Source organism: Thunnus maccoyii, chromosome 3 (assembly GCF_910596095.1).
Source record: "Thunnus maccoyii chromosome 3, fThuMac1.1, whole genome shotgun sequence".
Taxonomy (NCBI): Eukaryota; Metazoa; Chordata; class Actinopteri; order Scombriformes; family Scombridae; genus Thunnus; species Thunnus maccoyii.
Window position 1 is genome coordinate 32728301 of NC_056535.1, and position 288358 is coordinate 33016658.

Consider the following 288358-nt stretch of genomic DNA (forward strand, 5'->3'; position numbering starts at 1 on the left):
TCATTTGGAGTTACTGAATTTTTTTAAGCAAAGGTAGAAAAAATCTGAAAAAATCTACAACAAGTTTTCTTTCTCTAGCAACACAAGACATAAACACACAAAAAAGACAAAATCCCTCCGTTTCCTCTCTGGGTTACAAAATGACCTGAACTACAGATGCTAAAGTCAGCAGTGGAAGAAGTACTTAGATACTTTACTGAAGTAAAAGTACTAATACATCAATGTAAAAATACTCCATTACAACTAAAGTCCTGCATGAAAAATCCTACAACGGTGAAACTACAGTAGTATTAGCAGTGAAATGTAGTTAAAGTATTGCAGTAAACTGACTTATATATTATTATATATGACATCATTAGATTATTAATAGTGAAGCATCAGTGTTAGAGCAGCATGTTACTGTTGTAGCTGCTGGAGGTGGAGCTAGTTTACACTACTTTATACACAGTTAGCTAGTTTAGTCCACTGGTTCCCAATCTAGGGGTCGGGGCCCCTCCAAAGGGTCAGCAGATAAATCTGAGGGGTTGTGAGATGATTAATGGGAGAGGAAAGAAGAAAAAACAAAGTTCTGATACACAAATCTGTTTTCAGTTTTTGGATTTTTTCTCTAATTTTTGCTGAAATATTGGATCATTTGAACATTTATTGAAATGAAAGCATATGAGAAGTTTAGAGGGAAAAATCACTATTTGGTGGAGCTGTTAACAACTCATAGACATGTGAAATTCGACCCCGACTACACACTGCTTTTTGTAAGACGTCAAAAGCCAAAAAGGTTGGAAACCACTGGTTTCATCTTTAACAATGTGTTGTATTTTAAAAGCTTGTTATATTATCCATTGTGTCAAATTTGCATCTGAAAAGTAACTAAAGCTGTTAAATAAATGTAGTGGAGTAGAAAGTACAATATTTCCCTCTGAAATGTAGTGGAGTGGAAGTATAAAGTAGCATCACATGGAAATACTCAAGTACAGTAGAAGTACCTCACACTTGTACTTAAGTACAGTACTTGCACATCTGCACACACTTGAGGCTGCAACTAACAATTATTGATTGAACTTTGGGCACTATGTGTTTAAAGAGTTATATCTCCTTCACAGTTCTTTCTATATTGATGTAAAACTACTCAAATTAAAGCTGAGACTTTAATGGTTGGTTGATTTAATGGTTCTTTCTCCTCTTTCTTCTCCTTTCACTTGTCTTTCGTCCTTTTCCGTCCTTCCTCCTGTACTCTGATCTTCTTCTCGTCTCTCCATTTCTCTCTGACCTCGACCTTAATTATTCAAATTTTTCTTTTGTTCTCCTCTATTTTTTAAACATATATTCACTCAGTAGCAACTTTTATGTTTCCCCTTTAACAAAAAAATGTCTTGTTTGTGATCCTCAGATGTCCTCACTTGTCCTTCTGCATCTTTTATTTATTTTTCCCTCCTGATTAACGGTCTGTCTCTCCTCTCATTCTCTCTCTTTTTTTATTTATATCTCTCTGCTCATTACTTTCAGCTCAACAAGCTCATTATTTCTCCTGCAGACAGGTGACAAACAACCATCTCCAGTTCTCTTTATTTCACACATCTTCTTCCGTCACATCTTTCATGTTCTTCTTGCAAAAAAGCTTATGTATAATGGATAAAGTGGGGGCTGGTAACGGTGACTAGTTTACAAATAGGAAATGTTTGTCCCTTTCAGTGGCAACATGGCGAGGATGCACATGCTCCTCAAAGATCCACACTGTTCATTTAGTCTTATCTCTTTCTCCTCTCTGAGCTTCATTATTTAGTCTCATTAGAATTCAGACGTCGTGATATTCTGCTCTCAGCTATTCTTCTTAAACCCGCAGACTAAAATATTAATCTGATTGTGTTTAACTTGTGTCTCTTTGCCTCCAACAAGCCACTGACACTTAAAAACTCATAAAAATGTCAAGGTTGAACTCAGCTGTCTCTCTTTTTTTTTAATTAGTAACCTTTTTTTTATTCCAAGACATTGTAAAACACAAGACAATTTAATTTTATATAACCATAGAAACAGTCTCTGCAGGTTTCTGGTGAATGAAGCTCTTTTCTCATGTGTTTGGGAGGTAAATGAGAGGTGGAAGATGAAGTGAGGTCACAACTCACAGCTCAGTGACACTCACCTGACATGCTTCTTGTTAAATTTAATTAGAGGCTCTGACAGAGGCATGCGTACCTGACAGCGTGCCTGTTGGGGTTGATAAGAAACCATATTTTACCAACTTTTCAGCAGGTGGTTTGCAACCAATTTGGCTCCTCGGGTAGAAACTGAAGTGAGGATGTCATATTCTCTGGTGGAAAACGTTATTCTGCGACAGTCGTGAGTAATCCTGACTGTGGATTTCTCTGACAGCAAGCCGGCGGGGGGGTGGGGGGGGGGGGGGGGGAAATGAAAAGACTCGGAAAGGAAGGAGACAAAAAGAGACAAAGAGCGACATGCGGGCTGTTGTTTCGAATCAAAATCTTCCAAAAGGACACAGTGTTTATGATGAGAGATGGAAACAGAGAGGAAGAGAAAATCTAAAAATAAATGACGGCCGACACAGCAGGGACAATCAGACATGTTGAAGGGCAGCAGCTCAATATAAAGAAACACTACATCGTATTTAAATAAGGTTTTAATGGGTCATATGTAAGGCTTTGCTGGGTGGTTGCTATGTGGTTGCTAGGTAGTTTTTGGTTAATGCTGTCTTGGTTAGAATATAAGACATTACATTTGAAAAGTGAGGGTTGTATTATATTAAAGGACTACACATCCACAACAGCAGGTATTATTTTTGAATGGAGGGTAACACCGGCTCCTATAAAACATGTTGCATCATGGGATGTTTTTAGCTTTAATGTTGCTATGCTAGTCCGTTCATAGTGTGTCTTTAAGAGGTTATTAGCACTAAAAGTGTTTCGTTAGCCAAGTTTAAACTACGGGTTTCTTACGGTTTTGTGTAACGTGTTTTCCTGCCACGAGGGAAATAAATTCCACATGAGTCAAAACAAGTTAAAAGTGTCTCCTGATATTTTTACTGCAGAAACAACCCAGGGGATCGAATAATCTGATCTGTGCGGCAGATGAGTGTGTAGAGTATGACTGTGTTTCCATCCACATGTAGCACAAATTTTAACTGAAATTTCTGAAAATACATCAAAGAAAATGCGAATTGACGTGCGTTTCCATCCGCTACTGTTTTATGAATATTAAAAGTCAAAGCTGAAGTGATGGAAAACATCCTGGTGATGAAGAGCATGATGGACAAACAGCTGACATCACAGCTTCCTGGTTTTGGAAGCGTTTTGATAACAGCTCTATGTGTCAGTTATACAGACACGTATTGAACGTTGCTCAGAGGCGAAGAAGAGAGCTGACAGTGAAACACGTCTGCCGCCATGTTTCATCTCTCCAGCAGGGCAGACGCCTTCAGGGACATTTCAGTCACATGTTTCCTGTACATCATCATTTATTTGCTAAATCTGTTTCCATTGTCGCATTTTACTTTTATCGATACGTCAACTTTTCCACTCCATCCAAGCATAAAAACTCTTTTGTGTTATTTCAACTTTTTTCTAATTTCCACTCACGTTTTTTTTATGCACAAATTGAAAAAGTGCATAAAAGTCAATGGTAGATGCAAATTTGCCCCGGTTGGCGCGAAACAAAAGCAAACACACATCCGCGAGAGTTGAAAATGTTTCAACTTGAGCGAAAACTAGCACATATCCCGGAGCTTTATAATGTGCTCTGAAGACACTGAGGTGTTGCTAGGTGGTTATGACGGTGTTTCAAATAGTTAATCAGGTGTTAGAAATGGTTGCTAGGATGTTTAGGGTGGTTGCTAGGGTATTACTAGGTTTTAACTAAAGTGTTCAGGGCTGTTGCTAAGGTGTTTCTAAGTACCTGTGATTGTAGCGTTGAACGGTATAGCACGCTACAATCACTTACTAACTGCCAGCATAGCAACCTCTTGGCATCACCATAGCAACCATAATGTAGCTACTGCTTTGTAATCCCCACCAAGAGGACTTTAGCGACCACTTAGAAACACCTTAGCAAGTATGTAGCATTCTTGATTCCTTTACATACCAAGTGGAAGTTTGGAGTCTGTATTTCAACATGTTTACGTGCTGCATGTCCTAATACCATTCCCTATTAAAGTTTATTACGTTCCACTGCTTATCTGGGTTGTTCTATCAGTTAATGACTGCAGTAACTGAGCCTTCAGCTCCGGGGGACCAAAACAACAACAACAATAACAACAAAAAATAAAGAAAAAATGAAACAGAGTTAGCAGAGAAGAGAGGAGGACAACCAAAACAGAGTGACGGAGAGGCAGAGCTGGACAGAAATCAAAACAAAAAGAGAAAAGGGAACAAAAGAAAGACTGACAGATGGACGGACAGATGGATGGAGGGCACCTGTATTATCCTGCAGCTGTGTGAATGTGTGTGTGTGTGTGTTATGCTCAGCTGGATTACTGTTAACCTCAAACACACTCTGATGTTGTCATGGATTAGCTCCACAAACTAACTTCACACACACACACACGCTTTAACACACATGAACAAAAACACACACACAAAAAAGTAACACACGGAGTCATGTGGTCATTAAGGTGAGTATTAAAAGTCCTTTTAAAGTCACACACACACACACACACACACACACACACACACACACACACACACACACAGCTAGACTGCAGCAGGTCTCAGATGGAGGTAATAAATCTCTTGCTGTCTCTCTGGAGAGTTGCTCACCATAGGAGTCTCGTCTGCTCTGCGGCCGTCACACAGAGAGGAGGGAGGAAGGTTTTTGGGGGTCAGGTTTGGAGGACAATCAGAGGAAGTCTAGACGATGACATCACTCAACCCTAGCACTTCTCAGAGTGGGATTAAAGTCCACTCGGTGTTAAATTTACACTAATGCTGACCTCCAGTGGCACATGAGGAAGGATTGGGAATCATGTGAGATCACCAAAGTCTATGGATCATTAGAAATAGTAAAGGTTTAAGATGTCCTGCACTAACTTACCCCTTTTCAACCAAGACAGTTCAAGGGCCAGTTTGGAGCTGGTGTCTAATCTCAAACCAGTTCTTCACGTTTCGACAGCCAAAGAACTGGCTCTCGTTTTCGGAGATGTGAGAGAGAGACGGTCTTGCTTGAGTATACTTCAGTGTGATCATTCTGCCAGTAATGGCATACTTAACTGTTCATTTAGTGGGCAGTATGCAGTACATACAATAGAAACTCTTTCAGTGTTCATTTGGGCTCCTGACTGTTGTTTTAAGACACACTTGAAGAATTGTGAACCTTTCCTTTAACCTTTGTTTATGTCCTTGTATCTCTTCTTCTCTGCTGCTGGTATTACTTCACCATGAAGTTATAAAACAAGAATATAAACAAACAATATTTCCTGAATGAGAGGTTGTGAACGTCTCGCCCAGTTCCACATACAGTAGACATGAAAGGGAATTTCAGTCTGACTGCACCACAGTTTCATTCACTGGGTTTGTCTTTAGTGCCATAATGGAGGACAAAATGTATAATAAATATATTATGTTCCCAAATATCAGGATGACTTACAAGCAATAAGGAGGTAAAGATTGCCGGAGGCAGTGTCCATAATGTCCTCCCAAGAAAAACAACACAACGGGTCGTAACGTCAATCACCCCAAAAACAACCTGTAGTTACGTTTGAGTGACCGATCTATCATCGGCAGTATTTATGACCCGGAGCAGTGGAGCAGTTCAGATGACGTATATATTACAGTATGTGGACATTCAGTGGAGGAGCGGTGGATGGAGGCATCAACCCAACAGCAGAGACTGTTGATTGTTTCCTGTTTCCAACCACGAGTCGTTTTTTAAAAAGCGTAACTACGATCGTCCACTAACTTATATTTTATATGGTGTGTTCTGTGTGTTTTTTTTTTTTTTTGGGGGGGGGGGGGGGGGGGGGTGTTTGTTTTGTTTTGTTTTGTTTTTTTGCTTTGTACTGGTTGTTGTTGTGCTGTTGTATGTTTTTTATTGGGGACTACAGATGCAAACTAGCTTCAAGCTAACTCTGGTGCAGAGCATCTTCAATGTTTCAAACTGCACACTGTCCCTGTCAATAAATCAATCAATTACAACTTTAATCCCCTATGGTTATTATTGTTGCCATGACGATGAAGGTGGTCTAACTTTAAGGAAGTAGTAACTTAGACACCACATGTTTCTATAACCTTAACAAAGTGATCATTTTAACCCAAAACCATGATCTTTTCCTAAACCTAACCAGACCTTCATCACAGTGTTGTCACATCATAAAACATCATTATTTTTAAACAGTGACGTGTAACAGTTTTGGAAAATACAGACAAATGTTGTCCTGCTGATTACTGCCGACAGGGACACCAGATTATAAAACACTCCTGTGTGTCCATCTGGAGTCACATGTTCAAACAACCTAGTTGATTGTATTATTGGGAGGACTTGTTGTAGGTCCTGAACCTGCAGCCTCTCTCTGACCGGACGGATACACCAAACACCAGGTTGTCGCCACGGTGCCTGACCACAGCTGCAGATCAAGATGTCTTCCTCACCTTTGAACCTGCTCACATGCAAATCAGGTCGAGCTGAAGTTTTAGAAGAGAGAAAAGAAGCGACACGTGAGCACGCTGCATTAGAAACAACAGCAAAAACAGAAATTTTTATTGGTCACGTAAACAAAATCATACTTAAAAATCAGCATCATCGTTACACATAGAGCTCCTCGGTACAGGAACAAGGCGTCGGACCTTTACAGCGTCACACACTAATAACATGCAGATTCTTCGGCCTCCTGAAGCACACAAAGCAGCGTCTTTTAATCTATGAGTGGGGACCAAAACATAGGAGATGGGCCTGTTTCTCCAAATGATGACACACACACACACACACATATATATATATATAGGCTATATATCAATCTCTAAAGTGAGAATATGTATCTTCAATTCAGTTACAGAACATTTAAAACTTCCTAACATTCAACCTTATTTGATTTCAAATTAAATGCTTTTTAAGGGGACTGTTCATGTCGGTAATTCAGTTTATCCAAGCTCCTGAATTTTAAGGATTTGTATAAATTAATAAGCGTCACAAAGAAACACTGATGAGAATATGATATGGTGTGTTTTTAACAATATTTTGCAGTTATACATTGTACACATGTAACTGTGCTCTTTACAAAATACACCGTTGGTCGTTTCAGTCAGACTGTGATTGTTCTGTTATCCAGCAGGGAAACAGTGAAACATAACAAATAAAAATGAAAACACATAAATTAACCCATAAGTTGATCTGTACTCCTTGTGGCGCTGTCTGTTAAGATGTCAATGAGAGAAAATCGGTGCCACAGAGTTAAAAAACAACAACACACATTCAGCCATTTTTAAAACATGGCTACAACAAAAGTACAATCTCATCAGAGGATTCAGTCTGTGCTTCAAAATCTACATTTTGTTCTTATGATTTGATCGCAGAGGAAGTACAGAGAGGGCTTCTGAATCAAGCAATATTTAAGGCTCATTGTTTTACCAATCTTTACCCAAAAAAAAGCCTAATTTTTGCAAAAAGTGGATGATTTTTCCCCAGATTTCATGTCCACAGGTGACACATGAAGAGAAAAATGGGGAGAAATGGTGAATAAGCTGCTTGAGTTTACATTAAAGAAATAAATTGTAAAATATTCTGGACAGACGTGTTTTAAAATGAAAAAAAAAGAAAATAATAAGCCCAATATGTTACAATCCCATCTGCTTTCTAACAGTCTAGAGACCCTGGTTTTCACTTACATTAAAGGGATAAGTCACTTTTCTCAAGTAATATTACAATAGTTGTTATACTTTATATCAAATATCTGCAGATACACTGAGACCTGCACAAGCTTTCTTTGCTCATACTGTGTTTCCTCATAACAACTCTAATCTATTAACTATTTCCTGCAGCTGATAGTGTAACTACTGCACTTTAAAATAAAAGTGATGTATCCCTTAAATCCTCCTTAAACTTTCTTCTGTGCTAAATGTTACCTTCATTGTCATATATCGATTAAAAACGATTCACATCTTTGATTCACAAACAGACACACGACGTCTTTCTCAGGCCACGTAATATATATGTATATGTGTATATATATATATATATATATGTTTTTTTCATTCTTTTCATACATTTCATAGACTTTAATATTCAGTGTTTCATTCTGGTTTCTTAGAGCGATATTTCACCTGGACAGAGTCGTTTACTTTTTAACATTTTACATTTAAATTCATGCTGCTTCATGAACACGGAGGCATCTGTCACATTCTGGTTCCTGTTTTTTATTTATAAGGCTGAAAATGTTACAGTACTGCTAACAAACAGAGCACTCGGAGGCCTCGGTCCTGACAGAAATCCTCCTTAAATCCCTCCATCATCACTCTTCTAAAAGGTACTGTAGGTTCACTTTGTGTTATTGACCTTCATCATGACACAGGAGCTGCTGAGACCACACTGACACCCTGGATCATCAGTGAACGTTGGTTTAAATCAGAAATGCCAGATTTGTGATGATTTACTGCCAAATGTGTGTTTTAAAGTTTCATTTATTGCGAGGAATGACAGGAATTCTGCAGAAAGAGTGAAATAATCCTGGGAAGTATTAATTTTACAATCATGAGAAATGCATAAACCCTAATCCGGCTGTAATTTAGGGCTTTAATTAACAGTAATTGGTTGTGTCTGGGCGTGTTGTTGCAGTCCTCCTGGTCAATAAAGGTCATGAATCACTTGTGGTTCTTTAAAACGATGATGACGACAGTGTGTTTTAGCCTAAATCACCATTCCACCTGTGTGAAATATCGCTTTAACTATACATCTATTAACTCTGTACGTTGAAGACAGGATTAAAAAAAACAAACAAAAAAAACAGAGCAGGAATGTTTATACAATATTGTTTCCAAGGCGACTGCGCTGAAATCACGTGACCGTTTTCATGTGTGAACAGACAGATATTGTGATATTTGCGTGACACTGCTGCGATGGCGCGTCACCGCCTGCAGAACGGCATTGATTTTTTGTACATTCATTGAGTCTGAGTAAAATGCTACTGCTGTGTGTTACATTTGTGCATATTGTTTACTGTACATAAAGGGAAGCATCCAGCTCAGTCTGGGTGTTTTTCAGTGGGCGGTTTTGTTGAAGCTGAGTAAAAACAGGAGCGTGTTAAAGTGTTATTTTTCCTCTATTTTCCTTTTTTAGTGGCTGATAAAAAAAATCTGCTTATGTTAAGGTTACATTTTCACCAGCAGCTTGTTTTCACAGCGCTGGCAACCTTCTCTGTATATTTTCTGAAGCAGCAGGATGTGTAGTGATTAATGAGACCGAGCTCAGGGTCAAAACCCTGAACATTGCTGAAGTGTCCTTGAGTAAAGTACTGAATTCTAAGCAGCTGCGGGAACGCTGTGTTGTAACTGACCTCTGACCTTTAACCTGCATGTAGCATGAAGAAGCCAAAGGCAGAAGGAGACTTTTTTTTTTTTTCTCATTATTTGTTTTCAACTTGTGGAAAATAGAAATATACTGTAGATTGAATTGTGAGTTATAGCGCTGATGTATTCGCTTTTAACGTCATGTTCAGATGCAATTTGCCCATCCTGCATTCTTCGGAGCATGTATCAAATGTCAGTGTGTAATGTGTCGGTCGTGGCTCGTATTGATCAACCTACAGAGAACTATCAGCGACTCTGCAGATCTCCTTGGCTTTATGGAGGTTTACAGTGAGTTTCAGCTCATCGTTTTTGCTGTTTTCAGAGAAAAAGCTCTAAAAAGACTAGCTGGTGAACATAGTGGAGCATTTAGCAGCTAAAGAGACAGATATTTCCCTCAGGAGTTGATAGAGAGCAAAAACAGAAGCTAAAAGAGAGTGAATATTGGATTTACATTCACCAGGTGGACAGAAACACGACTCCAAATGTTGCTCCGTAACTGCTGGATGTGGAAATAAACAACTGTTTTCCTAACAAGTTCAACATTGAAAAAGTGATGAAATGTTGTCAGTGTTGTGTTCACTGCTTGTTTCTGCTGAAAACTAATGGACAGAACATCTGTTAATGCAGGTTAAATTAAAAAATATGCAAATGTGAGATGCAATTATGAGCTCATGAGAAGTGGAGGTTTTATATCAGGATGTGAAATCAGATCTGCAGCAGACTTTAAACAAATGACAACTATGGCAGAAAGTTTTGTGGTCTGCATCAGCACCTTTCCCTCCCAGATCTTAACATTAACAATATAATAATGCCTTCAAGTGACGTTATGTTTATGTTGGACAAAATCTGAAATATTCTGGTGTTGTAAAGGCAGATTCAGCCCTTATTTGCACTTGTAAAGTGGTTCCCAACAAGTTGTGAGATGAATCTGAGAGGTTGTTTTTAAAAACATACTGTATTCTTGCTACACAAATTATCTTTATTGCTCTGATTTTTCTCAAATTGCTACATTTTTTAGTGAAATAATGAATAGTTTTACCTCTTCAGGCCTCTAAACACAACTCAAATAAAACAATCTGAGAAGGGAACATTATTTTTTGCTTACAAATTATAAACATAAACTATCTGGGATGAAGGAGAACGAATAAACGCTGCTTTACCTTAAAAGGTAACAAACTATAAAAGGCTGGAAACCACTGCAGTAGCGGACGTACTTCTTAATTATACATGTGAACACAAAGTACAAAGCCTAAGTATGTGAACAATGACGTCTACGTCCTTTCTTACAAAGCCAGAATATCATGAACCTTTGCTCTCTTATTTAGGGATTCTTTGTATAAATGTTGGTCGCTCATAAATGAAACTAAATTACTAAAATCCCTTGTAGATGATGCTTTTTAGAGATGATGAACTTCAGGTGAACCTTTTTTTTATTCCAAAATCCGCTCAAACTACATTATTAACCTGCTTTGGGATTAAACAAATAAACAAAAATCTAAATCAGATGCTTAAGTTTTAATCATTAGCATAGCGAGGTTATTTCTTTGTCTTCGTGACTTCCTGCAGCCTCCGTTAAAGTTCTGACTACGCAGCAGCATTTTTATCTCCGGCCTGGTGTGAATTAAACTTCCACCTGCAGATGATTTGAGCTAAAAATGTATAATTTATTCCCATAAAGTCTCCTCAGGTCTTTACTTTTTCCCTCGTCGGGGATACATTCGGAGGTTTTTAAGAGTTATGACATTGTCTCCTCTGTCTTCTCCTCACAAGGACTTTCCATGACATCCGAGAGCTGCTCCACCAACGGTCCGTGATATAAATAGACTATTTCTATGGTAACAGAGTCATCTTGCTGCCGACAGAATAAAGATTGATTTTCTCGGTGTCTTTGGTCAAGGTGCTCATGTTCGGTCTTGACATTCAGACGCGTCACAGAAGAACAGAAACATGGTTTTGCTTTTTTTCAGGTGGTCGTATGTCCCTCCTCTGATCCATTCCTGTATTTATTTATTCTTTGTTGTTGATCCTGTCTGCTTTAGAAACTCTCTGCAAAAACTTTCTCCCACTCGCTTTCCTTTCTTTTCCCTCTCACCTTTTTCTCTCGCTGCTGTCTTTCTATACTGATACCAGTTACATATTCATAAGGTGAACAGTTCACCTTCACACTGACGCAGGAAATAAATGCAAGCACATCACATCATCAGTAACACACGACGCAGACCTTCAGGAGGAGATGTGTGTGTGTGATGGCTCAGAACAATCTCAACAAGCTCTTAAACTCATTAAAAGTTTAACATTTAGTTTAAATGGTCAGTTCATGCACAGTAATTTATTGCTGTAAGATTTCTGCCTCTTCCGCAATATAATGAAACATGTCTCTCTCTGTTTCTTTCATCCACAGACGTCGCTGTGAACAGTTTTAACTTTCTACTAATGATGAGCTGGATGAAAATATCACAATTAACAGTATTATCATGATAATCATCCAACTCTTCTGACATGCTGCTATATAGTAAATTCAGTTACTACATTACTACACCATGATCACCTTGGATTTAATCAAACCGAACAAACTGAACAGTGAAACGTGTATTTCTGTATCCTGCAAAAACACTACAAAACAAAAGCAGGTTATTTAAGGAGACGGTGAATTTAAAGCAGATTTCAGTCAACTCTCTCTTGTTCTTATTTATAACGGCTGTTAATAGAAGTGAAAGAAGCAAAAAATCCTGCACATTGTTGAGGACTTGTACTCATAAAGTAGCTGCACTTCAGCTGGTCGACCAGCTGATGTTAACATCACAAGTCATGACCCGAGTAGCTCAGCTTGATGGAGGAGGAGCAGCAGTCTGGTTCTCTGGTGCTGCTGTGTCTCTTTTTGACCAATAAAAAGATGTTTTCTCTTGTGGTGTGTGTGTGTGTGTGTGTGTGTGTGTGTGTGTGTGTGTGCTCACTGTGTTCATGGTGCCCTCTGAAAATGGTGATAATCACGGTAATGGCAGTAACGGAAACATTTCATTTTAACGGGCACATTTCTACTTTCTAATTTGGAAAGTGTCTCTTTAAAAACTGCTGACAGTTGATTATGGGGAGATTGTTTCTGGAAAGACAAGTTTTTATCTTTTAAAATGTTGTTTTTTATTGTTTTGAGCACCAGAAATAAAATTGTATTCACCTTCATTGTACTGGGCTACCAGAGGCAGATATCTCAACACCTTGGCAAATAAAACCAAAACTATCTGTAGGCTACATTATAACTCTAATAGCTGAAAATGTTTTTGTGTATTTTGTTTGAACCAACTCTTAAATCTTTACTTTATAAAGTCTTCTTTTTTCCACCTTTTCCTTTCACAATTGGTTTTGAAGATTTTTTTTTAATAGGATTTGTTCTTTAGCATGTTGCTAACATGCATAAATCACTGACATTAAATAATAGAGATGATGTTCTGATGCGTTTTTTTGTCGTATTTAGAGCATATAAAGTTGCCTCTGTGTTTGAAATGTGCAGTTTTTCTAGATTACATTTTCCAGACCCATTAGGGGAAAACAAGAAATAATTTAAAAAGTATAAATTGGGTCTATATGATCCAATGTTTAACAGAGAATATTCTGTGATGCTTGAACCCAGATATTGTATCTTACTTGACTCTCGTCAAACATTTACAGAGGTGCAGAGTTTTTCCACAAAAGCAATCTACAGTCTTTCTGCTTCTTCCTGACCTGATTCTATCCAAGAAGAACAATCATTCCCTCCTGTGTTGTTTCCCCCCACTAATGAGGACCTGCAGCCCTAATCTCTCAACACTCAACGACTCTCGACAAGAATCAGCGTTAGAGGACTTTTTCAAGCTCATTAAAACCTTTTAAGCTGAGTTGTGTCTGTTTATTCTTGTCTTTTAACTCCGGCCTCCTACAGGCGAGTGGGAAACCTGAATGTGTCATTCAAAGTATTTAACTTCATGCAGAGTCACTCCCCGTCTTCCCCCGCGAGCTGAAAATCCATCTCTTCAACAATCACCTCACGTCATCCAGGGACTCCGCTGCATCCTATCGACTCCCTCGCATCTTCTCTTCTCTTTAACTCACTTTACTTCACTCGCAGACAGAAACTCGTCTGCCTGATAACCTCTGATTTCTGTTCCTTTTCCCAAACATGTCTCTCCTAAATCACAGAGGGTTTGATCTTTCTACTCTTTACTTTTTGTTGTATGCCGTTGATCTACAAGTTGATTGATAGGAGTAGTGCTGCAACAATTAGTTGATTAATTGATTAGTTGATCGACAAAAATATAATCAGCAACTATTTTGATGATTGATAAGTCGTTTTGAGTTATTTTTCAAGAAAAAATGCCAAAATTCTCTGATTCTTCTGAAATGTGAATATTTTCTGGTTTCTTTTGTCCTCTATGACAGTAAACTGAATATCTTCGGGATGTGGACTGTTGATTGAGACAAAACAACTAATTGATTAATTGAGAAAATAGTCAATATTTAGTTGTTAGTTAGTTTCAGTCCTGATTATCTTAAAACTATCTTAAAACTTAATATCTGATAAAATCATGTCTCTCCATATAGGAATCTCTGAATGTGTCTGAATGGTTTTATTGTACTATTAAATGACAGATCTGGTTCTATATTTTACTACTGAAAACAAATCCCATTAAAAGACCAAAACCAACAATTAATTAATCCAACTAACAATTATTGTCTGTATATCTTATTCCTCTGTGCTGTAGAGCTCCGTTGTTGTCTATTGTCTATCTAAACTATTAAAAACACATCAAGGAGCCACACCGCCGCACTGGGTGACATGACATGTACGTCAAGTTCAATTTTTATTAACTTTGATCCACAAATTTGTGCCGTTGACCGATAGCAAGCTGTTTTGACATTGCTGACCTTTGAGAGGAGCCAGAGAGTCCAAAATAGAGGAAGTTATCGTGGCTTATTAGCTGTGTGTTGTCATTCAATGTTATTTAACCTCCTCTATCAGAGAAAAAACGGTTTCTGAAAAGACCAGACAGTCATGAGACAGGCATCAATGGCACAAATAAGTGCTAAGCTAACATACTTGCTAACTGACCATTAGCAAGTTGGTTAGTTAGTTTTCCCGCTTCAATAACTTTTTACTGAACAAAATGGAGTGTAATGGTGAACTAAACGCCAAGGGAAGTAAACATGACAGTTTAGAGAAAATACAGAGCTATTGTGACTAACTAGGCTAGCAAGTTAGCGGTTAGCTCACGAGCTACAGCAGTTCACCAACCAGCCCTGCAATAAATCACTATGTAGTGTGACCACAGCTTTACACATTCAAACATAAAGCTGATGTAGCGTTTAAGATCCATTATCTTTGATTAACAGTTTGACTCCTTCAGTCACACTCGAATTCATATTAATGTTTTTTTTTTTATTTCCTTTGTGATAAGGATATCTTGACACATACAAATACGATTAAATGATTATGTAACTGCTCGTTTTGCTATATACATCCCTCCTGTGGATATTTGACTGAGGAAAACCTGCAGTTGATTGAAACATTGCTAATAAAATTAAATGGAGCTTTGTTTCTCGTATGCAGGAACTCCTTGTATTGTAATTTAATTGATTTTTGTATCCAGCACCAATCCCACTGAAACCCTCTCACATGAATGCATGTGTTCCACTAAAAGCAGCCAGAGACGAGTGTTTTGCTCAAGGACACGTCAGCAGAGACTGTAGCAGGGATTGAACCTGTGACTGTGTCTAAAATCACCAGTTTAACCTGCTGCAACAGAGATTATAAAACAGTTCTGATCAATAAGAAGCACTTTTGTTCCTTAGTATGTTTTTAGTACTTTTAAAGGACAGAACTATCGTCAGTTGTTTTTATACATGATCACCAAGTAAATTAATTAATGATGAAATTGAATTATTTCATAATATCCAGCAGAACATTTTGGGAAGCTTTGTGCGCTAGTTTTCTTTTTAAAAATCAGTTTTCATTAACATCATTAACAGTTAGCATTTTATCTGTTGTATGTATGCTAGAGCTGCAGCGGTTAGTAGATTGATTAGTCAATAGACAGAAAATGTGTATTAATTGTCAACTCACTGGATAGTTCATTTATTGTTTTCGTCATTTATCAAGCAAAAATGTTAAATATTTGCCAGCTTCTTGTATGGGAGGTTTTCTTTGTTATATTGGATAGTATTTTTTGACTGTTCTTGAACACAACAAGCACTTTGAATACATCACCTTGGGATGTTTGAAATTATAATTGTTTAGTTTCACAATTTTCTAACACTTTGACAAAATGATTAATTGAGAAAATCATCTGCAGATTAATTGTACATCATTGTTAGCTGCAGCGCTAATATCTACTAACCATTAAACGCTAATGTTTTTCTATCAGCTGTTATTTGATTAGTATGAATGTTCAGTATTGAAGCTAAATTCTTCAGCTGCTCATATTGCTCAACTTCTTATGACCAAGTTGTGTTTTGTTTGTTTTGATCAAGCTGTTGTTAAATTGCTGCTGAGGTTACTAAGCTGCTAACAGAAAGAAATCCGGCCAACTGTGACGAGGTTTTCCAATTTTTCATACCTGCGTTACGTTTTTGGTTTCTGAGCATTAGCTTTGCTGGTCCTCTACATCCGACATGTCTACATGTAATATTTACAGTTTATTTGTACTGTGAATTAAAAACGTGGTACATATTTTCATACACAACTTTTGATTTGTGTGCCAGTTTATGTGTATAAAGTAAGACTTTAGATGTCCTCACAAGTACTGTACATAGCCACAGACTTGTGGGGACGATTGACTTATGGGGACATTTTTAATATGCCAGTGTATTAAACTAGACTCGAGGTGTCCTCACAAGTATGTAGCCCCAAACTGACTTGTAAGGATGACATTAGTTTAGTAAGTCAGTGTATGTGTATAAAGTTAGACTTGAGATGTCCTCACAAGTACTGTACATAGCCACAGACTTGTGAGGACAAGTGACTTATGGGGACTTTTTTTTAATATGCCAGTGTATTAAACTAAACTCAAGGTGTCCTCACAAGTATGTAGCCCCAAACTGACTTGCGAGGAGGACATTAGTTTAGTAAGTCAGTGTATGTGTATAAAGTTAGACTCTAAATGTCCAAGTACTGTATATAGCCACAGACTTGTGAGGACGAGTGACTTATAGGGAAATTTTTTTAGTATGCCAGTACTGTATGTTTATTAAACTAGGCTCAAGATGTCCTGACAAGCTACAACCTGGGTCTGGTTTCACAAAGATAGATTTTGACTAGATTTAGACTAAACTAATAGACTTCAGATAGTAATTCATCCGTTGCACAAAGCCTTGAGTTCTTGGTAAATTGAGACTAAAGAAACTTTAGCTAACCGAGCAACCATGTCGATCGGTTCAGCTTTGTTCACAGCAGCAGGAAATGTTTCCCATCTAGAAGAATTAAACTTAAAAAAATTAAGTCAGGCTTTAAAAAAAAAAGTACAGACCAGTCTGAAATATCTTTGTGAAACCAGCCCCTGACTTATGAGGACAATGTGAATTATGGGGACATTTGTGTGTGTGTGTAGCTACATTTCCCTTGGCTAATTGGCTCACTATACAGACCTTAATACATTAGTATAATAATATTTACGTATACACAATTTACAGTGTTTGTGTTTACTCATTAAGGCATATTGTATCCTTACATGACATAAATAATATCTGTTTACATATAATACAAATAAGTAGGCGCTGTGTCATTAAAGGTTCATTCCAGTCAAAACCAGCTTCTTCTCCAGACTTAAGAGCTGCAGTCGGATAGAAAAAAAGACTCAGAAGACACCTTGATGTTTGTTATTTTATGCCCAGTTCTGAATTAGTTTTTTATGGATTTTAGGGAATATCTGGTTATAATAATTGCTCAGGCTGTAAAGGTTAATTTCATCTTTCAATTAAATAAAACCAGGAAGTCACTGAAGCTTTTAACACCAGCAACTAGCATGTAGCATGGGCTACATGTGTTATGATCCACTAAACACTCAGAAGCTTTAAATGTTGTATAAATATCATCATTCATATGTATTTTCAAGTTTGGGAGCAGGAGCTGCTGATAGTGGATATTTACTTGCATCATGATACAAAGATCCACTCTCTTATACTGTGGAAAGTGATGCAAGCAGAAAATGCTGATTAATAATCATGACGCAACAGTTTTAGGGTGATGCAGCATGAGACACTGGATATGTGACGTGTTAAAGCAACATTTCGTGATGGTATTTATAGACCTTCAGCCACCAGCAGTGAAAACGTTAATTAACTCTGTTGGGAGAGAAACTGTTTGATGAGTTGACTTTCACGCCTTCACTTCACAGATTTTCTTTTCAAGTTTTGTCCCTTGCAGAATCACACGTCTGTTCCAGCTGTCTGAGATCACCTTCAAACACGTGTAATTCCAAATAAATTACTCTGTTCTGATGCTCGAAAATCAATTTACCCCGGTAGAGACATTCCAGTGATGGAAACACAGTCACTTTTTACTTTCTAGTTTCCACTGTGATAAAATTGATTTGCGACGAAGACGCAGTGACAAAATTGTTCTCATCCCTTATGGCGGTCGGTGAGGGATAAAACACAAAGGCTTACAAAACAACGTCAAGTAGAGGACAAAAATTATTACTGAGTAACAACATCAAATCAGGTAAGAGAGTAGAAGGGCTCTTGGACAGCTGATGCAATGCTTTCTGGGTAATGTGTGTCACGCTCTCAACAGTGACTCATTTCACTTCTGTACCTCTCCGTCTCCCTCCTCTTATCATTCCCTCCTACCTCTCTCGACTACATATCTTATTGCACTGTCTTAGAAATGGTGTCTATTATCATATCGCCTTTGTCCTTGTTACTGAATTAAAGCTGATTCTGCTTTTGTATTCACAGCAGGTCATTTCAGAGAAGACAACCAGTGTTTTTAAATGTCAAATATTAAAGCTGCATTAAGCAAATTTTTCACCTTAAGGGGACATAAAGACTCCAAAAACAACTTAGCAACTTTCCCGCTAGATTTAGTGACTTTTTAGGCCACTTCTGCAGCTTTATTTGCAAAAAAAAAACAGAGCCTATTGACAAATCTAGCAATTTCATGGTCATAAATTTGTTACTTTCTCTTTAAAGGGACTTGTCAGTACTGCTCGGTGAATGTGAAGAGGAATATTGCTCACTGTGACAGTGCAGTATGTTCAGTCGACCACACAGTGAACATCTGTATTTGTTTTTATACAGTGTATTTATAGTTACATAGACCAACTGATTCTGGGTTTTTGAGGCTGATATGAATATCAATATTTAACTACTTAAATATATTGGGTGATATGTTCTTGTTTCTTTACATTAACACATAATGTTTTGTACCAGCCGATTCATCCATCTTTCTCTGGTTACTAGTCACGCATTTGCTTCAGGTGATTATTAGGGCCACTGTTAGGAGACAAAAAAGGGAGATTTCAAGATTAAAGTGAGAATATTATGAGAAAAACTTAAATTAAGTCATAATTTTACAAGAAAAAGTCAGAACATTTTGAAAAGAAAGTAATAATTTCTCAAGATTGTCATATTATTGCGAGAACAAGTTTTAATATCTCAAGAAAGAAAAGTAATAAAACTTCAAGATTAAAGTCATAATATTAGGGGGAAAAGTCATGATATAATGAAAACATATCCAGCTTTAATCAACACCTCTAGATGGTTTCATACGGAGAAGTTGATTAGAGCTGTGAGCCGTACAGTCTGTGTGCAGCTAAAGAACCAAAACAAGATACTAAAAGCAACTAAAGTAGTAGAGCTGCAGAGTTTCATGTTGTTTTTTTACATTACACACAGTCATTGTACTAAATCAAAAAAATACAGCTTAATGCAGGTTTAAATTGAACGTCCTTTGTTTCCTGCTGGTTGCTGAAGGCGGCTGGTGAATGGTTTTAAGGTTGTTTCATGCTGTATCTTCTACACTGTTGCGTCTGCTTATTGCTGATGCTGGTGGTGAAAGTCAATGTCACACCAGAGTGAAATATTACTCTCAAAAAAAAAAAAAAGTTGCCTCTGTTTATGTGTGTGAGAGCTAACATCACACTTTCCATCACACTTTATCTAGACAGTCCAATAATGACACTCCGTTTTCTATCCAATGACTGCAATATCAACTAGATTTCCAATGATACTCGCAGCAGCATGAAAAGTCAGATATTTAACGTCTGTGTTAAGGTTAATCTTGTGATTATGGTTTGTAATATGGCTAGGTTTAAAAGTTGAACACCTTTTGTTCACCTGATAGTTGAGTATCAACACTGGACTTCATAAATTAAGTGTTAATCTTTGCTTTCTGCGGTGCAATCCACCTCCAGAGCTGGAGGACACAATGTGCTTTTCATTGTAAAACTCAGTCTCTGATTAACGTACTACGATTGAATACTGGAACTCTAATCTTTGATATACAACTATTCATCTCCAAATGTGCTCTTATCCACACTGCCATAGGCTTACCTCACATCTTCTACCGGATCAAGCCCTCTTTTGTTAAGTCACACATCCTTTGTGATTGGTCAGAATAAATATGGTTTACCTTCATCCCAAAATTCTGGGTTAAATCTTGGTCGCTCCAGCGGAGAGCCTTGTGCTCAAGATGTGCTTCTCCTGTCAGCACAAATGGTGACCTGCACCATTCTGCATCCCCATTTGTATTCAGCTCACCTCAGAGGAAGGCAAAACAGTTGCAGAGTGAAAGTAAAGGACAGCTAGTTGACTCCATGTGCAGCAGCTGAGGAAGAAGAAGATGACGAAGCAGCAGGAGGATGCCTGCTTGGTCCTGGTTCTGATTTGGAGTCCCGCCTAGACCCTGGCTGTACGTTATTCCGCGTGTCTGCACGTTCTACCAAAAACTCCTCACCCCCGTCCCCGCCCTCACCTCCCACTGCCTCTCCAGTCGCCAGCTGCTTCATCCTCAAGTTGATGGAGCCGTAAGTCCTCTTGGGACGTACAAACGCCGCCCTGCGCCGATACATTTCTCCCCGACAGATGGACACCATGAGCAGCACAGACAGAAACATCCCACCCAGAGTCAGCAAGCCCAGGCCTGCGATGATGCACTTGTCCAGGTGGGAGCCCAGCTGGGCGTAGTACATCTCCAGCTTCTCCATCTGGCGGGCCGACACGGAGTCCGGGTCAACTTTGGCCTCTCTGGGGATGGTGTAGGCGATGACCACCAGGACGATCCCGCTCACCAGGAACACCAGAGCGAAGATGAAGCCATAATCTGCCGAGTGGTCGTCAGCAGGGTTGAACTCGGTGAAGTCCTGGCCGTCCTCCTGGCCTCCTCCTCCTCCTCCTCCTCCTCCTTCCTCCTCATCGTACGACCGCGGGGAGAGCTCCTGATGCTGCTGCTGGGAAGAAAGTAAAAGAAAGAAAGAAAGAAAGAAAGAAAGCAGCAGTAGACAAAGAGCAAAAAGTAAAAGAAGGCAAAGAGGAAGATAAAACAGAATGAAAAGAGAGCAACACATGAGCCAGAATAAAAACAATATTCATGGAGAATTTAAAGAGAAAAACAAAATAAGAACAAACACAAAAAGATGAAGAAAACGTGAAACCTGCAGTCTTTCATTGTCAACATCTGAGTCACGTTTTAAATAATGTAAGTAAGTAAACATCAGGCCGGCACTCTGGCTGCCACGAACACATAAAAAAACATGCAATTCAACCTCTTTTGAAAAAGATTTCTTTGTTAACAGTATTTTTGGGATCATTTATGACAAAAAACAACTTCAATTTATAAGTTAAACATGACAATTTGAGAAGGAAAAGGCGTACCAGAGGTTCATTTAATATCTGGCATCATTTTGATAACCTAACATTAAAGACTAATGTCTTTATATTATGTATATTATGTTGTTACGCTGCTAATGTTTTTGTCACAGGTATTGCCTTTTTTCAGAGCAGTTAATCTCTCATTGTGTAACCACACTCTTCAACGGCCTCTTTTGACACGTACTGACATCACTGTGTAACCTGTCATGTGTCCTCTTTGGTTGTAAAGTCTTCAATCGATGGGGTTTGAGAGCTCGGGAGCAGTCCGGCTCTGTCCTGTTTATCCTGCCCAGCAGGCTTTGTTTAACTTTGGATTCAGTGTAAACTAATGTTTAGGATTTTGGACTGAGAGATGTGTTTGTTTTTTTTTAATTTGCAGCCAAGTTTTCTTAGTTTGTGATTATGGTAACTCTTGTAATGATGGTTTTTGTTATGTTAGTGTATGAAGAGGTAAAGCAGCCTCTGTAAGTGTTGACAGCAGCAGAAAATATCTCTCGCAATTATTAAAAAAATCTCTTTGCAGCGAAGCAGTACGAGCTGCTTTTGTTTGTTCTGTTATTTTGATAATGTAGAAACCCTGAATAGATATGTGGATACATCTCGTCTGTGTTTCTGATTCATGAGTCTAAATTTTTTGTATTATATTCATGCCCTGTAGCCTCACCAAACCAAATAATATGGGAAAAAGCAATAAAAAGTTGGTCACAATAAAAAAATGTGACATTTCTGTAATGTACTGCGGCCAAGCATAAATTACCATTAGCCCCGTCCATTAAACGTGTTATTATGGCTCAACGCAATAATAATGTAGGTAATAATTAATTATGAAGCACTCAGGAGGCATTTAGTGTTGCGTCTCTTGTTTTCTGTTTGGACACCCACAGGCAATGAACTGAATGTTGACTGGAGCTATTTTCCATATAAAAAAATTAATGCAATGATATTTAATTATTCCGGGAAGATAGCAGACATCTGTTGGATCACAAAAATACCTCTGAAGACACAACTCGCTGCTGGATAACAGGTAAAAATAAGAACATTAGCTTTAGCAAATAGCGTTATGTGACCAAATCACAGAGTAACATACGGGCTGCTGAGGGCCGCCCTACTCTGCCTCTGATTGGCTGGTGTTAATTGCCTTCATTGGTTAGGTTACTATCAGGGTCAGAGCCAATCGGAGGCAGATTCGGGATTAGATTAGTCTTCGCAGAATACAGGTGGGGAAAAAAAAACTTGCGCTGAGGTCACAAATAAATGGCGCTGACGGACAACTTTGCGATCAAATGACCAAACAGACTACCAGAGTGAAACTAACTTCTGCCACCGACCTTGCTGTTGCCTGAAGTTGAAGGAGGACAGCTCGTCACTCCTGCTTGCTGCTGCTGCTGGTTTTGCTCCTCGTCCTGCTGGTAGGAGGCGTTCTCAAAGCCCCGGGCGGCGCTCCCCGCTGTGGCCGCTGTCCAGGGCGCTGTGACCGGCGTCGGAGAAACGCCTCTACCGCCCCGCAGCTCCCGGAGCTCTACGGCGTTGAAAGAGGACTCCATCGAAATCTGTTGGATGTGCTCATGTCTTCACAACCCCTCCACTCGGCATTATTCTCACTAAAAAAAGAATTTATTTAAAATTTATTATTAAAAAATATGGATATATGATCAGTCAATCAGAGGCCCTCCGGCAAGAAAGCTGAACTTTTCACTTTCATAGTTTACATAAACATGTTTGTTGTTTTTCACAAATCAAATATCAGTAGGGGAGACCAGGGACAGTTGTAACACTTTTTACAATTTTCCCAGTAAATCAAAATCCATTTACACTGGAATAGTCCATTTGATATGTTATAAACTTCAAACGTGTCAGCTACTGAAATAATGTATTTAAATGGTTTTATGAAATATGTACAGCTTGCAAAATTGATTTAAATACAGTTGGTACACCAAGGACCAAGGACAGTTGTAACACATGGCAGGGACGGTTGTAACATGTCTAAAATATATAAAATGAATCAATCAAATACTCAAAATGAAAAAGTTATTAATATAAAAGTTAAAAATTGGTTGAATACTTAATAAATCTACATATAGCCTAGGCTTTCTCTAGCTTTATATGTAGCTTACCACCTTTGGGCTCAACCCATAATACAAATCAGCTGCCTCTGTCAGGTAGTTTCTCAGACGGATTTCATGCTCTGTGGAGAAAACCTTCTTGGGGGTCCAGTACCCTAATCTGGGAAGTGATTTGGATCCCTGGCACTCCAGGCTCTGCCTCTTCTTGTGAAAACGGTACAGGGTCACATGGCAAATGCCATATGATTTGGCCACTGCTGTGACTGATTTGCCCTGTTTTATTTCATCTGAAGCCGTCCCCAGCAAAGGAAGTGGGACTCCCCTGTCTGTCTTCCTCTTGATATTCGGCACGCTGTAAGCAAACAATGTTTCCACGGACTATTATGCAACTGATTATCATTATCATAGATTATTTATCTAGCTAGCTAACTAGCTAGCTAGTTAGTTAGTTTATGTAGGCCTTGAGGTTTTTAAAATATTTGAAATTTGGTTCAGGGACAGTTGTAACAAGGTGTTACAACCGTCCCAGTATCACCAGTTATGTTTTCACCTCAACTGAATTATCTTGACTGCTAGTTTGACACATGTTAGCCAATTCTACTTTTAGCTTACAAAACAGTGTTTCTAATAATACATGTTTGGATTACTAGACATTTGATCTCAGGACAGTATCCAAAAAATAAATTTGATAGAAAAGTTAAATTTTTACCTCAAAAAACACACTTTTGCTGGTAACTTTTTCTGTGAGTTTCATATGTGGCTCCTTTTTTGTAAGCAGGAAGACAATCTGAGCATGTGCAGAGTGAGTGTAATCACTGTAGCTTGTTTCTGGAGATATTCAAGGTGTTACAACCGTCCCTGGTCTCCCCTAGATATTAAATCTATTACATCTGTAGTCTTGTAGTGCGAAACATTTTCATTTATGAGTAATTTTAGCCAAATTTGTATTAATATAAGTTGCTCTAATTCTGTTGTTCCTCACTTACTAATGAGAAAAATAACCGTTGCTGTTGGATACAGTCCTAAAAGAAACAGTTTCATCTGCCAATTATCTTCTTAAATTAATTAATAGAAATAAAAAACTAAATATTGGAAAAATACAAGCCTGTGTTTTCACCACGCCTGTGAAATGGTGGCCCTGCAGTAAAAAACTGAACACTTAGTTGAATCTAATTGCTGAACGCTGGCTTTTAACAATTTAAAACGAAAATCTAGCTCACAGTAATCCTGTAGGGACATATAGGCAGATCAATAGTGGGTAATTTCATGGTATATTTAGAGTATCATTCTTACATTATTCATATTCTGGGCATTAAATCTACACATTAGTGACCTGTAGCCTTATTTTATAGTTAAATACCCTTATATGGTCTATTACTTATGGGGGACGTTCCATCCTTTTATTATAGGATTTTCTATCCCGACAAAATAACCTCCTAAATTGTCCAAAATCAAGCAATTCTGCAGCAGAAAAGCCTGTTTCCCCAGAGAACCGGCCAGACCAGCAGGCTATTAATCCATCACACACACACACACACACACACACACACACACACACACACTGACAAATCATCTGAATCACAGTCATCTCACCTTGGTAGTTATTTATTTCCATTTTTTTCCTCCTCTCAGCGCTATTGTCTCCGTCACTCCCTGTTGAGCCCAAATGGAGAGTTAAAATCAGATCCTAAATAGTCTGTAACACCACCTCACCTCCCCTCACGCGCGCGCGCACACACACACACACACACACACACACGTTTACTTAGGTCACTTTTGGTGACATTACATAGACTTCATTTCCTGCAGACTTACCCTTACCTTATAACTACTGACCCAAAAATCAGCTTTTTCCCAACTGGGGACACGTCTTTTGTCCCCATTTGGACAAACCATCTTCATTTAACTCTTATTTAGCCTTTAGTCTGCAATTTGTCTGCAAAAGTAGCCTATGACACACACACACACACTACACACTGGACAGGTGTAGAAAGGGCAAGGTGCGTAAAAACGAAGATAACAGTGAGACAACTGTGACATATCGGTTCCACCTGGTATAAAAACCTGCATTCATTTATTTATTTTTTAATGTCCCCAGTTATTCTACAGAGAATAAACTCACAGTCTGTGTGGTTTAAGCTAGATAGATAGATAGATAGATAGATAGATAGATAGATAGATAGATAGATAGATGTCACAGCACCAACAAACAACAACAGAGCACCTCCACATGATTACAGACCTATACACATCATGCCACCAATGTTAGCTGTAGTCTACATTACAAGGCCATATATACTATCCTCTTTACACAAATTGTCTTTCACATATCATTTCCCAAGCCTGAGGTACAATTCCCCCCTTTAAAATCTGCCTTTTCCCCTTTAAATTCTGCATTTCTACTCCCCATAAAACACCACAATTTACTGTTTCCACAGCCGGTTGCTCCAGGCTAAAGTAGCCCACTGACACAGTTACCATTTATCATCACATCCACAGCCCTGGTGGCCCCGCTGGGAGCCTGAGTGCCCATGAGCAAGGTGTCATTCACACTCTGATGTGCACAGCGCTGTGCATCACCGTGACCTTAGGATGCGCCAAACTGCCAAAACCTGGACCACTACACTCCTTCTGTGTGTGTGTGTGTGTGTGTGTGTGTGTGTGTGTGTGTGTAGGAGAGAGATAATATCAGGATGAGCCGGAGCAGATAAGCGCCACACCGACAGACACGTTATTCATTATCCCGACCTGACTGCAGATAACGCGGGATAAAAGAGGAGGCAGAGTCCGAGTCAAAGATGATCTTATTCAGATGGGGGGAAGAAAAAATATGCAACCCAGCGACATAAGTGCCGATTCCTCCGGAGGGAAAACACCGGGGATGGATTCAGTGATTCCGTATCCAAGCAGGCAGCATCCACCCCGCGCTGAATCCCGAATAAACACCGCCGATAGCATCGATCATCTGCGGGGACACCGATGAAGGGACGCGGAGAGTCGGCCGGGGAGAAGCGATCGGGATGACAGCGGGGGTCTTACCTGCTGCTGATGCCGCGACCAGGCGGTGATCAGACGGCTGTGGACATCCGGAGAGATGGATGCTGCTGGATGATGTGAGAGGAGGAGGCAGAGAGAGAGAGAGAGAGAGAGAGAGAGAGAGGGAGAGAGAGAGGAGAGGGGAGAGAGGGACCGGGGTGAAACTGACCATGCGCAAAACCTGCCCGTGGTTTCCTCTGCTGGTGTCTGTGGAGCTGGTGGCGTTTTGTTTTTTTTTTGTTTTTTTTTACAGTCACAGAAACGATGAGACGTGGACAGAGCTGAGGTCACGTCTATAAATAAATAAATAAACTCTGCAGAGCAAAGTGTGCATAATAACCAATAATGGAATTAATCGATGAGAGGACTGAGAGTTGGGGGTAAAATGGGGGGAAGATGCCTTCAGGAGTCATTTTGATCTGAGGTATCTACAGATTTTGTAATTTACATAATCAAAAACATTTGTTTGTATTGATTTATATTTTACACTGAGTCAAATAGTATTTATTTGAAAGACCAAGTTCATTTAAAATGTCAATTTTAGGCTCTAAACAAGGAAAATAACAAATAGGTTTTCAATTTTGTTAACATTTCTACGTTTTGAAGACAGTCCTCTGGATAAATGATTGTAGATTGTAGTTATATTCTTCACTAATCATGTTTTTATCTGGATGCAAATTGTAGTTTACTTAGTAGTTAGCTTAGGTTTTGCTAAAAGCAAATAGGCCTAAGCTTTCATTAAAACATGATGTCATGTCTGAGTTTTTACAGAGATCTTGATAATTGTGTCTTTTATTCATTTTTACACATCAACAAAAAACAAACATAATATATATAATAGAGTAAAATATAAAAATATAACTGTACAGAATGCAGCAGCCAGAATACAAAACAAAAACCTCTTAATGTCTCTACGTCAGCTGCCAGTTTACTACAGATTCTACTTTAAAAACTCTTCATGGCTCTGGACTTTATTTCTGAATTACTGTTTTTTTACCAACCTGAACACAGTCTGACGTCCTCAGACAGGAACAAGACTAAAGCCTGAACTCAGACTTGCAGAATCAGCATCTTCTTTTAAGTCGCTCCTGAAAACACATTTCTTTAAAAAGGCTTTTTGAATAACCTCTTTTAAATATTTAATTTTATTTATTTATATATTTATTGCTTCTGAAAATGTATTTTTACCTTATTCGCTTATTGAGTTTGGGTAAATCTGTCTGTATGTGGTTGTGTTTGTTTTTTCTGTTGCTTTTTATTGTTATTATTAGATGTAAATAGAAACAACATCTGTCCAAAAATGTAAAAGGAAAATCCTGTGAACAGACACAGAGAGACAAAATGTCTCATTAGAATAAACACAACATCAACATTTGCTCTAAATTCCACATAGAAAATGGATTTAATGTCTTAATCTCCTCGCTGCAAAGATTGTCTCTGTTTCGGAGGATGATTTACTCCGTGGCGTTGTTCAAAGATTATAATCTCCACAGAGAAACCATACCTGTTACCATAGCAACCCATATCTAGTGCAGACTTGACTGTTTTTCAAATCAGTAATAATAAAAACATCAAATCTATCATTTACAATCTTTTTTTTTTTTTTTTTTTACACAAGTAAATGTCAGTTCTGTTTCTGTTGCTGATTTCTGCGACTGTTTCATCTGCTTGATCACAGCTTGTACATCTGCTGCTCTGAACACTCTGGTGGGTTTTTCTGAGGGGAAACATCCTCTGCTGCACAGCGGGTGATGAGCTCTGTGTTTACAGCAACATAAACAGCGGTTTGCCTGTAATAAATACAACAAGAGTAGTTTTTCAACGGTGCTTAACAATCAGTGTGATGGTCACAGCCGACAGTCTAAGTTAATTAAAGAGGAACATCATGAACATTTCCAGCTCTGTGTTTTTAATCTGAGGCTCTACTGGAATATTTTTGCATGATTTACAGTTTAAAACCTGTTTTAGCTCCTGTTTCTTTAAGGCCCGCCTCCTGATGAGCCTACTCTGTTCTGATTGGTCAGCTTCAGGAAGCTGTGTCGACAAACCCAGAAACAAACTATAGTGGCAGGAATTCACTACTTTTTCTTGTTCTTTACTCGAAATGTCAACTTCTCAAATACATCCGTACATGTTGGAGCCGATATATGAGAGCGGACAACATGAACAACACATGGAAAAACCTTAGCAACAACCTTAGCAACCAAGGCTACTGAACGGATGGCCGTTTATGAACGCGTGTGATGAGCTGACGTCACAATCGAATCGTTCAGAGCAGGTTAAAGTCATGGATGTATGAAGAGAACTCGATAAAGCGTCGGAGGGCCTCATTCATTCCTATGAAAGTTGCTCAGTAGCGCATGAAGCCAAAAAAGTTCAACAACTTCCGCATTGTGCGGCCCACAGAGCGAGCGCAGTAGTGACTTTCTCCGGTCGAGTCGGCTACTTCCGGTTTAGCTCTCCGGCTAACTTGAATGGAGATAAAACAATTCAATCATGCGGCTCTTCAAGGCTTTTGAAATGTGATCGGACCAAGTGGATCAAATTCTGATAGTGAGACAAGTCATTTCGCGGGGGTTGTGACGCTCAGAAAACGTCTCTTTCACAATGTAAGTCTATGGGAAAAAGTCTTTTTGGACCAGTGTGCATCACGTGACGTTGTAATTACACGGTTTGGCCGCTATGTTAAATTGGCTTCAAAGCCTGGTGCTCTTCCTGTATCCAGTTATCTTTATACATCCATGGTTGAAGTCCTGACTTTTGACTTGCAACATAAGAGTATATAAATAAATTAATATGTTAACAAACCTTTTACAACTTTTACAATACATAAACATACTGTATATATATATATATCAGTTATCACAACAGAATAGTCTTTGTATCTGGACGTTATTTAAAAACATTATATCAGTTTTTATGTTTGTGTTTTTTAGCCACTTTAGCGACGTTGCTTTGATGAATCATCGTGACATTTGACACCCAGAAGACGAATCCACTGACTTTTCTTGTAGCGCCACCAGCAGGTCAAAGTCTTCACTTATTTTTGTGAGAAAAAAGAAATCATGTTTTATCTTCTACTACAATGACTCAGGACAGTTTCCCAGATACTCTCATTGTAGTAAATTACAGATATGTTTATTAATGTGTAGTTATTTTGGGTTTTTTGTGGTCTGTTATGGTTGGAAGTTGTTTTGGCGTTGCACCGTATGACCCACATTAATATCTGTTTGAATGTATATCTCGATATAGTTCTGTAAATTTATTAATTCCTTAACTCCTTTAGTTGGATGTTGTGAGCAGAATGACGTATGTTCAGAGTTTGTTTTCACCTTCATCTGCTGAAGGAGGAAAGTTTCTCTGAGCTCATTGAAAATCTCAGTTAAGGGTTGGACCTACAAGCAGGATTTGTGACATCACAACCAATTTGGAGCCAATCCTGGTCCAATGTGCAACTTATACAAGAATGATGTGGAAACTTGAAGCCTCCTCCAGTGCACAAACACTGAGAATGGACTTTACAGTGAGGCAGGAGACAGTTAAACTTCTTAAATGAAATATATTTGCATATTCATAGATTCGGGATTTTTAATGAAGGAGAAGAGAAGAGGAGATGTAATTTTAAGGATTTTAATGTGGTAATTATACTTTTTTTTATGGAAAAACCACATCAGACACACATTATTGGTCAAAGCAGAGTATTTTTATCTGTCTTGATTCATGTATGAAGGGGAACTTTAATGTTGGGAAGTGTCCCTATGTGGTTTTCAGTCAGGCAGACTGAGGACTGACTACAGGGAGCCACTCGGTGCATCTGTTGGTAATAAACTGATTGATACTCATGTTTGGTGTAAAGTTAAAAGAACCAAACCATCAAAACTGAAGGACGATTGCACATCAACATAAAAGCCGAAACATCAGTGCACTTTCTACAATTTTTTTATGCTTTTGAACTGAGTAAAAAGAAAAGAAAGAACACAGCAACATGAGGTTTGGAAAAGTGCGTTTGAAAGGGGCCTTTAACAAAAATTTACAGTTTACAGGGGAAAAAAAGTGTACAGAGACTCGTAAAAGAAACTAAACAAAACAGCTGAAACATCACAGACTGACAGTGTATCTACAAGCAGACTTTCTCCGTAACAGACTAACAGATATTGAACTCGCTGCTCCGTCTCCTGGTGAAGGAAGCACCCGCTGTCGGTGAGAAGTCATCCATGTAAAAAAAAGCAGCAGCCTGTGAAATGTAGAATAATCTCATGTCACGGCGGCTTGGATCAGTTTCTTTTCCAGCCTCGGGCAGATTATCACCGCTCACCTTGTAGGAAACGTAAGGTCAGAGGAAGTGTTGCGTGTCAGAGTCGCTGCACGGAGAAAAGAAACCACTGAGAGGCTTTTTTTCCTTCCAGAGGTGGCCTCAATACTTCGCTGCTAATTTTAGATCCGGCCATTGTATTCAGTCTTACAGGAAAGGATATTGTATTCATGAGGATATGAAGCATTGTGGGTTTCTTTTATTTCCCAAAGTGTTCAATTTCTAAGAGCCTGCTGCAATATTCTCTGGATCTTTCTCTCTTTTTTTTTTTTTACTTCTACACTTCTACACATTTTTATTCATCTCATGCACGTCACAGGATATACAGTGAAATGTAAAGTGACGATTCTATCGCAAGAGTCTGAAAATTTGCAATTTAAACGGCAAAAAAACAGAACGTGCAGAATATAAAGAAGTCGTTTTCTCAATAAAATCAGAATATATGCAGTCATTTGTTTTGGTGCAGGTGTCAGAACTGCTAAATGAAGAAATACGATGGCAATAAAGTAGAAAAACAAGATGAGATACCTGAAGAAGAGATAGAGACATGATCATATATACAAATATATATATATATAAAAACAACTAAGTTTATGGAGGATCTGTGTGATGTCCAGTGCAAGCAGCAAACTGACCAGAACCATAAATAAATAAAACCTGAGAACTAGTTTTTAGGTAAGAAAAAAAAAAAATTAGAGGATATGAATGGAAACTGACGGGATTGCCATGGTAACCGGGCGATAAAGGCTCAAGAGGATGCATTATTAATGGGACCTCTCTCTCTTTCCTGAACACCTTTCCCCCTGAGCGCACACAGGTCAGTCTGTGTTTATAAGTGACGAGCTTTCACTCATTTATTGCTATAATCAATATTTTTATATAAACAATGGACAAAGACAGACTTATCACCGGACTCTGCAGCTCCAGGAAGCGTTTTAGCGTCTTCCAGCTCATCGTTTTGGTGTTTTTTTTTTTTTTTTTTTTTTTTTTACAGCCATCATCTTCACTGCTCTGATTCACTCTCATCAGTTCAGTTTCCAACATCACAGAAAAAAAAAAAAAACTCTCTGATGAACCAAACAGCTGACAAATCTCTCGCCAGGTGGCCAGAAACACGACTTTAAAATGCTAATGCTGCTCTGCATCTGCTGGATGTGTAAATTGAAATTTGCTAACATGTTCAGCATAACAACATTTTTATGAGGTGATAATGTGTCAGTGTGTGTGTTTACAGCTTGCTGCAATGCGCACAAGAGGCAAAAACAGATAAATCTGTGAATGCAGGATTAAACCACCAAAACTGCTCATGATTTAAAGAAATATTAACATGTAGGCTTTGTATGGTGTAAAGTATTTAAACGTGTCAGAGAGCCGAGAATTAAACAAACTATTAAGTAAATAAGTGAGTGAAATACTTTTCATTTTAGACATTTTAGGTCCACTTTCCTGTGAAAGAAACGAAAAATCCTGCATGATGTCGATCACTTGAACTCACCTTAATAAGCACTGAATGTAAAGTCAGTTCTGAGCTCTTCCGGTTGAAAACACATAAACAAAAGGTACAATAATATCCCTCAGAAAGCTCTTTCGTGCAAAAATATAATAGAAAAATACTGTATCAAAAGATTAATCTAACTGGTTCCTGAATTTTTGTGTTTTAGCACAACAAGAAAATAACTCATAAATAATTAGTTTGTATGTAAAATTGAAATTTTTCACATTTTTTTAAAGAAATTTTCATCCACTTTGGCTTAAAAGCTGATGGTTTGTTTTCAAAGTTTATTTTTGATCTAGGAAACAGCTGCTGAGACAATAATCTCATCATAAAGGTCCATTGAGTAGCCGCTCTGGAGCTTTCAATCATGTCACATGTCTCCAAAGTCAAGACTGACGTTTGAACCTCAAATATAAAAATAATTTTTTCGATTTCTACACTTAAATTTGAATCCTGGCTCTGAAACAGCATTTAGACTTTCAAACATAATATTAAATGAGTACATTTTAAGAAAATTGTGCCTGCGTGAGGAAGAATGTACTGAATAGTAATAGGTGGAGGCGAGAGTCTCCCTGTTAATTGGTTTAACTGGTTAATTGAGCAACAGCCAATCCAATAGAGTAGTAGTTATTTTCACACTTTTTAGATTTTTTATGTGTTCTTTGGAAGTTTAACAGATTTAGTTTCAGTGTAAAGTGTGTGTGCAGCTAACGAATGAGCTAAATCCAGTGTTGTTTTTATTATTTAAAGGATTTTTGTGGGTTAATTGTATATAAAATAGATGCAGATTTGACATATTGTGGATTACATGTGAGCTGTTTTAATAATAGTACATTTTCTTTGGTTCAGTGTTTTTATTTTTCAGTAGTGAAATGCTGTTTACCTTTTAAAGATCATTATGTTATTAGTAGAAATGTGTTTCTTATACACTGTAAAAAAAAAACTGTTGTTTTTACAGGAAAACGCTGGCAGCTGTGGTTACCAGAGAATTCCTGTAAAAAATACAGCAGCACAGTAGACAACTTTACAGACGAAATATGTAAATTGATTTACAGTGAATGAAATCACGGCTGAATCACATTAAAAAACTGTTAAGTCTACAATTTTTTTTTTGTTAATTTCACATAACGGTGTTGTATATAAATAGACCATTTCCTGTATTTTTTACATGTAATAACTGCTAATTGTGCATCAATAAATGATAAAATTAACAGGGAAATATCAAACAAAAACTAATTTAAACCGGTAGAACAACAGTAAAACTCTGCATTTTAAATGGAATGGTTCTGTATATTATATATAAAATCTCTTCAAAATATGCTGTGTTTTTATGTTTTAATAATCAAGTTATAATGTAAAATTTACGTATAAACCTGCAAAAATACATCTTGAGAAAAGACGAGAGAAAAATATCACTTTTGGGAAATTTATTTAACAGCAATAATAGTTGTAAACAACTGGATGCATTTTTTTCAACAGATACAACATGCAAAGAAGCTACATATAATGGTTCTTGAACTATGACTGAATCCAAGTTGAGATACTCCAGAAGATTAGCCTCTTTAAATCTGGACATTTTTAACAAACTTTAACAAACAAAGTTTAAGTGTCAGGCACACAACAACAACCCAATTCAATCAAAATTTTGTTTACATTCTGAATGTTCCACAGTATGGCATAAAACTTATCTATCTCCATGGAGACAATCACGTGATGCCAACAGGCCAAGTTACAGGTCAGATCTGTGGAGAGGCGTACCCCCTCAAAATAAGAATGCACGTTTGTTAAGGTATTTTTGCAAAATAACAAAAATTACGTTGTGCCTTAATTACCATAATACACATTGTGGATTGAACAAAGCGAAAAGTAACAGTACCTCTTCTCAAACAAACAGTCAGAGTGCACAGAAGGAGTCCATATTTAGGCTTAACGCCACTCGTGATCGGAGAGGTCCTGGATCAGGGTGAGGACTCGAGGGTTCAGATTGAGACGACGCTTCGAGTTTTTATTCTCCACCTTAGTTCCTTTTTCTGGGTTTATCGAGAAAAAACACCTGTAGAATAAAAGCATATTAAGCATTTTAATTGATCAGTTAAAAAAAAAAACTTCATGTGTTCTTAACTTATTTACTTCGTGGATGTTTTTAAAGCCAAAACGTGGCTTGTTCCCATGAACTGCTATAAAAATAGTATATTTTGATATTTTTTTCTACTTTAAACATGTCACTCTTTTAGAGTCTGAAATATACATATCAAATATTAATTATATTTTTAGCTTTTTAACCCTTTCAATGCCAGTATGTTTACATAACTCTACATAATGCTGTTTTTATACAAAAAAAACTAAATAATTTCCATTAAATGCATTTAGTGAGTACACATACACAACATTATCCGACATCAATAGCACACACACTTTTCTTCCAGAAAACAATAAAAAGTGTGAAACTTTGCGGCATGCTTTGAATGGGTAAAAGTGGTGCCACCTGATGGACAAATATAAAAACTACAAATTGAAAGCCTGTGGTCCAAACCGAAATCTTAACATAAAGGAATGCATTAGTTTTTGTCAAGATAAACGTGGGATCAAAAATAGTGGTTTTAATGGGTTTCAATGGGGCAGTTTTTGGCCCTAGGAACTATTAAGGCAGTTTTTGTGTAGCTTAGCCATTTTAGGCTTAATTAAAGTACAGGTCTGAGAAATGCCATGCCATGTTTACTCACCTTTGAAGAAACTCCAGAGTTGAAGCCAGCTCAGATGGATAATGGATGTTGAAACAGAAGTAGCTCCCGAACATGAGGCACAATGCAGAAATGAAGGAGGAGATGTTTGTGTTGATGAGGTTCCGATCCAGACTCAGCATGTACCTTGTTGAGGAATAGCAGGACTGTCCTATGAACAAATTATTTAACAGGTTATATTAATAAGCGCTGCACTCACATGACAGATTCTATAAACAGTGCAATTAAAAAAAAGAGATATGAAACAGACTTACCACAGACAATAACAGCAGGTGTCAGAGGCACTTGCTCCAGTTGGACCTCTTCTGCCAGACAGGTATCTTCTACATGGAAGAACATGGACTCCTCCTTCTCATCAAAGTAGCTGAGCAGAAGCAGGACCATCTCTTTCACATCATCTGAGCAGCCACTCTGCTGTCCCCGCATCCTCTGAAGCCTTGCATAAGTCTGAAGGAACTTATTACTCTTGGTGACATAAACTGTGGTCATGTAGTTGAGAAGCCTTTTTCCCTTCAAATCCAAATTTCGCGTGAATGTCTCTTTGAGGTCAATCCCAGTGAGTTCCTTGAAGTGGACCGACATGCCAAGTTCGTCAAACCAAAATGGCCACTCCTCTCGAAGGCTTTTGATACTTTTTCCCTGGTTGACATGTTGACGCTGTGTGTAAAAAGTGGACTTCATTAGACATTTTACCTCCTCTGGATTGGCATCAGATTGTTGGAACATCTCCTTGAGTTTTTCCTTCTTTTGGTGCTGGCTCTCTTGAGTTTCTTCACGGGGCAGAAATTTCACATTCCATTTAATGCATCCGTAAGTGTCCTGCATTGCTGCTCTCTCTTCTAATGGGATCTCATCTGTGTGGTCTGAGTCATCAGCCTGATGTTTTCTTTTTCTTATTTTGGGTGTTGAAGTGCGCCTCACATTTTCGATTCTGTTTTGCAGCTGTTTTACAAGGGAATGGTAGCCTGTTCCAACAATATCGCCCTCTATTACATCTTGCAGAGAATTGGGATATTTTGCCACCATTTGCTTTGCAACATCAGTTGAATGCTTTTTACCTACATGGGGGCATTTTTCCATCATCTCAGTCACAACAATCCGGACCATTTGCCTCCTCAGTTTTGGGCCTGGCCTTTTTCCCCTCTCCAAAGAATCCATCACTTCCTCAGGAAATTTACTCCATGGAATTTCAAAGTTGTCTTCCCACTGTGTGTCAAGTCCTAGGCTGCTGGAGGAGGTTGACGATGAACTTTGGGGTGAAACAGAGAGCGATGACAGCAGTTGGGTAGGTGAGGCTTCCACAGATGATAGTGAGCTGTTCTCGGGAGTTTGGTCTTTAAATGACAAAAAAATAAGATTATGATTCACATTGTACAATATTACACAATGTCCATGTCTGCTTTTGCTGTTGAATAGCTGTGTGTTGTGGTGTTTTTACTTACATTTCTGTTTCCAAACAGAAAGAAGCTTTCTGGCTTGTACAGGTCTTAATACTGTCATCAAATCAGCCTCCGTTACGAAGCGTAGATCATCATACGTCTCGACTCCAATGGACTGCAAGTGCTCTTCCAGGATGTTTTTGTTTACTACTTGAAGTTCTGGTAGGGCTTCCATGATGGCGACATCTAGGAAGGTTCGCCCTGAGTCACTCATATTTACACTGAAGAAGAAATGCAGAACAGAAAAAATATACAGTACATACACTTAACAGAACAGGGACATGCATCAGGTAACACTTATATTAATGTCAAACTAACAGTCCAATTAACAGCTTTAATTGGACTTTATTTTGCCACAATACTGTGTTTTAGTGGAATGACTTGGAATCCATTAAGAATATATGATACCAAAGGATAGAAATCAGGCAGGTCATTAATGTTGATACATTGTAACCCAAGACTGTCCTTTGTCACAGAATACAGATGGTATTCTGAGAGGAAGATGCCTTTGTGGATATCCATCAAAACATACACAGATGTGTCATTTTGAATCAAGATGAGTAGAAGTTCACCAAACTCCATATACTCATCATTTCTGTACACAAGAAACTGTCCTTTTTTATATGCAGTGCCCTTGTACTGAATATCTGTGGCAACTGTGGTATTGCTTTCTGAAAAGGCTAACTCCCTGACTGCATGTTTAATAGCGTCACTGTAGAGGTTGGGATAAAACGCACAGCTGTCCTTCACTTGCAGTAGTTTACTGCATTCTTGCCCAGCTAAAAGATATGCCTGATACATCTGATGACGCTCTGACAATGTTTGACAAATATTTTTGAAGTTTTTCAAGTGTCTGGCACATCTTTTAAAATAACTGTGTTTACTTTCAAACCTAAGCGTCCATAATCTCCTCAATGGACCAAATTTCAACGACAGTGCTGAATAATGGCGCAAATAGTGGTGCTTGGGTTTGAGTTGAATTTCAGGAAACATCATCTTTCTCAACTCCAAATATTCTTGGATCAAAATGTCAAGATATGCTATCTGGGACAAGGAAATGTTCTGAGCACAAATAAGATCCACAATGTCTTTTAGCTGGAGAGCTAACTGCCATACTTCATCCTCATGATTTTGCACTTTGTCACCAATCAAAACTGGTAGCAATCTCAGAAGGTTCCAGTTTTGAATGGCTTGCCCTGATAACTTGGCTCCGTCAGGTTTGACAGCACATGGCTTTGTGAGTGCTTCAGATCCTTTGTACTTAAACTGTTTGATGCGCCTGTTTAAGAGTGAGTATGTGAACCATTTTTTCATTTTTATAATGTTCTTCAAGTACAGTGCTAGATCATATGACAAGACTCCTTCAAAGAGGTCATGACCTAAACAAGGCGGGAGACCAGGTTGGGATACGTGAAAAGACTCAAGGGTATTAAAGATAGAGTTTACCTTTATTCCTCTGACGTCTTGGATGTTTTCAGCCTGGAGATCAGCAACAGCTGTGTCATACGTCTCTGGGGTGCGTGGAGGACCACAGGCATTTGGATCAGCCTCAAACTCACTTCTCGTGATGTCACAGTACCTGCAAAAATATTGAGAGCGGCTGAAGTTCTCTGTAAACCCACCTATGCAATGAGAACCAAGGTTATCCCCAGCAATGCAGTAGAGACCCCCTTTTACTGTTTTTCCATCTACATTTATTCCATCTGTCTCCAAGGATTTCAGATCTGCCAACAACTCTGAGAAAACTTTGGCTATTCCAAAACGCTTTAAGTCATTCTCAACACACAACAAGACTAAAAACATATTATCAGTATTTGAACGCAAATGAATGGGTAAATTTGCTAATGAAAGATAAACTGCAAGAACTTTGTGTGTCTTTTTAGCAGAACCCAGGGGATTCACAATTTCAAATGAATCTTGATACAAAATCAGTTTGAGGCTTTCAGGGTTTTCATTAAAGAACTGGTGACATTTGAAAATTTTTCCATCATATAAATCCGTAAAAACCTCTACATCAGGATCTCCAAACTGTTGTGGCTGTGCATTCCTCCATAACTGGGAGTGCAAAAAGCTCTTCAGAGTTTCTGCCACTGGTATGTAGTACGCAAATTTTTGTGTCATGTTTTCATCCATTCCCAATAGCACTTTTTGGGGTTCCGTGTACTTAAACATTTTTGTGAATGTCTGATTTCTGGTGTATGTTGTTCTTAATTGTCCCTGATGACAGGCAGAGAACAAATCTGACTCTTTAATGCAGTCACATATTTTAGTGACTGCTTCATCTGATAGGCTCATATCATTTTTTAATAAAGAACTTACTTTAGTTATTGTGTAGGCTTGACCTAACTCGTGCACATTTTGCATCTCCTCAACAATAGTCTGTATAGTAGAGGCAGGAATAAGCAGCTGTCCTTGCAGTTTAAGGTAAAAGAGACACATGTTTCTGAGATAAGACTGACTATCATTCTCTGGCATATCACTGGCTGCACTAGCTGTTGGCATGGCTTCATGTGTGCTTTCTGAATCATCTGTACTGGCAATGACATTTGGGGGCTGAAGGCGAGTTTCCTTGTACATGTCATCAATACCATCAGGGGAGCATGCTTTATGCTTCCTACACATGTGAGAAGTAAATGATGACTTTTTTGTAAACACATGCTTACAACCACTTACTGGACATGACACAGACCTGCCCTCTCCAAAATGATCATTTAAGTGAGACACTAGCTCTTTCACCGTGTGTAAATTGCGGGCACATAATGAAACTGCGCATTTTAAATCCGCAACAACAGCTTTAGGAGCAGCTTGCGGTGCAGGTGCATTGTGCACACGATAAAAATGGCCCTTGAAAGCTGAGTAAGTGGTAAATGTTTGACTACAGTTGGCGCCAGCACATTTGAAAAGACAATGAGGCTCATTCCTATGTACTCTGCAATGCAGTACATAGCCTCTTAATGTAACAAATTTGCTTTTACAAAAGACGCAGGTGATCATTTTTAGGATTTCAAATGTTTGCCTGTGCTTTTCAGCTGAATTAAGTTATCACACATTGAGCTAACGTTACTGGTCTTAAATATGGACTGGTGCTAGCTAGCTAGCTTTCAGCACACATTTTCGTCTGGTCTCGAAAAAAGAGTAGCCTAAATATGAAGCTTACCTTCCAATTGAACAGCCACAGACCCTCCAAAAAACTTGTAGATTTGTCCTAAAATCTTTTAAAATGAAGTGGTCCGAAGATTTCTGCTCCGTTCTCTGCTCTGCAGACTGCACACTGGCTCCTTAGTGACGCTAACGGCTAATGGTTCGCGCTTCTCCCGCCCTCACGTCATTATCCAATCAGAGACGAACTTCAGCTGCGCACTTTTAAATTTCAAAATTAGGAGGACTCAGTGCACAATGAGAGAGTAAAAGTACAAGTGGTTAGAGGTGGCACTGTTAGGTTGTTTAGCCTGTGAAAATGATAATGATAAAGACTAAAAGAAACATAAAGCATACAAGGATTAGGACTGAACAGTGTTACTTTGCATATATCAATAATTTGAATGTCTTATACACACACTCTACAATATGCTACAAATAGCCTAAATTATAAATGCAATGTTATTAAAATTGTATATTTTTTATATTTAAATAGATAGGTAACCTCTCAGGTTCACAATAAAACTTTTTTGTGAAAACATTTTAAATAGGCCTACGTCAATTTGCATCATTTTATCAATCATGTTAAAATTACAGCATAAACTTGTAAAGTGACTTACATATATTTGTATTTTTTAAAACAACTGACTAAAACTATAGTTTTTACAATATTTGCATGTGAAATTAACTAAATTGTTTTGTTATGAGTATTACAGTATTTCTCTGTTTTTGTTACCAATATTTGTAGTTTTAACAAATAAATTTGATTGTAATCACATATTGTTGTTGTAAATATAACAAAAACATTCTGTTTAATAGTTTCCAAAAATTCACTGTACTTTAAACAAAAAATATATGTTTTTGAGTTTACAATACTTTTCTGTAGGGATTTTACATAGTTTTTATGTAAATTTCACAGTCATTTTTTACAGTGTAGTAATTCACCTGGTTTGTACATTATATTCGATGCAGTGTACAGGAAGTGATTTGTTTCTATTTATATTCTCATTTAGGACACAAACAGACTCAAGTGGACCCAGAACAAGATTCATCTGTGCAGTTAAAACCAGGTCCATGAGTAACCAGCCGTCACAAACTGCATAAAATAAACTGAAACATTAACGAGTCAAATGAATAAAGTTGAAAAGCTGTTTTATTGTACAAAACCTTTGACTGTTTGTAGAAAATACAAATGTCCTTGAGGTTAAAGAGTGTTCAGTAAACGCATCACAGTGATACAAACCTGTGTCCTGCTTACACATCTCCATCCATTATTATACTTTTAGCAAAATCTGCACTTTAAAGTTGTATTTTTTTTTTTTTTACAATAAGCAGTTAGTTTCTGAATGTCTCCTTTTTTTCCCAACTTTGCTTTTAGCAAAACAAAAACAGTAGATATTAAATGTTAAAACCTGTAAAGTTAGATTTCTAACATCAGTACTGTTGAGTGAATGAAGACACAGAATCAATAAAGTGTAGATACTACACACACACACACACACACACACACACACACACACACACACACACACACACACACACGTACAAAAATGCTGCTTCAAACGAGCACTCTTGTTGTTCGCGTTACAGAATTATACATTAAATGGTTTATAACCATAAAAGGGAAACATTAAGAGAAACGGTAAAACTAATTAGTAAAAGATTAAAATTAAACAATTTCCCCTCCGCGATAAAATCTCTACAGGAAGTAGAAAACTCAGCAGATTTGTTTAATACTGAAGAATGTACAACGCAGCCTGATTTGTCATGAAGGAAACTATTTACACACAAATCTCACTAAACTGTCACGTCGGGTAAAAATAAGTCCGATATCAGTTCTTCCTCAGACTGTAATTTACTTTAGACGGTGAAAGCTTTAAGAGGATTAAAGGAAAACGCCACGGTTGTCATGGCAACTGAACAATATCTTACTTGAAAATGCTTCATTAGGGTCATCTGACTGAAAACATAAAAAGCTTATAACGAATTGGCCGATAGACTCGAGTGTTTACTTCTTCTTTGTGTGATGATTCATCTGCGCCGCCGTTTAATATCTGCGTTTCATATCAGATTTTTGTATGAAAATGTGTATTTTGGACTTTTTAATGCAATCGGCAGATGAAAAACCATTTCGGCGCCACCTGCAGAGGACGTAACGGAGCGGATTCGAAAGAGTTTAACTGGCAGTGATGTCACAGCGTACACTGGAGTACACTGTGACATCACTGCTGCGCTGAAAGATGAATTTTAACAGCAAAGAATTTCAACCAATTAAGTCAAACGGCTGAAGAAAACCGAGAATCAGTTAACAGACGTAAAGCATCTCAGTAGCTCAAATATCTAATTTTAGATATTATAACTGGTATCAAAACCTGAATTTTGTGGTTTCTGGAAACACTGGAGGAGGAATTAGACGCTGCTTTGGATAAAACAAAATGGCATAAATCCTGCCATCATATGCTACACAGACTCTATGACTATCAGGTCATAATATATAAAGATAAACTGGCATCAGTGATGAGAAAAGTTTCCTGAAAAACACAAACATTTCTCCACAAGTAACTGGTTGTTTTCTCGCTGAGGTACGAAAGGGTCACGTTCGTCTTCTCAGCTTCTTCAGATGCTTTCTTTCAGTTCTGTAATGAAAAACGTTTTCATTACTTTCATGTTCATGTTGGGGTTTTTTTTGTCCGTCAGTGACTTTGCCGTTCTGACACGACGTCCTGCAGGCGTTTCAGCAACACGTCCGGACTGCTGCCGTTTTCTGGACACGCCCTCTTGCTGGGGGAGTCGCACGCTGATGACATCATCATGTCTCCCTCCATGGTGAAGGCCCTCTTCCTGCTCACGCTGCCCTGCCGGATCATCCGGTTGATGTCCGATAACTCCTGGAAGGAGCGACGGAGACGAGACAGAAGAGGAAGAAGCAGCGAGAGAGAAAACTTTTAGTATCACGTATGCTGATGATGTTATTGTGTATGTTCACATATAATAATACAGTAAAGGTGCTGTAAACTACAAACAGCCCCTCATTCACTTCAATGAAACATTTGACACAGCAAAGGTGGCGTCTAACAACAGAATAAATAGAGCTGCAACGATTAGTCAATAGAAATTAACCAGCAACTATTTTAACTCTTTCATGCATGGTGTTTGAACCATTTAAGTTGTAATACCATGTCCCAACTACCAGGTGTTGAACCCCGAAAGTGTTGTCTACAGTTCCATCTGAATATCATTTCTGACTCTCTGTGATTTCGTGATGTTAAATCATAAATTCAACATGGCGGAGTGTGGAGGAAATGCACCGAGTAGCTCAGGAATATCTGTTCAATACTTTTATTCTCAGAGAAAAAAAAACAGGTAAAAAGTATATTTTTCAACTAAATAAGATGTTTGAAATGCTTTTATCAAGTTTTTAATAATATTTTTCTTGTACATTATTTTCATCTGTCCGCTCCAGTGGACGTCATGCAACAAAGGTACATTCTGTCTACAGGGCCTCGGTCTGGTTTTTCAAATATCTTCTCTATTGTTGTTGTTATCTAATGTTCCTATGTGTATTCATACCATTTGCTCTTAGTAATAAAATAATTTATATATAAACATATATATAAATATATATTTTGCCTATATCAATTTCCGTAAATCACTGTTTACTCCGTTGATGCATGGTGTCAACTACAGTGGACACATTTCAAAATTCAATATATTAAAAAAAAAAGTTACTGACATGATTTTTCACTTATTTAGGAGTAAAAATAAACAATTTATTTCATTTAAGTAAACAGTTTTTACTCTGTGATTTAATTCATGCATGAAAGGGTTAATTATTTGTTTTAGACATTTTTAAAGCAAAATATGCCAAAAAAATATCTGTTTCTAGGTTCTCAAATGCCAAAACTTTCTCCATTATTTCTGTTTTATATCATTTTAAACTCAATATGGCGTCTTCTGAGGAGACTTAAAGTAAGTTGGTCAATCAGAAATTGTTTACAAAAAAACCCTGATTGTTTTAACATCTGAACCTGAACCGCAGGCTGAGGAGTGAACTGGTTTGAATATTTGGTGTTACCAGTAAAATAACTGGGAGGCTGCAGATGAAGCTGAGTGAACTGAGTGTTTTATGATCTACTGTTTTGTTCTTTTTTTGCTTTATATTTATGCTTCTTTGTTTAGATGTTGTCTTGTTGTCACATTTGTTTCTTTTCTATTCAGAGAGAATTTATAAACCTTAAACTCTCTTTGAGGAGCTGAGTGATTCTGGTTTAAATGTTTTTTAATTTGTAAAACGTCCTGAGAAAAAAAAGCATTCATGAATCTTCTGGGACTTTCTGCTTCGTGCTGCACAAAATGTAAATGATACTGAATTAATCAAGACAACAGGTAATCACAGAGGAAGTGTTGAGTCTGCAGTAACCGGGGGAAACACGGGAAATTAGAAATGAAAGCCTGGTTCTCTGCTGAGGTAAATACATGTAAGGAATCTTTAATTTATCACAACAGCAGCTCGACTTACTGTATAAAATGCTACTGAATTTATTGCCTTTAGACGACAGAACTTCAGACTTTTGCAGGACTTGTCGACACTTTGTATTAATTAGAGCTGTATTTAAAAATACGCTTAATCTTAACATCCTGAGATCGATCTTTGCACTTTGCATTTGTAGCTGTATGAGAAAGCATTTATTTTTTAAAATATGCTTAATGATGGCTCCCTCGCAGCTCTATTATCTTTCCTGCTCTCCTGTGTCATGTTTGAGTCTTTCTGCATTTGCCCAAGAAAAAAAATCCTTCTTTTATAGCCATGAAATGTGTTTAAAGCCTCGAATCTTAAAGGAATCAAAAGTGTTTCTCACTTGTTGAACGTAGAAGAAAATGTTCAAGATGTTTCAGGATAACTTGAGCAGTGCTTTTTGTTATATCCGTATTTATCTGAATCAAGAACTGAATCTAAATGAATCGATTCTGCTCTAGTTTTAATGTCAGGAGGAGTCAGCTGTGAGTCTGAAATGTCAGCTGATTAAATGTCAGGAACAAAATCTTTCCAATTAAAAAACGAAGCAGCTTGTAATAAAACCCTCTCCCCTCTACATGTGAAGGTGTGTGTGTGTGTGTGTGTGTGTGTGTGTGTGTGTGTGTGTTCTTGCCTTCGACGGGCTGCTGTTGATCCTGTACGTGTAGGAGTTCGGCGTGAGGCAGCCTGCGGAGTTCTTGTGCGGGGAGACGTACAGCGAGTGTCTCTGAGAGACTCGACGAGGAGAGAGAGGCTGAGCCCGAACCGACGGGAACGGAGAGAGAGGAGGAGCGTCCGCCTGCAGGGACGACACACACACACACACACACACACACACACACACACACACACACACACACACACACACACACACACACAGAGTCATGTTATATAACCATTCGTTAACTGTGAGGTACTAATTTCATTGTACTGAACTTAATTTTTGTGCTGTGGGGTCTCGTTTCACAGCATGACGTCTGCTGCTGCGTGTGAGTGTCGTACCCGGTTATCGTGGGTGGCGTATCGCAGCGCGAAGCTTTTCATCTTCAGGACGAAGACGCTGTTGTAGAACTGGATGAGGTCACCGCGCTCCTCCTCCCCTGATTGGTCGGAGTTCGCTTCTGCTGAGACCTGATTGGTTTTCTCCGCAGCTGAAGGGACACACGGATCGATTGTTTCAAGTCATTCATCAAATAAAAACAACAAACATTTGTAGGTTCCAGCTGCTGCAAAGTGAAATTATTCTCCATCTCATAACATGGTAAACTGAACCTGGTCGAGTTTTTCTGATATTTTATACACTAGACAGTTTATTGATCAAAACAAACTTTCCAGAGATGAATTGATAATTGAAATAATCATTAAAGTGTTCAGTGGTCACATGGATTTAACTAAATTACTGCTGCAAGCTCAATTCAACTTGATGTTCATCAGGTACTCAAACGCATCGGCACATATTTCAGTTTTAATAAATTACATCAAACCTAATCTGGTATTTCTGTTTCTGCAACTTCTTGTTACTTATCGACAAACACGTCTGTAATAATTTAATATCAGCTGATATACAGCATGTACATGTGATCTTACATTCGCCGCCCGATGCAGGATCCACCTCCATGTTCTCATCAGCCACCTGCTCTCTGGGAGTGTGACGCAATAGGACGCTGCGGTAGACCTACACACACACATAAAAATTTTGGGTTGTAAGTTGTATTTTCTCATTCTAGTCAAAGTTCTAACTTCTTACTATAGTAAAACAATCAGACATCATAAATGTTGTTGTACGTTGTTCAATAACATTTATATTTCTAAACCAAATTAAAATTATTGTAATTTATCTCAGTTTTACTTTAATAATTCATTGTTTTATCTTATCGTCTCAGAACTTTGTAAAACAAATGATTATTATATTATTATAACTGTTAGTCTGGTAGTTGTGTGATGTATTGGAGTGTTTGCTATAGTATGTTGTATAATATCATATCATAGCATATAGTGCTGTGTCCCTGTGTGTGTGTGTGTGTTTCTCACATGGCTGCTGGCTTGTGGTTGGCTGCGATAACACTTCATGATGTCCTGGAAGGTGTGAGTCTCTTTGGTGATCTACAAGAAGGAGGGAAGGAATCACATTAACGGTGAGTTTCACTGTTGTTGAAACATTTGTTTCTCCTGCTGACAGATTTAAAAACTTGCTGCCTGGTAAAGAAAAGTACTATTTATGTTTAGAGAGTCAAAAAAATCCTCCACACCCGGATCTCACTGTAGACACCACATATACAGGTATTAAATGATGTGTTTCAAGTATAAATACATGTTTACCGTCAGTTTTCTCTTATAATGTGCTGTTTTTACTGGATATTAACAGTGTATGTTGTAATATAGGTGGAAACAGCATCTTATTCTGTTAGTAATTAAAAATGTGTAAGAGTGTTCAGGATTTTCTTTATTTTATGAATAAAATAAAATTTAAACTACTACTGCTAAAGATTTTGTGAATAAAATAAGATTAAATAAGAAAGATACTTAGTATGAAGGATGTTGTACATAAAATGACAGATGACAGCAGCAGCAGCATTTAAGGCAGCTGCTAGAAACATATTTCTCTCCAAGTAAAAAAAAAAGGATTTAGGAATTAAAAACCTTTTAAGCTGCCAGAAACATTTCCTCCTGTGAGGCGACATTTCCTCCTCTTGCAGTCAACTGTCTTAATTAAACGTGAAGCACTTGAAACACAAAACGAGTTTTCTTACTTTGCATATGATGTAAACGCTGCACAGCAGCAGCTGGTCGAGATGTCTGTCTCGCATCAGATCGGTCGAGTGAACCAGAGAATGTTCGAAACACGTCCAGATCTTCCCTCGAAGCTCCGAGGAGACGTCCAGCTTCACGCACAGATCCCGCAGACGCACGCTGGCCAGGTGATACACCTGCAAACACAGACGGAGAGGACAACAACCGTCAGTCTGCTCACTGGTCTCCGTCTACCGTCATCTATAAACACCGTTCAGCAGGAAGTCATAAACACTGATGAGACGCATCAACAGGAAATAAATCAGCAACTATTTTGATAAATGAATCATCGTTTAAGGCATTTTTCACCGTTTTCTGACAATTTAAAGACAAAATAATTCATATAATATAATATTCTCTCCTCTAATATGTAACTGTCACATGACCACCTCTCATATCAGTCATGTGACTGCTTTGCTGTAGAAAGATGTTTTTTCAAACTTATAGTCGGTTCATTTTGGTCTGAATCAGTTTCTTTTCACACAGCGAAAAATCCGAGCAAATCAAAATGCATCACTATGAGCCGCATGACAACGTTCAGTCTGCTTATTGGTCAGATGTGTCTGAGGCAGAAACACAGGAAGAAGCTCCTCTGGCCAAATACAACACTCACCGCTGCGCTAGTCAAGCTAGACCGGCTAGTTCTTAGCAACTGTTAAATAAATTCACTCATCCACGTCCCAGAATGCAAAGCACAAACATTTGGATCACATTCCCAACACGAACCATTTAACACCATTTTGTTTGGGACCAAAACCACATCGTCAGGATCCTGCTATGGTTGTTTTGGTCCACACCTGAGAACGATGACTGTGTTCAGATCTGCTCAAACGGACTGAGGAGGAAAACAAACATTATTCCTACATTTTTAATGGCGTTAATTATGCTAATGATCAAATCTCTGTGACTCCTCATGAACAGGTGACGTTCATCAGGCTGAAATGTGAGATTTAATAAAAGGTTTGTGCAGTTCAGAGAGTTTGAATCTAACTTGGAACAACGTAAAGCAAACATCACGGAAATCACAGATCACAGATTCCTGCATGAGGCCAAATGTTTGTAGTTCACTCTTTGGGCTGTACAACAGTGCTGGAAATACACGTCTAATAAAATCATAATTACTGCCTGTTAATGTTTCTCATATTGGAAGAACAGATTTTTTCTTACATTTTTCCAGCTTTATTACACCTCTATGAATAAAACAACCGATTAACAAGCTTGTATGATGTTTATTTGATGGCTGGTAAGATATTTAATAAAGTTTTCTGGACAAATCTTTCATGCATCATGATGATCAGCAGTATAATCAACAGCAAATCAAAACTGCCTGAATTTCATAATAAAACATCATCTAACAAACGATCGTCCACACCAGCAGAGAGCTCTGAAACCACATTTAAAATCATTAATGATAGTGAATCTACCTTCCTGAAGAACAGAGCCAGTGATCCGGTGCGTCGCGGCCTGCCGCTTCCCGTCTGGGGGTCAGAGGTCACGGGTGCAGGAGCGGGCGCAGCGCGGCTGGGGGAGGCGGTCAGCAGGAACTGAGCGGTGACGGGACCCGATGATTCACACGGCGGCACCGGGATCAGTGTGATTGTGCGTTCGTTACTCATTCCTGCAGATATTCACAGACATTCGCTCAAAGAAAAGCACCAACACAGGAAGTCTGTATTTATCTATCTTTATCTCTTTATTTGTATTTTATTGTGCAACATCTGATCTAGAAACTTCACTTGTGTGTCTCTACCTTGCAGGGGGATACTCAGGACGGTGGTCTGGGTACCCGGAGCTCCGATCTTCAGGGTGCTGCTGGAGCCGAACGTCAGCCTTTTAGCCGGAGACGATATCGGGCTCAAACCCGCGATCACTCCCGATGTCACGGTCGGAGGGTCGTCGCCGAAGAGACGGCGTTTGGCGCTGCCGGCTGCCGGGGAGCTGTACCTGTCGTGGACCGACAGCGGAGAAGGAGGCACGTCTGGAGGGGAAGATGATGAAGATGATGAAGATGATTTTACACAAAATTAAAAAACACACATGTGTAACGTTCATGCACTTAAACCGGAGTGAACACCCACCTTTGCGTGCGCTGCCCAGACCGGATCTGAACTCCCTGATGCGAGGGTGGATGATGGGCGAGAGGGCGACCAGAGGCAGGTGGGACTGACCTCCCATGGCAGAACCAGAACCAGAACCAGAACCAGTGTCTAAACTGGAGGAAAAATTCACCTGAGGATGAAAAGATGGAGAAAGAAGAGTTGATGAGGAGGATGACAGGAAGTACGACAGAGAGAAAGTGAAGTAGAGACAAAGAGGACGCAGCAGGAAGAAGAAGAAGAAGAAGAAGAAGAAGAAGAAGAAGAAGAAGAAGAGATAGTAAACTGAGTAGTTTTGGATTTTGGACTCATCAGACATTTAAAGACGTCAGCTTGTGTTCTAAGAGACTAAAATGGACATTTTTCACTATTTTCTGAGATCAGACAAACAAAATGATGATAATTATGATGAAAAGAGCTGCTACGATTAATCAATTTGTTACCAACTATTCTTATAATCAATCATTTTGAGTCATTTTTCAAAGAGGAAATATTCCAAATTCTCTGATTGTTAATGTTAATTATTTATTGGTTTCTTCTTCTTCTTCTATTGTGACAGTAAACTGAATATCTTTGAGTTGTGGACTGTTAGTTGGGACAAAACTCATCTTCAGCTTTGGGAAACAGTGATTTTCACCATTTTCTGACATTTTAGGGATTAAACAACTAATTGATTAATTGAAAAATAATCAACAGATTAATTGATAATGAAAATAATTGTTGCTGCAGTCAAAGCGAGAACTTTTTAATGTTTGTTCTCTTCTTGTTCTTTAAGGTTTGAAGCGATTCACCTTTTTGTTTAGAAAAAGATCTGACAACGAGGTTTGAGAATTCATTTGCTCTCAGTGTATTTTTCCTTGTATTGACAGTTATCTTGAAACGAGACTGAGAAAAGTAGATCGATGAACTAGAATCAACCAAACTCATTTGTAACGGAAACAGAAGCAGAAATCTTGTTCTGTTGGCAGAAATCTCATTATTGTCTTGTTGTACTTAAGGTTCAATAAATAGACTGACAGACTCCCAGCTAACAGACATTTGCAGTTGAGAGAGATTGTGATGTTAAGTATGTTTACATGTTGTTGTTGTTGGTACAAACAGGTGTGTGTTTATCTCAACGTCTTCACAGCTGCAGGTATAATAAAGTAAGTAGGTAAAGTGATGTAGGGAGCATGATATGCGTGTTAACATGCTGCTGACCTCCTCCACTGTGGGGACTTTGTTCCCGGCGGCCTGCAGGGCGCTCCACAGGGCCGAGTCTGCAGTCCACGCTCTGCTCTCCAGAACCTGCTCTTCAATCAAGTTCAGATGCTTCACCATGTCTCTGGACAGGCCTTCCTCTGAGCGGATGAACACCTCGATCACCTGCACGCACACACGCACACACACACACACGATATATAAAGTTTTATCAGACATTTCTGGAGCAACTGATAATAACTGTTAATTGTCTTCTTGCAGCACAACAGCACCAAACATGTCAACTGAAATCTGATCAGTGAAATGTCTCTTTATTAAACAGACTGGCTGGTGATGTTTAAGGATGTAAATGTGTGTGTGTGTGTGTGTGTGTGTGTGTGTGTGTGTGTGTGTTTTACCTTAAAGAAGTAGAACGAGGGCAGTTTGAAGACGTTGATGATCCAGGGGAAGGTTCTCTGGGAGCTGTAGGAGAACAACACCACCTCCAGACAACACGCCATCAGAGAACAGTGGAAGATATCCTGCTCTAACAAAACCTACAAACACAACGCAGATTTTCATTTAGTTAAAAGAAAAAAACAACAACGACATGCCAACAAAATGATCACTGAGACATCTGGAGACAACGTGATGAAATGAAGGAAGGAAAGAAACAGAAAGAAAAAACAAGAAAAAGAGTTTTGGGGCAGTTTTAAAGAACACTGACATAATATAGTTCCTGTAGATAAAGTGAATAAAGATGCATGGAAGTTAAATAACACTCATCCTAGTTTTTGTGAATCTAAGGTAACATCTTCAAATGTCACATTTTGTCTGATTAACAGTCCGAAACTTAAATATATTTAATTTATTATCATATCTGACGAAGAAAAGCAGCAAATTCTCACATTTAAGAAGCTGGAAACAACATTTCTGGCATTTTGCATGAAAAATTACTGAAATGATTGATCAGTTTTCTTTCAATCCAATAACTGATTCATCATTTCAGCTCTATTCTTAACTTAATAACAAGACTTTTGGTCAAATCTGATTGAAATAATAGAATCAAATGTGCTAGAAAGCTTATAAAAATCTGCACCTTTGAGTTCAGACTGTTTTATCAGATTTAAATATTACAAATATTTGTTTTCAGCTCTTCCCAGAACATCAAGCAGCTGGTTTGACATTTTCTGTTCCCAGTTAGTCCTTCCTGCAACCGTCAGCCACTAAAGATAAAAGCTGTTTAATTTGTAGTTTTTGCTTGTGAATTTTTTTAAGATTTCACACTGACGACACTTTAAGATTCGGCAGCTCAGTGGAAACACATGAACACAGCGTTGCAGCGTCTTACACTCATGTCTTTGCCGTGCAGCCGTCTGGTCTCCTGAACCATGACGTTCTCCAGGATCTTGTAGTAAAGGATCTCAGCCAGCTTCAGTCGGTTCTCTGCAAAATCTGAAACAAGACAAAAGAAAAAATTATTCTTCTGTATCTAAATGTCGAGGATCTCTGTTTATACGAAGCTGAGGACTGATTATCCCAACGATCATTAGAGCAGCAGAGATTAGTCCATCGTTACCGATATGAGAGCCAGATGATTCCTCCGAGTCGTTGGTGTAATGTTCTTTGAAGGTTTGTCCCAGTGTCTTTACTCTGGCCAGTATGGACTCAGTTGGGTCTCTGGAGCAGGATCTTTAACAGCAGCGCAGGAAACACCGTTAGCAGGAAGAAGCGATTTTAAACACAAGATATAAAGAAAGAGGCCGAAAGAGACGGAACTGACTTGAAAATCTGCATCAGCTGGTCGCTGGGGGCGGTCCTTAACCCGGCCACCATGCTCTGCAGCCGGCTGACGCTCTGCGTCGCCGAGGAGACGGGCGTGACGAGCAGGTCCTTCTCCTTCAGGTAGACTCGTCCCGTCAGGGGGGTGGAGGGAGCGAGAGAGCCCGACTGCAGACAGAGAGAGAGAGAGTTTATTTCTACTCCACATGTGTGTTTATCTTCTTCATATGATGTTGACTGTGTCTCTACTTTATATAATGTTGCATATTTAAGTCATTGTTACAATACACATACTTTATAGTATCATTATCTTGGCTAAAACTTGTTATACACAATTCTCTACTTAAAAAATTAAATACATGGAAATATTTACATCATCAGAGCACATTTTAATAGGTTAAATTACTTTTGATTTGATTACTTTTAATTTTTAGACATTTTTACTATAGAAAAAACAAATATTTATGGAAAGTAGGGAGTTCTGAGTTTTCAGTCCTTTATTTCCTCCTTTTATTTTATTAACAGACTTATGCAACAGAAAATACAAACAACAACAGGACGACTCTGTGTTGTTGTTTGCTTATGTGTTGAAACAGATTTTCACACTCCACCGTCATTTTCTAATTCATCATTGATCATATTTGCATGATGAAACACAAACAGGAACGCACAACAGCGTCTTTTAGTTCCTAGTTTAGTTCCTTTGGTTCCTGGAACTTTTTGGTCAAAAAGAAGCAAAAGTGTGTTTCTTTTTCTGCTTGTTGTTATTTAAGGATGAGTCTGGTGATTTTTGTTATTATCAAGTAATCCCATGAAAAGAACCAAATGAATTGATCTAACAAGCGTTGTGTGTGTATCTAAAGCCTGATATATCTGATTCCTCTGAGCCGCAGACCTCCGATGTCGTCCAAAAGCTATTAATTCATGATATGTTAAAAAAAAATCAATTTACTGTCATACATGACAAAGAAATACAGCAAATCGTCTCATTTGAGAAGCTAAAACCGAAGCATGTTTGGCATTTTTGCTTGAAAAATAACTGAAACAATTATCAAAATAGTTGCTCGTAGATTAATTTTCTTTCAATCAACTAACTCTGCACGCTGCTGCACTGGGTGACATTTTCCTTCATTAGCATGAACACACACACACCGTCCTGCTGCCAGAAATACTCACTAAAGCACCAAATGTGGATTCATCCACTGCTGAAAATAGTCCCCAACAAACACACTCTGTCCTCCTGTTTGTCTGCTTTAAAACTACAACGACAAGCTGATCTGGGAAATAACTGAGCCTTTTTTTTTAAAAATTAAATTACACTTGTGATTTACATCTTCATTGCTAGTTTAGGTCTTTTGAGGTTTGAATATACATTTACAGTGTTTGTACCTTCTCTACATGTTGCTGCAGCTGGTTCTGAGCGCTCGTCTGGCTGGCTGAAGGTTCCTGAACGATTTTCCTCGGAGTTCCGATTTCCTCATCGGCGTCGGCTCCAAGAAACACCCGCTCATCAAAATCTCCCACCGTCAACACGTACTCCTCATACTCCCTGTTTATGGCTTTACTGTAGACACAAAACACACAGACACACACACACACACACACACACACACACACACACACACACACACACACACACACACAGAAATACAGTTAAACAGTTAAACACAACAACATCTCATATGAAGCACGTTCAGAACTTTAATTCAGTAAAACAGAGTTAAAGAGAGACAGTGTAGGACAACAAATCTTCCCTCAGAGTGATGCTTGACATTTGTTCTCTTATTGATTGATCAGCTTACTTGTTATCAATGAAGTTCTGAGGATCCAACAGTTCTGTCAAAAGCTCCTCGTTTCCTTTCAGGATCTGATTGGAAAAAGAAGCCTGATTACAACCCTCACAACATGTAGAAGAGTAGTTTGTCTGTATTTATAACAGAGTTTGTGAAGGTACCTGTTTCTGGAACAGTTTCTGTATATAAGGTTTGAAGTAATGCTGTTTGATGCCTTTCGCCTCCACAACCAGCCCGTCATGCAGCTCACACAACTTCTCCAACACACACGGAGGCGGCTCGTCTGGTGAGACGTGGCCGTCAGCGCGGTAGAGAGCAGGCAGACCTAAACACACACACACACACACACACACACACACACACACACACACACACACACACACACACACACACACACACACACACACACACACACACACACGCGTGAGCAAACATGCTTACAGAGGAATTCTACTTTCATACTTTTTCTCTCTCTCTCTCTTCTTTTAGGACCCATTTACATCTGGTATTAATATGCACACACGTTATTTTGACTGATTCTGCCCACATTGTGATCACATTTTTACACACAAACACACACACACACACACACACACACACACACAGTAAGTCTGACCTCTAAATGTCGGGTTGATGAGGTCCTTCCTGTTTGCACAGAGCAGAGCGTTGCCAAACACAAGGTCCAGACAGCAGAGCAGCAGGTGGTACGAGTTCACCAGGTCATCACCAATCATACGGAAGTTACCTTCACAAACACACACACACACACACGTCAGATAACACACACACATAATCTGCATCCCAACTAAACAACATTATTTGGAAATGTAAGCAGGTCCAATAAGTCTGTTACACAAAGCTCTTATTTTGACTTTCACATCACTTTTAACCTGCACTGACAGATGTTTTGTCCAGCAGTTTTCAGCAGAAATAAGTAAAAAAAACAACTCTGACATTTCATCACCTTTCAAGTTAACGAACAGTTGCTTATTTCCACATCCAGCAGTTACGCAGCAACATTATTATTCATCTGGAGTCGTGTTTCTGTCCACCTGGTGACTGTAAGTCCAGTGTTCACTCTCTTTTAGCTGTTTCTGCTCTCTACCGACTCCTGAGGGGAATATCTGGCTCTTTAGCTGCTTTTTAGAGCTTTTTCTCTGCCTGCTGCAGCCGAAAAACGACGCTATGAGAGCGCTGAGAGTGAAGCAAAACAGTAAAGTTGCAGCCGGACAGATAAACAATGAGCTGAAACTCACTATAAAGCTCCATAAAGCCAAGAGGAGCTGCAGAGTCTCTGATAATTCTCTGTATGTTCATCACTACAAGCCACAACCAACACATTACACAGTGTCATTTCATACATTGTTTTATGAATAAATATGGATAATAGCTGCTTTAAACAACCACACCGATGCCGGCATGAACGCTACAGAGTTTCTAGCTGCTCAGCGGTTTGGGTTTGTTTCTTGGTACCTTTGGTGTAGACAAACAGAGTCCAGCAGAACTTGAACACATCGCTGATGTGACAGGGCAGCCGCCTGCAGAGCCAGAGAGAGGACACACACTCGGTTAGACTGGGCTGACGGGGCTGACGGGGCTGGGGTGAATGTGTGTGTGTGTGTGTGTGTGTGTGTGTGTCTCCATAAGCGGTGCTTCCAGAAACAATGACTAAATGTGACAGAGAGAATAAAATCTTTGTGCTTGTGTTTCCAGCTTCAGGGCTGGCAGCGTGTCTGTGTGTGTGTGTGTGTGTGTGTGTGTGTGTGTGTGTCATGCCTGTGTTTCCTGCTGCGTGGCTGGCGTGGCGGTTCGCCTCCCTGCGGGTTCTGAAACATGTCCATGAAGATGGGCTCGAACTTGCGGAATATCACCGTGGAAACCTCAAAGTTGCGCTCCAGCCGCTCCATACGCAGCCGGAAGTCCTGCGAGAGGTTGGACATGTCGGCCCACTTCCTCATCTTAGAGAAGAACTGGATCAAACTGGGAGCGCAGAGGGGGAACGGACACACGTGTTATGAGCGACATACAAAAATCCACAAACTCTCCAGTGTAACGGATATGAACATGGTGTCTGCATATTTCACAAAAGACTCTTTAATGCTGGAAAAGCAATAAAGAAACAAAGCTGGATGTTTACAGGTTCAGGAGTCAAATAAGTTTAGAATGAAATCATGCAGCTGAATCCAGCGTGACCAAGCAGGAAAAGACTGAAATTGTTTATATATGTTATGAATCCCAAATCCCAGATATGCTGTAATTACTCATATTTAAATAAAATGTTATATTTAGAGCTGCAACTATTAGTCAACTGAGACAAAACTATGTTGTTGATCATTTCAGTCATTTTTTAAGCAGGTTCCAGTTTCTCAAAGGTGTTTTTCTTTCTCATATATGTGAGTAAAGTGAATATCTTCAGGCTTTAGACTGTTAGTCAGATGAAACAAACATACTGGAGACATTACACTGGGCTCTGAGATATTGTGAATGCTATTTATTCACTATTTTTTAGAATTTTATTGACTAAACGAATAATCGATAAAATAGAAAACAGTTACTGATTCATTTTCTGTCACCTGATTAAACGTTTCATCTCTAGTATTATACAGTATTCATTCTGACTTCCTGTTGAACATGAACGTGTGAAACACGCTGTAGTGCATTTCCTGAATCAATATTTCCGTTATCACTGTGGTACTTTAATACAGCTTCCGGTGGCAAACATTTTATACTTTTAACCCAGTTCTTCAGAAGATTTAACAACTTTTGTTTCACTTTCGTACAGAAGACGTTTACCTCCTCAGTTTTCAGTCACTTCACAAGTCTTATCTTCAAGTTTTATCTACACAATCAGTTGTTTTAAAAATCTACCAACTCTCAACGAGGTTCATACGGCACGTGTTCTGATTTGTCAAACGTGCTGTGAGTGCCGTAGAGCCGACAGCGACTGACCTGAGTTTGGAGGAGCGAAGGATCCTTGTGAGGGAGACGCAGTTTCCTTCCATCAGCCCTTTACCCACCGTGGGAGTGGATCCTTTCCTGCAGGCTGCGTACAGCGAACAGGCCAACCAGTGGACCACCTCTCCCTGCAGAGACACAGCCATGCATCATTTAAACAAGACACCACAATAAGGACATTCATATATAGTTAAACTGTGCAACAAAACCCCAAAGACACACAAACTGAGCAAAACAGACAACAATAATAACTATTCTTCATTAACAGAAAGCTCAACAACCACTGCTTCACTTCAAGCACACAAACACAAACTTATAGACGTCAACAGCAACAGCTAAACATACGACAGCATGAATATGTTTAAAAAGAGGAAAAAAATGACGTGTAGTTAAAATAACTGCACAAAAATACTTTCTTTGGTCTTAATTTTTAGATTTTATTTACCTGCAGAAAATTAACTGGATATTTTTAATGAGGCTGATGAAGGCCACATAATTACCCAGAGAGTCATGACTTGACTGACGGCTTGAATACCAACACTTAAAATATTATTATAAATGAAAATCTTAATAAAAACATTATAAAAAGACCGATCTGACTGCAAAACATCAGCTCTAATCTGTATTTGTCTGACACCTTTTTAAAAAGATGATACTAAATCAGATCAACATTCATTTATAGACAATATTAGAGTTTTTCAGAAGTTGCTTGATTTGAGCTGAAAAGATTAAACAATTAATCGACTGGTCAATTGACAGACAATTAATGGGCAATTATTTTTAGAATATATTAATAGTTTGAGAAACATTTGCGTGATGTGAGTAAATGTGAGTATTTTCTTCATTTCTCTGTTTAATATAAGTATAAACTGAACATCTTTTGGGTTTTATACTGTTAGTCTGACAAAATAAACTATTTCAATACATCACTTTAGCCTCTCAGAAATTATGATTGGTATTTTCACAATTTCTGACATATAGATAAAACAATTCATCAGTTCATGATAAAATATCTGCAGATTAATTTAAATAATCATTAACTGCAGCCCTACACTACACAAGCTACATAATAAAGTGTCATTGTCTTTAAAACCACGTCATTACCATACAATGGACATATCTCTAGTACTGTATCTGTGCTAACCGCTAACATCATCAGTATCGGCTACTACAACAGAAAATATTAGCTATTGGTTTCAGCAACAATAAAAAACACATTAACATTAATGTTTTTATTAAAGGTTATTTTTTCATTCTGCCACCGCAGAGACTAATGAATAGTTCTGAGTATTTTAACAGGTAAATTTCACTTTGTAGAGTGACACAAGAGCAAAGCAGCTGTTAACTGAGTGGATAATTTAAGTGGCTGCGAGTGCCATTTAAGCTGCATGTGGCTGCTGCTGTTGCTGCTACTTCCTCCTCTTACCTGCCGCCATCCAACAAAGTCCTAATTAATGTTGTGGCTGTAAACTCACTTTGATCCCTGCGTTTGATGATGATGATGATGTAATCATTAGCCCAGGGTTGGGTAAGTACCCGTCTCATAGAGGGAAGTGCAGACAGACAGCATGTCAGTTAACCGAGAAGAAAATCTGAATCTGATAAACAATATTTAACCCTGATGGGAGAGCCAGTGAGACGTTACGTCAACCTCAAACTAAGTTAATATCACTTACATGTGCAACTGAGTAAAGCTTAGCGTATTGTACCTTATATTTTCATTTGTAGTAGATGCTCATACTGTAAATAATGTATATATTATTCCTTTGCTGCTGTGAGACTTCTATTTCCTTGTGTGGGATCAATAAAATATGTGATATATCAAATATTATAAGCTGAACAAGAGCAAATTTATAAAAATCTCTATTTTAGTTTTATTTTTCCAGCTTTACTAGGTCTCATCTGTTATTTCACTCTGTATTATGTTATTTTACTGCAGTGTATTTTATTTTACTTCATATTTTTGTCCTTTTAATCTTCTGCCATCATTTGATTTTAGTCTTGAATTGCTTTAATTTTGATTTTAGAGCTGCAATGATTCATCTAAGTCGTTTTCTAAGAAAAAGTGGCATAAATTCTTCCAAATGTTCCAAACATTTTCTAGTTTTCTTACTAAATACTTTGGGTTTTGAACTGTTAGTCAGACAAAACAAGACATTTGAAAGCACCACAGTACAAACAATTAATCAAGAAAAGAATCAGTATTTAACTGATGATAAGATAATAAATACTTGCAGCCCTAATTACTTTATTTTCCCATGTAAATCACCTTGAAGCATTTGAAAGATGGTGTGTAAATAAAGTTTATTATTATTATTACTACTAGGGCTGCAGCTAATGATTTCTTTCATTATCGAGTAGTCTGCTGATTAATGTCTGTTTAAGAAATGCCCGCTCTAATTACCTACAATCCAAAGTGACATCTTCAAATATCTTTCTTTGTTTGATCAACAGTCCAAAACCCCAAAATATTCAGTTTACCATCATTTATTACAAAGAATAGCATCAAATCCTCACATTTGAGAAGTTGATATCAGATACTGTTTTGGCATTTTTGCTTTAAATTTTCAGAATAGTTGCAGATTAATTTTCTGTCCATCGACTGATTGTTGCAGGTCTAATTATTGGTCATCATGACTGTTGAGCTTGTTGTTCTCGCATGTTTAATGTGTGGGAAGTAAATATTTTGGGATTTTTGGCTTTTAGCCAGAAGTAAACAATCTCAAGTCATCATTTAGGGCTCTGGGAACCTGTGATTGTAAGTGATATACTTTATAGTAATGTTACCTAAATGTTTTAAAGTAAACAAGTAGATAACATCAAGACAACAGCCCTTTAACTCGCTGTTTGTGTCCCTCGCTGCTGCAGTTTACAGACCGATCAAAGTTACAGAGACTTGAGTAAATGTTATAGTTGGAAGTTTACCAGCAGGCTGAGTCAGTGAACAGTTGGTGAGAACATTATTTACCTCTAGTGTGTAAGTATCCCAGATGGCAGTGAAGTTGTCCATGGCTTCAGTGGCCGTCTGCTCGTCCATGTTCAGCTCCTGACACAACGTCTCCAAACTCCTCCGGACTGAGCTCTCCTCCATCCTCCCCGACTCAGAATCCGACGACTCTTCTCCCCGCATTCGTACAAACTCAACAGTTTACAGTTTCGGTCAAGTTTTGCACCCCGCAAAGTTAAATCCGAAACACCAAAACACAGCCGCAGCTCCCAGTTTCTCCACGACCAGCGGACTTCCGCTAACCCATCCCCACAATGCAGCGCGTTGGCGCGAAAACTGCAGGGCAGCGACCAATCAGAGCCGAGGGGAGCGTCGAGTCCCGGGTGCCGAGAGCTGTTCGCCCGACCCCCTTTCTCCTGCGCTCGTGCTCCTTACAGCAAACCGTTACCATGCAACCGTTACCATGCAACCGTTACATCCACGCTCTCACTGCGATACGACCGTTAGGACGCACGAAACTTTCTTTTCTTCACTGTTCATAATGTACGGCGAATTCCGAACACATAAAATGAAATAGACAGGAAGACAACCCAACTTATCCACTTCCTTAATGATATTAAACCCAATTTATCCACTTCCTTAATGATATTCAACCCAACTTATCCACTTCCTTAATGATATTCAACCCAATTTATCCACTTCCTTAATGATCAACCCAATTTATCCACTTCCTTAATGATATTCAACCCAATTTATCCACTTCCTTAATGATATTCAACCCAACCTATCCACTTCCTTAATGATATTCAACCCAATTTATCCACTTTATTAATGATATTCAGCAAGACTATATTCCAACTCTTAGTAATGTTTTTATTAGCCATCATGCTAGCGGCATGGTAGCAACAGACATTATTCAGATAATTAACCGTCATCACGGTTAGGGGGGAAAGTTAAAGGAAACATTAATAATGACATTTAGTGGCTAATTCTTCATTTTTGCACCATTTACACTTATGAAAGAGTGTTAGACATCATAGTAAAAGCCTTACCATTGTTTACCCACTTTCAGATTTGTGAAACTTTTATTCTATTCGTGAAAACACAAAAAGCCAGATATTTCACCATCCAGATCACATTAGAACAGGTCTAGATCAAAAACCACTAGGTTTTGTCAAATAGTAATAATCCAGATTGGACAAGTCTAAATATAGTAGTTTTTGATCCAGACCTGGTCTGATGTGTTCTGGATGGGGAAACAAGTAGTGAAATCGCACTTTTTTCAGTTTTCACAAATAGAGTAAAGGTTTCACAAATCTGAAACTGTGTTTTAATGAGTCTCTGGAGTCTCCTTGTTAATCTAGTCCAGATTGGACAAGTCTAAGTATAGTGGTTTTTGATCTGAATCTGGTCTAATGTGATCTGGATATGGGGAAAGAAGTGAAATCACCCTTTTTTATGTTTTTGTAAGCAAAATAAAGGTTTCACAGATCTGAAAGTGAAAGTTTAAACTGAAAGTTTAAACAGCGTTAAGACTTTTGCTACAATATCTAACACTTTTTCAAAACCTGGGTTTTTCAAACATTTACTAACTGTTAACTGTTACTAATCTTTCACAGAGACCGACGGTTACCTTTGTGACCTGCATGTCTGCTGATAGGCCTACATGAGAGGCACAAACTGGGGCACAATGCCGGCTGGATATTGGTTCACCATTTGGTCCAGACCAAAGTTTTTCAATAATGACGGATTATCATTAAATTTTGTACATACATTCATGGTCCCCAGAGAATAAATCCCACTAAAGCAGCTGAACACTCATTTATTCAAACTGGCCTTTGTCTCGCCTCATGCTGTCTATTGTCTGTTTTGTGCGTTTTTAAGGTCTTTTGTTTGTTTCTTTCTTTTTTCTTCTTCTTCTTCTTTTTTTTTTTTTTTTTTACTGTTTTTATAGTCTTATTTTTAACAATTTTACTCTTGTGAAGTACTTTGTGACTTTGCACTGTGAAAGGTTTTATACTAAAAAAAACTTTACTTACTGACTGACCTTTCCAGTAGCACCAATAGCAGGTCAAAGTTGTCACTTAACCTGTGAAATATCTCAACACGTACTCGATGGACTATATATCTTATACAAATATTCTTGGTCCCCAGAGGATGCAGCTCACTGACTTTGGATGTCCCCTGACTTTTGTTATAGCGCCATTGATTTTAGTTAAATGTTTCAACTATTGATGGATTTCCATGAAATTTGGCACATATTCATGTTCCCCTCAGGATGAACTGTAAGGTGATCTTCAGCACCATCATCAGTTTAAACTTTTAATTGGTCCAATAATTGGTTAATGACTAGCCTCAGCTTGTGTTCAGTGCTAATTATGTTAGCATGCTACCATGCTAAATTAATATAGTGAACATGGTAAACATTATATCTGTTTAACATCAGTCTCAGGGCCTCAGTCTTAGATTAAATCACCATTTTTTGTTTCTCAAGTGATCATATTTGTAAAAAGACCCTTTCCATTATTTTATTTATGAGAATAACTATTACTAACAAAGCAGGCACTTAGAGATGTAGATTGTCCTTAAAGTGCTAAGATTATTTTTGCAATATTGGCTTGGCAGTGGAGATAGGTTTCTGGAACTAGAACTAGCCAAAATCTCCTGGTGTGGTTAGTGGTTTGGTTTACATAAGGAGAACTTGCTTGTATTTGAGGTACATGTACAAGCACGCAAGTACTATATTCCTCCACTGTGCACTACATAAAGTAACCACTAGAGGACAGTGCTCAGCCATAACAACACAGGTAAGATGTTACCGTAGAACAGCTGTGCAGTAGGATGCAGCTGTGAGGTGGACAAAGTATAAAAAACACATATAAAGCCCAATATAATCCAGTAGTCCTGCAACAAATGCACATAAATTAAACTGTCAGGAGAGCCAGCCTTTGTTTTCAGAGGCATCGAGTCCTCTAAGTTAAGACAATACCTCATACAACTACCACGAAAATGACTCGGTGGAGTTAAGAGGCACTGTCAAAATATTCATTCATTTAGGCTTCGGTATAGCAACAATATGCCAAATTTAAATTTTGTATAATAGGATTAAATTCCTCCAATCTCACTATTCAATCATTCAAAAGCATAGTTTTGTTTTTTTAGCAAATGCTGATCAAAGCTAATATATACAGAGGAAGGAGGATATAAAAATAGGAGTAGCATTTTTGGTGATAGGCCCCATATTGAATCTATATAACTTGCAAAAATAGATATAATGATTTTGCCTTATGTGTTAATTATAAACAGGGTGGTAAAAAGCACAAATGACAAAACACTCCAGAGTCTGTTTGTTTGTTTTTATTGTGTTTGTGGAAGAAACAGCAGAAAAGTGATAAAGAAACTTAAATTTAACGACTACATCTGTAGATGAAGATTACTAGTTTATCTGATAACAGCATCAAGACCTTCAATGTAAAAATACAAACAACCAAATTCTTAATTTCAGAGACAAGAATCTGTGTTGGATACAAAATTCATAACTATAAATCACAACTACATCTCAACTAGAATATGCCCAAAATGATTTACAAGACTACAATATTTTTGGATTCTTATAATCTCACCACAGATTACATGAGCATAGAAAATAAAACAGTAGTCGATTACAGAATTACACTTACGGTGTTTAGTTTTTACTTATAACAATTCCCAGAACTATTTCCATTTAATTTTCCTTGTTTAGATGCATAATTAAACTTAATTTTTCCATTTATTCTAAGTAAAGGTTAGTAATTAAAGGCCTGCACCCTCAAACATTTAGAGATACCTGTTAGAAAATCAAAACGAAACTGTAGACGTGTGTGAATATGTGTTTGTGTGTTTATGTGTGTGTGAAGCATGGTGGTACATGCATGTTGTGTGTGTGTGCGTCCTCTCAGTGAGAGCTGTATCTGCTGTTATCTCTGGTCTCGGTCGTCTTTATCAGCAGTTTTGGAGCAGGAGAGCTGCTGTTAATGTGGTTGTAGCCATTAGTACTTTTAGTGCCTAGGGAGAGAGAGAGAGAGAGAGAGAGAGAGAGAGAGAGAGAGAGAGAGAGAGAGAGAGAGAGAGAGGGGCCAAACAAACACTTAAGTGAGTGAGAGGAGCAGATAGAAAGGTTAATCATTTAGTCTATAAATTGTTAAAAAAAAATTGAGAAAATGGCATTCACAGTTTCTCACAGCCTGCAGTGAAGTCATCAGTTTGCTTGTTTTGTCCGACCAATAATTCAAAACCTACAGAGTTTTTAATTCAGTCACATGACAAAGAAAGCAAAGAAAGCATTTTGAGAAGCTAAAACAACACAATATTTGGCCTTTTTGCTTGAAAGAGACAACAATTATTCAATTATCAAAACAGTTACTGATTAATTTTGTCTTTGATTGTTGCCGTTCTAGTGTCAGCCGAGTATTTGACATCACTGAAAACAGTGCAGGACATACAGTACAAAGGCAAACGGCTACTGAAATGTGTTTAAAAAATAGTCAAATGATCAAAATGGAGATCTGCAAAAATGATCTTTATGCTCCACTGAAGTATGGACAGTCTGCAGCTGCGCAAGCAACGTTCTTATCAGGACAGAACATACTTTACATCTTAAAGACGAACAGAAGAACTGTGAGGCCAAAACGCATGTATTAGGCTTCATTTGAGAGATAATATCTTGTAGTTTCTGGAAATGTGCTTGTTTAGCATGTGGCTAAAACACAAAAAAGTGTTTTTGGTCCTCGTCTATAATGAGTCATATTTGAATAACAATAACTAGGACATGCTCTATGCAAGAACTATGCAAATCACCACATACCCTCTAAATCTTGTCAACGACACCTGTATAAAATTCCAGACTTCTAGGCCTAACCTAATGGGAACTAGGGAGTTTTTAGTTTATGGTGTCACTGGTGTCCCCAGACCTCTCCAAAAAGCCTCCAAGTAGCCAAATTGTGCCGGTTGCTTTTACTCTTTACTGTGTGATGCTAAGCCGCTTACAACTGGCTTAAGTGGGTCTCTGGTGACCCTGTGGATGTTAAGAGGTTGAAAACATGTAACACGTAAGCTGCCAACTTGTCAAAGATGAATAAGATGTGCTGGTTGTGTGCTGCATCATTTAATTGTCCTGGTCACTATTAATGTTGTTTGCCTCGGCTTACAAAAACAAAAAAGTACAAAAGGCTTGTTTTAGATCATCTTTTTATCATTTTTGTTGTTGAAAGTAGAGAAGCAGACAGGAAATGATGATAAAGATGACATGCAATGGAGGTCGAAAGCCAGATTTGAGCCTGAAACATCCCAGTGTGTGTCCTATAGACCAGTAGGCCACTGTGGCTCTCAAAGAAAAGAAATATCAAACACTGGAATAAAAAATACAGTTTAAAAGAAATTCTCCACCTTTGCTATTTGTAATTTAAGCTCAATAGCAACATGTGCTTCTAGTGCAAGAGTGATGTTTATATGACTGAGTGTGAAGCCAGGATGTGGTTCAAGCATCTACACCTGGTTCAGGTTTGTCCTCCATGGTGTCTTCTAGCCGAGTTTAATACTTACTGTAGTTGGAGACGGCCTGGATGTTGAGGATCGACTGCTGTCCAAGTCTGCAGGAGAAGAGATACGAGGTTAGTTGGTATCATTTAATGGAGAGACATACAAGACATCATCACACCTTCCTCTTCCTTCCTCTCACCTGTCCTCCTCTCCTTCCAGCAGCTTCCTGTAGGTGGCGATCTCAATGTCCAGAGCCAGTTTCAGGTTCATCAGGTCCTACAGGCGAACAGGGAAATGCCAGAAAGGAGTTTTAGATAAGTTTGACTCCACATTACTGCACATTGAGAATATTATGCTGTATTCTCCCTGTTTCTGCCCGCCTCATCCCCTTCCCCACTGATGCCTGTTTCTCCCTCCAGGTCTCACCTGATACTCTCGGAGCTGTCTGGCCATGTCCTGTTTGGCTCTCTGCAGAGCGTCCTCCAGGTCTCTGGTCCGGGCTTTGGCTTCTTTCACAGCCAGCTCTCCACGCTCCTCCGCCTCAGCCAGCTGGTTCTCCAGACTGCCGCGCTGAGGGGGGACAGGGACAAGAAATCATCCATTCTGTATTGGACTAGTCTATATTTAATCATGTTTTTTATGTTTAGGATTTTATTTACTTTGTATTATTTTGTTTTTACTATAAAGCACTTGTTTTGAGTGATAGTAACTGAAGAAAATTGTATTGCTTTGGGTATAACACACCTGAAATAACTAGAAATAGACAAATATCTATATATGATCATCAGAATTGCAGCTTTGACACAAATAACTATAAACTTGTTAAAACTCCTGCCTTGTCTACAATATTTGAAGTTACCAATGAACAGAAATTGGAAATCAGAATTATGTACGTGATAGTTTTGCTCCTTTTTATGTTTTTCTTTTTTATGTTAAAGCAAAAAAATATATATAAATATTATAACCTGCAGAAATAATGCAATTTAAACAACCATAAATTAGTGGTCTCTTGCAATAAAGTATATTTTAAAAAAAGGAATGGTCTAAAAAAATAGTTTTTCATACTATTACTTTGTTTTGACTTTGGACTTTGGATCGCTTTACAGCACAAAACAGAAAGCGGACGCTGTTCATCTGGAGCAAACTGAAGCAAAAGTTTTAGTAAAAGAAAATAAACTCTATTGTCTCTTGTCGTTACCAGGATGTTAAGGGAGATGCAGGTATCTCCTAACATGATCTGTGTGTATTTCTGTACCTGCGCTTTGACGGCCTCTATCTCGCTCTGCAGGCGGCTGATAAGTCGGTTGACCTCGGCCACTTCTGCCTTCACAATGCGGAGCTCGTCTCCATACTGGCTGGCCTGCACCGACATTTGGTCGAACTACAGACAGAAGAATATCAAGCATTATCTGTCATACTGCTTGTAATCAGATACACCAGCTGCTGTATTTCTGACAAACTAGCTGAACTTGCTGTAACTTTAACACAAGCTGTCACCACCAGTAACCACAGGTGTCACCAAATCAACCAGTACTGCAATTTTATGGATTAAAACTTAAGTCTTCACCTTGCTCTTGTACCAGGCCTCCGCCTCCTCTCGGCTGCGGGCAGCGATCTCCTCGTACTGAGCTTTGACCTCAGCTACGATCTGCTCCATGTTCAGGCTGCGACTGTTGTCCATCTGAACCACCACTGAGGTATCTTTGATGCTGGCCTGCAGCTCACGCAACTCCTGGTCAGCAAATAAAATACAAGTGACAGTTAACAGCAGCAGACGCACGATATACCATCATGTGTGAGAGACAATTATAAATGATATTTTCAGACTCTACAGGACTAATTATTGGCTGGAAAACGTCAATTTTTGATCTTGTTTTGTGTCTCTCTTTTTTTCTCTCTTTCTTGAGCAGTTAAAAATATTTGTTGAAGACAACATGTGAATATGTGACTTTAAAATACAAAATTACACTTTCAGTTTAGTTGTAGTTGTTTGACTATTCATAAGCATTGCAACATTATAATTTTGAACAAAAAGGAGCAACAAAAATAATCTCATCCAGGTTGTGCAACATTAAACTGTCCACTACAGTAATGTTATAGAACTGAAAACATTTTGTGACTCTTTCAAGAGAAAAATCCTTTTAACATTATGAAATATATAAAATTGTGGCTGCATGAGTTCATGCTTCAAGCTATTCTACTGTTGGGGAGAACAATCCTGACATAAGAATATTATATTTGGAATATAATTTTCCATTTTCCTAATGGTCAGCACCAGCAGTGCTGTCACCTGCATTTATTTTGCTAACATAAATCTAGAAAATACATAATTAAACTGTCAGAAGCATGTTTAACAAAAGTAGGGCAATGGTGTGGTGGTCAGGTGCACTGCAACTTAAGAAAACATATGCAAATAAAAAAAACAAATGCCAATAAGGAAAAGTTCTTCCCCACTTTGACAACACATATGTTGCATTTTGAAAACATTTCAAACAAATAAAACACAAGAAAATTAAACATAAAGAAACACACTGCAAATAAAGAAATGTTGAAAGTTGAACACAAAAGTTGAACATAACTGAACTCAGTAACAACACAAATGTTTCTAGGCGACTCTAAAAACACTAGTAATTAGTAAAATGTTATGTGTATGGCCAACAATGTCAGAATCATGCAATCACAATATTACTGACTAAAATAAACTGTTAGCTCATTTTCCAGCATGTCCAGACATGTTTCTGTGAAGCTGCAGCGCCTTTAGCTCTTTAGGGGATAACATGAACAATGTTTAAGTGTTATTTTAAGGTTTTTCTGTAATACTGAAGGCTTCAAAGACGCCTGACAATAGACAACAACAACAACGACCAAAAAATGATTTCCGTTGGCTGATATAAATAACCTTTCAGAGGCCGCTGATGTTTGAAGTCGACTCTCCACTGAGTCTCGTCAGCGACAACAATGAACCGAAGGTCAGTCCGACTTTAACAGTTTCACAAGGAAATAACTGGATACCAAATGGGGAAAATGAATCAAGTGTGCAAATAAAGACATACAGGAAGATGACTGTTTTAATAAATCGTAAAAACTGTTTTCAGCGCCTCTGTGGTTCAAAGCATGAAGACGTTTCATTACCTCTTCGTAGACATTACGCAGGAAGTTGATTTCATCAGTCAGAGCTCCCACTTTATCCTCCAGATCTGCTTTCACCAGGTAGGCTGAGTCTACATCCTGAACACACAAGAGACACACAAAGAGACAAACCTGCATGTGTGAATGAAAATCTTTAATCTCACTGTTGCAGCCTCATTGTGTCGTGCTGAAGCAAAAGTTAAGACACAATAGAGAAGAGACAGAAACCTCTTTCATACATGCAACATGTTGGGGTTCAGTTATCTGGGAAAGGTTGTAATTTCTATCATTCACACACATCAGGTAAATTGTGGTAAGTTTTTCCCACATTTAGTCATTTAGTCTAACATTATCAGCATATTGTTTTGTAATTTGATGTATTTAGTGTGTTTTTTTCAATGAAATGTAAAGTGTCAAGTCAGATATGTCGACCATATTCCATATTACCTCTTTTACACTTCAATCTGAACGGCTTAGATATTAGCAAACTAACGTTAGCTTTCTCAGTTGGTTCATTCAGCTAGCTAACGCATCAGTTCCTCTCTGTAGCATGACATGCAACCAAAACCATCTGCTCAGCCAAGGTGAGTTTAAATGACCATCATCATATCATAACTCCTCATCTAAAACCTTGTCATTAAGAAATGTCTTTATTTTTAATCGCTGGCTAGCAATTTTAAGACCTAAAATTGGAATCTCGAGACAATAAAGGGTGGGGACCAACCTCTGTACTACAGTCAAGAAGTCAGATTTCTGAAAATCTTACAAGTTTCTGAGTTGGTAAATTGTCAGAGCATCTTATGTGGAAAAAAGACTCCAGCTCCTGTTCCCATGTGACACTGACAGGGAAAGTTACCAAAGCATTTATAGGTTTTTCATGCATGTGATTATGTAGAAAAGAGATAGAGAAGACGAGAAAGACAGGAGACAAGGGAAAAGGACAATGAAGTGGTTCATCTTACTCACCACACCTGTAACGTATGAATGAATATGACTGAATGTGTCTGTGTGTCTACTGACCTTCTTTAGGATAACAAAGTCATTCTCCAGGTTGTTTCTCTTGTTAATCTCCTCCTCGTATCTGGAGCAGAGACAAGACAGTGAGATGGAGGCCGTGTGTTTCAGTACACAATAATACTTATTAAGATGTCGGCTCACTGCCACAGTGACATTATTTACTTGTGTTTATAGTCCTCCACCAGGCCTTGCATGTTCCTCAGCTCCCCGTCCAGTTTGGTCTTGTCGTTGTTGACCAGGTCCATCTGGCGCCTCAGACCCGCCATGTAGGCCTCGAACAGGGGCTCCACGTTGGATCGGCCCACCCCCTGAACCTGCAGCAGCTCCAGTTTAGTCTCAAGCATCTTATTCTGCTGCTCCAGGAAACGCACCTGTGGAGGGAGGTGGGAAAGAATAAGAAAGACACTGCAGTTAGAGGGTTTTCATATACTATAACGCATCCTGTAGCAGCCATATTAGAGGTTTTGACACTATACATATGATCAATTTTGTGTTTAATGTTAGCTTGTTAACCATGGTTTCTGACCAAATAACCATTTTTGTCTCGTTAAAACTTAAATTAGCATAATTTGAACACTGGGTTTCAGAAAGAGTCCAGCAGGAACTGAAAGAAATGACATATGAAGCTTCCATCAGCGTGGTTAGCTTAGCAAAGACTACAAACAGAGGCAAACAGCTAGCCTGGCTCTGTCCAAGGGTAACAAAATCCACTTACCAGCACCTGTAATGCTTAATAACTAACATTTTATATCTTGTTTGTTTAATCTGTAAAAAAAAAAACTGAAGTGTAAATAACATGCTGTGGTTTTACGGGGGGAATATGCCAGACTTTTTGTTGGCTCAGCTTCTTATTTAGCATAAAAATATTGCTAAATTAATCTTATAACACAGTTATCTTATTTGCAAAACAACTAAAATATACAGTAGCTGCTAGTGTTGAAAACTTGGCTAATGGACACCAGTAAACATTGACATTGGTTGGTTTATTATTATCCAGCTGAGTGTTTGCCTAACCAACATGTGACAACATAACAAAACACAAAATAAATCTTAACAGAAGTTGTATCTTGATGCCGTTTCACTGGAATTTTGGTTTAGAGGTTTTAAAAAGACTTTTTCAAAACAAACTCAATTTGAAAACCAGAACTGTTCAATTGAATAACTGCTACACCATTGTTTCAATATGAAACATTCATTACTATGTTTATTAGTAATATTTGTCTCTGGATATCTGTCTTTATATTATCTAAAATATAACTGAACTAAAACAGGCCCCTGGCCAGTCTATACGTCATAACTCGATGTGTTAACCATACTTCATTTTTTAATTGTAAAATTTTATTCATATATTTATATCACCTGTCTTTTGTGGTAGCTGTATTTTCTCTTCCCTATTATTTTTTCATTGTTATGCACCATAACATCAGGGCAAATTTCTTGTATGTGCAAACTTACTTGGCAATAAACCTGTTTCTGATTCTGATGCTATTATCACGTGTTATTTACTCAGTAAACAGAACATGAAACGGTATTCTCTGAAGACAAAATCTGATGTTGAGAGTGAATACAAGTTGTGCTGTCATGTGACAACATTGCTCATTAGGTCTTTTTTGTTCTTATCAGTGAATAATGTCTTCCTTGGATAAAACAAAGAGAAGAAGCTGAACCATTCCAGCAGATAAGCAGCACAACATCAACACCTGACTGGGCTCCAGGTTTGTATCTGCACAGCTCGTGTTTCCTGCCTGCGGCCGGGTTTATCCACCATCCATTATACCTCCCGACACAAAGCCTGTGTTCTGTTCAGAGCAGAATAATCTCCCTCTGAGACACAACCACACCGTGTCTGACCTGATTTATCAGGTTACAACCCAACTCTATTGGGCGGAAATGGGACAGATAGCTGAGATATCCAGTGTCCCAATACCACTGATACAGAGTTTAAATGGCTGTTTAAATCCCAGATGCATTCAGTGCCGCGTTGGCTCTTTTTTTTTTAAGGTTTTAAGTCTCTTGTTTTTATCAATAGTTCAGGTCTAAGTGTGGGTTATCTGCAACAACCAGTATCAATAAATGCTATTACATTCCCAGTAATCTTGGGTCATTGACCTTCATTCAGATTTAAACTGGTTTATCATCCTACACCATATAAAACCTGCCCGCCTGTTGCATTGGACTAATTATTTCTCTGCATGAGGGAACAAGCTCGTTAATGTTTCAGTGCTGTTGGGGCCAGGTGGGGTTGGATTACACTGGTAGCTGCAGGGTCGGTTTATTAATCAGTTGACTTGACTTTGGCTTTTATCGGTTTTCGCATGTCATTATGCATAGCTGCAGTAGGAGAGGTGGTCACACTGCCACAAAAGCCAAAGATCAAATAAATTTATCAGCCAGGAAAATCCAGATAGTGTGTATGAATGAAGAACAAACTCCCTTCTTGTGTTTGATCCTTGCACCAAACAGATTATATCATTGAATAAGCAAACCTCACTTAGATTTTAAAAAAAGATCTCAGGTTGTCCTACCTTTCCTGCAGCTAAGAGCTCCTGTGACCCTGACAAGAGCAAACAAGGACTCTTTTGTGTGTCACCTATTAGCTGGGAAATTACGTCAACCATCTCTTTTACAGATGGACAAGCTTTCAAATGTTTGCTGGCAGGTTTCACAATATTTTGTCTTGTGGAACTGAAACTGATTTGGTGAGTGCGTTTTTCAGCAAAATATTTCAACACTTTGAAAATCTGATATAGATAATGAAACCCATGAGAGCATGTTTAATAAATAAAATCCAGATCAATTAATCGTTTTGTGACCAATCTTTGGGTGCTAAATCAGAATTTAACCCCATTTTTGCACTTTGACTGTAATTGAAGGATTTCCAGATGCTCAAAAGCAAAGTCTCTACAGGCAGTACAGATGGAAGGCAGTGAAATATACGGTAAAAATATGTTTGCCAAGTCATTTCGTCATTAAAACTTCTGCAAACCTCTTCTGCAATTTGCCACAACACTGCCAAAGTGGTGTAATCTTGCATAAATATACTGTAATAATCACTGCAGATTACATCAGTATAAATGTTTGACTTCTTTGTGATTTTATTTTATTTAAATCAGCACCCAGAAAGCTAAAAAGAAAAAAAGTTAATTTTGTACATTTGGACAAACGTATCTCCGTCTCTCTGCGCCTGAAGAGTGTCTCTGCTGATGTGAGAAGCCAACAATGCCTCTATTGTGAGAGTGTGTTACCTACTCCGTGAGAAAGCGGAGATGTTCCCTAAGTAGGGTATCAATGTCCTACATTATCACTGAGCCGGTCACTTCTTCTGTGGGAAATATGTGCCGCCTGTGTTCTTCAAGAGCCTCAACATGACTGTTATTAACGGCTCTTATTTTACTATTAGCCAGAAATCTTCCCCACACCTTTAAAATCTGTTTTAAATATCTAAACACAATGTAAAGTTGTAAGATTGTGCTATGATTGTGAGCTTGTGCAGGTCTCCATTAAGGTTAGCTTGTGTTCTTAACTCTGACTAATGTTCAATTCAGTTTAGTTAAGCCAGGTTAGCGTTTGCTAATGTAACAGCAACATTAGCAATGATGATTCATTTACAACCTGTCAAAGAAATTTTTTGTTGTTGCAGTTTTTATCTGGGTCTGATGGTTTCTGACAGAGCGTCCTGTTTCAGCTGGTAACATTCATTCATTCCATGTCTTTGACAGAGGATTCAAGGTCATAAAATTACCAAACCAAACCAAATGTAAAGGTAACATTTCAAGTTTGGTTTTCTCTCACAAAAAGTGAAGGTAACTAGACTCACTAAACCTCGGCTTAATGGCGATGACTAAATTTGGTGTAATGGCTCCCACAACGAAAGGACAATGTTGTCAGTAAATGTTCGTTTGGTAAATGAGGAAAGGTAAACAAATTACCAACCCACAACGTAACAACAATCTCGTAAGATGTGAAACTTACCAAAAAATTAGGGTATTTTGCTGGTTATTCATGTGTTGGATGGGAAGCCAGTGCTTTCAGGCTGATTTATAAATCGTACAAATGTTTTCTACAGACTTAAAGATGTTTAATTTCTGTAGAATATGTGTTTTGATGTTGAACATGTTTTATAAACCACATCAAAATTGTATCCTTAATTTTTTCAATTCAAATAAGTGGCAGATGTTGAAAGGTCATTCATGCCTTTTTTTAAAAATCCAGTGAATACAACTTTATACAATGACTGAAAATAGAGTGAAACTGGAATTTTTATAATAAAAATTTCCCAAATACAAATGTGACATCTTCAAATTGCTTCTTTTGTCTGACCAACACTTGAAGGTAATCAACGATATAAAACAGAGAAAAGCAGCAAATTCACATATCTTATAGTCTGGAACCACAGAATATGAAAAATTCAAAGATTTATTTCTATCAAATTATCAAAATAGCTGCAGATAATTTTTTGTAATTGATTCATCTTCATCTCTAGTCCCTTTACCTTATCTATGAAGGATGCAAAGCGGTTGTTGAGACTCTTGATCTGCTCCTTTTCATGGGCTCGGCTCATGGACAGGCTGGGGTCGATCTCCAGGTTGAGGGGGGCCAGCAGGCTCTTGTTGACCGACAGGGACGCCAGCGGGGTGCCGAGGCCATGGTGATGCCCGTTGGTGCCCGCGTACAGAGAGCTGCTGCTCAGGGAGATGCCGCTGAAACCCCCCTGAACTGGACCGAAACCACTCAGCCTCCTCGACCCACTGCTGCTCCGGACAGAGTTACTGGAGCTGATTCGCTTGGTACGACTCAGACTCATGATGGAGAGAGAAGAAGAGGTGCAGAGATGAAGGGAGAGGATGTAGAAGAAGAAGCAGAGGAGAAGGTAGTGGAAGGACTGAGATATAGCTAGAAGAAGGAGAGATTAGGGAAACAAGAGGAAGAAAAAAGCAGTTTACAATGAAATGCAGATTATTAAATAAATGAATAAAATAATAAAACTTTATAAAAAACAGAAAACTTGCAAAAAAACAAGCTGGGCTGAGCAGAGAATCAACGACAGAGAAGGAAAGTGAACAGGTGAGTGCGGGATGTCCGAGCACAGTGAGGCGTCTCAGGTGTTTTTTAAACCTCCCGAAGGTGGGAGTCAGAAGAGGAGGAGAGAAGCTGTGGTGTCAAATATCTTGTTATGTGTTTCAGGTTTTTAGGGGAAATTGTGGCAGAAATAAGTTAGTTGAAAGGTGCTGGTGGACAAAAATTCACCTTTTGCTCCCTAAAATGTAACTTCTAATTTATAACCAGTAAAACAGTTGTAACTTTATTTGAGACCTGACAACAAACTGGATACTGTGGAGCAGTGGTGGGAAATTACATTAAGTACTGTACTTAAGTACAATTTTGAGGTACTTTTTTTTTTTTTTTACAGATAACATCAAGATATGTTTTAAGACATATGAAAATACACTTTGAGTAATAATGTGTGTAATTTTTTTCCCCCTACAAAAGAGGGGAACAGCTTATGTCAAGTCTCCATATTTAGCATTTATAAGCAGTATATAAACATTTAATACATGTTTATAACACACTATAATGTAGTTGTAAGCAGATATAAATGTTTATTAATGTATTTGTCAACAATTATATCTCACCCATAACTGGAAGCTGCTGTATAAACAGATAATAAATGATGATATAGTAAAACACAGTTGTGATAATATAAAATATATTTTCATACAAGAGGTTGAATGATTGTGGACAGGTACTGTACATTAATAAACATTTAAAATGTCTTTATATCTGCTTAAAACTACATTATAGTGTTATAAACCATTAAATGTCTCTATGCTGCTCTAAAATGTTGAATAGGTGGACTTACAGTAAACTGTTTTTGGTGGACAAAACATTTCAGACAAATTTTTATTAAAAGAATAATCAAAGTATTTTTGATCATCCTGAAGATACGATATGTGAATGCACTCATTTACTATATATTTAGATTTTTAAAAAATCCTAACTTAAAGACTCTGAAATCTTATTTTCTCAATCAACTTCAATTACCTCATTAAAAATTCCTAAAATTAGTGTATGAAAATGGGAATATTTTAAATTTCGAAAGTTTAACTTCTGGACACAAGATGTCTCCATCTTCACTGTAAGGTTCATTATCAGTGTTTGTTCACTGGAGGCTTCAAGTTTCAACATCACACTTGTGTAAGTTGCATACTAGACGTTGATTGGATCCAAACTAGTTTTGATGTCACAACTCATGCTTGTTGGTACACAAGTTAAACTCAAACTGCGGATGAATGTGAAAACAAACTCTGCACAGAGAAAAGAACAACATCCGTCTGAAGGAACAAGAGTAAAAACATGTTTTTGAGTGGAAGGAGACTTTAACTACAATGTTTAAAATAAAAGTCTGCTTTATTTATTAAAACTGTTACACATAGGCAAAGCTTTAGCAGTTTCTAAATCTTTTCAACTTTACATTCAGTCATGAAATACAATAGAAATGTTTTTGTTTTTCATACATAAAGATATAAAAAATATCATGACTGTCATTGACTACTGAAGAAAGATTTATGATATACAATAAACATCCTTTATCTTTTAATCTTTAGCTGTATTCTGACTGATATTTCCATTTAATACTGGTGTCTGTAAACTACATTTGTTTTGTTTTTTTCTTTTATTAAAATCTCGTTGCTACATACATTCATCTGGATTATCGATTATTATAAAAAATAGACTTGTCACAAGCACTGACCACCTTAAAAGTGACAATAAAGTCACAATTTACACAATTTTTACATCTTTAAGTATATAGAATAGTTACAGTCACCTATGAAGACGGAGGCAGTGTGTGGAAAGATTTCAGCTTTAAGAAGCCAAATCATTTTAAGCAGTGCGAGTTAAAACTCTAGTAATGCGACTTTTAGATGATTTATTGATGCAAGATCTTGAAATTCAATCTGCTCAACTGATATCAAGATATCGAGATATCATTTGCAGAGACGTTGTCTCTTGGCTGGCGTGTTTTTTGACTGTGTTGACTTCTTTTTGGTTGTCGTACTCCTCTTCTTCCTTCCTGCTGGCTCAGCCTTCTTCTTCTTTGGTTCTGTAAGAGAAGGAGCTGCCCTCTTTTGTCTCGGTGCTTTGTGTTTCTGATCCATCTTCAGCTCCACCTCCACGGGGTAGTGATCGCTGATACTGAGAGTCTTAGAAAAGCAGATTAATTTGAGTAATGACACCAGTGTTCTTCCTTTAAAATACATTAAATTGTCAGTCATTTCTATTTTCTATTAAGAAGTTTGAAGCTGTACTTATTAACACAAACATGTCTTACTGTTTCATCAGTCAGGTTGAACTCTTGCTGGTAGTTGAAAGACTTGGCTGATCCGGGGATGATGGCGTCCAGCATGGTCTGTCCGTACACCACGATCCTGTTTGCAAGAAAATACATCACTATCTTTTAAAAACTACAAAGTACTTAAACAACACAAAAATCTACTCGGATGATAATGCTAATATCAATCAGCTCAAGATCCTAACAATTTTTAACATAAACAAATACCAAACTTGTGTTTTTATTTTTAAAATTTTGTATCAGCCTGCTTCACTTCCCTTGTAAAGCCACGACTAATAATACAAGACATGCCAAATGTTTACACCTCCCAATATTCTATACTGGGCACTGTCAATTCTCTATTAGATACAGGGGGGCTCAGCTGTGGAACAGTTATATTCAAATTGCATTTCAGTCTACTTCTCTCAAGAATTTCAAAACAAGCTCAGGACCTGTCTGATGAACCAAACTTAACCATTCGAACTGATCATATCTGATTATAATTGGCCTTTTTCTCACACATTACACCAAAACACACACACACACCCTCATTACATTATTTTATCTGTTTTGTGTCTTTGCTTGGTTTTTTGCTGCCTACTTTATGTTTGCTTTTGATTCTGTGGTTGCTTGTTTTTTTTGTTTTTTTTTTTGTGGATCACATGACTTTTGTATTTGCTTATAATGTGTAATGAGGTGAGATTACTACCATAAGCCTCTAGGGGTTTTTTTTTTTCTAAATCTCACCTGCACAATTTGGTTCTTTTCTTTCATTGTTGTGTTTATGCTGCTTTGTTTTTACTGTGCAAATTAAAACATTTTAATAAAAAAAAAAGAGAAAAATGTGTGTTTTACCTGTCGTAGGTGTTGTCATTATAGTTACTACTCGTGGTGTCGACGTCATCAGCTATCAGCCAATGATAAGGAGCAGGGCGGATGCGGATCGTTTCCAACTTCCTCTTGGAGAGATAGCGTCCATCTGCATTAAAGTCCCCCAAAATCATAATATTCTGGAAAAGAAATAAAATTAATATCATTAGCAGTTATGACAAAGAAAAACCTATATGTACATATCTGTTTAGGCACTTTTTACTTTAATTATAAAGTAATCAAAGATGTAAACATGAAATTATTCTATAAATTACTAAAGTCGGCTTACATCCCAGTAACAACATAATCAATTTAAATACATAGTAAATAATAATAATAATAAATAAGTAGTGTGTGTCAAAGAATACATCATGTCAGTTCCCTTATTTGATTGTTCCTCCTCCTTCAGTCCCAAAGTGGGGAGAGAAGTGAGGAATGAAAATGAAACTAACCAGAGACCAATAAAGTTCACAGTCTTGGTCTTTTTTTATCACACTCACAGCAACATTTACATACTGTGCACCTAATCATGGAAATGTAAAACAGCCACAAACTGTCAGAGAGCAGAACAGTTTGCAATGTTGAAGTGAAAGTTCAAAGGAAACACGAGCTGTAGTCGGCTGTATTGATTGAAACAGAAACCACATCGCGTGCGGGACGGACGACTGAAAAACGCAGCTGAGACACTTCTCGTGCAGACAAACTGTTAAAGGTGCCACTATTTTTGACAGAGCTTGGCACGGGGTTTCCCCCTGTCTCCAGTCTCTGTGCTGAGCTTTCTTCTCATCTGATGCTCCACCAGAAAGCTAATAAGCATATTTCCCAAAATGTTGAACTTTTTCTTTTAAACAGTGTTTGTTGTGTTGTCGTACCTGCAACACTTTATGACACCAGGAGTTCAAAATCTTTCTCTTATCAGCTAAAACTGGTTTCCAAACTGCTTTAGATTTGTTTTACATGCTATAAAACTGTAAGGCTGGTTACTCTTAGCATTAACTGTTAACTTGATAGTTACTGCATCAAAAGTACTGTTACGGTGTATCATCCCACTAATCTAAACAATTACTAACACTACAGGAAAGATGTACACTGTTATGTAGTTCCCAAAAATAAAGATTGCTGTTGATTAAATCCCAACAAACATAACTCGCCAAACCAAATCGTCGTAAAAATAAACATTCAGTGTAACAGCTGGAAAAGCATCTCCTCAGCTTCAGGCAGTAAATTCTGAGTCAGACATGCAACAAATCCAATTATTAATTTATATGACACAAACTATCCAACCTACATCAGTTTTCCACTTCTCCCTGATGACGTTGACCACGTCGTGCAACTCGTCGAGCTCCTTCATCGAGTCGTCTGGCTTGGTGTGGACTGGGATCAGAACCAGGTCTTTCACAACTGGAACGATACACAGCTACAGAACACTGATACACCCTAAAAACCACAGCTAAATAAACACATTGAAACACACGCGTACCTGTAGTTGGACAGCTGAGGCGCAGGATAAACGGCTCTCTGGCGAAGGCATCTTCATCTCCAAGTTGATTATCTTCATACTGGTAAGTGGCCGTCAGCGTCACCTCATCCTCTCTGAGACACACATACAAACACACACAGATGTGATAAGACATTGATGTGTTTGTATGGACGACTGTATGTGAAATCTATAAGAACTTACAGAAACATGTTTGATAAACAACACTTGGATTTTTCTCAGACTTAAAACCCTGTATCAGGACTAACATAATGATTCCATGATGGGTTTTAATTTCTGAGTGAGCTACTGTCTGGACCTCGACTCTCCCACCTGTAGAAACAAACAAACTGCTCCTTGTAGGTGTCTCTTCCCAGCTGGGAGCTGGCGGTCATGGTGTAGAGACTCTTTTTCTTTTTGTCACTGCTGACAGAAACAGAAACAACATTACAGGAAACCAGAACTGTTGCACTGTAACACTCACTTACACACTTAAATGCATTTTCTGTGTAGTTAATTATAATTGACTACACAGAAAATGCATTTCTGTGTAGACATATTCTGCACATTTCCATATATTTATATTCGGGGGTTCCACTGGAATATCTTTGCATGATTTACAGTTAAAAAAACTCACTCCTTATTTATCTTATACTGGCTCTTTATTCAGCCCCTCAGTTCAGCCTCTGTCTGAAACAGGCAGTTTTAGCTCCTGTCTCTTTAAGGCCCTGCTCCCGATGAGCCCACTCTGCTCTGATTGGTCAGCTTCAGGAAGCTTCCTCCAGCTCCAGAGGCTACGTCAACAAACCATGAAACAAACTATAGTTGTAATATATATCAGGTCGTAGGCAGGGCCAGCCCTGAATATGTTGGTGCCTTAAGCGAGATTTTAGACTGAAGCCTCAAAATATTTAGATCAGAGCCCCCAAAAAGGCGCATCCTCCAGTTCAAGAACTTCAGATATGAATTCACACTAAAATCAACCACAATGGTACTTCAAGCACAGACAAAGTCCTCCCAGTCCAGGCCAGCTGTTAGGAATTATGGACTGGGGTGGACAAAGTTTTGGGCCCCTCATCCACACCCACCTACCCTTAGCTTTAATACCAACATGGGCAATTGGGTATTAGCCTTGTAGTGACACAGACGGAGTCTCTAACAACCATTTCCAAATCCAGTGTTATAGACCTAATCCAGGTCATGCTCTGTGTTGCATACATATACTCAATATGATTATAAAGAACAAAAGGTCAAGTCAGTTATTTCAAAAGACAGAGAAAATTTTTCTTTCAAATTAGACTGTGACAAAAAGGAAAGTGGGGGTCAAGGTGTCATTCAGTGAGTGTTTGGTGGTCGTTGTGCAAAAACTGACTGAACAGTAAGGCTTTGGAAAATTAAACCAGATGAAAACTCATGTAAGTTAAAGGGGAAAAAAGACATGAAAAACATTAAGAAAGGAGAAAATGTATGTATTTCCAAAAGAGGTATAAAAGTACACCTGTTGGTAAGAAAAAAACACAAAAATCCCACTTCTCACTCATTTGGCGCCTCTTCCCTCAATTGGTGCCCTAGGCAACTGCCTATGTGGCCTACGCCACGGGCCAGTCACGCTCGTAGGCAGGGTAGTTCCTGCCAGTGTGTTTATAGTGAGTCTGTTAGAGTCACTACAAGTGTTTCGTTAGCTCAGTTTAACCTGCAGGAGTTTCCGAAGGCTCTTGTAACACGTTTCTCTGCCACAGAGGAAAGAAATTATGCACAAATGTGGGGTTTATGTTGTGCTTTAAGAAAGGAAAGGCCTCCAGGATGAGGACTGTCTTCCTCTTGGATTAATAGTATCTAAGGGAAACTTCCCCAACAGGATGAGTGTGAAAGTGTGTTGTATCTTCAAAAAGTCTTTTTTCAATAAGAGGTGTTGGAAAGGGGTCGTCGTCTCATAATCACAGTTCTTACATTCAGGCCATTTACGTAATTGTCATTTAACATACATTTTTCATTTAATTATGACAAAGTAACTGCATACATATACAAATAACAATGCAAATAACCATTTATATTAAATTTAACTTTATTTCATAGCTTAGGCATTTTAAAACTTCCATATCTGATAGACTTCCACACTCCTGTAGTAAGTAAACACTTGACTACTTGCAAATACTACAAGTGTGAGGAGTGTACAGATAACTGTAAGTTCAGATGCTGTTAAAAATCATATTGTGGAAAATAGAAAATGAGATCAAGTTTGACATTTTTTTTCAAATGTGTCTTTAAAACACACTTTGCAGCGCAGAAAACTCACCCGGTGTTGTTGAGTTCTTGAAGTAACTTCTCCATGGCCTCACCGCTCTTATCCATCACCTCCAGTATCACCACCACACTGTACTGGGACATGATCTGGAACATGTTGTTTATGAACATACGGTATTAGTAAAGGCAACAAACCAGGAGGGCATTTAGATGATAAAATTTAGCTGTGGGAGATTAATTTAGACAGGACACATCACATATTGATAAAATGATTATCAAGGCGTTACCTTGGTGAGATAGTGGACGACAGTCTTGTCTGTGACCTTCTTCGTCCCCAGGTTCTTGCAATTGAAGGCTGCTATCTTCATTTTGACTTTTTTTTTTTTTTTTAAAAAAGATGATGAAAGATGTTTTAGATAAGTATTTCCCAACCTTTTTGGCCTGTGACAGAATTTTGTAACAACAATTTTGTATGGGTTTTTTTTCTGTATCCTATCCTGTCCCGTCATCTCACAACCCCTCTGAATATCCAGCCAACCCCCAGGTTGTGAACCACTGTTTTAGAGGATGAATATGAAGGACATGCAGCTCATACTGTGGATAAAAACAAAGCCGATAGAGGAAGAAAAGGGAGAGCTGCAGCAGAAAAAGAAGAAACTGAGGTTGATGAAGTGTGACAAGTTAAAATAAAGGAAACACTGTGGTTGATCATTTTGTTGGAAACAAACATGTCAGCTGGCGGTCAGCTGTCTTGCTCCACTTGAGCAGTTACAGTTTATTTTTATGGACTTGCGATATCAGATACAGCAAACAGCACAGAGGTAATAGAGGAGATAATAGGGAGGGGAGGTAATAAACTTAACAGTTAGTTTGATATCTGATGAATAATTAACACAAATCAAATTGAGAAGTTATATGAATGATGTGACTTTTCTCTGTATTTTCTTTCACTGTCACTGTCACTGTCTATAAAGAGTTTTTGAAACCTTTATGATGCTTTAGAAACATCACTTTGCACTTTGGAATATGTTGCTTACAATACTTTTTCAAATCAAACCTTTGAGTTTTTCACTTTTTTACACACTATAATGATGATGATAATACAGCAGGCTGAACTGTTATGACTCCCAAAACCTTAATGCTTCATATATCACACTTAAAATGGTCAGCGCCTGCTTCTGTCACTAACAATGTACATTTAAAAGCAACATTACGTTATAAAATTGAGTTTTGGAAGTTTGCTTCACATCATTCTGCATCCACAATAATGCTGCTGCAGTGTCACACAAACATTCATTTCATTTTGCAGCCGTTATCATGAAAATGTATATGTTTGCCAAAGTATTCAGTTTTCTGCAAGAGGGATTTACTTGAATACTGTCACAGTTAGTAGATGTTTCCTTTAATCAGGTGTCATAAAGTGTAAAATTGCACAAAAAAAAGAGCAAAAAAGCAATTAATTAGTTTCAGTGCTGGAGAGAAGTTTGCAGTTAATAAATGTAGGAAAGTAAAGCAAACAAAAGAATGACTCACCGGTCTGGTTGACTTAAGCAGAATGATAGAGTTAAACAGTAAGTGGCTGCTTTATCTATCTAACCTCCAAGAAACAGGAAGTGTCTGTCGGCCACAAACCTAGTGCAGGCACATACACAGACACAGACACACATACTCACATGACAAGTATATTCTGTCGATGCATGCAAACCATTACAGATCCCACACTCACTATCTTTTATCTGAGCCAGTAAGCACTTCCTTTCTGTAAGTATGTTCTGCTTTCATCACACACACCACGCTGCTCTGTCACCTGTCTGCTAAAAGAAAAGATATTATTTGACAAGTATCATCAAAATAAAAAATGTAATCCTTCATGAAAAATAAAGACATTTCCCAACATTTTGTAAAATATACTAATTTGCTTTCTTTCTGGGAGTGAGCTGAGAAGATCGATATCAGACTCATGAGCTGCAGTCAGAATGTTTTTAGCCTAGCGTAGCATGAAGACTGGAAGCAGAAGTTAACAGCTAGCCTGGCTCTGTCCAAAGATTAAAAATACCTCCAAACTTTGTTACTACCATTGATTGTATATAAATATGGATATATAATATGAATGATATGGACGTCATGACGGCTCCCCAAAAGTGAAGCCAAAACATCTTCATCGCCCCCTGGTGGCTAGCTGCAGTATAGGTCATAAATCCTCCTCAATGTTAGCAGACATCAGCTAAACTAAAACACCAAAGTACACGTCAAGTAAATATTTCCCAAAGATGGTTTCTGTCATTTTAGGTCATTCTCATCACGCTGATGCTTGTTCAGGTGCTAATTTTTCTGATAAGTTTGTTTTTGATGATATAAAAAGGGGGTGTGATGTCATGATCAACAGCTGTTACAGATAGTATACGGAAGTGGGTGACTGCAATGATGTGGCACTGCTGGCCTTCTTCTGACCCGGACAAAATGGATGTGAGCCTGAAATTAAAGGAATTTAAAATAGCAAATATGGCACAAATATCCCAAATAAAATGTGGGCCTTTTTTAGTAAAGATATGGTGATTTTAGGTATGTGTATTCTGGATGTGGGCCAGTTCTGGTTTATCTAGTTTGTTCTTGGTTGATATACGGCTTGTTTGTGGCCCAGATCTGGGGAACAGGAGTGGACCACCCAAGTGCCGTCATTCCACATGGTATGAGAGCCGGATGAAAGTCCCGAAAGTATTAGGTATGGGTTGGATCTGGGCCACAGCAATTTTGCGATCTGGGCTGGGACTCTGGCTCCCAATGATGTAACACAAGCAAGATGGCAGCTCCCAGAAAAGAGATATTTTGGCTTCACTTTTGAATAGCGGTAGGAAGTGGAGACACAATATCCATATTTATATACAGTAAATGGTTCCTACCTAGTACCAAGTCCCTACAATTACTTCTAAAGCTCACTAATTAACACATTAAATCTCATTAGCTCAGCCCATACATATATAGAAACAGTCTACAGCCTTGCTATTGGCTCTGTGAGACTGTTCTTCACTTCTTCAGACAACTTCCTACTTGAAAAAGTCTGATGGGGCGGCTCTCGAAGTCGGAGCTCCGGCTGGGAAACTCGGACCAAGAGGAGCAGGTTTCGAACGGTGTTGAATGAATAAAACAAATGAATAAAATGCTCAAAATGAAGACATGTTATCAAGAGCTCTCGGGCAGAGGGTGAATATTAATGGACTTTGTAGTAAATAGGGAGTGATTTTGGACACAGCCTAAGATGGTGAACATACCTGTTAGTGTAATGCTGGTGTAAGTTAGCAGTCATGAGTAAGTTAAAGCACAGGGACAACGTCATCAGAGGAACGTGTGAACTTTAATGTCCGTCCAAAAACAGCACAGGACCCTAGAACACCAACAACAAACTTGATACATCACTTAACTAAACTATCATAAAAACCACAGACAAGATGCATAATGTAGATAAAGGATATATGTAACTGACAAATCTTGAACCACCAATCAAATCATGGAAACCATCTCAACAACAACACCAAAATACGATAATCTACAAAAGAAACCCTCAGAAAAAAAAATCTCATCTTACATTAGCATTGTCACTGTGAGCATGTTAGTATGCTGATGCTAGCGGTGTTTTTACTTTTTACATAAAACTGTTTTCAGTTTAATCTGAGAATAATATCTAATACATTGCTATGTTAAAAATTTGTAATACTAAAGCAAATGGTGAGTAAACTGATCTACAATTTTCATCAAACAATCATCACTGTTAGCAAAAGATTATAATTTTTGCATGGACATATTTATTTAAACTTGTTTTCGTAACATATCCTAACATAGGGTAGACTGTGACTGTCATATACAGTTCTTCAGTAATTTGAAGACTACTCCCCTTAACGTGTTACTTACTTATTCGTTATATACCTTGTTATTTGTCTCATGTTGCTTTGAAACTTTACATTTCATTCTCTTTCAATCTCTTTTCTACTTGATGAAATATGTTATTTAGCATTCAACTGAATGTGTTTTGATGTTGATGTATGAATTTGATATATTGTCTCTCATCACTTGAGCATCATGTCAGGTAAAAACAATTTGAATGACAAAGAGAGCACAAAATCATGTTTTCATGATTGGTTCATTTCAGAAAAGCCTAAGCAACAAGCATGATGAGTAACTGTGCACTCACACCCAAAGATTAATAAGTGACAAGAGCAGTCGTTCATTTTAAATTAAAGTTAGCGATGAAGGGCTTGAGCAGACGGATGCCAGTGCCAAGAATTGAAGTTGAGCAGAGTTTAACTTTATGCAAATTAGCAGCAACGCCACTGAAGCAGCAACCAATTTCAGATCAGAGTTTGATTTTCTTCCCACAGAAACCACTGTACTAAAGTTCCTATCAAACATCTGTTCCCCTCCATATTGACAATGGAAGAGAAATTGATCATTGTGGTCTCTGGTTTCCCAGAGCTGTGCGATTCATCGTCATTTGTTTACCGTGACATAAACAAAACTAGCTTATAATGCTTTATTCCATAAACTACTCAGCCGACAACGTGGTTTTGAAAGTAAAACAGCATTTTTATTTTTTAAATGATAGAAATTAGACTAAGTACATTTTTCTTACTAAATAATACACAGTGAAACATGAAAAATTGTATATTTTATCATCCTTGTCAAGTTCATTCATGGCCGGCTTGCCAACTAGCTCTACTACAAACTTGATATTGGCTACAACTGAGTGTGATGTCTGCGACACTGCCGTCAACTGCTAGAGGCAGTGAGCAGCCAGCGACCAGAGCTGTTGCTCATCAGTCTTTTAGTGTGAATGCCCAATAAGAAAGCAGTGAGATAATATGAGATGCGTTCTGCCATGCGTCTGCATCAGTGGGGGTAGGTCCATAGAGGCAGAGGAGGTTGTTCCTCCTCTATTTTTGAGAGGCAAGAGGGAGATCAAAATATAAAAAAGAATATTTGGTTGAAATAAACCATTACCAAATCTCAGTATTATTTATAAAATATTTTTTCTCTCCTCTTTGGAAAAAATCCATTATTGAAATTCTGGTTAAAATGCTTCAACAGCGAGAAAGAGCAGTCTGTGTGAAGTGGTGGTGGGGGACAGAGGAGGACGGGCACCTGCTGTCCTCCTCAGAGCGGGATCTCTTACATTAATTCAATGTACTTCATTTTTTTTTCATGCTAATCTATGATTGGCCAAGACACGTAAAATGACGCTCCAAGGGAGGACATCCTCCCTAACCAATCAACATCCAGAATGCAATATTGACGTCAAGTTGGTCCAAAGATAGTCTCCAAATTTCATCTTCAATTCTCTCCACTTTACGGTAGACTAGCAGCAGTAGATAGCTGCTTGTGTTAGCCAACACAACAGTTAGTTTGTTGTAGCAGCCCTGAAGGACTCTTTATACATCCATGGAAGGACTGTTAGTTAAGCTAACGGGAGAATGGATGTGGACTGTGCGGCGCAGCAGCGGCAGGGCGCCACCGGGGAGGCTGGAGAGAGAAGCAACCAGAGAAACAACCAGGAGAGTTAGCTTGCTTGGCTTTGTTGCCAATGATATTAGACTGGTTAATCAGCAAAAACTTTGTTAACCACAAAGTTATGTTAACTAACAAACACGATGATCAATAGCCACAAATGGATGTTTTGACATGAATACTTCATCTCCATGAAAGAAAGAAGAAGACATAAGATAACGTGAGTCAGATACGGCTTCTCTCTCTGTCTCTTTGGTCGCTATTTTCATCTCTGATGGTTAAATGTCTCTGTGGCTGTTGTGTGAATTTATCTCCTTAACAAGAATGCAGCAGAGATCATATAATATGCCGTAGGTAGTTTGCTTGTTGAAGTTACAGTGAGCTGTCTGGACTCACTCATTCATTTGGAATTGATCCCATTTTAAATTGAGTGGTTGTTCAGTCACCTGTTGATGTTGTGTGTTTGTGAATGAGTGTGCAGGAGGTCTAGCTGCTTGCTGGTGACATTTTCTTTAGTTGGTTTTTAAGCTGATCTGTATATTGAGTAATAAGCTTAAAGTAACTAGAATAACAAGTGTTAACATGTCAGCTTTGTAGACTATATTTTGTATGCCGTGCATATAGATAATAGTGTGTAAGTCATGTATTTGATACATGCATTAGTACTTTTTGTGAACCTACACTTTTAGATCTGTGAATGTTTTAAGTGTTCAGTCTTTCTGGTATTCAGCACTGATCTGTACCTGTATCAGATTATAAACTTTGTGATACTTCATATATTTCTGTATACTAAGAAAATACATAGGAAACACGTGTAAATCATGTGATATGTTGTCTGTTTTTGATGAGAACATAAATCTGTTGTCACAATAGAACAATACTATAAATTTGAATTTCACTTTGTTGGTAAAATGACACATTCTGAACCACTCCACGGCTAAAATGAGCACTTCTTTGTTTAGAAACAATATGTATATGCTAAATGTCTTTAAATAAGCAACCTTTTCACTACTCAGGGAGAGAAAGTAGTTTTATTGGCATATAAAACTGCCCCCCACCCCTCCAATTTCGTCAGGTCAGAGTCACCAGCTGTTGCTCTCTGGTCCTGTTAGAGGTCATTTTACTGAAAGACACAAACATCATCGGCATTAACTTCAGATATCAGCATCCATCATTAGAGCTCCTATTGTAATGATTTAAAGGTTTCTGAAATGCTAATGCCCCAACAAATGTGACCACAGAAAACTAAGGATGAAAGGGTTAGGGCAATACATAGCAAACTTGTTTGCTAGAATCTATGTTTACATAATACCAATAATTTCTAATTACTTTGTGACAGGAAATGTAATTGTTGCCTGGATTACGTTCACAGGCAGTCGTAGAATGTAATTAAGTACAATTAAGCACATGAATAAATAAAAATATGCAATAGCTAACTTGAGTATTTACATTTCATGCCACTTAGTACTAATAGTATCAACTATTTCGTTCTGAGGGGTCGTGAGATTATTAATGGGAGAGGAAGAAGAAAAAAACAAAGTTCTGATACACAAATCTGTTTTCAGTTTGTGTTTTTTTGTCTCTAATCTTTGACATGTGAAATGTGACCCTGACCACACTCTGCTTTTTGTAAGATGTCAAAAGCCAAAAAGGTTGGAAACCACTGGTTTCATCTTTAACATTCTGTTGTAATTTAAAAGCTTGTTATATTATCCATTGTGTCAGATCTTCATCTGAAAAGTAACTAAAACTGTCAAAGAAATGTAGTGGAGTAGAAAGTACAATATTTCCCTCTGAAACGTAGTGGAGTGGAAGTATAAAGTAGCATCACATGGAAATACTCATGTAAAGTACAAGTACCTCATTTTTTAAAAATATATATACAATATATACAAAATAAATCATATCAAAATATCATAGTCATGATACGTATTCAGTTCTTTTTGTTCATCCCATATAGTGCAAGTGAAAGATTCCTATAAATTACTGATACAGTGCCAGTAAAACAAGATGTTTACCTTTCCTATTCTACCTCCACTACATACCTTCTCTATGAGCTCTACCTCCACTGGATAGTGGTCACTGATGGCTCTGGTCTGGAAGAAAACAATTCATAAAGATTTTTGAAGCATGGAGGAGAAATGCATTTGTAAACTTTATTGTATGAAAGTTTTCTAGCTGAACTTAGTCCAACATTTCCATGTAAAATACCAAACAGTCTTACAGTGGCAGTAGACAGGCGGTAGGCTTTCTGGAAGTTGAAAGGCTGAGCTGAACCGGGCACAATGGCCTCATACAGGTCATCTCCAGTCACCACGATCCTGTCGGCAGAAAGTGCAGACTCAGTCAGAGATTTATTTGGCTATGACAATTCACCCAAAAGAGACATACTTTTAGTGTACTGCTTTCTACCAAAGAAACAGTCCCCATAAAAACAGTTCACTAGAGTTGTTCAGTACATGTCTGAACAAATCCTTATCAACAAATCTTCGAAGTGATCTGATTAGACTGGATCACCATTGTCAGTGACTGAAGCAGTAGCTTTTAGCAGTGGAGCTCCTCACTGGTGACAGAAGGTGCGTTTCCATCCACCTGTTTTTATCTGCATTTTTAATTTGCACATAAATATAACCTGAGCGGAAACTTAAAAAACATGGAAACTTTTGAAAAAGTCTTGAAATATCTCCAAAAGATTTTACACTTGGCTGAGGTGGAAAAGTTGGCGTATGAATAAGAGCAAAATGCGAGAAAGTGAAATAGAAATAGCGAATAAATCATGATGTACATCAAACAAGCGACTTAGACGTCCGCTTACGCTTCCACTCCACTGAAAAGATGAAAAATAACAATAGATGAAAACATCTTATCTGTGCAGAGAAATGAAGAGACTGTAACATTCCTCAAATTAATACATGAAACAAACAGAAATGTCATATTTCCATCTAGCTCCAACTGCTGTTTATCTTGACGAATCAACTCCAAATATTCAAAAAATGGCAGTGGATGGAAATTAGCATTAATTTGAATTCTTTCACAGATATTTTGGAAATTAAAATTTGTGCTAAATTTGGATGGAAACATGACTTGAGAGCAACATTGTCAGCTCAGTCGGAATTCACAGTACGTTATCTTCTCGTTAAAGCACATTGAAAGACTGTGAAACAATTAACCATAATCTAGCGACTTTGTCATACATAACAGGCTGCTGAACTATTAAACGTGTGTGTAGTGTTTGTAGAAGGATAGTTTTGTACTAAACTGGATGTGACATCTTGGACTAGCAACAGTCAGAATCAGTGTTGGATGTTGGATCAAATGAGCAGTGATGTGTTCATTAACTACATACTGAAGTACATTTGAACTGTGATGTTTAGCTTAGGAAAAAAGTAAATAAAGTACAAATTCAATGCTAAAAATCTTTGAACTGAACTGAATAAAGAGATTTGAATCAGAGAAGTGATTCCTGATTTCCACTTCAACTGGTCACAGTGTGATCTGTGGGTAACCTGAATAAGTTTCTGAAACAAGACTAAGGTGTTTTCAAAAAATATCAAGAATACAATGTTCTTTGTTGTTAGTCCAGGTCGGACCTCAATAAGTTAACTCAGTAAATTTGCTCATCCACATCCCAGCATGCAACGCTCTCCTGGCTACAGGAGCAATTCAGCTCAAACTTGCAGAGCACACCTTGTAGTCGGTTAGATGGAGGTTTGGATTACACTCCCACCACATACAAACTGCTCCAGAGTTTGTTTGGGACTGGACCGAGACCACTTCCTCTAAAAGATATCAAGGTACCAAGGAGGAAAACCAACCAGCATCCCATTCAACTGGACTGAGCAGTGCTGGTATAAACCACCCTAAGAGTCTACAGCCATACTAACAGCTCTGTGAGGCTGGACTTATACCCAGTTGTGTGTGTTTAAGATAAATGTTAACATCCTCATAATGACAATTTTAACATTCTAATGTTTAGCAGGTATAATAATAACCATGTACACCATCTTCAACATTTCTTAATACAAACAATTTTGGTCTACATTGTATGCAATTTGGCTTTAGAGCAAATCATCAAAACCAAGACTTGACAAATGAGGAGTAGTTGGTGCTGTATTTTTAGATCTGCATAAAGCATTCGACACAGTCAATCATGATGTTTTAATATCGAAACTTTCTAAATTTAACTTCTCATCTAGAGCACTGGCATGTATGTCTTCATATTGATCTAATAGGATAAAATGTGTTGAAGTTGGTGACACACTGTCCAGGAACATGAAGTGCACAATGGGTGTTCAACAAGGGTCCGTGTTAGGTCCCCTATTATTTAGCCTATATATTAATGATCTCCCTCAACAGTGTCATGATGTAGAACTACAAACGTATGCAGATGACACTGTTGTGTACACACATGTAAAAACAGCTGAGTCAGCTGCTGCTAAGCTAACAATTGCATTGGAAATGATCACACATTGGCTTGATCAATCATGTCTGAGTCTAAATGTAAAAAAGACAAAAGATATGTTTTTCTCTAAAAAAAATGGTACAACTTCCTAACGCTAATATTCTTATCAAAAGTGAAAGGATTGACATAGTCACTGAATATCTTAGTAATTTGAACTTTAAGAAATATTTTTAAAAAAACGTTTAAAAACATAAAGTACAACGTAGCAAATTTTAGACATATTAGAAACTGTCATTCTTTGGACGCAGCCAAGATATTTATGCACGCTATGATTCTTTCCCATATGTCTTATTGCATCACATGTTGGGGGCAGGCTGAAAAAACAGCCATAAAGCCTCTTGAGTCCTTATACAAACAAACTCTAAAAACTCTGGACAAAAAGCAATGCGTTTCCATCACTGTAGGGTACTGGAGAAATACAATTTACTGAGCTTTGAGAATTTTAGATTATTCTCAAATTTGTGCCTAGTTTATAAATATTAAATGGTTTGATGGTGTGACTTTGTGTACACTCGCTCAGTAAGTTCTATTAGATCCTCCAGGATATCCTCTATACAAGATTGTACCATACCATTTCATCCCACTGCATTTGGACAGTCAGCTTTCTCTTTGAAAGCTGCAATTCAGTGGAAAGCCCTACCTTTCTTCAGTTAACGTAAAACTACACAACAAGATGTAAAGATAAACCTGTCATAGGTGTGGTCATTTGAGTCACTAGTCGTTGTGTCTGCATCTTCGTCTATCAGCCATTTGTAGCGATAACAGCTGATGCGAATTCCTTTCTTCTTTTTACTTGAGAGGTAACGTCCATCTGCATTGAAGTCTCCCAATAACATAATGTTCTGCAGAAAAATATATATATAAACATAATTTATCATCACAGACATCATCATTAGTAACAACCCACCAAATATAACAACCAAGAAAAACTGTAGTCAATATAAACATATATCTAGTGGTATAATTGGTGTTCTCTTTTCAGCAAGAATGAATGAACAACTCTTTTGTACTGTTTCATTGAGGAGCTCTTTCCCCTGTTTACCCATAGCCTCAATACACTGCCAATGATCATAATGGAAGCAAGAATTCATTCTATACCATATAAGATAAGCTTTTGTGGTGACTCAGGATTTCTAGACAACAATAAATATTAATAAAATGTACACAAAATGTAAAATTCATTAAATAAAGAACTTCATTTAATATATATATATATATATATATATATATATATATATATATATATATATATCAATGATGTCTTACCCCCTCTACTAAAGAGTATATGCGCACAAGGTGATAATCATCTTGAGATTGTTTTGGCTTCATGTCGTCTATATTTATATACAGTGAATAGTTTCCTAACTCAATTAAAGGCAAAAAAGACCAAAAACAATCAACTTAAAGGAAAAATAACATCCCAACAGTATTTGCGGAATCATTTAATATTAATTTGTAAATCTGTTATTTTATATTCCATATTGCTGTACAATAAAAAAATGTTATTGTTAACTGTGCACTTGGCCGCCTCTTGCACATTGCCTCTGTGAAATGCTTTAAGGGATGTGAGCGTAAAACATCTGTAAGGGCAAGTAGATTTTTAGTTAGGAAAGCAACCATTTCATAAATATTTTTTATCAAATAATAATATTCTTTTGATTATTTTTTTACTGTTCTTTATATCTATTTGATTCATATCAAACCCACATCAGCGCTCCATCTTCTCCTCACATCTTTGACCACATCATCCAGAGCGTTCAGCTCTCTCACCACATCCATTGGTGTGGTGTGGACTGGGATCAGTACCAGGTCCTCCACAACTAGAAACACAAACACACCCAGTTAAGATATGGTAGATGTGCTCGAACACACACACACACAAACAGACACACACGCACGCACGCACACACAAGTACCTGTGTTTAGACACTTGAGCTGCAGGATGAAAGGCTCTCTGGCGAAAGCGTCCTCATCCCCTTCTTGATCGTCTTTGTACTGGTAGGTGTCAACCACCTCCACCTCATCTTCTCTGAGAGACACACACACACACACACACACACAGAGGATGAGATGTTGAAAATGACAAATACTCTCTGAACGAGTTATTCACTGGAAAAATAAGAGAGTATCTCCCACCTGTAGAAGAAGACAAACTGCTCCTTGTAGGAGCTTCGTCCCAGTTGTACACTCTTCATCATGGCAAACGGATTATTTCTGTTCTCCCTGTCAGGAACAGAAACAGAAATAACTGTTACACTATTATTACTGTTTTATTTTATTTGTTAGGGACGGTGTAATTTAATATAATTCAAATACAGAGCATGAAACTGATGTGCTGCACAGAGTTTATAGCTGTTGCTAATTTTCAACTCTTGTCGCTAGTTTGGCTTTACATAATAAAAATATACACACACTGTTACACCGTTGTAACTACCAGCAAAGTAATTATGGGCTTTTTGTTTCAGTGTAGAGGTATTTGATTTTTTGTTTTGTTTTCAGTTTTCTGAGTTTGCTTTTACGGGCCTGTCCAAAGACGTCCTCGGGGAAACTGTGTATTTGTCCATGTGCAAAGAGCTCACCTGGTGTTGTTGAGTTCTCTGAGCAACAGCTTCATGGCCTTGCCTGTGGAATCCACCACCTCCAGTATCACCACCACGCTGTACCGAGACATAATCTGCAAGATACACAGCCAACACATGACAGTAGGTCAGTGATATAATGAAAATAAAGCAGAACATTATAGAATAGAATACAATCTAATATATTGGGATAGAGAACAGCAACAAACCAGCAACACAATTGACCTTTTTCACAGCCGATATTCTGACACGATAATTATTACAGTAAGAAAAAAGTAGACAAAATATTGTGTTTACTGTCATAGAGGACTAAAGAAACCAGAAAATATTCACATTTAAGAAGCTGGAATCCTTTTTCCCTTAAAAAATGTCTAAATGATTAATCAATTATCAAAATAGTTGGCAATTAATTTAAAAGTTGGAAACTGATCGATTAATCAACTAATCATTGCAGCTTCTAGACTTTCTAAATGTTATCGGACCGAATTGAATCATTTCACAGAGGTTGTGTGACCATTTTAGATCTGCAACAGTAGCAACGGAGTAGTCTACTGTATGGTGACAGTGTTTTTGTGATTATTGTCACTACCAGAAGGGGGAGACAAAAGTCCCAAACTCCAGCTTTAAGTGGAAAACAAAAACACACTTTGAAAACGAATGTGGTTAAAAAAATAAAAAAAATAAATGAAATAAAACTAAAACATTATAGTGAAAATTTGAAAATGCAAACATAATGAATGTACTCTGGTCCAGCATAGTAAGTTACCCTGATGAGATTTGTCTGCACATCCTCTTTGTTGACCTTTGTCCATCCCAGTTTCTTGACATTGAAGGCTGCAATCTTCATTTTTACTACAAGAACAAAGTTCACATAAGTTCAGAGTTTGAAAAAAACATTATATGAGCAGGAGAACGTGGGATAGAAGAAAGAAGAAGAGGGATTAAAAAGAAGGAAGAGAAAGCAGAAAAGCTCCAGCTAATCACCTAATAATTTTGTCTGCACCAGAAAACATGAGACAAGAGTTTTTAGCTTACTGTCATTTTATTGATTGTTACTTGCGGATTCATGTAATGCATATAGCAGAGAAGTGAGTTCATTTATACCTCGTCTCAGGATACCAGACATCGGAGATCTCTGCCTACCAAAGTCTGGGTATTTCTAAATGCTCAGAAGTTGCTAGAACATTGGAAAATGGCTACTAACAAACCTATGCCCCTTACATTCTGTCAAGGTCACGCTTTACTGGAAATGATACTCCCCCCCCCCATCTCCTCTCTCACCGCCCTGGTATGAAGGGCTGCCCTAAAGACTTTGAATTGGTTCTGTTTGTTTCCACCCAGAAACAAAAGCTGGGAGATTGTCCTCAGTGTCTATGAGCGAAGCATTTAGACCTGATTGACCTAATTTAATTTAAGCTGTTAAAAGACAAAACAGGAATCAAGTGGACAATGTTATGTTTGCACCGTGTTATCATATCAGGAAATATTCAGTGGAAAGGAAACAGCCACTCATGATGTGGAATTACTTCTAGTTCCAAACCGTGACTTAATTTCCTCATTAATCATCTTTAGAGAGAGATTTGCAACGTCTTAAACATTTTTCAGGTAAAGGATTTTCTAATTTCTCATAAATACACACTAAAAATCACTGAGTTAAAATACATCTCTGAGTTACTGACACTGACCTGCTCACAGTCTGAGTTCATCATGCAGGAAACTGTTGTGTAAGACTTTAAGACACCACGACTCCGGAGCAACTAACTGGAGAACTCAGATTTGCAAAATCAGTATCCTCTTTTAAATTGCCTCTGAAAGCATATTTTTATCACAAAGCTTCATTGAAAATTGTCTACATGTGCATATTTAATATGTGTGTCTGTAATACATACAGTAACATGTTCGTGTGTATGAATTGATATAAATTCTTATGGTTTACATTACTTCTATAAGTGGATTTTCTGTTTTATCACATCGACACCTGAACGCTTGAAGAAAAAAAGAAGCAAGAGAGAAAATAAATACATATTATATACAAGAAGAAGAAGAAGAAGAAAAGAGAAGCGGTGCCCTGGTTCAAATATAAAGAAATTATTTAAAAGAGATATTTAACAAATAAATATGAAACCTGAACATGATGTTTTCATTATTGCAGCCCACAAAAATATTTTTTTCAGTTTGGCAGCTTTATAAAAATCCAGCAGGTTTCCCACTAAAATAAAATAATAAAGTGCTGCTAAATTAACAATTAAATTGCTGCACGTGTTTTAGCACCGAAATATAGGAAACTAGTTGTAATAGACACAAAACTAAATAAACTAAAAAAAATAACAACTCACCAATCTGCCTGAGATGAGCGAAAAACAGCAAACAGCAGAGGTTGATACTCTGTCAGCAGACAAAATGTGTCTGAGAGTTTCTACAGAGAGGAGTCAGTTTAAAATTAGAGAGACAGGAAGTCTATCTGCCAACCCAAAAATTTGGCGCGCAAATACACAGTCTGGTGATAAACGGTACATTAAAGAAAAAAGCTGCCCAAAAGCTGCTGTTGGTGAGGCAACACATGATTATTGTACTTTTTACTCTGCATTTACCTGACAGTTACATCTCAAGTTTAATATTTTACATTAAAAACATATGATAAGTTTATAAAATACCAACCTTTTTGGCTTTTGAGTCACAGAAAAAGCAGTTTACCGCAGCTAAGGGGGATTCCATCATACTGAAACAGTGTGTGTCAGCCCTCGGGGGCCCTACAATCTGATTGGCTACCCCAGATGCCACCCCAAAACTTCTGCCACCTTATTGGCTTCCACCTTGCTGTGGGGCGGGTGTTTGGCCAGCATATTTGTTCATACCGAGATGCTGCACCTGTATGGTTGACAGAAGCCCTGAGGGCTGACTCATGCTGTCTCAGCATGTGTGTATGTAGCATCCTGCCATGAAACCCCTGTCCCACATGACTAATAATTAATGTTTATTCATTAATAAATCATTTGTTGTATGTTTTATATCTTATGTTACTCTTACCTACCTTCCATAGCCCCTCTTTTTCTCGATGTCCATGCTTTGATTGAATTGAAAGAAAAAAAAGTGGGACTCCCCCTTAAATGTGGTACCAATGCAGGGACAACCAGGACGAGGAAACCCCCCCCTAAGGGGCCCCATCTCATTAGTGTCTCTGCTACCACGGCAACTAATGTTTATAGTAACTGTTTAACTTATTAACGTTTAAGCAAAATAGAAAGTTATCTGTACGGGAGAAACGAAAGAGAAAGAAAGAAGAGGAAGAGAAAAGAAAGCAGGACAGTGGTAAGAGGAGCAGATAATGATGAATGATGATAAATGATGATTGATAGCTATTCACTTTGAAGTTATATGAATGTAAACTAAATAAATTGTTTGGTAAGGTTGGTGAAACCAGCCTGTGAAACTGATTAAAGTTAAGTAAATCAAGTGGAATAAATTTTTAAAAAAGCAAATGATAGAATAATATAAATCATTTTCTTGGGAACATAATGGCAATGAAAGCTGTTCAGAGGGGCCCCGTCAGACTCTAGAGCTGCTTCAGGCCCACATCCCTCCTCTCACTGTCTGTAACTTCTGGATTATGATTATTAGAGGTTATTAGAGGTGTTTAATCCAGATAATCAGATGCCTGTTATTTCCACATAGAAGTGCTGATTGTGCTGTTGTTGACACTGCACTGTTCTCTCGTCTATGTTTCTGTTATTTCTGACTGCACATCAACAAGGTATCGTTTGCTTACTGCGTCAGTCATCGGCCTTCATATCATCCCTAAATTTCTTGTTGACATTGTGGGTGTATGTCATGTGCTGTCGTGTGCAGCTTTGTATTACGTGTCCTGTGTGTTTTTTGCTTTGTCCTGTTAGTAATTGTGCTGTTATATGTTTTAATTGTAAGAGACTGCAGATGAAAATTAGCTTTAAAGCTAACTCTGGTGCAGTACATCAAATGTTAACATTTATCCCAATAAATACATACATAAATAAAACCATAACATACATTGGCTTATCAAAATAATCATAAAATGATGATAAAACACATTGTTACTTTGTCCAAAAATCATATTCACACTAACTCTGTAATGATGCATGTTACGTATCCAGTCACTTCATGTTAGTCTCCTCAGATTAAAACAAGCCTGTAAACTGGTGTTATGTTGTTGCACCAACATAACAGTTTGACAGCTTTATAAATATCCATCAGGTTTTCTGCTAAAACTGACCTCACATCACATGCTGGGAAATAACACATTGCTGCTAAATTAACACTTAAATTGCTGCAAGTATTTTAGCACTGAAATACAGGGAACTAGTTGTAATAGACACAAAACTAAACTAAACTGAAAAAATAACAACTCACCAATCTGGCTGAGAAGAGCAAAGTTAAATATTCAGCAGAGAGCAGCAGAGGTTGATACTCTGTCAGCAGACAAACTGTGTCTGAGAGTTTCTGCAGAAAACAGTCCGTTTAAAATCAGAGAGACAGGTAGTCTGTCTGCCAACCAAAACATTTGGTGCTCGAGGTGATAAACGGTAAATTAAAGAAGTGTTGGTGAAGCAACACATGATTATTGTACTTTTTACTTTTAATATTTACAATAAAAACAAATGATAAGTTTATAAAACACAATGTTAGAGATTAAACCAGTTTTTTTGGCTTTTGTCTCCCTTTACTTACCCACCCTTACTTACCTACCCTTGTAGGTTTGGCTAGTGCCATCCCTACAATCTGATTGGCCACCTCATTGGCCTCCACCTTGCTGTGGGGCGGGTGTTTGGCAGCACATTTGTTTGTACCAAAACGCTGCACCTGTATGATTGACAGAGGCGTGAGGGGGCATGTAATAAGAAAGATTATTACATTTGTTTTTCTGCTGTCAATAAAATTGACAGTTAATTGGTGTTATGTTGGTAACCATGGCAACGATCTGCAGTTTGTTCTGCAGAACAAAGTCCGTGACTTTAACGGCCTTTAATATGGTCAGAATCTGTTTTTTATTCAAATTCAAATTCAAATAAGCTTTATTGGCAGATCAGAAATCCACATTGCCAAAGCAGTACAGAAAATTATAAACATTGACAGATGATTGATAATTATACAATAACATGTAAATATAAACAATAATATTAAATACAATATAATAAAAGGCATTTTTACAGACGTAATCACACAGAAACATTTACTACAGATCTTATTTCCCTCAGATTATGACAAGACTTAATATATTTTGCAGCTATTACTGCACATTGACTTTTCTCCCCACATAGATAGGACAGTTTCTGAAGATCAGGGAGGTGGATAAATTCATTTATTTTTTCAAAGAAAACTTCTCTCAATTTTTTTTATTCTTTATCCAAAAGCATCCAGGTTAATTGTCTTATTATATTAGTATACGCTATAATGTATGATACACTGTATAATTCAGATTAGTCATTTTGAGTTAATTTACAGGAAGATAGAACCGAGGGTTTACATAATGTATTTAGTTTGGTGGTTTGTTTAGAGCATTTGACTACTTAATAGCTTTATTTTTTTGTAAATGAGCTGTTTATTTGTCATTGTTAATGTTATATTACTTGACTATAAAGGTTCTGCAAAACAGAAGAGTGACCATCAACGGTTATGTGTACGCATGTAGCCTATTAATTTATGTTTAAGCCTATTATTAGTAGAATATTAATGCTTAAAAAAAAATATCCGCCCACTGTGTGCACACATTAACAACATATTAATGTCCAAAAAGTTAATTTATATTCTGTGTAGCAGAACTTTTCTTCCCTACCCCATTAATCACCTCATGACCCCTCAGATTTATCTGGTGACCCTTTGGAGGGGCCCGACCCCTATGTTGGCACTTTTACTTAAGTAACATATGAATTCAGGAGATTTTTTTAAAGTCTTATCAGTGTCGGTAATGTTTACTTTCAACAAACACTGAATCTTTACTCTCAAAAACATAATTAACAACTCATAGATATCTAAAATGTAACAAGGGACCCCAACTGGACACTGTTTTTATATAAGAGCTCACAAGACAAAAAGGTTTAATCTTTGACAATCAGTTTTATAAGCTTATCATTTGTTTTGTGTGTAAAATCTAAATATCTTGAGTAACTAACAACTTTGGCTACTAAATGTAGTGGAGTAAAAAATAATATAAAGTAGCAGGAAATGGAAAAACTCAATAGAAGCACTTCAAATTTGCACTTAAGTACAGTAAATGAGACTTTTCACCACTGAGAAAGACATATCACCTTCATCCTATAACTTTAAATAAACTATCTTTAAATTAGAAAAACAAAGGCTCCCGATTGTTTCTAAACTTAAAATTTGGACGTTGAATCAACTGAATGTGAGAACATTTACAGTCTGTTAATGATAAAACATGAGCTGATTGAATTAAATCGATCAGGAGATTTTACAGCCTGGAAACATAACTGGACGTCTTAATCATGAACGACTCATTGTCAGATTAAAAGTGACTCATACGAAAAAAGGCGGGAAGAAAGTGGCGGGAAGAAAGTGGCGGGTGGAAAGTGTCCAGCATGGTCAGCATTTCACACACACATGCGCATTTATTATGTTTATTTTTCCATGATTGCAGGAAGAAAGGAAGCTCCTCCCCAGATGTGAGAAACAATTGAAAGTTTCCGTCTCTCTTTTTTCACAGATTGAACTTCAGGAATCCTCAATTTTATATTATTTTTAAATTAATTACCAGACATTATTCTGCACATTCAGATCACTCAGACTGTGACCGGCTGAATATCAAACAGGAGGAATCTGAATTATGCTCTTAAATAATCACATACATTGTTTTAACTTCTGTCTCCTCCTCTAATAGAAGAGCTCACAACACTCACAGCGTATAATTAACATAGACAGATGACAGGTAGATAACGTGGAGTTTAAACTAAACATTTGATCTAAATAGAGTTCATATCAAATATCTTTCTGATTCACTTCCTCTAAAGTTCAGCCTCTTGTTTCATCTCCTCCCACAAATGTTCCCGCTTCGCTCTCTTATCCAATCACTTCAAAATTCAAGATGTCACTTTCCTTTTTTTTTTTTTTTTGGCATCATCCAATAACAATAAAGGCCAAAACATTTTTTTCTCTTTTCACAGATCTATGAAGGAGCCGATCACTAATCTGTGTGCTCTTTGATTACCAATAGTGAACAGTAACTGAGTACATTTACTTGAGCTGTACATGAGCTCAGTTATGAAGTACTCGCTACTTTATACTTTTACTCCACCACATTTCTGAGGAGTTTAATGTACTTTCTGCTCTGCTGTATTTATCAGAAAGCTGTAGTTGATTTTACATACAAAACATACGCAAAGACATAAAAAACAAGGCCTTGCAACACTGTTGTCTTAACTTATTGTGACTGATTGTACCTTCTCAAATTGGAGTTTTACTAAAATTCATGTACTAATAATAAAGTTGTAACTTGTCTCTGAACAAAACAGAGTCCTGAAACGTTTATCAGGAAAAACAAGTTAAAGAAATACTTTTGGAGATATGTTTATTCCCTGTCTGAACAGGTTCGATGAGGACATCGCTCTCATGTCTGGATGTAAATATGAAGCTACAGCCAGCAGAAAATCCACCTGCCATCACCTCTAAAGCTCAATAATTACATATTGTTTGTTTAATCTGTACAAAAAGGAGTAAAAATGAAGAATAATCAGAAATAGTCCAACACATAAAACCTTGTACAACAGCTAGTTGTCAGATAAAGTCAGGCTAGGTGAGAGTTAGATCCATGACGACAGACTGATAGCTGCTGCAGCACCTGATGAGGAGTCAATGAATCATTTAACATGAACTTTGACCTTCCAGAAGAACAATCACACAACTTTAGGCACATTCCACCGTGTGATCCATTAATTGTACGTTACGACTGCAGGAGTGAAAAAAGAAAAACAGGACATTTCTTTTTCAATATTATAGTTTTTTTTTTTAATTACATCAAATATGAAAAACACATCCATGGTTTCTGATTTTACAACTGGAAGAACACAATCAAAGACTGTTTACATTTGAGCTCCGTTCATGGTTGTCTTGGCAACATATTGATTCAATAGTAATGTACAGGTTGATCTGAAGTTACTGTTGACTTTTAAACCTCCTGTATGTGTACTTGTTAATAGTTTACTAAATAAATTCATTCATTCAATTTACTATCTGAAGCAGAGAGGGAGCATTTCACACCAGGGAATCAGGCGGTCGAGTCATGTTTTGCTGATTTGTCTCACTGTGACAACGTGAGGATTTACAGCCTGAGCAGGGAAGAGAAAAAAAGTGTTTTATACTTTATAGGAGCTTTTCTGCCCAAAACAAAGCTTGTTCAGCAATTTCAGGTTAAACAGCGAAGACAAAATGTGTTGAAAGTCGAATGCCGGGGGAGGGGGGGTTCAGAGGACGCTGGGATCGTCCTGGGCGACGATGGTTTGGTTCTCCGGTGATGGAGGTGGAATGTTTCAGGAGAAGAGCATCATGGGCCGGCGTATAGTTGGGTCGTGTTTAGATGAGCATTAATGTACATGTGACAATTAAACTGGAAATAAATTACAAGAAACAGGAGTGGAGTGCGTCTGACAAAAAAAAAATGAAGGTAACTGTCAATCAATGTTTGTATTTCTGAATGTTATCAGAAAAGGAAAATAACCCAAACATTGTGTGGAGTTTCTCTATTTCCCTTTGTGATAAAATTTAGGAATAATCTACGCCGGATAAACTGCACAGAAGACCAAACAAACTCTCGCTTAACTCATGATGTCATTATCAAACAGCCGAGTTGAAGTTCAAATGAAAACATTACAAAAGTAGCTCAATCGGTGCGGACAGCGTTTTGTCGTCAGCTGAAATGTTCGGCATGTTTATTAACGCTTCATTCAACTTTTAAGATTAAGGTCATTGTTGTGTGTGTGTGTTGATGTGTGTGTGTCACTGCTCGGTCTGCTGTGTGTCTGTAATGGTGGAGACGGCTCCCTGGCCCTTGCTGACATCACTGATACACGACCACTGACCGTCCATCGACTCCTTCCACAGCGTCACCTGCAGAGGAAACACACACATATGAAGAGGAGCGTTCGAGAGGCTCGTTTATAGCAGTCAGACATCACAGACACAATCACTACAGTCTGTTTATAACGTGACATCTGCCTGAAAACCAAATGATGAACAACAAGTAAAAATTCAAAGTTTTACAAAATCAGAATTCGCCCACAAAATGATGCCTTTTAAAGGACCAGTTTGTAAGATTTAGCAGCATCTAGTGGTGGAGCTGCAAATTGCAACCTACTGAATACCTCCCCCCCCCCTTCCAAGCAAAAGTATTGAGCTCATTGTCACCAAACAAGCAAACATCATCAATTTTGATTTGCTTATGATAAGTAACATTGATGCTAACGCTAGAGACTTTAAAATGTTTTTAGTCTGGTTCGTTAGCTAACATTAGTGTTAGCAAGAAGGCTAGATAACATTAATGTTACAGCCTACAGTGCTGTTGACTAACGTTAGGTTTGGGCCACGCAGCGTACCTCAACCTGAGCAGCGTGTGTGTCGCTGAACTGCTGCCCGCTCTATCTTTCTATATAGAGTTTGATAACGGCCGTCAATAATAGAATGTTTCATATAATTACATTATAAATTTCATTTATATTTAGTTTAGGCAGAAAAAGGTTAAGAAGCGTGTGCTCAATTGTGAAAAATAAATAATATGTGAGGTGAAGGCGGCTTTCTGTCAGTGGGGTCTGGTTGGGGCTACTTCTGTGTACATCCTCACACAGGAAGTTTTTTTTAAAAGAATTGATTATATTGATTATTTGCCAGTTAAGCCCCTGCTGTCACCCCTCCGAGAGAAGAAAATCCCTCCAGACGACACCAAGTTCCCCAAACGAGCCAAACTCTGACAAACAAACAAACCTCCAAATCTCAGGAGGGAAACTGACAACAAATAAGGAAAATAACACCAGATCTCCGTCTGGAAGCAGGTGGAACAACAGGCAGGAGCCCCGCTTTGAATTAATATCACAGAAAGCAACAGGAGTCGAGAAAAGAAGCTCTGTGTGTCACCGACTCCAGACGATGGAGTTTCCCGTCAGACAGGCTTCCTGCCCCGGCTGCACCGCGCAGGCTGATCACAGTGGTGACACTTCATGTCTGTGGCATATTCTACAGATATAGACATTGAAACTGCAGTGAAAGGTGTAGTGTTGCTGGTATGACGTCAATATGAGTATCAACTGATCATTTTCACTGTTTATCTTTGCTGAGAACTGCACGTGTCAAGCAGTAAAAATAGATGCTGTGCGGCTGCTCTAACCTGTAAACATGGCCGCCGAAATGAAAAGCAAGAGGTTCCACGATGCACACACACGCTGCTGACAGGCTGTGTGTCCTGACCATTACTGAGCTTAATGCACCAAGTAAAATAAGCTTTTTAGTCCCAAATCTAGAGGATATGTTTTCAGTCTACTAAATGATGCAGTGCTGGATAGTTGAGTCTATAATATTATTTCATTTATGCTCTAAACCTCAGCTCAGATAAATTTGGAGATGAAATAAAACTTCAGCTGAAGTTTGTTCCAGAGCTGCATCAATAAAGAAGAAATATTAACCTCATTTAGGCTTGTTGGACAATACTTGTAGATACTAGTCTGTAATTATGTGAAACACCTGAGGCTGTGACATTCAACCCATCAGACCTACACTGATGAATCATTAAAGTTTGACTGGTTTTAACTTGTAGGAGATTTGAATATGACATTATCCTCCAAGCAGAACTTTTGCTAAATCTAATTATATCAAACCCATGATTATGATCTCATAATCACTATCTTATGCTGCCATCTAGTGGTTTATACTGAAGGCCCCTCCTAAATAAAGTCTTAGTTGTTTTATTATTATTGTAGTTAGAAAATGTAAATAATTATTACAGATGACAGTGTTTACTGAGGTGCTGATTACTGTATTTATTTTGATCTCGGCTCATTTTACATTAAAAACTGCCCCAAAATTGTGTAAAAGCCCCAATTTTTTAGACAGTGGGGGCAAAAGTTGCCCCCCAGATATACTTTAAATTTCCTTCTCTGCCTTGCCTTACAATTACTTAGAATTTCTATTTCATATTGCATAATATTTGACCACTTTCTGCTTCGTTACATTTTCTCTTCTTCGTTGTTATTTGCTCCGTTGCAGGAAACACAAACACAGGTTCATCCCAAAGAGGAAAAAAAATCATCATCATGTTTCCTGGCAATAAATCAAATAAGCAATTTGGACTCATACTTACATTTCGGGGGAAAAAACAACAGTTTAATATATTATTTTATATACACTTTACCTTGTTGTCTCCTCCAGAAACAGCCAGTATATTTCCAGTGATGGACCAGCTGACGTGCCAAACAACGTCGTTGAACTTATGGAGCAGTTTGGCCGTCCAGGTGTTGCCTGCAGGGTCGTCACACGTCCAGATAAACACGCGTCCGTCCTGGAAGAACATGGAGAAGAAACTCGTTACTATATTTTGATTTTGTTGACATTCATCATCAGGGAAAAAAAATAAAAATCATATGACAGTAGACAAAACCTCCTCTACAGAAGCTCAATTTAACATAATTACTTCAGGGTACTTAAGAGATTACCAGACTAATCAAGACTTCATTCAGTTATTTAAAAAAAACAACAACTGCTGACAAAGAGGAGAGGAGTCTGGCATGTTAAGGAGCTAAAAAAAAGTGTCTCAGTGTAAAAGTCACATTTCTCATCCCTTCAGTTCCATTAAATCTCACCTGAGAGCAGCTGGCGATGGTGCTGGTGGGAAGACCGATCGAAGGAGCCCAGCCGACGTCTCTCACCCAATCACTGTGAGCCTCCAGCTTCTGATCCTCCTTCCACTGACCGTCTTCCTCTCTGGAGATGGGAAGTGATAATCAGTGACAGTTAAACCATAAACAAATAGACTTTCCTGAATGACAAACTCAGTCAGTGTCAGTCCACCTTAGTAGTTTTCCCAGTGTGTTAAGAAATACTCATATAATGCCTGTAAATGTACTTCTAAAACCCCCCTATTTTCCTTCAGGTTTATAATTTCATCAAAGTAACATCTTTAGATTTGTTCCTTACACTCATCATGTAAGTAATGCAACCTTTTCTAAAAACTGTAAATGTTTTGGAAGGCTGTATGATGTAAAAGGACACACGGTTTTCCCCATCTTACACTAGTAAAATACTCCACAGGAAGTCTACTGAACAATAACTTACTTCCAGAGTTTGACCAGGTTGTCGCAGCCTCCGGAGACGAAGCGCTTGACGTAGTTTGGTTTCTGTCCTGACGGCTGGTCGATCAGGCTGCCTGGAACCACAGCAGGAGCCCAACTCACTGCATTACAGCCAATCTGCAGGAAATTTACAACTGGATGAATAAACACGATCTGAGAAGAACAGCATGAGTCCAGCTCACTGTATCTGATCCTCATTATGCTCTCAAAGCAAATGTAGACAAACTGCATGACAGAGTAAAGAATGCTGATAGACAGTGTAGCAGACATCTCAAACATTCAAGACAGCATTTCATCTCACACAGTGATAGAAATGAAATAGAAAAATTAAATTATTTCATGTCTTTGAGTGACTAAATTACACAGAACCCTTTGAGAAACTCACAGTATGTGCGTTGCTGATCTTCTTGACGTCCCACTGCTGATCCCCAGTAAACGTGAGAAGGGAAATGGCTCCGTCTGAGCTGCCGCAGGCCAGGATCAGACCAAAGTCATAGGGACCCCAGCAGACTGAGTTCACTGCAGACACACAAAAGTAGAGTTAAGAACCAAAGACCAAAGTCTCAAGAGACTCCAACAAGTTCAAAAAAACAGCTACCGTTACAATACAGTAGCTAATGGGGATCGAAATAAACAACACTGGTTTTACTGAGGGATGAAGTCACAAATGCACATGTGGAGAACCAAATGTGAGGAACCAAGAAAAGAATTTTGAGTACAACGTTACTACAGCCGTATGCAGCCAGAGAACCACCGACCTGACGACTCGTGTCCCGTGTATTCATACATCTTGTCCCAGGCTCCGTTCTCCTCCTTCCAGATGATGACTTTACGGTCGTAGGAACAGGAAGCCAGGATGTTGCCAAACATCGGGTGAGCCCACGCTACCTGCCACACGGGACCCTCATGCCTGCACAAAACAAGAGAGCCAAATTTAGTTCAAAATCCTCGACGTGAATCAAATTATGTAACACAAATATGCCAATAATGGAATGGTGTTGGGTTTTTTTTTACGTATTACTGCAATTTTAGGTTGTTTTATAGTTGTTTTTTTTACTGATTTCCAAAAAGAATTTAAAACGATTTATTTATTTGTCGATGTGAAGTGACTGACCCCATTTTTTCAGCTTTAGCTCCCTGGTTTGGTTGAGGAAACCTTATTTTCTTACCCTCTGAGGTCTGCTACCAGTATCTGCCCTCCGTTTCTGACATCAAAGATCTTCACAGTGCGGTCAGAGGAGCAGGTGGCCAGTCGAGTCCCGTAGTAGTCCATCTGAGCATCGTGCTGAAACAAGACACAACAAAACATCAAGACCTGAAGTGACAAAACAATCTCCACTTCCTCTACCTTTCCTCATCTTTATGTTTTCAGTAACACTGACAAAACTAGGATCAAACTTCTAACACAATAATCTGTTGAATGGTTCCAATACACAATTTTTACGTAATTTAAAAAATGCCACTAATGAACAGTGTTGCAATGCAGGTTTGAAAGACAGTTTTCTAAATCTATATCCATGCGTCTGTAAATCACAACGACACTCGAAGAACAATGTGTGATTGTACAAATGTTTCTGGTGAGGTTTCCCACAAACATGAAGGACTTACAGAATAAACAGTGAGTTACCCTGAATTCACATATGACCTCTGATGATGTATTAACCAGAGAAATGAAGCCATGAGAGAAGATTAGAGGGAAAAATCACTATTTGGTGGAGCTGTTAACAACTCATAGACATCTGAAATGTGACCCCGACTACACACTGCTTTTTGTAAGACGTTAAAAGCCAAAAAAAGATGGAAACCGCTGGTTTCATTTTTAACAATGTGTTGTATTTTAAAAGCTTGTTATATTATCCATTGTGTCAAATCTTCATCTGAAAAGTAATTTCAGCTGTCAAATAAATGTAGTGGAGTAGAAAGTACAATATTCCCTCTGAAATGTAGTGGAGTGGAATATAAAGTAACATTAAATTGAAATACTACAATACAAATACCTCAAAATTATACTTATGTACAGTGCTTGAGTAAATGTAACAACACTGACTGACAAACATGAGACATGAAACTAGAAAATCCAGATTAACGCTCAGTTGTAAAGATACTTGTGTATTTTGTGTTTAGCTGCAACAACAAACTAACCTTTATATTCTAAGTTAATAACTGTCTCTGTAATGAATGCTAACTGTAGCTTCAAACAAACAGCTGATGCTAAACGTCAAAAAACAACTTACGATCATGTCCTCATGAGAGGTGTCCACCGTGTTGATAACGGAAACCTGAAGTTCACAAACACATAAATTAGCGTTAAAATGACACAGAAACAAACATATTGCTCTGTTAGCTCTCGGCCGTTAGCCACTCTGCTAACAGCTAACACGTCATCAGCTGCCGGTAACCGTTAAACAACAAACGTTAACCGGCAGTTTCACCTGCAGCTTAAAATTGACGTTATCAGACTTACCATGACTGCGGCGGATCCACAAAACTATCCCTGATTTTATATTTAGTTTAATGAATTAACCGGGTTCAAAAACTGATCCGACGTGGCAACAAGTCCAGAAGCCGCTTCCCACTAAATCCGCCGACACTTTCCACCGGCGGAAACAACAAGTGCGAAGCAAAGGTTCCACATACAAAACTATACTTTGCATCTGATAACTACCGTTAGCTAAATGTTAAAGATCCACTCCAGACATGTTTTAAGGTGTATATAAAATACTCTGGTTTGAATAATAATTTGTGTCTGATACGGTTCCTTCACAAAAAGTTCAAATATCTCATTAAAATCCTTAAAATGACATATCCTCCTTCTCCCTCATTAAAAGTCTAGAACCTATGAATATGTAAATAACAGCCATCATGATTTCAATAAATGTCATTGAATATGAAGAATGCATCAACATTTATTTTTTCATTTTTTAATAAATACGTTTCAAATTTAACACAGAACACCCTCTATGTATAAAATGTGCATATGTTGAACAAACATATAAAAAAGCTGAAATATTAACATTTTGTTGCATATTCTGGGTCAATTTCAGCCTAAAAGAAAGATTTTTAGGGTGTTTTTACTGCTCTTGAATGTTAAAATGGGTCAAATTTGAACAGTAGAATTAAGAGATATTTAGCAGAATTTTTCAAGAAATCACTGTTGTCTATTTTTGTTTAATTACTTTAAGAGAAGGAATTTGATTGAGAGATGTATGTATTTATTTAGTTTAGATTCCCTCTCCACCCTCCCTACCAGCGGACGTGTCTAGATGCATAAATCTCGCGAGATTTGTATGCGTTGTTTCTTCATTGTACGAGTTGTTTTTCATTGTACAAAATAGTTATGTTTGCAAATGTAGTAAGGTTTACGAGCAAAAACACTTGGTAAGGGTTAAAAGATCATAGTTTGGGTTAAAATGATCACTTGAAATAAATCTCGCGAGAGTTTCGCAAATATAAGGTTACCTTCTAGACACGATCCTAGACGGTGGCGGTCATGCACAGCGGCAGGACTCCACATGTCCACACGGTGTCGCTATAAAGCAGAAAAACTTTCACCTGACATCTATTTTTATCTGAACCCTCCAAGTGTCAAGTTCCCCCCCGGGCAGCGCTCTCTCTCTGTGCCCTCCTGCCTCGCCATGTTGCTGGGTTAAAGCTCTTGGCCCAGTCTTCAGATTTTACCGTTTCTGTTAAGTTTCAGAGTGACAACTGCCAAAGAAACCAAGATGTCGAGCGTTTCTTACCACATCTCCAACCTGCTGGAGAAAATGACTTCCACTGACAAAGACTTCAGGTAAACAGCAGCTGGTGTGTCTGACAGTGAGATGACACTTTTTGATCCTGACTGTGTGTGTTTGTCATGTCACCACACAAGCGAATATCTTTCATTTTTTAGATATTTAACTTGATTTTAGACGTTTTTTTTCTAAGAGATACAAGTACAATCAAGTCAACTTTTAAGTGTCACTATGTGGTGAGATCTGAGATAAGAGTGTCTGTAAGTCAACAACAAGTTTATTTAACATCAAATATGTTTGTTTAATGCAAAACAAAGAATTGGACAGTGGTGGAAGAAGTACTCAGATCCTTTACTGCGATAAAAGTACCAATACAGCAATGTAAAAATACTCCATTACAAGTAAAAGTCCTGCATGAACAATCCTACTACAGTAAAAGTACATAAGTATTATGAGCTTGATGTAGTTAAAGTATTGCAGTAAAAGTAGTGGTTTGGTCCCTCTGACTGATATATTATGATATATGACATCATTAGATTATTAATACTGAAGCATCAGTGTTAGAGCAGCATGTTACTGTTGTAGCTGCTGGAGGTGGAGCTAGTTTCAACTACTTTATATACAGTTAGCTAGTTTAGTCCAGTGGTTCCCAACCTAGGGGTCAGGCCCCTTCAAAGGGTCACCAGGTGTGTGTGTGTGTGAATGGGGAGTTCATTTTTATACCTTTGCTTCTTCTCTTTCTATTAACTCATCCCACTTTGTCCCTCTCTGTGTCTCCTTCGGTGTTCGGTGTGTTTATGTTCAGGTTCATGGCCACTAATGACCTGATGTTGGAGCTCCAGAAGGACAGTATTAAGCTGGACGAGGACAGCGAGAGGAAAGTGGTGACCATGCTGCTCAAACTGCTGGAGGACAAGAACGGAGAGGTGCAGAACCTGGCTGTGAAATGGTAAACATACAAACACCAGACACAGGTTAGGGTCTACAGATGGAAACTGGTCCCACTATTTTTTTCATACAGGGACGAGCTGTACAGTCCTTTTAAAAGTGGAAATCATCCCTGGATATTCAGGGGACTACTGTGATGCTCACAGGTACCTTTAGGGGACATCCAACGATGTCTAGGAAGATTCATAGTCACTGATTATGTAGTACGTTCACTTTTTCCCCTAAACTGAGCGGTCACATCGATGTTCAAATGTACTTCAGTACATGCGCCACGCTAGTAAGTGAACATATGAACAGTTATTGTGACAATATTGTAGGGATGACTATATAATAACGATTATATAATGACTGTATAATGACTAAGTGGGTAAAGGCCAATAATAGAACTGCTAGAACAGGTAAGTTCAGAAAATGACATAATTTTACTGTAATTCTGCAGCTTTTAAAACCAGGAAAAGACACTTATGCCATATCACAATACTATACAAAAAAAATACTAAATCTAAGACGATATCTAGTCTCTAAGCTGTAACTTTCTATCTTTTTTTCAGTCTTTTAATGAGATTTTAATGAGTACATAATGTATTATAGCTGATGAGCTCCTCTGCTAAAAGTTGTCTGTATTTAATAAACTGCTAAAAGTAAAATTTTGGACTTCACATAATTACTCCTGGAGATTTAAAGATTTCATAAAAACAGAATGAACGTATTGAATATTTAATCCATAAGAACCCATGGTGACACAGGTGTCACCAACCCTTTCAATGTTCTGGAAAATTCCTTATACAGCTTTGTCCTTGATTTTAACTCATGAAGTCCCTGAGTGACATCTACTGAACATCCTGGTGCAGTCATGTGACAATGTGTGAATCTGTGTACCCATGACATCACTTCCAAAATGGCAGTGTGCCTGGTCAGCAAATGTGACAGAGCTAGCTAATTTTAAAAAGCTTGTTTTTTGTTACTGAAGGTAGGTTTCAACCAATTTAACAATTCTGATGCTTTAATAAGATGTCCTGTATTACATTTAACCTGTTCTGACCACATTTCTTGAACAAATTGATATAAAACAAGTTAGGGAAATATCGTTATGACATGTATGTTACATTACAGATCTTTTACACTGAAGGTAGAATTACAAAAAAAAAGTTCAGAAATGTGTTCCTTGTGGTCCATTTGGTCTGTTTTATATTCCCCCTAATTTTCCTTTAAGGAGAACTGGGTCCAGGTTCGTATGGGTTAAATATGTATACAGACATTTTTATATATTGTTTTCAGAAGCATCTGTCATAGATGAAACATTTTACCAAGAAGGTAAACCGACAGCTGCTTCACTGTTCTCTGTGTGTTAAATGTTATATGTGTGTGAGTGAGTGTAATGTCTTTCATTGCCCTGATGAAGAGTAACTGATGGTAACTGATGATGATTGTACTGTTTACTGTGGGTATGTTTGATTTTTAGTTTGGCCCCTCTGGTCAGCAAGGTGAAGGAGCCTCAAGTGGAGACAATGGTGGATACGCTGTGCTCAAACATGATGTCAGACAAGGAGCAGCTGAGAGACATTTCCAGTATGGGACTGAAGACTGTGATCGCTGAGCTGCCTCCGTCTTCATCAGGTAACGGCTGACTATTAACTCCGCTTTTCCTCTTAGTCTAAACTTGCAGCTTTTGATGTCAGATTTCCATGTGAGATTGAATCTGCTGCTTCAGTCAAAAATTTAAAAAATGTTCACTCTTCTTTCAAAGAATTTTGTCTTTAAAGAAAAAACAACATTCAGCAACACGAATTACATTCACAGAATAACATATTTCTAAAATCTTTCACTTTTATCATGAACATCTGCATGGCTTCAGCACCATTTTTGAACAAAAGTATTCAGACAAAAATGATCTAATCTACATTTTTGTTTTGAGTTGCTAGTTGATTCCCCTCTGGGTTGTTACAGTATATTTATGTGGGTTTCCAGGTTTGACCCTGACAGCCAGTGTGTGTAAGAAGATTACCTCCCAGCTGATTGGTGCCATGGGGAAACAGGAAGATGTGTCAGTTCAGTTAGAGGCTCTCGACATCCTGTCTGACATGTTGGGAAGGTAAAAGCATTATGAAACATTTTTACCATCTAAAGGCAGGGAGCAAGGATGGTGAGATCAGTCTGTAGCTCAATATGTCTGACAACTTTGGTCCGAAGTATCTCAGCCAGGTACTTTGGTTTGCATAGTTCGTTAGTTTCAGAGTCAACACATTCATGATCTCTATAGAAAGAATTCTTCTAATTTTAGAAAACTTCATGTGATTTCTGTCGCGTCATTGTCAGGCAAAGATACTTAGAAAAATTATTTGCCATCATGCACTTTGACTTTTTCAAGCTGTTTTTTAGCCGTGTGTTTGGCGTTCCTCTTTGGATGATGTTGTTGGCCAGTCAGTCCACCACTTTGGTTCAAACTGAAATATCTCAATAACTATTGAATGTGTGGCCATAAAATTCTGTACAGATATTCATGATTCACAGAGGACAACTTCTTCTGACTCGAGTGAGCTATGAACTTTTCCCTTAGTGCCACCAGCAAGGTCACATCTGTGGTTTTGATTGAAATATTTAGACAACTACTGGATGGATTGGTGTGAAATTTGCTACTGATATTAAAGGTCTCTAGAGGAGAAATCCTAATGACTTTAGTGACGGTCTGATTTTTTATGTATGAACCAAAATTATAATTTGTCCAGTACTTTGGTTTATGACCAAATACCTGCAATACAAATGACAAAGCCTCTGCTGTGCTTTGTGTTCAATGCTAATTAGCAAATGTTAACATGCTAAGCTAATGGTGATGAACATAGAAAACATCAGCACTTAGTCACTCCATCGGAACCAAAACACAAACCAAACAGCCCATTTTAGGTTGTTTCAGGAGTTTTAACTTTGCATTTCTTGTGAACAAAAGTCAAAGACATGAGTTTCTTTTTAAAATCTGATATGTGCACAATCAAGAACTACGCTCCAAACTGACCAAAACTGAAACTACAATTACAGACTAATTCACTTATTATTTGAAAGTTTTAATACAACATAGAAGTACTTAGTGCTAATCAGTAAATGTTAGCATGTTAACAAACCAAGCTAATATGGTGAACGTGGCCAACATTATACTCAGGATGTTGATGTTAGCATTTAGCTCAAGCTACTAGCATTGCTGTGGACTCTTGTTACAAGAATTAAGACAATGACTCAACAAAAAAAATCCACCAAAAAAGCAAAAATTAAACACAAAATATTTGATTCCTCAAGCGTTCAGCCACTGAATAGCGTGATGGGACCTCAGATGTTTGTGATGTTTTTATTTTTCCTGCAGGCTCAGTGGTGCACTGGTCAGTTTCCACAGCTCTCTGCTGTCCAGTCTGCTGCCTCAGGTAAGAAGTTATTAGTTTAGTAATATTACAGTGACAAACCTTATTAACCTCCATCGTATTTATAAATATTGTTTATAATCTTAAGACAGTATTTTTTGTTCTTACGATAAAGTCATCCTCAAGCATTTTGGCTTATCGTGCTTAGACGTTTAGAGCTGCAACAATTAGTCAATTAATCGATTAGTTGCCAAATATTAATATAACAATTGATAATTGATTCATCACTTTGAGTAATTTTTTAAGAAAAAAAAGTAAAAATTCTCTGATTCCAGCATCTTAAATGTGAATATTTTCTGGTTTCTTTAGTAGTTGATGACAGTGGTTCCCAACATTTTTGGTGTTAAGGACTCTTAAACTGATCAACACATCAGGCTGCAGACCCGTATTTGATAAGATGTAATTTCACAGATCCCATCTGATAAGATTTAATTATTCCATAACTGTTTGTACTGTAGATTGGCAGATTAACAGTGTGATAGAGTGTGTAAGAGTGAGAAACCTATGAACAGAACAGTAATTCTTATCCATTCTCTCATTAGGCTAATTTCTAGCCAATAAAATAATAGTGAAAGTAAAATATTCTCCATTTTTCTGGGGACCCCTGCGTGTCCCTGTACCTATGACAGTAAACTGAATATCGTTGGCTTGTGGACAAAACAAAACATTTGAGGATGTCACCTTAGGCTTTGGGAAACGGACATTTTTCACCATTTTCTGATATTTTATGGACAAAACAACTAATCGATTAATCGAGAAAATTATCAACAGATTAAGTGATGATATATAAATAATCCTTAGTTACAGCCGTAGTTTATTTTTTGTTGTATTTGACTTTTTTCATTCATTCATTCTTTCCTCACCCATCTGCTGCATCAGTTAACCAGCTCCAGAATGGCAGTCAGGAAACGCTCCATCTTGGCTCTTGGTCACCTGGTGCCCTGCTGTAGCCCCGCCCTCTTCTCCCAGCTGACTGAACACCTGTTGACGGAGCTGGCGAAGGGTCCGCCCACTTCAATGACGAGGACGTACATCCAGTGCCTGGCAACCATCAGCCGTCAGGGCGGCCATCGAGTCGGTGAGATCTGTTGCTTCTTTTTATGCTGCGTTCATGTCGAACAAGAAAAACCAAACAAGCTTTTAGAGATACTGGAGGCTCTTTATACCATGACTGAATTTTTATATAGTTCTTGTTTGCATCAAGAAGCAGTTTTTACAACTTTTTAGTCATGCTAGTGACATGCTAAAATCACTTTTGTCAAGACTGAAATATCTCAACTATTGGATGGATTGCCTTTAAATTCATGTTCCCCTCAGAGTGATTATAATCACTTTAATTTGTCCAAAACTTAAGTTTATGACAAAATACCTGCAAAACTAATGACATTCCCATCAGCCTCGGCTGCTTTTTGTGTTTAGTGCCAATAAGTAAATGCTAGTGTGTTAGAAAACCTTTACTTAATCCAATAATACTTTGATGATGAATAAAGAAATAACTCCACAGGCTTGAGTTGATTCTTACTTGAATATATTTAAGTTTTTAATACGTAAGACATATATCTGATATCAGAGAAGCTCCTGGTACATTCATGCATGCATGGACACAGTCAGAAACTTAACACAGTTCAGTTTAAAAGTATTCTTACAGGGCAGCTTAGTTTACGCCACCTGGGAGGGAAGAAATGTGGGCATCTCTCGGTCAAAGTGAACTAACTAAAACATGCAGTGGATGAGGGACCATGAAGACTAGAGGCCCTCTGATCAACTATCATGTCTGTGTTAATTAAAACATTCCTTTATGACTATCACTTTTCCCACAGCTAGCACTCTAATTTAAGATTGTAAACATTATACCTTCTAATCATCAGCATGTTGTCATTGTGAGCATGTTAGCATACCGATGATACCATTTAGCTCAAAGCAGCACTGTTACTAAATACAGCCTCACAGAGCCACCAGCACGGCTGTAGACTCTGAGTCAAATCAGACAAATGATGAGTTTTTTCAGTATTAACCCAAACAGGATGGTGCAGGTTTAGATAAAGACGTGTAAACTGTTCATTTGTTTGTCTTTAATGTGTGTGTTTGTTGTGTAGGTGAGCATTTAGAGAAGCTGATTCCCATGGTGGTCAAGTTCACCAGTGTGGAGGATGACGAGCTGAGAGAGTATTGTTTCCAGACCTTTGAAGCTTTTATACGCAGGTACACACACACACACACACACACACACACACACACACACACACACACACACACACACACTCCCTCTTCTCTATTACTTACTGTTGTGTCCATTTTGATCGGCAGGTGTCCAAAGGAGATGTCACCCCATGTTGCCACGGTGACTCAGCTTTGTCTTAAGTTTATGACCTTTGACCCGAACTACAATTATGATGATGCTGAGGAGGAGGAAGAGGATAGCATGGACATAGACGGGTTTGATGAAGGTTTGTGCGCATGTGAGACATTTCTACCATCCATCCATCTCACTCAACCAACAGTAAGCAGAGTCAGACCAACATCTTTGAGGTTGTTATCGATATTTTAGGTCTGATAACGATATATGGGCCAATATTACATTCATTCTTTCAATAACTGAGACCGAGATGTGCACTGAGTGAGACATTTTACTGCTAAACAAGACTAAAAGTCTACAGCTATGCTAACAGCTCAGTGAGGCTATGTTCACAATCCCAAATCACAGCTAAGGCTGATGGGAACGACATTAGATTTGCAGGTATTTAGTCATAAATCTAAGAATTCAATATATTAAAAATCTGACTTGATTATGGTGCTAGATGAAAAGAGATCACCAAAGTTATTAGATTTCATCCTGAGGGGAACGTGAATATCTGTACCCAATTTAATGGCAATCCATCCGATAGATATTTCACTCAAGGGATCACAAGTCAACAAGATTCTTTGCTTTTCACAGATAAATCTATGAAAAGCACATATTGGGTGATTTAATGGTCCAGATTTACCTGCTCAAGAGTTAAAGGTAGCCTGTGGAGTTTCTGACATTCCTGTCAATGGTTTCACACAAATCTACTGTGATCTACAGGTGACTAAAATGTGCCAAGAAATGCAGCAAATAATAGTAATGCAATAGAAGACATGGATGTAAACAATGTAAACATGTAAACAATGCAGGATTTAAGACACTTCGGTGTTGCAGATGTTTTATAACGAAGGAAATGCATTCAACACTTTTTACTTTTGTTTGTTTACTATAATAATTTCACAAGGTTCCTCTTATATGTGCTGAAACTTTATCCCTGTTCATCTTTGACAAGCGCTTCTTTGTTGTAGTAAAACTTTCATTAATAAGTGAGTTAGTTTGTAGTTGTCAGTTTGAGGTGTAGTTCTTAACCGTGCACATCAGATTTTAAAAAGAAACTCTTTAAAGTCTTTAACTTTTGTTTACAAGCAAAGTTAAAATTACTGCGAAGAATCTGCTTTTTCGCTGTTATAAAAACTCCACAAATATAAATAATCATTTGAAATAATTATTTTTAGTAATTTTAACATAATTACATTGAAGATCTGTGTGCTCCCATCTTCTTCTTCTTGTCTCATGACTCCATCCAGAATCCGACGACGAGTACAGTGATGATGATGATATGAGCTGGAAGGTGCGACGCTCCTCCATCAAGTGTCTTGAGGCGTTGATCGACACGCGCCGGGACCTCCTCCTCTCCTTCTACTCCTCCATCTGCCCCGCCCTGCTCGCCAGATTCAAGGAGCGCGAGGAGAACGTGCGGGCAGACGTCTTTGCGGCTTTTTCGACGCTGCTGAGACAAACGCGAGTGGGATCGAGTCACCACGGCCTCATCGTGGCCGGTTCGGACACGGGAGCGAGCAAGGAGGAGGAGCCGGCGGTCGCCATGCTGAAGAAACAGGTAGAGAATGATGTCACGAGTTTGTTTACAGTCTGTCAAAGATTTAAAATAAATCCTTTTTCAGTGTGGAAGAGGATGATGTGGTGAGTCAGGGTTCGTTACACAAACATTTCCTGAAGACAGACGGGCGCATGGGGCAGAAATAATTGGCCGCCTTAAGCATCAATGGCAGAATGATGAATGATAACAGCTGAGGTGACGTGATACCGAAGTGTGACATTTTGTTCCTGGTCTGGATTAAATTGTTATTTGGACTAAAGCATCAACACAAACAAAAGCTCTGTTGGTTGATATATTTTAACCAGTGAAACAAATATATCCTAATATATTTCTTGGGAATCTGTTAAGAGAATCTTTGTTTTTGAAAAGCCCATAAAAACCTTGCTGAGGGATCACGGACAATGATTCAATGTGGATCTAACAACTGGATTGTTGGTATAATGTGTAGTTTATGAAGAGGCTGGAAGTGAAGATCTAGCCTCCATTTGGCACCAATCTGTCTCTGGGTAACCTATAAATGTATTGTAATATAATAAACATGTTTTACTCTTAATGACACAGTAGACAGGTAAAGTGTGTGTGTGTGTGTGTTTGTGTGTGTGTGTGTGTGTGTTGTCGGTGCAGGTGCCGGTGATAGTGAAGGCTCTCCACAGACAGCTGAAGGAGAAGAGCTTAAAATCTCGACAGGGCTGCTTCTGTCTCCTCACTGAGCTGGCTCACACTGTACCTGGAGCCCTGGAACAGCACATACCTGCTCTAATACCTGGTACACACACACACACTCACACACACACACACACACACACACACACACACACACTCACATTTCGACTTCACACCTCCCTCATTTCACAGCTCCCTTTTTATTCCTCGCCCATTTGCACTAAAAAACCTCCCAACATCTATTTCTCTCGTCCTTCTGCTCTCTCCTTTCCCCTCTTCCTCTTCCTCCCTCCTTCCTCCAGGCATCGTCTTCTCCCTGACTGACAAGTCCACCTCCTCCACCATGAGGATCGATGCTCTCTCCTTCTTCCATGTCCTCCTCCTCTCCCATCCTCCTCAAGCCTTTCAGCCCCATATGCAGGTCCTTTAAACCTCTTTTAATGCTTCGCTTCTTGATCTTTGCAGTAGAACTGCAACGATTAGTCAATTAGTTGATCATCAGAAAATTAATTGCCAACTATTTTGATAATCAATTAATTGTCTGGAGTCATTTTTTAAGAAAAAAAAAAGAAAAACACTGCAGTAAATGACATCAGAAAAAAGGGGGCAGAACAAAAATAAATAAAAATAAAATAAAATAACAGAAGCATCAACAACAATAGTTGATTGAGGTTAATTACCGTCATTATCACAACCTGTGATTATTGGAGAAGCAGCTCATTTTCAGTGAAAGATGATAACTGAAGGCTCTACACAGGAATGTAGATATTTCATCATATGTTGACCATTTATCAGAGTTACATACACCAAAAAGATTATATTATTACATTGAGGTACTGGTGAAATTAACAGCATGTAGCTTGACTGTTGAACACTCCAGCTGTTCAAAACAATTAAAATAGATGTAAAAACACCCTCTGGATGTGATACATGAGACACATATCAACACATGGCTTTGTCATTTTGACCAAATAATTAAGAAATGAGCTTTTGTGACGTGAAGGAAGGGCTCATGTGGAGAATTTTCTCTCTGTCACCCCTGCTGTGGTTCCTTCAGGTGCTGCTGCCGCCGGTGGTGGCATGTATAGACGACACTTTCTATAAGATCACCTCGGAGGCTCTGCTGGTCACCCAGCAGCTGGTCAGAGTGATGAGGCCGCCGGAACAGAAGGGAGGATTCGACCCCAAACCGTTTGTTAAAGAGGTACGATGGGTCGGGTTTGGCAGGTCTGTTTTCTTCTGGACTGTCTTGTTTAATCTCCTTTTCTAGTTTTTCCTGTTTGTTATTTTCAGCTAAAATAAAACCATCAAGTTATGATAGTCTGTCAGTTTTAACACCTGGACGGCCAGTAAATGTCAACAATCCATCTATTGGAATCTATTTAGTGTTTAAGTGTTTCATTAACTTTTGTTTCTTCAAGGTGTTTTCTGCAACTTTGAAGAGGCTGAAAGCAACAGACATCGACCAGGAAGTGAAAGAAAGGGCTATTTCCTGTATGGGTCACATGGTGTGTCACCTTGGTGATCACCTGGGGGCGGAGCTGAAGGGTGTGTTGGCGATTTTCCTGGAGAGGCTGAAGAATGAGATTACGAGACTGACAGCAGTGAGGACCATCACGCTCATCGCTGCCTCTCAGTTAAAGGTTCAGTATGAATGAAAGACACATTTATTAAACTGTGTAATATAAAAAAAATACTAACAAATGAAGAACTGACTAAAAAACAATAAAACTCTCCCTTCTCTTCCCTCCCTCTCCTTCAGATTGACTTGTCGTCCATCCTGCCAGAAGCTTTGTCCGTGTTGGGATCTTTCCTGAGGAAGAACCAGCGGGCTCTGAAGCTCGGCACGCTGGCGTGTCTGACCGCACTGGTCACGCATCACGCTGCCAGCATCAAACCGGCAGCACTGGAGCCCGTGTTGAACGAACTTCCTGCTCTGGTGGATGAGAGCGATATGCACGTATCACAGGTAGAGAGGAAAGAGCTCTGGTCTGGGATAACTGGGAGAGTGATGTTTAAAACTGGTAATTAATAGATGTGTATATACCAATTTCTGGAAGCTTAGAAGGTTTCACTAAATACAAACTAGAAAGCTCTCAGAGTGAACATATTTCTAGACAGTATCTTCAGGCACTGAATGGATCTTCTGGTTTTAATGACATATGGAAGTTTCTTGTTATAACAACTTACCAACTTAACATGTTTTAATTAGAAAAATTTCTCGTTATAACAAGAAACTGAGGACGTTTTTTTGTCATGGTGGCAACAATATGTTGTGTAAAGTTATTAAAGAGGACATATGCACATTTCCATATATATTGTATATATGTCTATATTTATATTGTTGGGCTCTACTGGAATATCTTTGCATGATTTACAGTAAAAAAACCCTCCTTATTTATCTTATACTGGCCCTTTAAACAGGCCGTTTTAGCTCCCCCCCCCCCCGATGAGCCCACTCTGTTCTGATTGGTCAGCTTCAGGAAGCTTCCTCCAGCTCTGGAGGCTACGTAAACAAACCATGAAACGAACTATAGTAGCAGGATTTCTATTATTTTTTCATTCTTTACTTGTCAAAATGTCAACAAATACATCCGTACATGTCTGATCCGATCAAAAATATGCGAGTGGACAATGCAAACAATGCATGGAAAAACCTTAGCAACCACCTTAGCAACAACTTTAGCAACCACGGCTATGAAATCCACGACGAGCCGACGTCAGCTCGTCAGCAAGGAAGAAAAAAAACGCGGCAAAGTTAGCCTTCAGAGCAGGTTGAAGCCCTGACTTTTTGATGTGCAGGCAGCATTTCTACATATGTTCACCTCAAGTTAACCTCATGTTTAATCATTTTATCATAACAGTATATAAATAACAGAAAATCACTAAAAGCAGAAAATGTCCCCTTTAAACCAAGATGTAAAATGCTTCATAAATAACCACATGGTGGCGCTGTGTACATAAGAATCTGTTCAGTAGTTTTTTGAGATATCCTTCTAACTAACAAACCCTTAATCCTGAACCCTAAACTTAACCCCTTTGAGCTGTGAGTAAACGTTTCAATTTATAAAGTTCTTTATATTGATATTATTATAATATACATGTAATATATGCTGTTTCTGTGTTCAGGTGTCTGTCACCTTGTTGACCTGCATGGCCAAAGCCTGCCCCTCCTCTCTGGCTAAGATCAGCTCCTCTGTGCTGCCGGGGGTCTTCAGACTCGTCCATTCTCCACTGCTGCAGGGCGGTGCGCTCGCAGCCATAGTGGCCTTCCTACAGGCACTGGTATCATCCAAAACCAGCAACCTGAGCTACAGGTAAGACCAGGTGTGTGTAGGTGAATTATGTGTTGGATTTATTTAGGCCTTAATGTTTTGGGTTGAGGATAGTTGTTAATAGTTTGTTTATAATGTTTTTGTCGACCCACGTGGGTTTTAGTGCTGATTCTGATATTTTTGGATGTAAGCTGCAGTTCTTTTTGCCAATATTGAAGACGTAAGATGTAAAAAAAAAAAAAAGAAGCAAGAATTCAAAAATAATCCCGTTCCCCTCGAGCTTGTAAACAGAACTCATCTCATCAAGTGAGATGGAAACCTTCCAGAAACCACAGAGGAAACACCTTTAAGCCCATCATGAGACAATACAGACATACAACAACATGTTGAACCAGTCCAAGTCATGTTTCAAGTGTGTAAAGGAGTAAAGAAACTGATATTCATCTGATTACAAAGAGCCAGAAGAGGAACTCTAACAATCAATAACACATAACAATCAATTAACACGTTTAATTTGAAGAATATCATGCTAGTGCGCTTGTGCTCCATCATTTTAAAGTAATATCCTCCACCTCTGTCATCCCTCCTCTCTCCTCCTCTCTTCTCCTCTCTCCTCCTCTCCTCTCCTCTGCAGTCAGTTGCTGAAGTCTCTCACAGAGCCGTTCCACAGCTCTCCGTCCTCTGCAGACAGCTCTGTCATCCACAGACAGTCCTACCACTCCGTCGCTCGCTGTGTAGCTGCTCTGTCCTCCGCCTGCCCCAAAGAGACACCAGGCACAGTAACCAGCCTCATACAGGAGGTTTGTGTTGAACATTGTTACTGTACATCAGCTAGGAGTCCTCCTTTAATAGCACTAAATGTTCCTATCTGAGAGTTTACTTCTGAAAGCTATATACAAATCATGAATGAACCTTCTTTTTATGTCTATGTGATTGGTGGACAGGTGACCAGTCTGTGTCAGTGAATGTGAAACAAAATATTTATCAATACAATACATGGATAGACTGATAAATAGAAATATACACTTTTTTTATTTGCTTTGTCACAGATTTTATACATGAAACAAAGTAAAATTGACTTGTCAAGCAGATTACCAGATGTTTGTTGATTGTTGTTTTTCAGTTGATCAAACAAAATAGTATTTAATAGCATAATTACTGTAATATTTATTGCAGTTGGTCATTATTTAATCAACACTTAACAGATGGTCTCACAGACTGTGGTGTGAAGAGTGCACTATCGGTTTGAGGACTAATTCACAACTGATGTATCTCAAATTCATCACATCTGTGAAGTGCATTTTTTTCAGTGTGCTATTAGAAGAGAGATGTGCAAACTGTCATCTTCTGTGTTATTGGATTGTTTGTCGTTTGTTCAAAATATGCTTTCGTTATTGTTATTGTATTTTTTTAAAGCACGGATGCAATGAGGCTCATTACCTGCAGCATTTGACTTAGTTTAAAATGTAAAAAATAAAAAAGTAAAATGTTTTGTAAATTACTCTTATTCTTAGAAGTTTCTTCTAACTCGGCCAGTTAGGAGCCACTTTTAGCCTGAATACGGCTCCTGGTCTTCTGTATTCTGTACTCTGTGTTGCTGTATCTGCTGTCTCTGCTCTTCTCAGGTGAAGAATCCTGGTTCTCCAGAGTCCGCTCGTGTCCTGGCTTTATTATGTCTGGGGGAGGTGGGGAGGAACGGCAGTCTGGGAGGGAGTAAAGAGGTTCAGGGAGTCATCCTGGAGGCCTTTTCCTCCACCAGCGAAGAGGTAAGACTTACATGGTTCCAGGGATACAAATAGTATCAGTTATTTTGAAAACAGTCCAAATCACAAGAGTATCCATAGTCTGACCAATAAGTTTATATTTGAGTTTTAAAAATCTGCTAATGATATATCGGCCCATTTATCAAGCCATTCCTTCCAGCTTTCCACCTGATTAATTTTCTGTTCACACAGTATTAGTTAGTATGTTGAAACCAGAAAAAATGTATTTATACTTTCTTTTTCCTTCATGTCAAAGTTTAATTTTTATTTTCTTGTTCCAAAGTCTTGTTTTTTCTTTTGCCTTTATTGATAGTTGATAATAGAGACCAAACAGAAACATGTTGAGTGAGTTGGTTGAGAGATGAGAGGAAGATTAGAGGTCAGACAGTCCTGTAATGGTTTATTTGTTATAGGCATGGTGAAAATGAACAGAAAAGGTCAAAAATTGACAATAACATTATTGTTTTTTCTGTAGTATTCATGTGGATGGTACAGTGAGTGAAGACGGGGTTGTAACCAAATGAGCTATGAATAAATTTGTAGGAAAACAAAATGTTCAGCTGAACGTTTTCCTGGATGAACGGAGGAGGGAAAAAAAAGAACAAGACTTCACACAAGTTCCTATTTTTTATAGTCTCTAGTGTCTTGTGGTTTCAGGTGAAGACGGCGGCGTCCTGCGCTTTAGGCAGCATGGCAGTCGGCAGCCTAAACGACTTCCTGCCCTTCATGCTGAAAGAGATCACCTCCCAGCCAAGAAGACAGTACCTGCTTCTACACTCCCTCAAAGAAGTCATCAGGTATGTGTGTTCATAGGTTTGTGTGTCTGTTATCACTACACAGCTATTATAATATGAGATGCAGCCGTTATTTATATACAGGCTTTATTATGAGAATTTACAGTATTACGTCATAAAACCAGAATCTCTTTAAACAATGACTTCTCTTCCTCTCTCTCTGTTCTTCTTGCTGAATACTTTCTCTCTCTTTCTGTCCAGTGCTTGTCCAGCCTCGAGTCTCTCGGCCCACGTGGAGTCTATCTGGGCTTTGCTGTTTCAGAACTGCGAGTGTCAGGAGGAGGGGACCAGGAACCTGGTGGCTGAATGTTTGGGAAAACTGACCTTAGTCAACCCGTCGCAACTATTACCCAGACTTAAACAGCAACTTAAAGCTGGTATGATGTGTGAGGTGGGAAAGTGCTTATATTTGTCTGACCAATGGATGGAGATTTTGAATCTGACCATCCATCCGATGCTTTGGTCCTGAGCAAAATATCTCTAGAAATATTGCTCAGATTGTTGTGAAATTTAGTATCAATGTGGCATCAGCAGCTTTCAGAGGGACTCTATCCTCAGTAGAAAGTGATTCCTTTAAAGAAAGACGCATTACTGTGTCTTTCTTTAATGACAGTCGGTTGGTTCACCACTTTGACCCAGACTGAAATATCTTGACAACTGTTTGGTGAATCGCCATGAAATTTGGTACAAACGTTCATGTTTTCCAGAAGATGAATCCTACTGATGTTAATGATCCTCTGAGCTTTCCTCTAGCGCCACCATGAGGTTGACTTTTATGGGTCAGAGTGAAATATCTCAACAACAATTTGATGGATTGCCATGACATTTATGACAGATATTCCTTGGAGAATACATTTTAAGGGTTTTTATGATCTTCTTTTCTTCTAGCAACAAAAGCAAGTGTTTGACTTATACTTTGATTTATCTTAACATCTACTTGATGGATTGGCATAATATTTGGCACAGACTTTTCCTCTAACGCCACCATGACGTTGACTCTTTGTTCACATTCACAGTCCTTAGAGGATGAATTGTAGTAACTTTGCTGACTTGACCTGCAAAACTAATAATATTCCCATCAACCTCAGCTGTACTTGTGTTAGTCCCAATTAGCAAATATTTGCATGCTAACACGCTAAACCAATAAGCGTGAACATGGTAAACATTATACCTGCTAAACATCACCATGTTATCATTGAGAGCTTGTTAGTATGCTGATGTGAGCATTTAGGTCAAGTACAGCCTCACAGAGCTGCTGGTGTGGCTGTAGAGTCTTACTATTGTTTATAGTTAATATTAAAAGCTGTCTGCACAACACACATTTCATTCACCTCATTTGTATTTGAGTGGAGGAAGAAATCTCAGACAGATATCACAAAACCTGGGTAAATAAAACCAAAACTGTATCCCCATGAGTAGAAACCACCAGTGAGTGTTATTTAGGTCAACCAACCCATTAACTAAAGAATCTCATCCAGGACTCTACCTGCCCCCTCACAGGTTCTCCTCTGGCTCGCAGCACAGTGGTGACGGCTATCAAGTTCACTATTGTTGACCAACCTGCTCCTATTGACACACTGCTGAAGGAATGCATAGGTAAGACACACAAGCACAAAAACACACTTGTTTTACTTTCCTTGTGAGGACAAAGCCAGTCTTAATTTTAAAGGATAGTTTCACATTTTATAAAAAATTCTGTATTAACCCTTTCATGCATAGCGGTCACTACAGTGGACAGCTATTCAATAGCCGTTTTCTTATATATGCATGGGTTTTAATGGTATAGTTGCATATCAGCCAACACAGTGGACTCTAGTGTGTCATCCCAGACACTGCCATTCATTGGTCAGCCTTTGTAAGTGCAATACAAATTTCTCAAAACCAAGATGGCCGCCTGCTCGCCGGAAATGCTCACCAGCTCAGGAATATCTTGCCAACCCTTCTATAGTAATAGACCCTTGCAGGTAAATAAAATTTTGTAACATCAAGTAACAACTAAGGAGTAATACATTTTTTAAAATTTCCAAGTGAGAAAATGACAATTAATCATCTGTCCACTAAGTTGGACAAACTCCTTGAAAAATGCGTGTTTAAAAAAAATGAAGTTCAAATATTTTTTTTCATGCCTAAAGAGGAATAAAAACACTTAAGAAAAAAATCCTGACTGAGGTTATCATAATTCATGCATGAAAGGCTTAAAACAGTAGTTACATGCACATACTCTATGTACATTGAAAGAGTTTTCATCACTGTAATTGTTCTTCCTGTCTATACTGGCTGTGAATCACTTTCTAAAGCAGTTCCAACAATCCTCATTCTGTGTAAACTGCATCCTAATTTTCAGCTGAAGCGAATATCAAGTAATTATCTTCAAAAATAATCTTTTTAATAAGAAATTTCCTCCTTCAATGTGCATATTGCTGATATACACAATGTGTTTTAACCCTCTGGAGTCCAGGACCATTTTGTTTAATTTTTGCAGAACTTCTATGCATTCATTTTTCTCTTTGATTAGCTGCTTTAAAATTGTCTTTACTCCACATGCAGCTTTAATTATAACCTACCAGTTTGTCAATTTTACTAACCAGGTTACCATTACAAGAAAAATGACACAGGCACTGAGATAAAATGTACAATTTTTTTTTTAGTGATCATTTTAAATTTTATTTTTGTATTTTATTGGTTTATTGGACAGTGCACATTAAACACTGTTGTAAATGTGATGTTACAAAGTCACCAGAGCTGTGACTGTACCTCTGCTGATTATTATAGAATATATTAATAATTCACTGTTTTATTTTTGCACAGTTCAAAAGATGTTACATGATCTACAGACATAAATGAGATATAAGTAAATGACATAATTATATAATGATATTAATGATATATAAAGTTATGTCACTATAAGTAAAACATGCTCAGTGCTCAGATTTCTCAACCCAAGTCCCAATCCTGAACTAACACCTTAAATTTGACAGAATCAGTTAATCATTTCTCACTTAAAACATATCAAATTTAAAGTCTTCTTACCAAAACAGAAGTACACACACATATCCCTGTCTCTCTATATCTGTGATGGTATCTGTGTGTCGGCAGGTGACTTCTTGAAGACCCTGCAGGACGAGGACATCAACGTGCGCCGCGTCGCCTTGGTGATGTTCAACTCGGCAGCTCATAACAAACCATCCCTGATCCGTGGTCGTCTAGCAACGGTGCTGCCTCACCTCTACAAGGAGACCCAGATCAGGAAGGACCTCATCAGAGAGGTGGGTTGACTGGTTGGGAAGCTAAACTTTTTCACAATATGTTTATCAAAGCTTTGTGCAAGTGTTTATATTTTTGTGTGAATTGCAGGTGGAGATGGGTCCATTCAAACACACTGTGGATGATGGTTTGGATGTGCGTAAAGCAGCATTTGAGTGTATGTACACTCTGCTGGACAGCTGTCTGGAGGGGCTGGACGTCCTGCAGTTTCTAGATCATGTGGAGGAAGGACTCAAAGACCACTATGATATAAGGGTGGGTAGAAAACATCAACATCAGAGTTTCGAGTTTAGTCTTCTTCTCTGGGTAGAAAGTGTTAACGTCCCCAAGTCAGAACACATCTTACGTACGCTCAGTTGTTGCTACGAACTTTAAAGTTCAGCTGAAATTCAGTTGCATTATTTTGTCTCCTACAGCGTAAATATCTGCTCTGTGTTCTCCTTTGTAAAAAAAATCTGAAATCAAAAGGGAGAAATGTATATTTAACATTTTTTGGTTTTGATTTTATTCGATACAGCCAAATAAATCTTGAAGCAATAACATGTCATTCTATCATCGGCAGAGCAGACAGTCACACTGAGCCTGATTGCATCCTGCTACTCAACACAAGAGCCACAGACTCTGAATAGCAACCCACATCAGCTTCCCTGCTAAAGTCTCCTTCTTATCTAAGATACAAACATAAACACACATCTTGTCCTGCACTTTAGCTTGATGAACGAGCCAAACAAACATCCACCGGGAAAAAGTGCACCGCTTACATCAGTTAGCAGGCTAAATAGCTAATCAGCTGCTCAGCTGCAGCACATTAATGTCAATGTGCCTGCAAATGTCACTTCAGATCTGTTAGATGCTGGTTTGGTTGTTGCTCTGTGGATAACTTTGGTCGCACCTACAGACACAAGTGTCTCATTCATCTTCTTGCCTCCGCTTCTCCATGTGTTTCCCGTGTGTTTGTACTTCTGTTTGTGTAGATGCTGACCTTCCTGATGCTTGCCAGACTGGCCTCTCTGTGTCCTGCTGCTGTTTTGCAAAGACTGGACAGACTGGTGGAGCCACTTAAAGCTACCTGCACTACCAAGGTACCAGAAACACATTCACACAGACACATTTAGGAGTCTTAGAGGTCATAACTCATAATATAATACATATAAACACTAAAATATGTATTGTGTTGTTTGTGGTGACTGAAACTGAAGTCTACAGAGTATTGCAAACAAGACTTTTTAAGCTAGATATTTACACCACTTAGAGGTTAAAAGAAAGGTGAACATAAAATTTATATGAATGTTGGTCAAAACTACAAAAATAAGATCCAGGCTGGAAAAAGCTCATTTTTTCGGGAAATACGCTTAGTTGCTTTCTCGCAGAGAGTTAGATGAGATTAATACCACTCCCATATCTCTCTGCTCAGTACAAATACTGGAAACAGGGTGAAACAGCTGACCTGGCTTTGTCAAAATCTACCTACCAGCATCTCTAAAGCTCACTAATTAAAGATATATTGTTTGTTCAATCTGTTCATAAACTGAAATGTAAAGATGACACATTTTAGTGTCATTATAAATATTTATAGACTGTGTTAATTAGTTAGCTTTAGAGATGTTGGTAGGCAGGTTTTTTGAAATTTGTTCAGAGCCAGGCTAACTGTTTCCTCCTGTTTCCAGTAATTGTGCTAAGCTAAGCTAAGCTAACTGTCTCTTGGCTGTAGCATCATATTTAATGGACATGAGACTTGAGTTTTTTTTCTGAAATGCTAAACTACTCCTTTAATAGAACCTATAAATTCTTCAAACCTGCGTTAACTAATTTTATGTTCCCTAATTTTCAGCAGAAACAAGTAGTGAACAGAACACTGACATCATATCATCAACTTTTAAGTTGATATAATGAACTTGTTAGCAAATAAGTTGCTTATTTCCCTATCTAGCAGTTAAGGAGCAACATTATCATTCATTTGGAGTCGTGTTTCTGTCCACCTGGTAAATGTAAGTCCAATATTCACTCTCTTTTAGCTCTGTTTCTTCTCTCTATCAACTCCTGAGGGAAATATCTGGCTCTTTAGCTGCTAAATGCTCCACTATGTTCACCAGCTAGTCTACAGCTAACTGTGTCTGTTTGCTGTTTGGTGCTGAGCAGGTAGTGTGCAGTGGCTTTTTAGGGCTTTTTCTCTGAAAACAGCTGCCTGCTGCGGCCCAAAATGAGTCTATGAGAGCGCTGAGAGTGAACCACAGTAAAGTTGCAGCCGGACAGATAAACAACGAGCTGAAACTCACAATAAAGCTCCATAAAGTCGAGAGGAGCTGCAGAGTCTCTGATAATTTTCTGTAGGTTCATCACTATGAGCCACGACCAACACATTACACTCTGACAGCTCTTATGTTGTTATTACAGAAAATATCAATTATAGCCACTCTAAAGTCTCGTTTTCTTTTGTAAAATATATATCACACATTGTATCGAGGAGTACAGTCATAATGAGCTTGTGATGATGGTTCCCACTACACTGAAATTAACCCCACCGCCTGCAGGTGAAGGCCGGTTCTGTGAAGCAGGAGTTTGAGAAACAGGAGGAGCTGCGGCGCTCGGCCATGCGCGCTGTCGCTGCCCTGCTGGCTGTGCCCGAGGTGGAGAGGAGCCCCAGCATGGCTGACTTCGCCAACCAGATCAGAACCAACGCAGACATGGCGTCCATCTTCCAGAGTGTGCAGGGAGGGGAGGGAGGGGGCTTAGGACCTGCAGAGAGCATGGACATGAGCTAGACTCGGATGATGGAAGAGATGTTTTATTATGATGTTTTTTTATAGAGACAGTTCATAAAGCCGCTCAGTGTTTTATAGAAGCTCGATGCTGTTCAAATTTGTTATACAATCACAGCTTTATTTAAAAAACAAAATATTTTCCAACTCAACATTTGGCTTTTTTAATATGAATTTACTCTGGGAAAAATACATTTTATGATAGACGTGATTTAAATGGATTTTGCAGTTTCTTTTTGTCCATTTTGTGTCCTTTGCAGTAAAAACTGGGTTTCATTTAGTTGACATAAAAATAAAGTGTAAGCAACACTCAGTTTGTGTCTGACCTTCTGCTTATGTGACGGATTAGAGACGTAGCAGCAGAAATGTTGTGTCACTAGGTTTAAATGTTCATGTAAAATCTGATAAATTTGTCTTTTCTTTCCATCCAGTAACACTACAAATATCTCTATATTTTACTGTGTAATGAGTTGTGTCTGTCAGCTGCACACAATACCACATGATGAATGTCTTTGAATGAGATGTTTCATAAGTAATATTAGACTGACACTGTTCTCTTTTACAGGATAAGGCTTTTAAAATATGGCTTTGAATAAACCAAAGTTTTCCATTTGGACACTGAAGTTTTTAAAAAAAATCCCAACGTCAGTGAAATTTAGCATAATTGTTCATGAAAGAGTGAAGAGGATCATAAGTTGTGGTATTTAGATCAAGAAATCAGTGAGTAACGGTAGTCTTTTATTTTTGCTAGCTTGACTAAGATGTTAGCTAACTGCTAACAGTAACCATGAGTCCTAAAATGAGATTTTTCCAGCAAAGATGACTGACTGTCTTGGATCATTCCATAACAAGGTTTAGTAGGAATGGACCCAAATGCAGAGACCAGAATGCAGAGTTGACAGAAATCATCTTTTAATAATGCCGATATTTCCAACTCATTGTCGCTGATTGCCGATACCGATATATGCACATATTTTTTTCCAGCTGGCTGAGGAGACTATTACACATGCAAGCATAGATTATACTAAGTATGATCAAGAAAGACAATATATGAAGGAAGAATTTAGGAAGACACCAGCTAATACGCTGGTTGCCAACTGCCGTTATAAACCAAAAAGAAGTTGTTTTTTTCGCCCCCAAACAGTGTGATACATCCTGTCAGCCAAAGTGTTTCCTATCTGTGCAGCCGAACATAGCAGCTCCCCCTGGGCTGTTTCGCCCTGACGGTCCCGGTGCTTCCGCCGCAAGCTCCGCTTCACTCAAGCTGCCCGTCAGATCAGCTGCTTCTTCCCACTTTACCCTGAATAACAAACCGGGGCTCGGTGCTCCGGTTGGATCCACACGGAGAGCCGGGGTTAACGTTAGCTGAGAGGCCAGCAGAGCGTTAGCAGCAGCATGGCCGGAGGGAAGCACAGCCAGCTAGCCTCCGCTAGAAGAAGCAGCGGGTCTGACGGGCAGCTGAGTGAAGTGGAGCCTGCGGAGGAAGCACCGGGACCGTCAGAGAGAAACAGTCCGTGGAGGGAAGCACAGTTATGCGGCGGAGGAGAAGGCGGCAAATCGGCCTCTCATAATCGGCAGAAAATGTTAATTTCGGCCGATGCCGATATTTCATTTTAGAGCTCATATCGGCCGATACCGATGACGTGCCGATAATACCGTGCATCCCTAGTCAGGACAGCACAGGGTGAAACAGAACAAGTATAACAAATGATCCAACAAGGATTCAACAGAAAAACAGGACTTTAAAAGAAACTGAACCAACGGGGAGATGGGTAGAGAACTCAGGAGAGGGGAATAAACAGACAGGGAGCCAATTGGCTGAGGAAACACAGGACGCAGGGCAGGGCTGACGAGGTTAACACAGGACAGGTGTGGAGGAGTACAGAACACACAAGGGAAACAGAGCAACAGAAAACCCAAAACCCAGAAAATACTAACTCTCAACGTAACCTACACTAACCCATCCAAGAATACCCACGAACACAAACCCAAGTACACAACAAGCAAAACATATGACCAGAAGGACTCAACAGAAATGCAAAACAAGGGACCCCAAAGAACAAAAAGACACAAGTCCAAAAAACACTAAAAGGCCAGACAGGATGTGACAAAGTTACTTTCTATCTGACACATCATGTTTGCATCAGAGGATTTCTTCTTTTCTTCTTTCTTTCTTTTTATCTTTCTCACCACTTATTTGGTGTTTACTGTCCACATCAAGTAGCAATAATCAGGGAGAAGTTGTGGTTAAGACTAAAAAAAAAAGGGGAAGGATAGACAGAAAGGTGGGGTGTGATGTTTTTAGGCAACATATATAAATTCATGAAAACAACACTTGAGACAAACCAACTGCAGAGTCAAGACGAGGAAATAACCAACTAGAGTTCATACTTTAGGACGAAGGATCTCAGCATCGAAGGCCAACATAATGAAGAGCGTTCTTCTCCTCATCCTCTCACTAACAGCAGGTAAAAAGATTAATACCTGATTAAGGATATTACAGACTTATGAATGTTATGTTTATATACTGTTTATGCCATATATGTGCATATGAACCCATGTTTTATTTAATACTAACCAGGACTGTTGAAAAAATGAAAAGAAATATTTGATGTGAATAATTCCATTCAAGATTTATGATGAATTATAAATATCACAAATATCACAAAATGCATTTTTGACAGTGTCAACTATATATTTTTTTAATATTTAAAACTGTTTAATACAACTGATGAGTGAAATCTGTAAAGTTTTTAGTGAAACTGACAGCAACATTAAGCTTTTAACAGCTTCATAATTAATAAACGACATAGGCGAAAACTGACAAAGAAAAAAAAACATTTACGGTTCTCAAATTATATTTTACTCCACTTTTACTCAGGTCAAATTATGCCACTGACCTTTTTGATTTTACAAAGCTCAAGGGTGAACACCTAGAATGTAAACAGTTAGCTAAATGATCATAAACAATAATTAACAAAAGCAACTATTCAATGAACTATTTATAGCCTATTTCCCCATTTAAAAGAGAAACATCCGTACTTTGATGGGCATAACTATTTACAAGAAAGGGTTAAAACTAATTGTAATGGCTCATTTTGCTTGTTAGGTCCAGGGCTATTGATCGACATATTGATATTTGATAGATGTGTGTGCAGAGTTTGTTTTAACAATCATCTGCTGAATGAGGAAAGTTTTTCTGAGATCACCTTAAAACTCAGTTTAACATGTTTACGTTTTACGATTTCACAACTAGTTTGTAACTTCCACGAGCGTGATGTGGAAACTTGAAGCCTCCAGAGCACAAACACTGAGAATGAACTTTACAGTGAAGGAGCAGACATCTTGTGTCCAGCAGTTGACTTTTGAAATGAACAATATTTACATATTCAGAGATTCTGGATTTTTAATGAGTGAAAAGGAGTAGATGCAATTTAAAAAAAAAGCATTAAAAAGTAATTTAACGTTTTGTGGAAAAAGTATTTTTATGTCTTAAAACATGTCTGGAGGGGATTTTTCTTTTAAACAGTGGACGGGTCGCTGGTACTGGTAGGGTTAGAAAGACACCTGTTTTACTCTCAGTATTAATCATTTATAACACAGTAGTTAAAGAAAAGATAATGAGTGCATAAAACTCCTCTGGTGAACAGGCACTAACACATACATTTTTGACATTTAAAAAAATGTAAAATTCAAAATTCAAAAATTCCTAATATTTGTCAAGGATGAAATACAAAGTCAAACTTATTTCGATGTTTTATTTTATTAATTTGTACTAAGATTTTATGAGTAGAGGCCTTTCAGAATCTCTACAGAAATTACCACAAAACACTGTGTGTTACTAAAATTACACATTCAACAAGATTAATTGAACAACTCTGTGATCTATTGATTAATCCAGAAAGTCTGTTTACCAGCATGATGAGACAGTGGATGTTTTGTTGATACGGTTCTTATTCAGACTGTTCTGGGATTGTTTTAGTGTCTGACATGATGGAAACTTTTCTCTTTGTCTGATCAACAGGCTGTGAGGCCTCGTCTGAAGTGAAGGGATGTGAAGGAGGATGGGTTGAACTCACCTGCAAATACCCAAGAGAAGATCAGGAATATCAAAAGATAGAGGTTATTAATCCCAGAGAATCAAGCATACAAACCACTACAAAGGATGTGTGGGATGGGGATGACAGATTTTCCCTGTACCATGATACAAGAAATAAAAATCTCAGGATGGCCATTAAACAACTTGAACATGATGACTTTGGGGAGTACGACTGTAAATTTTACCAAAGACTTAAGTCATCTCCTGAAACCCAGAAACTGGAACTGGAACTGGAAGTTGGTAAGAGATGCTGCATCTGTATCAAAGAAGTTTAACGAAACACCTGTGTCCACTGAACTTTAATATGAAACATAACTTTAAACTAAAAGGTCTTGATGAAGGTCACGTCTGACAAACAGAAAAAAGTAGAGAAAAGTGTGTGAAAGTACGCAGTGAACTAGAAAAGTGAACTACATTAATTTGGAGTATATTAGTGTTCTTCGGTATAATAATAATGAAATGACAGTGTCATTTACTTACCAACATCACTGGTTTAATGTATTTGTAAAAACAGAAGTTGGTTGAAACGCTCCGCTGTGTTGTTAACGTTCTGTCTTCAGTTCGCACTGCGGCCGATTTTCTTCACTTCTCCAGTTGGTTGAAGTTTTGTAAAGTGCTGCAGTGTGGTCAGTTTCATGGTGCGGTTGGGTGCTCTGCTAACATTAGTCTCTGGGTGATAGGGTACAAAGTATTCAGAAAATAATTCACCTTTTCCTGAAGACTGAATTATTAAGTCAATACATTTAAAAAGCTTGTCTATTTTGAAGATGAGCAACAAAGTAACTATAGTATGAACATGTTTCACATTCAGTGAGGTCTGCTTCTCTTCCAACTTTCTACTGTACAGAGCTAAACAAGTTAGCAAAAACTGAAATCAATTTGATATGAAGCAAACATTACAGGACAGGAGAGGCAGATATAATGAATAGATAAATGCACATGATGCACCCTTTACTGTATATAAGCGTGATGACACATTTCCAACATGTGTTAGCAAAGTATTACAATGTTCAGTTTTGCATGTTTTACTTTTCTTTTTTCTTTGCAGTGAAAGATGGCTGCCAGACACCATTTACTCAAAATGCGTATGAAACAGCTAAAACCACCATCACATGTGATTTCCCTAAAAAGTACAACTCCTATGTCAAGTTTATCTGCAAAGACAACAATGAAATCTGTGAGGAGATTTTATCAACACAATCTTCTGTAAAGTCAAACGGGACTTTCACTCTCACAGACACCAACAGCTTCAACATGTCCATCAGTAATGTGAGCTCACAGCATGCTGGTGTCTACTGGTGTGGAGTCAAATCAAATGAAGGAAGTTACAGAGTTTCACTCAGAAAAATACAACTGCAGGTTAAAAGTAAGTAATACAGATTCAGCTCTCCTCTACTGGTTAGAGGCTTTTTCTGACTTTCATTTTCTGTTTATCAGTGAAACATGACTCAACACAACAGGTGATTTAAAAGATGTTAACACAAATTTATACACATTCAGATGTTGTATTGGCAGTTTGGCTGTCATTTAATATTTAGTAAAAGGCAACTATCATAAAAAAACAAACACTGGGAAGTTTTCAGTGGAGGATGACAGAGAGAGGAGAAATATCACCATAACTGTGAGAAACGTAACAACAGACGACACCGGGACATACTGGTGTGGAGCAGAAAACACTGACAATAGACACAGTAAAACATTCTTCAACAAACTGGAGATGACTGTAGGTGAGTGGACGTGTTATTTTATTGCTACGAAATTATTCAATTCACTTCAAATCTTGTCACATGCACAGAGAACAGTCAACTCCGCTTTACAATGAAATTTTTTGCGCTTCTTTGCGCTCACCTCTGACCACCATGGATAATAAACAGTAAATTGAGAATAAAATTATGAAAATTATAAAAATTCAAACTATAAGCACAATATATAAAACCTTTACAAGATAAAATTACAAAAGTAGATACAAAGGAAAAAGAGACATGTAAACACAATTTGTAGTGGTTTAGTCTGATTGTACATTAATGTGCATTGTACTGTATGTGCAAATATCCCTGCATGTGTAAGAGGGTCCGTGCATGTGCAAGGTATGCAGAGAAGTAGTGACTGAAGACTTCAATTCAAGTATAACCAAAATCTGGCTCTGGTTCAGATTGTAGGAGGCTAAATGATTGTTAGCATTAAAGGAAAGCCACAGTTTTGATTACTGTTTGATTTACAGTAAAGGGCGAGTTTGTTTTTGCACAATGTGTAAAATGTCTAGTTATTACAATACGCACAAGAATGTTATTTTTAGTCAAAGAGTAATGTAGATGATACATGAGCTGTTTTGAGTCATGACAGTCCCGTAAACTGTGACATGTTTAGTTACACTTCATGTTCACCAGCTGCAGTTTACAGGACTGTCGTGACTCCAGAAGGCGAGTTCATTGATGGGCTAGCTGGTTCTGTCTTGTAGTGAATTTAACAGTCTCATCTACAACAAGGACAAACTGAAAATGACTCAACTGTGAACTTGATTTCTATTTGTTGATGAAGTATCATCTCTAGTTACAAGACTTGAAGTGCTGGGAGTCGACTGAACAGTTCAGACATGCAACATTACAGCCATTTGCTTTGTGTGATCAGCCACTCTGTAGCGTTTGGCTTTCTATTCAAACAACAGTCAACTGTGATATCCTGACTGACAGAGTGAGAACATCTGCAGTCGTTGTTATTTGTACTCTTGATTTCATTTCCTGCACGTCCCTTTCACCAGACTTCAGATGAGCATGCTGCAGTGACAGCAGGACTTGATCAGCAACATGTTCAATCAAAGCTCTTAACAACTGATCAGTTTCAAAGTTTCTGTTCATTTTATCTACACATGAAGTGTCTTAATTTTAAAATGATAAGTTCCTCAATATTTATCCTTCACCTATATACACACTGGAGGTGTCATTGATCATGTAATTGTGATCTGTGGTGAAGAAATCCATTCCTAAAGCAGATTTTTAAGAGAAGAGGGACAAAATCCATTCTCCTCATGCTGTGTAATAATACAAATGTAAGTTCAGCTGAAGCTAATATGAGGCTACAAGCTGAACTGTTTCTTGGCTCTGAGCAGTTGCCAGGCAACCAGCAGATCTAGCACATAACCTCATTTAAAACAGGATCTGTGAATCATGGTGAGAAAGCACATTTGATATCTTCAACCTTAAATGTTACGTTTGAAATTTTTTTTGATGATTTAACTTTTGTAAATTCCTGTTAAATTTCTTGACACAGACAGCTTTGAGTGATAATTCCATGCGTTCACTGTGTTTTAAATGATGCTTTTTTAAATATTCTTTGGTTTTGTCTGTGTGTTAATTATGAACTTTAGCTCGTAAGCAGATTCTGTTACCTTTTAAGTAGAGCCAGGCTAGCTGTTTCCCCTAGTTTCCAGTCTTTCTGCTAAGCTAAATCGAAGCTAACTGGCTGCTGGCTGTAACTTCATATTTAACAGACAGATATGAGAGTAGTATCTATCTTTTCATTAAACTCTCTGGCAGAAAGTGAATAAGTGTATTTCCCAAGATGTCAAACTAATCCTTTAAAAGGCTTTTTTATTAACCTCATGCATTTCAGTAACAAGGAAGTGCTCCTACTCTGTAATTTTGCCTTTCAACTTCCTGTCTACACTAGAAGTGGGGACTGTATATATTGACATTTGCTGCTTGTAGGCACCTTGTGCCTACATTTTAACAAATATTTGACCTGTTTTATAAAATAACGTACAGCCTGAAGGACTGGCAGAGCTGAGAGAGAACAAGAAATGTTATTTTACAACAGTCTGAAAAACATCGAGCACTATTTTCATAGATGCACTAATTAGATCATTTCTCCCACACAGCTGCTCATGTTACTGTTACAACAGGTTGGTATTTGTGTTTTACTGTGTTTATAACAGTCGTTGGCTGAGTGTGGCAGTTCAAAATGTGTTAATATAATAATTTTTCCACCCTCAACACAAAGTGGATACTCATTACTGTTAAACTTCACAGTCCAGTTTTCCATGGCATGGGCTTCTTATTGTGTAACAAGCTAATATTATCAATAAAATATATGTTATATTGCATAGTTGGGTGAAAAGATTGATTTATTTTATTTTGATAAATCAGATTCTAGACCAAACAAAGTAATAAAACCATCCGATTTAGTGATTGTGAAGAATTCAAATAAGTTTTTCATCAGGAATTGTTGGGTCTCTGTAAATTAAAGAGTACGGTCTAGAGCTGCTCTATGTGAAGAGATAACTTTTGTTATGATTTGGTGCTATATAAATAAAATTGAATTGAATCATAGAAACAGCTACAACAACATAAAGTAAGCCAGTTAACAGCAAACATAACTTTGCAACTTTGTTCCCAGCTTTGAGAAATGTATAGTGCTGTGTGAACCGATCAGGACTCTCTAATTGTATTTACTGTAGCCAGCAATAGCAACAGGAAGTTAAGAGTCAAAACAGGAAATGGAACAAACTGAAAAAGTAGGGGCCGCATTAAGTTAGTGGCAAATATTTTGACATAGTAGGAAAGTACAGTTGTCACTAATAACATTAACAATGGCTCTGCTCTATTCAAGTGTCCCCGTAAACCATGACTGTGCCAGCATGTGCAATACCAGGACCCTGAATCATTCATTTTATTATTTACTCCTGTGGTTTTCATGCTGTGTCATGTCAAAAAGCCATTTGTTCAACAAAGTTTTTTCCACAAATTCACTCATCTTACTTTCTTTCTTTCATGTATTCATTGTTTTGTTGTTTAGTTAATTAAAAAACATTTAATTAGATATTTTGTGTGTTTTTGGCTGAAGTTGATATATTAATAAATGTTGGCAAAGGGGAGGAAACGAGAAAAAAAAAAGATTAAAAAATACTGAATAAATAAACAGTTTTATCTGTCAGGCTTAGAACAATTGTATTTTTCCTTTTCTATCCTTGTTAATTTATAAATGCACACGTACAACCTGAATGCATTTTTTTTTGCTTTCAGCAGCATCACCAACATCACCACTAACACCATCACCAACACCATCACTAACACCACCACCAACACCACCTGGATCTGTGAATCATGGTGAGAAAGCACATTTGATATCTTCAAACTTAAATGTTATGTGTTTGAAAAACATTTTGATGATTTAACTTCTGTAAATTCCTGTTAAATTTCTTGACACAGACAGCTTTGAGTGATGATTCCATGTGTTCACTGTGTTTTAAATGATGCTGGACATTTTATGCGTTGTGTGGTTTATCTTGCAGGAGACTTTCAGTTGGTAATGATGATCATCTTTCGACCTGTGCTGCTCCTGCTGCTGCTGCTGCTGCTTGTGATAATTGTGATCCTCGTCAACAAACGTAAGGGAGTTCATTACCAGACTGCAGAACATGAAACACACACATGCATACTGTACACACAAAACCACATTCATGTACTCCTCTATCCTGTGAAGATGTGATGTCTAAAAAAAACAAAGCAGACAAACTGTAAGACGTAAGAAGTTAATAGACATGACTTTTATCATGTCTGTAAGTTGAAATTTTGCCGACATATTATCTTTGCTCATTTTGGGGGATGCACACTTAAATCCTATTCAGTGAAACCAAACTACATAGAAAGTTAGAGATAGATTCTAAGCTACATAGATAAGCAACTGTATAGATAACTTGATGAAAAATGCTGAAATTAATCCACCTCCATCATTCTGCTCCTTTCTTCTTTTGTTCTCTTTTCTTGCTTTCTCTCTTTTTCTGTCAGGATTTTCATCTCCAAAAACACAGAGCAGCAACACAGCACATTAAAGAGGTTAGTATAAATGTGTCTGTGTGTGGTAGTACTTTATAATAGCTGGCTGTGCTTCCCTCCGGTCATGCTGTGACTAACGCTCCGTTAGCATCTCAGCTAACGTTAGCCCCGGCTCTCTGTTTGGATCCAACCGGAGCACCGAGCCCCGGTTTGTTATTCAGGTTAAAGTGGGAAGAAGCAGTAGGTCAGATGGGCAGCTGAGTGAAGTGGAGCCTGCGGAGGAAACACCGGGATGGTCAGGGTGAAACAGTCTGTCGAGGAACTGCTATGTGCGGCTGCACAGATAGGAAACATTTTGGCTGACAGGATGTACCACTCTGTTGGGGGGGAAGAAAATTTCTTTTTGGTTTATAACGGCAGTTGGCAACCTGTGTATTAGGTGCATTACCGCCACCTTCTGCTCCGGAGTGTGGACCAGAGATTAAATCCTACACATTAATCCTGTCTGTCTAATAAACTCTAAGAAAACTCTACTGCTCCACCCACTTGGCAGGTTCATTAAAGTTTTAACACTGAGATCCTGAACTCCAGTCTTCCTAAGTTCTTCCTTCATATATTGTCTTTCTTGATCATACTTAGTACAATCTATGCTTGCATGCATGATAGTCTCCTCAGCCAGCTGGGAAAAAAAAAAATATATATGTGCATATATCGGTATCTGCAATCGGCCACAATGAGTTGGAAATATCGCCAAAAAATCCAATATCATGCATCTCTAATTATAACAGTGTATAAATAGCAAAAAATCACAAGAAGCATGTTAGGTGTCCTTTAAAAAAAAATCTGTGATATTTCGGGATTTGTTCGACTTTTCTGTTTCCACTCAGAAGAAAATGTAATTAAAAAACGCTGGATGGAAATTATTCGATTATCAATATGTATGACTAAATAAGACATATAGCTGTAAAGTATTACAGACTTTTTTGTCAGTGAATAAATTCTACTGAGGGAGCACAGTGAGCCGTCCATCACACTGATGCTGTGTCCAACTACCAACCTGTTTGTAATTTCTTTCTATCTACAATGTAAAGTACACTTTGTATGGATAGTTCTTATTATTTGTTTGAATATCAACTACTCACTCAATTTTTTGTTCTTCCCTGGAAGGATAACGTCTATGAGGAGGTACAGGAGCGCCTCCAGGAGACAGGCTCAGGAAATGCAGTGGAGACGATTTATGCCACTGCCAACTTTCCCACAAACCCCCCTGCCTCGATGCATTACTCCACCATCATCTTTCAAAGCAGCACTGATAAAGTTAATGGTGAGGTGCTGATCCCCAGACCCAGCTCCTCTGCCTGTGAATATTCTACTGTGAGGAACAGTCAAGGTCCAAACTCTACTGTCTATAAACCATCAAAGACTTCAGAGGATCCTCTCTTACTGACAGTCAACAAGACACAACAGCAATGAGGAAGACCCAGGCAAGAATTTATTAAATTTGCAAAATATATGATCAAGATTTCAGGTCATTCATTTTTGATGGGTTGTGGTTGTTTACAATGAAGCCCAGCTCAGACTGTAGTAATTAACACCCCAAGATATTCAGTTTCTGGGCCCAGTCAACTTAAAACAGGATTCACTTCAACATTGTTTGAGTCACCAAAGTTTGGTGACAGGTCTGATTTGTAGAGACTAGATGAGTCCTTATGCTCAACTGTGAGACAGTTTAAATCAACAACAGAGTTCATTCAAGACTTATTGTTGTATATTGTTGTTGTATATATTGTTGTATATAGTGGCTGATAAGTAACAAGGAACTGCAGTACAGAAGTGTCAAATATAATATATATGTCTGAGGTAATTCAGTTTGTCCACCAAAGAGCACTGACAACTAGAGCTGCAACAATTAGTTGATTAATCAATTCGTTGATTGGAAGAAAATTAAACTGCAACTTTTTTGATAATCGATTAATCATTTTAGTCATTATTCAATCAAAAGTGCCAAATTTTTGGTTCCAGCTCCTCAAATGTGACAATTCACTGTTTTTCTTTGTCATATATGACAGTAAATTGAATATTTAACATTTTAGACAAAACAAGCAAATTGAAGACATCACTGTTGGCTCTGAGAAATTGTGAATGCCATTTTCTCACTTTTTTTTTTTTACTTTCCATTGACTAAGTTATTAATCGATTAATACAGAAAATAATCTGCAGATTAATTGATAATGAAAATAGTTGTTTGTTGCAGCCCAGTGACAACTGTAAAATGTTCCACTTATTACAAAGCTTGTTAATAGTGATTTTCTCTTTATGATTTTTTTATGTTATGTGTTTATGTTTAAGAACAAATATTATATGATAAATCATTTTCACAGCTCTAAAATATTAGTATTAGCTTCAGAACTCCAGTTTTGTTTTGGCATCCTTTGTATTCCTGCTGCACTGGTGCCATTTTTGACTAATTGTTTTCCAGCTCCATCGATTAGGAATAAAATACAAGAGCCTGTCCTAGCTCAGCTACAGTAGCCTGAAGTGTAGATTTGGGTTTGTGTTGAATAATAAATCAAAAGGTTGAAGGAGTAGCTGCTACCACTGACTCAACAATTACTTGTTTGTAGTTTATGTGTGTAGTTTAGTTGATTGATAAATTTTGCTCCAAATACCAAATAAAAATGTGTTAAAGCCAAATGAATCTGTTCTTCTCATTACCACTTCTTTCAATGACTATGTGAGTTCTTCATATTGATGAATCCACAAAGACTGATTATCCAGCTCTGCTGCTTTATGGAACTTTTCTTCCCTCATGGCAGGGTTGTACAGCGTTACGGGTTGCGTTTCTCCAAAAGTTGATTCTGGTTCAATTTTCTTGCTGCGGCGCCACTGCGGCCCCCCCCACCCCCACAGCCTAAACACACAACTCGTCAGCCTGCCAGCTGGTTACCTGAGGCTGGTGATGCTTGCACATTGAAATCATGACGGGAAAAAGAAAAGGAAAAAGTCATCTTCTCTCAATGAAAAACGTAGTCTCCTTGTAGCTTATGACAAGCTGCCAAAAACGAGCCAACAAGATGCAGCAGCGAAACAAAAAGCGTTTGAAACAGCTGTTCTGTATTTTGAAACAGTCAATAAAATTCAGTAAATAGCGAAGCTGCTCGTTTCATTACTTTATATGCATGTAATAAATATACAAATGTCAATTAGATGGTAATCTGCAAGAGAAATTAGGAAAAAGAAAACAAATGTAATGTAATCTTTGATTCAGACTTGAATTTTTCAAAACATTTCACCAAAATCACCAAATCAGCTATCACTCAAATCAGGAACATTGCAAAGATTAGATCTTTTCTTTCTTTCAGTGGTGCTGAAATACTCATTCATGCTTTTGTCTCTAGTTATTTAGATTACTGCAGCTCCTTATTTGCTGGACCGCACCATGGACCGCCTACAGCTTGTACAGAATACTGCAGCAGGGTTCTTACAAGGGCTATAAAATATGATCACATTTCCCCTGTTCTTGCCTCATTGCACTGGTCACCTGTGGTTTTTAGAATTGATTTTAAAATTTTACTGCTTGTTTTTAAATCTCTGAAGGGCCTAGCCCCATCTTATATCACTGACCTTCTCATCCCTTACACCCCAGCTCGTTCTCTAAGATCTGTGGACCAGCTGTTGCTCTCAGTCCCGAGGTTCATGTCTGTGAAGCACTTTGTAAACTTGTTTTATTTTTTTAATTTTATTATTATTATTATTATTATTATAATCATCCGCTTATAATGATCAATTTGACTCAGACGGCTCTGATCACTATAAGCAGTTTCCACTGTATAATTATATCCTCTGGAAGTGTGAGCCACCTTCAACTCTTCTACAACCCCCTGAGGAGGCTTCTGTCTTACAGACCATATCCTGTCCCCCTGATATTTGTTCCCTTGCTTGCCTGTACATAATAGTGATATATTTAATTATCTTTGTTCAGCCTTTACCTTGTGTCTTTTTTGTAAATCATGTATAGCAAAATGTAAATGGTTATTTTTGTTTGTTTGTTTGTGGTATTTCAGTCTGGTTTCAGAGCACCTCATATTAAAGAGTCAGTTGTTGATTTTGAGAATTGTTTTGGTTCTTCAGGACTTCAGTGCTGCTGTTGACACAATCAACCATCATCTACACTCTAAGTAAAGGCATTAGGCAACATCAGTCAGGCTTGTACGCTAAAATAGAACATCAAAGTAAAAATGAGTTTAGTTTAACATCTCTTGCAGCTTTCAATAGAAGTGATATTATAAATAAGTGTGAATATCACATTTATGGCTTCTGTCATCTCTTTCCATCTTAAAGTGCAGAGTGAAATTAGCAAATGTCTGTACAAATTGTGCAATTTTCTATCATTATTTTTCTCACGGCCATGCACTTGTCTTGTTGATGATGATGTTGTGTTGCGGTGGAACAAACAGCTCATGCTTCCTGTCAAAACCACAACAGTTTTATCACACTGAGTTCACTGGTATTTTGTCAGTGGAATCGATGCCTTTTTTTTTTTTTTAGCCACGTCCTTCCTTATATACAGAGTAACGCAGGTCAACAACATGACAGGCTGTAAACTTTTAAAGATTCTTGTTTTGTGTTGATGGAAACAGAGAGAGATGATGGAAATAGAGGACAGCAGGACGCATAGCGACTGTATTTCCTGCTTCCAGCTCTGACACTTTCAGCACCTGTGTTGTATGCAGTGAAGGTGGCTAAACTACTGACAAAAAACACAAGTCTTACAGGGAAAGACTCTCCACCCTTCTGAGTCGATGCATCGGTCTGAAGTGCAGACTCTGCCGGCTCTGTGAATTACATTCATATACCAAACTGGAAAAAAATGTATCATCTTCCCTTTTTCTTGCTACTACTACTTGGGCAGCTCAACTAATTATTGACCCTTGTTTGTATCCTCTTCAGTGACATTATCCTAAAGAAATGTTAAATATTAATTCATTTCAGTCAAGTCAGTAAGGTTTAGTTTAGTTAACCATGTAGATCTAGTTCAATTAGGGGCCCCTTACAGATTTTTAAAGCTTATCTGAAATCCAAGTGAAGAATGCAGCATCAAATCCTGGGACGGCTCCTTGGCTTCTCCTCATACAGCAGCAGTGGTCCTCTTGCCTTCTGCTCACTGGAGTTTGAGTTTGACCATCAAGAAAACAACCTGAACAATGAAGCATAACTGCAGTTAATATCCAGTTCTGTTGTATGCAGATTAAATGAAAGGTTTGGCACTTATAAGGACCTATAATTCTCCCTTCTAACTGAAATGTATGAGATATATCGATATAATAATACAGGAGCTGTGGTGGTGTGGATGAAGTAAAAATTATTAACATTAAACAAACATAAATCTTGTGCTGGAAAAAATCTCATTCCAGGACTTGTTTGTTTTTTTCATATCTGTCATGACAACTGACCTAACAGTTAGCGTTAGTGGTTAGCTAACATCTTGGTCCATCTAGCGAAAAGAAAAGACTTACGTTACTCACCACTGACTTCACCAAAATACAACAAATTATGATCCTCTTCACTCTTTCATGAAGCAAAGTATCCCTGATCAAAGCAAACGTGTACCTTAGTTAGCTAACTCCAAATAATATATCAACTTTTACTCTTAATTCTTTTAGCTTTTAGCTTGTTGTCTCCTCTATTTTCTTCCCTCTGCTCCTCCTCTGCAGGCGGTTGGCGCCCTTTGTTGGTCATTTAGGAAATTACAATATCTTCATGTTTTAGTTGTGGAAGAAGTACTCAGATCCTTTACTTCAGGAAAAGTACCAATACAGCAATGTTAAAATACTCCAATACAAGTAAAAGTCCTGTATGAAAAACTAATATAGTAAAAGTACATGTATAAGTACAAGTACAAGTACAAGTATTATCAGCTTGATGCAGTTAAAGTATTGCAGTAGAAGTAGTGGTTTGGTCCCTCTGACTGATATATTATGATCTGGTTGGCGAAGTCGGCCATGCTGGGGCTCTTCTCCACCTCGGGCGCAGCCAGCAGGGCAGCAACAGCCATCATCACAAGCTCATTATGACTGTACCCCTTGATACAATGTGTGATATATATTTCACAAGAGAAAACAAGACTTTAAAGTGGCTATAGCTGATATTTTCTGTATTAACAATGTATGAGCTGTCAGTGTGTAATGTGTTGGTTGTGGCTCGTAGTGATGAACCAAAGAGAATTATCAGCGACTCTGCAGCTCCTCTTGGCTTTACGGCGCTTCATATCAAGTTTCAGCTCATTGTTTATCTGTCCGGCTGCAACTTTACTGTTTTGGTTCACTCTCAGCGCTCTCATAGCATCGTTTTCGGCCGCTGCAGGCAGCTGTTTTCAGAGAAAAAGCTCTAAGAAGTCACTGTACACTACCTGCTCAGCACCAAACAGCAAACAGACACAGCAGCTAAAGAGCCAGATATTTCCCTCAGGAGTTGGTAGAGAGCAAAAACAGCTAAAAGAGAGTGAATATTGGACTTTCATTCACCAGGTGGACAGAAAAAGGACTCTGAATGACTAACTAGCTCGCCATACCAACTTAAAAAGTGGTATGTCAGAGTTGTGTTCACTATTTGTTTCTGCTGAAAACAAGAGGTCAAAAAAATCAATTAATGCAGGTTCAAAGAATTTATAGGAGTTGTTTTAGTTTGAGTCTCATGTCCATTAAATATGACGCTACAGCCAAGAGACAGTTAGCTTAGTTTAGCACAAATACTCAATGAAATTTTGTAGGCTGATGTATCATGTCCACACTTACAAAAAAGCCTCCTGGAGCCATACCCTAAGTCCAACAGGAAGTCAACCATTTTGAATTTACCTTGCAATTTTTAGGCAGTTTTTGCCATTTGCAGGCATTGTATTTTAACAAACTCCTCCTAAAGATCAATCAACTTCAAATTTTGTCAGTGTCATCTTAAGACCTTTGTGATGAAAAGTTATCAAAATCTTGATTTTTCACAGAATGTTCTTGTCATAATGTACTGGTAAATTTGCATGTTTCACCATGAAACAGAAAGGTGTGGTAACTCCACTGGACTTTGTCCAGTCTGCCCCAAATTTCACAGGCTTGACTGGAGTCCAGGCCAGAACACATTTACATGCCAATATTCGGTCATAGTCATAGCGCCTCCTACTGACAACAGCAAGTCAGCCTTAAATGACAAACATCATCCGGTTTACATGGAATGTACATGGTGTGGTCTACACATGACATACAGCAACATGACGTATAATTAGTGGATGTTCTCTAGCACCACATAGTGAATACAGGAAGCTGTATTTAACACCTTAGTGTTACATCCGATATTCATGACAATGCAAATGCATGTGAGACAATGTCGACTTAATATACTGCTGCATTAATGACCCACTTGTGTAGCCCAGCCTAGTGGCAACAAGAAGCAAGCCTTACGTTACAAACTTCCTGTGATTTACATGAAATTTTAAGTGTGTGATCTAAATTTGATATGCAGCAACAAAATGTACATTTAATGCGTGTTTTCTAGCACTACATATTGGACACAGGATGTGATAAAGGTGGTAAAGGTATTGCTGCATCATGTTGCTCCGCAATAACAGTACTTTGACTGCAGCACGGCCCGACATGCACAAGGGTGCAAAGGCTCGATCATCGCTGCTTGCAGCTTTTATTTGCCTCTGTATTCCCTCTGTCACTTGTTTTGCATCGAGGAACTGTGCAGATACACAATTTCTGATGTAGATATACTTTATTTTATCATTTCCTCATACTGTAAGTTACTTTCTATCTGACACATCATGTTTGCATCAGCGGTTTCCTATGAATCTAGTGTATTTTTCTTTCTCTTTCTTTCTGACCACTTATTTGGTGTTTACTGTCAAAATCAAGTAGCAATGAATAATCAGGGAGGAGTTGTGGTTGAGACAAAAAAAAGTAGGAAGGATAGACAGAAAGGTGGGGCGTGATATTTTTAGGCAACATCTAAAAATTCATGAAACACAACACTTGAGACAAACCAACTGTAGCAACAAGACAAGAGGAAATAACCAACTAGAGTTCATACTTGAGGACGAAGGATCTCAGCATCGAAGGCCAACATAATGAAGAGCGTTCTTCTCCTCATCCTCTCACTAATGGCAGGTAAAAAGATTACTAATACCCGATTACAGATATTACAGACTAATGAATGTTATGTTTATATCCTGTTTATGCCATATATGTGCATATGAACCCATTTTTATTTCATGTCAACCAGGACTGTTTGAAAATGAAAGAAATATTTGATGTGAATAATTCCATTCAAGATTTATGATGAATTATAAATATCACAAAATGCATTTTTGACGGTGTCCGCCATATATTTTATTTTAATTTGAAACAGTTTAATACAACTGATGAGTGAAATCTGTAAAGTTTTTAGTGAAACTGACAGCAACATTAAGCTTTTAACAGCTTCATAATTAATAAACGACACAGGTGAAAACTGACAAAGAAAAACAAACATTTATGGTTCTCAAATGATATTTTACTCCACTTTTACTCAGGTCAAACTATGCCACTGACCTTTTTGATTTTATAGAGGTCAAGGGTGAACACCTAGAATGTAAACAGTTTGCTAAATGATCATAAACAATAATTAACAAAAGCAACTATTCAATGAGAAACATCCAAACTTTGATGGACATGTTTGAATGGGCATAACATACAAGAAAGGGTTAACACTAATTGTGATGGCTTATTTTGCTTGTTAGGTCCAGGGCTATTGATTGACATATTGATATTTGATTGATGTGTGTGCAGAGTTTGTTTTCACGTTCATCTGGTGAATAAGAAAAGTTTTTCTGAGCTCACCTTAAAACTCAGTTTAATGTGTTTACGTAAGAGCATGATTTGTGATTTCACAACTAGTTTGTAACTTCCACAAGTGTGATGTGGAAACTTGAAGCCTCCAGTGCACAAACACTGAGAGTGAACTTTACAGTGAAGGAGGAAACATCTTGTGTCCAGCAGCTGACTTTTGAAATGAACAATATTTACATATTCAGAGATTCTGGATTTTTAATGAGAGAAAAGGAGTAGATGCAATTAAAAAAAAACATTAAAAAGTATTTTAATGTTTTGTGAAAAAAAAGGATTTTTATGTCTTAAAACATGTCTGGAGGGGATTTTTCTTTTAAACAGTGGACGGGTCGCTGGGACTGGTAGGGTTAGAAAGACACCTGTTTTACTCTCAGTATTAATCATTTATAACACAGTAGTTAAAGAAAAGATAATGAGTGCATAAAACTCCTCTGGTGAACAGACACTAATGTATGTAAAAAACGTAAAATAAAAATTCCTAATATTTATCAAGGATGAAATACAAAGTCAAACTTATTTCAATTCTTATCTTGAATCATGAAGCCACTGGGAAAACTTGACTTTGGCGACTCCTGGTGGTAGAACCAAAAAATACACCATGGCAGGCTGCAGAGTTGCTGTTACACTGAAAAATTAAAAACAACAAGAAATGTATTTTATATATTTATACTAAGATTTTATGAGTAGAGGCCTTTCAGAATCTCTGCAGAAATTACCACAATACACTATATGTGTGAATAAAATTACACATTCAACAAGATTAATTGAACAACTCTGTGATCTATTGATTAATCCAGAAAGTCTGTTTACCAGTATGATGAGACAGTGGATGTTTTGTTGATACGGTTCTTAATCAGACTGTTCTGGGATTGTTTCAGTGTCTGACATGATGGGAACTTTTCTCTTTGTCTGATCAACAGGCTGTGAGGCCTCGTCTGAAGTGAAGGGATGTGAAGGAGGATGGGTTGAACTCACCTGCAAATACCCAAGAGCAGATCAGGAATATCAAAATATAGAGGTTATTAATCCCAGAGGATCAAGCATACAAACCACTAAAAAGGATGTGTGGGATGGGGATGACAGATTTCCCCTGTACCATGATACAAGAAATAAAAATCTCAGGATGGCCATTAAACAACTTGAACATGATGACTCTGGGAAGTACAACTGTAAATTTTACCAAGAAGATTGGTCATCCCATGGATCTGGGGAACAGGAACTGGAACTGAAAGTTGGTAAGAGATGCTGCATCTGTATAAAAGACAGAATGACGTTTAACAAAACATGAAGAAAACTAATAAAAATGTAACAACACAACACACAGGCATCAGGCATTGAGAGACATTTAAGAAATGTATCTGTATTTTGTTTGCACGTTATAATTACAGTATATCTATCCCATTGGGGTGGAAATTTTTGGGAATCTCACAATTTGATTCTGATTCTTTGTGTCACGATTCAATTCAGAATTGATTATTGATTCAAAGCCAATTCTTGATTCAATGAATAGAAAGAGAGGGAATATTTTTAGCTCTTCTGATGCTTCTTTCAACACACTGTGTGCCATTCACTGGTCGCCTGTGTCCACTGAAGTTTAATATGAAACATAACTGACATTTAGACTAAATGGTCTTAATGAAGGTCACATCTGACAAGCAGAAAAAAGTAGAGAAAAGTCTGTGAAAATTTGCAGCTTTTTGATTTTTTTTGATTTTGATTTAGAAATGTGAACTGCATTCATTTGGAAGCATCTTAGTCTTCTTCAGTAAAATAATAATGAAATGAAAGTATCATTTACTTACCAACATCACTGGTTCAATGTTTTTTGTAAAATCATAAGTTGGTCTGTGTGTTTTGGAGTCAGTTTGCACAGCAGCCGACTTTCTTCACTTCTCCAGTTGGTTGAAGTTTTGTAAAGTGCTGCAGTGTGGTCAGTTTCATGGTGCGGTTGGGTGCTTTGCTAACATTAGTCTCTGGGTGATAGGGTACAAAGTATTCAGAAAATAATTCACCTTTTCCTGAAGACTGAATAATTAAGTCAATACATTTAAAAAGCTTGTCTATTTTGAAGATGAACAACAAAGTAGCTAAACAAGTTAGCAAAAATGGAAATCAATTTGCTATGAAGCAAACATTACAAGACAGGAGAGGCAGATATAATGAATAGATAAATGCACATGATGCACCCTTTACTGTATATGAGCGTAATGATACATTTCCAACATGTTTTACTTTTCTTTTTTCTTTGCAGTGAAAGATGGCTGCCAGACACCATTTAATCAAACTGCGTACAGAACAGCTAAAACCACCATCAAATGTGATTACCCTAAAAAATACAACTCCAGTGTCAAGTTTATCTGCAAAGACAACAATGAAATCTGTGAGGAGATTTTATCAACACAATCTTCTGTAAAGTCAAACGGGACATTCACTCTCACAGACACCAACAGTGGCTTCAAGATGTCCATCAGTAATGTGAGATCACAGCATGCTGGTGTCTACTGGTGTGGAGTCAAATCAAATGAGGGAAGTTACAGAGCTTCACGCAGAAAAATACAACTGGAGGTTAAAAGTGAGTAACACAGATCTAGCTCTCTTCTACTGGTTACGTCAACACAAATTTATACACATTCAGATGTTGTATTGGCAGTTTGGCTGACATTTGATATTTAGTTAAAGGGAACTATCATAAAAAATATGTAAATATGCGTGCAGATAAAAGTGAAAGTTAAAGTGAAATAAAGAAAGTGAGATTCCAGAAATGCCAAAGAGTTTGAATTCGAATGTCTTTGTCTTTCTATCCACAGATATTACAATCTTCAAAAGATCCCCAACTAGTGGACAAAATTTCACATACTGGTGTGTTTATCCACAAAGTGCTCCCATTAAGAAATTCATCTGTAAGGGAGAAGATCCATCTATATGTCAACGTCTATGGAGCACCTCAAAGAAAAAGACTGTAAAGTTCTCAATGGAGGATGACACAAAGAGGAGAAATATCACCATAACTGTGAGAAACGTAACAACAGATGACACCGGGACATACTGGTGTGGAGCAGAAAACACTGACAATAAACGCAATAAAACATTCTTCAACAAACTGGAGATGACTGTAGGTGAGTGGACGTGTTATTTTATTGCTATGAAGTTATTCAATTCACTTCAAATCTTGTCACATGCACAGAGAACAGTCAACTCCGCTGTACAATGAAATTCTTACTTTGCGCTCACCTCTGACCACCATGGATAATAAACAGTAAATTGAGAATAAAATATAAAATTATGAACATTATAAAAATTCAAACTATAAGCACAATATATAAAACCTTTACAAGATAAAATTACAAAAGTAGATACAAAGGAAAAAGAGACATGAAAACACAATTTGTAGTGGTTAAGTCTGATTGTACATTAATGTGCATTGTACTGTATGTGCAAATATCCCTGCATGTGTAAGAGGGTCTGTGCATGTCCAAGGTATGCAGAGAAGTAGTGACTGAAGACTTCAATTCAATTATAGCCAAAATCTGACTCTGGTTCAGATTGTAGGAGGCTAATTGATTGTTAGCATTAAAAGAAAGCCACAGCTTTGATTACTGTTTGATTTACAGTAAAGGGCGAGTTTGTTTAAGCACAATATATAAAATGTCTAGTTATTACAATACGCACAAGAATGTTATTTTTAGTCAAAGAGTAACGGAGATGATACATGAGCTGTTTTGAGTCACGACAGTCCCGTGAACTGTATCATGATTAGTTACACTTCATGTTCACCAGCTGAAGTTTGCAGGACTGTCGTGACTCCAGAAGGCGAGTTCGTTGATGGGCTAGCTGGTTCTGTCTTGTAGTGAATTTAACAGTCTCATCTACAACAAGGACAAACTGAAAATGACTCAACTGTGATCTTGATTTCTATTTGTTGATGAAGTATCATCTCTAGTTACAAGAGTTGAAGTGCTGGGAGTCAACAGAACAGTTCAGACATGCAACATTACAGCCATTTGCTTTGTGTGATCAGCCACTCTGTAGCGTTTGGCTTTCTATTCAAACCACAGTCAACTGTGATATCCTGACTGACAGAGTGAGAACACTTGCAGTCGTTGTTATTTGTACTCTTGATTTCATTTCCTGCACGTCCCTTTCACCAGACTTCAGATGAGCATGCTGCAGTGACAGCAGGACTTGATCAGCAACATGTTCAATCAAAGCTCTTAACAACTGATCAGTTTTGAAGTTTCTGTTCATTTTATCTACATATGAAGTGTCTTAATTTTAAAATTATAAGTTCCTCAATATTTATCCTTCACCTATATACACACTGGAGGTGTCATTGATCATGTAATTGTGATCTGTGGTGAAGAAATCCATTCCTAAAGCAGATTTTTAAGAGAAGAGGGACAAAATCCATTCTCCTCATGCTGTGTAATAATACAAATGTAAGTTCAGCTGAAGCTAATATGAGGCTACAAGCTGAACTGTTTCTTGGCTCTGAGCAGTTGCCAGGCAACCAGCAGATCTAGCACATAACCTCATTTAAAACAGGAAATTGTTTTTTTTTATATTCTTTGGTTTTGTCTGTGTGTTAATTATGAACTTTAGCTCATAAACAGATTCTGTTACCTTTTAAGTAGAGCCAGGCTAGCTGTTTCCCCTTGTTTCCAGTCTTTATGTTAAGCTAAATCGAAGCTAACTGGCTGCTGGCTGTAACTTCATATTTAACAGACAGATATGAGAGTAGTATCCATCTTTTCATTAAACTCTCCGGCAGAAAGTGAATAAGTGTATTTCCCAAGATGTCAAACTAATCCTTTAAAAGGCTTTTTTATTAACCTCATGCATTTCAGTAACAAGGAAGTGCTCCTACTCTGTAATTTTGTCTTTCAACTTCCTGTCTACACTAGAAGTGGGGACTGTATGTATTGACATTTGCTGCTTGTGATCACCTTGTGCCTACATTTTAACAAATATTTGACCTGTTTTATAAAATAACGTACAGCCTGAAGGACTGACAGAGCTGAGAGAGCACAAGAAATGTTATTTTACAACAGTCTGACAAACATTGAGCACTATTTTCATAGATGCACTAATTAGATCATTTCTCCCACACAGCTGCTCATGTTACTGTTACAACAGGTTGGTATTTGTGTTTTATTGTGTTTATAACAGTCGTTGGCTAAGTGTGGCAGTTCAAAATGTGTTAATATAATAATTTTTCCACCCACAACACAAAGTGGATACTCATTACTGTTAAACTTCACAGTCCAGTTTTCCATGGCATGGGCTTCTTATTGTGTAACAAGCTAATATTATCAATAAAATATATGTTATATTGCATAGTTGGGTGAAAAGATTGATTGATTTATTTTATTTTGATAAATCAGATTCCAGACCAAACAAAGTAATAAAACCATCCGGTTTAGTGATTGTTTGTGAAGAATTCAAATAAGTTTTTCATCAGGAATTGTTGGGTCTCTGTAAATTAAAGAGTATGGTCTAGAGCTGCTCTATGTGAAGAGATAACTTTTGTTATGATTTGGTGCTATATAAATAAAGTTGAATTAAATCATAGAAACAGCTACAACAACATAAAGTAAGCTAGTTAACAGCAAACATAACTTTGCAACTTTGTTCCCAGCTTTGAGAAATGTATAGTGCTGTGTGAACCGATCAGGACTCTCTAATTGTATTTACTGTAGCCAGCAATAGCAACAGGAAGTTAAGAGTCAAAACAGGAAATGGAACAAACTGAAAAAGTAGGGGCCGCATTAAGTTAGTGGCAAATATTTTGACATAGTAGGAAAGTACAGTTGTCACTAATAACATTAACAATGGCTCTGCTCTATTCAAGTATCCCCGTAAACCATGACAGTGTGACACTGAGCCAGCATGTGCAATACCAGGACCCTGAATCATTCATTTTATTATTTACTCCTGTGGTTTTCATGCTGTGTCATGTCAAAAAGCCATTTATTCAACAAAGTTTTTTTCCACAAATTCACTCATCTTACTTTCTTTCTTTCATGTATTCATTGTTTTGTTGTTTAGTTAATTAAAAAACATTTAATTCGATATTTTGTGTGTTTTTGGCTGAGGTTGATATATTAGTAAGCAATGGCAAAGGGGAGGAAACGAGAAAAAAAGATTAAAAAATACTGAATAAATAAACAGTTTTATCTGTCAGGCTTAGAACAATTGTATTTTTCCTTTTCTGTCCTTTTATAATTTATAAATGCACACGTACAACCTGAATGCATTTTTTTTTTGCTTTCAGCACCATCTCCAACACCACCACTACCACTAACACCATCACCAACACCACCTGGATCTGTGAATCATGGTGAGAAAGCACATTTGATATCTTCAAACTTAAATGTTACGTGTTTGAAAAACATTTTGATGATTTAACTTCTGTAAATTCCTGTTAAATTTCTTGACACAGACAGCTTTGAGTGATGATTCCATGTGTTCACTGTGTTTTAAATGATGCTGGACATTTTATGTGTTGTGTGGTTTATTTTGCAGGAGACTTTCAGTCAATAATGATCATCTGTGGAGCTGTGCTGCTGCTGCTGCTGCTGCTTGTGATAATTGTGATCCTCGTCAACAAACGTAAGGGAGTTCATTACCAGACTGCAGAACATGAAACACACACATGCATACTGTACACACAAAACCACATTCATGTACTCCTCTATCCTGTGAAGATGTGATGTCTAAAAAAAACAAAGCAGACAAACTGTAAGACATAAGAAGTTAATAGACATGACTTTTATCATGTCTGTAAGTTGAAATTTTGTCGACCTATTATCTTTGCTCATTTTGGGGGATGCACACTTAAATCCTATTCAGTGAAACCAAACTACATAGATAATTAGATAGATAGAGATAGATTCTAAGCTACATAGATAAGCAACTGTATAGATAACAACTTGACGAAAAGTGGTGAAATTAATCCACTTCCATCCTTCTGCTCATTTCCTTTTTTCTTCTCTTTCTTTTCTTGCTTTCTCTCTTTTTCTGTCAGGATTTTCATGTTCAAAACCCACAAGGAATGGAGCAGCAGCACAGCACATCAAAGAGGTTAGTATAAATGTCTCTCTGTGTGTGGTAGTACTTTATAGGTGGTATTCATATTGTCAGTAAAACAAGAGCAGTACATGAATGATGCCAGACTTTTAAGTATTTCGGTTGTAAATATAAGAGAGAGCTCCCAGGACTCTTGTTTCATAGAGATAAACTGTCAGTTGGCCACAACGATGCAGTGTTATGTTTTCACTGCAGTGCAATGACAGACTCTCTTTAGCTACGTGTGGCAGATTTGTTATGAATATTCCACTTACAGTGTTCTGATTCAGTTAGTGTATTACCACCTCTGACAGCTAACAAACCAACAAATCTCTTACCTGTTATCTGGAGAGCCTCTGACATGAGACTGAAGCACACATTTTAACCGACTTTCCAGAAAATCAGCAGCAACAGAAAAATTTGTTTTAGTGTTCATTTCTATCCACTGCTGTTATGAGAATATTAGGAGTTGGGTCATCAAGATAAACTGTTGTTGGCACTAATTCTCCAGTTGGTGCCATTAAACCGTTGCAGAAGAAGAGAACACAATGAGATGATGTAATTAAAAGAGCAACAGTCAAACCTCAAACAGTGAAAGACGACATGATGGAAACATGACATTTCTGTTTGTCAGAGTTTACGCTAGACTTTTCTTTGATGGCCAATATGGCCGTTAATATTCCAGAAACATTTTTATACTATGGAGCTCCGGGCTGATCCGTTTGCTTTACTGTGTCAATGCTGGATGTAACGGTACCTGAGAGAAAACAGTCAGACTTTTCAGAGTCGTGTTAACTGCTGTCGAGCCAAAGCGCAGGGCTGCTGCTGGAGTGTACAGCTTTTGAATCTTGTGCCGCACTTAATCACATGACCAAACTCAGTGAGTTTATCAGTGTCTATACAGCAGAGGCAAAACCAAACTTTTGTATAAGTTTATATTTAAGATGTCTTGGCAACATATCTTGTTATTAATTCATTTATTAGGCAATCGGCATATTTCCCACCAGATATTTTGGCCGTTGATATTTTCATCTGCCAGACAACTACGCGTGATACCAGCAAAAAGCCGACATGCTGGTTAATGTAAACCCTGTTTCATGTATTAATTTGAGGAACGTTACAGTCTCCTCATCAAAGTTTTTGTCTCTTCAGTGGAAGCTTGAGTGACATTTAATTTGCATGTCTCATGTACATCATCATTTATTCACTACGTCTGTTTACATGGCACTTTGTCGCATTTTGCTTTTATTGTAAATCAACTTTTTAAAGAAGACATATCCTGCACATTTCCAGGTTTATATTTTTATTCTGTGGCTCTATTGGAATATCTTTAAATGATTTCCAGTTAAAAACTCCTTATCTATCTTGTATTGGCCCTTTATGCAGCCCCTCAGTTCAGCCTCTGTCTGAAACAGGTTGTTTTAGCTCCTGTCTCTTTCAAGCCTCCTGATGAGCCCTCAAGCTGCCCCTCAGCAGACTACAGAGGCTACATAAACAAACAGTAGAAGTAGGATTTCGCTTCTTTTTCCCCATTCTTTACTCAAAATATAAACTCAAATACAACCATTCATATTCGAGCCTGAATCTGATCTGAAATATGAGTGGACAACGTGAACAATCCATGAACAACCTTAGCAACAAAGACTACAGAACAGATGGCTGTTTGTGGGAATGACGTCAATTTGATGGGGAAGTAGAGGTAACTCTGCAATAGAAGTGTTCAGCCTGCTCTGTACACTTTGACCATGTTTAACATAGACAGCCAGCATTATAACAGTATATAAATAAATGGCAGAAAATCACTAGAAACATGTTTTTCTTAAAAAAAAAAGGGATTTGTTTGAATTTTCTGTTGCTGTGGATGGAAATGCACCTGGTGTTTAGTCTTCCATTATCAATATGCATGACTAAATAAGACATATAGCTGTAAAGTATAACAGAGTTTTTGTCAGTGAGTAAATTCTACTGAGGGAGTGCAATGAGTCGTCCATCACACTGACACCATGTCCATCTACCAAATACTTATTGTTTGTTTGAATATCAACTACTCACTCAATTTTTTGTTCTTCCCTGGAAGTATAACGTCTATGAGGAGGTACAGGAGCTCCCCCTGGAGACAGGCTCAGGAAATGCAGTGGAGACAATTTATGCCACTGCCAACTGTCCCACAAACCCCCCTGCCTCAATGCATTACTCCACCATCATCTCTCAAAGCAGCACTGACAAAGCTAATGGTGAGGTGCTGATCCCCAGACCCAGTTCCTCTGCCTGTGAATATTCTACTGTGAGGAACAGCCAAAGTCCAATCTACTCTACTGTCTATAAACCATCAAAGACTTCAGAGGATCCTCTCTTACTGACAGTCAACAAGACACAACAGCAATGAGGATGACCCAGGCAGGAATTTATTAAATTTGCAAAATAAATGATAAAGATTAATTTTTGATGGTTTGTGATTGAAGATATTCAGTTTCTGGGCCCAGTCAACTTAAAACAGGATTCACTTCCACATTGTTTGAGTCGCCAAAGTTTGGTGACAGGACTGATTTGTAGAGACTAGATGAGTCCTTATGCTCAACTGTGAGACAGTTTAAATCAACAATAGAGTATATTGTTGTATATATTGTTGTATATAGTGGCCGATAAGTAACGAGGAACTGCAGTACAGAAGTGTCAAATATAATATATATGTCTGAGGTAATTCAGTTTGTTCACCAAAGAGCACTGACAACTAGAGCTGCAACAATTAATTGATTAATCAATTTGTTGATCGAAAGAAAATTAGTCTGCAACTTTTTTGATAATCAATTAATCCATTTAGTCATTATTCAATCAAAAGTGCCAAATTTTTGGTTCCAGCTCCTCAAATGTGACAATTTGCTGTTTTTCTTTGTCATACATGACAGTAAATTGAATATTTAACATTTTAGACAAAACAATCAAATTGAAAACATCACTGTGGGCTCTGAGAATTTTTGAATGCTCTTTTTTCACATTTCTTTTGGATTCTATTGACTAAATTCTTAATCAATTAATCCAGAAAATAATCTGCAGATTAATCAATAATGAAAATAGCTGTTAGTTGCAGCCCAGTGACAACTGTAAAATATTCCACTTAGTACAAGGCTTGGTAACAATTATCTACTCTTTATGATGTTTTTATGTTATGTGTTTAAGAACAAATTTTGTATAATAAATCATTTTCACAGCTCTAAAATATTAGTATTAGCCTCAGAACTCCAGTTTTGTTTTGGCATCCTTTGTATTCCTGCTGCACTGGTGCCATTTTCGACTAATTTTTTGTCCAGTTCCATGGATTAGGAATAAAATACAAGAGCCTGTCCTAGCTCAGCTACAGGAGCCTGAAGTGTAGATTTGGGTTTGTGTTGAATAATAAATCAAAAGGTTGAAGGAGTAGCTGCTACCACTGACTCAACAATTACTTGTTTGTAGTTTATGTGTGTAGTTTAGTTGATTGATAAATTTTGCTCCAAATACCAAATAAAAATGTGTTAAAGCCAAATGAATCTGTTCTTCTATGGTACCACTTCATTAAATAATTATGTGAAAGAAGTTCTTCATATTGATGAATCCACAAAGACTGATTATCCAGCTCTGCTGCTTTATGGAACTTTTCAGCCTCTTTTAGCTTGCTGTGTGTCTGCTGCTGTGCAGGTTTTTGTGCTGTTAAGATAACACCTTTATAAAGTCACAGGTACGAGTGTAAGACATTGTTCAATATTCACTATATGTGTTTGTAGTGTTGTTCAAAAGTCTAGTAAGAATTATTAGAACCTATATTGTGGACTGAAAATATGCTGAAAAGTGGTGTATAATCACTAACTAACAGCTATCTACAACCATGCACTGCAAAAACAGAGAATGAATGAATTAGTGTCTGAAATAGTTTTTTGACATCTGACACTAAATAATCTTTTACATAGAATCATTCAATAGTGAATTATTTCAGTCACAGTCCATGTCCCTGCAGTTTTTCTGACTTGTGTGATATTAAAAAGCACCAAACATTGCTGGTTGTTGTGACTCTTTATTTCTAAACCACTGAAAAAACAAACCCACATTGCTGTTGAAGAGAAATGTTTATTTATCACATGTTGCTTGTGGTAGTGATTTTAAATAAGTCAAACTATGGCAGGCATTATATTATTGTTTGTCATTTTAAATTACTGTTACTGTTAATTACTGTTTAATTACACATCAATAGTAAACTGAATAATGTCATTAGAAAAAGATGTTGGGTTATTAGAACAATATTATAAATTATTAGAACACTAATAGAAATATGATAATTAAAGTAAAAGTTCTTAAAGTTTCTTACAATCGGTATTACAATCCACTATCTAGTGAAAACTTTTCAAAACCAAAGCAAAAGTCTCATCCTGTCAGATCAACGTGTCACTTTAATATTACTTAAGACATTTGGAGACATGTTGCTTAGAGCTCATGTTTCCTTCCTTCCTGTAAGAGGTGTTTGTGGTGTTTCTCTTTGCCTTGGCAAGCAAACTAGCAGATTTTAAAAGATAATTTAAAGCTGTTGCTGTGACGTTTTATCAAACCAATCTTTCAGATAAGCAGCAGGTCTGCCACAAACTGCACTGAGACGTTCAACTGTTGCTTCCAGGTAAAGATGTATTCTGCACATTTACACGTCTATATTTTTTAATATGGGGCTTTACTGGAATATCTTTGCATGAATCACAGTACAAAAAACTCTTTATTTAACTCATACTGATGCTTTATGTAGTCCCTCAATTCAGTCTGTCTGAAACAGGCCGATTTATCTCCTGTCTCTTTAAGACCCCCTCCTGATGAGCCCACTCTGTTCTGATTGGCCAACTCATGAAAGCTTTGGGCTTCGGCTAGGTCTTTACTCGAAATGTCAACTTCTCAAATGCATCCGAAATATGAGCGTGGACAACGCAAACAACACATGGAAAAACCTTAGCAACAACCTTAGCAACCAAAGCCGTTTATGGGCATGCGTGATGAGCCGACATCAGCTCATCGGCAAGGTAGAAAAGAAAATGCAAATGAAGCGTTCAGAGCTCTACAGAGGTTCAGAAAATAACGTTTTATTCCTCTTAATCACCGGCTTTCTTGCTACCATCGCTCGCTCTCCTCATCCACTCTCTAGCTCATTCGACCACTGCTTCTCTCTCTCTCTTGTCTTTTTTAAAATGCGTTGGGAAGCCGTCAGCTAAGCCTCACTTTTACTTTTAACCTTATCAAACAAAGAGAAACGTCCTCCCCTCTTCCTAATAATGTTTTTGTCTTCCCTCATGGTAGGGTTGTACAGCGTTACGGGTTGTGTTTCTCCAAAAGTTGATTCTGGTTCAACTTTCTTGCTGCGGCGCCACTGCGGCCCTCCCACCCCCACAGCCTAAACACACAACTCGTCAGCCTGCCAGCTGGTTACCTGAGGCTGGTGATGCGTGCACATTGAAATCATGACGGGAAAAAGAAAAGGAAAAAGTCATCTTCTCTCAATGAAAAACGTAGTCTCCTTGAAGCTTGTGACAAGCTGCCAAAAACGAACCAACAAGATGCAGCTACAAGGGCTAGAAAATATGATCACATTTCCCCTGTTCTCGCCTCATTGCACTGGTCACCTGTGGTTTTTAGAATTGATTTTAAAATTTTACTGCTTGTTTTTAAATCTCTGAAGGGCCTAGCCCCATCTTATATCACTGACCTTCTCATCCCTTACACCCCAGCTCATTCTCTAAGATCTGTGGACCAGCTGTTGCTCTCAGTCCCGAGGTTCATGTCTGTGAAGCACTTTGTAAACTTGTTTTATTTTTCATATTTTATTATTATTATTATTTATTATTATTATTATTATAATCATCTGCTTATAATGATCAATTTGACTCGGACGGCTCTGATCACTTTAAGCGGTTTCCACTGTATAATTATATCCTCTGGAAGTGTGAGCCACCTTCAACTCTTCTACAACCCCCTGGGGAGGCTTTTGTCTTACAGACCATGTCCTGTCCCCCTGATATTTCTTCCCTTGCTTGCCTGTACGTAATAGTGATATATTTAATTATCTTTGTTCAGCCTTTACCTTGTGTCTTTTTTGTAAATCATGTATAGCAAAATGTAAATGGTTATTTTTGTTTGTTTGTTTGTGGTATTTCAGTCTGGTTTCAGAGCACCTCATATTAAAGAGTCAGTTGTTGATTTTGAGAATTGTTTTGGTTCTTCAGGACTTCAGTGCTGCTGTTGACACAATCAACCATCATCTACACTCTAAGTAAAGGCATTAGGCAACATCAGTGTCAGGTTTGTACGCTAAAATAGAACATCAAAGTAAAAATGAGCTTAGTTTAACATCTCTTGCAGCTTTCGATAGAAGTGATATTATAAATAGGTGTTTATATCACATTTATGGCTTCTGTCATCTTGTTCCATCTTAAAGTGCAGAGTGAAATTAGCAAATGTCTGTACAAATTGTGCAATTTTCTATCATTACTTTTCTAATGGCCACGCACTTGTCTTGTTGATGATGATGTTGTATTTAGATGGAGCAAACAGCTCATGCTTCCTGTCGAAACCACAGCTGTTTTATCACACTGAGTTCACTGGTATTTTGTCAGTGGAATCGATGCCTTTTTTTTTTTTTTTAGCCATTTCCTTCCTTATATACAGAGTAACGCAGGTCAACAACATGACAGGCTGTAAACTTTTAAAGATTCTTGTTTTGTGTTGATGGAAACAGAGAGAGATGATGGAAATAGAGGACAGCAGGACGCAGAGCGACTGTATTTCCTGCTTCTAGCTCTGACACTTTCAGCACCTGTGTTGTATGCAGTGAAGGTGGCTAAACTACTGATAAAAAACACAAGTCTTACAGGGAGAAACTCCCCACCCTTCTGAGTCGATGCATCGGTCTGAAGTGCAGACTCTGCCGGCTCTGTGAATTACATTCATATACCAAACTGGAAAAAAATGTATCATCCTCCCTTTTTCTTGCTACTACTACTTGGGCAGCTCAACTAATTATTGACCCTTGTTTGTATCCTCTTCAGTGACATTATCCTAAAGAAATGTTAAATGTTAATTCATTTCACTCAAGTCAGTAAGGTTTAGTTTAGTTAACCATGTAGATCTAGTTCAATTAGGGGCCCCTTACAGATTTTTAAAGCTTATCTGAAATCCAAGTGAAGAATGCAGCATCAAATCCTGCTTCTCCTCATACAGCAGCAGTGGTCCTCTTGCCTTCTGCTCACTGGAGTTTGAGTTTGACCATAAAGAAAACAACCAGAACAATAAAGCATAACTGCAGTTAATATCCAGTTCTGTTGTATGCAGATTAAATGAAAGGTTTGGCACTTATAAGGACCTATAATTCTCCTTTCTAACTGAAATGTATGAGATATATCAGTATAATAATACAGGAGCTGTGGTGGTGTGAATAAAGTAAAAATTATTAACATTAAACAAACATAAATCTTGTGCTGGAAAAAATCTTATTTCAGGACTTGTGTTTCATGAAGCAAAGTATCCCCGATCAAAGCAAACGTGTACCTTAGTTAGCTAACTCCAAATAATATATCAACTTTTACTGTTAATTCTTTTAGCTTTTAGCTTGTTGTCTCCTCCATTTTCTTCCCTCTGCTCCTCCTCTGCAGGCGGTTGGTCATTTAGGAAATTACAATATCTTCATGTTTTAGTTGTGGAAGAAGTACTCAGATCCTTTACTTCAGGAAAAGTACCAATACAGCAATGTTAAAATACTCCAATACAAGTAAAAGTCCTGTATCGAAAACTACTACAGTAAAAGTACATGTATAAGTACAAGTACAAGTACAAGTATTATCAGCTTGATGCAGTTAAAGTATTGCAGTAGAAGTAGTGGTTTGGTCCCTCTGACTGATATATTATGATCTGGTTGGCGAAGTCGGCCATGCTGGGGCTCTTCTCCACCTTGGGCGCAGCCAGCAGGGCAGCAACAACCATCATCACAAGCTCATTATGACTGTACCCCTTGATACGATGTGTGATATATATTTCACAAGAGAAAACAAGACTTTAAAGTGGCTTTAGCTGATATTTTCTGTATTAACAATGTATGAGCTGTCAGTGTGTAATGTGTTGGTTGTGGCTCGTAGTGATGAACCTACAGAGAATTATCAGCGACTCTGCAGCTCCTCTCGGCTTTACGGCGCTTCGTATCAAGTTTCAGCTCATTGTTTATCTGTCCGGCTGCAACTTTACTGTTTTGGTTCACTCTCAGCGCTCTCATAGCATCGTTTTTGGCCGCTGCAGGCAGCTGTTTTCAGAGAAAAAGCTCTAAGAAGCCACTGTACACTACCTGCTCAGCACCAAACAGCAAACAGACACAGCAGCTAAAGAGCCAGATATTTCCCTCAGGAGTTGGTAGAGAGCAAAAACAGCTAAAAGAGAGTGAATATTGGACTTACATTCAGCAGGTGGACAGAAAAAGGACTCTGAATGACTAACTAGCTCGCCATACCAACTTAAAAAGTGGTATGTCAGAGTTGTGTTCATTACTCGTTTCTGCTGAAAACAAGAGGTCAAAAAAATCAATTAATGCAGGTTCAAAGAATTCATAGTAATAGTTTGAGTTTGAGTCTCATGTCCATTAAATATGACGCTACAGCCAGGAGACAGTTAGCTTAGTTTAGCACAAATACTGAATGAAATTTTGTAGGCTGATGTATCATGTCCACACTTACAAAAAAGCCTCCTGGAGCCATACCCTAAGTCCAACAGGAAGTCAACCATTTTGAATTTACCTTGCAATTTTTAGGCAGTTTTTGCCATTTGCAGGCGTTGTATTTGAAAAAACTCCTCCTAAAGATCAACCAACTTCAAATTTTGTCAGTGTCATCTTAAGACCTTTGTGATGAAAAGTTATCAAGATTTTTCACAGAACACTCTTGTCATAATGTACTGGTAAATTTGCATGTTTCACCATGAAACAGAAAGGTGTGGTAACTCCAGTGGACTTTGTCTAGTCTGCCCCAAATTTCACAGGCTTGACTGGAGTCCAGGCCAGAACACATCTACATGTCAATATTCAGTCATAGTCATAGCGCCTCCTACTGACAACAGCAAGTCAGCCTTAAATGACAAACATCATCCGGTTTACATGGAATGTACATGGTGTGGTCTACACATGACATACAGCAACATGACGTATAATTAGTGGATGTTCTCTAGCACCACATAGTGAACACAGGAAGTGATATTTAACACCTAGGTGTTACATCCGATATTCATGACAATGCAAATGCATGTGAGACAATGTCGACTTAATATACTGCTGCATTAATGACCCACTTGTGTAGCCCAGCCTAGTGGCAACAAGAAGCAAGCCTTACGTTACAAACTTCCTTTGATTTACATGAAATTTAAGGTGTGTGGTCTAAATTTGATATACAGCAACAAAATGTACATTTAATGCGTGTTTTCTAGCACTACATATTGGACACAGGATGTGATAAAGGTGGTAAAGGTATTGCTGCATCATGTTGCTACGCAACAAACAGTACTTTGACTGCAGCACGGCCCGACATGCACAAGGGTGCAAAGGCTCGACCATCGCTGCTTGCAACTTTTATTTGCCTTTGTATTCCCTCTGTCACTTGTTTTGCATCGAGGAACTGTGCAGATACACAATTTCTGATGTAGATATACTTTATTTTATTATTTGCTGTGTCTCTCCTCCTCATACTGTAAGTTACTTTCTATCTGACACATCATGTTTGCATCAGAGGTTTCCTATGAATCTAGTGTATTTTTCTTTCTGACCACTTATTTGGTGTTTACTGTCAACATCAAGTAGCAATGAATAATCAGGGAGGAGTTGTGGTTGAGACAAAAAAAAGTAGGAAGGATAGACAGAAAGGTGGGGCGTGATATTTTTAGGCAACATCTAAAAATTCATGAAACACAACACTTGAGACAAACCAACTGTAGCAACAAGACAAGAGGAAATAACCAACTAGAGTTCATACTTGAGGACGAAGGATCTCAGCATCGAAGGCCAACATAATGAAGAGCGTTCTTCTCCTCATCCTCTCACTAACGGCAGGTAAAAAGATTACTAATACCTGATTACAGATATTACAGACTGATGAATGTTATGTTTATATCCTGTTTATGCCATATATGTGCAAATGAACCCATTTTTATTTCACGTCAACCAGGACTGTTTGAAAATGAAAGAAATATTTGATGTGAATAATTCCATTCAAGATTTATGATGAATTATAAATATCACAAAATGCATTTTTGACGGTGTCTGCCATATATTTTATTTTAATTTGAAACAGTTTAATACAACTGATGAGTGAAATCTGTAAAGTTTTTAGTGAAACTGACAGCAACATTAAGCTTTTAACAGCTTCATAATTAATAAACGACACAGGCAAAAACTGACAAAGAAAAACAAACATTTATGGTTCTCAAATGATATTTTACTCCACTTTTACTCAGGTCAAACTATGCCACTGACCTTTTTGATTTTATAGAGGTCAAGGGTGAACAGCTAGAATGTAAACAGTTTGCTAAATGATCATAAACAATAATTAACAAAAGCAACTATTCAATGAGAAACATCCAAACTTTGATGGACATGTTTGAATGGGCATAACATACAAGAAAGGGTTAAAACTAATTGTGATGGCTTATTTTGCTTGTTAGGTCCAGGGCTATTGATTGACACATTAATATTTGATTGATGTGTGTGCAGAGTTTGTTTTCACGTTCATCTGCATCACATTCATTTTCTGAGCTCACCATAAAACTCAGTTTAATGTGTTTACGTAAGAGCATGATTTGTGATTTCACAACTAGTTTGTAACTTCCACGAGTGTGATGTGGAAACTTGAAGCCTCCAGTGCACAAACACTGGGAATGAACTTTACAGTGAAGGAGGAAACATCTTGTGTCCAGCAGTTGACTTTTGAAATGAACAATATTTACATATTCAGAGATTCTGGATTTTTAATGAGAGAAAAGGAGTAGATGCAATTAAAAAAAAACATTAAAAAGTAATTTAACGTTTTGTGGAAAAAGTATTTTAATGACTTGAAACATGTCTGGAGGGGATTTTTCTTTTAAACAGTGGACGGGTCGCTGGGACTGGTAGGGTTAGAAAGACACCTGTTTTACTCTCAGTATTAATCATTTATAACACAGTAGTTAAAGAAAGATAATGAGTGCATAAAACTCCTCTGGTGAACAGGCACTAATACAAACATTTTTGACATTTAAAAAAATGTAAAATAAAAATTCCTAATTTTTGTCAAGGATGAAATACAAAGTCAAACTTATTTCAATTCTTATCTTGAATCATGAAAATTTGAAAACCTGACTTTGGCGACTCCTGGTGGTAGAACCAAAAAATACACCGTGGTAGGCTGCAGAGTTGCTCTGTTACACTGAAAAATTAAAAATACAACAAGAAATGTATTTTATAAATTTATACTAAGATTTTATGAGTAGAGGCCTTTCAGAATCTCTACAGAAATTACCACAAAACACTATATGTGTGAATAAAATTACACATTCAACAAGATTAATTGAACAACTCTGTGATCTATTGATTAATCCAGAAAGTCTGTTTACCAGTATGATGAGACAGTGGATGTTTTGTTGATACGGTTCTTAATCAGACTGTTCTGGGATTGTTTCAGTGTCTGACATGATGGGAACTTTTCTCTTTGTCTGATCAACAGGCTGTGAGGCCTCGTCTGAAGTGAAGGGATGTGAAGGAGGATGGGTTGAATTCACCTGCAAATACCCAAGAGCAGATCAGGAATATCAAAAGATAGAGGTTATTAAACCCAGTGAAAAAATATATATCCAAATCACTAAAAAGGATGTGTGGGAAGAGAAGGGCAGATTTTCCCTGTACCATGATACAAGAAATAAAAACCTCAGGATGGCCATTAAACTACTTAAAAGTGATGACTCTGGGGAGTACCAGTGTAAATTTTACCCAAGACCTCACTCATCTCCTGAAACCCAGAAACTGGAACTGGAAGTCGGTAAGAGATGCTGCATCTGTATCAAAGAAGTTTAACAAAACATCACAAAGAAAACATGAAGAAAACTAACAAAAATGTAACAACACAACACACAGGCATCAGGCATTGAAAGACATTTCAGAAATGTATCTGTATTTTGGTTGCACATTATAATTACAGTATATCTATCCCATTGGGGTGGAAATCTTTGGGAATCTCACAATTTGATTCTGATTCTTTGTGTCACGATTCAATTCAGAATTGATTATTGATTCAAAGCCAATTCTTGATTCAATAAATAGAAAGAGAGGGAATATTTTTGGTCTCTTCTGATGCTTCTTTCAACACACTGTGTGTCATTCACTGGTGTCCTGTGTCCACTGAAGTTTAATATGAAACATAACTTTAAACTAAATGGTCTTGATGAAGGTCACGTCTGACAAACAGAAAAAAGTAGAGAAAAGTGTGTGAAAGTTTGCAGCTTTTTGATTTAGAAAAGTGAACTGCATTCATTTGGAAGCATCTTAATCTTCTTCAGTATAACAATAATGAAATGAAAGTGTCATTTACTTACCAACATCACTGGTTTAATGTCTTTTGTAAAAACACAAGTTGGTCTGCATGTTTTGGAGTAAGGAGGGGAAAAAGCGAAACGCTCCGCTGTGTTGTTAATGTTCTGTCTTCGGTTTGCACAGCAGCCGACTTTCTTCACTTCTCCAGTTGGTTGAAGTTTTGTAAAGTGCTGCAGTGTGGTCAGTTTCATGGTGCAGTTGGGTGCTTTGCTGATGTTAGTCTCTGGGTGATAGGGTACAAAGTATTCAGAAAATAATTCATCTTTGTCCTGAAGGCTGTTTTAAGTCAATACATTTAAAAAGCTTGTCTATTTTGAAGATGAACAAAGTAACTCTAGTATGAACATGTTTCACATTCAGTGAGGTCTGCTTCTCTTCCAACTTTCTACTGTACAGAGCTAACCGAGTTAGCAAAAATGGAAATCAATTTGCTATGAAGCAAACATTACAGGACACGAGAGGCAGATATAATGAATAGATAAATGCACATGATGCACCCTTTACTGTGTATGAGCGTGATGATACATTTCCAACATGTTTTACTTTTCTTTTTTCTTTGCAGTGAAAGGTGGCTGCACACAATTTACACCATTTAATCAAACTGCATACAGAACAGCTAAAACCACCATCACATGTGATTACCCTAACGAATACAACTCCAGTGTCAAGTTTATCTGCAAAGACAACAATGAAATCTGTGAGGAGATTTTATCAACACAATCTTCTGTAAAGTCAAACGGGACTTTCACTCTCACAGACACCAACAGTGGCTTCAACATGTCCATCAGTAATGTGAACTCACAGCATGCTGGTGTCTACTGGTGTGAAGTCAAATCAAATGAAGGAAGTTACAGAGCTTCACTCAGAAAAATACAACTGCAGGTTAAAAGTGAGTAATACAGATTCAGCTCTCCTCTACTGGTTAGAGGCTTTTTTCTGACTTTCATTTTCTGTTTATCAGTGAAACACGACTCAACACAACAGGTGATTTAAAAGATGTTAACACAAATTTATACACATTCAGATGTTGTATTGGCAGTTTGGCTGTCATTTGATATTTAGTAAAAAAACAACTATCATAAAAATTATGTAAATATGCGTGCAGATAACATGAAGTGAAAGTTGAAGTGAAATAAAGAAAGTGAGATGCCAAAAATGCCAAAGAGCTTGAATTAGAATTTGTCTTTGTCTTTCTATTTACAGGTATTACAATCTTCAAGAGATCCCCAACTATTGGACAGGATTTCAAATACTGGTGTAATTACACACAAGGTGCTCCCATTAAGAAATTCATCTGTAAGGGAGAAGATCCATCTATATGTCAACCTCTATGGAGCACCTCAAAGCCCAAGATGAACACTGGGAAGTTTTCAATGGAAGATGACACAAAGAGGAGAAATATCACCATAACTGTGAGAAACGTAACAACAGATGACACTGGGACATACTGGTGTGGAGCAGTAAACAATGACAATAAACGCAGTAAAACATTCTTCAACAAACTGGAGATGACTGTAGGTGAGTGGACGTGTTATTTTATTACTATGAAGTTATTCAATTCACTTCAAATCTTGTCACGTGCACAGAGAACAGTCAACTCCGCTTTACAATGAAATTCTTATTTTGCACTCACCTCTGACCACCATGGATAATAAACAGTGAATTGAGAATTAAATATAAAACTATGAAAATTATAAAAATTCAAACTATGAACACAATATATAAAACCTTTACAAGATAAAATTACAAAAATAGATACAAAGGAAAGAGAGACATGTAAACATAGTTTGTAGTGGTTAAATCTGATTGTACATTAATGTGCATTGTACTGTATGTGCAAATAACCCTGCATGTGTAAGAGGGTCTGTGCATGTCCAAGGTATGCAGAGAAGTATTGGCTGAAGACTTCAATTCAAGTATAGCCAAAATCTGACCCTGGTTCAGATTGTAGGAGGCTAATTGATTGTTAGCATTAAAAGAAAGCCACAGTTTTGATTACTGTTTGATTTACAGTAAAGGGCGAGTTTGTTTTTGCACAATGTGTAAAATGTCTAGTTATTACAATACGCACAAGAATGTTATTGTTAGTCAAAGCGTAACATAGATGATACATGAGCTGTTTTGAGTCACGACAGTCCCGTAAACTGTAACATGTTTAGTTACACTTCATGTTCACCGGCTGCAGTTTACAGGACTGTCGTGACTCCAGAAGGCGAGTTCATTGATGGGCTAGCTGGTTCTGTCTTGTAGTGAATTTAACAGTCTCATCTACAACAAGGGCAAACTGAAAATGACTCAACTGTGATCTTGATTTCTATTTGTTGATGAAGTATCATCTCTAGTTACAAGACTTGAAGTGCTGGGAGTCGACTGAACAGTTCAGACATGCAACATTACAGCCATTTGCTTTGTGTGATCAGCCACTCTGTAGCATTTGGCTTTCTATTCAAACAGCAGTCAACTGTGATATCCTGACTGACAGAGTGAGAACACTTGCAGTCGTTGTTATTTGTACTCTTGATTTCATTTCCTGCACGTCCATTTCACCAGACTTCGGATGAGCATGCTGCAGTGACAGCAGGACTTGATCAGCAACATGTTCAATCAAAGCTCTTAACAACTGATCAGTTTCAAAGTTTCTGTTCATTTTATCTACACATGAAGTGTCTTAATTTTAAAATTATAAGTTCCTCAATATTTATCCTTCACCTATATACACACTGGAGGTGTCATTGATCATGTAATTGTGATCTGTGGTGAAGGAATCCATTCCTAAAGCAGATTTTTAAGAGAAGGGGGACAAAATCCATTCTCCTCATGCTGTGTAAAAATACAAATGTAAGTTCAGCTGAAGCTAATATGAGGCTACAAGCTGAACTGTTTCTTGGCTCTGAGCAGTTGCCAGGCAACCAGCAGATCTGGCACATAACATATTTAAAACAGGAAATTGTTTTTTTTATATTCTTTGGTTTTGTCTGTGTGTTAATTATGAACTTTAGCTCGTAAGCAGATTCTGTTACCTTTTAAGTAGAGCCAGGCTAGCTGTTTCCCCTTGTTTCTGCTAAGCTAAATCGAAGCTAACTGGCTGCTGGCTGTAACTTCATATTTAACAGACAGATATGAGAGTAGTATCCATCTTTTCATTAAACTCTCTGGCAGAAAGTGAATAAGTGTATTTCCCAAGATGTCAAACTAATCCTTTAAAAGGCTTTTTTATTAACCTCATGCATTTCAGTAACAAGGAAGTGCTCCTACTCTGTAATTTTGCCTTTCAACTTCCTGTCTACACTAGAAGTGGGGACTGTATATATTGACATTTGCTGCTTGTGATCACCTTGTGCCTACATTTTAACAAATATTTGACCTGTTTTATAAAATAATGTACAGCGTACGAGTGTGGCAGTTCAAAATGTGTTAATATAATAATTTTTCCACCCACAACACAAAGTGGAGACTCATTACTGTTAAACTTCACCGTCCAGTTTTCCATGGCATGGGCTTCTTATTGTGTAACAAGCTAATATTATCAATAAAATATATGTTATATTGCATAGTTGGGTGAAAAGATTGATTGATTTATTTTATTTTGATAAATCAGATTCCAGACCAAACAAAGTAATAAAACCATCCGGTTTAGTGATTGTTTTTGAAGAATTCAAATAAGTTTTTCATCAGGAACTGTTGGGTCTCTGTAAATTAAAGAGTACGGTCTAGAGCTGCTCTATGTGAAGAGATAATTTTTGTTATGATTTGGTGCTATATAAACAAAGTTGAATTGAATCATAGAAACAGCTACAACAACCTAAAGTAAGCTAGTTAACAGCAAACATAACTTTGCAACTTTGTTCCCAGCTTTGAGAAATGTATAGTGCTGTGTGAACCGATCAGGACTCTCTAATTGTATTTACTGTAGCCAGCAATAGCAATAGGAAGTTAAGAGTCAAAACAGGAAATGGAACAAACTGAAAAAGTAGGGGCCGCATTAAGTTAATGGTAGATATTTTGACTCAGTAGGAAAGTACAGGTGTCACTAATAACATTAACAATGGCTCTGCTCTATTCAAGTCTCACTGTAAACCATGACAGTGTGACACTGAGCCAGCATGTGCAATACCAGGACCCTCAATCATTCATTTTATTATTTACTCCTGTGGTTTTCCTGCTGTGTCAAGTCAAAAAGCCATTTGTTCAACAAAGTTTTTTTCCACAAATTCACTCATCTTACTTTCTTTCTTTCATGTATTCATTGTTTTGTTGTTTAGTTAATTAAAAAACATTTAATTAGATATTTTGTGTGTTTTTGGCCGAGGTTGATATATTAATAAACAATGGCAAAGGGGAGGAAACGAGAAAAAAAAGATTAAAAAATACTGAATAAATAAACAGTTTTATCTGTCAGGCTTAGAACAATTGTATTTTTCCTTTTCTGTCCTTTTATAATTTATAAATGCACACGTACAACCTGAATGCATTTTTTTTTTGCTTTCAGCACCATCTCCAACACCACCACTACCACTAACACCATCACCAACACCATCAGTAACACCATCACCAACACCACCTGGATCTGTGAATCATGGTGAGAAAGCACATTTGATATCTTCAAACTTAAATGTTACGTGTTTGAAAAACATTTTGATGATTTAATATCTGTAAATTCCTGTTAAATTTCTTGACACAGACAGCTTTGAGTGATAATTCCATGTGTTCACTGTGTTTTAAATGATGCTGGACATTTTATGCGTTGTGTGGTTTATTTTGCAGGAGCCTTTCAGTCAATAATGATCATCTGTGGAGCTGTGCTGCTGCTGCTGCTGCTGCTTGTGATAATTGTGATCCTCGTCAACAAACGTAAGGGAGTTCATTACCAGACTGCAGAACATGAAACACACACATGCATACTGTACACACAAAACCACATTCATGTACTCCTCTATCCTGTGAAGATGTGATGTCTAAAAAAAACAAAACAGACAAACTGTAAGACGTAAGAAGTTAATAGACATGACTTTTATCATGTCTGTAAGTTGAAATTTTGTCGACCTATTATCTTTGCTCATTTTGGGGGATGCACACTTAAATCCTATTCAGTGAAACCAAACTACATAGATAATTAGATAGATAGAGATAGATTCTAAGCTACATAGATAAGCAACTGTATAGATAACAACTTGACGAAAAGTGCTGAAATTAATCCACTTGCATCCTTCTGCTCATTTCCTTTTTTCTTCTCTTTCTTTTCTTGCTTTCTCTCTTTTTCTGTCAGGATTTTCATGTTCAAAACCCACAAGGAATGGAGCAGCAGCACAGCACATCAAAGAGGTTAGTATAAATGTGTCTGTGTGTGGTAGTACTTTATAGGTGGTATTCATATTGTCAGTAAAACAAGAGCAGTACATGAATAATGCCAGACTTTTAAGTATTTCGATTGTAAATATAAGAGAGAGCTCCCGGGACTCTTGTTTCATAGAGATAAACTGTCAGTTGGCCACAACGATGCAGTGTTATGTTTTCACTGCAGTGCAATGACAGACTCTCTTTAGCTACGTGTGGCAGATTTGTTATGAATATTCCACTTACAGTGTTCTGATTCAGTTAGTGTATTACCACCTCTGACAGCCAACAAACCAACAAATCTCTTACCTGTTATCTGGAGAGCCTCTGACATGAGACAGAAGCACACATTTTAACCAAATTTCCAGAAAATTCAACAGTACAGAAAAATTTGTTTTAGTTTGCGGTTCTATCCACTGCTGTTATGAGAATATTAGGAGTTGGGTCATCAAGATAAACTGTTGTTGGCACTAACTCTCCAGTCGGTGCCATTGAACCGTTGCAGAAGAAGAGAACACGATGAGATGACGTAATTAAAAGAGCAGCAGTCAAACCCCAAACAGTGAGAGACGGTGTAGAAAACATGATGGAAACATGACATTTCTGTTTGTCAGAGTTTACGCTAGACTTTTCTTTGACAGCCAATATGGCCGTTAATATTCCAGAAACATTTTTATACTATGGAGCTCCGGGCTGATCCGTTTGCTTTACTGTGTCAATGCTGAATGTAACGGTACCTGAGAGAAAACAGTAAGACTTTTCACAGTCGTGTTAACTGCTGTCGAGCCAAAGCGCAGGGCTGCTGCTGGAGTGTGCAGCTTTTGAATCTTGTGCCACACTTAATCACATGACCAAACTCAGTGAGTCTATCAGTGTCTATACAGCAGAGGCAAAACCAAACTTTTGTATAAGTTTATATTTAAGATGTCTTGGCAACATATCTTGTTATTCATTAATTTATTAGGCAATTGGCATATTTCCCACCAGATATTTTGGCCGTTGATATTTTCATCTGCCGGACAACTACACGTGATACCAGCAAAAAGCCGACATGCTGGTTAACGTAAACCCTGTTTCATGTATTAATTTGAGGAACGTTACAGTCTCCTCATCAAAGTTTTTGTCTCTTCAGTGGAAGCTTGAGTGACATTTAATTTGCATGTCTCATGTACAACATCATTTATTCACTACGTCTGTTTACATGGCACTTTGTCGCATTTTGCTTTTATTGATAAATCAACTTTTTAAAGAAGACATATCCTGCACATTTCCAGGTTTATATTTTTATTCTGTGGCTCTATTGGAATATCTTTAAATGATTTTCCGTTAAAAACTCCTTATCTATCTTGTATTGGCCCTTTATGCAGCCCCTCAGTTCAGCCTCTGTCCGAAACAGGTTGTTTTAGCTCCTGTCTCTTTCAAGCCTCCTGATGAGCCCTCAAGCTGCCCCTCAGCAGACTACAGAGGCTACATAAACAAACAGTAGAAGTAGGATTTCACTTCTTTTTCCCCATTCTTTACTCAAAATATAAACTCAAATACATCATTCATGTTTGAGCCTGAATCTGATCTGAAATATGAGAGTGGACAACGTGAACAATCCATGAACAACCTTAGCAACAAAGACTACAGAACAGATGGCTGTTTGTGGGAATGACGTCAATTTGATGGGGAAGTAGAGGTAACTCTGCAATAGAAGTGTTCAGCCTGCTCTGAAAACTTTGACCATGTTTAACATAGACAGCCAGCATTATAACAGTATATAAATAAATGGCAGAAAATCACTAGAAACATGTTTTTCTTAAAAAAAAAAAAAAGGGATTTGTTTGAATTTTCTGTTTCTGTGGATGGAAATGCACCTGGTGTTTAGTCTTACATTATGAATATGCATGACTAAATAAGACATATAGCCATATATAAGTATAACAGAGTTTTTTGTCAGTGAGTAAATTCTACTGAGGGAGAGCAATGAGTCGTCCATCACACTGACACCATGTCCATCTACCAAATACTTATAACACTCAATTTTTTGTTCTTCCCTAGAAGGATAACGTCTATGAGGAGGTGCAGGAGCGCCTCCAGGAGACAGGCTCAGGAAATGCAGTGGAGATGATTTCTGCCACTGCCAACTTTCCCACAAACCCCCCTGCCTCGATGTATTACTCCACCATCATCTTTCAAAGCAGCACTGATAAAGCTAATGGTGAGGCTCTGATCCCCAGACCCAGCTCCTCTGCCTGTGAATATTCTACTGTGAGGAACAGCCAAAGTCCAATCTACTCTACTGTCTATAAACCATCAAAGACTTCAGAGGATCCTCTCTTACTGACAGTCAACAAGACACAACAGCAATGAGGATGACCCAGGCAGGAATTTATTAAATTTGCAAAATAAATGATAAAGATTAATTTTTGATGGTTTGTGGTTGTTTACAATGAAGCCCAGCTCAGACTGTAGTAATTAACACCCCAAGATATTCAGTTTCTGGGCCCAGTCAACTTAAAACAGGATTCACTGCGGCATTGTTTGAGTCACCAAAGTTTGGTGACAGGACTGATTTGTAGAGACTAGATGAGTCCTTATGCTCAACTGTGAGAAAGTTTAAATCAACAATAGAGTATATTGTTGTATATATTGTTGTATATAGTGGTCGATAAGTAACGAGGAACTGCAGTACAGAAGTGTCAAATATAATATATATGTCTGGTAATTCAGTTTGTCCACCAAAGAGCACTGACAACTAGAGCTGCAACAATTAATTGATTAATCAATTTGTTGATCGAAAGAAAATTAATCTGCAACTTTTTTGATAATCAATTAATCCATTTAGTCATTATTCAATCAAAAGTGCCAAATTTTTGGTTCCAGCTCCTCAAATGTGACAATTTGCTGTTTTTCTTTGTCATCCATGACAGTAAATTGAATATTTAACATTTTAGACAAAATAAGCAAATTGAAGACATCACTGTGCGCTCTGAGAAATTGTGAATGCTCTTTTTTCACATTTCTTTTGGATTCTACTGACTAAATTCTTAATCAATTAATCCAGAAAATAATCCGCAGATTAATCAATAATGAAAATAGCTGTTAGTTGCAGCCCAGTGACAACTGTAAAATGTTCCACTTAGTACAAGGCTTGGTAACAATTATTTACTCTTTATGATGTTTTTATGTTATGTGTTTCTGTTTAAGAACAAATTTTGTATAATAAATCATTTTCACAGTTCTAAAATATTAGTATTAGCTTCAGAACTCCAGTTTTGTTTTGGCATCCTTTGTATTCCTGCTGCATTGGTGCCATTTTTGACTAATTTTTTGTCCAGCTCCATCGATTAGGAATAAAATACAAGAGCCTGTCCTAGCTCAGCTACAGTAGCCTGAAGTGTAGATTTGGGTTTGTGTTGAATAATAAATCAAAAGGTTAAAGGAGTAGCTGCTACCACTGACTCAACAATTACTTGTTTGTAGTTTATGTGTGTAGTTTAGTTGATTGATAAATTTTGCTCCAAATACCAAATAAAAATGTGTTAAAGCCAAATGAATCTGTTCTTCTATGGTACCACTTCTTTAAATAATTATGTGAAAGAAGTTCTTCATATTGATGAATCCACAAAGACTGATTATCCAGCTCTGCTGCTTTATGGAACTTTTCAGCCTCTTTTAGCTTGCTGTGTGTCTGCTGCTGTGCAGGTTTTTGTGCTGTTAAGATAACACCTTTATAAAGTCACAAGAACGAGTGTAAGACATTGTTCACTATTCACTATATGTGTTTGTACTGTTGATTGAATGTCTAGTAAGAATTATTAGAATGTGGACTGAAAATATGCTGAAAAGTGGTGTATAATCACTAACTAACAGCTATCTACAACCATGCACTGCAAAAACAGAGAATGAATGAATTAGTGTCTGAAATGCTTTTTTGACATCTGACACTAAATAATCTTTTACATGACTGTTCTTCTGTCCCCTCATTGCCAAAAATTGATTCAAACATATTTAAGGCCACTGCCTTAAATTGTTATGTAATGTGATATTAAAAAAAAACAAACATCACTGGTTTTTGTGGCTCTTTATTTCTATACAACTGAAAAAAGAAACCTACATTGCTGTTGAAGAGAAATGTTTATTTATCACATGTTGTTTGTGGCAGTAAATTTAAATAAGTCAGACTATGACAAGAACTGAAATGAGTTTCTTACAATCAATATTACAATCTGCTATCTAGTGAAAAACATTGCTCTTTTCAAAACCAAAGCAAAAGTCTCATCCTATCAGATCAACGCGTCCCTTTGATATTACTTAAAACATTTTGAAACATATTGCTTATAGCTCACATTTTCTCCCTTCCTGTAAGAGGTGAGATGTTTGTTGTGTTTTTCTTTCAGTAAATAGCGAAGCTGCTTGTTTCATTACATGTAATAAATATACAAATGTCAATTAGATGGTAATCTGCATGAGAAATAGAAAAGAAAAAGAAAACAAATTGGTTATAATAATCATCCGCTTATAGTGATCAATTTAACCTGGACGGATGTGATCACAATAAGCAGTTTCCACTGTATAATTATATCCTCAGGAAGTGTGAGTCACCTTCAACTCTTCTAAAACCCCCTGGGGAAGCTTTTGTCTTACAGACCATATCCTGATGATTAAAATGCCGTCCAGAATGATGACTTAAATTACAAGGAGCACAGTGAATATTTCATTTGCTACCCCCCTCCCATAATGTTAATTATTATTGTAGTAGAGGGATACTAGGGTCTGTGGGAGGGTGGGGGGGAGGGGTGGGGGTAGGGGGGCTCACATGGAGCAGGAGTTTCAGACAAGCTGAGACTGTCTGGTGTTTTGTTTGTGGCTTTCACTTCCTGACTGTTTTACGCTCTGCGTACTTGTGGCTCTGTCTTGCATTGCCGTCTACGACAATGTCAGTCTTGATACTCTCACCAGATTCAGCACATAGTGAATTTAATATATATAACCACCTACTGTATGTATATAGAGTAACTTATCACTTTTCTACCCAGAAAATATTTATTTCTGCACTCTGTATTGTATGTTTGTATGCATTTGTATTGTATGTATTGTGTGTTGTCCATGTGTTGTTTCTAGATGTATCTATTTTTTCCCTTTCTTGTCTGTACATAATAGTGATATATTTAATGATCTTTGTTCAGCTTGTTGTCCTTGTGTACCTTTCTGAAGATTGTTGTGTGTAAGTACATTGAGAGCAACTAGAAACTGGAGTCAACTTCCTTGTATGTGTAAACAGACTTGGCCAATAAACCTGATTCTGATATTAGGAGTCTACTGATGCTGCTATATGAATAATCTGCAACATTGTCATGATTGTCTCATTGACTCTCTATAATCAATTGACATACTACTATATCAAGCATAACAAATTCAAGTTTTACTTTTGTTATACTTAAGTGTATGTTTCCCCCTGATATATCCCAAAATACTTGTTTTATGGCTGCTATAGCTGCTGCTGTCCTGAGATAAATACGCCCCAGTGATTATGGAAAACAACTAAATCTGTTACCACAGTTACGCAGACAACACACAAATTTTCATAACCATATCACCAGGGGACTCTGGTCCAATACAAGTGCATAGCATTGATTGACTCAAACCTGAATTTCAACAGCCACATTAAGACAATTACAAAGTCAGCCTACTATCACCTGAACAATATATCAAGAATTAAAGGACTTATGTCTCAGCAGGATTTGGAAAAACGTGTCCATGAATTAATCTTCAGTAGACTTGACTACTGTAACAGTGTCTTCGAAGGTCTCCCTAAAAAACTGATCAGACAACAGCAGCTGATTCATAACGCTGCTGCTTGAGTCCTCACTAAGACTAAGAAAGTGGATCATATCACTCCAGTTACGCTGGCTTCCTGTCTGTCAAAGAATTGATTTTAAAATACTGCTGCTGGTTTATAAAGCACTAAATGGTTTAGGGCCAAAATACATTTCTGAGCTGCTGCTACGTTATGAACCATCTAGACCTCTCAGGTCATCTAGGAGCAGGTCTGCTTTCTGTCCCCAGAGTCAAAACTAAACATGGAGAAGCAGCGTTCAGTTTTTATGCTCCACATATCTGGAACAAACTCCCAGCAAACTGCAGGTCGGCTGCAACTCTCAATTCTTTTAAATCACAGCTGAGGATTTTTCTGTTTGCTGCTACCTTTTATTAAACCAAATTTGAGGGTTAATATTTTACACTGCACTGTAACTTTTATTCTCCTGTTTTATCTGTCTTATTCTATTTTACACACACATAATCTTTGTAAGTAGGATAAGTTCATTGTTGGTTTGGGTCTGCACATGAGATTTGTGGACAATAGGAAAAACAGAAAATTGGCAACCATATCCTTAAGTAATCATAAAATTTGCAGATTTCCTATTACATCATTAATTATCTCCTCATATGAAATTCACTATCTGCTAAATTTTGATATTTTTTGGTTTTACTTTGGTGCCATCTGGTGATGGCAAGAGGACTGACATTGTGGTAGACAGCAGTGAACGCTGTTCCTTTTCTATGTCTGTGATTAGGTTGGCATGTAATGACTGAGGTTGAGACGGGGGTGGGAATATTTAGGGCCTGAGTCCCAAAGGGGCGAAGACCCTCTTGTATCTGTTCTGTTTCTTTCTTTCTTCTTTCTTTATTAATCCCCACTTCGACCCTTAATTTGACCCCCTAAACATGCTCAAAAACTCACCAAATTTGGCACGCACATCAGGTCTGGTGAAAAATTTGATCAAATGTAAAAATTAACCCCCAAAGTGCCAAAATGTGCTTGTGAGCGCCACCTATGTATCTAATAGGGCCGCCATGGCCCGTAGGAATGTCGAAGAGAGATCAAACCAAAACTCAATTATTCGTCTGACGTCTAAACTATAAGTCAGACCACTTTCAAACCTGTATCAATGGATTCGTGACGAAGATTTCTACTAAAATGTGATTTTGAATGTAAGATTTGGCCAAAGTCATGGGATTTATGAAGATATTTCCACTAGAAGACTGCTCTGAAATCCTGCTCTCAATGTGACAGGGAAAAGGAGGGAAGAAAGTCGGGGGATGGGTATGACAGCTGAATGTAGCTCAGTTTTGTAGGATATAGCAGAAAGGTCTATATACATACAGTACATTATATACAAACTTTGTATGAAGTTTGGGGTTAGCATTAGCTTAAGAAAGTGTTAGCATTAGCTTAAACATTTTGCTATTAACTACCAAATCTATCAAATGGACCCTACTTGGTTGAAAGCTTGAATAATCCACTAACTAACAAACTAGGTTAGACCACCTGAAACTGTTTTTATTTAACTATACCCCCCGGAGTATGGCACTAATCGTTTTAGCATCTTCCATTCACTTAAATGAAATGGTTAGCATTAGCTTTTCTATTCAAAACTTTTGAGCTTATTATCAACCAGTTACTAGTTATCTTGACTAATCGGCTAACTAGCAGACTAGAGTAGACCACATATATCTGTTTTTATTGAACTATGCCTCCCAGACTACGAAGCTAGTCTATCTAAAAGCAAGGAAAAGTGCACTGCATTGTTTTCTCAAGGGGGAGATGAGAGTAAGTGTTGTGAAGTCACCTTGGCCGGATAGCCACGTCAATCATCTTTCTCCTAAATATGATTGGACAAGTATTTTTACATTACATTGTACTTTCTACCCCACTACATTTATTTGACATCTTCAGCTTTCAGATGAAGATATGACACAAAAGATAATCCGTTATGGTCTCCTGTTTTATGTAACATAGGACCATTATATAGTGATTGTAAATGTTTTTTATGTTAATATCTGCACTTGCACTTACCCTGCATTCATGATCTGTAAATACTAATGTCCTTTGAGGATAGGTTTCATGATATAAAGAACAGTGACATTTTTTACCTGGTATAACTTTTTTAATTAAAGTTTTCTGCAAAACAAATCATTCATGAAAATCAGTTTACAAGAATATACATTTATCTCAATGGTCTTCATTTCATGTCAATAAGCTATTCAAATCATGTCAAAATCCTTATATACATGTAACAAATCCTTATACAGTCTAACTACATTTTTTATTTAAACTTCTGCAAGCAAACAAACATCAGTTAAAAGAACAGGGTTTTTTTTTCAGTTTACAAGAATATACATTTATCTCAATGGTCTTCATTTCATGTCAATAAGCTATTCAAATCATGCCCTTATATACATGTAACAAATCCTTATGGCCACTGGGAAACAGTCCTCCACATTTTTTAAACACATTGACAATCATTCATTCAATTTCGCAGAGAATGGGTGTTTGCAAATTTGTAAGACACACACACACACACACACATACTTTCAGTATCTTGTTAATGTTTTTCCTGAACTGGTGTGGGATGTGGTGCTGTACAATTTCAGCCTCTGAATGGAACGCTCCACATGTATCCTTGCACGAGAGATTAACCTGTTATTGTTCATTTCCTCCTGTGTGAACTGTCCATTGACGAGGAAAGACGGAATGTTCAGCAGAACTCCCTCTGGCAAAATGTCCCGTATTGTGAAGCCCTTGTCTGCCATGACCATATCATCTGGCTGTAGATGCTGGAGAAGTCCACAGTCAGCTGTTATGGCCTTGTCTGAGGCACTCCCACCGTACAGGTCACTGGCGACGGTAATTACTCCATTGGGAGCCACACCAATTAGAGCCTTCAGGGTGGTCCGTCCTTTGTACTGGCTGTACAAATGGCTCTGTGTGTCCAGGCTCTCTGTTACCCCTAAATTCCACCAGGTGCGTGAACGCCACGTTCCAGCTCCGACGCGGCTGCTGGAGCTGATCGCGGCCACTCTAGTCAATGTATCCGATTCCACCGGGCGCGTGTCAGAGGCATCTCTCCACTCCGCTGCGCTAAAGATAGGCGCCACGTCTATTTTTGATGGAGGCTGCGTCAAGCAGCACAGAGCAGATTGAGCCTGGCAGGAAGTCACAGCATAGAGCATCCGGTCAATTTTCAAAATAAAACATCATGTGCCGACTCCCGATCATATATAACACCCATACATCAACATTACGTCATCACCGATGGCAACAGGCCAGAAGTCAATCAGTCAGAGCGTATTTGACACCATGGATGACAAGAGATTCATTTTGGAAGTGGAAAAACACAAGATTTTATATGACATCACAGATCCTTTTTATAAAGGACAATGCCAGAAAGGACAAGGCATGGAATTTAATTGGAGGAGTTCTGGGAGTGGATGGTGAGTATAAACTACTAATTAGCTTATAAATAGGTGATTTTTCCCGTTCATTTTTCTGAATGGATGTGCCTTGTACAGTCAAGTACTTGCAAAGAGCCATTTAGTTATCCTTCTTGAAAACCCATTAAAAAATGTTCAGTAACCTTGCATTTTATAGGACAAGGCCTGTGAAACATTATTTGCTATTTTAAGAAATAATTTCACACTGTACAGATGCTGTTCAGTTAGTTTCTCTAAACTTCAAGAGTATGTCTAATTTTAACCATTTGTTACTTATGTTTTACCTCTCTGAAAACAGAAAAGCATTTGCAAAACTTCACTTAGCTATGGTATTAAAATGTTATACCAACTACCCAGTGTAAATGCTGTTCAAATGGAGTCTGCTGCAGGGGAGGTGCTTCCACTTGCAGTCTCTAGCTTTCCTATACTAATGTTAATTGTTGAAGAGGCTCCACAGAGTGGCAGGACCTCTTTTCCCATGGGGCCCAAAATAATTATGAGGATGAATGCATTTCATTGTATTCTAACAGCCACAAATCTTTGATCTATGTCGTTCGTAACTGGTCTTTTAATAGTATTAACTTGGTCTTCAGGTTACAACACAACAAAGTAGGACAATAACAATTACACAATAATGACAATTAACATGAATAAACAATACAAAAAAGAAACAATTTAAATGTGTAGCCTACTTACCCATGGTAGAAATACAAAAACCAAGGAAAATGACCAAATCAACTGCAGTCCATAACGTTGTACAGGCAAAGTAACCTACTGTTTGCTTGTTGTCCTCATAATCAAGATCATCAAGATTATCACGTGATTTTGCGGTTCCCGTGTGATCTTGTAGTACTCGCGTGAGCTCGTGGATAGCTGCCTCGCACGGTGGCGCTTCACTTCCATGACGCGCCCGGTGGGACAGGGCGCTTTGCATGGGACGGAGCAAAACCACGTCGGAGCCAGAACGCGGTGGACACGCGCCCGGGGGAATCCCGGGGTTAGAGACTGCAACCTCAGTGCAGTCAAGCACTATCCAAGAGATTTGGGGAAAGGACCAGAAGCAGTCTGGCAGTGATGTTTGGTTCTTGGCTTTTGAGGGAATGTTGTTCTCAAACATGCCAACATACAAAATGTCATACAGCGCACTAATAATGGTAGTAAAGATGTTTGTTACTGTGGCTGTGCTACAATTAAACCTTGTCACAAGGTCTATGTGACCGCAATTAAGTTTGAATTTCATTAATGTCAGGAGCAGCTGATCTACTAGGGGCATAATTTGGACAGTCCAATTAGAATGATATTATAACTCAAATTTAGAAAGAAGTGCTTCCAAAAACAAAACGGTGGCAGCATCGGGCAATCCGGTGAAATACTGGACTCTGTCAGGATTGGAGGAAATTTGGCTGAAGGAGAAAGTTTGCTTTTGTTTGTCCAATTGTTTTCTCAATTTCTCATTCTCTCTTCTCAGCATGTCATTCTCTATCTCAAGAACCACAAGACTTTGGGAAGTACAAGGGGTCTGTGCAGGTGTTGGTTGATCAGTTGCTTCATCTTCACCACTGGTAGGAACCATTTCTTTCCTCCGTTTAGGGGTATGGCTGAGGTGGTCAGGGAGCTGGAAAGTCTTCCTTTCATTCCATGCAAAACGCGATGGCCCAGCAGCTTTGCCATCTGGGAAATGCCAACTGCACAACCTTGAGTTGCAGTTGGGTGGGAAGTTTTCATGCCTTAAAAAAAAAAAAAAAGAAAAAACAAGAGGAATTGATCATCATTACTCTAGTTGTCTATTAGTCATACAGAACAATTACAGTGAAACAGTCATTGGCAATGGAAATCTTAAATCTCAGGCTCCCTCTAATAACGCTTAAATAATATGTAAAGAAAAGAAGATGCAAGTAAAAGTAAAAATAAGGATCTCAGACATAAAATAGTGTGGAAGTTAAATAGTAATAAAATAGAATACAAGGGTAAAAATATAATACTGTAGTAGCACGTGTGCAGTAATAATAAACTGCAATGTAGATAGGTTGTGCACTCTAAGAGACGAAGGAGATGAATGAGGCCTCTTTAACCATGGAGAACATAAACATTAACAGTTTCACAACCAGTATATGCATAATGAGAACTGGTAAGGACAGGTAAAAACGGGATGTAAACAGGTAACGTTAACTGGATGTAGACAGTAGTATCAGCTGTGCTCTTGCTTGTTTCGAACAAAAACACCGTAAAAACCCATAACATTTATCAGGGATATCCGCAAAGGGTCGGTTTGGCTTTTACGAGTAGGTGCGAAAGCTAGTGCTAACCTTAGCTAACTAGCTAGCCAAAACTTTGTTTTTCTTCATTGGTTTAAGAATTGTAACTCACCTTATCAACTGCAGCCATTTCCTCTCTTTCTGGTCGCTAGGAAAGCAGTAGAATGACAATGGGATCATTTTTTTGACTCTCTAATCCCATTGTCATTCTGTTTGAACAAGGAACACAGCACTGCGGCATATTGAAACGATGAGGCTTTGACCCAGAAATAGTATTTTGAAAAGGTGGTACATCACGACTTAAAGATCAGATACTGGTTCACCCAAACCTTGTTCACCCCTCTCCTATAAACCACCTTGGTCTTTCTTTCCATTCTCCTATAAGCCTCTTCAAAGATCTCCTGATTGATGCCCAGAGTCTGAAACAACTGCTGTACACTCGCATAACTCACTTCATCAGCTCTCTTAACAGCTGTCTTAACATATTTCAGAATATACTGTGCCCTCTCTTTCAGCATCAAATCATCATCGAAACACTTACATACTGGCTTGTTCTTTGAATCAGGATTGTTCTCAGTCTCCTTCGCCTTCTGATCACATTTGCATTTTTTCATTTCTAATTAACAAATAAAAGTCCTTGCAGAAACAGGTTTTGGGAAATTAAAACGACATGTTTTGTTTTTCCTGCATGATTTTGAATGTCATTTGGAGTGTGGACTGATGACACAATGCAGTCCCGCAGTCACAACCTGGCACAAAAGGTAACTCAGCCAACCTTCAGCATCTACAACATTAGCATATGAGCATGTCACGTGAATTGAATAAAAGCCATAAGCACAGGATATACAGAAAAAACAATTCACCCTAAAAATCCTTAATACACCAATTCACATCTCAAGCTACTGAAAAATAATTCCTCCTTCACACAAACAAGACAACCTTCTTTAATTGCATGGCTAACTAACAAACTATCATCCCATTTAAAAAATTGCTGACTAAATATACAGAAAACAGCCAACACAACTTCTCCCAGCTCAGCGATGGTGGACAAGCTAGAAACACACAACTGAATCTACATCACAGATTACACTAAATCACACACACACTATAGACAGACAATTACATGCAGTGCAGTCTCTCAGTCACAACCTGGGACAAAGGCTAATGGCTAGCAGGCTAACGCAGCCAACCTTTAGCCTCTGCAACATTAGTATAAGATTAGCATATGAAAATGTCATGCTAATTGAATAAAAGCCATGTGCACAGAAAATAAAGAAAAAAAAATTCCCTAAACATCCTTAATACACCAATTCACATCTGAAGCCACTGAGGTTTTTCCCTACTCAGACAAATAGAAAACCATCTGTAACAGCATGGCCGACTAACATACTAGCATTCAACTTCAATATTACTGACTCAATACACACAAAATGGCTGACAACTTCTCACAGCTCAGCAATGATGGTCAAGCCAGAAACACACAACTAAATTTACATCACAGATTAAGCCAAATCTCTCTCTGTGTGTGTCTCTCTCTCTCTCTCTGTGTGTGTCTCTCTCTCTCTCTCTCTCTCACACACACACACACACACACAAAAGCTACTGGCTAAAAGGCTACTGCAACCAACCTTTAGCCTCTGCGACATTAGCATAAGATTTAATAAAAGCCATTGACACAGCTCTTAAAAACAATTCTCAAAACATCCTCAATGCACCAATTCACATCTGTTGCCACTGAAAAAGGTTTTTTTCCCCCTCACAGAAACAATAGAAAATCTTCTGCAATAGCATGGCTAACTAACAAACTAGCATTCCATTCTAAAATTGCTGACTCAACACACACGAAATGGCCGACACAACTTCTCAGGGCTCAGCAATGGTCAAGCCAGAAACACACAACTCAAACTACATCACAGATTAAGCTTAATAAAAACACACACACACACACACACACACACACACACACACACACACAGAGAGAGAGAGAGACACGCATTAAAATCCAGTCTGGGAATGACACAAATGCGAACGGTTAGCATGCTAACGCGGCTAACAGATAACCTGAGCAGAGTAAAGGCTAGTTAAGGCTAGTTGAATAGCATTAGCATACAATTAGCATAAGCGCAAATTGTGATAATCGACGAAAAACCATCAATAAAGCTTTTAATCCATCTCACATCAATTGCACTCCTTTTTGTATTTCATCATACTATTTTTAAGTCAACCACTTATGTCTAAAGACTACATTTTATCAGGAAAAAGTTAGCTGTGAGTGAAATTTTAGGCTGCGCCTGCATCTAACCTCACCACAGAGTCACCAAACAACTGTCACATTACAAATTTACCGTAAATGTTAAATGAAAAAATAAGAAGTTATTACTACAAATATCGCTAAGCTTAGCAAAGAGTTCATGCTAACATTATATTAACAGAGATGAAAACAGGTTTTACCTCGATGTCAGTGTGAAAAAGTAGAGGGAGGGCCACACCCAAGCAGGCTGGTTTATAAACTTGCATGATGACATGTCATCAGGCCATCACGACGCCCAATCACAGTAATCGAACCATCAGCAGCACCAATCACGTCAATCAAATGGCGTTTTCTGGAACTTTCTGGAAGCTGACGAATTACAAGGCTTGTCTCCATGGCTCTGAGAAATCTGCCTGATTGCAGTTTATGTGTGTCCTACGTTTAGACTGTATGGTTTAGATGTACGGCGCCAGGAGTACTTGCTGGACAAAGTCGTGTAACTTTAGTGTTCGACTGTTTTAACACCTACTCAGATCGAAAGATAACGAAATTTCCTAAGTTTTATGATTTTGACATGCATAAAAATTACTTTATTCATCCCCAAAGGAAAATTCAAATGTCTGTCAGCTTATCTATTTAACAAATAGATTATAGATGGAGTAGAGGAGAACATGTTTTGTTTTTTTAATATAGACATCTTGAGCTGTCACACACACCCATTATAAAGTCTGAGCAGTACCAGGAAAAACCTTTAAAACTAAAACAGTAAAAGATAGCAAAAACATTTAAATTCAAAATTTGTGTGGCAAAGTCTCTTGACTCATTTAAAGTTCCAATGAAGTCTGTAGCTATAACTATGTGGAAGCAGTAAATGTTAAAAAAGGTGTGGGTTTGCTAATTGTCTCCATTTAAATATATGAGGAATTTTCTGTGTCCAGCTGGAGTTACTCTCCAAACAGCTGCTAGTACACATGTCAATCAAGCTTTCAAAATAAAAACATCCTCATACTTATTATCTCAACACAGGTGACAGTACACAGGTTAATCAAACTTTCAAAATTAAAGCATCCCCATTCTTATTATCTCCACACAGCTGATAGTACACATGTCAATCAAACTTTCAAAATAAAAGCACACCACACTTGTAAGAAATATCCGTCATTTTTAAAACGCAAAATGATCTGATCCCGACGGTGCAAGGTCCTGACCAACGCTGCTTGCAGCTTTAATTTATATAGTCTTTTATAAGTGTCCATGGTCCATCTAAGCCATTGTCTCTATAAAGCCCCTGCAGGGCTGAGGCTGCACATTCCATCATTATCCGTTCTATGTAGTCCTTTAGCCAGTGATTAAAACAAAAACAATTTAATTTCCTTACTTTCCAATTCATAAGAATGATCATTTTCACAGAAAGGAAAGCCAATGTTATCAGACGTTGTGTTACTACAGATTTCAATCCATCCACTTTAACTCCCAGTAAACACACTTCTGGGCATAGTGATATGCTTCTGCCACTTGAGCCTGCCACTTCTGGCAGGCTCAAGGGGCTTTCCCGAACCTGTGTCTAGAGTTGGAGTTAAATGAAACCTCCAATTTAAAAAAGTTTGCTTGGCTCTTTCCTGTCCAGTTCCACGTGTTGAAGGAACTTATCAGTCCAATCATCCAGAGGCAAAACACTAACTACTGGGACTGTATCTCCATTGGAGAACAACTGATGATGACACTGCGCTTCTTGGAAACAGGTAGGCAAGGTTTAATTATATTTAACATTACAGCACTTTTTGTTTGTATATTATGCTTTTTTAAGGGTTATGTCTAATTTAATGTGATGGAGAAGTGCAATAATCAGTAACTGTATATAACGTATATACTGTACATAAATATGTAATTTGCCACAGCTGTAAGGTGCTGGAAAAGCTTGAAAATGCACCTTGAAATGCCTGTAAAGTGCTTGATTTGACCTTGGAAAAGGTGTTGGAACCATGTAGTATAGATAACTGAGTTATGTACTTGTTAATATTTACAGGGGAAAGCTTCAGCAGTCTTTCTTACCAGTTACGAGTGGGAATATCAACAATTCAGCAATTTGTTCCTGAATCCTGTACAGAAATCTACCAGGTTTTCAAAGAGAAATACTTGAGGGTATGTGTGATATATGATTTCTTTTTTAGATACTTTGAGGTTTATAGTGCTTTCTGTCGGCATTCGGACAGCAACACATGGCCACATGACTACAAGTTATCAGGGGTCTGACTTATGAAATTAGCCATCATGGGTTATGCCTAACCTGTTTCCTGTAATGGATTATGTAGTGTCATCTGAATTACATGGAATTCACATGGTGTGGTCTACACACAACATACAGCAACATGACATATAATTAGTGGGTGTTCCTGTGTCCACCACATAGTGGAAACAGGAAGTGGTATTTAACATCCGATATTCATGACAATGCATATGCATGTGGGTTAACGTTGACTTAATGTATTGCTGCATTAATGACCCACTTGTGTAGCACAGCCTGGTGGCAACAAGAAGCAAGCCTAATGTTACAAACTTCCTTTGATTTACATGACATTTAAAGTGTGTGATCTAAATTTGATGTGCAGCAACAAAACATACATTTAATGTGTGTTTTCAAGCATCACATATTGGACACAGGATGTGATAGTTGTCTCCCACATGCAATCTCCAATATTCAGGAAAATATATATCCGTGTCAATTGTCCTCTGGTAAAGGTATTGCTGCATCATGTTGCTGCACAATAACAGCACTTTGACTGCAGCACGGCCCAACGTGTATTCTAGTGTATTTTTCTTTCTCTTTCTTTCTGACCATGTATTTGGTGTTTACTGTCGACATCAAGTAGCGATGAACAATGAGGAAGGAGTTGAGGTTGAGACAGAAAAAAAGGGGAAGGACAGACAAAGGTTTGTGATGTTTTTAGGTAATATAGCAGAAATTCATGAAACACAACACTTGAGACAAACCAACTGTAGTGACAAGAGGAAATAACCAACTATAGTTAACACTCAAGGACGAAGGATCTCGGCATCGAAGGCCAACATAATGAAGAGCTTTCTTCTCCTCATCCTCTCACTAACGGCAGGTAAAAAGTTTACTAATACCTGATTACAGATATTACAGACTGATAAATGTTATGTTTATATCCTGTTTATGGCATGTATGTGCATATGAACCCATTTTCTATTTCATGTCAACCAGGACTGTTTGAAAATAAAATAAATATTTGATGTGAATAATTCCATTCAAGATTTATGATGAATTATAAATATCACAAATATCACAAAATGCATTTTTGATGGTGTCCACTATATATATACTATATAAATTTAAAACAGTTTCATACAACTGATGAGTGAAATCTGTAAAGTTTTTCGTGGAACTGACAGCAACGTTAAGCTTTTAACAGCTTCATAATTAATAAAGGACACAGGCGATAAACTGACAAAGAAAAACAAACATTTATGGTTCTCAAATTATATTTTACTCCACTTTTACTCAGGTCAAATTATGCCACTGACCTTTTTGATTTAATAGAGGTCAAGGGTGAACACCTAGAATGTAAACAGTTTGCTAAATGATCATAAAGAATAATTAACAAAAGCAACTATTCAATTAACTGTTTATAGCCTATTTCCCCATTTAAAAGAGGAGCCATGTTTGGATGGGCATAACTATTTACAAGAAAGGGTTAAAACTAATAGTGATGGTTCATTTTGCTTGTTAGGTCCAGGGCTATTGATTGACATATTGATATTTGATTGATGTGTGTGCAGAGTTTGTTTTAACATTCATCTGCTGAATGAGGAAAGTTTTTCTGAGCTCACCATAAAACTCAGTTTAACATGTTTATGTAAGAAAAATGATTTGTGATTTCACAACTAGTTTGTAACTTCCACAAGTGTGATGTGGAAACTTCAAGCCTCCAGTGCACAAACACTGAGAGTGAACTTCACAGTGAAGGAGGAGACATCTTGTGTCCAGCAGTTGACTTTTGAAATGAACAATATTTATATATTCAGAGATTCTGGATTTTTAATGAGGGAAAAGGAAAAGATGTAATTTTAAGGATTTTTTAAACAGTAATTGAACATTTTGTGGAAAAAAGTATTTTCATATGTCTTAAAACATATTTCTTTAAACAGTGGATGGGTTGCTGGGACTGGTAGGGTTAAAAAGACACCTGTTTTACACGTTCAACAAGATTAACTGAGCAACTCTGTGATCTATTGATTAATCCAGAAAGTCTGTTTACCAGCATGACGAGACAGTGGATGTTTTGTTGATACGGTTCTTATTCAGACTGTTCTGGGATTGTTTCAGTGTCTGACATGATGGGAACTTTTCTCTTTGTCTGATCAACAGGCTGTGAGGCCTCGTCTGAAGTGAAGGGATGTGAACGAGGATGGGTTGAACTCACCTGCAAATACCCAAGAGAAGATCAGGAATATCAAAAGATAGAGGTTATTAATTCCAGAGGATCAAGCATACAAACCACTAAAAAGGATGTGTGGGATGGGGACGACAGATTTCCCCTGTACCATGATACAAGAAATAAAAATCTCAGGATGGCCATTAAACAACTTGAACATGATGACTCTGGGGAGTACCAGTGTAAATTTTACCCAAGACCTCACTCATCTCCTGAAACCCAGAAACTGGAACTGAAAGTTGGTAAGAGATGCTGCATCTGTATCAAAGAAGTTTAACAAAACATCACAAAGAAAACATGAAGAAAACTAACAAAAATGTAACAACACAACACACAGGCATCAGGCATTGAAAGACATTTCAGAAATGTATCTGTATTTTGGTTGCACATTATAATTACAGTATATCTATCCCATTGGGGTGGAAATCTTTGGGAATCTCACAATTTGATTCTGATTCTTTGTGTCACGATTCAATTCAGAATTGATTATTGATTCAAAGCCAATTCTTGATTCAATAAATAGAAAGAGGGAATATTTTTAGCTCTTCTGATGTGAGACTGTGTGTCATTCACTGGTGTCCTGTGTCCAATGAACTTTAATATGAAACATAACTGACATTCAAAGGTCATGTCTGACAAACATAAAAGAGTATAAAAAAGTGTGTGCTTTTGATTTAGAAAAGTGAACTGCATTAATTTGGAAGCATCTTAGTCTTCTTCAGTATAATAATAATGAAATGAAAGTGTCATTTACTTACCAACATCACTGGTTTAATGTCTTTTGTAAAAACACAAGTTGGTCTGCATGTTTTGGAGTAAGAAGGGGAAAAAGCGAAACGCTCCGCTGTGTTGTTAATGTTCTGTCTTCAGTTTGCACAGCAGCCGACTTTCTTCACTTCTCCAGTTGGTTGAAGTTTTGTAAAGTGCTGCAGTGTGGTCAGTTTCATGGTGCGGTTGGGTGCTTTGCTAACATTAGTCTCTGGGTGATAGGGTACAAAGTATTCAGAAAATAATTCATCTTTCCCTGAAGACTGAATAATTAAGTCAATACATTTAAAAAGCTTGGCTATTGTGAAGATGAGCAACAAAGTAACTCTAGTATGAACATGTTTCACATTCAGTGAGGTCTGCTTCTCTTTCAACTTTCTACTGTACAGAGCTAACCAAGTTAGCAAAAATGGAAATCAATTTGCTATGAAGCAAACATTACAGGACAGGAGAGGCAGATATAATGAATAGATAAATGCACATGATGCACCCTTTACTGTATATGAGCGTGATGATACATTTCCAACATGTGTTAGCAAAGTATTACAATGTTCAGTTTTGCATGTTTTACTTTTCTTTTTTCTTTGCAGTGAAAGATGGCTGCCAGACACCATTTACTCAAACTGCGTATGAAACAGCTAAAACCACCATCACATGTGATTACCCTAACGAATACTCCTATGTCAAGTTTATCTGCAAAGACAACAATGAAATCTGTGAGGAGATTTTATCAACACAATCATCTGTAAAGTCAAACCGGACTTTCACTCTCACAGACACCAACAGCTTCAATGTGTCCATCAGTAATGTGAGCTCACAGCATGCTGGTGTCTACTGGTGTGGAGTCAAATCAAATGAAGGAAGTTACAGAGTTTCACTCAGAAAAATACAACTGCAGGTTAAAAGTGAGTAACACAGATTCAGCTCTCCTCTACTGGTTAGAGGCTTTCTTTCTGACTTTCATTTTCTGTTTATCAGTGAAACACGACTCAACACAACAGGTGATTTAAAAGACGTTAACGCAAATTTATATACATTCAAATGTTGTATTGGCAGTTTGGCTGTCATTTGATGTTTAGTAAAAAAACATTTTCATAAAAAAATATCTAAATATGCGTGCAGATAACATGAAGTGAAAGTTAAAGTGAAATAAAGAAAGTGAGATGCCAAAAAATGCCAAAGAGTTCGAATTAGAATTTGTCTTTGTCTTTCTATTTACAGATATTAAAAGCTTCAAAAGATCCCCAACTAGTGGACAAAATCTCACATACTGGTGTGTTTACCCACAAAGTGCTCCCATTAAGAAATTCATCTGTAAGGGAGAAGATCCGTCTATATGTCAACCTCTATGGAGCACCTTAAAGCCCGGGATGAACACTGGGAAGTTTTCAATGGAGGATGACACAAACAGGAGAAATATCACCATAACTGTGAGAGACATAACAACTGACGACGCTGGGACTTACTGGTGTGGAGGAGTAAACACTGACAATAAGCGCAGTAAAACATTCTTCCACAAACTGGAGATGACTGTAGGTGAGTGGATGTGTTATTTTATTGTTAGGAAGTTATTCAGTTCACTTCAAATCTTGATCATCAAATGCACAGAGAACAGTTAATTGCACTGTACAATGAAATTCTTACTTTGTGCTCCATTCCAACCACCATGGATAATTAAACTTGAGTTGAGAATTAATATAAAACTACTAAAATTGAAACTATAAGCACAATATATAAAACCTTTACAAGATAAAAATACAAAAGTAGATACAAAGGAAAAAGAGACATGAAAACATAATTACCAGACACCATTTACTCAAACTGCGTACAGAGCAGCTAAAACCAACATCACATGTGATTACTCTAACGAATACAACTCCAGTGTCAAGTTTATCTGCAAAGACAACAATGAAATCTGTGAGGAGATTTTATCAACACAATCTTCAATGTGTCCATCAGTAATGTGAGCTCACAGCATGCTGGTGTCTACTGGTGTGGAGTCAAATCAAATGAAGGAAATTACAGAGTTTCACTCAGAAAAATACAACTGGAGATTAAAAATGAGTAATACAGATTTAGCTCTCCTCTACTGGTTTTCTGACTTTCTTTTTCTGTTTATCAGTGAAAAACGACTCAACACAACAAGTGATTTAACAGACATTAACACAAATTTATACACATTCAGATGTTGTATTGGCAGCAGACAAAATGGTTTGGCTGGCTAATTTAGTCTAACGTTCTTGGCATCGCCTTCCCGATTCATTTTAATAAAGAGGAAGAGAGAATTTGAAGAAGTGTGTGGTGGTAGAGAAATATCAAACTTTATTTTCTGATTGATTCATGGTGGTTACATCCTGAAGCAGAGATAAATAACGCCTCAAAAGCCTACTGCTGTATATTATGATCTCTGACAGATGAGCATAACAGTGTTCATGACAATGTATATATTTACTTTTAATTCAAATTACAATGTGTCATAATATGAGAATGTATGGATGTCATACATCGTCATATTTTATTTAACACATGCGCACACACACACATATGTAGGCTATCCTTTACATATTTTATTGTGTGAAGCACTACAAATGGTTTGTACATTCCAGCTGTGTGTCACGCCTCTTTTATACACCATGGGTGCTGAAAAGACTTTGAGTGAGGAAAAGCTATGAGCGAGGATGTACACCTGTACATATCGTTGCACAGGAAGAAGTAATGCAACAGTAATGACTGGACGGCATCTTGCTGAAGCTAATTTGCAACCCCCATCACTGGATAAACTATGTTGATATGAAACACCTGACGAGTCCACACAGTTGATGGAAATAATTCTATATATATACATAAAGATTTTATTTATATATATATATATATGTATTTTTTGCCTGGTCCTGTCTCATTTTTTCTACTCAGCTGTTGTCTCCAATAAGAATTTATTTCTGCTTTCATTCACAACTTTGATGTTTCTATTTCTGTTTGCAGTGCCACGGACTCGCTCACCTGCTGAGAGGAATGGTGAGAAAACATTTTTGTTTTCTGAAACCTACATTTACATGATTGAAAAACATTTTGTGATTAGATTTCTGTGTTAATTGTGGTTTAACTAATGCTGGTCATCTTTTTGTTGTGTGGTTTTGTAGCCATCATCATTACTGTCATCTGTGTAGCTGTGCTGCTGCTTGTGCTGATTTTGGTTCTTGTCTACACACGTAAGAGATTCTTTATATAAAAACACTCAAACATACATGCATACACACAGTTTTTATACTGTTAAAGCAGTGATGACATAAATTAATAAATGCATAAATAAACAAAGCATAAAAGTTCAGACTATCTTTTCATCCTTTCAGTATTGAAAGGATGTGTAGGAAAAAGTTCTAGGAAAAAGTCTACACAATGGTCAAGTCATAAAATCACATAAAATGAAAACAAACAGCTGAATACAAACATCAACAGGTGTAACACTGTCAGTTCTTTCCTGGTCAGTTGTACAGTAGGTTCTGAATGAGACAGATGTGTGAAACTGATCCACTTCATTTTCTTCTGCTAAATTTCTTTGTTTTCTTCCTTTTCTTACATTTTTCAATTTTTCTCTGCCAGGATGTTCAAAATACAAAACAAATGAAGAGGGACTGGACAACGCCGAGGTAAGTGTATATGTTTTTGTATACGGCTTTACTGTTTGTGTGTGTGCATCCATATTGTGGGATGTAATGGACCCATATGTGCATAATGCCAGAAACCTCAGTGTTAGGGTTACATTATTAGTTGCACATTAAATGCAGACATTTTCACACATACTTACGGTATATTCTGTGATTTATGGAATGATTCTTTGCCAGAAATGAAGCACTGTCAGTCAAAGTGTCCCACCATTAAACTCATGTAATTTAGCAGATTCATGTAGATGGTTTGACGTCATCTTATCACATTTCTTTTAACAAGAGTTGTGTTGTATTTTTAATTTTGACCTGATGATGGCGCTGGATGAATAGTTAAGAGATCACCAAAGTCCTTACAGTTCAATCTGAGGGGGACATATATGTGTGTACCACATTTCATAGCAATCCATCCCAGATATATCACTAAAAACTAAAAATGTCAATCTGCTAGTGGTGCTAGATGAAAAGTCAGTGGATCATCAAAGTTAGAGGGCTTCATCCTCTGGACACCATGAATGTCTGTACAACATTTCATAGCAGTGCATTCGATAGTTGTTGATATATTTCAGTCTGGAGTCTGGACCAACATGGTGGACTGTCAGGTCATCATTGCCAGCCACAGCTGGTGTTAGCGTGGCTAAAAACTCAGCCTCAGCTTCAGTTTCAGGAGATGTTGTGGCTGCTCTTGACCCAGTGCAGCTTTGTGTGTTTGTGTGTTGTAAGGAAACGCTGCCATTATTTTTGCCATAATTCTGGGGATTAAAGAGTAGTTACCAGTTTTTGGGAGCAAACCAGATGATTGATGAGGTCTAACTGTCTTTAAGAACCTCTGTTATTAGCATTGTTGGTGCTTATTGTTGCGATTGTGTGTAAACTATTCATCTTGTATTTTTCATTCTGCTCTGGAAGGATTTTGTCTATGAGGAGCAGCCCCACAAGCCTGACTCGGGAACTGCACTGAAAACTATTTATGTCAGTGCCAAACATCCCACCAACCCCTCTGCCTTTACGCATTACTCCAACATCAACCATCCAACCAGCCCAGGGGAAGTTAGTGGTGACACATATTCTACTGTGAAGGACAATGGTCAATACTCTACTGTCAATCACCCATCCAGGTGTTCTGAAAACCCTCTCTACTCTACTGTCAACAAGCCACAGGAACACTGAGGAAAGTTTCCAGGCTGTGAGCTTTGCCAAGATTTCAGTTCATTCTTTTTTCTTTTCAAACCCAAACACAGACTTTTAAACTGTTTAAGATTAAATTGTTCATCTTTGCTTGATTTATCAAGATTTATTCAGAGGACTTCTGCACTGATGTACTCCAAGTTACCTGATGTGCAACCAACAATGCAGTTCAACACATCCACCACAAACCACGACCTCAAAAAGGACTGAAACAACACCTCTGTGAGTTAATATTATATGATAGAAGTTAATCCAGGACTATTGCATTGGATTGCATACAGGTGTACTTAATATTATGTAAGAAATAGACAGTTTTAATCAATAATATGGCAGTTGTTTGGTCAGGGGTCTGAGGTAATATATTAATGTGTCAGTCCTGGTTTAGGGGCAGGATAAGAACTGGTTCAATGAATGATGCTGTATATCAGGGGTCGGAGGACTAGCTGATCTGAATTAAAGACTCAAGATTATTTGACAAGGTGTGGATGTCAGTTCATCGCCCAAACTCCACTGTTCCCCAAAACTGCTGCACAAAATACTTCTTTTATTGTGTTAAGATCCTGAATGTCACATTTCCTCACACCATCAGCCTCAGACTGATGTCAGGATGTAATATACTGTATATAAATGCAGTTAGAGCTGCAATGATGAGTCAATTAACCGATTAGTCGATTGACAGAAAATTAATCGCCAACTATTTTGATAATTGATTCATCGTTTTGAGTCATTTTAAGAAAAACTGTCCAGATTCTCAAATTCCAGCTTCCAGCTGATAGTAAACTGAATATCTTTGGATTTTGGTGTGTTAGTCAGGCAAAAGGAGAAATTTGAAGACATCACGTTGGATTTTTTCATCATTTTCAGACATTTTATAGACCAAACAAACAAATAATTGTTAGCTGGAGTCATAGATGCAGTATACACTATGTGCAATTTGTTATGCAACAAGTAGTTGCAACAAAAGTTGCATCATTTCATACTTTCATAATGTATTTGTACACTTATCACTGTTTAATCATTTTTTGTTTTCAATATCTTTCTTGTAAATTTCTTTTAATATTCTATTTCATGTATGAAACATGTTTTTTATTGTGATACTAAACAAGGTTTATCTTTACAGCAGGCGGTCGTCTTCATCTCATACTTGATATTATAAGTCGTATTTGTACCCTTAACACAAAACAATTGTTACAAAGTGTTTTACGGACAGACACAAAAGACAAAAGATAAAACAAGATGGCAACATACAAACATAATGGACAAAATATACAACACATACAAACCAGAAAATATGACATTATTTCAAGAAAACACAAATAGAAGTAGTGCCTAATAAGATGCTTTTTAAAATTTTGCACCAAGTTTAGGAGCCATAAATGAAGTTATAGTGATTTTGGAATTCATTTTAAATAAGTAATTTTGTGATGGTGTATATTTTGGTTATTTGTTACTGTTATATTTGTTATATTGTCATTATTTAATGCGCAATCACGGTGATTATTGATAGAATCAGGTCACTATGATATTCACAGTTAATATAAGCAGCTGTTTACCTGCATGGCGGCTGGTAAGAGAGAGAGAGAGAGAGAGAGAGGGTAAGTGGGTCGCTGTATTTTTGTTTACCACAGCTTTGCTTTTGATTGCTGTTATTATTTTGAGTATATTTTGTAATAAGCTGATCTTTTTCATCAATAAAAGTTATTAAACGTATCTTTTTGATCTCAGCAGACAGTCAAGCAAACAAGGTCTGAATTCAGCCTCTCAGACACTTTTTACTTTGTTTCCATTAGTCGCTACACAAAACATAATCGGCTAACACAGATTGATCACTTTGACAGCCACACTCTCACCACTCAAGTGCAACAGTCTATCTGAAGCCAATCTGCTCCTACTGCCTTCAACAAGATTGTACATTTATCTGTGAACTGTGCAGTATGTAATGTCAACATGGAAGTTATTTTTTCCATCGAGTACATTCCTTTGTTTACTGACTGCTACACGTCATAAGTTGGAGGCTCCTTCTTGCATTATAAACCAGAGTAATGTGTTACTGACTGTTTGTCTTTATTAACTGCAGAGTTCTGCGTCAGTTGTAGCTGAGCTAGTGCAGACTGACTGAGAGGCAGGTGTACAAGGTGTCACAAGAGCTGATGTGATATGAGCATGAATGACTTTTTCAACATTTCCAGGGTGAGGGGCCTGATTTCTGAAATGTTCCCTGTGGTGGATGTAGGGAAGTATAGGAAAGGTGAAAGCTTTAATAAACTACATAATAGTTAAACTCCTACAGTGATATTGGCTAGAGTCAGGGACGATCTATAAAATACTGCTGACTCACTACAACAGCAGTCCATTCATTTAATATTATTACTATAAATTTCACATGCTGAATAAGTTCATAATCAACTAAAACTCCACCTGCAGGTGTTTCCTGTGGTTTTATCCTGTGCAGTTCTGGGGCAAAATCCAGAAATATGCAGACATGTTGTTTTCGTCAGAGTTCTGTTTTCAAACCTCAGTCATTGGGAGTTAGGCGCTGGTGCATAAGTCTTATTTCCACTCCCACAATTCACCATAACTGAATGTAGACACGCCCTTAATCAGCTGTTTTCATACCAACATGCTGCCTGCTCCACCAGTCTGTAGATCTGTCTATTAAACAAACAGGAAGGAAAGTAACTGCTTGTGTTGCAGCAAAGTTCTCCAACAGCCACAACAGCTGTCATTAAATAGTAATATCTCATTATCATTTTTAAACACCAGAAATGTGATAAATGATTCATTTGTAGAACTCATGTTGAAAACAGGATCACAATTAAGAATAAGATAGAAAGATTATTTACAGCAAAATAAAATTATGTCTCATATAAAATAAAATAATGATAAAATTGATCACACAAAGCAATTAATCAATATTAAGTTTAATTAATTACTATATGCATGTTTTATGTGCGTACACATTGTTTACACATCTGGCCCCTGGTGAACAATGATATAAAGCACAGTGCTGCAATAAAAAAAGAAGAAAAGGGGGAAGATGATAAGAATCAGGGGCGGATCACATTTACTAAAATATCAGCTCAAGAAACAACTGTGCAGACGGTGAATGTCAGAAATGAAAAGAGGAACCAACATAACAACTAGAGTTAAATAATCTTGCTGAGAATTTATTCACCCAAGAACAACATGAAGAGTTTCCTTCTGCTCGTCCTCTCACTGATGACAGGTAAAAAAGGTTTATTACTGCCTGATTACTGACTTTAGAGACTGGATTGACAACTGTTACAGCTCTGCCTCTTCAGTAATTAACCAGTTTCTATACATCCTGTTCTGTGGTTTCACTTACAGCTCAACTTCTTAAAGACAGGCCACAGTAGCAGTCTATTTATTATTACAGTATAGTACTGTTAAAAAAGCTCACTAACTTTAACCAACACTAAAGTACAACTCATTTACATAGATATATTTAAATATTTTGGGTAATTATTCAACTCAACAGTGATGCAATCTATAGTCTGTCAAAAGGTTTTATTCTTTCCTGCCTGGTAGTTTATCTGATGTGATGTGAATACGCAGCGATCAAAGATGATGTTTTTGATTTGGATACTGACAACCTGTAAAAATCCCTTTGCACACAGGAAGTGATGCTTTTAAATGTATTTCTGATATTTTTTGACAATTAAATATGAAATGTAAAAATAACGCTAATTCATCAAGGATAAAAGAATTCAGACTTGTTTTTTGTGATGCCTAAACAGAGAGACAACAAGAGCAGCTTTAAAAATCACATCTGTGATATTTTTGCTTTTTTCGGCGTCCATTTTAAGTCCTGAAAACGTTTCCTGTCTGTATGTTCGAAAGGGTGCAAGAACCGAACTCATGGTAACGAGCTGCAGTCAAAGTGGCAGCAATATTCTTAATTAGACAGAAAATTCACTGTTCTACTTGTATATAAATGTTACAGTAGAATCAACAGCTGAAAAAACCTGTATGACCACTTGCTACTAACCAAAAGAAATGAGCAGAGGTGGAAATTTAATCTTTTTGCAATAAAACACATATTATACTATTACTGTAATGATTATTAATAATGATCAATTTGATTCAGATTCTTTGTATCACGATTTGATTCAGAATTGATTCTCCATTGAAAAATAGAAAGAGGGGCACTATTTTAAGGCTCTTACTCAACTGACTTGTGTCCACTGAAATACGATATGAGACATAACTGACAGTTAAGATGACTGGTCATCAATGTCAATCAGTGTTTCCCAAAGCCGAAGGTTGACGTCCTCAAATGTCTTGTTTTGTCCTGACAAACAGTCTACAACCCAAATATATTCAGTTTATTGTCATGGGACATAGGAGGACTAAAGAAACCAGAACATATTCAGATTTGAGAAGCTGGAATCAGAGAATTTGGACTGACTGAAAAAATGACTCAAAATGTTTAATCAATTATCAAAATAGTTGGTGATTAATTTAACAGTTTGCAACTAATTGTTGTTAAATGAAATGAAAGAAGAGTGCAAAATTAACTTTTTTTGTCCACCAGTCAAATTGCTAGTGAATGTTACAGCTACTCAATAGATCAGCGTTGTTTTTTTGGCAGGTGAGTGAAGCAAATTGGTTGGTGCTAGTTTTGTTTCACTACATGAAAGTGTAATTTACCGACCGACATCACTGGTTAACTGCTCTGGAGTAAGGGAGAGGCGACTTGCTTCATTGTGTTGTTATTAACCTTCCAGAGGTGGAGAGCAGCCTCTCTGCTGCACCGTTAGCACCAGGGAAACCTACCATTATCCAAAACCAGTCACAGTGCTTTAGAAATGAAAGGAGTAATTCTCTTCAACCGGAGTTGGTTTAAGTTTTTTTAAGTGCTACAGTGTGTGTTGGTTGGTGGACTAGCTTGTTAGTGTTGAACAGTTGAATGTTTGAGCTTCACTGTGCAGAATGATGCATGTGCAGAGTTTGTTTTCACATTTATCTGCTGAATGTGGAAAGTTTCTCTGAGCTCACTGAAAATCAAATTTTACGAGGTGGGCCTACAATCATGATTTGTGACATCACAAATAGTTTGTATCCAATCCTGGTCCAGTTTTCCCCTTACACAAGTGTGATGTGGAAACTTGAAGCCTCCAGTGCACAAACACTGGGAATGAACTTTACAGTGAAGGAGGAGACATCTGGTGTCCAGCAGTTGACTTTTGAAATGAACAATATTTACATCGTCAAAGATTCTGGTTTTTAATGAGGGAAAGGGAATAGATGTAATTAAAAAAAAAAACATTAAAAAGTAATTCAATGTTTTGTGGAAAAAGTATTTTTATGTCTTAAAACATGTCTGGAGGGGATTTTTCTTTTAAACTGTGTACGGGTCACTGGGACTGGTAGGGTTAGAAAAACACCTGTTTTGCACTCAGTATTAATCATTTATAACAGTAGTTAAAGAAAAGATAATGAGTGCATAAAAACTCCTCTGGTGAACAGGCACTGACACAAACATTTTTGACAAATAAAAATTCCTAATATTTGTCAAGGATAAAATACAAAGTCAAACTTATTTCAATTTTTATCTTGAATCATGAAGCCACTGGGATTTGAAAACCTGACTTTGGTGACTCCTGGTGGCAGAACCAAAAAATACACCGTGGCAGGCTGCAGAGTTGCTGTTACACTGAAAAAGTACAACAAAGAATGTATTTCATAACTTTATACTAACTTAGATTTTAGGAGCAGAGGCCTTTCAGAATCTATAAAGAAATTAAAACAAAAACACTATATGTATGAATAAAATACACGTTCAACAAGATTAATTGAACAACTCTGTGATCTATTGATTAATACAGAAAGTCTGTTTACCAGCATGACGAGACAGTGGATGTTTTGTTGATACTGTTCTTATTCAGACTGTTCTGGGATTGTTTCAGTGTCTGACATGATAGGAACTTTCTCTTTGTCTGATCAACAGGCTGTGAGGCCTCGTCTGAAGTGAAGGGATGTGAAGGAGGATGGGTTGAACTCACCTGCAAATACCCAAGAGCAGATCAGGAATATCAAAAGATAGAGGTTATTAATCCCAGAGGAGCAAGCATACAAACCACTACAAAGGATGTGTGGGATGGGGATGACAGATTTTCCCTGTACCATGATACAAGAAATAAAAATCTCAGGATGGCCATTAAACAACTTGAACATGATGACTCTGGGAAGTACAACTGTAAATTTTACCAAAGACTTAAGCCACCTGAGGAACCTGATGAACTGGAACTGAAAGTCGGTAAGAGATGCTGCATCTGTATCAAAGACAGAGTGAAGTTTAACAAAACATCACTAAGAAAACATGAAGAAAACTAACAAAAATGTAACAACACAACATACAGGCATCAGGCATTGAAAGACATTTCAGAAATGTATCTGTATTATGGTTGCATGTTATAATTACAGTATATCTATCCCATTGGGGTGGAAATCTTTGGGAATCTCACAATTTGATTCTGATTCTTTGTGTCACAATTCAATTCAACACACTGTGTGCCATTCACTGGTGTCCTGTGTCCAGTGAACTTTAATATGAAACATGAGTGACATTTAAATTAAAAGGTCTTGATGAAGGTCACGTCTGAATAACAGAAAAAAGTAGAGAAAAGTGTGTGAAAGTTTGCAGCTTTTTGATTTAGAAAAGTGAACTGCATTCATTTGGAAGCATCTTAGTCTTCTTCAGTATAACAATAATGAAATGAAAGTGTCATTTACTTACCAACATCACTGGTTTAATGTCTTTTGTAAAAACACAAGTTGGTCTGTGTGTTTTGGAGTAAGGAGAGGAAAAAACGAAACGCTCCGCTGTGTTGTTAATGTTCTGTCTTCAGTTTGCACAGCAGCTGACTTTCTCCACTTCTCCAGTTGGTTGAAGTTTTGTAAAGTGCTGCAGTGTGGTCAATTTCATGGTGCGGTTGGGTGCTTTGTTAACATTAGTCTCTGGGTGATAGGGTACAAAGTAAATAATTCATCTTTGTCCTGAGGACTGTATTATAAAGTCAATACATTTAAAAAGCTTGTCTATTTTGAAGATGAACAACAAAGTTACTAGTGTGTTTCCCACATTCAGTGAGGTCTGCTTCTCCTCCAACTTTCTAATGAACAGGAAATCAATTTGTTATGAAGCAAACATAACAGGACAGAAGGGGCAGATATAATGAATAGATAAATGCACATGATGCACCCTTTACTGTATATGAGCGTGCTGATACATTTCCAACATGTTTTACTTTTCTTTTTTCTTTGCAGTGAAAGATGTCTGCACACAATTTACACCATTTACTCAAACTGCGTACAGAACAGCTAAAACCACCATCACATGTGATTTCCCTAAAAATAAATAATGAAATGAAAGTGTCATTTACTTACCAACATCACTGGTTTAATGTAGTTTGTAAAAACAGAAGTTGGTCTAAGCACTCCGCTGTGTTGTTAATGTTCTGTCTTCAGTTTGCACAGCAGCCGACTTTCTCCACTTCTTCAGTTGGTTGAAGTTTTGTAAAGTGCTGCAGTGTGGTCAGTTTCATGGTGCGGTTGGGTGCTCTGCTAACATTAGTCTCTGGGTGATAGGATACAAAGTATTCAGAAAATAATTCACCTTTTCCTGAAGACTGAATAATTAAGTCAATACATTTAAAAAGCTTGTCTATTTTGAAGATGAACAACAAAGTAACTCTAGTATGAACATGTTTCACATTCAGTGAGGTCTGCTTCTCTTTCAACTTTCTACTGTACAGAACTAAACAAGTTAGCAAAAATGGAAATCAATTTGCTATGACGCAAACATTACAGGACAGGAGAGGCAGATATAATGAATAGATAAATGCACATGATGCACCCTTTACTGTATATGAGCATGCTGATACATTTCCAACATGTTTTACTTTTCTTTTTTCTTTGCAGTGAAAGATGTCTGCACACAATTTACACCATTTACTCAAACTGCGTACAGAACAGCTAAAACCACCATCACATGTGATTTCCCTAAAAAATACTCCTATGTCAAGTTTATCTGCAAAGACAACAATGAAATCTGTGAGGAGATTTTATCAACACAATCTTCTGTAAAGTCAAACGGGACATTGACTCTCACAGACACCAACAGCTTCAACATGTCCATCAGTAATGTGAGATCACAGCATGCTGGTGTCTACTGGTGTGGAGTCAAATCAAATGAAGGAAATTACAGAGTTTCACTCATAAAAATACAACTGGAGATTAAAAGTGAGTAATACAGATTCTCCTCTACTGGTTAGAGGCTTTCTTTCTGACTTTCATTTTCTGTTTATCAGTGAAACATGACTCAACACAACAGGTGATTTAAAAGACGTTAACACAAATTTATACACATTCAAATGTTGTATTGACAGTTTGGCTGACATCTGATATTTAATAAAAAAAAACAACTATCATAAAAAATATGTAAATATGCATGCAGATAACATGAAGTGAAAGTTGAAGTGAAATAAAGAAAGTGAAATGCCAAAAAAGCCGAAGAGTTCGAATTAGAATTTGTCTTTGTCTTTCTATTTACAGATATTACAATCTTCAAGAGATCCCCAACTAGAGGACAAAATCTCACATACTGGTGTAATTACACACAAGGTGCTCCCAATAAGAAATTCATCTGTAAGGGAGAAGATCCATCTATATGTCAACCTCTATGGAACACCTCAAAGTTTTCAATGGAGGATGACACAAAGAGGAGAAATATCACCATAACTGTGAGAAACGTAACAACAGACGACACCGGGACATACTGGTGTGGAGCAAAAAACACTGACAATGGACAGAGTAAAACATTCTTCAACAAACTGGAGATGACTGTAGGTGAGTGGACGTGTTATTTTATTACTATGAAGTTATTCAATTCACTTCAAATCTTGTCACATGCACAGAGAACAGTCAACTCCACTTTACAATGAAATTTTTTGCGCTTCTTTGCGCTCACCTCTGACCACCATGGATAATAAACAGTAAACTGAGAATTAAATATAAAACTATGAAAATTATAAAAATTTAAACTTTAAACACAATATAAAAAACCCTTACAAGAAAAAATTACAAAAGTAGATACAAAGGAAAAAGAGACATGTAAACACAATTTGTAGTGGTTAAATCTGATTGTACATTAATGTGCATTGTACTGTATGTGCAAATAACCCTGCATGTGTAAGAGGGTCCATGCATGTGCAAGGTATGCAGAGAAGTAGTGACTGAAGACTTCAATTCAAGTATAACCAAAATCTGACTCTGGTTCAGATTGTAGGAGGCTAAATGATTGCTAGCATTAAAAGAAAGCCACAGTTTTGATTACTGTTTGATTTACAGTAAAGGGCGATTGTGTTTTTGCACAACGTGTAAAATGTCTAGTTATTACAATATGCACATTATTTTTAGTCAAAGAGTAACGGAGATGATACATGAACTGTTTTGAGTCACGACAGTCCCGTAAAGTGTGACATGTTTAGTTACACTTCATGTTCACCGGCTGCAGTTTACAGGACTGTCGTGACTCCAGAAGGCGAGTTCATTGATGGGCTAGCTGGTTCTGTCTTGTAGTGAATTTAACAGTCTCATCTACAACAAGGACAGACTGAAAATGACTCAACTGTGAACTCAGTTTGTATTTGTTGACAAAGTATCATCTCTAGTTACAAGAGTTGAAGTGCTGGGAGTCGACTGAACAGTTCCCAGATTACACTTTGTTCAGTTTGTCTCTGCCCGCTGTGTAGCTAACGCTAGCTAGCAGCAGTCTGCAGGTATTAGGCTAAAAAAAATTGAGATTTGATTTTTTTTGGCCATAAACCCCAGCACTAATGATATTTCATCTCATGAAGCTGTTTGAATAAATATGTATTTTCCGCCTGTCGAGTGTCAAACAACAAGACTCGACAAAATCATAGGAGGAAACTAATAAAAGGAAGTGGTCTCATACTACAGGAGGGTGTGATGTTAATCTTCAACTCTAACAACTTTTCTCCTAATGCAGAACATTTTCATTTCCTGTTCTTAAACAAAACATATTTCAAACTTACCAAAAGCTGCAGTTATTTAAACCAAACCTTAACTTTAACCTTAACCAAAGATTATGATCTTAATATTACCCCAAACTTTTTTTTTTTAATTAGCTGTTTCAACTACAGCTTTACACCAACAACAACCACAGACGTTGATCTCAACTGTGTTTACTGCATCTGCAATCATCTGCATTTCAGGGTGTGTGCTGTTTTTATGAACTGTAAATGTTTAAGTGTGTTTTCACTACAGTAATGCAACATTACAGCCATTTGCTTTGTGCGATCAGCCACTCTGTAGCATTTGGCTTTCTATTCAAACCGCAGTCAACTGTGATATCCTGACTGATAGAGTGAGAACACCTGCAGTCGTTGTTATTTATACTCTTGATCTCATTTCTTGCACGTTCCTTTCACCAGATTTCAGATGAGCATGCTGCAGTGACAGCGAGACTCAATCAGCAACATGTTCAATCAAAGCTCTTAACAACAGATCAGTTTTGAAGTTTCTGTTCGCTTTATCTACACGTTAATTTTTAAAATTATAAGTTCCTCAATATTTATCCCTTATAATTCACACTTAAACTTTGCCTCACATGCCTATAAACACACTGGAGGTGTCATTGATCATGTAATTGTGATCTGTGGTGAAGAAATCCATTCCTTTTCCTCATGCTGTGTAAAAATACAAATGTAAGTTCAGCTGAAGCTACTATGAGGCTACAAGCTGAACTGTTTCTTGGCTCTGAGCAGTCACCAGGCAACCAGCAGATCTGGCACATAACCTCATTTAAAACAGGGAATTGTTTTTTACATTCTTTGGTTTTTGTCTGTTTGTTAATTAATGAACTTTAGAGGAGCTGAAAGAGCACAAGAAATGTTAATTTACAATAGTCTGAAAAACATCGAGCACTATTTTCATAGATGCACCAATTAGATCATTTGTCCCACACAGCTGCTCATGTTACTGTTACAACGGGTTGGTATTTGTGTTTTATTGTGTTTATAACAGACGTTACCTGAGTGTGGCAGTTCAAAATGGCATGGGCTTCTTATTGTGTAACAAGCTAATATTATCAATAAAATATGTTATATTACATAGTTGGGTGAAAAGATGCTTTAATATATTTTGATAAATCAGATTCCAGACCAAACAAAGTAATAAAACCATCTGGTTTAGGAATCGTTTGTGAAAAATTCAAATAAGTTTTTCATCAGGAACTGTTGGGTCTCTGTAAATTAAAGAGTACGGTCTAGAGCTGCTCTATGTGAAGAGATAACTTTTGTTATGATTTGGTGCTATATAAATAAAATTGAATTGAATCATAGAAACAGCTACAACATAAAGTAAGCCAGTTAACAGCAAACATAACTTTGCAACTTTGTTCCCAGCTTTGAGAAATGTATAGTGCTGTGTGAACCGATCAGGACTCTCTAATTGTATTTACTGTAGCCAGCAATAGCAACAGGAAGTTAAGAGTCAAAACAGGAAATGGAACAAACTGAAAAAGTAGGGGCCACATTAAGTTAGTGGCAGATATTTTGACTTAGTAGAAAAGTACAGGTGTCACTAATAACATTAACAATGGCTCTGCTCTATTCAAGTATCCCCGTAAACCATGACAGTGTGACACTGAGCCAGCATGTGCAATACCAGGACCCTGAATCATTCATTTTATTATTTACACCTGTGGTTTTCCTGCTGTGTCATGTCAAAAAGCCATTTGTTCAACAAAGTTTAATTTCCACAAATTCACTCATCTTACTTTCTTTCTTTCATGTATTCATTGTTTTGTTGTTTAGTTAATTAAATAACATTTAATTAGATATTTTGTGTGTTTTTGGCTGAGGTTGATATATTAATAAACAATGGCAAAGGGGAGGAAACGAGAAAAAAAAGATTAAAAAATATTGAATAAATAAACAGTTTTATCTGTCAGGCTTAGAAAAATTGCATTTTTCGTTTTCTGTCCTTATTAATTTATCAATGCACATGTGCAACCTGAATGCATTTTTTTTTGCTTTCAGCAGCATCACCAACATCACCACTAACACCATCACTAACACCACCACCAACACCACCTGGATCTGTGAGTCATGGTGAGAAAGCACATTTGATATCTTCAACCTTAAATGTTACGTGTTTGAAAAACATTTTGATGATTTAACTTCTGTAAATTCCTGTTAAAGTTCTTGACACAGACAGCTTTGAGTGATGATTCCATGTGTTCACTGTGTTTTAAATGATGCTGGACATTTTATGTGTTGTGTGGTTTATTTTGCAGGTGACTTTCAGGTAATAATGATCATCTGTGGAGCTGTGCTGCTGCTGCTGCTGCTTGTGATAATTGTGATCTTCATCTACAAACGTAAGGGAGTTCATTACCAGACTTCAGAACATGAAACACACACATGCATACTGTACACACAAAACCACATTCATGTACTCCTCTATCCTGTGAAGATGTGATGTCTAAAAAAAACAAAGCAGACAAACTGTAAGACGTCAGAAGTTGATAGACATGACTTTTATCATGTCTGTAAGTTGAAATTTTGTCGACCTATTATCATAACTCATTTTGGGGGATGCACAATTAAATCCTATTCAGTGAAACCAAACTACATAGATAATTAGATAGAGATAGATTCTAAGCTACATAGATAAGCAACTGTATAGATAACAACTTGACGAAAAATGCTGAAATTAATCCACTTCCATCCTTCTGCTCATTTCCTTTTTTCTTCTCTTTCTTTTCTTGCTTTCTCTCTTTTTCTGTCAGGATTTTCATGTTCAAAACCCACAAGGAATGGAGCAGCAGCACAGCACATCAGAGAGGTTAGTATAAATGTGTCTGTGTGTGGTAGTACTTCATAGGTGGTATTCATATTGTCAGAAAAATAAGAGCAATACAAAAATGATGCCAGACTTTTAAGTATTTCGGTTGTAAATATAAGAGAGAGCTCCCGGGACTCTTGTTTCATAGAGATAAACTGTCAGTCAGCCACAACGATGCAGTGTTATGTTTTCACTGCAGTGCAATGACAGACTCTCTTTAGCTACGTGTGGCAGATTTGTTGAATTTGATGAATATTCCACTTACAATGTTCAGATTCAGTTAGTGTATTACCACCTCTGACAGCCAACAAACCAACAAATCTCTTACCTGTTATCTGGAGAGCCTCTGACATGAGACAGAAGCACACATTTTAACCAACTTTCCAGAAAATCAGCAGCAACAGAAAATTTGTTTTAGTGTTCATTTCTATCCACTGCTGTTATGAGAATATTAGGAGTTGGGTCATCAAAATAAACTGTTGTTGGCACTAATTCTCCAGTTGGTGCCATTGAACCGTTGCGGAAGAAGAGAACACAATGAGATGACGTGAGACATGAGACAGAAGCACACATTTTAACTGACTTTCCAGAAAATCAGCAGCAACAGAAAATTTGTTTTAGTGTGCGGTTCTATCAGTGCTGTTAAGCTGATCTGAAATATGAGAGTGGACAACGTGAACAATCCATGAACAGATGGCTGTTTGTGGGAACGCGCAAACGATGTGACGTCAATTTGATGGGGAAGTAGAGGTAACTCTGCAATAGAAGTGTTCAGCCTGCTCTGAACACTTTGACCATGTTTAACATGGACAGCCAGCATTATAACAGTATATAAATAAACGGTAGAAAATCACTAGAAACATGTTATGTCTCCTTTAAAAAAAAAAAATCTGATATTTCAGGATTTGTTCGAATTTTCTGTGTTTCTATGGATGGAAATGCACCTAGTGTTTAGTCTTCCATTATCGATATGCATGACTAAATGAGACATATAGCCATATATAAGTATAACAGAGTTTTTTGTCAGTGAGTAAATTCTACTGAGGGAGTGCAATGAGTCATCCATCACACTGACACTGTGTCCATCTACCAAATACTTATTGTATGTTTGAATATCAACTACTCACTCAATTTTTTGTTCTTCCCTGGAAGGATAACGTCTATGAGGAGGTGCAGGAGCGCCTCCAGGAGACAGGCTCAGGAAATGCAGTGGAGACGATTTATGCCACTGCCAACTTTCCCACAAACCCCTGCGCCTCAATGCATTACTCCACCATCATCTTTCAAAGCAGCACTGACAAAGCTAATGGTGAGGCACTGATCCACAAACCCAGATCCTCTGCCTGTGAATATTCTACTGTGAGGAACAGCCAAAGTCCAATCTACTTGACTGTCTATAAACTATCAAAGACTTCAGAGGATCCTCTCTTACTGACAGTCAACAAGACACAACAGCAATGAGGAAGACCCAGGCAGGAATTTATTTATAATGAAGCCCAGCTCAGACTGTAGGAATTAACACCCCAAGATATTCAGTTTCTGGGCCCAGTCAACTTAAAACAGGATTCACTGCCGCATTGTTTAAGTCACCAAAGTTTTGACAGGACTGATTTGTAGAGACTAGATGAGTCCTTATGCTCAACTGTGAGAAAGTTTGAATCAACAATAGAGTTCAATTCAGACAGACCGTTTGGTATTGTTGTCTATTGTTGTTGTATATATTGTTGTATATAGTAGCCGATAAGTAACAAGGAACTGCAGTACAGAAGTGTCAAATATAATATATATGTCTGGTAATTCAGTTTGTCCACCAAAGAGCACTGACAACTAGAGCTGCAACGATTTGTTGATTAATCAATTTGTTGATCAAAAGAAAATTAATCTGCAACTTTTTGATGATCAATTAATCCATTTAGTCATTATTCAAGCAAAAGTGCCAAATTTTTGGTTCCAGCTCCTCAATTGTGACAATTCACTGTTTTTCTTTGTCATATATGACAGTAAATTGAATATTTAACATTTTAGACAAAACAAGCAAATTGAAGACATCACTGTGGGCTCTGAGAAATTGTGAATGCCATTTTCTCACTTTTTTTTTTTTACTTTCCATTGACTAAGTTAGTAATCGATTAATCCAGAAAATAATCTGCAGATTAATCAATAATGAAAATAGTTGTCTGTTGCAGCCCACTGACAACTGTAAAATGTTCCATTTATTACAAAGCTTGTTAACAATGATTTACTCTTTATGATGTTTTTATGTTATGTGTTTATGTTTAAGAACAAATATGGTATAATAAATGATTTTCATATCTCTAAAATATTAGTACTAGCTTCAGAACTCCAGTTTTGTTTTGGCATCCTTTGTATTCCTGCTGCACTGGTGCCATTTTTGACTAATTGTTTTCCAGCTCCATCGATTAGGAATAAAATACAAGAGCCTGTCCTAGCTCAGCTACAGTAGCCTGAAGTGTAGATTTGGGTTTGTGTTGAATAATAAATCAAAAGGTTGAAGGAGTAGCTGCTACCACTGACTCAACAATTACTTGTTTGTAGTTTATGTGTGTAGTTTAGTTGATTGATAAATTTTGCTCCAAATACCAAATAAAAATGTGTTAAAGCCAAATGAATCTGTTCTTCTCATTACCACTTCTTTCAATGACTATGTGAGTTCTTCATATTGATGAATCCACAAAGACTGATTATCCAGCTCTGCTGCTTTATGGAACTTTTCTTCCCTCATGGCAGGGTTGTACAGCGTTACGGGTTGCGTTTCTCCAAAAGTTGATTCTGGTTCAATTTTCTTGCTGCGGCGCCACTGCGGCCCCCCCCACCCCCACAGCCTAAACACACAACTCGTCAGCCTGCCAGCTGGTTACCTGAGGCTGGTGATGCGTGCACATTGAATTCATGACGGGAAAAAGAAAAGGAAAACGTCATCTTCTCTCAATGAAAAACGTAGTCTCCTTGAAGCTTATGACAAGCTGCCAAAAACGAGCCAACAAGATGCAGCAGCGAAACAAAAAGCGTTTGAAACAGCTGTTCTGTATTTTGAAACAGTCAATAAAATTCAGTAAATAGCGAAGCTGCTCGTTTCATTACTTTATATGCATGTAATAAATATACAAATGTCAATTAGATGGTAATCTGCAAGAGAAATTAGGAAAAAGAAAACAAATGTAATGTAATCTTTGATTCAGACTTGAATTTTTCAAAACATTTCACCAAAATCACCAAATCAGCTATCACTCAAATCAGGAACATTGCAAAGATTAGATCTTTTCTTTCTTTCAGTGGTGATGAAATACTCATTCATGCTTTTGTCTCTAGTTATTTAGATTACTGCAGCTCCTTATTTGCTGGACCACACCATGGACCGCCTACAGCTTGTACAGAATACTGCAGCAGGGTTCTTACAAGGGCTAGAAAATATGATCACATTTCCCCTGTTCTCGCCTCATTGCACTGGTCACCTGTGGTTTTTAGAATTGATTTTAAAATTTTACTGCTTGTTTTTAAATCTCTGAAGGGCCTAGCCCCATCTTATATCACTGACCTTCTCATCCCTTACACCCCAGCTCATTCTCTAAGATCTGTGGACCAGCTGTTGCTCTCAGTCCCGAGGTTCATGTCTGTGAAGCACTTTGTAAACTTGTTTTTGAAAAGTGTTATATAAATAAAGTATATTATTATTATTATTATTATTATTATCATCTGCTTATAATGATCACTCGGACAGATGTGATTCAGTATAAGTGGTTTCCACTTCCTAATTATATCCTCTGGAAATGTGAGCCACCTTCAACTCCTCTACAACCCCCTGGGGAGGCTTCTGTCTTACAGACCATATCCTGTCCCCCTGACCCCCCCCCCCCAATGTTAATTATTACTGTAGTGGAAAGATATTAGGGCCCATGGAGGGGTGGGGGCCAGTGGAAGAGCAAACTAACAAGTAGGCTCACATGGAGCAGGTGTTTCAGACAAGCTGGGACTGTCTCTTGAATTGTTTGTGGCTTTCACTTCCTTCCTGTTTTACACTCTGCATACTTGTGGCTCTGTCTACCACAACATCAGTGTTGATACTATCACCAGATTCAGCACATACTGAATTTAATGTAAATAACCACCTACTGTATGTATATAGAGTGACTTATCACGTTTCTACTCATAAATTATTTATTTCTGCACTCTGTATTGTATGTTTGTATGCATTTGTGTTGTATCCATTGTATGTTGTCCATTTGTTGTTTCTATATGTATGTAACTATTTTTTCCCTTGCTTGCCTGTACATAATAGTGATATATATTTAATTATCTTTGTTCATCCTTTACCTTGTGTCTTTTTTGTAAATCATGTATAGCAAAATGTAAATGGTTATTTTTGTTTGTTTGTGCTTTTGTGTTTTTTTTGGACAGTTGCAACATTGTCTGAACTAAAACACAGACTGTATTTCAGTCTGGTTTCAGAGCACCTCATATTAAAGAGTCAGTTGTTGATTTTGAGAATTGTTTTGGTTCTTCAGGACTTCAGTGCAGCTGTTGACACAATCAACCATCATCTACACTCTAAGTAAAGGCATTAGACAACATCAGTGTCAGGCTTGTACGCTAAAATAGGACATCAAAGTAAAAATGAGTTTAGTTTAACATCTCTTGCAGCTTTCGATAGAAGTAATATTATAAATAGGTGTGAATATCACATTTATAGCTTCTGTCATCTCGTTCCATCTTGAGGTAAAGAGTGAAATTAGCAAATGTCTGTACAAATTGTGCAATTTTCTATCATTATTTTTCTCTTGGCCATGCACTTGTCTTGTTGATGATGATGTTGTATTTCGGTAGAACAAACAGCTCATGCTTCCTGTCGAAACCAAAGCTGTTTTACCACATTGAGTCAATTGGTATTTTGTCAGTGGAATCGATGCCTTTTTTTTTTTAGCCACGTCCTTCCTTATACACAGACTAACACAGGTTAACAACATGACAGGCTGTAAACTTTTACAGATTCTTGTTTTGTGTTGATGGAAACAGAGAGGGATGATGGAAATAGAGGACAGCAGGATGCAGAGTGACTGTATTTCCTGATCTCAGCTCTGACGCTTTAGCACCTGTGTTGTATGCAGTGAAGGTGGCTAAACTACTGATAAAAAACTCAAGTCTTACAGGGAGAGACTGTAGACAGCTGTTTTCGGAGAAAAAGCTCTAAGAAGCCACTGTACACTACATGCTCAGCACCAAACAGCAAACAGACACAGCAGCTAAAGAGCCAGATATTTCCCTCAGGAGTTGGTAGGGAGCAAAAACAGCTAAGAAAGAGTGAATATTGGACTTTCATTCACCAGGTGGACAGACAAACGACTAACTAGCTCGCCATACCAAATTAAAAAGTGGTATGTCAGAGTTGTGTTCACTATTTGTTTCTGCTGAAAACAAGAGGACAAAAAATCAATTAATGCAGGTTCAAAGAATTTATAGGAGTAGTTTGAGTTTGAGTCTCATGTCCATTAAATATGACGCTACAGCCAAGAGACAGTTAGCTTAGTTTAGCACAAATACTCAATGAAATTTTGTAGGCCGATGTATCATGTCCACACTTACAAAAAAGCCTCCTGAAGCCATACCCTAAGTCCAACAGGAAGTCAACCATTTTGAATTTACCTTGCAATTTTTGCAAAGTTTTTGCCATTCGCAGGCATTGTATTTTAACAAACTCCTCCTAAGGATCAACCAACTTCAAATTTTGTCAGTGTCATCTTAAGACCTTTGTGATGAAAAGTTATCAAAATCTTGATTTTTCACAGAATGTTCTTGTCATAATGTACTGGTAAATTTGCATGTTTCACCATGAAACAGAAAGGTGTGGTAACTCCACTGGACTTTGTCCAGTCTGCCCCAAATTTCACAGGCTTGACTGGAGTCCAGGCCAGAACACACCTACATGTCAATATTCATTCATAGTCATAGTGCCTCCTACTGACAACAGCAAGTCAGCCTTAAATGACAAACATCATCCGATTTACATGGAATTTACATGGTGTGGTCTACGCATGACATACAGCAACATGATGTATAATTAGTGGGTGTTCTCTAGTGCCACATAGTGGACACCCTCATGCACCAAGTTTAGGAGCCATAAATTAAGTTATAGTTATTTTGGAATTAATTGTAAATAAGTAAGTTTGTGATGGGTATATTTTGGTTATTTGTTACTGTTATATTTGTTATATTGTCATTATTTAATGCACAATCACAGTGATTATTGATAGAATCAGGTCACTATGATATTCACAGTTAATATAAGCAGCTGTTTACCTTCATGGCGGCTGGTAAGAGAGAGAGAGAGAGAGAGAGAGGGTGAGTGGGTCGCTTTTTGTTTGTTTACCGCAGCTTTGCCTTTGATTGCTGTTATTATTTTGAGTATATTATATATTATATATTATATAAGTTGGAGGCTCCTTCTTGCATTATAAACCAGAGTAATGTGTTACCGACTGTTTGTCTTTTTTAACTGCAGAGTTCTTCAGTTGTAGCTGAGCTAGTGCAGACTGACTGAGAGGCAGGTGTACAAGGTGTCACAAGAGCTGATATGATATGAGCATGAATGACTTTTTCAACATTTCCAGGGTGAGGGGCCTGATTTCTGAAATGTTCCCTGTGGTGGATGCAGGGAAGTATAGGAAAGGTGAATAATAGTTAAACTTCTACAGTGATATTGGCCAGAGTCAGGGACAATCTATAAAATACTGCTGACTCACTACAACAGAAGTCAATTCATTTAATATTATTACTATAAATTTCACATGCTGAATTAGTTCATAATCAACTAAAACTCCACCTGCAGGTGTTTCCTGTGGTTTAATCCTGTGTAGTTCTGGGGCAAAATCCAGAAATATGCAGACATGTTATTTTCGTCAGATTCCTCTTTTCAAACCTCAGTCATTGAGGAGCTAGGCGCTGGTGCACAAGCCTTATTTCCACTCCCACAATTTGCAATAAATGAATGTAGACACGCCCTTAATCAGCTGTTTTCATACCAACATGCTGCCTGCTCCACCAGTCTGTAGATCTGTCTATTAAACAAACAGGAAGGAAAGTAACTGCTTGTGTTGCAGCAAAGTTCTCCAACAGCCACAACAGCTGTCATTAAATAGTAATATCTCATTATCATTTTTAAACACCAGAAATGTGATCAATGATTCATTTGTAGAGCTCATGTTGAAAACAGGGTCACAATTAAGAATAAAATAAAAAAGATTATTAACAGCAAAATAAAAGAATGATAAAACTGATCACACAAAGCAATTACCTTTGATTGATGGGTGCAGTTTAAACAAACAATATCTTATATTAATATTCTGTCTCTCACCTTGTTTAATCTTACATAATTCACAGCTGGCTCTGGGAAAACGTGTACACTCTGTTTTTATAAATACTATATGCATGTTTTATGTGCGTACACATCCTTTACACATCTGGCCCCCGGTGAGCAATGATGTATAAGAAAAGAATAAAAGGGGGAAGATGATGAGAATCGGGGGCGGATCACTTTTACCAAAATATTAGCTCAGGAAACGCCTGTGCAGACGGTGAATGTCAGAAATGAAAAGAAGAACCAACATAACCAACTGGAGTTAAATAATTTTACTGAGAATTTCTTCACCCTAGAACAACATGAAGAGTTTCCTTCTGCTCGTCCTCTCACTGATGACAGGTAAAAAAGGTTTATTACTGCCTGATTACTGACTTTAGAGACTGGATTGACAACTGTTACAGCTCTGCCTCTTCAGTAATTAACCAGTTTCTATACATCCTGTTCTGTGGTTTCACTTACAGCTCAACTTTTTTAAGACAGGCCACAGTAGCAGTCTATTTATTATTACAGTATAGTACTGTTAAAGCTCACTAACTTTAACCAACACTAAAGTACAACTCATTTATATAGATATATTTAAATATTTTGGGTAATTATTCAACTCAACAGTGATACAATCTATAGTCTGTTAAAAGGTTTTATTCTTTCCTGCCTGGTAGTTTATCTGATGTGATGTGAATACGCAGCGATCAAAGATGATGTTTTTGATTTGGATACTGACAACCTGTAAAAATTCCTTTGCACACAGGAAGTGATGCTTTTAAATGTATTTCTGATATTTTTTGACAATTAAATATAAAATGCAAAAATTATGCTAATTTATCAAGGATACAACAAGAAATCAGATTTGTTTTGTGTGATACCTAAAAGTAGAGACAACCAGAGCAGCTTTAAAAATCACATCTGTGGTATTTATGTTTCTTTCGGCGGCCATTTTAAGTCCTGAAAATGTTTCCTGTCTGTATGTTCGAAAGGGTGCAAGAACCAAACTCATGGTAACGATTATATGCTAACATAACTCAATGAATTGATCAATCAATTTTCCAGCTGTTTGGTTTGTCACAACATACTAGACATACAGTATGTGTGTAATACAGAATACTTTGTTGATCAAAATGATGATTTTCATACTAAAATAGCTCATATTACTACAATTAATTAAAGTTGAGCCCACATTTTGTAATTATTTTTGAAGTATTTTCTGTTTTCCTATTACGGCTGATTTGAAAAGTACAAGATAGAGACTCAACATGTTTTTAATAATTATAACCACTAAAAATGTCAATGCATGTCCACATCATTCATAATTTTGTTTTTATGATTCATATTTGTATTTATTGGCAGAAAGTCTATTATTCACAACTGCAGCAGCTCTGGGATTGTTTCAGTATCTGACATGATGTAAACTTTTCTCTTTGTTTAACCTTCAGGTTGTGAGGCCTCGTCTAAAGTGAAGGGATGCCGAGAAGGATGGGTTGAGTTCACCTGTGGATATCCTGAAACAAACAAGGATTATGAACGTATAAACATAGTTAATCCTAGAAAAGAGTTAATTGTATGGGATAAAAAGTATGTATGGGGATCAAGTGACAGAGTTTACCTGTATCCTTATATAATGAATAAAAGTGTCAGGGTGGTCATCAAACAACTTCAAGAAAAGGATAAAGGGGAATACCGGTGTGAATTTGAAACAAAACCAAAAACAGCCACTGTGACATGGAAATTGGAGGATGGTAAGAGACATTTACTTTTATTTTTAATCCATTAATGTTGCATCAATAAAGAGGATGTTTTGTTTAGATTTTACCACACATACTGTAGGTTTAGGTCACATCCACCATGTATAACAACTCATAATTTGGTGGCAATAGTCCTGAATTTACAAATTAGCTTGTGTATTTCACATCTCTATCCCACCACACCTTCCACATTCAACAGAATCACCCTCTTTGTCAAGTGTTTCATCATCTAGTTAGATAACCAAAAGAAATTAGCAGAGGTGGAAGTTGAATCTTTTGGAATAAAACACACTTTACACTATTACTGTAATGATTATCAATAATTATCGATTTGATTCAGAATTGATTCTCAATTGAAATATAGAAAGAGGGGCACTCTTTTAACTTACTTACTCCACTGACTTGTGTCCACTGAAATACAATATGAAACATAACTGACAGTTAAGCTGACTGGTCTTGATTGAGGTCACTGACGAACAGAAAAAAGCAGAGAAATGTGTAAACGGCTTTTTAATTTAGAAAAAACTTAACTGCATTAATTTAATTCTGACTATATAAGAACAATGAAATCAGGGCTTAAACTAGCAATTATTCTCATTATCGATTAATAATGTTGATTATTAATCTGTTGATTGTTTTCTTGATTAATGGATTAGTTGTCGATTAGTTGTCTGGTCTACAAAATGTCAGAAAATGGTGAGACATGTCGTTCAGTGTTTCCCAAACCCCAAAGTCAAATGTCTTGTTTTGTTCCAACCAAAAGTTCACAACCCAAATATATTTAGTTTACTGTCATAGAAGACTAAAGAAACATATATTCACATTTGAGACGCTGGGATCAGAGTAGGGTGAGCGATGCCATCGTCCATCGCCAATGGCTAACAGCCACGACCACTGAGCCTCTACCATCGTAACATCGTGATTAACGATACGTGTTCATTACTTGTTGTTACTTGTTACATTACTTGCCCACCGCCACCACCGTTTTTTCTTTTTTTATAGAAATAAAACCCATTTGGTTCATTTTTGCATATCAGCACCCAGGTTCATCAAAGAAAAAAAAACTCCCAATTTGTAAAATACTAACTGTGTTATCAATAATTAGTCAGACGACTGACGCTACAATAACAAACTGAAAGTGTCTGCTCCGTGACCATCTGCAGCAGCAGCAGAGTCACAGCACAGAGTAGCAGATTGAGACGTCTGTCCTCCCTCCTGCTCTCTGCTGTAAACACAAGGAGCTGCTCTCATGTCTCAACAAGTCTCGGTGCTTGTTTTTGGCAGAAACTCTCCCGTCTTCGTCCCCATGTCTGCGTTTGCTGGTTAACGAGGTTAACGTGAGTTAACCTCTATGGCGTTCCCTAGGAAACTCTTGGTAGCGTACCTCCTTTTAAGGAATAGGGCAGTGTGTATTTTGTACGTGTAGCATGAGAGGTTATGTGAGAGAGCGAGCAGCACAAAAGTGATGGTGAATGCGAGCGGAGCAGAGGAAAAGGTTAGTAGTAAGTTGTCAGTCCGGCATTAAATGTAGAGTACAGACTACAGTGTGTCACTTAATAAATGCTGCAGCTTGTCAAGACAAAGGAAAATCATGTCTGTTATTTCCCCCACTGCTGTAAAAGGAAGGGGCTAGCGTAACCTGCAAACACTAAACAGAGAAATATGTGGCTGCTGAGTGTCACAAGTTTTTTGCACCTATATTTTATGGTATTTTATTTTTATGAGGCACTTTGTAACTCTGGTTTAACACTATAGAAATATAGTTCACTTTCTTACTAATGTTGGTCTCTCTCTGACAACATAAAATTATGAACTAATGTTATTTCAAAAATTGATTTTTGGCATTTATGAATTGATTCAGAATCGTAGAAGATAAGAATCACAACTCTTTTTTCATCCACCCCTATTTATCATGTGTTATATTATTACAACATGTTAAATGTTGTACTTCTCTTTTTTCTTTGCAGTGAAAGATGGCTGCGAGAAGTCATTTAATCAAACTGCATACAAAACAGCTAAAACTACCATCACATGTGATTATCCTAACGAATACAACTCCAGTGTCAAGTTTATCTGCAAAGACAACAATGAAATCTGTGAGGAGATTTTATCAACACAATCTTCTGTAAAGTCAAACGGGACATTCACTCTCACAGACACCAACAGTGGCTTCAATGTGTCCATCAGTAATGTGAGATTACAGCATGCTGGTGTCTACTGGTGTGGAGTCAAATCAAATGAAGGAAGTTACAGAGTTTCACTAAGAAAAATACAACTGGAGATTAAAAGTGAGTAATACACTCCTACAACGTCTGATGTTTCATCATACTGAATATTAAGACATTGCTAGATTATGTTGGCAAATACATTGATAGACCTTTTTTGCCAATGTTTTATTAAATGACTTTTTCTATCTACCCACAGATGTTACTATCACCAAAAGATCCCCAACTATTGGACAGGATTTCACATATTGGTGTGATTACTCAAAGAATAAATTAATGCCCAATAATAAATTCATCTGTAAGGGTGAAGATCCATCTATATGTCAACCTCTATGGAACACCACAAACCTCGATACGAACACTGGGAAGTTTTCAATAAACAATGACAGAGCGAGGAGAAATATCACTGTAACAGTGAGAGACATAACAACTGACGACACTGGGACTTACTGGTGTGGAGCAGAAAACACTGACAATAACCGCAGTAAAACATTCTTCCACAAACTGGAGATGACTGTAGGTGAGTGGACGTGTTATTTTATTGCTAGGAGGTGATATTCAGTTCACTTCAAATCTTAATTTTCACATGCAAAGAGAGCAGTTAATTGCACTGTACAATGAAATTCTTATTTTGTGCTCCCCTCTGGCTGCCATGGATAATTAAACTGAAGTTGGGAATTAAATACAAAACTATGAAAAAATTTGAACTATAAACACAATATATAAAACCTTTACAAGATAAAATTACAAAAGTAGATACAAAGAAAAAAAGAGACATGTAAACACAATTTATAGTGGTTAAGTCTGATTGTACATTAATGTGCATCGTACTGTATGTGCAAATATCCCTGCATGTGTAAGAGGGTCCGTGCATGTGCAAGGTATGCAGAGAAGTAGTGACTGAAGACTTCAATTCAAGTATAACCAAAATCTGACCCTGGTTCAGATTGTAGGAGGCTAAATGATTGCTAGCATTAAAAGAAAGCCACAGTTTTGATTACTGTTTGATTTACAGTAAAGGGTGAGTGTGTTTTTGCACAATGTGTAAAATGTCTAGTTATTACAATACGCACAAGAATGTTATTTTTAGTCAAAGATTTAACATAGATGATACATGAGCTGTTTTGAGTCATGACAGTCCTGTAAACTGTAACATGTTTAGTTACACTTCATGTTCACCAGCTGCAGTTTACAGGACTGTTGTGACTCCAGAAGGCGAGTTCATTGATGGGCTAGCTGGTTCTGTCTTGTAGTGAATTTAACAGTCTCATCTACAACAAGGACAGACTGAAAATGACTCAACTGTGATCTTGATTTCTATTTGTTGACGAAGTATCATCTCTAGTTACATAAGTTGAAGTGCTGGGAGTCGACTGAACAGTTCCCAGATTACACTTTGTTCAGTTTGTCTCTACCTGCTGTGTAGCTAACGCTAGCTAGCAGCAGTCTGCAGGTATTAGGCTAAAAAAAATTGAGATTTGATTTTTTTTGGCCATAAACCCCAGCACTAATGATATTTCATCTCATCAAGCTGTTTGAATAAATATGTGTTTTCCACCTGCTGAGTGTCAAACAACATGACTCAACAAAATCATAGGAGGAAACCAATAAAAGGAAGTGGTCTCATACTACAGGAGGGTGTGATGTTAATCTTCAACTCTAACAACTTTTCTCCTGAATGCAGAACATTTTCATTTCCTGTTCTTAAACAAACATATTTCAAACTTACCAAAAGCTTCAGTTATTTAAACCAAACCTTAACTTTAACCTTAACCAAAGATTATGATCTTAATATTACCCCAAACTTTTTTTTAAATTAGCTGCTTCAACTACAACTTTACACCAACAACAGCCACAGACGTTGATCTTAACTGTGTTTACTGCATCTGCAATAATCTGCATTTCAGGGTGTGTGCTGTTTTTATGAACTGTAAATGTTTCAGTGTGTTTTCACTACAGTGATGCAACATTACAGCCATTTTCTTTGTGTGATCAGCCACTCTGTAGCATTTGGCTTTCTATTCAAACCGCAGTCAACTGTAATATCCTGACTGACAGAGTGAGAACACTTGCAGTCGTTGTTATTTATACTCTTGATTTCATTTCCTGCACGTCCCTTTCACCAGATTTCAGATGAGCATGCTGCAGTGACAGCGAGACTCAGCAACATGTTCAATCAAAGCTCTTAAGAACTGATCAGTTTTGAAGTTTCTGTTCATTTTATCTACACATGAAGTGTCTTAATTTTAAAATTATAAGTTGCTCAGTATTTATGCTTTATAATTCACACTTAAACCCTTTTTTTCCCAAGCCTGTCTTAAAACATGTCTCACATGCCTATCTACACATTGGAGATGTCATTGATCATGTAATTGTGATCTGTGGTGAAGAAATCCATTCCTAAAGCAGATTTTTAAGAGAAGGGGACAAAATCCATGCTCCTTGTGCTGTGTAAAAATACAAATGTAAGTTCAGCTGAAGCTAATATGAGGCTACCTGCTGACTATTTCTTGGTATACGCAATGGGGCTTTTTTATTAACCTCATGCATTTCAGCAACAAGAAAGTGCTCCTACTCTGTAATTTTGTCTTTCAACTTCCTGTCTACACTAGAAGTGGGGATTGTGTACAATGACATTTGCTGCTTGAGATTACCTTGTGCCTACATGTTAACAAATATTTGAACTATTTTATAAAATTACGTAGATAAGATAAAAGATTAAAAAATACTGAATAAATAAACAGTTTTATTTGGCAGGCTTAGAACAATTGTATTTTTCCTTTTCTGTCCTTGTTAATTTATAAATGCACACATACAACCTGAATGTATTTCTTTTTTGCTTTCAGCACCAACACCACCTGGATCTGTGAATCATGGTGAGAAAGCACATTTGATATCTTCAACCTTAAATGTTACGTATTTGAAAAACATTTTTGTTTTAATTTCTGTAAATTCCTGTTAAATTTCTTGACAGACAGCTTTGAGTGATAATTCCATGTGTTCACTGTGTTTTAAATGGTGCTGGACATTTTATGCGTTGGTGTAGTTGACCTTGCAGGTGACGTTCGGGTAGTAATAATGATCATCTGTATAGCTGTGCTGCTGCTGCTGCTGCTGCTTGTGATAATTGTGATCTTCATCTACAAACGTAAGGTTCATTAACAGACTGCAGAACTTGAAACACACACATGCATACTGTACACACAAAACCACATTCATGTACTCCTCTATCCTGTGAAGATGTGATGTCTAAAAAAACAAAACAAAACAGACAAACTGTAAGACGTCAGAAGTTAATAGACATGACTTTTATCATGTCAAATTTTGTCGACGTATTATCTTTGCTCATTTTGGGGGATGCACACTTAAATCCTATTCAGTGAAACCAAACTACATAGATAATTATAGATAGATTCTAAGCTACATAGATAAGCAACTGTATAGATAACAACTTGACGCAAAGTGCTGTAATTAATCCACATCATCCTTCTGCTCACTTTCTTTTTTCTTCTCTTTCTTTTCTTGCTTTCTCTCTTTTTCTGTCAGGATTTTCATGTTCAAAACCCACAAGGAATGGAGCAGCAGCACAGCACATCAGAGAGGTTAGTATAAATGTGTCTGTGTGTGGTAGTACTTTATAGGTGGTATTCATATTGTCAGTAAAACAAGAGCAGTACATAAATGATGCCAGACTTTTAAGTATTTCGGTTGTAAATATAAGAGAGAGCTCCCAGGACTCTTGTTTCATAGAGATTAACTGTCAGTTGGCCACAACAATGCAGTGTTATGTTTTCACTGCAGTGCAATGACAGACTCTCTTTAGCTACGTGTGGCAGATTTGTTATGAATATTCCACTTACAGTGTTCTGATTCAGTTAGTGTATTACCACCTCTGACAGCTAACAAACCAACAAATCTCTTACCTGTTATCTGGAGAGCCTCTGACATGAGACAGAAGCACACATTTTAACCGACTTTCCAGAAAATCAGCAGCAACAGAAAATTTGTTTTAGTGTGCGGTTCTATCCACTGCTGTTATGAGAATATTAGGAGTTGGGTCATCAAGATAAACTGTTGTTGGCACTAACTCTCCAGTCGGTGCCATTGAACCGTTGCAGAAGAAGAGAACACGATGAGATGACGTAATTAAAAGAGCAGCAGTCAAACCCCAAACAGTGAGAGACGGTGTAGAAAACATGATGGAAACATGACATTTCTGTTTGTCAGAGTTTACACTAGACTTTTCTTTGATGGCCAATATGGCCGTTAATATTCCAGAAACATTTTTATACTATGGAGCTCCGGGCTGATCCGTTTGCTTTACTGTGTCAATGCTGGATGTAACGTTACCTGAGAGAAAGCAGTAAGACTTTTCAGAGTCGTGTTAACTGCTGTCGAGCCAAAGCGCAGGGCTGCTGCTGGAGTGTGCAGCTTTTGAATCTTGTGCCACACTTAGTCACATGACCAAACTCAGTGAGTCTCTTAGTGTATATACAGCAGAGGCAAAACCAAACTTTTGTATAAGTTTATATTTAAGATGTCTTGGCAACAAATCCTATAGGTCACACAATATTAGACTATTTAAAATGCTATTAATTAATTTATTTATTCATTTGACCATTGGCATATTCCCCACCAGACATTTTGGCCGTTGATATTTTCATCTACCGGACAACTACACGTGACACCAGCAAAAAGCCGCCATGTGCCGATTAACGTAAACCCCGTTTCATGTGTTAATTTGAGGAACGTTACAGTCTCCTCATCAAAGTTTTTGTCTCTACAGTGGAAGCTTGAGTGACATTTAATTTGTATGTCTCATATACATCATCATTTATTCACTACGTCTGTTTACATGGCACTTTGTCACATTTTGCTTTTATTGATAAATCAACATTTTAAAGACATATCCTGCACATTTCCAGGTTTATATTTTATCCTGTGGCTCTATTGGAATATCTTTACATGATTTCCAGTTAAAAACTCCTGATTTATATTATATTGGCCCTTTATGCAGCCCCTCAGTTCAGCCTCTGTCTGAAACAGGTTGTTTTAGCTCCTGTCTCTCTCAAGCCTCCTGATGAGCCCTCAAGCTGCCCATCGGCAGACTTTCACCGGCTACAGAGGCTACATAAATAAACAGTAGTAGTAGGATTTTACTTCTTTTTCTCCATTCTTTACTCAAAATATAAACATCTCAAATACAACCATTTATGTTCGAGCCTGAATCTGATCTGAAATATGAGAGTGGACAACGTGAACAATCCATGGATGGATGGAAATGCACCTGGTGTTTAGTCTTCCATTATCAATATGCATGACTAAATAAGACATATAGCTGTAAAGTATAACAGAGTTTTTTGTCAGTGAGTAAATTCTACTGAGGGAGTGCAATGAGTCGTCCATCACACTGACACTGTGTCCAACTACCAAATACTTATTGTATGTTTGAATATCAACTACTCACTCAATTTTTTGTTCTTCCCTGGAAGTATAACGTCTATGAGGAGGTGCAGGAGCGCCTCCAGGAGACAGGCTCAGGAAATGCAGTGGAGGCGATTTATGCCACTGCCAACTTTCCCACAAACCCCTGCGCCTCAATGCATTACTCCACCATCATCTTTCAAAGCAGCACTGACAAAGCTAATTGTGAAGCGCTGATCCCCAGACCCAGCTCCTCTGCCTGTGAATATTCTATTGTGAGGAACAGTCAAAGTCCAATCTACTCTACTGTCTATAAACCATCAAAGACTTCAGAGGATCCTCTCTTACTGACAGTCAACAAGACACAACAGCAATGAGGACGACCCAGGCAGGAATTCATTCAAGATTCATTTTTGATGGTTTGTGGTTGTTTACAATGAAGCCCAGCTCAGACTGTAGGAATTAACACCTCAAGATATTCAGTTTCTGGGCCCAGTCAACTTAAAACAGGATTCACTTCCACATTGTTTAAGTCACCAAGGTTTGGTGACAGGACTGATTTGTAGAGACTAGATGAGTCCTTATGCTCAACTGTGAGACAGTTTGAATCAACAATAGAGTTCAATTCAAGACTTATTGTTGTATATGCTTGTTGTATATATTGTTGTATATAGTGGCCGATAAGTAACAAGGAACTGCAGTACAGAAGTGTCAAATATAATATATATGTCTGAGGTAATTCAGTTTGTCCACCAAAGAGCACTGACAACTAGAGCTGCAATGATTAGTTGATTAATCAATTTGTTGATCAAAAGAAAATTAATCTGCAACTTTTTGATAATCAATTAATCCATTTAGTCATTATTCAATCAAAAGTGCCAAATTTTTGGTTCCAGCTCCTCAAATGTGACAATTTGCTGTTTTTCTTTGTCATACATGACAGTAAATTGAATATTTAACATTTTAGACAAAACAATCAAATTGAAGACATCACTGTGGGCTCTGAGAAATTGTGAATGCTCTTTTTTCAAATTTCTTTTGGATTCTATTGACTAAATTCTTAATCAATTAATCCAGAAAATAATCTGCAGATTAATCAATAATGAAAATAGCTGTTAGTTGCAGCCCTTCTGACAACCCTAAATTATTTTCATATCTCTAAAATATTGGTATTTGTTTTATATATGTAATGTTAATGTAATGCCATATATTTTTATATATTACTTTTGTTTTCAAGCACATTGAGTTTGTGCTATATAAAAAAATTTGACTTGACTTGGTATTAGCTTCAGAACTCCAGTTTTATTTTGGCATCCTTTGTATTCCTGATGCAGTGACTTTTTTTTTCCAGCTCCATTAATTAGGAATAAAATACAAGAGCCTGTCCTAGCTCAGCTACAAGAGCCTAAAGTGTAGATTTGGGTTTGTGTAGAATAATAAATCAAAAGGTTGAAGAAGTAGCTGCTACCACTGTCTCAACAATTACTTGTTTGTAGTTTATGTGTGTAGTTTAGTTGATTGACAATTTTTGCTCCAAATACCAAACAAAAATGTGTTAAAGCTAAATGAATCTGATCTTCTCATTACCACTTCATTAAATAATTATGTGAAAGAAGTTCTTCATATTGATGAATCCACAAAGACTGATTATCCAGCTCTGCTGCTTTATGGAACTTTTCAGCCTCTTTTAGCTTGCTGTGTGTCTGCTGCTGTGCAGGTTTTTGTGCTGTTAAGATAACACCTTTATAAAGTCACAGGTACGAGTGTAAGACATTGTTCACTATTCACTATATGTGTTTGTAGTGTTGATCGAATGTCTAGTAAGAATTATTAGAACCTATACTGTGGACTGAAAATATGCTGAAAAGTGGTGTATAATCACTAACTAACAGCTATCTACAACCATGCACTGCAAAAACAGAGAATGAATGAATTAAGTGTCTGAAATGCTTTTTTGACATCTGGCACTAAATAATCTTTTACATGACTGTTCTTCTGTCCCCTTGTTGCCAAAAATTGATTCAAACATATTTAAGGCCACTGCCTTAAATTGGTATGTAATGTGATATTAAAAAGCACCAAACATTGCTGGTTTTTGTGACTCTTTATTTCTATACAACTGAAAAAAGAAACCTACATGTTGAAGAGAAATGTTTATTTATCACATGTTGTTTGTGGTCGTAAAATTTAAATAAGTCAGACTATGACAAGAACTGAAATGAGTTTCTTACAATCAGTATTACAATCTGCTATCTAGTGAAAAACATTGCTCTTTTCAAAACCAAAGCAAAAGTCTCATCCTATCAGATCAATGCGTCCCTTTGACATTACTTAAAACATTTTGAAACATATTGCTTATAGCTCATGTTTCCTCCCTTCCTGTAAGCGGTGTTTGTTGTGTTTTTCTTTCAGTAAATAGCGAAGCTGCTTGTTTCATTACATGTAATAAATATACAAATTAAATATCAATTAGATGGTAATCTGCATGAGAAATAGAAAAGGAAAAAAAAGAAAACAAATTGGTTATAATAATCATCCGCTTATAGTGATCAATTTAACCTGGACTGCTGTGATCACAATAAGCAGTTTCCACTGTATAATTATATCCTCGGGAAGTGTGAGTCACCTTCAACTCTTCTAAAACCCCCTGGGGAAGCTTTTGTCTTACAGACCATGTCCTGTCATTTCCTGATGATTAAAATGCCGTCCAGAATGATGACTTAAATTACAAGGAGCACAGTGAATATTTCATTTGCTACCCCCCTCCCATAATGTTAATTATTATTGTAGTAGAGGGATACTAGGGTCTGTGGGAGGGTGTGTGTGGGTGGGGGGGAGGAGGGGGCTCACATGGAGTAGGAGTTTCAGACGAGCTGAGACTGTCTGGTGTTTTGTTTGTGGCTTTCACTTCCTGACTGTTTTACGCTCTGCGTACTTGTGGCTCTGTCTTGCATTGCTGTCTACCACAATGTGAGTCTTGATACTCTCACCAGATTCAGTACATAGTGAATTTAATATATATAACCACCTACTGTATGTATATAGAGTAACTTATCACTTTTCTACCCAGAAAATATTTATTTCTGCATTCTGTATTGTATGTTTGTATGCATTTGTGTTGTATGTATTGTATGTTGTCCATGTGCTGTTTCTAGATGTATCTATTTTTTCCCTTTCTTGTCTGTACATAATAGTAATATATTTAATTATCTTTCTTCAGCTTGTTGTCCTTGTATATCTTTCTGAAGATTGTCCTTGTTGTCCTTGTGTATCTCTCTGAAGATTGTTGTGTGTAAGTACATTAAGAGCACATAGAAACCAAATTCCTTGTATGTGTAAACAGACTTGGCCAATAAAGCTGATTCTGATATTAGGAGTCTACTGATGCTGCTATATGAGTAATCTGCAACATTGTCATGATTGTCTCATTGACTCTCTATAATCAATTGACATACTACTATATCAAGCATAACAAATTCAAGTTTTACTTTTGTTATACTTAAGTGTATGTTTCCCCCTGATATATCCCAAAATACTTGTTTATGGCTGCTATAGCTGCTGCTGTCCTGAGATAAATACGCCCCACTGATTATGGAAAACGACTAAATCTGTTACCACAGTTACGCAGACAACACACAAATTTTCATAACCATATCAACAGGGGACTCTGGTCCAATACAAGTGCTGAGTGAGTGCATTGCATTGATTGACTCAGACCTGACTTTCAACAGCCACATTAAGACAATTACAAAGTCAGCCTACTATCACCTGAACAATATATCAAGAATTAAAGGACTTATGTCTCAGCAGGATTTGGAAAAATGCGTCCATGAATTTACCTTCAGTAGACTCGACTACTGTCTTCAAAGGTCTCCCTAAAAAACTGATCAGACAACAGCAGCTGATTCAGATGCTGCTGCTCGAGTCCTCACTAAGACTAAGAAAGTGGATCATATCACTCCAGTAACGCTGGCTTCCTGTCTGTCAAAGAATTGATTTTAAAAAACTGCTGCTGGTTTATAAAGCACTGAATGGTTTAGGGCCAAAATACATTTCTGAGCTGCTGCTACGTTATGAACCATCTAGACTTCTCAGGTCATCTGGGACAGGTCTGCTTTCTGTCCCCAGAGTCAGAACTAAACATGGAGAAGCAGAGTTCAGTTTTTATGCTCCACATATCTGGAACTTTTATTATCCAGTTATATCTGTCTTATTCTATTTTAGCTTCTTTTTATTTCCAATTAAACACTTTTGTATTTAAATGTCTTTTTACATTGCCTTGTGTTGCTTTTATGCTCAATGTAAAGCACTTTGAATTGCCTTGTTGTTGAAATGTGTTATACAAATAAACTTGCCTTGCACAAAGGTAGGTGTGTCCCTCCCATCAAATCATCAGGCCTTTCTCTGCTTTAAGGATAAGGCTTTTGATTTTCTATATTTTTCTTATTGTCAACAAATCTAATGTGTAGAGCCATAGCATACACATACAAGGATTGCGTGTATATAAGATACATCAGGCTTTGGACATACACATAATCCTTGTAAGTAGGGTGAGTTCATTGTTGGTTTGGCTCTGCACATGAGATTTGTTGACAATAAGAAAAGCTGAAAATTGACAACCATATCCTTAAGTAATCATAAAATTTGCAGATTACCTATTACATCAGTAATTGTCTCCTCATACTAAATTCACTATCTGCTAAATTTGAGTTTTTTGTTTTTACTTTGGTGCCATCTGGTGATGACGGGGACTGACATCATGGTAGACAGCAGTGAATGCTGCTCCTTTTCCACTCACAAGCACCTTCTCATTTGTCAGCCGAAAAACTTGTGACATAAATAATAAACTATTAGATAATTATAGTACAATAATGACATAAAATGTTTACTCATCATGACTTGAATCTACGCAGTTTCATAGTCCAGTTTGCAATGCTGCAATAACAGCAGTGAAAGAAAGAAAGAAAGAAAGAAAGAAAGAAAGAAAGAAAGAAGGAAAGAAAGAAAGAAAGAAAGAATTGTGAAAGGGGTAGACCTAATGACACAAGAAATACCAGTGTGCAGAAACTAGAGACAACTACTGGAGGTAAATAATGTGACAGAAATCCAAACTAAATGAAGATTTCTTTCTCTAATCCTCCCTGAAAAAAGGTTAAAAGTTCACAGTTACCTGATTACTGATATTAAGAGATTAGACTGATGATCGTTACAGCCCCAAACTTTCAAAACCAAGAGGCCAGATACTTTGCAAAGCATCAAGCCTGTCGTAACATTTCCTTCCTCATTTAAGTTATTCTCTTTGTCACACAATAATTTTTTTACCAAAGCGGATTGTGGAAGATGGACGCTCATTTCACAGCTTTGTCTGCCCCATACAGGAGGTTTTACACATGTTCTGACAATCAAAGGAGCAATAATAATAATAATAATAATAATAATAATAATACTAATTCAAAGTTATTTTCTTTGATTGACTTACACATATTTTAATTCAGTTCAGTTTAAGTATGTAAATTGCATTAATGCTGATTTCAGTTACTGTCAGTTATTGTAATGCAATTACACACAGTAAAACATTACACCACCGGGAAAAGCAATTACTGTAGATTAATTATTACCAAAACTTACTAAATCAGTAGGCAATAGACAGTAGTAAAATCATGAAAAAATGTTGCAGATTAAGCCATATAAAATATTGTAATAGTCAAAGTTTGTGACATATGAGAACCTGAACATAACCATGGTCATCACCACTGTTGTTCCCACATTCTTTCCTTCACCTGTGAATTATGAGAACAGCTTTTGATTAAGAAGGGCGATATATTGTGCTATTTGCAGTGCTGAATATTAATTTATAGTTTGTTGGGAGGAAAAAAATACCAATTTCCCCATTACGGATTAATACAACCTCATTTCCATTTGTTATTTCATTCCCTCAGTCACTTGTTTTGCATTGAGGATTTGTGCAGATACCAAAATTTATGATGTATAAAGTACATAACGTACTTATTTACAACAAATTATTAGTAATGATGAGGCTGCACCTATTCAAGTGATACATTTTAATGAGAAGTGTCTTTTTAAGTATACTAAACAGATTTTTTCCTCTTGTGATGATGAATTAAGTGCGACTGTGTGATGAGTTAAAGTACTGTCTAAAGAGGAAGATGATATGACTAAGTCTGAGTCAAGGAAGAAAAAATGGAAGAATAAAAAGGAACATGTTGTGGTGGCGAGTACTTTTAAGTTAACGAGGAACAACAGCTTAACAGACCGTGAAGACCAACCAACTGTACAGACCAACCGCAAGAGAATACTGAAAAACCAACATCTGACTGAGGATATTGGCAACAAGATGAACACAATGAAGAGCTGTCTTCTACTCATCCTCTCAGTGATGACAGGTAAAAAGATTACTACTACCAGACTACTGATTTTACAAATTAGACTAGCAGTTGTTTTAGCAAACCCATGTCAACACATCCCAAGTTCTAGTTTGGGTAACCATTCATGTTGTATCAGTACTGTTTAGAATGACACTCAACCCACAGTACATGTGGTAGTCTTACATCGATACTCTATTATAGCTCCTCACCAGCAGCCAACTAAGTACAAGACTCAACACTCTACTACATCTTCACTTGACCATGTGTATGTTTTGTTGTTGGCTTTATAATTTGAATATTTCACTCAGATATGTGAGTGAAAATTAGAGTGTGCGACTGAAAAATTATTTGTGTGATTTGTTCATGTCCCATAAAAAATGAATTGGACTTTGCGTTGGACTTATTTTACAACTGTGAAGATCTTGGTCACAATTCAATTTCAGCCAACATACATTATTGTTATTGATTCAATTTCAACCTCAAAAATGGAGTATTGGTCGGGCTACAGCAAGAAATTTCTAAATTGTAAAGGAAATTTATGGTTTTGTGTACTATAAATGTTACAATACAGCCTGTGTATGGAATTGCTCCTCAGCTCACATTGTATTCTTTGTTTGTCTTTTACAAAATGGAGTAAAAATAAAATATATCATCAGAATCTATTTTTCCAACATGATATTGTAAAGTTGTTCAAGAGTTTATGGGCCACACTTGCATCTACTCAGTCTCCTTTAGATTAAAGTTTAGTTTGTGGGACTGTTAGGAGACTATGGTGAGGGATAGTATTTTTCAAACTCACAGAAATGTTCTCTCTGGCTTTGGCATTAAGTAGCATCACACTTTTAAATAAGCCGGGGGTGATTAAATGAGGAATTTATAAAAAGCAAGTAAAGATATGTTTACATAATCCAACCATGACGTTGCAAAGGTGTGGATAACTTTCTCGGTTTCATGGAATAACAGGATGGATCTAAATTTCTGAGCCGAAGGAAACACGGCTGAACCAGTTTAGTAATGTAATGTTTGTTAATTTATTGCACACAGGCATTTTATGGAATCCAAGGTACGCTAAACTTTCTCAACAATAAGATTACTGATGAAAGTCTGTTTACTACAAAGAGTCACACAGTGTATGTTGCATTAAGAATTAATTTAGATTAGAGCAGTGTCTCTGTGATTGTTGTCTGATTGCATCTAACATGATGGGAACTTTTCTCTTTGTCTAATCTACAGCCTGTGAGGCCCTGTATGAACTGAAGGGATGTGAAGGAGGATGGGTTGAACTCACCTGCAAATACCCAAGAGCAAATCAAAACTATCAAAGTATTGAGGTTGTTAATCCCAGAGGAACAACCACACGAAGTAATGAAAAGGATGTGTGGGTAGAAGAAGGCAGATTTTCAATGTACCACGACACAAAAAATAAAAATCTAAGAATGGCCATTAAGCAAATTAAAAGTGAGGACTTTGGGGAGTACCGGTGTAAATTTGACCAAAACAACTCATCCTCTGAATCCGTGAAACTGGAACTGAAAGCTGGTAAGAGACTCTTTTTTTTTTTAGAATAGATGAATGCTGCATCAATGTGAAGGTTTTGTTTTGTTAATAATAATTAAAAAAAAACAAAAAAAAACGTATTACATAAAATGTAAGAGATTTCATAACATTTTCTATGCAGACCCCACAAAGGCAAACATCAATCCATACATTGTAGATAACAGATTTAATAGTAAAAAAAGAGAAAAGAAAAAAACCCTCTGATATCATACATGTAAAGTTTAGTTATTTTTGTTGTTGTTGTTGACTTTTCTTTTTGAGAAAAATTAAAACACAAAAATAAGAAATAAACAGAAACAAGAGCCGAAACCCAACAGCACAGACTAACAAAATGACACCATCATCTCAAGAATGCCAGTTAAGTCCATCAGCACAGTAAACAGTCCATGACACCAAGAGACCCGAAAACAAGATCAAACCAGAAGAAATCAGAAAAGAAATTAAATTATGCCTGAAATGCAATATTTAACTCCTAACACAAGTTTTCTCCTTTTATGAAAGACAAGAACTAATTCAAAACAAACAAATATGATTGTTTACGGTTATGCAAGTTGGCTATCATTAACTCAAATTATGTGTTCTGTCATTAAATTAAAGGACGGGTGCACAATTTTCAAGTCTGCCTTAAAACAACAGTCAGGAGCCTAAATGAACAGTGAAACCTGTTCTTCTTGTTGTAATCATTCCTCCTGTTCATACTGACCATTAGAAGATTCCCTCATAATGCACTTACAATGTAAATGACGGGGGACAAAATCCACAGTCCTCCTTCTGTACAAAAATGTATTTAAATTAAAGTTTATCTGAAGCTAACATGAAGCTTCAGTCAAATCAAGTAGATATCTTTCAACATTACAGTCTTTTTAGTGCCAAAGTTCCTCTTTTTGTTACTATACTTCCGCTGCAGCTCAACAGGGAAACACTATCTAAGGAAACACAAAGAGGGAATTTGATGCTAAAAAGATTGTAAATGTGGTAGGGCTGCAACTGATGACTATTTTGATAGTCGACTGGTCATCGATTATTGAAACGATTAATCCACTAATCAGATAATAAATCATACAATTACTCAAAGGCACTATTTAGCTACCAGCTGTTATATTTGGCTTGACATTGTTTTAGCCATGTGCTTACTAACAATAAAGACAATAGAGAATCTTCCCTCAGAAATATGTCTTTTCATAAACTTTGCTGCTGTTTAGGCTACCACTGATACAAAAGATAAATCCACAGTGATGAAATGGCAGGACACTCCATGGCTGGTCCACCTCAGCTGTCAATGTGAGGGAGCTGTTGACCTCTTTTATGATCTCCTTCACCTTTAAAGACATCAGAAAAGAAATGATTTTAGTTCAAATTTTGAAGTGAAAAGATCCAAGCAGTCTATAAAGTAAATATTCAACATATCAGTTATGGATTTTTATTTACATCATTGTTGTCATTTTATGATTTAATCAAAATTAAATTATTGATCAGTGGTCTTAATATTATTTATTTATGAAATCTGTTTATTTCATTGCTTATATCAAATATATAATTGCTATTGTTTGTGTGTATATGTGTACACACTTACCTTCAGAAAGGCTGTCTCATATTTCTTCTCCATCAAGTAGGTGAAAAGGGTTCGGGATGGCAGGGTGTATTCAGGGTTTAACTGGTGAATCATTTTTTGAAACCCCTCACCATCAACCATGGAGAGTGGCCTCATGTCATTGACCAGCATGTTTAATATTGAGTTTGTGAGGGCAGTTGCTTGCTGTGGAGTACACGTCTGCCTCTTTTGCAGAAAACCATCCATGGTACCTTTAGTCTTCTTAGTAAGACTGCATAAATTTGATTAAAAAAGCCTCATGACATTGACCAGCAAGTTGGTGAAGTTGATTAAAAAAAGAAATTTGTCAGATAAAATAGTAACATTACTCCTTTAAACTTAAATATGCCAGTAATGCAAAACAATCTAAAAAATTGAGAAAGGATACATTCAAGCAATATTTTGTCTTGACTTATAACATTAACTTGTGGGTGAGGGACTGAAAATGTAAACAAAAGTGCTGGCGTAATGTACCAATCGTGCCAATTAACACAAAAAAGAAGTAAACAAGTGAAATAGAGTACTGCATCATTGTAACTTTGAACTGTGAAGTTAAATAATACAGTTGATGTTCAAAAGAGATATAAGTCTCGTTTTTTCTATAGCACTACAGCACTATATTAATGTTAAAAGCCAAGACAACTCCATCTATACAGCTAGCTATCTAGCTAAAAAGCTAAATATCTTACCAAGGCGAGTCTACATTGTCCTGATCTCAAACATGCCTCCTCTTCAAATGCTCATGCATAACAGACTTGCTCCCGTGATACGTGAGGTCAGCTTTACAAAACTTGCAGGTTATCTTTTTTTTCAGTGCGACGAGAGTGAAATGCTTCCACACCTTTGATATTTTGGGACGAGAGGGTGTTAAATCAGCCACCGCCATTTTGCTATGTCGTTCACCTGTCGCCTCCTGCTATTCACTGTAACGCATGTGCAACTCTCAGCAGAGATAGGTAGAAAGCGAGATGACACACACTACAAAAAATTATGTTGTTCAGCTCCACAGCGTGAAAAAGACGCATGATGATGCAACCAACAATTATCGACAATCAAATTCGTCGGTGACTAATTTTGTCATTGATTTTCTCATCGTTGCACCCCTAAAATGTGGCAGATATCCACTTGATATGATTAACTCAGACTGCTGAAGCCTTATATAAGCTTCACATCAACTTTTAAATGCATTTTTGCACTAAATGACCGTGTGGACACACACTACTCAGAAATTGAAAGACACAAAGATCAAATTCCAGATGAACAGATGAATGCACATGATGCACCCTTTACTGTATATGAGTGTGATGATACATTTCCATCCTGTGTTAGCACAGTATTAAAGTGTTACATTTGATGTTTTCTTTTTTCTTTGCAGTGAAAGATGGCTGCCAGACACCATTTAATCAAGCTGCATACAAAACAGCTAAAACCACCATCACATGTGATTACCCTAACGAATACAACTCCAGTGTCAAGTTTATCTGCAAAGACAAGAATGAAATCTGTGAGGAGATTTTATCAACGCAACCGTCTGTAAAGTCAAACGGGACATTCACTCTCACAGACACCAACAGCTTCAACATGTCCATCAGTAATGTGAGATCACAGCATGCTGGTGTCTACTGGTGTGGAGTCAAATCAAATGAAGAAAGTTACAGAGTTTCACTCAGAAAAATACAATTGGAGATTAAAAGTAAGTAATACAGATTTAGCTCTCCTCTACTGGTTAGAGGCTTTTTTCTGACCTTCATTTTGTTTTAGCATAATAATCTATTACTCTGTCTTTCTATCTATCTACAGATATTACTAGCTTCAAGAGATCCAAAACTATTGGGCAAACTTTCACATACTGGTGTAAGTACCCAGTAAGTGTTCCAATAAAGAAATTCATCTGTAAGGGAGAAGATCCATCTATATGTCAACCTCTATGGAGCACCACAAAGCCCAAGACGAACACTGGGAAGTTTTCACTTAAGGAAGACAGAGTGAAGAGAAATATCATCATAACTGTGAGAAACCTAACAACAGACGACGCCGGGACATACTGGTGTGGAGCACAAAACACTGACAATAGACGCAGTAACCCATTCTTCAACAAACTGGAGATGACTGTAGGTGAGTGGACAAATGCTGTTGCCACAGGTTTTACTAACATTATCTTCTCCTTTGCTATCCAAGTTTGATTTTAAACATTTTAAATTTACTGTCGCTTGCAAAAACAACTTAAATGAAGTTCTGACTGTTTGCTTTTCAGTGCCACCAACCTCCTCACTTTCATTTGGTAAGAAAAGGCTCAGAGTGTTTAATTGGTCATCGTAAAATACCACTAACTACAAACATTTCATCATTTGTAATCTGGATATTAATGTTGTGTGCTGGTGCTCCTTACAGTAATGTAAATTACATACAACATTGTGCAGTAAATCTCAATACAACAAATAAAGGTCATTAGTGTCCGGTCACAGCATTTCATCCAACTTACATCTGTGTGACTATCCATCTTTACATTGTTTTAAATTATCATTTCATGTAGTAACATGTTCTAATGTAGATACTCAACAGTGAGTTAATTGTATTCTATAAGCATATTAATATTGTAACTGTCAAAATTAAGATTTGTGCTATTAATCATTTTGTAGGCTAAATGACACTTTTTAACAAAGTTATACTTTAAAGAAACTGTGACAGCCAATAGAGAAATGGCAGTTAAACATATTTGTTTATATGAATATAGTAACATTTTTCAGATTTCTTCAGTTTTTTCTTAAATACAAACTTTATCTTCTCCTTTGCTACCCCCATTTGATTTTAAACATTTTAAATCTACTGTTACTTGTGAACACAACTTAAATGTTCTGACTGTTTGCTTTTCAGTGCCACCAACCTCCTCACCTTCATTTGGTAAGAAAAGGCTCAGAGTCTTTAATTGGTCATGGTAAAATACCACCAACTACAAACATTTCATCAGTTGTAATCTGGATGTTAATGTTGCATGCTGGTGCTCCTGATGGTCATTTTCATTCATGTCTGATATCATCTTAATGTCTGGTTTTGTCACACAGATCAGACATTTTGGTTGACCATTGCTGTGGCTCTCTGTTTGGATCTGCTGCTGTTGCTGCTCATGTTCATCGCATTCTTTGTCTACGAACGTAAGAGAGTTCATCACTGGTTTTCAATCTTCAAACATCTCCAGTCACATACAAACAGACCCCCAAAAAAACATTTGTTTTCACTTTCTAACATTTTGTAGGGATCATGTAATCAGGCTGACACTATTTACTCAAAATTCCAAATATTTCAACTAAGGTGTGAAAAACATATTTTAGGATAAGCCAGGTGGGTTGCATTTGAATTTGATCGAACTAATTATGTTAAGTCATATTTGTTCAAACTTGATTTGTAATATCTAAAAAAATGTTTTTATGGATTCTGTTACAGTTTCAGGCAGAGACAGAGACCAGCATCAGTGTGCTGGCTTTTAGCTCACTCTAACAAAGTTACCTTACTTACAATAAGAAGCTGTTCAAAGACACACCACACCCTGTAGCATTATCTTTTACTATACAATACACTGTATCTTCATCGAACACTACAGGTAATTTAACATAAGTGAATACTGTACTACTACATTTTACTACAATTCTTTTACTCCCTTATGTTTCCTCTTATGTCCAACAGGTTTTGCACCCTGTAAAAACACAAGAAACAAAGCATGAAGGAAAAGCAAAGAGGTCAGTGTATGTTTGTATATGTGTGTGGTCATTTATATTTAAGCTGCAGTTACATTTAAACATGCAAAATGCCTCAGTGTTACATCATGAGATGCATATTATATAAATTACAGAAACACCCACATTTATGTGGGTCTTGCCATAAACAAGTCAGGTCGAGTCCAGATATGGTTTAGAGATACTGCAGGCACCAGTTTACTAAACTGGACTCTGCGTGATGGTGTCCATCAAGTGCACCATCAAGGTTTTATTTGTTTGTTTACTTTACTGAAAACTACATCATACAATCAGTATTGACGGTGTTGATTATCACAATAGCAAATGTGCTACTGAGACTATACATGTTACATTCTCCTACAGATGGAATCAAATCTATCAGGAGATACAGGAACACTCCTGAAAGCCAGACTCAAGACCTGCGCTGCACTTGATTCACATCACTGGTATCTTTAAGACACGGACCTCTACCTGCTGCACTGCTCCATCCTCAACTTTCACATCAACTCTGACCGAGCGAGCTGTGACATACATATCCCCAAAACCAGCTACTCAGCTGACATCATTATTTGCCTTTACCTTGTGTCTTTTTTGTAAATCATCACATATAACAAAATGTAAATGGTTATTTTTGTTTATTTGTTTGTTTGTGTTTTTTTTGGATAGTTGCAACATTGTCTGAACTAAAACACAGTCTGTATTTCAGTCTGGTTTCAGAGCACCTCATATTAAAGAGTCAGTTGTTGATTTTGAGAATTGTTTTGGTTCTTCAGGACTTCAGTGCAGCTGTTGACACAATCAACCATCATCTACACTCTAAGTAAAAGCAATAGGCGACATCAGTGTCAGGCTTGTATGCTAAAATAGGACATCAAAGTAAAAATGAGCTTAGTTTAACATCTCTTGCAGCTTTCGATAGAAGTAATATTATAAATAGGTGTGAATATCACATTTATGGCGTCTGTCATCTCTTTCCATCTTAAAGTACAGAGTGAAATGAGCAAATGTCTGTAAAAATTGTGCAATTTTCTATCATTACTTTTCTAATGGCCATGCACTTCTCTTGTTGATGATGATGTTGTATTTAGATGGAACAAACAGCTCATGCTTCCTGTTGAAACCACAGCTGTTTTACCACACTGAGTCAACTGGTATTTTGTCAGTCGAATCGCTGCCTTTTTTTTACCGCATCCTTTCTTATTAATCATACAAAAATGTTAAATGTTAATTCATTTCAGTCAAGTAAGTAAAGTTTAGTTTAGTTAACCATGTAGATCTAGTTCAATTAGGGGCCCCTTAAAGATTTAAAGCTTATCTGAAATCCAAGTGAAGAATGCAGCATCAAATCCTGGGACGGCTCCTTGGCTTCTCCTCATACAGCAGCAGTGGTCCTCTTGCCTTCCGCACACTGGAGTTTGAGTTTGACCATAAAGAAAACAACCAGAACAATAAAGCATAACTGCAGTTAATATCCAGTTCTGTTATATGACAGTAAACAGCATATCTTTGTGTTTTCACTGTTGGCCAGACAAAACCAATCATTTGAATACATCTGCTTGAGCTGTGGGAAATTATAGCAGGCATTTTTCATTATTTTCTGACAATTCATAGACAAAATCATTAATCAGCTAATTGAGAAAATAATCAGATTAATCAATAATGAAAATAATCATAAATTGCAGCCCTACACTGTAAAAAAAAATCGTAAAAAAATGGTAAAAAGTCTGGCAGCAAAAGTTGCCAAACACTTACCGTCAAATAACAGTAAAAAACTTTTAGTTATTCTACACAGATTTATTTTAAAAATATGGATAATTATTCATTTTAAAACATCGCTAGAATGTTAAACAAATGTATAAACCTGCATAAAAAATGAAAAAGACTGCAGAAATACCTTAAAATGACCTAATTTAAATGAAGACTCCTGTTTTCATACAGTAATCTTTGGTAAATTCATAGGGTTAATCAATCCATCCACAAGAACTCCCCCTCAAAGTACATGTAATATGTAAAATTACATTCAAATTACTCTCCTTTAACACCCATTAATGGTATCTTGAGAGCTTTAGGCTTTTATTTTATGTGATTATCCAATCTATTTACAGTAAATCCCTTTATTATTTTGGTATATTTCGTCATGAAATAAAGGGACAGGTTGACACATGCACTGTACTGCACTGAAAAGCCCACTGAGATAGTCTGTGTGCATACTAACTTACACACCAGGTGCTCAAGCTGTAAAGACTGATAATTACACCTTGAGGTGGACGGGCAGTCCACGCCTTTACTTGAAGAGTTTACCAACTTTTATGTAAACAGTGTCACGGCTCTTGTCAATCAGATGTAATTGTCTTTTTAATAAATGTTGGTTTTATACTGTAGGAAAAAATAAGATCATGTGATAATAGTTTCCAAAAACATAATTTTAATAATCATTACTTTATATAAACATTATTTGACAATAATTACAAGCAACTCTCCAGTATATTTACAGGCTTTTCCCATAAATGTATTAGGTTTAGTTCATACAAACATTATTTGATAGTATTTAAAAGCAACTATCCATATATCTACATACATTTCCCCATTAATGTATGAGCTTAACTTTACATTAACATTATTTGACAGTAATTACAAGCAGCTCTCCAGTATATTTACAGGCTTTTCCCATAAATGTATGGGGTTTACTTCATATGAACATTATTTTACAGTAATTGCAAGCAACTCCCCAATATATCTACAGACATTTCACATTAATGTATGGTGTTCTGAATGTACAAAAACCAGAGGGCCTATGCAAAAGTACCATTATATCAACTCAAACAGAATACTTTACTAGAATGTATTTATTTTTTTCCTCATTCAGATTACTTCAACAGACATCAATGGAAGCAAGAACAGTTTCGTACATTTTATCAGTACAATGTCTTGCATGTTGCATTATAGCAAAAGGGAAACTACGACCAATTTAGAAATTCATACATGTTATTCCCATGCTCTAAGATGGTTCAAAATGTTTACGAACATGAACAAATCTCTCCCAAATCCAAAAATTATTTTGCTAAAATTCAAATTTGTGATGTCATCTGATAATGGCTGGAGCTTTTTCAAAAACAATGAATTGAGAAACATGTTATAGATGACACTGAGAACACCCAGGGGGATGTTCTGAGTATACAGTAGGGTTGGGCCGATGGGCAATGCCATCGTCCATCGCCAATGGCTGACAGTTATCAACCACTTAGCCTCCACCATCGTAATATCGTGTTTTAAAAGCCCCCCCATTGTCTGTCCATCTTTTGTGTGGATTAAATTACTCTTAATGGCTTTTTACTCACAGAGCTTTTATTGCACTTACAGTAATGCAACTACTGTAGTTGTCATTAACTCAAGTACTTCACGTGGTTCACTGTCTCCGCTCAGAGGACACACGCTCACACATGCAAGGATTGCTCAGCCCCGCCTGCGGTGAAACAGAGGAGAGGAGAGAGACTTAGCGCGACCATAAATGAAAGCAAAATGCAGTAATTTATCCCACCGGATATCTTCGATATCACGATACAATCATTTGTACATCGATGTTGTACAAATGATTGTACAACATTCATTTGAATCTGCGCGCACTTTCTTGATCAGTCTGAAGCACAGAGACTATAGAGACATTTTTTATGTTTAAATTTATGTTTTTTCAACTATTTTAAGGTCTTCATCCATGTCTTACATCCCTTCACTCCCATATTACCCATATTATCAAAGTTCGAGCCTTGCTTGAACTGTTGAGTCCTAGCATCAAATCCCAGTCTTTCATACATCTCTCACTTATTGCTAAAAAAACAAAAAACATTTGTAAACCATTCTAAAGCTTTACTCATATTGAGGTCCCTCTTTATTCACCTTATATGGCCTCTGCTTTTTGCTCTTTGTTCCCTTCGAAATGTAGAAATGTTGGAGTGACCTAATGATTTGAGGGAGCAGTAGGACTGCAATGAGGGCTTTGAATTTTGTTGAACACAGACTGACTGTTTGGGTCTTAATATTTAGAGAAGAAAAATTAGATCTACAAATGATTGCACCTTCACAAGGAAAAAACTCATGGATGCTCCATATGCAATTTCAAGTTGTGGTCTAACATAATGTATTGGGAGACAGCTTCCAACATTTTTAAAGTGGATTTACAACCTTTATCACAGCTACCTTCAGTTTGTGAAATGAAATTACTTATCTTTTTTAAAATAAGCATGTGTTGCACATGTCAATATGTGTGATAACAAAAAACACTGTCAGGTCAGCATCTCACAAAAATAACAAATGACGTCGTCGGCCCTCACAAATATAATACAATATAATAATAACAAATCATATAATATATCACTTTTTTAATGATGCACAGCAGCAAAATACACACGTTTCAGCTCTAGGCTTTCCTCAGCGTTACTGAAACAATTGTGGGTGTAACCCCTATTAAACAGCAGCCAGGAACCTGCTGGTGATTACTTATCTTGCAAGGCAGCTGGATTCTCAAGATCATGAGAGAATCCATCTTGTCAGGCTTCAAGTTATGCGCTTGTATCCGAACCATCGGTGGTTTGGACCAATTGACGTCGCAAATCCAGCTGCCTCACAAAGTAAGACGATGATAGACAGTGATAGACAGATGGTTCATCCAATCACTTGCCGAGTCCTTTTCCAAACACTTTCCATGGAAGACTTCAGAGATGGTTCTGTGTAATAAGTCATCTAGCGCATCAGGTTAGGTAATTACATCCAACTGCTATGAATCATCCAAACAGGCATCATCAAAAAATAAGTAATAACAAAAATAATAATAAGAAAATTTAAGACAATTTAAGCCATCCAAGGAGATATATCACATTATGTGATTGCAACAACCAGATAGTGATCACCTGATTTACAAACAAACAATAAAAATAGCATGGAGGTGAACATATGTAACCTCATCATGGTCAGAATCTTCATAAAAAATAGCCTGCAAGAGCATGTACATAAATACGAACAACCAAGAGACAAATATTAATCAGAAGAACATCAGTAAGAGAAATAGTAATAAAAAAAATTAACAGGAAGAAATATAACACATTCTATGATTACAACAGCCAGACGAGTATTGTGTATGTGTATATATATATATATATATATATGTGATATATTGAGTGATCTACTCAATATATCATACATGTGATAATAACAGCAAAATAAGTGACCGATAGATTTACATGCTAACAATAAAAATGCCTGTATGTACATATGTAAACCAATCATGTGCAAAACCTTCATAGATAATGCAAATACATATACATAAGAAAATTAGTAACAAGAAAAAAAATCTATTTAATAAGTAATGGTAAGAAAACAGCCAAATACAGTAAGTGCTTGATTTACACACTAAATATTCTGTGACTGCAACACTCAGATAAGAGACCAATAGGTTTATACAAAAATATATGTATGCGAATATGAAGACCAGTCATGTGCAAAACCTCCATAGAACATACAAATGCATATACAAGACACCAGAGTTCACACAATGCTGATTAAGCCTATAACTGCCTGATAAATCTCTTGTATTTGCCATTATACAGATTTTTTAATCTGATGTCGGTGGCAACATTCTTATGCTGGTTAGATGAATGCTCTAAGGGCAGAGCATGCGATCCAGACTTCTGCTGTCTGAGTGGCTAGCTTCCAGTTAGTTCTTGGCTAACTTGAATGGGGACAAAATAATTTAATTGTGTGACTCTTCTAGACTTTCAAATTTTTGGACCAAATGGATCAAATTCTGACGGTGAAATGACTCATTTTGTGGGGGTTGCCTGATGCTCAAAAAAATGTATCCACCATTTTTTAGCCACAACAGTAGCAACAGAGTAGTCTGCGGCGGAGCCTATGATGTAAGCAAGCGTCGATAGTGTTTTTGTAATTATTCTCGTTGCCAAAGGGGAGAGACAAAAGTCCCACAGTTGGGCTTTAACTGTATGAATACATGATATTTTTGAAGGTATATCAACTGTGTACAATCTGTAACCATTATTGCATTGATTGATCCAACTATACTTAGAAGAGCCCTTGCTTGTGGGTTGTCTCGTTGAACTGCAGAGTGGCTGAGGCCATGCAGTGAGGGTTCATGTTCAGGCTAGTTGAAAGGCTCCTATAGTGCTTAAAAAGGCATGGTTGGTCCTACCTGTCTCATTACCGCTGTTAACCCCTCTTCATATAACTGCTAAGCTAAATACAAGTCCTACTCTACCGCTAGGAGTTTGCAGACCACTATACCAACATCTGTAATTTATTTATGTCTACATAATTACAAACGGGCAAGGGACATAATTGTCAATGTCAATCATTAAGAGATCTTTCAGTCTCAACAACCAGGATGGAACATAGGATACAACAAACACACATTTTATGACCATTTGATTTTGATATGTAGCCCCAACACCAATATGCTGTGCATCAAGACCTAAATACAATAGCTCTTTTTAGCTTCAGATAGCCTTTAAGTGGCAGGTTCTGAAGAATGATGGCAGTGTACATACAATATATAAAAAAATTCCCTCTGAAGAAGAGTGTCAGACGGATATATTGGATAGTTAATTGTAATTACTGTCAAATACTGTTTATATACAGTAAATATCATACATTAATTTGAAAAGTCTGTAGATATATTGGATAGTTGCTTGTAATTACTTTCAAATAATGTTTATATAAAGTAATGATTATTAAAATTATGTTTTTGTAAGCCATTTTCACATGATCCTATTTTTTGTATAGTACAAAACCAATATTTACCATGAATTTACTGTAAATAGATGAGATAATCACATACAATTAAAGCCTAAAACTCTCAAGATACCATTAATGGGTGTTAAAGGAGGGTAATTTGAATATAATTTTACATAACATTTTTGTGTTTTACATCAAGAAATCTGTGCTTTGATGTGACTTATTCTTAAGGATAAATTGGATAATTCTATGAATTTACAAAAGAATACTGTATAAAACAAGCCTTTATTCAAATTAAGTAATTTTAAGGTATTTCTTCAATGTTTTTCTTTTTTTGTGCAGACATTTGTTTAACATTCTAGCAATATTTTATCATGAATTTTTATTTTTATTTTACAATAGTAGTATTTTTTTTTTTAAAAATTCTCTGTAGAATAACAAAAGGATTTTTTACTGTTATTTGACAGTAACTGAGTTTTTTTACTTTTTTGTGTGTGTGTTTTTTTACATTAGATTTAAAGCTTTGCTGTAAAAAAACTAAAATTAAATAATTGAATAATCCTGTTAAATAATTATAATATTCCATTATTTTAATTTACAGATTACAGCTTTTATTTTATGGTGAATATTTTTAATAAAAATAATTTACTGTGTTTTTATGGCATTTACACTTAATGTAAAAAAAACAACAAAAAAACTGTAAAATAATACAGTAAATTTCTTTGAAATAACTTCTTTTTTTTTACAGTGTACTTCACATAAATAAATATTTATCTACAGCTCATGACTGACATTTGAGGAGAAACCGCTGGTCCATCTGAAAATAAAAGCAAACATTTCAACTGAAAAGTTTAAGTTTAAACTGAAATTTATTATTGATTATGCCTGATATACTGTACCTTAGTTTATGTAGGCAGCAGATGTATTATATTATTCAGCAGGAAAAACAAAAAGCAATTTGCAGTTGTACTGCTCATCAAAAAATCAGAGCACTATTTACTTGGTTTATCATTTCAAGCCCTTTATTAAATTTCTATAACATCCCCAGAACTTACGTTCTTTTATGGAGCTCAAGTCACTGTTATATTTCAAAATATTCAGTTTCTATTTCTCTGTTATCAATATTGTACTCGTACCTAGTAACTTTATCCACATCTATTTATTTTATTTTAGTTTTAATTGTTATGTAGTAACATACAGTACTGTACTTCTGTTGTAGCTGCTCCACAGTTTGTGATATTTTTCTCATATATCAGTATAATAATACAGGAGCTGTGGTGGTGTGGATGAAGTAAAAGTTATTAACATTAATCAAACATCTTATGCTGGAAAAATTTCATTTCAGGACTCGTGTTTGTTTTTTTCCATATCTGTCATTGCAACTGACCTAACGGTTAATGTAAGCGGTTAGCTAACGTCTTTCATTTATGAAATTACATTATCTTTATTATATTGTTTAGTGGTAGAAGTACTCAGATCCTTTACTTCAGTAAAAGTACAAATACAGCAATGTAAAAATACTCCAATACAAGACCTGCATGAAAAATCCTACTACATTAAAAGTACAGAAGTACAAAAGTATTACATATTATCTGCTTGATGTAATTAAAGTATTGCAGTAAGAGTAGTGGTTTGGTCCCTCTGACTCATATATTATTATATATGACATTATTAGATTATTAATAATAACCAGTAGTTTCCAACCTTTTAGGCTTTTGACATCTTACAAAAAGCAGTGTGTAGTCGGGGTCATTATAGATGCCTATGTAAGGGATAATGTACAGTGAGGGGGTCATTATTGTGAAATTAACTCCGTCAGGGTGATACAGGATCCCGACACGAAGCCCCTGAAGGGGTTCAAATCACTACTTTTACTGCAATACTTTAACTACATCAAGCTGATAATACTCATGTACGTTTACTGAAGTAGGATTTTTCATGCAGGACTTTTACTTGTAATGGGGGATTTTTACTTTGTTGTGTTGGTACTTTCACGTAAGATTAGAGTACTTCTTCCACCACTGAAGATTTTCAATAAAGATGTGCTGAGAAAATGTAATAAAAATGTGTTAAGTCCTGTGTTATATAGCTAAAATTCAACAACTTCCTTAAAATAACAATTATGCTAAATTTCACTGACATGAGGGAATTTTTTAAAACTTCACACTGTTCAAGTGTTAAACCTTGCTTTATTCAAAGACATATTTTAAAAGTGTGTCAGTCTGATATTGCTTAACATATTTTCGAAACATCTCTAAAGAAATTCATCATGCCGTATGGTGTGCAGCTGACAGACAAATGGAAAGTTGTTGTAGCTCCACTGGACTTTATCCAGTCTGCCCAAATTTCACAGGCTTGACTCGAATCCATGCCAGAACACATCTACATGTCAATATTCAGTCACAGTCATAGCGCCTCCTACTGACAACAGGAAGTCAGCCTTAAATGACAAACATCATCTGATTACATTGAATTTACATGGTGTGATCTATACGACATACAGCAACATGACGTATAATTAGTGGGTGTTCTCTAGCGCCACATAGTGGTTGCAGGAAGTGGTATTTAACTCCTTGGTGTAAGATCCGATATTCATGACAACTCATATGCATGTGAGGCAACATCAACTTAATGTATTGCTGCATTAATGACCCACTTGTGTAGCACAGCCTATTGGCAACAGGAAGCAAGCCTTATATTACAAACTTCCTTTGATTTAAATGAAATTTAAAGTGTGTAGTCTAAATTTGATATGCTGCAACAAAATGTACATTTAGTGAATGTTTTCTAGCACCACATACTGGACCCAGGATATGATAGCTTTCTCCTACATGCAATCTCCAATATTCAGGAAAATGTACATTCGTGTCAGTTGTCCTCTAATAAAGGTCTTGCTATATCATGTTGCTCCACAAGAACAGCACTTTGACTGCAGCACAGCCTGACGTGCACAAGGGTGCAAAGGCTCGGTCATCGCTGCTTGCAGTTTTAATTTGCCTTTGTATTCCCTCTGTCACTTGTTTTGCATCGAGGAACTGTGCAGATACACATTTTCTGATGTAGATATACTTTATTTTATTATTTGCTGTGTCTCTCCTCCTCATACTGTAAGTTACTTTCTACCTGACACATCATGTCTGCATCAGAGGATTTCTCTGAATTTAAGGTATTCTTCCTCTTTCTCCTCTTTCTCACCCCTTATTTGGTGTTTACTGTCGACATCAAGTAGCAATAATGAGGAAGGAGTTGTGTTTGAGACTTAAAAAAAAGGGGGAAGGATAGACAGAAAGGTGGGGCATGATATTTTTAGGCAACATCTAAAAATTCATGAAACACAACACTTGAGACAAACCAACTGTAGCAACAAGACAAGAGGAAATAACCAACTAGAGTTAACACTCGAGGACGAAGGATCTCAGCATCGAAGGCCAACATAATGAAGAACTTTCTTCTCCTCATCCTCTCACTAATGGCAGGTAAAAAGATTAATACCTGATTACAGATATTACAGACTAATGAATGTTATGTTTATATCCTGTTTATGCCATGTATGTGCGTATGAACCCATTTTTATTTCATGTCAACCAGGACTGTTTGAAAATAAAAGAAATATTTAATGTGAATAATTCCATTCAAGATTTATGATGAATTATAAATATCACAAAATACATTTTTGACAGTGTCCGCTATATATTTTATTTTAATTTAAAACAGTTTATTACAACTGATGAGTGAAATCTGTAAAGTTTTTCGTGGAACTGACAGCAACGTTAAGCTTTTAACAGCCTCATAATTAATAAACGACACAGGTGAAAACTGACAAAGAAAAACAAACATTTATGGTTCTCAAATTATATTTTACTCCACTTTTACTCAGGTCAAACTATGCCACTGACCTTTTTGATTTTATAGAGGTCAAGGGTGAACATCTAGAATGATCATAAACAATAACTGAACTATTTATATTTATATTTATAGCCTATTTCCCCATTTAAAAGAGAAACATCCAAACTTTAATGGGCATAACTATTTACAAGAAAGGGTTAAAACTAATTCTGATGGCTCATTTTGCTTGTTAGGTCCAGGGCTATTGATTGACATATTGATATTTGATTGATGTGTGTGCAGAGTTTGTTTTCACGTTCATCTGCTGAATGAGGAAAGTTTTTCTGAGCTCACCTTGAACTCAGTTTAATGTGTTTACGTAAGAGCATGATTTGTGATTTCACAACTAGTTTGTAACTTCCACAAGTGTGATGTGGAAACTTGAAGCTTCCAGTGCACAAATACTGGGCATGAACTTTACAGTGAAGGAGGAGACATCTGGTGTATATATTTGTCAGCGATGAAATACGAAGTCAAATTTATTTCAATTCTTATCTTGAATCATAAAGCCACTAGGATTTGAAAACCTGACTTTGGTGACTCCTGGTGGTTGAATCAAAAAATACACCGTGGCAGGCTACAGAGTATTTTATAAATTTATACTAAGATTTTATGAGTAGAGGCCTTTCAGAATCTTTACAGAAATTACCACAAAACACTATATGTGTGAATAAAATTACACATTAAACAGGATCAATTGAACAACTCTGTGATCTATTGATTAATCCAGAAAGTCTGTTTACCAGCATGATGAGACAGTGGATGTTTTGTTGATACGGTTCTTATTCAGACTGTTCTGGGATTGTTTCAGTGTCTGACATGATGGGAACTTTTCTCTTTGTCTGATCAACAGGCTGTGAGGTCTCATCTGAAGTGAGGGGATGTGAAGGAGGATGGGTTGAACTCACCTGCAAATACCCAAGAGCAGATCAGGAATATCAAAAGATAGAGGTTATTAAACCCAGAGGAGCAAGCATACAAACCACTAAAAAGGATGTGTGGGAAGAGAAGGGCAGATTTTCCCTGTACCATGATACAAGAAATAAAAATCTCAGGATGGCCATTAAACAACTTGAACATGATGACTCTGGGGAGTACCAGTGTAAATTTGACCAAGACCATTTCTCATTCTATGGACCCGGGGAACAGGAACTGGAACTGAAAGTCGGTAAGAGATGCTGCATCTGTATCAAAGACAAAGTGAAGTTTAACAAAACATCACAAAGAAAACATGAAGAAAACTAACAAAAATGTAACAACACAACACACAGGCATCAGGCAAAGACATTTCAGAAATGTATCTGTATTTTGGTTGCACATTAATTACAGTATATTTATCCCATTGGGGTGGAAATCTTTGGGAATCTCACAAATTCGATTCTGATTCTTTGTGTCACGATTCAATTCAGAATTGATTATTGATTCAAAGTCAATTCTTGATTCAATAAATAATAAGAGAGGGACTATTTTTGGCTCTTCTGATGCTTCCTTCAATACACTGTGTGTCATTCACTGGTGTCCTGTGTCCACTGAACTTTAATATGAAACATAACTTTAGATTAAATGGTCTTGATGAAGGTCACGTCTGACAAACAGAAAAAAGTAGAGAAAAGTGTGTGAAAGTTTGCAGCTTTTTGATTTAGAAAAGTGAACTGCATTAATTTGGAAGCATCTTAGTCTTCTTCAGTATAATAATAATGAAATGAAAGTGTCATTTACTTACCAACATCACTGGTTTAATGTCTTTTGTAAAATCACAAGTTGGTCTGTGTGTTTTGGAGTAAGGAGGGGAAAAAACGAAACGAAACGCTGTGTTGTTAACGTTCTGTCTTCAGTTTGCACAGCAGCCGACTTTCTTCACTTCTCCAGTTGGTTGAAGTTTTGTAAAGTGCTGCAGTGTGGTCAGTTTCATGGTGCAGTTGGGTGCTTTGCTAACATTAGTCTCTGGGTGATAGGGTACAAAGTATTCAGAAAATAATTCACCTTTTCCTGAAGACTGTATTAAGTCAATACATTTAAAAAGCTTGGCTATTGTGAAGATGAGCAACAAAGTAACTAAAAATGGAAATCAATTTGCTATGAAGCAAACATTACAGGACAGGAGAGGCAGATATAATGAATAGATAAATGCACATGATGCACCCTTTACTGTATATGAGCACGATGATACATTTCCAACATGTGTTAGCAAAGTATTACAATGTTCGATTTTGCATGTTTTACTTTTCTTTTTTCTTTGCAGTGAAAGATGGCTGCCGGACACCATTTAATCAAACTGCGTACAGAACAGCTAAAACCACCATCACATGTGATTTCCCTAAAAAATACTCCTATGTCAAGTTTATCTGCAAAGATAACAATGAAATCTGTGAGGAGATTTTATCAACACAATCTTCTGAAAAGTCAAACGGGACATTCACTCTCACAGACACCAACAGCTTCAACATGTCCATCAGTAATGTGAGCTCACAGCATGCTGGTGTCTACTGGTGTGGAGTCAAATCAAAGGAAGGAAGTTACAGAGTTTCACTCAGACAAATACAACTGGAGATTAAAAGTGAGTAATACAGATTCAGCTCTCCTCTACTGGTTAGAGGCTTTTTTCTGACTTTCATTTTCTGTTTATCAGTGAAACATGACTCAACACAACAGGTGATTTAAAAGACGTTAACACAAATTTATACGCATTCAGATGTCGTATTGGCAGCCGACAAAATGGTTTGGCTGACACTTGATATTTAATAAAATGCAACTATCATGAAAAAATGTAAATATGCGTGCAGATAACAGTGAAAGTTGAAGTGAAATAAAGAAAGTGAGATGCCAAAAATGCCAAAGAGTTTGAATTCGAATTTGTCTTTGTCTTTCTATCCACAGATATTACAGGCTTCAAGAGATCCCCAACTAGTGGACAAAGTTTCACATACTGGTGTAATTACCCACAAGGTGCTCCCATTAAGAAATTCATCTGTAAGGGAGAAGATCCATCTATATGTCAACCTCTATGGAGCACCTCAAAGCCCAGGACGAACACTGGGAAGTTTTCAATGGAGGATGACAGAGAGAGGAGAAAAATCACCATAACTGTGAGAAACGTAACAACAGACAACACTGGGACATACTGGTGTGGAGCAGAAAACACTGACAATAGACACAGTAACCCATTCTTCAACAAACTGGAGATGATTGTAGGTGAGTGGACAAATGCTGCGGCCACAGGTTTGTTGTTTTGTGTGTAAATTGAGATATTTTGATTTTTAAATGTTTTTTTTCATTATAATTTTTCTCGATTCTTTAAATGATAAGACTGGTGATTTTCTATATTCTCTTATTGTCAACAAATCTCATTTGCAATGCCACACCAACAATGATATATCTTATTCCTCTGTGCCGTAGACCTCCATTGTTGTCTAAAAACTATTAAAAACAAGTCAATGAGCCGCACTGATGCACTTTCTGAGTGCAATCACCACATCAGTGTATAATCCACAGCACACTTCATTCACCCTGCATCACTCACTCAAAACATTTAAAGCCTCTTGAAAGGCAAATCCATGATTGGCTATTAATTATGTAATTTGGGATCTAATGTGCATATAGTAAACACCTAAAAAGTATGAGAACATAGCCTTTGACATAGCCCATGGAATTCTTTAGAAAGTCTCTCTCCCTTCCCTTGTTACTGGGTTGCAGTTAGGCAGGGCTAAGCAAGGGAACTTATTATGTAATAAATACCTGCCCAATCATATTTAGGAGAAAGATGATTGGCGTGGCTATCCGGCCCAGCTGACTTCACAACACTTTCTCTCGTCAAAAGAAAAGAAAAGAATTTCATCAACAAATGCATCCCTGCAACCAAAATGAAATTTCCATTTATCATTATTTAGGCCAAGACACATAGATGTCTAAGGAATTGTGTCATTGAGCTCCACTGACATTTTTTCTGTATTTAATTTTTTAATTAGACACTAACCCAACAGTGAAGTCAAAAAAATCCTCTACGGCCAACTGGATGATGTCCATTTAAACTCAGAAAACAACAAAATGTCCACATACAAGGGTTTTATCACTGTCTATTTAAAGTAACCACCTTACAGTAATGTAAATTACATACAACATTGTACAGTAAATCTCAATACAACAAATGAAAGTCATTTAGTAATTATTACTGTCTGGCATTTCATCCAACTTACATCTGTGTGACTATCCATCTTTATTTTGTTTTAATTTATCATTTCATGTAGTAACATGTTCTAATGTAGATACTCAACAGTGAGTTAATGATATTTTTGATATTTTTCTGAACAGTAGCATGTATTATTTCAAATATATTTGACAGTTAAGTATATTAATATTTAACTGTCAAAATTAAAATGTGTGCTATTAATCATTTTGTAGGTTAAGTGACACTTTTTAACAATGTTATTCTTTAAATAATCTATGTCAGGCAAAAGAGAAACGATAGTTAAACATATGTGTTTATATGAATATAATACCATTTTTCAGATGACAGATTTCTTCAGTTTTTTCTTAAATACAAACTTTATTTTCTCCTTTGCTACCCCCGTTTGATTTAAAACATTTTAAATCTACTGTTGTTTGCAAAAACAACTTAAAGTTCTGACTGTTTGCTTTTCAGTGTCACCAACCTCCTCACCTTTATGCTTTGTGCTCCTGATTTTTTCTGTATTTAATTTTTAATTAGAAACTAACCCAACAATGAAGTCAAAAATCCTCTACAGCCAACTGGATGATTTCCATTAAAACTCAGGAAAAAAAAAAATATATATATATATGGGTTTCTCACTGTCTGTGCACTTTTGGCCTCTATTTAAAGTAACCACCTTACAGTAATGTAAATTACATACAACATTGTGCAGTAAATCTCAATACAACAAATAAAGGTCATTTAGAAATAATTAGTGTCTGGTCACAGCATTTCATCTATCATTTTAAATCTACTATTGTTTGCAAAAACAACTTAAATGAAGTTCTGACTGTTTTCTTTTCAGTGCCACCAACCTCCTCACCTTCATTTGGTAAGAAAAGACTCAGAGTCTTTAATCGGTCATGGTAAAATACCACTAACTACAAACATTTCATCAGTTGTGATCTGGATGTTAATGTTATGTGCTGGTGCTCCTGATGGTCATTTTCATTCATGTCTGATATCATCTTAATGTCTGGTTTTGTCACACAGATCAGACATCTTGGTTGACCATTGCTGTGGCTCTCTGTTTGGATCTGCTGCTGTTGCTGCTCATGTTCATCGCATTCTTTGTCTACGAACGTAAGAGAGTTCATCACTGGTTTTCAGTCTTCAAACACCTCCAGTCACATACAAACAGACCCCAAAAAACACATTTGTTTTTACTTTATAACATTTTGTAGGGATAATGTAATAGGGCTGACACTATTTACTCGAAAATCCAACTAAGGTTCAGACGTGGAAAAAATTAAATATTAAATCTGTAATCATCTGTCTGATTTAGAGATTCCCAGTGTCAACAGTCTGTGCCTTAAATATATCTTCTTTATCTTCTTATTCTTATATATATATATATATATATATATATATATTGTATTGTATTTAATGGGACAATGTGCAGTATGTAACGATAAATTGACATTTGATGTACAACTTCAGATTTAGCTTTAAGTTAATTTTCATTTAATATGTAATGGAAGCAGGATATTTGGATATTTTACAGTTTAACAATGAACTTTATTGTCCTAAATGACATCAGTGCACTGAAACAGTAAGCTTCAATTGGAATTTAATAACTATAAATAATCATAAAAAAAAAAAAACACAAATAGAACAAAAATATATTTCTGTATATTAAACTTGAATTAAGAAAAAAGATCAAATATATAATATATAAATGATGCCTATATAACTTTAAAAAATAAAAAAAACATATAGACACATATCGGACAACATATACACCAATAGTGATATATCTGTGATATATATTATATCTACTATTTTACACCATCTTTCACACTGGCCTGTGGAAAGACTCAAGGTTTCTAATGTTTTGAACTCTATGAAGTGAACTAAGCAGGGTAAAACCAAATATGTCTGCTCTGTTCCACATAGAAATAAAGGTGGAACAAAATCCAGTGTGACTTTGTGAAAAACATATTTTAGGATAAGCCAGGCAGGTTGCATTTGAATTTGATCAAACTAATTATGTTAGGTCACATTTGTTCAAACATGATTTTTTTGTAATATCTGAAAAGGACATTTTGATGGATTCTGTTACAGTTTTAGGCAGAGACAGAGACCAGCATTAGTGTGCCGGCTTTTAGCTCACTCTAACTAAGTTACCTTGCTTACAATAAGAAGCTGTTCAAAGACATACTATACTCTGTAGTGTTATCTTTTACTATACACTATACTGTATCTTCATCTAAAGCTACAGGTAATATAACATCAGTTGAGGGAATATTTAATTGAAGTGAATAGTGTGCATTGATGGTAACTGCTCTTTCATTTTACTACAATTCTTTTGCTCCCTTCTGTTTCTTCTTATGTCCAACAGGTTTTGCACCTTGTAAAAACACAAGAAACAAAGCATGAAGGAAAAGCAAAGAGGTCAGTGTATGTTTGTATATGTGTATGGTCATTTATATTCAAGCTGCAGTTACATTTAAACATGCAAAATGCCTCAGTGTTACATCATGAGATGCACATTATATAAGTTACAGAAACACCCACATTTATGTGGGTCTTGCCATAAACAAGTCAGGTTGAGTCCAGACTTGACTTAGAGATACTGCAGGCACCAGTTTGCTAAACTGGACTCTGTGTGGTGGTGTCTATCGAGTGTACCATCAAGGTTTTATTTGTTTGTTTACTTTACTCAAAACTACATCATACAATCAGTATTGACAGTGTTGATTGTCACAATAGCAAATGTGCTACTGAGACTACACATGTTGCATTCTCCTACAGATGGAATCAAATCTATCAGGAGATACAGGAACACTCCTGAAAGCCAGACTCAAGACCTGCGCTGCACTTGATTCACATCACTGGTATCTTTAAGACACAGACCTCTACCTGCTGCACTGCTCCATCCTCAACTTTCACATCAACTATGACCTAGCGATCTGTGACATACATATCCCCAAAACCAGCTTCTAGTGCTGTTGATATTCCTCCACTGGCTCCCAGTTGCTGCAGGCATCAAATTCAAAAACCTGACACTTGCTTACAAAACAGCAACTAAAACATCTCCTGCCTACCTGAACTCCCTCATTCAGGTCTACACTCCCTCCTGCCCATTACGCTCTGCCAATGAGGACCCTAAGTCACTAGCTAGACTCTTCTCCTCTGTAGTTCCCCGGTGGTGGAACGAGTTACCAAACTCTGTTTGATCTGCAGAGTCCTTCTCAATCTTTAAGAAAAGACTAAAGACCCAGCTCTTTCGCGAACACCTGTGCATTAGATGGACTGTAAGTAGAGAAAAAACAAGAAAAACAAATAAAAAAAACCAAAACAAAACAAACTCCGCCCCCCCTGAAAAAAATGCTTCTATGCACTCAAATCATTGCCTTGTTGCACTGCCTGTTGGAATCTACATCCTATCGGGCCCAAACTTAAGCTTTATGGCACTTACTCGTGTTGTTGTCTCCTGCTTGTGTTGTATCAGTCTCATATGTACATCGCTTTGGATAAAAGCATCTGCTAAATGAAAAATATAAATGTAAATGTAAATCACACAATTACTCAATGGCACTATTTAGCTACCAGTTGTTGTTTGTTTGTTGGCTTGAGGTTGTTTTAAGCATGTGCTTACTAACAATAAAGACAATAAAGATAAAAAAATGTCTTTTAATAAACTTTACTGCTGTTTAGGCTACAACTGATACAAAAGATAAATCCTCAGTGATGAAATGGCAGGACACTCCATGACTGGTCCACACATCAGCTGTCAATGTGAGGGAGCTGTTGACCTCTTTTATGATCTCCTTCACCTTTAAGGACATCAGAAGAGAAATGATTTTAGTTCAAATTTTGAAGTGAAAAGCAGTCTATAAAGTAAATATTCAACATAACATTTATGGATTTTTATTTACATCATTGTTGTCATTTTATGATTTAATCAAATTAAATTATTGATCAGTGGTCTTAATATTATTTATTTGTGAAATCTGTTTATTTCATTGCCTATATCAAATATATAATTGCTATTGTTTGTGTGTGTATTTGTGTAACACTAACCTTCAGAAAGGCTGTCTCATATTTCTTCTCCATCAAGTGGGTGAAAAGGGTTCAGGATGGCAGGGTGTATTCGGGTTTGAACTGGTGAATCTTTTGTTGAAACCCTTCACCATCAACCATGGAGAGTGGCCTCATGTCATTGACCAGCATGTTTAATATTGAGTTTTGAGGGCAGTTGCTTGCTGTGGAGTACACGTCTGCTTCTTTTGCAGAAAACCATCCATGGTACCTTTAGTCTTCTTAGTAAGACTGCATAAATTTGATAAAAAAATAAATCTAATCTAAATCTAAAAATTGAGAAAGGATACATTTGAGCAATATTTTGTCTTGACTTATAACATTAACTTGAGGGACTGAAAATGTAAACGAGAGTGCTGGCGTAATGTACCAATAGCACCAATTAACATAAAAAATAAGTAAACAAGTGAAAAAGAGTACTGCATCATTGTAATTTTGGATTGTGAAGTTAAATAATACAGTTGATGTTCAAAAGAGATATACGTCTCATTTTTTCTATAGCACTACAGCACTATATTAATGTTAAAAGCCAGAGACAACTCCGTCTATACATAGCTAGCTATCTAGCTAACAAGCTAAATATCTTACCAAGGCGAGTCTACATTGTCCTGATCTCAAACATGCCTCCTCTTCAAATGCTCATGCATTACAGACTTGCTCCCGTGATACGTGAGGTCAGCTTTACAAAACTTGCAGGTTATCTTTTTCTTCAGTGCGTCGAGAGTGAAATGCTCCCAGACCTTTGATATTTTGAGACGAGAGGGTGTTAAATCAGCCACCGCCATTTGGTATGTTGTTCACCTGTCGCCTCCCACTATTCACTGTAACGCATGTGCAACTCTCAGCAGAGATAGGTAGAAAGCGAGATGACTCACTCCATACAAAAAACAATGTTGTTCAGCTCCACAGCGTGAAAAAGACGTGTGATGACGTAACCGATAATTATCGACAATTGAATTCTTCTGTGACTAATTTTGTTATCGATTTTTGTCAACATTGTTGACTAATTGTTGCACCCCTAGTTGTATGCAGCGAAGGTGGCTAAACTACTGATAGAAAAAACTTGAGTCTTACAGGGAAAGACTCCCCGTCCTTCTGAGTCGATGCATCAGTCTGAAGTGCAGACTCTTAAGTAAATTTAATACATTTTTCTCTTATTCAGAGCTCTGTGAATTACATTCATATACCAAACCAGACAAAAATGTATTGTCTTTTCCTACAACTACCCAGGCAACTCAACTATTTTTGACCCTTGTTTGAATCCTCTTCTGTTGTACAATGACATTATCCTAAAGAAATGTTAAATGTTAATTAATCTCAGTCAAGTAAGTAAAGTTTAGTTAACCATGCAGATCTAGTTAAATTAAGGGCCCCTTATGTCACATCCTGCCTGGCCGACTCGTTGTGTTTTTGTGTTCTTTGGGTTTCCTGTGTTGCACTTCTGTTGAGTCCTTCTGGTCATATGTTTTGCTTGTTGCGTTGTGTACTTGGGTTTGTGTTCGTGGGTATTCTTGGATGGGTTAGTGTAGGTCACGTTGAGAGTTTGTATTTTCTGGGTTTTGGTTTTCTGTTGCTCTGTTTCCCTTGTGTGTTCTGTGCTCCTCCGCACCTGCCCTGTGTTAGCCTCATCAGCCCTGCCCTGCGTCCTGTGTTTCCTCAGCCAATCAGCTCCCTGTCTGTTCACTCCCCTCTCCTGAGTTCTCCACCCATCTCCCCACCTGCACCTCATCTCCTTGTTAGTTCAGTTTCTTTTTAAGTCCTGGTTTTCTGTTCAGTACTTGTTGGATTGTTTGTTATACTTGTTCTGTTTCACCCTGTGCTGACCTGACCTTTGCATTATTAAAAGAAGATTTCTGCCAACTCTGCATTCTGGTCTCTGCATTTGGGTCCATTCCTGCTAAACCTCGTGACAAACTTACTCTGTGTATAAGGAAGGACGTGGTTAAAAAAAAAAAGGCAACGATTTGACAGACAAAATACCAGTTAACTCAGTGTGGTAAAACTGTTGTGGTTTCAACAGGAAGCATGAACTCTTTGTTCCACCGAAATAAAACATCATCATCAACAGTACAAGTGAATGGCCAAGAGAAAAGTAATGATAGAAAATTGCACACTTTGCACAGACGTTTGCTAATTTCACTCTGTACTTTAAGATGGAACGAAATGACAGAAGCCATAAATGTGATATTCACACCTATTTATAATATTACTTCAATTGAAAGCTGCAAGAGATGTTACACTAAGCTCATTTTTACTTTGATGTCCTATTTTAGCATACAAACCTGACACTGATGTTGCCTAATGCCTTTACTTAGAGTGTGGTTGATGGTTGATTGTGTCAACAGCAGCACTGAAGTCCTGAAGAACCAAAACAATTCTCAAAATCAACAACTGACTCTTTAATATGAGGTGCTCAGAAACGAGACTGAAATACCACAAACAAACAAACAAAAATAAACATTTACATTTTATTATACGTGATGATTTATAAAAAAAAGACACAAGGTAAAAGCAAAGAATTCTGTCAGCTGAGTAGCTTGTTTTGGGGATATGTATGTCACAGATCGCTCGGTCAGAGTTGATGTGAAAGTTGAGGATGGAGCAGTGCAGCAGGTAGAGGTCCGTGTCTTAAAGATACCAGCGATGTGAATCAAGTGCAGCGCAGGTCTTGAGTCCGGCTTTCAGGTGTGTTCCTGTATCTCCTGATAGATTTGATTCCATCTGTAGGAGAATGTAACATGTGTAGTCTCAGTAGCACATTTGCTATCGTGACAATCAACACTGTCAATACTGATTGTATGATGTAGTTTTCAGTAAAGTAAACAAACAAACAAATAAAACCTTGATGGTACACTCGATGGACACCACCACACAGAGTCCAGTTTAGTAAACTGGTGCCTGCAGTATCTCTAAATCAAGTCTGGACTCAACCTGACTTGTTTATGGCAAGACCCACATAAATGTGAGTGTTTCTGTAATTTATATAATGTGCATCTCATGCTGTAACACTGAGGCATTTTGCATGTTTAAATGTAACTGCAGCTTAAATATAAATGACCACACACATATACAAACATACATTGACCTCTTTGCTTCTCCTTCATGCTTTGTTTCTTGTGTTTTTACAAGGTGCAAAACCTGTTGGACATAAGAAGAAACAGAAAGGAGCAAAAGAATTGTAGTAAAATGAAAGAGCAGTTACCATCAATGTACAGTATTCACTTCAATTAAGTTTTCTATCAACTATCGTTACATTACCTGCAGCATTAGATGAAGATACAGTGTATTGTATAGTAAAAGATAATGCTACAGGGTGTGGTGTGTCTTTGACCAGCTTCTTATTGTAAACAAGGTAACTTTGTTAGAGTGAGCTAAAAGCCAGCACACTGATGCTGGTCTCTGTCTCTGCCTGAAACTGTAACAGAATCCATAAAAACGTCTTTTTTAGATATTACAAATCAGGTTTGAACAAATGTGACCTAACATAATTAGTTCGATCAAATTCAAATGCAACCCACCTGGCTTATCCTAAAATATGTTTTTCACACCTTAGTTGAAATATTTGGAATTTTGAGTAAATAGTGTCAGCCTGATTACATGATCCCTACAAAATGTTAGAAAGTGAAAACAAGTGAGCAAGACACTTCACAGTTGTAAAATAAGTCCAACGCAAAGTCCAATTAATTTTTTATGGGACATGAACAAATCACACAAATAATTTTTTTTTCACACTCTAATTTTCACTAGCATATCTGAGCGAGATACTCAAATTGTAGAGCCAACAACAACAACAAAACATACACATGGTCAAGTGAAGATGTAGTAGAGTGTTGAGTCTTGTACTTAGTTGGCTGCTGGTGAGGAGCTATAATAGAGTATAGATGTAAGACTACCACATGTACTGTGGGTTGAGTGTCATTCTAAACAGTACTGATACAACATGAATGGTTACCCAAACTAGAACTTGGGATGTGTTGACATGGGTTTGCTAAAACAACTGCTAGTCTAATTTGTAAAAACAGTAGTCTGGTAGTAGTAATCCTTTTACCTGTCATCACTGAGAGGATGAGTAGAAGACAGCTCTTCATTGTGTTCATCTTGTTGCCAATATCCTCAGTCAGATGTTGGTTTTTCAGTATTCTCTTGCGGTTGGTCTGTACAGTTGGTTGGTCTTCATGGTCTGTTAAGCTGTTGTTCCTCGTTAACTTAAAAGTACTCGCCACCACAACATGTTCCTTTTTATTCTTCCATTTTTTCTTCCTTGACTCAGACTTAGTCATATCACCTTCCTCTTTATACAGTACTTTAATTCATCACACAGTAAATAGGAAATGACTCACGAGAAAGAGAAACAAATCTGTTTAGTATACTTAAAAAGACACTTCTCATTAAAATGTATCACTTGAATAGGTGCAGCCTCATCATTACTCATAATTTGTTGTAAATAAGTACGTTATGTACTTTATACATCATAAATTTTGGTATCTGCACAATTCCTCAATGTAAAACAAATGATTGAGGGAATGAAATAACAAATGGAAACGGGGGAAATTGGGATTTTTTTCCTCCCAACAATCTATAAATTAGTATTCAGCACTGTGAATAGCACAATATATCACCCTTTGAATCAAAAGCTGTTCTCATAATTCACAGATGAAGGACAGAATGTTGGAACAACAGTGGTGATGACCATGGTTATGTTCAGGTTCTCATATGTCACAAACTTCGTCTATTACAATATTTTATATGGCTTAATCTGTAACATTTTTTCATGATTTTACTACTGTCTATTGCCTACTGATTTAGTAAGTTTTGGTAATAATTAATCTACAGTAATTGCTTTTCCCAGTAGTGTAATGTTTTAATGTGTGTAATTGCATTACAATAACTGATAGTAACTGAAATCAGCATTAATGAAATTTACATACTTAAACTGAACTGAATTAAAATGTGTGTAAGTCAATCAAAGAAAATAACTTTGAATTATTATTATTATTATTATTATTATTATTATTATTATTGTTATTATTGCTCCTTTGATTGTCAGAACATGTGTAAAACCTCCTGTATGGGGCAGACAAAGCTGTGAAATGAGCGTCCATCCTCCACAATCTACTTTGGTAAAAAAATTATTGTGTGACAAAGAGAATAACTTAAATGAGTAAGGAAATGTTATGACAGGCTTGATGCTTTGCAAAGTATCTGGTCTCTTGGTTTTGGATGTTTGGGGTTGTAACAATCATCAGTCTAATCTCTAACATCAGTAATCAGGTAACTGTGAACTTTTAACCTTTTTTCGGGGAGAATTAGTGAAAGAAATCTTCATTTTGTTTGGATTTCTGTCACATTATTTACTTCCAGTAGTTGTCTCTAGTTTCTGCACACTGGTATTTCTTGTGTCATTAGGTCTACCCCTTTCACAGTCTTTTTCTTTCTCTCTTTCTTTCTTTCTTTCTTTCTTTCTTTCTTTCTTTCTTTCTTTCACTGTTGTTATTGCAGCATTGGAAACTAGACTATGATGCTGCTTAGTTTCAAGTCATGATGAGTAAACATCTTTCAATCATCTGTCATTATTGCACTATTATTATCTTATAGTTTTTTTTTATATCACACGTTTTTCGGCTGACAAATGAGAAGGTGCTTGTGAGTGGAAAAGGAACAGTGTTCACTGCTGTCTACCACGATGTCAGTCCTCTTGTCATCACCAGATGGCACCAAAGTAAAAATAAAAGTAAAACTTAGCAGATAGTGAATTTAGTATGAGGAGACAATTACTGATGTAATAGGTAATCTGCAAATTTTATTATTACTAAAGGATATGGCTGTCAATCTTCTGTTTTTTTTTACTGTCAACAAATCTCATGTGCAGAGCCAAACCAACAATGAACTCACCCTACTTACAAGGATTATGTGTATGTCCAAAGCCTGATGTATCTTATATACACGCAATCCTTGTGTGTGTATGCTATGGCTCTACACATTAGATTTGTTGACAATAAGAAAAATATAGAAAATCGAAAGCCTTATCCTTAAAGCAGAGAAAGGCCTGATGAATTGATGGGAGGGACACACCTACCTTTGTGCAAGGCAAGTTTATTTGTATAGCACATTTCAACAACAAGGCAATTTAAAGTGCTTCACATACAGCATAAAAGCAACACAAGGCAATGTAAAAAGACATTTAAGTACAATTAAAAAATGTTAATTTGGGAATAAAAAGAAGCTAAAATAGAATAAGACAGATAAAACAGGAGAATAAACGTTATAGTGCAGTGTAAAATATTAACCCTCAAATTTGGTTTAATAAAAGGCTGCAGCAAACAGAAAAGTCTTCAGCTGTGATTTAAAAGAATTGAGAGTTGCAGCAGACCTGCAGTTTTTTGGGAGTTAAATAAAACTAAACGCTACTTCTCCATGTTTAGTTTTGACTCTGGAGACAAAGCAGACCTGTCCCAGATGACCTGAGAGGTCTGGATGGTTCATAACGTAGCAGCAGATCAGAAATGTACTTTGAATTCGTATTAAACCATTCAGTGCTCTATAAACCAACAGCAGTATTTTAAAACCAATTCTTTGACAGATAGGAAGCCAGTGTAAAGATCTGAGAACTGGAGTGATGTGATCCACTTTCTTAGTCTTAGTGAGGACTCGAGCAGCAGCGTTCTGAATCAGCTGCAGCTATCTGATCAATTTTTTAGGGAGACCTGTGAAGACAGTGTTACAGTAGTCCAGTCTACTAAAGATAAATTCATGGACATGTTTTTCCAAATCCTGCTGAGACATAAGTCCTTTAATTCTTGATATATTGTTCAGGTGATAGTAGGCTGACTTTGTGATTGTCTTAATGTGGCTGTTGAAATTCAGGTGTGAGTCCATGACTACACCAAGATTTCTGGCTTGATTTGTAGTTTTTAACATTAGCTGAGAGCTGACTTCGCTCTTCCTTTGCTCCAAAAACAATTATTTCAGTTTTTTCTTTGTTTAATTGAAGAAAATTCTGGCTCATCCAATCATTGATTTGTTTAATGCACTCACTCAGCACATGTATTGGACCATGAGTCCCCTGGTGATATGGTTATGTAAGATTGTGTGTCATCTGCGTAACTGTGGTGACATTTTTTGTTTTGCATAATCAGTGGGGCGTATTTATTTCAGGACAGCAGCAGCTATAGGAGCCATAGTACAAATAAATTAAAATCAGGGGGAAACATGCACTTAAAACAAAAGTAAAACTTGAATTTAATTGTGTTATGCTTGATATAGTATTATGTCAGTTGGCCATAGAGAGTCAGTGAGACAATTATGAAAATGTTGCAGATTACTCATATAGCGGCATTAGTAGACTCCAACTATATATATAATATCAGCTTTATTGGCCAAGTCTGTTTACACATACAAGGTGCATATTTACAATGCTCTTAATGTACTTACACACAACAATCTTCAGAAAGATACACAAGGACAACAAGCTGAACAAAGATAATTAAACGTATCACTATTATGAACTGACAAGAAAGGGAAAAAATAGATACATCTCGAAACAACACATGGACAACATACAATACATACAACACAAATGCATACAAACATACAATACAGAGTGCAGAAATAAATATTTTCTGGGTAGAAAAGTGATAAGTTACTCTATATACATACAGTAGGTGGTTATATATATATTAAATTCACTATGTGCTGAATCTGGTGATAGTATCAAGACTGACATTGTGGTAGACGGCAATGCAAGACAGAGCCACAAGTACGCAGAGCGTAAAACAGTCAGGAAGTAAAAGCCACAAGCAAAACACCAGAGAGTCTCAGCTTGTCTGAAACACCTGCTCCATGTGAGCCTGCTTTTTAGTTTGTTGCAGGAAATGACAGGATATGGTCTGTAGGACAAAAGCTTCCCCAGGGGGTTGTAGAAGAGTTGAAGATAACTCACACTTCCCAAGGATATAATTATACAGTGGAAACTGCTTATTGTGATCACATCCGTCTGGGTCACATTGATCACTATAAGCGGATGATTGTTTAACGAATTTTATTGACTTTCAAAATACAGTACAGATGTTTAAACACTTGTTTTGCTGCTGCATCTTGTTGGCTCATTTTTGGTAGTTTGTCATAAGCTTCAAGGAGACTACGTTTTTCATTGAGAAAAAAATGACTTTTTCCTTTTCATGATTTCAATGTGCATGCGTCACCAGCCTCCTAGCCCGCAGCAGACGGGTTGTGCATTGTGCGTATAGGCTGTGGGGGTGGGGGCTGCAGGGGTGCCGCAGCGAGAAAGTTGAGAGTCAACTTTTTGAGAAATGCATCCCCTAAACGCTGTACAACCCTGCCATGAGGGAAGACAAAAACATTACTAGGAGGAGGGGAGGACGTTTCTCTTTGTTTGTTAAGGTTAAAAGTAAAAGTTGCTGACGGCTTCCCAACGCATTTTAAAAAAGACAAGAGAGAGAGAAGCAGTGGTCAAATGAACTAGAGAGTGGATGAGGAGAGCGAGCGATGGTAGCAAGAAAGCTCCTTTGCGATTTTTTTTCTACCTTGCCGATGAGCTGATGTCGACTCGTCATGCATTCTTAAAAGAGACAGGAGCTAAATCAGCCTTTTTCAGACAGAGATGGAATTGAGGGACTTTATAAACTATCAGTATGAGTTAAAGATTTTTTTGTACTGTAATTCATGCAAAGATATTCCAGTAGAGCCCAACATTAAAAAATAGAGACGTGTAAATGTGCAGAATACGTCTTTACGTGGAAGCAACAGTTGAAAGTCTCAGTGCAGTTTGTGGCAGACCTGCTGCTTATCTGAAAGATTGGTCTGATTAAATGTCACGGCAGCATTTTAAATTATCTTGTACAATCTGCTAGTTTTGCTTGCCAAGGCAAAGAAAAATAGCACAAACATCTCACCTCTTAAAGGAAGGGAGGAAACATGAGCTATAAGCAACATGTCTCAAAATGTTTTAAGTAATATCAAAGTGACGCGTTGATCTGACAGGATGAGACTTTTGCTTTGGTTTTGAAAAGAGCAAAGTTTTCACTAGATAGCAGATTGTAATACTGATTACCCATTTCAGTTCTTGTCAAACTGAAAATTATTACTTTTCAGAAGAACTTTTATTTTAATTAATATATTTCTATTATTCTATTAGTGTTCTAATAATTAATAATATTGTTCTAATAACCCAGCAGCTTTTTCTAATGACATTACTCAGTTTACTATTGATGTGTAATTAAACAGTAATTAACAGTAACAGTAATTTAAAGTGAAAAACAGAATAATATAATGCCTGCCATAGTCTGACTTATTTAAAATCACTACCACAAGCAACATGTGATAAATAAACATTTCTCTTCAACAGCAATGTGGGATTGTTTTTTTCAGTGGTTTAGAAATAAAGAGTCACAACAACCAGCAATGTTTGGTGCTTTTTAATATCACACAAGTCAGACAAACTGCAGGGACATGGACTGTGACTGAAATAATTCACTATTGAATGATTCTATGTAAAAGATTATTTAGTGTCAGATGTCAAAAAACTATTTCAGACACTACTTATTAATTCATTCTCTGTTTTTGCAGTGCATGGTTATAGATAGCTTTTAGTTAGTGATTATACACCACTTTTCGGCATATTTTCAGTCCACAATATAAGTTCTAATAATTCTTACTAGACATTTAAACAAAACTACAAACAAATATAGTGAATATTGAACAATGTCTTACACTCGTACCTGTGACTTTATAAAGGTGTTATCTTAACAGCACAAAAACCTGCACAGCAGCAGACACACAGCAAGCTAAAAGAGGCTGAAGAGATTCATTTGGCTTTAACACATTTTTGTTTGGTATTTGGAGCAAAATTTATCAATCAACTAAACTACACACATAAACTAAAAACAAGTAATTATTGAGTAGCAGCTACTTCTTCAACCTTTTGATTTATTATTCAACACAAACCCAAATCTACACTTCAGGCTACTGTAGGTGAGCTAGGACAGGCTCTTGTATTTTATTCCTAATCCATGGAGCTGGAAAACAATTAGTCAAAAATGGCACCAGTGCAGCAGGAATACAAAGGATGCCAAAACAAAACTGGAGTTCTGAAGCTAATACCAAGTCAAGTCAAATTTATTTATATAGCACAAACTCAATGTGCTTAAAAACAAAAGTAATATATAAAAATATATGGCATTACATTAACATTACATATATAAAACAAATACCAATATTTTAGAGATATGAACATAATTTAGGGTTGTCAGTAGGGCTGCAACTAACAACTATTTTCATTATTGATTAATCTGCAGATTATTTTCTGCATTAATCGATTAATAACTTAGTCAATGGAAAGTAAAAAAATTTGAGAAAATGTCATTCACAATTTCTCAGAGCCCACAGTGATGTCTTCAATTTGCTTGCTTTGTCTAAAATGTTAAATATTCAATTTATTGTCATGTATGACAAAGAAAAACAGTGAATTGTCACATTTGAGGAGCTGGAACCAAAAATTTGGCACTTTTGATTGAATAATGACTAAATGGATTAATTGATTATCAAAAAGTTGCAGATTAGTTTTCTTTTGATCAACAAATTGATTAATCAACTAATCGTTGCAGCTCTAGTTGTCAGTGCTCTTTGGTGAACAAACTGAATTACCAGACATATATATTATATTTGACACTTCTGTACTGCAGTTCCTTGTTACTTATCGGCCACTATATACAACAATATATACAACAATATACTCTATTGTTGATTTAAACTTTCTCACAGTTGAGCATAAGGACTCATCTAGTCTCTACAAATCAGTCCTGTCACCAAACTTTGGTGACTTAAACAATGCGGCAGTGAATCCTGTTTTTATGTTGACTGGGCCCAGAAACTGAATATCTTGGGGTGTTAATTCCTACAGTCTGAGTTGGGCTTCATTGTAAATAACTACAACCCATCAAAAATTAATCTTTATCATTTATTTTGTAAATTTAATAAATTCCTGCCTGGGTCATCCTCATTGCTGTTGTGTCTTGTTGACTGTCAGTAAGAGAGGATCCTCTGAAGTCTTTGATGGTTTATAGACAGTAGAGTAGATTGGACTTTGGCTGTTCCTCACAGTAGAATATTCACAGGCAGAGGAGCTGGGTCTGGGGATCAGCGCCTCACCATTAACTTTGTCAGTGCTGCTTTGAAAGATGATGGTGGAGTAATACATCGAGGCAGGGGGGTTTGTGGGAAAGTTGGCAGTGGCATAAATTGTCTCCACTGCATTTCCTGAGCCTGTCTCCTGGACGCGCTCCTGTACCTCCTCATAGAAGTTATCCTTCCAGGGAAGAACAAAAAATTGAGTGAGTAGTTGATATTCAAACATACAATAAGTATTTGGTAGATGGACACAGTGTCAGTGTGATGGACGACTCATTGCGCTCCCTCAGTAGAATTTACTCACTGACAGAAAACTCTGTTATACTTATATATGGCTATATGTCTTATTTAGTCATGCATATTAATAATGGAAGACTAAACAGTGGGTGCATTTGCATCCACAGAAACACAGAAAATTCGAACAAATCCCGAAATATCAGATTTTTTTTTTTAAAGGGGACATAATGTTTCTAGTGATTTTCTACCGTTTTTTTTACCGTATTTATATACTGTTATAATGCTGGCTGTCTATGTTAAACATGGTCAAAGTGTACAGAGCAGGCTGAACACTTCTATTGCAGAGTTACCTCTACTTCCCTGTTTCAGACAGAGGCTGAACTGAGGGGCTGCATAAAGGGCCAATATAATATAAATGAGGAGTTTTTAACTGGAAATCATGTAAAGATATTCCAATAGAGTCACAGAATAAAAATATAGACCTGGAAATGTGCAGAATATGTCCTCTTTAAAAAGTTGATTTATCGATGAAAGCAAAATGCGACAAAGTGCCATGTAAACAGACGTGGTGAATATATGATGATGTACATGAGACATGCGAAATTAAATGTCACTCAAGCCTCCACTGAAGTGACAAAAACTTTGATGAGGAGACTGTAACGTTCCTCAAATTAACACATAAAACAGGGTTTACGTTAATCAGCACATGGCGGCTTTTTTCTGGTATCACGTGTAGTTGTCCGGCAGATGAAAATATCAACGGCCAAAATGTCCGGTGGGAAATATGCCAATTATCAAATAAATAAATAAATTCAATAATAGCATATTAAATAGCCTAATATTATATGACCTATAAGATATGTTGCCACGACATCTTAAATATAAACTTATACAAAAGTTTGGTTTTGCCTCCGCTGTATAGACACTGATAAACTCACTGAGTTTGGTCATGTGACTACGTGTGGCACGAGATTCAAAAGCTGCACACTCCAGCAGCAGCCCTGCGCTTTGGCTCGACAGCAGTTAACACGACTCTGAAAAGTCTTACTGTTTTCTCTCAGGTAACGTTACATCCAGCATTGACACAGTGAAACAAACGGATCAGCCCGGAGCTCCACGATTAAATAACATGTTATTGGTCAGTAGGAGGTTTAACTTTTCCCTGTACGGCCTCGGTGAGAGGCGGGCTCGGGGAGACCGCAGCAGGTGGAGGTGGTGGCGGAGCTGCAGCTGCAGGCTGCCTGCATGGCTGCATTTAATTAACAAGAGCAAGGCTAATTGTTTTATTTTATTGTTGTAACCTATGTGCTCAGTTCACAAAGTTTATGAGGAGTTCATTCTGCTGACTAAAATACATTTGTTGGATCATACGTTTGTGTTTTCTGTTTTATTGCTGTTTAAATGTAGGCTATTATATGGTTATTTAAACATATGTCCGGTAGTTGTTCTATATGGCTGAAATTCTGGAATATTAACGGCCATATTGGCAGTCAAAAAAAAAAAAAGTCTAGTGTAAACTCTGACAAACAGAAATGTCATGTTTCCATCATGTTTTCTATGTCGTCTTTCACTGTTTGAGGTTTGACTGCTGCTTTTCTAATTACGTCATCTCATTGTGTTCTCTTCTTCTTCTGGTTTAATGGCATTGACTGGAGAATTAGTGCCACCAACAGTTTATCTTGATGACCCAACTCCTAATATTCTCATAACAGCAGTGGATAGAACCGCAAACTAAAACAAATTTTTCTGTACTGTTGAATTTTCTGGAAATTTGGTTAAAATGTGTGCTTCTGTCTCATGTCAGAGGCTCTCCAGATAACAGGTAGGAGATTTGTTGGTTTGTTGGCTGTCAGAGGTGGTAATGCACTAACTGACAGTTTATCTCTATGAAAGAGAGTCCTGGCAGTTCTTTCTTATGCTTACAACCGGAATACTTAAAAGTCTGGCATCATTCATGTATTGCTCTTGTTTTACTGACAATATGAATACCACCTATAAAGTACTACCACACACAGACACATTTATACTAACCTCTCTGATGTGCTGTGCTGCTGCTCCATTCCTTGTGGGTTTTGAACATGAAAATCCTGACAGAAAAAGAGAGAAAGCAAGAAAAGAAACAGAATAAAAAAGGAAATGAGCAGAAGGATGGAAGTGGATTAATTTCAGCACTTTTCATCAAGTTGTTATTGATACAGCTGTTTATCTATGTAGCTTAGAATCTATCTCTATCTATCTAATTATCTATGTAGTTTGGTTTCACTGAATAGGATTTAAGTGTGCATCCCCCAAAATGAGATAATAGGTCAACTAAATTTCAACTTACACACATGATAAAAGTCATGTCTACTAACTTTTGACGTCTTACAGTTTGTCTGTTTTGTTTTGTTTTTTTAGACATCACATCTTCACAGGATAGAGAAGTACATGAGGTGTTTTTTTTTTGAGTGGTTTTGTGTGTACAGTATGCATGTGTGTGTTTCAAGTTCTGCAGTCTCTTAATGAACCTTACGTTTGTAGATGAAGATCACAATTATCACAAGCAGCAGCAGCAGCACAAATATACAGATGATCATTATTACTACTCGAACGTCACCTGCAAGATAAACCACACCAACGCATAAAATGTCCAGCACCATTTAAAACACAGTGAACACATGGAATTATCACTCAAAGCTGTCTGTCAAGAAATTTAACAGGAATTTACAGAAATTAAATCAAAAATGTTTTTCAAACATGTAACATTTAAGGTATCAAATGTGCTTTCTCACCATGATTCACAGATCCAGGTGGTGTTGGAGATGGTGTTAGTGATGGTGTTAGTGGTGGTGTTGGTGGTGATGTTGGTGGTGGTGTTGGAGATGGTGCTGAAAGCAAAAAAGAAATGCATTTAGGTTGTACATGTGCATTCATAAATTAACAAGGATAGAAAAGGAAAAATACAATTGTTCTAAGCCTGACAGATAAAACTGTTTATTTATTCAGTATTTTTTAATTTTTTTTTTTCTCGTTTCCAGAGACCCGACAATTCTCCTCCAGTCCTTCAGACTGTACGTAATTTTATAAAACAGGTGAAATATTTGTTAAAATGTAGGCACAAGGTAATCTCAAGCAGCAAATGTCAATGTACACAATCCCCACTTCTAGTGTAGACAGGAAGTTGAAAGACAAAATTACAGAGTAGGAGCACTTTCTTGTTGCTGAAATGCATGAGGTGAATAAAAAAGTCCTATTGCGTATACCAAGAAATAGTCAGCAGGTAGCCTCATATTAGCTTCAGCTGAACTTACATTTGTATTATTACACAGCACAAGGAGAATGGATTTTATCCCCTTCTCTTAAAAATCTACTTTAGGAATGGATTTCTTCACCGCAGATCACAATTACATGATCAATGACACCTCCAATGTGTAGATAGGCATGTGAGACATGTTTTAAGACAGGCTTGGGAAAAAAAAGGTTTAAGTGTGAATTATAAAGCATAAATATTGAGCAACTTATAATTTTAAAATGAAGACACTTCATGTGTAGATAAAATGAACAGAAACTTCAAAACTGATCAGTTGTTAAGAGCTTTGATTGAACATGTTGCTGAGTCTCGCTGTCACTGCAGCATGCTCATCTGAAATCTGGTGAAAGGGACGTGCAGGAAATGAAATCAAGAGTATAAATAACAACGACTGCAGGTGTTCTCACTCTGTCAGTCAGGATATCACAGTTGACTGCGGCTTGAATAGAAAGCCAAATGCTACAGAGTGGCTGATCACACAAAGCAAATGGAAAATGTTGCATGTCTGTAGTGAAAACACACTGAAACATTTACAGTTCATAAAAACAGCACACACCCTGAAATGCAGATTATTGCAGATGCAGTAAACACAGTTAAGATCAATGTCTGTGGCTGTTGTTGGTGTAAAGCTGTAGTTGAAGCAGCTAAAAAAAAAGTTTGGGGTAATATTAAGATCATAATCTTTGGTTAAGGTAAAAGTTAAGGTTTGGTTTAAATAACTGCAGCTTTTGTAAAGTTTGAAATATGTTTGTTTAAGAACAGGAAATGAAAATGTTCTGCATTCAGGAGAAAAGTTGTTAGAGTTGAAGATTAACATCACACCCTAGTATGAGACCACTTCCTTTTATTGGTTTCCTCCTATGATTTTGTTGAGTCATGTTGTTTGACACTCAGCAGGCGGAAAACACATATTTATTCAAACAGCTTCATAAGATGAAATATCATTAGTGCTGGGTTTATGGCCAAAAAAAATCAAATCTCAATTTTTTTTAGCCTAATACCTGCAGACTGCTGCTAGCTAGCGTTAGCTACACAGCAGGTAGAGACAAACTGAACAAAGTGTAATCTGGGAACTGTTCAGTCGACTCCCAGCACTTAAACTCTTGTAATTAGAGATGATACTTCATCAACAAATAGAAATCAAGATCACAGTTGAGTCATTTTCAGTCTGTCCTTGTTGTAGATGAGACTGTTAAATTCACTACAAGACAGAACCAGCTAGCCCATCAATGAACTCGCCTTCTGGAGTCACGACAGTCCTGTAAACTGCAGCTGGTGAACATGAAGTGTAACTAAACATGTTACAGTTTACGGGACTGTCATGACTCAAAACAGCTCATGTATCATCTACGTTACTCTTTGACTAAAAATAACATTCTTGTACGTATTGTAATAACTAGACATTTTACATATTGTGCAAAAACAAACTCGCCCTTTACTGTAAATCAAACAGTAATCAAAACTGTGGCTTTCCTTTAATGCTAGCAATCAATTAGCCTCCTACAATCTGAACCAGAGTCAGATTTTGGCTATAGTTGAATTGAAGTCACCAGTCACTCCTTCTCTGCATACCTTGCACATGCATGGACCCTCTTACACATGCAGGGATATTTGCACATACAGTACAATGCACATTAATGTACAATCAGACTTAACCACTACAAATTGTGTTTACATGTCTCTTTTTTTCTTTGTATCTACTTTTGTAATTTTATCTTGTAAAGGTTTTATATATTGTGTTTATAGTTCAAATTTTTTCATAGTTTTGTATTTAATTCTCAACTTAAGTTTAATTATCCATGGCAGCCAGAGGGGAGCACAAAATAAGAATTTCATTGTACAGTGCAATTAACTGCTCTCTTTGCGTGTGAAAATTAAGATTTGAAGTGAACTGAATATAACCTCCTAGCAATAAAATAACATGTCCACTCACCTACAGTCATCTCCAGTTTGTGGAAGAATGTTTTACTGCGTCTATTGTTTTCTGCTCCACACCAGTATGTCCCAGTGTCGTTTGTTGTTATGTTTCTCACAGTTATGGTGATTTTTCTCCTGTATGTGTCATCCTCCATTGAAAACTTCCCAGTGTTCGTATTGAGGTTTGCGGTGTTCCATAGAGGTTGACATATAGATGGATCTTCTCCCTTACAGATGAATTTATTATTGGGCATTAATTTATTCTTTGAGTAAACACACCAGTATGTGAAATCCTGTCCAATAGTTGGGGATCTTTTGGTGATAGTAACACCTGTGGGTAGATAGAAAAAGTCATTTAATAAAACATTGGCAAAAAAGTGACTGCTATTTAAAAAAAACTATGTATTTGCCAATATCATCTAGCAATGTCTTAATATTAAGTATGATCAAATATAAGAAGTTGTAGGTGTGTATTACTCACCTTCAACCTGCAGTTGTATTTTTCTGCGTGAAACTCTGTAATTTCCTTTATTTGATTTGACTCCACACCAGTAGACACCAGCATGCTGTGAGCTCACATTACTGATGGACATGTTGAAGCCACTGTTGGTGTCTGTGAGAGTGAATGTCCCGTTTGACTTTACAGAAGATTGTGTTGATAAAATCTCCTCACAGATTTCATTGTTGTCTTTGCAGATAAACTTGACACTGGAGTTGTATTCGTTAGGGTAATCACATGTGATGGTGGTTTTAGCTGTTTCATACGCAGTTTGAGTAAATGGTGTCTGGCAGACATCTTTCACTGCAAAGAAAAAAGAAAAGTAAAACATGCAAAACTGAACATTGTAATACTTTGCTAACACATGTTGGAAATGTATCATCACGCTCATATACAGTAAAGGGTGCATCATGTGCATTTATCTTTTCATTAATTCTGCCTCTCCTGTCCTGTAATGTTTGCTTCATAGCAAATTGATTTTTTTTTTTGCTAACTTGTTTAGCTCTGTACAGTAGAAAGTTGAAAGAAGCAGACCTCACTGAATGTGAAACATGTTCATACTAGAGTTACTTTGTTGTTCATCTTCAAAATAGACAAGCTTTTTAAATGTATTGACTTAATTATTCAGTCTTCAGGAAAAGGTGAGTTATTTTCTGAATACTTTGTATCAGCACCATGAAACTGACCACACTGCGCTTTACAAAACTTCAACCAACTGGAGAAGTGAAGAAAGTCGGCTGCTGTGCAAACTGAAGACAGAACGTTAACAACACAGTGGAGCGTTTCGCTTTTTCCCCTCCTTACTCCAAAATATGCAGACCAACTTCTGATTTTACATAAAACATTAAACCAGTGATGTTGGTAAGTAAATGATACTTTCATTTCATTATTATTATACTGAAGAAGACTAAGATGCTTCCAAATGAATGCAGTTCACTTTTCTAAATCAAAAAGCTGCAAACTTTCACACACTTTTCTCTACTTTTTTATGTTTGCCAGACGTGACCTTCATCAAGACCTTTTAGTTTAAATGTCAGTTATGTTTCATATTAAAGTTCAGTGGACACCAGTGAATGGCACACAATGTGTTGAAAGAAGCATCAGAAGAGCTAAAAATATTCCCTCTCTTTCTATTTATTGAATCAAGAATTGGCTTTGAATCAATAATCAATTCTGAATTGAATCGTGACACAAAGGATCAGAATCAAATTGTGAGATTCCCAAAGATTTCCACCCCAATGGGATAAATATACTGTAATTATAATGTGCAAACAAAATACAGATACATTTCTGAAATGTCTTTCAATGCCTGATGCCTGTGTGTTGTGTTGTTATATTTTTGTTAGTTTTCTTCATGTTTTCTTTGTGATGTTTTGTTAAAATTCTTTGATTCAGATGCAGCATCTCTTACCGACTCTCAGTTCCAGTTCCCTGGGTCCATAGAATGAGAAACCTTCTTGGTAAAATTCATAGTTGTACTCCCCAGATCTCTTACCAACTTCCAGTTCCAGTTCCTGTTCCCTGGAGTCATAGAATGAGAAATCTTCTTGCTCAAATTTACATTTGTAGTCCCCAAAGTCCTCACTTTTAAGTTGTTTAATGGCCATCCTGAGATTTTTATTTCTTGTATCATGGTACAGGGAAAATCTGCCGTCCTTTTCCCACTTATACTTTTTAGTGCTTCGTATGTTTTGTCCTCTGGGTTTAATAACCTCTATCTTTTGATATTCCTGATTTGCTTTTGGATATTTGCAGGTGAGTTCAACCCATCCTCCTTTACATCCCCTCACTTCAGACGAGGCCTCACAGCCTGTTGATCAGACAAAGAGAAAAGTTCCCATCATGTCAGACACTGAAACAATTCTTCTTCAAGTTTCCACATCACACTCGAGTAAGAGGAATATTGAACCACGACTTGATCCAAACTAGTTGTGATATCACAAATCATGCTCGTAGGCCCACCTCTTAAAATTGGATTTTCAGTGAGCTCAGAGAAACTTGAAAAGTTGTTTAGATTTCTCTAATTCCATCTCCTTATAAGCCAGGCCTGTTTTCGAAGCTATTCACATAAAATCGGCATTATTAAAGAAGAGTTGTATTTTATTGTTGGTTAAAGTTAGTGAGCTTTTTAACAGTACTATACTGTAATAATAAATAGACTGCTACTGTGGCCTGTCTTAAAAAAGTTGAGCTATAAGTGAAACCACAGAACAGGATGTATAGAAACTGCAGTGTTTCCCCTAGGCTGAGTGGTTTGGCCTGGCGGGCAGGGGGGAATAACAGCCACATATTTCTCCGTTCTCTATTTGTCTGTTTAGCATCATCAGGTCAAGGCCCATTGTTGCTAACTTCGGAGCTAACCCCCTTCTTGGTCTTGACAAGCTGCAGCATTTATTAACAGACACACTGTAGTCTGTACTGCACATTTACTGCCAGATTGACAAATTACTGCTAACCTTTCCTCTGCTTCACCATTCACTTACGCACTGCTACCCGCAGTTTCCTAGGCAACGACACAGACATTGACTTAAGTTTTGAGACAGCTCTGCTCAGAGGCTCCCAAATGCTATTGATTTCCGAATTAATGGATATTTGGCGTTATTTTTGGCATTTAAAAATTGCAGTAACTGGTTAGTTTCTTAAGAGGCAGAGCTGTAACAGTTGTCAATCCAGTCTCAAAAGTCGGTAATCAGGCAGTAATAAACCTTTTTTTACCTGTCATCAGTGAGAGGATGAGCAGAAGGAAACTCTTCATGTTGTTCTTGGGTGAAGAAATTCTCAGTAAGATTATTTAACTCCAGTCGGTTATGTTGGTTCCTCTTTTCATTTCTGACATTCACCGTCTGCACAGTTGTTTCCTGTGCTGATATTTTAGTAAAAGTGATCCGCCCCCACTTCTTATCATCTTCCCCCTTTTCTTCTTTTCTTATTGCAGCACCGTGCTTTACATCATTGTTCACCTGGGGCCAGATGTGTAAACGATGTGTACGCACATAAAACATGCATATAGTAATTAATTAAACTTATTATTGATTAATTGCTTTGTGTGATCAATTTTATCTTTATTTTATTTTATATGAGACATAATTTTATTTTGCTGTAAATAATCTTTTTATTTTATTCTTAATTGTGACCCTGTTTTCAACATGAGCTCTACAAATGAATCATTGATCACATTTCAGGTGTTTAAAAATGATAATGAGATATTACTATTTAATGACAGCTGTTGTGGCTGTTGGAGAACTTTGCTGCAACACAAGCAGTTACTTCCCTTCCTGTTTGTTTAATAGACAGATCTACAGACTGGTGGAGCAGGCAGCATGTTGGTATGAAAACAGCTGATTAAGGGCGTGTCTACATTCAGTTATGGTGAATTGTGGGAGTGGAAATAAGACTTATGCATGTGCGCCTAGTTCCCCAATGACTGAGGTTTGAAAACAGAACTCTGACGAAAACAACATGTCTGCATATTTCTGGATTTTGCCCCAGAACTGCACAGGATTAAACCACAGGAAACACCTGCAGGTGGAGTTTTAGTTGATTATGAACTTATTCACCATGCTAAATTTATAGTAATAATATTAAATGAATGGACTGCTGTTGTAGTGAGTCGGCAGTATTTTATAGATTGTCCCTGACTCTAGCCAATATCACTGTAGAAGTTTAACTATTATGTAGTTTATTAAAGCCTTCACCTTTCCTATACTTCCCTACATCCACCACAGGGAACATTTCAGAAATCAGGCCCCTCACCCTGGAAATGTTGAAAAAGTCATTCATGCTCAGATCACATCAGCTCTTATGACACCTTGTACACCTGCCTCTCAGTCAGTCTGCACTAGCTCAGCTACAACTGACCCAGAACTCTGCAGTTAAAAAAGACAAACGGTCTGTAACACATTACTCTGGTTTATAATGCAAGAAGGAGCCTCCAACAGTTCACAGATAAATGTACAATCTTGTTGAAGGCAGTAGGAGCAGATTGACTTCAGATAGACTGTTGCACTTTAGTGGTGAGAGTGTGGCTGTCAAAGTGATCAATCTGTGTTAGCCGATTATGTTTTGTGTAGCGACTAATGGAAACAAAGTAAAAAGTGTCTGAGAGGCTGAATTCAGACCTTGTTTGCTTGACTGTCTGCTGAGATCAAAAAGATACGTTTAATAACTTTTATTGATGAAAAAGATCAACTTATTACAAAATATACTCAAAATAATAACAGCAATCAAAAGCAAAGCTGTGGTAAACAAACAAAGGGCGACCCACTTACCCTCTCTCTCTCTCTCTCTCTCTCTCTTTCTCTTACCAGCCTATGCAGGTAAACAGCTGCTTATATTAACTATGAATATCATAGTGACCTGATTCTATCAATAATCACCGTGATTGCGCATTAAATAATGACAATATAACAAATATAACAGTAACAAATAACCAAAATATACACCATCACAAAGTTACTTATTTACAATGAATTCAAAAATCACTATAACTTCATTTATGGCTCCTAAAGTTAGTACAAAATTTTAAGAAGCATTTTAGTAGGCACTTCTTTTATCTGTGTTTTCTTGAAATAATGTCATATTTTCTGGTTTGTATGTGTTGTATATTTTGTACATTTTGTTTATATGTTGCCATCTTGTTTTATCTTTTGTCTTTTGTGTCGTCTGTAAAACACTTTGTAACAATTGTTTTGTGTTAAAGGTACAAATACGACTTATAATATCAAGTATGAGATGAAGACGACCACCTGCTGTAAAGATAAACCTTGTTTAGTATCACTATAAAAAACATGTTTCATACATGAAATAGAATATTAAAAGAAATTTACAAGAAGGATATGAAAAGATATTGAAAACAAAAAATGATTAAACAGTGATAAGTGTACAAATACATTATGAAAGTATGAAATGATGCAACTTTTGTTGCAACTACTTGTTGCATAACAAATTGCACATAGTGTATACTGCATCTATGACTCCAGCTAACAATTATTTGTTTGTTTGGTCTATAAAATGTCTGAAAATGGTGAAAAAATCCAACGTGATGTCTTCAAATTTCTCCTTTTGCCTGACTAACACACCAAAATCCAAAGATATTCAGTTTACTATCAGCTGGAAGCTGGAATCTGAGAATCTGGACAGTTTTTCTTAAAATGACTCAAAACGATGAATCAATTATCAAAATGGTTGGCGATTAATTTTCTGTCAATCGACTAAACGGTTAATTGACTCATCATTGCAGCTCTAACTGCATTTATATACAGTATATTACATCCTGACATCAGTCTGAGGCTGATGGTGTGAGGAAATGTGACATTCAGGATCTTAACACACTAAAAGAAGTATTTTGTGCAGCAGTTTTGGGGAACAGTGGAGTTTGGGCGATGAACTGACATCCACACCTTGTCAAATAATCTTGAATCTTTAATTCAGATCAGCTAGTCCTCCAACCCCTGATATACAGCATCATTCATTAAACCAGTTCTTATCCTGCCCCTAAACCAGGAATGACACATTAATATATTACCTCAGACCCCTGAACAAACAACTGCTATATTATGGATTAAAACTGTCTATTTCTTATGTAATATTAAGAACACCTGTATGCAGTCCAATGCAGTAGTCCTGGATTAACTTCTATCATATAATATTAACTCCTGTTAGAGTGAATATTGTTCATTTTATGACCCTGTGTCAGAGAGGTGTTGTTTCAGTCCTTTTTGAGGTGGTGGTTGGTGGTGGATGTGTTGAACTGCATTGTTGGTTGCACATCAGGTAACTTGGTGTATATCAGTGCAGAAATCCTCTGAATAAGGCTTGATAAATCAAGCAAAGATTAACAATTTTATCTTAAACAGTTTAAAAGTCTGTGTTTGGGTTGGAAAAGAAAAAAGAATGAACTGAAATCTTGGCAAAGCTCACAGCCTGGAAACTTTCCTCAGTGCTGCTGTGGCTTGTTGACAGTAGAGTAGAGAGGGTTTTCAGAAAACCCGGATGGGTGATTGACAGTAGAGTATTGACCATTGTCCTTCACAGTAGAAGATGTGTCACCACTAACTTCCCCTGAACTGTTTGGATGGTTGATGTTGGAGTAATGTGTAAAGGCAGAAGGGTTGGTGGGATGTTCAGCACTGACATAAATCGTTTTCAGTGCAGTTCCTGAGTCAGGCTTGTGGGGCTGCTCCTCTATCTCCTCATAGATAAAATCCTTCCAGAGCAGAATGAAAAATACAAGATGAATAGTTTACACACAATCATAACAATAAGCACCAACAATGCTAATAACAGAGGTTCTTAAAGACAGTTAGACCTCATCAATCTCCTGAAACTGAAGCTGAGGCTGAGTTTTCAGCCACGCTAACACCAGCTGTGGCTGGCAATGATGACCTGACAGTCCAGGATGAAGCCCTCTAACTTTGATGATCCACTGACTTTTCATCTAGCAGCACTACTAGATTGACATTTTTAGGTTTTTAGTGATATATCTGGGATGGATTGCTATGAAATGTGGTACATACGTATATGTCCCCCTCAGAATGAACTGTAACTATTCATCCAGCGCCATCATCAGGTCAAAATCAAAATTTGTCCAATACTTTGGTTAATGACTAAATCCCTGCCTCAGCTGTACACTCTGTTTAGTGCTGATTAGCAGGCGAGCCTACAACACAACTCCTGTTAAAAGAAAAGTGATAAGATGATGTCAAACTGTCTACATGAATTTGCCAAACTGTGTTTAATGGTGGGACACTTTGACTGACAGTGCTTCATTTCTGGCAAAGAATTATTGCATGAATCACAAAATATAGTGTAAATATGTGTGGAAATGTGCAACTAATACTGTAACCCTAACACTGAGTCCTAATAGCATCATGCACATATGGGTCCATTACATCCCACAATATGGATGCACACACACACACACACACACACACACAGTACAACCGTATACAAAAACACATACACTAACCTCGGCGTTGTTCAGTTCTTCTTCATTTGTTTTGTATTTTGAACATCCTGGCAGAGAAAAATTGAAAAATGTAAGAAAAGGAAGAAAACAAAGAAATTTAGCAGAAGAAAATGAAGTGGATCAGTTTCACACATCTGTCTCATTCAGAACCTACTGTATAACTGACCAGGAAAGAACTGACAGTGTTACACCTGTTGATGTTTGTATTCAACTGTTTGTTTTCATTTTATGTGATTTTATGACTTGACCATTGTGTAGACTTTTTCCTAGAAATGAGCATAATACTGAAAGGATGAAAAGATAGTCTGAACTTTTATGCTTTGTTTATTTATGCATTTATTAATTTATGTCATCACTGCTTTCACAGTATAAAAACTGTGTGTATGCATGTATGTTTGAGTGTTTTTATATAAAGAATCTCTTACGTGTGTAGATAAGAACCAAAATCAGCACAAGCAGCAGCACAGCTACACAGATGACAGTAATGATGATGGCTACAAAACCACACAACAAAAAGATGACCAGCATTAGTTAAACCACAATTAACATAGATATCTAATCACAAAATGTTTTTCAATCATGTAAATGTAGGTTTCAGAAAACAAAAATGTTTTCTCACCATTCCTCTCAGCAGGTGAGCGAGTCCGTGGCACTGGAAACAGAAATAGAAACATCAAAGTTGTGAATGAAAACAGAAATAAATTCTTATTACAGACAACAGCAGGCAAAAAACAAATAAATATATAAATAAAATCCTTATGTATATATATAGAATTATTTCCATCAACTGTGTGGACTCGTCAGGTGTTTCATAGCAACATAGTTTATCCAGTGATGGGGGTTGCAAATTAGCTTCAGCAAGATGCCGTCCAGTCATTACTGTTGCTTTACTTCTTCCTGTGCAACGATATTTATTCCTAATAGATAAATAAGTAAATATCACAGCTCCCTGTCTCACACATCCTGCCTTTCAAAATTAAACCACTTCCTTTTACTGTTTGTATGTAACTCTTTAATTTTGAAAAGACAGATTTGCTTCTTCAAATAAGAAGGGCTCCATTTCCTCTGCTGTCTGAATCCATTTGAGCTGATTTTTGTTGCCTGAAACATAAATGCTCTTCTTCTTGTTCCTTCAGTTGGATGTTTGAGCTTCTCTGAGCAGAATGATGTATGTTCAGAGTTTGTTTTCACATTCATCCGCTGAAGGAGGAAAGTTTCTCTGAGCTCCCCTTAAATCTGAGTTTAAGGCCAGTACCTATGAGCAGGATTTGTGACATCACAACTAGTTTGGAGCCAGTTGTGGTCCAGTTTGCAACTTACACAAGTGTGATGTGGAAACTTGATGCCTCCAGTGCATAAACACTGTTGAGAACGGACTTTATAGTGAAGTAGGAAACATCTTGTGTTCAGCAGGAAAACTTAAGAAATGAAAAATATTTGCATTTTCATAGCAGACTGAAAACCCCAGAGCACCTGTCACAGTAAACGATCTGAAGAGCTTTTGATGGTTATTTATCGCTGCTTTAGGAAGTAACAGCTATGAATGAATCAGAAAATAAAGTTTTCAACAACATACACACCTACATTCACAAAGGAGTGACAGTTAACTTTATTTTATCTTTTGGCCTCTAAAACTTATTTTTACAAGTTATGTCACAGCTTGTGATGCCATAGTCACTTCCTAGTTGGTTGCTTCTTATTGGACAGCGCTACAGATGTTGCTTAGCAACCGATTGAAACATTACTGAAGTGTGTACTAGCTAAGACATTTCTGAATTTTAATGGTGCAACCTGATAACTAGTAGTTACTAAGAACTAATGATGGACTTTACACACAAACTTAGTGATGAATTTATGAAAAACTGCTGCATCTTAATCCTGAACTATCAGAAAGTAGCAGAAGCAGGAACTTCTTATCAACTGGAACTATCCTACAGAATCTAAATTCAGTCCCTGGTTTCTCTAAAAGGTTCTTGGTCACATGGGAGAGTTCCTGGTGGCAACGCGCTGTTACACTGAACAGGGATGGACGTCTCAGCTGTTACAGGGAATTGAACCTGCCACAGGTGAACATCACCATCCATCTATTAGCCTCCTATGATATGAACCACTACATCAAAAACAATGAAATTATTTGAACACTCACCTACAGTCATCTCCAGTCTGTTGAAGAATGGGTTACTGTGTCTATTGTCAGTGTTTTGTGCTCCACACCAGTATGTCCCCGCGTCATTTATTGTTAGGTCTCTGACAGTTATGGTGACATTTCTCCTCTCTCTGTCATCCTCCACTGAAAACTTCCCAGTGTTCGTCCTGTGCTTTGAGGTGCTCCATAGAGGTTGACATATAGATGGATCTTCTCCCTTACAGATGAATTTCTTAATGGGAGCACCTTGTGGATAAACACACCAGTATGTGAAATTTTGTCCACTAGTTGGGAATCTTTTGAAGCTTGTAATATCTGTGGATAGAAAGACAAAGACAAATTCTAATTCAAACTCCTTTTTGGCATCTCACTTTCTTTATTTCACTTTAACTTCATGTCATGTTATATGGACTCATATTTAAATATTGTTTTATGACAGTTGTTTTTTTTACTAAACATCAAATGTCAAACTGCCAATACAACATCTGAATGTGTATAAATTTGTGTTAATGTTTGTTAAATCACCTGTTGTGTTGAGTCATGTTTCACTGATAAACAAAAAATGAAAGTCAGAAAAAGCCTCTAACCAGTAGAGGAGAGCTGAATCTGTATTACTCACTTTTAATCTCCAGTTGTATTTTTCTGAGTGAAACTCTGTAACTTCCTTCATTTGATTTGACTCCACACCAGTAGACACCAGCATGCTGTGAGCTCACATTACTGATGGACATGTTGAAGCTGTTGGTGTCTGTGAGAGTGAAAGTCCCGTTTGACTTTATAGAAGATTGTGTTGATAAAATCTCCTCACAGATTTCATTGTTGTCTTTGCAGATAAACTTGACACTGGAGTTGTATTCGTCAGGGTAATCACATGTGATGGTGGTTTTAGCTGTTTCATACGCAGTTTGATTAAATGGTGTCTGGCAGCCATCTTTCACTGCAAAGAAAAAAGAAAAGTAAAACATGCAAAATCAAATATTGTAATACTGTGCTGACACATGTTGGAAAAAATTCAAACACTTTGGCATTTCTGGCATCTCACTTTCTTTATTTCACTTTAACTTTCACTGTTATCTGCACGCATATTTACATATTTTTTATGATAGTTGCCTTTTACTAAATATCAAATGTCAGCCAAACTGCCAATACAACATCTGAATGTGTATAAATTTGTGTTAACATCTTTTAAATCACCTGTTGTGATGAGTCATGTTTCACTGATAAACAGAAAATGAAAGTCAGAAAAAAGCCTCTAACCAGTAGAGGAGAGCTGAATCTGTATTACTCACTTTTAATCTCCAGTTGTATTTTTCTGAGTGAAACTCTGTAACTTCCTTCATTTGATTTGACTCCACACCAGTAGACACCAGCATGCTGTGAGTTCACATTACTGATGGACATGTTGAAGCTGTTGGTGTCCGTGAGAGTGAATGTCCCGTTTGACTTTACAGAAGACTGTGTTGATAAAATCTCCTCACAGATTTCATTGTTGTCTTTGCAGATAAACTTGACACTGGAGTTGTATTCGTTAGGGTAATCACATGTGATGGTGGTTTTAGCTGTTCTGTACGCAGTTTGATTAAATGGTGTCTGGCAGCCATCTTTCACTGCAAAGAAAAAAGAAACGTAAAACATGCAAAACTGAACATTGTAATACTTTGCTAACACATGTTGGAAATGTATCATCACGCTCATATACAGTAAAGGGTGCATCATGTGCATTTATCTATTCATTATATCTGCCTCTCCTGTCCTGTAATGTTTGCTTCATAGAAAGTTGAAAGAGAAGCAGACCTCACTGAATGTGAAATTTTATTTCAGAAGCCTGGAAAGAAATGTCAGCACACTCTGGGATTTGAGAAAACGTCCAACTTAGCATGAACAATATGTCAGTTTTATTCATTCTGTTATCACCAAACTGTGGTTTGTGTGCTTTTGTGGGATGGTAGATGTGGGTGAATGAATAAATGACACTTTCATTTCATTATTGTTATACTGAAGATGACTAAGATGCTTCCAAATTAATGCAGTTCACTTTTCTAAATCAAAAAGCTGCAAACTTTCACACACTTCTCTACTTTTTTCTGTTTGTTTAGACGTGACCTTCATCAAGATCATTTAGTTTAAAGTTATGTTTCATATTAAAGTTCAGTGGACACAGGACACCAGTGAATGACACACAGTGTGTTGAAAGAAGCATCAGAAGAGCT

The 288358-nt window shown here is 37.2% G+C and overlaps 13 protein-coding genes and 4 long non-coding RNA genes across 28 annotated transcripts; 7 read left to right on the forward strand and 10 right to left on the reverse strand.

Moving 5' to 3' along the window:
- Positions 1–6352: 6352 nt before the first annotated feature.
- On the reverse strand, positions 6353–26527 carry tmem74b (transmembrane protein 74B). Of its 2 annotated transcripts, XR_006095625.1 has the most exons (5): positions 26441–26527; positions 24995–25054; positions 22667–22939; positions 20022–20914; positions 6353–6623 (listed from the first exon to the last, which is right to left on the reverse strand). XR_006095625.1 is itself a non-coding variant. In XM_042407712.1 (4 exons), exons 3-4 carry the CDS (start codon positions 22880–22882, stop codon positions 20273–20275), a joined length of 858 nt encoding a protein of 285 aa, XP_042263646.1. In that variant the 5' UTR covers positions 22883–22939; positions 24995–25054; positions 26441–26527; the 3' UTR covers positions 18147–20272. The 2 variants fall into 2 exon arrangements, 1 of the variants encoding a protein (XP_042263646.1); XM_042407712.1 differs by lacking the exon at positions 6353–6623 and having other exon boundaries at positions 18147–20914.
- A 7129-nt stretch (positions 26528–33656) lies between these two features.
- On the reverse strand, positions 33657–40217 carry LOC121889766. Its single transcript, XM_042401997.1, has 6 exons — positions 39582–40217; positions 37871–38003; positions 36428–36645; positions 35240–36319; positions 34968–35136; positions 33657–34297 (listed from the first exon to the last, which is right to left on the reverse strand). The coding sequence occupies exons 3-6, from the start codon at positions 36636–36638 to the stop codon at positions 34171–34173; spliced, it is 1587 nt and encodes a 528-aa protein (XP_042257931.1). The 5' UTR covers positions 36639–36645; positions 37871–38003; positions 39582–40217; the 3' UTR covers positions 33657–34170.
- A 480-nt stretch (positions 40218–40697) lies between these two features.
- rbl1 (retinoblastoma-like 1 (p107)) lies at positions 40698–60396 on the reverse strand. Its single transcript, XM_042401984.1, has 22 exons — positions 59642–60396; positions 56668–56801; positions 55495–55698; positions 55192–55256; positions 54335–54463; positions 53880–54043; positions 53728–53792; positions 53315–53489; positions 51927–52093; positions 51723–51835; positions 51495–51598; positions 50563–50700; positions 50165–50329; positions 48947–49097; positions 48619–48846; positions 48293–48486; positions 46829–47005; positions 46110–46181; positions 45666–45753; positions 45081–45229; positions 44713–44877; positions 40698–42450 (listed from the first exon to the last, which is right to left on the reverse strand). Exons 1-22 carry the CDS (start codon positions 59801–59803, stop codon positions 42256–42258), a joined length of 3204 nt encoding a protein of 1067 aa, XP_042257918.1. The 5' UTR covers positions 59804–60396; the 3' UTR covers positions 40698–42255.
- A 2566-nt stretch (positions 60397–62962) lies between these two features.
- On the reverse strand, positions 62963–74552 carry si:dkey-222f2.1 (keratin, type II cytoskeletal 8). Of its 3 annotated transcripts, none has more exons than XM_042402003.1 (10): positions 73776–74552; positions 69446–69654; positions 69287–69347; positions 68270–68365; positions 66705–66869; positions 66393–66518; positions 65564–65707; positions 65337–65413; positions 65201–65247; positions 62963–63664 (listed from the first exon to the last, which is right to left on the reverse strand). In XM_042402003.1, the coding sequence occupies exons 1-10, from the start codon at positions 74085–74087 to the stop codon at positions 63555–63557; spliced, it is 1347 nt and encodes a 448-aa protein (XP_042257937.1). In that variant the 5' UTR covers positions 74088–74552; the 3' UTR covers positions 62963–63554. The 3 variants fall into 3 exon arrangements, with proteins under 3 accessions (XP_042257937.1, XP_042257945.1, XP_042257953.1); XM_042402011.1 differs by lacking the exon at positions 73776–74552 and adding an exon at positions 71809–73325; XM_042402019.1 differs by lacking the exon at positions 73776–74552 and adding an exon at positions 69999–70886.
- On the forward strand, positions 68025–69542 carry LOC121889799. The gene is made up of 4 exons (XR_006093616.1): positions 68025–68106; positions 68233–68347; positions 68439–68569; positions 69458–69542. It is a non-coding gene; the product is annotated as an uncharacterized LOC121889799 (long non-coding RNA).
- Positions 69591–77205, forward strand: LOC121889805. The gene is made up of 3 exons (XR_006093629.1): positions 69591–69666; positions 70907–70998; positions 76625–77205. It is a non-coding gene; the product is annotated as an uncharacterized LOC121889805 (long non-coding RNA).
- LOC121889787 (deoxyribonuclease-1-like) lies at positions 75696–83330 on the reverse strand. Of its 4 annotated transcripts, none has more exons than XM_042402037.1 (9): positions 82931–83330; positions 81492–81577; positions 81257–81351; positions 79294–79386; positions 78964–79076; positions 78772–78884; positions 77469–77623; positions 76614–76710; positions 75696–76485 (listed from the first exon to the last, which is right to left on the reverse strand). In XM_042402037.1, exons 2-9 carry the CDS (start codon positions 81570–81572, stop codon positions 76270–76272), a joined length of 963 nt encoding a protein of 320 aa, XP_042257971.1. In that variant the 5' UTR covers positions 81573–81577; positions 82931–83330; the 3' UTR covers positions 75696–76269. The 4 variants fall into 4 exon arrangements, with proteins under 4 accessions (XP_042257971.1, XP_042257969.1, XP_042257968.1 ...); XM_042402035.1 differs by having other exon boundaries at positions 82738–83330; XM_042402034.1 differs by lacking the exon at positions 82931–83330 and having other exon boundaries at positions 79294–79383; positions 81492–81968.
- A 4358-nt stretch (positions 83331–87688) lies between these two features.
- LOC121894373 (deoxyribonuclease-1-like) lies at positions 87689–98536 on the reverse strand. 3 transcript variants are annotated; one of them, XM_042406922.1, is made up of 10 exons: positions 98457–98536; positions 94508–94593; positions 93742–93836; positions 93299–93385; positions 93079–93191; positions 92870–92982; positions 91850–92004; positions 88925–89021; positions 88746–88796; positions 87689–87823 (listed from the first exon to the last, which is right to left on the reverse strand). In XM_042406922.1, exons 1-10 carry the CDS (start codon positions 98482–98484, stop codon positions 87821–87823), a joined length of 828 nt encoding a protein of 275 aa, XP_042262856.1. In that variant the 5' UTR covers positions 98485–98536; the 3' UTR covers positions 87689–87820. The 3 variants fall into 3 exon arrangements, with proteins under 3 accessions (XP_042262856.1, XP_042262858.1, XP_042262857.1); XM_042406924.1 differs by lacking the exon at positions 98457–98536 and adding an exon at positions 98125–98327; XM_042406923.1 differs by lacking the exon at positions 98457–98536 and adding an exon at positions 96078–96093.
- A 3355-nt stretch (positions 98537–101891) lies between these two features.
- sec13 (SEC13 homolog, nuclear pore and COPII coat complex component) lies at positions 101892–108660 on the reverse strand. The gene is made up of 9 exons (XM_042406329.1): positions 108523–108660; positions 108293–108337; positions 107228–107343; positions 106817–106968; positions 106444–106577; positions 106042–106175; positions 105570–105690; positions 105122–105268; positions 101892–102831 (listed from the first exon to the last, which is right to left on the reverse strand). The coding sequence occupies exons 1-9, from the start codon at positions 108523–108525 to the stop codon at positions 102721–102723; spliced, it is 963 nt and encodes a 320-aa protein (XP_042262263.1). The 5' UTR covers positions 108526–108660; the 3' UTR covers positions 101892–102720.
- Positions 108661–109528: 868 nt separating this feature from the next.
- cand2 (cullin-associated and neddylation-dissociated 2 (putative)) lies at positions 109529–130880 on the forward strand. Its single transcript, XM_042407191.1, has 24 exons — positions 109529–109848; positions 110598–110741; positions 112203–112357; positions 112709–112832; positions 114093–114150; positions 115027–115225; positions 116244–116349; positions 116455–116594; positions 117739–118049; positions 118674–118815; positions 119015–119133; positions 119770–119916; positions 120134–120355; positions 120475–120681; positions 121842–122029; positions 122622–122787; positions 123613–123753; positions 124408–124547; positions 124746–124921; positions 126045–126140; positions 127641–127810; positions 127899–128063; positions 128783–128890; positions 130340–130880. Exons 1-24 carry the CDS (start codon positions 109781–109783, stop codon positions 130568–130570), a joined length of 3723 nt encoding a protein of 1240 aa, XP_042263125.1. The 5' UTR covers positions 109529–109780; the 3' UTR covers positions 130571–130880.
- Positions 130881–132434: 1554 nt separating this feature from the next.
- LOC121894009 (polymeric immunoglobulin receptor-like) lies at positions 132435–212525 on the forward strand. 2 transcript variants are annotated; one of them, XR_006095462.1, is made up of 8 exons: positions 132435–133035; positions 134592–134906; positions 135715–136393; positions 196285–196317; positions 196443–196511; positions 196903–196949; positions 197874–198374; positions 204124–204237. XR_006095462.1 is itself a non-coding variant. In XM_042406288.1 (8 exons), the coding sequence occupies exons 2-8, from the start codon at positions 194673–194675 to the stop codon at positions 212505–212507; spliced, it is 1290 nt and encodes a 429-aa protein (XP_042262222.1). In that variant the 5' UTR covers positions 194094–194207; positions 194524–194672; the 3' UTR covers positions 212508–212525. The 2 variants fall into 2 exon arrangements, 1 of the variants encoding a protein (XP_042262222.1); XM_042406288.1 differs by lacking the exons at positions 132435–133035; positions 134592–134906; positions 135715–136393; ... (2 more) ...; positions 196903–196949; positions 197874–198374 and adding exons at positions 194094–194207; positions 194524–194838; positions 206730–207023; ... (2 more) ...; positions 210991–211046; positions 212199–212525 and having other exon boundaries at positions 204124–204432.
- Positions 139751–141645, forward strand: LOC121894012. Its single transcript, XR_006095464.1, has 3 exons — positions 139751–140049; positions 140450–140497; positions 141605–141645. It is a non-coding gene; the product is annotated as an uncharacterized LOC121894012 (long non-coding RNA).
- LOC121894220 (polymeric immunoglobulin receptor-like) lies at positions 166186–194215 on the forward strand. The gene is made up of 6 exons (XM_042406654.1): positions 166186–166462; positions 168111–168422; positions 169536–169862; positions 170177–170491; positions 192468–192776; positions 193893–194215. The coding sequence occupies exons 1-6, from the start codon at positions 166423–166425 to the stop codon at positions 194213–194215; spliced, it is 1626 nt and encodes a 541-aa protein (XP_042262588.1). The 5' UTR covers positions 166186–166422.
- On the reverse strand, positions 182285–188702 carry LOC121894010. Of its 2 annotated transcripts, none has more exons than XM_042406290.1 (2): positions 188278–188702; positions 182285–185298 (listed from the first exon to the last, which is right to left on the reverse strand). In XM_042406290.1, exon 2 carries the CDS (start codon positions 183308–183310, stop codon positions 182672–182674), a length of 639 nt encoding a protein of 212 aa, XP_042262224.1. In that variant the 5' UTR covers positions 183311–185298; positions 188278–188702; the 3' UTR covers positions 182285–182671. The 2 variants fall into 2 exon arrangements, with proteins under 2 accessions (XP_042262224.1, XP_042262223.1); XM_042406289.1 differs by lacking the exon at positions 188278–188702 and adding an exon at positions 185939–187346.
- A 6096-nt stretch (positions 212526–218621) lies between the features above and the next one.
- Positions 218622–228768, forward strand: LOC121894008. Its single transcript, XM_042406286.1, has 8 exons — positions 218622–218757; positions 219849–220151; positions 222125–222445; positions 222582–222902; positions 225229–225258; positions 225429–225530; positions 225929–225984; positions 227875–228768. Exons 1-8 carry the CDS (start codon positions 218718–218720, stop codon positions 228181–228183), a joined length of 1482 nt encoding a protein of 493 aa, XP_042262220.1. The 5' UTR covers positions 218622–218717; the 3' UTR covers positions 228184–228768.
- Positions 228769–259525: 30757 nt separating this feature from the next.
- Positions 259526–260839, reverse strand: LOC121894011. The gene is made up of 3 exons (XR_006095463.1): positions 260537–260839; positions 259931–260179; positions 259526–259683 (listed from the first exon to the last, which is right to left on the reverse strand). It is a non-coding gene; the product is annotated as an uncharacterized LOC121894011 (long non-coding RNA).
- A 15562-nt stretch (positions 260840–276401) lies between these two features.
- LOC121893717 (polymeric immunoglobulin receptor-like) lies at positions 276402–279990 on the reverse strand. Of its 2 annotated transcripts, none has more exons than XM_042405690.1 (4): positions 279751–279990; positions 278531–278845; positions 277018–277338; positions 276402–276867 (listed from the first exon to the last, which is right to left on the reverse strand). In XM_042405690.1, exons 1-4 carry the CDS (start codon positions 279788–279790, stop codon positions 276494–276496), a joined length of 1050 nt encoding a protein of 349 aa, XP_042261624.1. In that variant the 5' UTR covers positions 279791–279990; the 3' UTR covers positions 276402–276493. The 2 variants fall into 2 exon arrangements, with proteins under 2 accessions (XP_042261624.1, XP_042261623.1); XM_042405689.1 differs by having other exon boundaries at positions 278447–278845.
- Positions 279991–288358: the final 8368 nt, after the last annotated feature.

Bases quoted from the DNA above. Each gene is read 5' to 3' on its own strand.
- tmem74b (XM_042407712.1), bottom strand. From the start codon at position 22,882: ATGGAGTCCTCTTTCAACGCCGTAGAGCTCCGGGAGCTGCGGGGCGGT. The intron at 20,915-22,666 runs GTCGGTGGCAGA...TCTTCCCAGCAG, and splicing joins CAACTTCAGGCAACAGCAAG to CAGCATCAGGAGCTCTCCCC.
- LOC121889766 (XM_042401997.1), bottom strand. From the start codon at position 36,638: ATGAGTGACTCAGGGCGAACCTTCCTAGATGTCGCCATCATGGAAGCC. The intron at 36,320-36,427 runs GTAAGTAAAAAC...TGTCATTTAAAG, and splicing joins TTCTGTTTGGAAACAGAAAT to ACCAAACTCCCGAGAACAGC. The intron at 34,298-34,967 runs GTGAGTAAACAT...TTTATTCTACAG, and splicing joins ACTCTGGAGTTTCTTCAAAG to GTGTTTTTTCTCGATAAACC.
- rbl1 (XM_042401984.1), bottom strand. From the start codon at position 59,803: ATGCGGGGAGAAGAGTCGTCGGATTCTGAGTCGGGGAGGATGGAGGAG. The intron at 51,599-51,722 runs GTAACGATGGAC...GTCTTGTTTCAG, and splicing joins ATCATCTGGCTCTCATATCG to ATTTTGCAGAGAACCGACTG. The intron at 50,330-50,562 runs GTAAAACACACA...GTGTGCGTGCAG, and splicing joins CCTCGTTCTACTTCTTTAAG to GTGATCGAGGTGTTCATCCG.
- si:dkey-222f2.1 (XM_042402003.1), bottom strand. From the start codon at position 74,087: ATGAGTCTGAGTCGTACCAAGCGAATCAGCTCCAGTAACTCTGTCCGG. The intron at 68,366-69,286 runs GTCAGTAGACAC...TTGTGTGTTCAG, and splicing joins ACTTTGTTATCCTAAAGAAG to GATGTAGACTCAGCCTACCT. The intron at 65,248-65,336 runs GTGAGAGGAAGG...CTTCTCCTGCAG, and splicing joins CTGGAAGGAGAGGAGGACAG to ACTTGGACAGCAGTCGATCC.
- LOC121889787 (XM_042402028.1), bottom strand. From the start codon at position 81,713: ATGACGGGACAGGATAGGATACAGAAAAAAAACCCATACAAAATTGTT. The intron at 77,624-78,771 runs GTAGGTTGGATA...TTTCTTTTCCAG, and splicing joins GGGAGAAGTGGAAAACTGAT to AATATTATGATTTTGGGGGA. The intron at 76,711-77,468 runs GTAAAACACACA...TCTTGCAAACAG, and splicing joins AATGACAACACCTACGACAG to GATCGTGGTGTACGGACAGA.
- LOC121894373 (XM_042406922.1), bottom strand. From the start codon at position 98,484: ATGGCACTAGCCAAACCTACAAGGGTAG. The intron at 92,983-93,078 runs GTACTTGTGTGT...TTGTGTTTCTAG, and splicing joins GCTCAAGTGTCTAAACACAG to TTGTGGAGGACCTGGTACTG. The intron at 92,005-92,869 runs GTGGGTTTGATA...ATTTTTCTGCAG, and splicing joins GGAGAAGATGGAGCGCTGAT to AACATTATGTTATTGGGAGA.
- sec13 (XM_042406329.1), bottom strand. The intron at 107,344-108,292 runs GTAAGTTGTTTT...GTCTTGTTTCAG, and splicing joins CCTCTCATGAGGACATGATC to CACGATGCTCAGATGGACTA. The intron at 105,691-106,041 runs GTAAGTTATTGT...TCCCATCTCCAG, and splicing joins AACCTGGTCAAACTCTGGAA to AGAGGAAGACGGTCAGTGGA.
- cand2 (XM_042407191.1), top strand. From the start codon at position 109,781: ATGTCGAGCGTTTCTTACCACATCTCCAACCTGCTGGAGAAAATGACT. The intron at 118,050-118,673 runs GTAGAGAATGAT...TTGTCGGTGCAG, and splicing joins TCGCCATGCTGAAGAAACAG to GTGCCGGTGATAGTGAAGGC. The intron at 122,030-122,621 runs GTAAGACCAGGT...TCTCCTCTGCAG, and splicing joins ACCAGCAACCTGAGCTACAG to TCAGTTGCTGAAGTCTCTCA.
- LOC121894220 (XM_042406654.1), top strand. From the start codon at position 166,423: ATGAAGAGCGTTCTTCTCCTCATCCTCTCACTAACGGCAG. The intron at 170,492-192,467 runs GTGAGTGGACGT...TCTGATCAACAG, and splicing joins CAAACTGGAGATGACTGTAG to GCTGTGAGGCCTCGTCTGAA. The intron at 192,777-193,892 runs GTAAGAGATGCT...TTTTCTTTGCAG, and splicing joins GAAACTGGAACTGAAAGTTG to TGAAAGATGGCTGCCAGACA.
- LOC121894010 (XM_042406290.1), bottom strand. From the start codon at position 183,310: ATGCTCTATGCTGTGACTTCCTGCCAGGCTCAATCTGCTCTGTGCTGC.
- LOC121894009 (XM_042406288.1), top strand. From the start codon at position 194,673: ATGAACACTGGGAAGTTTTCAATGGAGGATGACACAAACAGGAGAAAT. The intron at 194,839-204,123 runs GTGAGTGGATGT...TCTGATCAACAG, and splicing joins CAAACTGGAGATGACTGTAG to GCTGTGAGGCCTCGTCTGAA. The intron at 204,433-206,729 runs GTAAGAGATGCT...TTCTATTTACAG, and splicing joins TGAACTGGAACTGAAAGTCG to ATATTACAATCTTCAAGAGA.
- LOC121894008 (XM_042406286.1), top strand. From the start codon at position 218,718: ATGAAGAGTTTCCTTCTGCTCGTCCTCTCACTGATGACAG. The intron at 220,152-222,124 runs GTAAGAGACATT...TTTTCTTTGCAG, and splicing joins GACATGGAAATTGGAGGATG to TGAAAGATGGCTGCGAGAAG. The intron at 222,446-222,581 runs GTGAGTAATACA...ATCTACCCACAG, and splicing joins AATACAACTGGAGATTAAAA to ATGTTACTATCACCAAAAGA.
- LOC121893717 (XM_042405689.1), bottom strand. From the start codon at position 279,790: ATGAAGAGTTTCCTTCTGCTCATCCTCTCACTGATGACAG. The intron at 278,846-279,750 runs GTAAAAAAAGGT...TCTGATCAACAG, and splicing joins CATCCTCTCACTGATGACAG to GCTGTGAGGCCTCGTCTGAA. The intron at 276,868-277,017 runs GTGAGTAATACA...ATCTACCCACAG, and splicing joins AATACAACTGCAGGTTGAAG to GTGTTACTATCACCAAAAGA.